General features: G+C 42.6%; 1 protein-coding gene across 2 annotated transcripts; it reads left to right on the top strand.

Annotated features, from left to right (window-relative positions):
- Nucleotides 1–71,717: 71,717 nt before the first annotated feature.
- On the top strand, nucleotides 71,718–269,125 carry LRFN2 (leucine rich repeat and fibronectin type III domain containing 2). 2 transcript variants are annotated; one of them, XM_054162425.1, is made up of 3 exons: nucleotides 71,718–71,814; nucleotides 217,703–219,095; nucleotides 266,611–269,125. In XM_054162425.1, the coding sequence occupies exons 2-3, from the start codon at nucleotides 217,723–217,725 to the stop codon at nucleotides 267,527–267,529; spliced, it is 2,292 nt and encodes a 763-aa protein (XP_054018400.1). In that variant the 5' UTR covers nucleotides 71,718–71,814; nucleotides 217,703–217,722; the 3' UTR covers nucleotides 267,530–269,125. The 2 variants fall into 2 exon arrangements, with proteins under 2 accessions (XP_054018400.1, XP_009901451.1); XM_009903149.2 differs by lacking the exon at nucleotides 71,718–71,814 and adding an exon at nucleotides 72,482–72,569.
- The last annotated feature ends 19,233 nt before the right edge of the window (nucleotides 269,126–288,358 follow it).

Below are 288,358 nucleotides of genomic sequence, written 5' to 3'. Positions count from 1 at the left end.
ATGGACTACTTGATGCTTGGCACTTGCTTCAGAGTAAACATCTCTGTCTGTTGTGGTTGTTTGCCCTGTCTAAATATTTCTTCCTAGGACTTAGAAATTGTTGTTTGTACATGTTTAGTGTCTGTACTGTGTGGCTTTCTAACTTAAATGAGACCAGTCTCAAGCTGCACCAGGGGAGGTTTACACTGGGTGTTAGGAAGAAATTCTTCATAGAGAGAGTGATTGCCCATTGGAATGTGCTGCCCGGGGAGGTGGTGGAGTCACCATCACTGTAGGTGTTTAGGAGGAGACTTGATGGGGTGCTTGGTGCCATGGTTTAGTTGATTAGATGGTGTTGGATGGTGGGTTGGACGTGATGATCTTGAAGGTCTCTTCCAACCTGGTCTATTCTATTCTATTCTATTCTATTCTATTCTATTCTATTCTATTCTATTCTATTCTATTCTATTCTATTCTATTCTATGGTGATTTAAATTAAGTCAGTTTAAAATATCTGTGGGTAGTTGTAATATCTCTTAGAGGAAACACAAAGCTTATGTCTGTCTACTGCTCTGCATTGATTTTTCTTCCTCTCTCTAGTGGCAGTCTAAAAGACAAAAACTCTTCTAGTAAATATTATGAAAAAGATTAGAAAGATTATAAAAATATTACCAGGTTTTTAACTGGACAGCTGGGGATTCTGTATCTTCACTGCCCATGCATCTTAGCCTTATAAATGCACTGATAACTGAGGAGTCAGGTAAAGATGTAGGTTGTTCTTCACTATTACAGCTGGCTTGTTTTATAACATTCTTAACTTCAAATGTTTATTTATTTATTTATTTATTTTATTATTCTGAGGTAATGGCATAATTTCACATTTCTCTATCAGGAAATTTAGTAAGACCGTGGGGACTTTAAATAGCAGTGATCAAAAGAGGTGTTGATCTGTTAGAGGGTAGGAGAGCTCTGCAGAGGGACCTTGACAGGCTGGGCAGATGGGCAGAGTCCAAGGGCATGAGATTGAACACATCTAAGTGCTGGGTTCTACACATTGGCCACAACAACCCCATGCAGTGCTACAGGCTGGGAACAGAGTGGCTGGAGAGCAGCCAGGCAGAAAGGGACCTGGGGGTACTGGTTGCCAGTAGGCTGAACATGAGCCTGCAGTGTACCCAGGTGACCAAGAAGGCCAATGGCATCCTGGCCTGCATCAGGAATAGTGTGACCAGCAGAAGCAGGGAAGTCATTGTGCCCCTGTCCTCAGCACTGGTTAGGCCACACCTTGAGTCCTGTGTCCTCAGTTTAGGAAAGATGTTGAGTTGCTGGAACATGTCCAGAGAAGGGCAACAAAGGTGGGGAGGGGTTTGGAGCACAAGCCCTGTGAGGAGAGACTGAGGGAGCTGGGGTTGCTTAGCCTGGAGGAGGATCAGAGGTGACCTTATTGTTGTCTACAACTACCTGAAGGGAAGTTGTAGCCAGGAGGGGGTTGGTCTCTTCTCCCAGGCAACCAGCACCAGAACAAGAGGACGCAGTCTCAAGCTGCACCGGGGCAGGTTTAGGCTTGAGACAAGGAGAAAGTTCTTCACAGAAATATTAGTTGGCCATTGGAATGAGCTGCCCAGGGAGGTGGCAGAGTCACCATAGTCTACTCCTATTCTATTCTATTCTATTCTATTCTATTCTATTCTATTCTATTCTATTCTATTCTATTCTATTCTAATCTCCAGTGATGCTGACTCCACCACCGCCCTGGGCAGCACATTCCAATGGCAAATCACTCTTTCTGTGAAGAATTTCTTCCCAACATCCATCCATATTCTATAATATCACCATAGTCTATTCTATTCTATTCTATTCTATTCTATTCTATTCTATTCTATTCTATTCTATTCTATTCTAGCCTAGTCTAGTCTAAATTCTATTCTATTCTATTCTATTCTATTCTATTCTATTCTATTCTATTCTATTCTATTTCCTGTCTCTAAAGTTCTTCCCTTATATAACCTCTCATAAGGAAAAAAACCAAGTACAAACAAAAAACCCTAAAACTCTTCATGTCTGTTTTGTTTCGCAGTGATCAAGATAAAGTCTCACTTTTTCACCACTCCTGCAGCATCTTATCAAAGTCTCTCATTTTCTCAGCCAGAACAAAATCGTCCACCTCACTGGATTCCTTTACCTGCTCTTATGCCTCTGGAACTGATACTCTATTGACTTTAATGCATGCTCTTCTGGGTAAAGTGCATTAGTCCATTTGGTCCTGGGGGCACAATAACACCCTTGTCTCTAGACAGCAGAATTATCTGCTAGGTGCAATCAAAGGCCAGAGAACATCTTCATTCTCTTCAGCCAGGTCTGGCCTTCAACACTTATTCATTGAGGATCTTTATTCCACACATCAGATGTCCATCAGACAGTTCACAAAGCAGTTCTCTTCAATGGTGTGGTGCTTCACCAAACATTTGCTTTGTCATGGTATGGAATTCAGAGCCACATCTATTGTGGGGGGAAAATCCAGTTTAGATTATGCCAGCCAGTACAAGCCTTGACAAGAACACCTTTTCCAGGGTTTTAGGTGCTGAATTAGGAACCAATGGGGAAAGGAAGCAGTTTGTTGGCTGAAGGTGCAGTTCCTTTTTAGCAGGAACAATGAATTCAGCCTCAGGAAAGCTCCAATTCTCTCCTAGGATGATGGCTTGCATTAAGTTTAATACTACAGAGCATGGTATGTATTCACCTGAAGTGTGACTGTATTACCTGCTAAGTGGAGTTTAAGTAGCTTTCCCACAGAGCAGCCAAGGAAGATAGTAGAATGGAGCTAAGCAACAGCACAGGGCTTATCCTTTGCAAACCAATAGCTTTTTATCTTGATGACCCTTCTGAAATACATCTGCTCTCAGGCAGCTGTCAGTCCCCAAAAGCACTTTGCCGGCAATGTTTGGTAAGTAGATTAAGTGAAGCTATTTGAAGTCCTGTGAGGGGCAAAAAGGTCTCAGAGCCTTGCAGGGTTTCTTACTACTAAAGACAGTGCCTGACAGCTGAGTGCCCACCAGCTAGTGCTAAACCCTGTGCAGTCAGGGAGATGGTAAGACTGTCAGGTGCCTTGTGCCACTTCTCTGTCAGTGGATCAGACGCTGTGTGAGAAGAGATGTGACAGCATGCTGTCAGAAGTAGGAGACCAAAGAGAATTGTTGGCTGCAATTGGCAAGCTCTCTCAGAGTTGCTAACACCAAAAGAAGCACCTCAGTGTGAATTTCCCTTAATCTTCATGGGAATGTGGTTATGCTTAGGAAAACGGAGCAATGAAGGAAGCTAAAGGGTTGGATGTTATTGGGAAATGTGCCAAATGAGTAGCTCTTCAAGAAAAAGGAAGGGAGGCTGAGGACTGCTGCAGGGAGACAGGGACATGTGACCACATACCAAAGCAGCTGGAATTGGAAAACTTTAATTCTGCTGAGAAGCAATTCATTAAAAATGGGGCTAAAGTCCTTGGAAAAGAAAGCAGGTTTTGCAGGATAAGTATTGAGGATGTATGTCAAGGAGGGAGAATGGGCTTTGGGGTGAAAAAAGGTAAACCAAACCAAATTAAAAATCAAAAGAGTATGAAAAGAGCACTGGCCAGGAAGCAGCACAGTGAAATGAAAATATCTTGGTTCTGGTAAAGATTATGAGCCAAAAAACCTGGAAATTGTAATTGCCTCTGATACCAAAATGGTGCTTGCTTCTGTGCATTACTGCTGGGTAGTGGAGCATGATGTTTTGACAGTCAGAGGCAAGTGACCTTAGCTTTGAATGATGGCTAGCTAGAGCTTACTGTGATTGGTCCAGGACTTCTTATGGCTCTGTGCTGACAATCTATGGGAGAGAAATAGGATGTGAATAAGCCACACATGAACTTGACCAGAGGTGAGGCCCTTCTGCCAGGAGGCCCTGCAGCACTCTGTCACTGCTGCTTGTCAGGCAGGTAAATACACTGCTGGAGACCAAAGTCATTTATAGCACTCACTGCTTGGCTGAATTCAGTTTAATTCTTATTGCATTAATTTTAACTAGGAGCATATGGAGAGGCTGAAGTGTCTGGGAAGACTAGAGCCATTGGGGGTTGGCCAAGGCTGCCAGTCAATGAGATTTCCTACAGAGATTGTGTAGCAGTGAAGGAAGCAATGTGAGGTAGCCTGATGAGTAAGATCAACACCTGCCTCAAAGGGAAAAGAGTAACAGGTAAAAAGGATAAGAAGCAGAGCACAAAGGCAGGGCTAACAGGTTTAGTGTGATGGTGATCCACTCTTTGAAACAAGTCTAGATGTAGTCAGGGAAACCATGATATAGCAGCCATCATAGAAACCTGGTGGGAAGATTCCCACAACTGGAGTTCTGCAATCGATGGGTACCAACTGTTCAGAAGGGATAGGCAAAGAAAAAGAGGTGATGGAGTGGCCCTCTATGTTAGGGAGATATATGAAAGCATGCAAATTAATGAAGGTGATGACAGGGTTGAGTCCTTATGGGTAAGAATCACAGAATCACCACCACCAAGGTTGGAAGAGACCTCAAAGATCATCAAGGCCAACCTGTCACCACAGACCTTTTGAATAAACCATGGCACCAAATAATGAGTAAGGCAGCAAGAGTGATATTGTGGTGGGAATCTGTTATAGAGCACCCAACCAGGGTGACGAGGTAGATGAAATTTTGTATATGCAATTGAGAGAGGTTTCACAGTCGCTACCCCTTGTTCTCATGGTGATTTCAACATCCTGATGTCTCTGGAAATACAATACAGCAGGGAAAGAACAGTCCTGGAGGTTCCTAGAGTGTGTGGAGGATAACTTCCTGGCACAACTGCTGAGGGAGCCAACCAGGGAAGGTGCCCTCCTGGACCTGCTTCTTGTGAACAGGGAAGAACCTGTGGGGGAAGTAAAGGTTGGAGAGTGTCTAGGGCTCAGCAACCATGAGATGATTGAGTTCTCTACCCTTGGGGAAACAAGGAGAGGGGTTGGTAAAACTGCCACCTTGAACTTCCATAGGGCAAACATTGGCCTGCTCAGGAGACTCACTGACAAAGTCCCTTGGGAAGCCACCCTGAAGGATATAGGAGTCCAGGAAGGCTGGACATGCTTCAAGAGGGAATTCTTAAAGGCACAAATACAGGCTGTCCCTGTGTGCTGAAAAGCAGGGAAGGCATCCAGCCTGGTTGAATAGGGACCTTTGGCTGGATGTCAAGAACAAAAGGAGTGTCTATGGCCTTTGGAAGGGGGGACTGGTCTCTGTGATAAATTTATGGATTTATTGATATTTATTAGGTGGAACAATTAATACATTAAAATATTAATATATTTATTAATAATTTAAAAAATCCCACAGAAAATATTAATGAAACCTATTTACTGGTTCGAAAGGTTCAGTTGTCAAACAGATCCCTCACCAGCAGGAACATGTAACCATTTAAACAACCTTAGCAAAAGAACAGAAACAACTAACAGCAATTCAAACCGCAAAGAAGAAAAGAGAAGAACATCGGCAACATGACAGCTTTGCACACAATGAAGGGAACTCTAGAATTCTCTGGGGCAGCAGGCCTTTTAACAGATGATTGTAAAAATCAAATTTCATAGACTACTCACTGCAAATCACTTTAGTCCAGTACATTCAGTCACAAAGTTTACAATACACAGACCATGGAAGAGTGCGGCGCACGCAGGGATTGAAAGAAAAGCGAGATGAATAGACTAGACTAGACTAGACTAGACTAGAATTAACCAGGTTGGAAAAGACTTTCAAGATCATGGAGTCCAACCTATCATCCAACACCATCTAATCAACTAAACCATGGCACCAAGCGCCCCATCCAGTCTCTTCCTAAACACCTCCAGTCATGTGACTCCACTACCCCCCTGGGCAGCACATTCCAATGGTCAATCTCTCTGTGAAGAACTTCTTCCTAACATCCAGCCTAAACCTTCCCTGGCACAGCTTGAGACTGTGTCCTCATGTTCTGGTGCTGGTTGCCTGGGAAAAGAGACCAACCCCCTCCTGGCTACAACTTCCCTTCAGGTAGTTGTAGACAGCAAGAAGGTCTGCCCTGAGCCTCCTCTTCTCCAGGCTAAACAACCCCAGCTCCCTCATCCTCTCCTCACAGGGCTGTGCTCCAAACCCCTCCTCAGCTTTGTTGCCCTTTTCTGGACACATTCCAGCAACTCAACATCTTTCCTAAACTGAGGGGTCCAGAACTGGACACAGGACTCAAGGTGTGGCCTAACCAGTGCTGAGTACAGGGGCACAATGACTTCCCTGCTTCTGCTGGCCACACTATTCCTGATGCAGGCCAGGATGACATTTGCCTTCTTGGTCACCTGGGCACACTGCTGGCTCATGCTCAGCCTACTATCAATCAGTACCCCCAGGTCCCTTTCTGCCTGGCTGCTCTCCAGCCACTCTGACCCCATCCTGTAGCACTGCATGGGGTATTGTGGCCAATGTGCAGAATCTGGCACTTAGATGTGTTCAGATGGACTCTGCCCATCTGTCCAGCCTGTCAAGGTCCCTCTGCAGAGCTCTCCTACCCTCTAACAGATCAACACCTGTCCTCAGCTTGGTGTCATCCGCAAATTTACTGATGATATTCTCAATCCCCTCATCCAGATCATCAATAAAGATATTAAAGAGCATGGGGCCCAGCACTGATCCCTGGGGCACACCACTGGTGACTGGCTGCCAGCTGGCTGTGGCACCATTCACCACCACTCTCCGGGATCAGCCCTCCAACCAGTTCCTAAGCCAGCTCAGAGTGCTGCTGTCCAAGCCATGGGCTGACAGCTTGGCCAGGAGTTTCCTGTGAGGGATGGTGTCAAAGGCCTTGATGAAGTCCAGGTAGACTACATCCACAGCCTGCTCCACATCCACCAGGCAGTCACCTGATCATAGAAGGAGATCATGTTGGTGAGGCAGGACCTGTCCTTCCTGAATACATGCTGTCTGGGCCTGATCCCTTGGCCATCCTGTAAGTGCTGTGTGACTGCACTCAAGATAACCTGTTCCATAATCTTGCCTGGCACTGAGGTCAGGCTGACAGGCCTGTAATTCCCTGGTTCATCTAACCAGCGCTTCTTGTGGATGGGCACCACATTGGCAGCTTCAAGTCACCTGGTACCTCTCCAAATGGCATCTAACAGGTGAAAGATGCAGGAATACAATTTCACTTTCTGTTGGCTTCTGCATCTTGTTGCTGAGGGTTTATCTCCAAAGGCTTTATAGCTGAACACTTCATAGAAAGAGATTGTTGATGAGGCTTGCAGGGTATGTCAGCTTTGTAGCTTTGCCTGTTTTGGAGAGGTTCTTCAGCTGCAATCTTTGCAGTGGTTCTTGTTGCTGCTTCCAATAAAATGAAGCTGTCTTGGGGTCTTGGCTCTTCCAGGGTTCATCTCTCAGCCCAGCAGGACACATCTGTCTGCTCCTGGGCTTTATAATGTGCTACTGTGAGGGGCACCTGCAGTCTTTGTGGGTAAACTGAGGCACAGCTGGGATTCCGAGTTGCAAGGCAAGCAAGGCTTGGCTTCTCGGGCTTGCAGGGTTTAGGCTTGTGGCTTCTCCCAGATCTTGGACAAGGCAAGGCAAGGCCAGTGACAACAAAGATTAAGAGATAGAAAGCTGATACTTTAACTTATAGAATCCTTTTTCTCCAGATGTGGCCAAAGGCACACACACCTGACCCACTTGGTCCCCAGGGCATGTTTAGACAAGCCTGGGCAACATGGGCATTCTCCTGAAAAAACAGACCACCTGGCTTCTGCTCCATTATCTGGTTCAGGGTATTTTTGAGGCTTTTGTCCCTTCAGGACAGTCTCTCATGACGACTATAAAGATGTAGTTTTCTATGCAGGAACAAAATTAGGAGAGCCAAAGCACAGCTAGAGCTCAACCTAGCTACAGACATTAAGGACAATAAAAATGTTTCTATAAATTCATTAACAACAAAAGGAGGACTAGGGAAAATCTCCATCCTTTGTTGGATGCAGAGGGAAACATAGTGACTAAGGATGAGGAGAAGGCTCAGGTCCTCAATGACTACTTTACCTCAGTTTTTAGCACTGGAACCAGCAGTTCCTTGGACACCCAGCCTCATGAACTAGGAGTCAGGGAGGGGAATCAGAATGAGGTCATCACAATAAATGAGGAAGCAGTGAGTGATCTGCTACGCTGCTTAGACACACACAAGTCTATGGGGCCAGATGGGCTTCACCTGAGAGTGCTGAGGGAGTTGGCAGATGTGCTCACCAAGCCACTTTCCATTATTTACCTGAAGTCTTGGCTAACAGGGGAGGTCCCAATGGACTGGAGGGTAGCAAATGTAACACCTATCTACAAGAAAGGAAGTCCATGGGACCAGCCACAAGTCCATGGGACCGGATGGGATCCATCCTAGGGTGCTGAGAGAGCTGGCAGATGAGCTGGCCAAGCCGCTCTCCATCATTTTCCTCCAGTCCTGGCTCACTGGAGAGGTCCCAGATGACTGGAAACTGGCCAATGTGGTGCCCATCCACAAGAAGGGACGGATGGAGGAACCTGGAAACTACAGACCAGTCAGCCTGACCTCAGTGCCAGGGAAAGTGATGGAGCAGATTATCCTGGCGGCAATAACTGCGCACCTGAAGGATGGCCAAGGGCTCAGGTCCAGCCAACATGGATTTAGGAAGGGCAGGTCCTGCCTCACCAACCTGATCTTCTTCTGTGATCAGGTGAACCATCTGGTGGATGTGGGGAGGCCTGTGGATGTAGTCTACCTGGACTTCATCAAGGCCTTTGACACCGTCCCCCACAGTAAACTGCTGGCTAAGCTGTCAGCTCGTGGCTTGGACAGCAGCACTCTGTGCTGGGTTAGGAACTGGCTGGAGGGCCGAGCCCAGAGAGTGGTGGTGAATGGTGCCACATCCGGCTGGCGGCCAGTCACCAGTGGTGTCCCCCAGGGATCAGTGCTGGGCCCCATCCTCTTTAACATCTTCATTGATGATCTGGATGAGGGGGTTGAGTCAGTCATCAGCAAGTTTGCAGATGACATCAAGTTGGGAACAGATGTTAGTCAGTTAGAAGGTAGAAAGGCTCTGCAGAGGGACCTCGACCGACTGGACAGATGGGCAGAGTCCAATGGGATGGCATTTAATAAGTCCAAGTGCCGGGTGCTGCACTTTGGCCACGGCAACCCCATGCAGAGCTACAGGCTGGGGTCAGAGTGGCTGGAGAGCTGCCAGACAGAGAGGGACCTGGGGGTGCTGATTGACACCCGCCTAAACATGAGCCAGCAGTGTGCCCAGGTGGCCAAGAAGGCCAATGGCATCCTGGCCTGTATTAGGAATGGTGTGGCCATCAGGAGCAGGGAGGTCATTGTGCCCCTGTACTCTGCATTGGTTAGGCCACACCTTGAGTCCTGTGTCCAGTTCTGGGCCCCTCAGTTTAAGAAGGACATCGAGACACTTGAACGTGTCCAGAGAAGGGCAACAAGGCTGGGGAGAGGCCTTGAGCACAAGCCCTGTGAGGAGAGGCTGAGGGAGCTGAGATTGTTTAGCCTGGAGAAGAGAAGGATCAGAGGTGACCTCATTGCCCTCTACAACTACCTGAAAGGTGGTTGTAGACAAGAAGGGGTTGGTCTCTTCTCCCAGGCAACCAGCACCAGAACAAGGGGACACAAGTCTCAAGCTGTGCCAGGGGAGGTTTAGACTGGAGGTGAGGAAAAAGTTCTTCACTGAGCGAGTCATTCGTCATTGGGATGTGCTGCCCAGGGAGGTGGTTGAGTCACCAACCCTGGATGTGTTTAAAGGTTATTTGGATGTGGTGCCTGGGGATATGGTTTAGGGGTGAACCTTGTAGAGTAGGGTTATCAGTTGGACTTGGTGATCCTGAGGGTCTTTACCTACCTGAATGTTTCTGTGATTCTGTGATTCTGTAAATGTGTAAATGAGCATAGACAAGATGGGCTGGTTTAAAAGGTTGAATGGCTTTTGTCTCTGAAAGGTGATTGATTTTTATTAAACCAGAAGCTCTAGCTAAGGAGGAAAAAAAAAAGTCAAACCAAAAAAAAACCTCACCACAAACCCCACTGCTTATACCATCAGAAGTACAAAAATACTGCTAAGTGCCCATTTCTTTCTGTCAGCAGACAAAACCTGGAACACACTGCTACATGAGCAGTGCAGTGACCGTTGACAGGTGCATCTGTTGTATATTTACACTTCTTTCAGCAATAACTGCTTGAATGATCCTAAATCATGCTGTCAGACAAGGGCCACAGCAGCTTCAGAGAGCTGTCTCTTCAAAGGAAAAAGTGCATTTCAGCATCATCAAAATAAATTCTATTCCCACATACATTGTCATTAATAATCTGAATTATTTCAGTCAAGGAAAGGAGAGAATGTGGGCTCAAGCTAATGTAATTGAGCATGATCTGTAGCCTACACACAGATACACTGCATATGTTAAACCAGATTGTTTCTTCTATGATGGTACTGTAACTGCCTCCTTATGGTCAGTAAGCTGCTAGACACCATACCTATAGTAACCAGGTATCCAAATATGCCACATAATACTCTACCAGAACAAAATTAAGTTATAGAATAGAATAGAATAGAATAGAATAGAATAGAATAGAATAGAATAGAATAGAATAGAATAAACCAGATTGGAAAAGACCTTCGAGATCATCAAGTCCAACCTATCATCCAACACTATCTAATCAACTAAACCATGGCATCAAGCACCCCATCCAGTCTCTTCCTAAACATCTGCTGGAAGATGAGCTGCTAGGGCAGACAGCCAGCCTGGATGGACAATGAACTTCTAATAGAACTAAGGGGGAAAAAAGAGGGTGTATCGTCTTTGAAAGAAAGGTGAGGCAAGCCATGGAATGTTTAAAGATGTTGCAAGGTCATGTAGGAAGAAAATTAGGGAGGCAAAAGCACATTTGGAGCTTAGACTGGCCTCTGCTGTGAAGGACAACAAAAAGTCCTTCTATAAATATATTAATAGCAAGAGGAAGGGCAAGGACAACCTCCACTCCTCAGTGGACATGGAGGGGAATGTTGTAACAAAAGATGAGGAAAAGGCAGAGGTACTTAACCCCTTCTTTGCCTCAATTTTTACTAGCAGGACAGAATGTCTTCCAGACTTGGTGATCTGCTCAGCCACTTGGATCCCCACAAGTCCATGGGACCAGATGGGATCCATCCCAGGGTGCTGAGAGAGCTGGCAGATGTGCTGGCCAAGCCACTCACCATCATTTTTCAGCAGTCCTGGCTCACTGGATATGTCCCAGAATATCACAGTATCACAGTATCACAGTAACTAAGGTTGGAAGAGACCCCAAGGATCATCAAGTCCAACCTGTTCCAACAGACCTCACAACTAGACCATGGCACAAAGTGCCACGTCCAATCTCCCCTTGAACACCTCCAGGGACGGTGACTCCACCACCTCACTGGGCAGCACATTCCAATGACGAATGACTCGCTCAGTGAAGAACTTTCTCCTCACCTCGAGTCTAAACCTCCCCTGGCACAGCTTGAGACTGTGTCCCCTTGTTCTGGTGCTGGTTGCCTGGGAGAAGAGACCAACCCCCTCCTGTCTACAACCACCTTTCAGGTAGTTGTAGAGGGCAATGAGGTCACCTCTGATCCTTCTCTTCTCCAGGCTAAACAATCCCAGCTCCCTCAGCCTCTCCTCATAGGGCTTGTGCTCAAGGCCTCTCCCCAGCCTTGTTGCCCTTCTCTGGACACGTTCAAGTGTCTCAATGTCCTTCTTAAACTGAGGGGCCCAGAACTGGACACAGTACTCAAGGTGTGGCCTAAACAATGCAGAGTACAGGGGCACAATGACCTCCCTGCTCCTGCTGGCCACACTATTCCTAATACAGGCCAGGATGCCATTGGCCTTGTTGGCCACCTGGGCACACTGCTGGCTCATGTTTAGGTAGCTATCAATCAGTACCCCCAGGTCCCTCTCTGTTTGGCAGCTCTCCAGCCACTCTGACCCCAGCCTGTAGCTCTGCATGGGGTTGCCGTGGCCAAATTGCAGGACCCGGCACTTGGATTTGTTGAATGCCATCCCATTAGACTCCGTCCATCTGTCCAGTCGGTCGAGGTCCCTCTGCAGAGCCTTTCTACCTTCTAACTGACTAACATCTGTTCCCAACTTGGTGTCATCTGCAAACTTGCTGATGACTGACTCAACCCCCTCATCCATATCATCAATGAAGATGTTAAAGAGGATGTGGCCCAGCACTGATCCCTGGGGAACGCCACTGGTGACTGGCCACCAGCCGGATGTGGCACCATTCACCACCACTCTCTGGGCTCAGCCTCCAGCCAGTTCCTAACCCAGCACAGAGTGCTGCTGTCCAAGCCACGAGCTGACAGCTTAGCCAGCAGTTTACTGTGGGGGACGGTGTCAAAGGCCTTGCTGAAGTCCAGGTAGACTACATCCACAGGCCTCCCCACATCCACCAGACGGGTCACCTGATCATAGAAGGAGATCAGGTTGGTGAGGCAGGACCTGCCCTTCCTAAATCCATGCTGGCTGGACCTGAGCCCTTGGCCATCCTTCAGGTGCACAGTTATTGCCGCCAGGCTAATCTGCTCCATCACTTTCCCTGGCACTGAGGTCAGGCTGACTGGCCTGGAGTTTCCGGGTTCCTCCATCCGTCCCTTCTTTTGGATGGGCACCACATTGGCCAGTTTCCAGTCATCTGGGACCTCTCCAGTGAGCCAGGACTGGAGGAAAATGATGGAGAGTGGCTTGGCCAGCTCATCTGCCAGCTCTCTCAGCACCCTGGGATGGATCCCATCTGGTCCCATGGACTTGTGGGACCGGAAGACTGGAAGCTGACCAACGTGGTGCCCATCCACAAGAAGGGCCGGTTGGATGAGCCAGGGAATTACAGACCTGTCAGCCTGACCTCAGTGCCAGGCAAGATTATGGAACAGGTCATCCTGAGTGCAATCACACAGCACTTACAGGATGGCCAAGGGATCAGGCCCAGCCAGCATGGGTTTAGGAAGGGCAGGTCCTACCTGACCAACCTGATCTCCTTCTATGATCAGGTGACCCGCCTGGTGGATGTGGGGAGGCCTGTGGATGTAGTCTACCTGGACCTCAGCAAGGCCTTTGACACCGTTCCCCATAGCAAACTCCTGGCCAAGCTGTCAGCCCATGGCTTGGATGGGAGCACACTGCGATGGGTTAGGAACTGGCTGGAGGGCTGAGCCCAGAGAGTGCCACATCCACCTGGCAGCCAGTCACTAGTGGTGTGCCCCAAGGATCAGTGGTGGGCCCTGTGCTCTTTAACATCTTTATTGATGATCTGGATGAGGGCATCGAGTCCATCATCAGTAAATTTGCTGACGACACCAAGCTGGGGGCAGGAGTTGATCTGCTGGAGGGTAGAGAGGCTCTGCAGAGGGACCTCGACAGGCTGGACAGATGGCCAGAATCTAATGGCATGAGATTTAACACATCCAAGTGCCAGGCTCTGCACACTGGCCACAGCAACCCCATGCAGTGCTACAGGCTGGGGTCAGAGTGGCTGGAGAGCAGTCAGGTGGAGAGGGACCTGGGGGTACTGGTCAATGGTAGGCTGAACATGAGCTTTCAGTGTGCCCAGGCAGCCAAGACGGCCAATGGCATCCTGGCCTGCATCAGGAACAGTGTGACCACCAGGAGCAGGGAGGTCATTCTGCCCCTGTACTCAGCACTGGTTAGGCCGCACCTTGAGTCCTGTGTCCAGTTCTGGGCCCCTCAGTTTAGGAAAGATGTTGAGTTGCTGGAACGTGTCCAGAGAAGGGCAACAAAGCTGGGGAGGGGTTTGGAGCACAAGCTCTATGAGGAAAGGCTGAGGGAGCTGGGGTTCCTTAGCCTGGAGAAGAGGAGGCTCAGGGGAGACCTTCTTGCTGTCCACAACTACCTGAAGGGAGGTTGTGGCCTGGAGGGGGTTGGTCTCTTTTCCCAGGCAACCAGCACCAGTACAAGAGGACACAGTCTCAAGCTGTGCCAGGGGAAGTTTAAGCTTGATGTGAGGAGAAAGTTTTTCCCAGAAAGAGTAATTGGCCATTCCAACAGCCAACAACTCACTCTCTGTGAAGAACTTTCTCCTCACCTATAGCCTAAACTTCCCCTGGTGCAGTTTGAGACTGTGTCCTCTTGTTCTGGTGCTGGTTGCCTATTCCATTCTCTATCAGGTAGCAGGTACATATCAATAAAAGACTGAAAAATTATCTCATCCTGGAGGTTACAGTGGAGAAGATGCTGTTCAAGCAAATTTTTAGAAGACAATGTGTAGCTCACAGGAGATAATAGATTTGTCTGCCCCATCACCAACAGTTACTTATCCTGTTTCCACAGGGACAGATTCACACCGAAGCTGTTTATATTTAGGCTTCACAGGTAATTCAGCACTGGGTAGGCCACACCTTGAATACTGTGTCCAGTTCTGAGATACTTGAATGTGTCCTGAGAAGAGCAACAAGGCTGGTGAGAAGTCTCGAGCAGAAGCCCTCTGAGGAGAGGCTGAGGGACCTGGGGTTGTTTAGCCTGGAGAAGTGGAGGTTCAGGGGAGACCTTATGGCTGTCTACAACTACCTGAAGGGAGGTTGTAGCCATGTGGGGGTTGGTCTTTTCTCCCAGGCAACCAGCACCAGAACAAGAGGACACAGTCTCAAGCTGTGCCAGGGGAGGTTTAGGCTCAAGATGAGGAGAAAGTTCTTCAGAGAGAGTGATTGGCCATTGGAATGTGCTGCCCAGGGACGTGGTGGAGTCACCGTCCCAGGAGGTATTCAAAAAAGGATTGGACATGGCACGTGAAGCCGTAGTTAGTAGTCATGAGGTGTTGGGTGACAGGTTGGGCTTGATGATCTCTGAGGTCTTTTCCAACCTTATTGATTCTGTGATTCTATGAAATTGTTGATTTTTTTTAAAAGCTACCAAAATAAGCGGACAGGTCAGCCATGTTTGAATTTCAGAAACAAAAGCTTTGGAAGGGGACTGTAGAAGAACATTACTCTTGAGATGTCATCTGTTGATTACATTCACTGATTTCCTATACATTTATCTACCCTTCACTGTGTACCTGCCCCTACACATCTCTTGCCCAGGGAGGTGGTGGAGTCACCATCCCTGGAGGTGTTCAAGAGGGGATTGGACGTGGCACTTGGTGCCATGGTTTAGTAGTCGTGAGGTGTTGGGTGACAGGTTGGACTTGATGATCTTTGAGGTCTCTTCCAACCTTATTGATTCTATGCTTCTATGATTCTATGATTGAAATGGTTTAGGAAATAGCATTGAAAGGATTCTGAATGTCCTTTAAAACTTTAGAGTCAGCAAATAAGATGTTAACATGGCTGGATGAACAGAATCATAACAGGGGAAAATGTTTTGTTTTGCTGCTTTGTTCCTTTCTTTATTCCTCGAAAATAGTTGAGTTACTGCAAACCACAGAACACAGGTTATTACACCATGGAATCACCCAGTGATTTTTATCATATGACCTATACTTGTATTAATGGTAGACTATTGATTGATACAGTCAATTACACCTGTAATATGTGCTTTAAAAGCTAATTATTCTCCACATTGTCCTTGTCAAGCAGGTAATGAAAACCTCTTATGTGTGAGGGAACTGGGATTGTTTAGCCTAGAGAAGAGGAGGCTCAGGGGAGACCTTATTGCTGTCTACAACTACCTGAAGGGTGGTTGTAGCCAGGTGGGGGTTGGTCTCTTCTCCCAGGCAACCAGCACCAGAACAAGAGGACATAGTCTCAAGCTGTGCCAGGGGAGGTTTAGGCTCAAGATGAGGAGAAAGTTCTTCAGAGAGAATGATTGGCCATTGGAATGTGCTGCCCAGGGAGGTGGTGGAGTCACCATCCCTGGAGGTATTCAAAAAAGGATTGGACATGGCACTTGATGCCATGGTTTAGTCATGAGGTCTGTGGTGACAGGTTGGACTTGATGATCTTTGAGGTCTCTTCCAACCTTGATGATTCTGTGATTCTGTGATATTAAGGGTAGGGAGGTTCTACTGAGGGACTTGGATAGTTTGGATCAATTGGCCAACATTAACAGAATGAGTTTCATCAAGGCCAAATGCCAGGTCCTGCATTTAGGTTACAACAGCCCCAAGCAATGCTACAGGCCTGGGGAAGTGTGGGTGGAAAGCTGTCTGACAGAAAGGCACCTGGAGGTTCTAATTGACAAGCAACTGGTATAAATGACTTGACTTCGGAAAGGCAAACCTCTGCAGGCTGAGAAAACTGTAACAGTGGAAAAGGGAATGGACATACAATGGCAAATAAGAGAGCTGTTGTCTAGCAAATAAAGATGTCTTTAAGATGCTTTAGTGAAGTCATGGAAGTAATTCTTGCCATACAAACTAACACAGCTGTTCTTGTTGGTGCTGTGTTTGAGTTGTTTGGTTTTTTTTTATTCCATATGACTCCATAGTTACCGAAAAGCTATAGGGAAAAGAGTGTTTGGCTTTGTTTCAAGGACAGGTTCTATATAAGTTAATGCTGCAGTAAAGAACTAAACATTGTTTCAGGATTTGTTACCTGCTTTGCAAACTAGATATTGGAAATGGTGTTTATTTTGTTCTGCAAGCTGCTTGTGTGTTTCAGTATATAATGGGAAATACTGCCTTGTGTCAAAGGGGGGTTTACTTCTAACAGATCTGCTCTTTGAAAGCAATGCTTGGGAGTCTAGTTCTTATAGTTCAAGAATATGAGGATTAGATAGCTAAAACAACTAAAATGGTCAGTGAATACAGAGACACAAAGATGGGGAAGCTGGTCAGCTCAGGGAAAAACACTTGGGGAAAACCTAGCAAGGGTTCTTTGCATGTAAAGGCCTCTTATTTTCTGAATCCAATGCAACAAAACTACCCTTTCTCTTGAGTCAGTGACACAGATAATTCAAGGAAAGGTAATTCTTTTCTTTTGCTAGTATAGTTGGTAAGAACTGTGGCTAAATCATAACACAAGCAAGTATACAATACAGTAAATAAAATATATGCTTGGAAAGTATTGATTTTGATAAAGCTGATGGGAGTTCTGAGTTTTTATGTGACTTTGTTGCACAAAGACATTTTCTTTCATTGTATTTCAGCCCTATGAAAAAAGGTAAATCAAGGTCTTGGTTGATTTGTCTCTTTTCATGGACAGAAATGCAGTGTGATATTTTAAATGTGCACAGGGAAACTTATCAACTCATTCAGTTTCTATGTGAAACAGTTGCCTAATCATCATTTATAGCTTTGACATATATATTTGAGTGTTGAAAACTTTTGCTGACTTTTCCAAAGCAAAGCAAGTGCTTGAAGAGGCAAGGACAAGACACCTTCTTAAATGCCCCTTTCCACAGTAGGGGCTTCAGAATTATATGAGCTAGGGTAGTTTAGCCTGGAGAAGAGGAGGCTCAGGGGAGACCTTATTGCGGTCTACAACTACCTGAATGGAGGTTGTAGCCAGGAGGGGGTTGGTCTCTTCTCCCAGGCAACCACCACCAGAACAAGGGGACACAGTCTCAAGCTGTGCAGGGGAAGTTTAGGCTGGATGTTAGGAAGAAGTTCTTCACAGAGAGAGTGATTTGCCATTGGAAGGGGCTGCCCAGGGAGGTGATGGAGTCACCATCCCTGGAGGTGTTTAGGAAGAGACTGGATGGGGTGCTTGGTTGCATGGTTTAGTTGATTAGATGGTGTTGGGTGATAGGTTGTACTCAATGATCTCAAAGTTCTTTTCCAACCTGGTTTATTCTATCCTATCCTATCCTATCCTATCCTATCCTATCCTATCCTATCCTATCCTATCCTATCCTATCCTATCCTATCCTATCCTATCCTAAAGTGCCTTCCAACTCAAAACATTCTATGATGATCCTTCTGTTAACTGTTGTGTACTGTAAACTTTTCTCCATGGTATTGTTCTCTAGTTGGGAATCATTTAAGTGTTAAACAGTACTATCAAATAATTTTCTTTCCATATGTAAATGTACTGAACCCTGAACAAGCTTCAGTTAAAGATGCTCTTCTTAGCGTCTCCAATTGCTAACAGGCACAGCCAATTCACATAGATGGTTGTAGATACCAGTGTCCTCAGTCATACTGCTGTTCACCACCCTTCACAAAACATATCTACTGGAATGGGGAATCAAGGTAGCTGGTTTGCAATATCTCTTTTGTTCACACACCTCCTGGTTTGCTTCATGCAATCAGATCCTCATACTTGCTTTTGCTTTAACAGCTCCCAAACTCCTTCTCAGTGTTCTCACTCTCCAGCAGCTGCAGGGAGCACTTTAAAGGCACAAAAGGTTAAACAGGGAAATGCTAAACCTCTCTCATGTAACAAAGATGCAGCGTCATGCCCTAATCAATCTTCTGTGGCTGATTAGACCTGCAATAAGGCTGAAGTCTGATAAAAACAACTTGACAGTTCTAACCCCCCATTAAATTTCTAATTTTCATTTTAGGTCTTTTCAGAGTCTTTGAAACTTTCTCCTTGTTAGAATGTTCAAGCAAGTACTGTTGACTTTGAGCAATAAAAGTCCAGTTTGCTACCTTTTCCTAAAAAGAAACTCCAGGTAATAAATAGGGTCAAAGGCAGAACTCAGAAAAATTGCAGCAAAATGGAATTCCAGCTAATAGGCAAGAGCATAAGTATGCCTGGTGTTGGGTAGAAATGAACATGGTTGTGATTTTCTTATTCAGGATAAAGAGTGCTTTATTCCATGAGTAATTTAATAGAAGTAAACAGGAGATATGATCACTGATAGGTTATCACGAATGATGGAGGGAGAGGGGAGAGGGGAGAGGGGAAAGAGCTATAAATATGCCTAAGATTCTGTTCTGCTCTGGGCTTGCATTTTAGTAATGATGAACTATTAGTGTCCCCCAGGGATCAGTTCTGGGCCCCATCCTGTTCAATATCTTTATTGATGATCTGGATGAGGGGATTGAGTCCATCATCAGTAAATTTGCAGACAACACCAAGTTGAGAGCAGGTGTTGATCTGTCAGAGGGTAGGAGATTTCTGCAGAGGGACGTTGACAGGCTGGAGAGACGGGCAGAGTCCAACATGATGGCATTCAACAAGCCTAAGTGCCAGGTGCTGCACTTTGGTCACAACAACCCCATGCAGCACTACAGGCTAGGGTCAGAGTGGCTGGAGAGCAGCCAGGCAGAAAGGGACCTGGGGCTGCTGATTGATAGCCAGCTGAACATTAGCCAGCAGTGTACTCAGGTGGCCAAGAAGGCCAATGGCATAGTGGCCTGCATTAGAAATAGTGTGGCCAGCAGAAGCAGGGAAGTCATTGTGCCCCTGTACTCAGCACTGGTTAGACCATACCTTGAGTCCTGTGTCTAGTTCTGGGCCCCTCAATTTAAGAAGGACATTGAGACTCTTGAATGTGTCCAGAGAAGGGCAACAAGGCTGGGGAGAGGCCTCGAGCACAGCCCTATGAGGAGAGGCTGAGGGAGCTGGGATTGTTTAGCCTGGAGAAGAGGAGGCTCAGTGGAGGCCTTATTGCTGTCTACAACTACCTGAAGGGAGGTTGTAGCCAGGAGGGAGTTGGTCTCTTCTCCCAGGCAGTCAGCACCAGAACAAGAGGACACAGTCTAAAACTGCACCAGGGGAAGTTTAGGCTGGAGGTGAGGAGAAAGTTCTTCACAGAGAGAGTTGTTAGCCATTGGAATGTGCTGCCCAGGGAGGTGGTGGAGTCACTGTCCTTGGAGGTGTTCAAAAAGGGATTGGACGTGACACTTGGTGCCATGGTTTAGTAGTCATGAGATGTTGGGTGACAGGTTGGACTTGATGATCTTTGAGGTCTTTTCCAACCTTATTGATTCTATGATTTAAACATGCTCTATTATCTGAGGAGTGGACATGTGACAAAACAATGTTAAGTGTGGATCTGACCTAACAGATGGTTATTTTCCCTACATAAAAGTCAGAACTGCTATTCCAGCAGGACATATGGGAAAGAATTGCCATGTATTTTATATAGAGAGGGAATTGCTTAATCACATATTTGAGTTCTCAGAACAAGTCAAAGATTTGGATGATCTGCCCAGCCGTGACTTAACGTGGACTGAATAATGGTCAAGCTTTGCAGGTGAGAGAAGCTTCCAAGGTCTTTCCACCAGGGTCTGTGCTGGGACCAGTGCTGCCCTGTCTCCACAAAGAAATGAACAATTATATGATAACACTTGCTAATGATACAGGGCTTTTCAGATTTGGTAGTGTTTTGGGTTTTTTTATAATCAAAACAATAAAGATTGATTACAAAAGAGCAGGTGGAAGAGAAAGCAGCAGCCTAAATTCAGTGCTGGTATTTGCAAACAAAAATGTGAGTGAGAAGACAGCATGGAGGAAAGCCCAACTACAACATTAGGAAAGACAGGAGCTTTTGCAAGAAGCTGGGTATGAATCATAGAATCAATAAGATTGGAAGAGATCTCAAAGATCAAGTCCAACCTGTCACCCAACACCTCATGACTACTAAACCATGGCACTAAGTGCCACATCCAATCCCCTCTTGAACATCTCCAGGAACGGTGACTTCACCACCTCCCTGGGCAGCACATTCCAATGGCCAACAACTCTCTCAGTGAAGAACTTTCTCCTCACCTCTAGCCTAAACTTCCCCTGGCACATCTTGAGACTTAAAACTCTAAGACAGTTGAAAATGCAAGTAGACAGATGAGAGTGATCAGGAAGGGATTAGAGAACAAACCAGAATACATTCCAAAATACATTCCAGGTCCACTATTCCATTATTCTATAGCTCCCTTCCTATCATTTGAATACTGCATAGCCTTATTCAGGTTGGAAAAGAATGCTTTAGTTCTCAAATTATTAGGATTTAGGCCTACATAATCATAAATGACAGGAAAAATATGAGTAAATAATGAGTTAAAGTTCCAAACTGACAGCAGAAGAAGCAGGGAAAACCTGACAGAAAGAGTTTGCCATGGTTTTCTGTGAGCACTGACCTGGAAGGTTATTAAATTTTAAGAAATAATTCAGTCCAGCAGTTGTACTTAAGACTGTTAGCCATTCCTTTTGTACAGAATTTGGACACTATTTAGGGCAGACTCTTCGTTAGAAGAAGGCATTCCATAACAACAGTATTTTTTTCATTTCTCTTGTGAACCTTTGGAGAATACCACAGGACAAAGAAACAGCAGGAGATTACTACATGACTGCTGGTGATATGCTCAGGGAATTGATACTCAGACACTTGTGTGCTAGTTTAACAGCTTGTCTTATCCCTGAACTAAGTCTCATGGAATTTAAACTATGTGGCAATGCCAGCGACGAGCAGTGTGAGCAATCTGGCAGTGCAGGTCTAGAGCCTGACATGGTGGTAGGCCATGCTCAGCACAAGTGCAGAGCCAGCTACCAGTATGCCAAAACACTGCTGTCTTGCAGCATGTAACTAAAGCAAGGCACTGGTAGCTATAAACACAGCGAGTTATCTTGGGACAACAGGACATGCACCTGCATCAACAAACCTCACGTGTCATCAGTAGTTGGACCAATAATCTATAATAGTGTGATGTGTGGTCACTCATAGGGAACCAATGAGTCCATGCCAACAAGGCACTCTGAGTTCATATAAGTTGTGGAAGTTCCCTTGCTGTGCACTTCTGCCTTTCCTATCCCTTCTTCTTGCTTTACTTTACTGTGCTATACTCTCACCATAGGCCTGTGCCATAGGCCTGCAATACTGGAACAATAAAGGATCGATACTCAATCATATTGGTCAGCTGTATTGATCCAATCATCTCCGCCACTGATAAAACTATTCACATTTTTTTCATCCTTTTTTTTCTTCCCATTCCCCCCTGCTCCCCCATCCTTCCCTCCTCCCCATTCCACCCCTTTCTAGTTATGATATGCCTGTGGAACAATACTCTGAGGAAGGTATCTCAGGGAACAATCCTCCATGTATTATTCTTTCTCTCTTTTGTTATTTTTCTTTCTAGTGTGGTAAGTACTTCGATATTGTCAGGCAGCTGACCTTATCTTGAGAGTCTTCAGATGTGAGACAAAGAGACCAGGCTCTTTACTTGAGGTGCAATAGACTCATATTCCTTGTCAGGCCTGCATACATCCAAGTCTTGTGCCTAATAGAGGCAGAGTAATGTTGCAGCTCATTTCCATATTTACATAGTTTGTTTCAACACCTGTTAGATGGAAAGGCAACTTTGTCTCTTCCTTCCTTATGAGCCTGCAACCTTGAGTCCTGTGTCCAGTTCTGGTCCCATCAGTTTAGGAAGGATGTTGACTTGCTGGAACGTGTCCAGAGAAGGGCAACAAAGTTGGTGAGGGGTTTGGAACACAAGCCCTATGAGGAGAGACTGAGGCAGCTGGGGTTGCTTATCCTGGAGAAGAGGAGGCTCAGGGGAGACCTTATTGCTCTCTACAACTCCCTGAAGGGAGATTGTACACAGGTGGGAGCTGGTTTCTTCTCCCAGGCAACCAGCACCAGAACACGAGGACACAGTCTCAAGCTGCACCAGGGGAGGATCAGGCTGGAGGTTAGGAAGAAATTCTACACAGAGAGAGTGGTTGTCCATTGGAATGTGCTGCCCAGGGAGGTGGTGGAGTCACCATCATTGGAGGTGTTTAGGAAGAGACTTGATAGGGTGCTTGGTTGCATAGTTTAGTTGATTAGGTGGTGTTGGATGATAGGTTGGATGTGATGATCTTGAAGGTCTCTTCCAACTTGGTCTATTCTATTCTATTCTATTCTATTCTATTCTATTCTATTCTATTCTATTCTATTCTATTCTATTCTATTCTATTCTATTCTAACTTGTCATATCCCTGAACTAAGTCTCATGGAATTTAAACTGTTCACATTTTTTTAACCTTTTTTTTTTTTTTCCCACTACCCCTGCCCCCCCATCCTTCTCTCCTCCCCTTTCCCCCCCTTTCTAGTTATGATACGCCTGTGGAACAATATTCTGAGGAAGGTATCTCAGGGAACAATCCTCCATGTATTATTCTTTGTCTCTTTTGTTATTTTTCTTTCTAGTGTGGTAAGTACTTCGATATTGTCAGTCAGCTGACCTCAACTTGAGAGACTTTAGATGTGAGACAAATGGACCAGGTTCTTTATCTGAGGTGCAATAGACTCATATTCCTTGTCAGGCCTGCATACATCCAAGTCTTGTGCCTAATAGAGGCAGAGTAAAGCTGCAGCTCATTTCCTTATTTATGTAGTTTGTTTCAACACCTGTTAGATGGAAAGGCAACTTCGTCTCTTTCCTCGTTATCTCTGTTTGAAGCTACAGGGAAAATCCATTCAGACAGAACAGCCATCTGCAGAACAATGTCTGAGTTTTTAAGGACACATTCCAAAACCTGAAAAGTTCAAAATAATTTTGTCTTTCATTAGTACTTCTCATTAAAATGAGCTTAAAATTCTCTTTACTGTGAAAGGAGAGGTACAGGTTGACAACTACTTAGATTCTCTTCCTTGTTAGTATGTTCAAGCAAGTACTGTTGACTTTGAGCAATAAAAGTCCAGTTTGCTATCTTTTCCTAAAAAAGAAACTCCAGGTAATAAATAGGGTCAAAGAAAGAACTCAGGAGAATTGCAGTAAAGTGGAGTTCCTGCTAATAGGCAAGAGCATAAATGTGCCTGGTGTTGGGTAGAAATGAACTGTGTTAAAGACATGGTTGTGATTTTCTTATTCAGGATAAAGAGTGTTTTATTCCATGAGTAATTTAATAGAAGTAAACAGGAGATCATGATCACTGATAGGCTATCACAAATGATGGAGGGAGAGGGGAGAGGGGAAAGAGCTATAAATATGCCTAAGATTCTGTTCTGCTCTGGGCTTGCATTTTAGTAATGATGAACTATTAGTGTCCCCCAGGGATCAGTTCTGGGCCCCATCCTGTTCAATATCTTTATTGATAATCTGGATGAAGGGATTGAGTCCATCATCAGTAAATTTGAAGACACCACCAAGTTTGGAGCAGGTGTGATCTGTCAGAGGGTAGGAGATCTCTGCAGAGGGACGTTGACAGGCTGGAGAGACGGGCAGAGTCCAACAGAGTGAGATTTAACATATCTAAGTGCCAGGTGCTGCACTTTGGTCACAACAATCCCCATGCAGTGCTACAGGCTAGGGTTGGAGTGGCTGGAGAGCAGCCAGGCAGAAAGGGACCTGGGGGTTCTGATTGACAGCTGGCTGAACATTAGCCAGCAGTGTACTCAGGTGGCCAAGAGTGCCAATGGCATCTTGGCCTGTATCAGAAACAGTGTGGCCAGCCGGAGCAGGGAAGTCATTGTGCCCCTGAACTCTGCGCTGGTTAGACCACACCTTGAGTCCTGTGTCGAGTTCTGGGCCCCTCAACTTAAGAAGGACATTGTGACTTTTGAATGTGTCCAGAGAAGGGCAACAAGGCTGGGGAGAGGCCTCAAGCACAAGCGCTGTGAGGAGAGGCTAAGGGAGCTGGGGTTGTCTTGTCTCTCTCCAGATATTTCATTATTTGCATGCTTAACTTGTTGGCAGATAAGAATAGCCAGCAAGAGAAGAGAGGTATACTGTGGCTATTCTAACCATAGCTCCTACAGATAATTGAAAGTCCCAAATATTTTAACTTGGTGCCTTTCAAGTATGCTGGGTTTACCTGAAGATTTTAACCAGCAGGACAGAATAGATAGATATATGGTAGCTCACATGTAGTCTTGTTTGGCACCTGTGTCAAAATACATTTCTAGACCAAACAACTGAAAATACGTGGATTTATTTCTTTCAATGTATTCTATCCTATTTCTTACTGCTTTGCTGCAAGTGCACAAGAAGGATCAAAGCAAAAACCCACCCTGACCAGTCTGAGCATGAAATGCACTGTAAGGCCACAGTATAAACGTGTATAAATAGAAAAACCTTTGACATCATAAAGCATTAGTAGGCTATCACAAGTCAAAAGATGATTTAGCACAACTCTTCTTGCCATGTAGACCTCGATGTTTATAATATCCTTCACCTTTTATGGGACTATTATTGTACCACTGTAACATCCACTCAGCAGCAATACTAGAATAATGTCCACAGTTTCCCAGGTGAACATGAACAGGTTTTCTTTAAGTGTCCTTGTACCATGAGGACAACTCAATTCTCATTGTCAATGAAGTCCTGCAGCCTGTGAGTTTGGTTTTTCAAGGCAGTTATGGGAAATGGATACAGTGGCTGGCTTCAGCATCTAACAGCTGGACTCTGAAATGACTAAAAGTGAGACTCTGGTGCTATGGATGGAGCAGTGTTGAGTGAGATTTGGGAAGGCCATTGCATGGAAGAAGGTCCTGGGCAGGGCATAGTCAGATCTTCCAAAGAGGGGGCTTTGTTTCTTCTCCTTGTTGTTCTGGAGGTAAAGCACTTCTGCCTATTTGAATATCCACAGTGTGAAAAGTCTGGAAAAGTTATTTCACAACATTAAATTGTCCCTATCTTTCTTAAAAACACAGAGGCAAGATGAGGTGTTTACCTTTCTTATCACTAACTGGTGAGGCTTTTTGCCTAGGAAGCAGGGGAGTCTGGCACAATATTTATTTTATCTTGAGATCATTCTAAGCTCCCTTGTGTGTGCTAACCACTACCCTTAGTTTTCAGAGACTCGCTCCAATTCTCCTTGCTCATTATGCTTCATTGATTATCACAGAATCACAGAATGCTCTCATAGTGCATGAAGTCTGGCAACTGCTAGTGGTCAGTAGGGGAAGTTCAAGCTCTGCTGTGGTCCCTTCTCCCATAACTGCTAAGTTATGCTGACATTTTGTGAGATAAAATCTAGAAACTATTCTGCACACAGGGCTCAGAACAGAGGCAGTAATTGCAGCTGAATCATTTTCACAGAGACTACTTTAAGAAAAGGAAAATGGCCATCTTATCAAAGTTGCCATCATTAACCTTTTCTACTTTTGAGGATTGAGGGGGAAGAAAGAAGAGCTGAATCACAGTGAAGAACAGTTTCTGAAATGATACTTGCACAGCCAAGTAAAATTACTTTTAGGTACTGCAGGCTGGATTAAACCCTTCTGAAACTTATTATATGTCCCACTCATGAAAGAGAAAATCAGAAGCAGTAGTGTTGTACATAGCAAACAAAATCAGATTTACTTTATAATTGAGGTAGCTGGGATGAGCTGCCCAGAGAGGTTGTGGAGTCTCCTTCTCTGGAGACTTTTCAAACCCACCTGGATGCATTCATGTGCAGACTACCCTAGGTGAGCCTGCTTTTGGCAGGGGGTTGGACTCAATGATCTCTGGCGGTCCCTGCCAACATCTAACATTCTGTGATTCTGTGATATTCAAAATACTGAACAACATCGTTACTGAGGTTCACATTTGCAAGAAGTGATATGATGGAAACAAGCAATTACTTACTATTGCTCATACGCTGTGGGATGTTTGGAAACTGTGCTCCTGCCCCATGGCAGATAAAGTTTGAAGTGTGTTCTAGCGTACTAGTGGTCACATGATGGGATTTTTCAGTTATGTTTGCAAGATAGTGCTAATCATTGATTGAGATGAGGGGGTTATCTGCTCAAAGGTTCCAAATGATGTTAGTTGTGGGAAGAAGGTTGTTTCCAGATAGCTTTGGAAGGCTATGAAGATTTGCCCTTGCTCAAATTAGAGAGGGCTATATTTTGTCTTTGAATCTGAGGGGAATGTAAATACTTTGTAACTGAAGGAGAGAAACTAGGCACAATTTGGTTGGATGTGTTAAAATATTGTTTTGTTATTTTGACCTATTATATGCCTTAATTACATGTATGCCAGTAGAAAACGACCAATTGAGATGTGACACGTGCCTTCTGATAGACTATAGAACTTACAGTCTATCAGACTGCATAACGTAATAAACGTCTTCGCCTGCTTGCATCACAGATCATCAAGTCCAATCTGTCCCCACAGACCTCACGACTAGACCATGGCACCAAGTGCCACGTCCAATCTCTTGAACACCTCCAGGGACGGTGACTCCACCACCTCCCTGGGCAGCACATTCCAATGATGAATGACTCGCTCGGTGAAGAACTTTTTCCTCACCTCGAGTCTAAACCTCCCCTGGCACAGCTTGAGACTGTGTCCCCTTGTTCTGGTGCTGGTTGCCTGGGAGAAGAGACCAACTCCTTCCTGTCTACAACCACCTTTCAGGTAGTTGTAGAGGGCAATGTGGTCACCCCTGATCCTTCTCTTCTCCAGGCTAGGCATCTGATCCTGAAAGCATTGCATGAGGCAAATCCAACATCTATAAAACATCTATATTACAACAAATGGTAGTTTTCTCAGAACCTGGTTTTTCTCTCCACAATCAAATTCCTTCAGAAGTTCTATCTAAAGCCTGAGCATAAAGATGGATTTTGTGTTCTATACCCAAAAATCTTAACTATCCAAAGGAAAAAAAAAAAAAAGAGAGACACATCAGTATGAAAATGACTTCACCCTTAATGGGAAAAAAATAGAATATCCAATCTGCATTTTTTATGACCATTGATTAAAATCTGTTATATGACCATCACTCTATATTCCTTGTGGCAGTTTAGGCTGGGTGCCTCCTGTCCCTGCCACATAAGTTGCACCTCCAGTGTCCTGAGTGTCCAACCTAGTAAGGTGGTCACAGGAAACAGAAAATTTCTACCCATAAATCCTGTGCCTTTTAAATCCATCTACAAAGTCCTTCTCTTCCTCTTTCTTCCCTCTCTGTTCCTGTGGAAGATGCTCCCTATCGGGTAACACTGGGGGAGTATCGCAAAGACTCTTAGGCCTGGCTAGGCCTAATGCCAGGATGAGAAGAGTGGGCTAGTCTCAGACCTGGCCACCCTGAGCCTAGCCTAGCAGCATTGGGGGAAGAAAGAGCCCTGGGGATTTTTGGGTAGACCTTCAGGTGGGGAGAATGGAAGTGTTGTGGGGGCCTTTGGGTGTGGTGTAAGGGACTCTCTACACCTTGGGATTCTTTGCCACTATGTTTTGTAGTTTCTGTACAATACCAATTGCTTTTCCCTTTAAACTTCCCATCACTATGCAATCCATTCATGTGAGTGTCATTTTTTTGTCCCTCTCAAGGCAATAGAGGATCTGTCTGCCTCTAAATCAGGACATTCCTGTACAGTGTTTTTCTGGTTTTTTTTTTCTCTGGCACATAGACTACCATTTTGTTCTCCTCAGCCCTTGCAAATAAGAGTTCAAAAAAACAACAGTTTTACTCCTACTTTGTATTGCAAGCTTTGGTGATTGCTGAAATCTCTCTCTGCCTTCATTCTTAATCTTGTGTTTGCATATTCTACTTTTAAGTTCTGGTGTAGCCTATTTAGATTGCACATTCTTGAAACAGCAAAGCTGTCACTATAAGATTTTTGTTGCCTGGGGCAGCATGATCAGCAAAACTAGATCTTTAATTATTCATGGGATTAAAGATTGTTGTATTTGGTATATACAATGTATTTAAAGCATTGCTATATATTTTGTTATGTGGAAATTAAAAATTACATAGGATAGGAGCCATATTTTACAAGTTCTGGTTCCAATCACTATGTAGATAATGTCTTAGTGATTAAAATTCCCTTCGGAATGCCTACATGTATCCTCAGAGATCAGGTAGCAGAAGTAAAGCTGCAGGTGTGTTTGACCTTAATTGTAAGACAGAAGCCTTTTCCATGTTGATCTGTAAGTACCTGAACCTGTTATTACTTTGAAATAAACATTTTCTGGTTTTTGAGCTCTTCATCTAACAGAAGCTCCAGCCCATTGTCCCTCATTAGTATGTATTGTACGTGATAAAGTTAAGTCATAACCCTGGTGACAATATTTGCTTTCTAAATCATCTGGCATGCCTTGCCAAATGTTATTTTAGTAGAACTTTTTAAAATCTTTTGCTGTCAGTGATCTGAACTACAGATGCACTCATCTAGAACTATACTTTGCAGTGCTTAACATGTCATTATATAAAAACCAGTCAACAAATCACTTGTGCTTTACATTAAATAGAAAAATGTCTCAGCTCTTTAGTTTTGCTCAGCTTTGTGTTGACCTGCACAGCAACTTGCTACCTCAGAAAAGTTTCTGTGGTGTTCTTGAAGTGCAGTGCTCTCAGCTGGAGACTAAATGCAAGGAATGCTCTTCTGTTATCACCTCTCCTGTACACACATTCCATCCCCAGGGTCAGGACCTGGCAATTTAGGGGCACAGTATGAGCATAGCAGAAGTGCTTTAATGGAAACCACTCTGGGTGAGTTTGGGATTTGGCCAAAGTGCAGCTGTAGGCTGTGTTCATCCTCTGGATGAGGAAACAAGTCTTGATCTTCCCATGGTCTCTTGATGCTGAGCTTTCTAAAGCACAGAAAAGCCCCTATGGCAACCTGCACACCAGATCCATTTGCTGCAGTCTCTGTTTTCCACATTCCATCACATTTTGATTCTGTGCCTGAATCTTTTTGTCATCTTGTTATGGCAGACATCAGTTTTTGTGGGTTACTGGTTTTTATAGGAAAAATGACCAGCCTTCTTTGCTTAAGTCTTTACTCCTAAGACTGAACTCCCCTATGAATTCCAGACCCTTGATGAAGAAGATGACTGGAGGAGGGAGGACTTTCCACTAGTCAATGAAGACTGGGTTAGGGATCAGTTACATACACTGAATATTCATAAGTCCATGGGGGTTGATGAAATTCACCCAAGAGTGTTGAAAGAGCTGGCTGATGCTGTCACTCCACCACTCTCCATCATTTTTGCCAGGAAGAGACTGGATGGGGCGCTTGTTGCCATGGTTTAGCTGATTAGATGTGTTGGATGATAGGTTGAACTTGATGATCTCAAAGGTCTTTTCCAACCTTGTTAATTCTATTCTATTCTATTCTATTCTATTCTATTCTATTCTATTCTATTCTATTCTATTCTATCACTTAGACATTTTTAGGAAAGCAGAAAGTATCTATGGAAGGTTTCAGGACAAGACAGAACAACAGGCCTCTGATACTGGAAGGATGGCTTGATGGTAAAGAAAAGCTGACCGTGGTAAACAACCTGAAGTGCAAGACAGGAGGACACTTGCCTCCATGCTGGAGAAGATCAACCTGATATGGGATGAAGATAACAATGGACAGCTGCATATCAAAGGAGAAAACTCAATTAGCAGCAGTGGTGCAAGAATGTCAGGGAATTGCTCACCCTGCTCAATTTTTCCTATATAAGCTGCTTGTTTTGTACCAATAAACAATTCCTGCTTCACCAACAAGGGAGTCCGTGCATGCATTCTGACAGACACTGGCCAAGTTCCAACAGTCACACAGTCTGCTCAGTGATGTCAGCCCCAGCCCCACCTTGTGAGACCATCCAGCTGAGCCTATGACAGCTGCAACAAGCTGATCTTTCATTAAGGAATATATTGTTTAATTTATAAATGACATGGCAAAAAATATTGATAACCTTTTTTGATAACCTGTTAATATGAAAAACTGCCAAAATGTATTAAAAAGGCTTGATGTACAGTTAGAATATATATTTACAATGGGAATGTACAGTATTTAGGCAACTCTAACAACTTAAACAATTTTGTGCAAACTGGTAGGAATATCAGAAAGAGAGAATCCCCAGGAGCAAAATGGTGTCAACCACATGGGGGGAGATGCAACAAGAACTGTTAAGCCAAAGAGGCGATGAATTAATTACTCACAGATGGTTCCACCCAAGTAGGGAGTTTGGCTGCTACTAGCTGTTGAGGCTTTGGGGCACCCTCATGCCCCAACTTGTTGGTTGCTGGCAATCGGGCCACGCGGTGCCTGGGCTGGTTTGGCTTCAGTGGACAGCAGACAATTTTTGACGCGTTCTTTGCAACGGGCACTTGCTTTGTCCTGGGCACTGCAGAGCCTCAGGCTTGGTTCTGGCTCCTAAGCTCATGGAGTCTCTCATAGCTTGCAGTGTGCAGGCTCATGGCTTCAGCCCAGGCTCTGGACCAGGCACTTGAGGCAATGCAACTCGATGCAACTTCAAACCAGACAGGTCCAAGCAGGTTCAAGCAAGGCAAGGCTTAAGCAAGGCAAGGTGACTAGACAGAAACCTGTATGTATATCTTGCCCAACATCCAACTGTGCCAATAGGGCAACTGAAGCCAGCACATAGTTACCTGATGAAGACGGGTTCTGCCAGGCTGCAGCCATAAAAGGCAGAAGCAGAGGCCTGGTCAGGCAGGAGCAGTGGCCAGTACACATGGCTCTTACTCCAGAAGGAGAGTCGTTTACCAGACATGCATGGTCCTGTCCCCTTTGTTTCCTTTCCAGCATTACCCTGACTTTCTGCAGGAAGGAGGGGAGAGAGGGGGACCATGCCTAGACATATGAGGGTCTGTCTGGGTTTGTGCTGGGGCTTGTTTGGCCCTACCATGAAATCCTTGCATGTGTATGCAAGACAAACCAGAACTTTAGGAAGAGACTGGATGGGGTGCTTGGTGCCATGGTTTAGTTGATTAGATCGTGTTGGATGATAGGTTGGACTCGATGATCTCAAAGGTCTTTTCCAACCTGGTTATTCTATTCTATTCTATTCTATTCTATTCTATTCTATTCTATTCTATTCTATTCTATTCTATTCTATCCTATCCTATCCTATTCTATTCTATTCCTTTCTCAGTCAAAGCTGTCACTGTGACTGTAGTGAGAATCTGATGATACAGATGTAAGTTTTATTTCCATTTTTTGCACATCTTGTGACAGAAACTTTCTCAGTAATCAAAACAAGATGATGAAATTAAATTTGTCATTTGGGTTTTTAAGGAAAAGAAAATGTAAAGCTGGCTAATGCAGGATTGTCAAAGGACAAGTTCTAAGGATGAGTTTTACTATGAATTAGATCTGTTAACACAGAAACAGTAAAGTAGAAAACAGCATTAAGGGGTGATGAAAATTTACTTCAGTTTCTGATTTCCTGCACCCTGTTGAGTGCTGCTACTTCAGTTTCACAGACTTCAGGAAATCTTACAGGTTTACATTAATTCATGGTATGAGGAGAGGCAGATTCCTATGATGCTGGAGACTACACATGAACAATTTTGCTTGGCTGAAGCTTACCTTCGAGGATGGTACTGTGGAGTCTGACAGATTGATCCAGGCCACAGATCACAGCAGGTGTTTGAACAGAGGGACCAATTTGCAGATCAGATGTCCTGGCAAACACAGAAATTCTGGAAATGTGGAACTGATTTGTAAGACCTGAGCCATCCTGCTTTACATCTGGAGCAAAAATGAAAATTAGGGAATAATATAAGAATCATTATGATGGCAACAGGTTTGATCTTGACCCCATGATACTGATACTGTTGGCTTCCTTTTTGAAGAAGCAGATACCGAGAATCTTAACCATCCTAACTGAAGTTGTCTGTCCTCCTACTGAGATGATGTGGTCCATTATTATTCATCAGCAAATCATGCAACAGCAAGTCTAGGAAAGTCTTTCCTCTTTTCAACTTCTCTCTCTCCTTTTTTCCACACACACCCCCTACACCCCCTTCTTTATTTCCTCTTCTGAACATTGTCATGGATCTCAGCTTTGTTCTTGCAGTCTTTGCCACATTAATATTGGATTGCTATAGCATACTTGAAAAGATGTCCTTCAGGTACATTGCAAAGACAGTATGTTTGCCTAGGCATTTGAAAGCTGGGGAATGGGGAGGAGGAGGGGAGGTCACATTAACAGCTCTATTTATAGTGTATTTTTCAAAACAATATTTTTTTCAAAACAGTTTTCATTATTTCATAACAGCCATGCTAATGTGCTTCATACATCTGAAAACAACATTGACTCAGATGAAGAAAAAGACTTAGGTATCTAAAATCAGCATATTGATTCAGAAAACTCCTGTTTAACATCTATCTGCCTGTAGGACTAAGGCCTCTAAAATACCAAGTCCTTTCACATGCTCAAATTTGCATCTGTTTTGATGGATCTGAATCACTCAGTTTGTGTCTTCTACTGAAGCCATTTGAGATCAAAAAACAAGATGTTCCTCTGGTCATGTCCCCCAAGGGCCTGATATGCCATACCTGTAGTCATGAGGTCTTGAGTGACAGGTTGGACTTGATGATCTTTGAGGTCTTTTCCAACCTTATTGATTCTATGATTCTGTGATTCTTGATTCTATGATTCTATGATAAATCATATTCATCACAGTGAACATTCCACAAATCACAGTAGTCACAACTGCTTTCACTAAATTAGCAAGAACACAAAGGTCTGACTTGATGAAGAATCTAGGATTCATAGCAAAAATGGGAATGTGGATGAGGACTGTGAAGAGAAAGGATCTCTTGGGGGAGAAGAGGTCAATGGAAATGTGAGACTGTAGTAGGTTTGCCCCTGTACACTGCACTGGTTAGGCTGCACCTCGAGTCCTGTGTCCAGTTCTGGGCCCCTCAGTTTAGGAAGGATGTTGACTTGCTGGAACCTGGCCAGAGAAGGGCAACGAAGTTGGTGAGAGGTTTGGAACACAAGCCCTATGAGGAGAGGCTGAGGGAGCTGGGGTTGCTTAGCCTGGAGAAGAGGAGACTCAGGGGTGACCTTATTGCTCTCTACAACTACCTGAAGGGAGGTTGTAGACAGGTGGATGTTGATCTCTTCTCCCAGGCAGCCAGAACCAGAACAAGAGGACACAGTCTCAGGCTGCACCAGGGGATGTTTAGGCTGGATGTCAGGAAGTTCTATACAGAGAGAGTGATTGCCCATTGGAATGTGCTGCCCAGGGAGGTGGTGGATTCACCATCATTGGAGGTGCTCAAGAGGAGACTTGATGGGGTGCTTGGTGCCATGGTTTAGTTGTTTAGGTGGGTTGGATTGGTTGATGGGTTGGACATGATGATCTTGAAGGTCTCTTCCAACCTGGTCTATTCTATTCTATTCTATTCTATTCTATTCTATTCTATTCTATTCTATTCTAGGTTTTTGTTAAACTGATGTGGATTCTTCATTGCTTCCAGATGGCATTAGAGATTTTTTGAGGAGATAATGATTAATTCACAGGAACTTTAATAGCTAAACAGTTAAAGAGAATAAATAAAGTCTGAATGAAGATTTAGCAGAGAGTGAGGAAATGGGTTGGCCTCATCTTCTGTTCCTCAGCCCAATCTCTGGTTGGATAGTGATAGCTTTGTAATCACTTCTGTCAGTCAAATGGGCAGGTATTTTTTGCCATTGCTTCCTACTTTTTTCTCTGCCCTCCCTCCCTGGGTAAACTGCTAAATTCTAATTTCCTGTTTAAAGCAAGTGCTCAAGGAGTGCTGGGACCAAACAGCGCTATAGTTCAGACACCTTTCACAAGCAATCGAATCAGAAAATATCAAGAAGGCAGACATGAGCCAAAAGTTAAATGTATTTGTGCTCTAGGCCCAAAGGACCAAATCTGAAAGTCTTTTGGACATATCTCCTTGTTCTCTGCACATGAGATAAGGTTAATTCCCTGCAGATAAAGTCAAACCCTATGTACTCACTGTTCAGACAGTAAAAAAGTTCACTGTCACTTTAAAGGAAGTGGAATCCATCCTGTTCTTTGACAGCAAAAGTAATTTAGCAGACTCATTTCCATCTCATTCAGAAAGCAGATGAGGTGTGAATCAACTTCTTTGACAGATGAACACCCTAGAGAGAATTTCAGTTTGTCACTATATGTGTGGCTTCTTTACAATTACCACTGAGCTATAAGAGTGCAAAAGGCTGGCCCATAAGTGCCAGCCTTTCTGCTTACTGTAATTCCCAGAATGCAAACCACTCTGTTTCCTTATTTTAGACATGAAAAACATAATTAGATATCAAATCCTTCCCTGGGAAAATAAACCTTCTTTCTTATGCTGCTTTAAAGTCAGACAGGGAAAACAGAAAAAAGAAACCACAAAATGGAAGGAAGATGGTTTGTTGGTTTTTTCCCCCTTCTTTCCTCAAACTATGAATGAGATGAGCTTGAAGGAGAGACTTGATGTGCCTGCTCCCTTCCTGTTTCAAAACAGTTCAGTGCACTGAATAACTCTATACCAGTGCTCTCTTTAAACAGTTGCTATGAGGATGATTTAGGGTGTCAGGGGCACCAGATGTTTGGAATAGAATCATAGACTCAATAAGGTTGGAAAAGACCTCAAAGATCATCAAGTCCAACCTGTCACCCAGCACCTCATGACTACTAAACCATGGCACCAAGTGTCATGTCCAATCCCCTCATGAACACCTCCAGGGATGGTGACTCCACCACCTCCCTGGGCAGCACATTCCAATGGCCAATCACTCTTTCTGTGAAGAACTTCTTCCTGACATCCAGCCCCAACCTCCCCTGGTGCAGCTTGAGACTGTGTCCTCTTGTTCTGGTGCTGGTTGCCTCTTCTGGGAGAAGAGACCAACCCCCACCTGGCTACAACCTCCCTTCAAGGTTCAGCCATGAATCAATTATTAGGTTACTCCAAATGGTGCCTTTGAGACAGTTCTCAGTGAGCTGCCCACCAGTGGAGAACTGGGATCTGCTCTGCCGCTTTCACATTGCAAAACATCTGCTTGACCCCTGCTCACCTTGTTCTGGCAAAGCAGTGGTGGCTTGCATCAACATATTCACAGCTACAACACCACGTGTATAGTATTTCTGAGAATTCAAACTTAAATGTCAGTGATTTTAAGTTGAATGTTTACCAAACATAATTCATAGGTATCTAGTATTTGTGAAAGGATGAATCTTTCCCACTTTCTGCTAATGTTCTTGTATCATCTTAGGTGTCTATTTTTTCTGGCCTTGAATAACTTAATAAATGTCACACAGCGAAACCTATTTTCAGTTTGCCAAACTGGCCTCCTGCACATCTTCAGAATCAGGCCTTAAGCGAAGAAGTATTCCCTTCTTTCTGTGTGCAATGGTGAGCTAAGAAAGATTACTTCAATACTGCCTCTGACTCTGAGGTCATCTTTTGTGGGTTTTTTCCCAGACATTCATTAGATAACAAACACATCCAGTCTCTACAGTGCAGAAAGGAGCCCTGCAGACCTTCCTGGGAACTGGGTTAACTGGTAGCTTCATTCTGCCACTGTTTCAGTGCACCAAATTTTCTAATGCAAAGTAGAATCATTTCATAGGAAGCTCTTAATGTCTCTACCAGATTAACCCATAGTTGAATGATAAGGACATTGCCATCTCCCTCTTGCTCTGGAGAAATTTCCAATACAAGCAACACAGTATAACAAAGTATTCAATAGAGGGGAATATTGCTCATTTCTTTGAGAAGGTGCTCTAAAATAATGTAGTGCTTTATAATATTGTTGGGACCCATGACTTGTTTCTGGAAAAGATTACTTGAAAACTCAGCTTACCTAGGTAAGCTTTTAGGCTGGATGTTAGGAAGAAATTCTTCACAGAAAGAGTGATTGGCCAGTGGAATGGCTGCCCAGGGAGGTGGTGGAGTCACCATCACTGGAGGTGTTTAGAAAGAGACTGGATGAGCCACTTGGTGCCATGGTTTAGTTGATTAGATAGTGTTGGATGATAGGTTGGACTCGACGATCTCGAAGGTCTTTTCCAACCTGGTTAATTCTATTCTATTCTATTCTATTCTATTCTATTCTATTCTATTCTATTCTATTCGTGAACTTGTTCTTATATGTCCCCTTCTGTGGAGCATTATTTAGGGTTTGAGACTATAATTTCACAGGTGAATGGAAAGAACAAAAGATACATATGTAGGAATTGGTCATCGTAAAGACACCTAACTGTCCCTGTGGATGTGCCTTCTGCTGCATAGCTGGAAGTGGTTGACACAAAGTGAACACAAGGTTGTAGCTGTGTTTGCTATTCCTAGTTTTAGAAGCTTTGTAGGCATCACATGTATATTTTGTTCCTGCTTTATGGCTTCTTTTTGCCCATTTGGACTGTTACTGTGAACATGTGCTGAAACTCAAAATGGTAACAGGGTCAAGACATTAAAGAAGGAGGAGGAGAGAGAAAATAAGGCTAAGAAATATTTATACTTCCTCCTGCTAATTATTTTACACATGAAGTCTCACCAGCTGACCCTGTGACTCCTCTAAAATTGCTTTGCTTATTAATCTCCTTACCTTTCATACTTTGTGAATCTTTCATTGTCATTTACCCATCTGCATTTTCCTACTCAATCCATCATGAAGGAGATGAGTGCTATACACGAGGCAAGCACTGCTCTCTCCCTGTGTGCTCTCTCTAATGACTTTACCAACTTGCCTTCCCACTTTTCTTAACATCACTTGCAAGTATTTCTTGCACGGTGCAGCTAGGGACATCTTATGTCATGGAAGAAACTACCATGGCCATATTTGTTGGAAACAAAAAGCACAGAGAGAGATCTGTGGAACAGAACTCTTGGGAAGATTTCACTTCTCATCTGTGGAGAAATTCCAGCAGCAACATTTGCTTTCTTTTTTTTAAACTTGATTGGACACACACACAAATATAATCAAATTTTAAAGAGTTTTTTTTTGTTTATTTGCTTTTTTAATTCTGTGACAAATAGAATAGAATAGAATAGAATAGAATAGAATAGAATAGAATAGAATAGAATAGAATAGAATAGAATAGAATAGAATAGAATAGACCAGGTTGGAAGAGACCTTTGAGATCATCAAGTCCAACCTATCATCCAACACTATCTAATCAACTAAACCATGGCACCAAGCACCCCATCCAGTCTCCTCCAAAACACTTCCAGTGATGGTGACTCCACCACCTCCCTGGGCAGCACATTCCAATGGCCAATCACTCTTTCTGGGAAGAATTTCTTCCTAACATCCAGTCTAAACCTCCCCTGGTGCAGCTTGAGACTGTGTCCTCTTGTTCTGGTGTTGGAATGGATAGACATTGTTGAAAGAAACTAGAAAAGGAAGGAATTAAACAATGAAGAAATTAATATATTTCAAATAATCTCCATGTTGAAGAAGTTTGCATTAAAACCTGCACTGATATAAATGTGGAATTTCTGCCTTTTCAGTGATCATTTCTTTCTTTCAGGCATAGTCTCATATGAGACAGAGCAGAGATACACAGTTTTTACTGATGCTCCAGATCTTATTTTTATTGAGCTTTTTTATAAAGGTTGGTTAACTGGAATATAGGCAGAGTGTAGCAAAGAACCAGGAGGGGTAAACTACTTTTTCAAGTGTTTCTATTCTGGCTTGAGGTGGTAGAGGGTACTTACTGCTTTTGCAACTAGATCCATGTGTATCCTTTTACATTTTGTGTACTGAAGCAAACCCGTGTTGAACACTTTTGCTCCTCAGTGCAGATGTTGCCATTTGATAGTGGTGGTGAAATGTAAAATATGTTGTAGTGGAAGAGGAGCAACTTTGTAGAGAGCATTCTGGATGACAGTACCAGTTTTTATTGCTTCATTTAGCCTTCCAAGCAATTTTGTTGTGAGTTATATTCTAGAAAGAACTTCCAGAGAACTGAACCTCTCCAATATCAAAGGAATTGAAAACAGTTATTCATTCATTCCATAAAACCTGACCCTGAAAAGCAAAACCAAAGGGTCATTGTTGTAGGTGACTCCCTGCTGAGGGGAGCAGAGGGCCAGACCAGACTCACTTCATAGAGAGCTCTGCTGTCTCTCTGGTGCCCAGGTAAAGGATGTCATAGGAAAATTTCCCACCCTTGTGAGTCCTTCAGACTATTACCCACTTCTGTTTTTTCAGGTAGGTAGTGATGATGTAGCAGTAAGAGGCTCACAATCAATTAAAAGACACTTCAGGACCTTGGGGCAACTGCTAAAGGGATCAGGAGCTCAAGTTGTGTTCTCCTCCATCCCTCTGACATCAGGCAAATCCTGCCTGACAAAACCTGGTGGCCTTCTATGACAATGTCACAACATTAATAGATGAAGGCTGAGCAACTGACATCATTTACCCGGGCCTGAGCAAAGCCTTTGACGCTATCCTATACCACGCCCTGGTCTCCAAGCTGGTGCAGTATGGGTTTGATGGATGGACCATTCAGTGGATAAAGAACTGGCTTGATGGCTGCACCCAAAGCGTGGCTGTCAATGGGTCCATGTCCAATTGGAGGCCAGTGACAAGTGCAGTCCCTCAGGGATCAGTCCTGGGACCAGTCTTGGTTAACATCTTCATCAGCAACATGGACAGTGGCATTGAGTGCACCCTCAGCAAGTTTGCTGATGACATCAAGCTGTGTGGTGCATCAGACACACTTGGATGGGAGGGATCCATCCAGAGGGACCTTGGCAGGCTGGAGAGGTGAGCCCAAGCCACCCTCATGAGGTTCAACAAGACCAAGTGCTGGGTCCTGGATCTGGGTTAGAGCAATCCCAGGCACAAATCCAGGCTGGGCAGTGACTGGCTGGAAAGCAGCCCTGAAGAAAAGGCTTTAGGGGTGCTAGTGGATGAGAAGTTCAACATGAGCCAGCAGTGTACACTTGCAGCCCAGAAAGCCAATCAGATCCTGGGCTGCATCAAGAGAAGCATAGCCAGCAGGTTGAGGGAGGTGATTATCCCCCTCTACTCCACTCTGGTGAGACCCCACCTGGAGCACTGCATCGAGTTCTGGAGCCCCTGTTATAAGAAGGATCTAGAGGTGCTGGAACGTGTCCAGAGAAGGGCCACAAGGATGATTAGAGGGCTGGAGCACCTCTCCCATAAGGACAGACTGAGGGAGTTGGAGCTGTTCAGTCTGGAGAAGAGAAGGTTCCGAGGTGACCTAATTGTGGCCTTCCAGTATCTTAAGGGGGCCTACGAGAAAGTTGGGGAGGGACTTTTCAGGGTGTCAGGTAATGATAGGACTAGTGTGAATGCAATAAAAATAGAAATGAGTAGATTCAGACTGGATGTTAGGAAGAAGTTCTTCCCCATGAAGGTGGTGAGAAACTGGAACAGGTTGCCCAGGGAGGTGGTAGAAGCCTCATCCCTGGAAGTTTTTAAGGCCAGGCTGGATATGGCTCTGAGCAATGTGATCTAGTGTGAGGGGTCCCTGCCCATGGCAGGGGGGGTGGAACTAGGTGATCCTTGAGGTCCCTTCCAACCCTAAAAATTCTATGATTCTATTTACAAATGTTTTACCTAGAAAAAAAACACAAACAAATTGCTATTTGGGAAAGTTTAGAGGCTATTCTATGTTGAATTCATGTTTAAAAAAATGAACGTGCTTGTTAGAAGTGGGAATGCAGACAACACTAGCCTATAACTTATGACAACTGCATATTAATTTAATGACTTATGCCAAGAAATGTAACTCAAGATTGTACAGCTTTCTGATGAAGATTAACATGCAAATGTTACAGACTGAAAGTGTAGAGCTTTGCACAATATCTGCCTATTTAATGATATCATAGAATCATAGAACAAATAAGGTTGGAAGAGACCTCAAAGATCATCAAGTCCAACCTGTCACCCAACACCTCATGACTACTAAACCATGGCACCAAGTGCCATGTCCAATCCCCTCTTGAACACCTCCAGGGATGGTGACTCCACCACCTCCCTGGGCAGCACATTCCAATGGCTAACAACTCTCTCTGTGAAGAACTTTCTCCTCACCTCCAGCCTAAACATCCCCTGGCACAACTTGAGAATGTTTCCTCTTGTTCTGGTGTTGGGTGCCTGGGAGAAGAGACCAACTCCCACCTGGTTACAACCTCCCTTCAGGTAGTTATAGACAGCAACAAGGTCTCCCCTGAGCCTCCTCTTCTCCAGGCTAAGAGCAATGCCAGCTCCCTCAGCCTCTCCTCATGGAGCTGGTACTCTAAGCCTCTCCCCAGCCTCGTTGCCCTTCTCAGGACATGTTTAAGAGTCTCAATGTCCTTCTTAAATTGAGGTGCCCAGAACTGGACACAGGACTCAAGGTGTGGCCTAACCAGTGCTGAGCACAGGGGCACAATGACTTCCCTGCTCCTGCTGGCCACACTATTTCTGATTCAGGCCAGGTAGCCATTGGCTTTCTTGGCTGGCTGGGCACACTGCTGGCTCATGTTCAGCCAGCTGTCAACCAGTACCCCCAGGTCCCTTTCTGTTTGGCTTCTTTCCAGTCACTCTGCCCCCAGCCTGTAGCACTGCATGGGGTTGTTGTGGCCAAAGTGCAGCACCTGACACTTAGACTCTGTCCATCTGTCCAGCCTGTCAAGGTCCCTCTGGGGAGCCCTTCTACTCTCTAACAGATCAACACTTGCTCCCAACTTGGTGTCATCTGCAAATTTACTGAGTGTGAAAAAACCCTTCTTTTAATTTATAAATTCCACCACAGTGGGTGCATTTTGAAATCCAAAATGCTCTGCCAGCGGATTGATTTTCTTTCCAGTTTTCTCTCTTGATATATTGTTCTTATTCTTAGTGGACTTTTGTGTCCTATTTTCCCATTCCAAGCTTTTTTAGTTCCTCTTCATGTACTTACTTTCATCTGAGCTCTGCCAAAATAGCCCTGTCCATCTCACACTGGTTAATCGCACCAAACTTTGACCCAGCTCAGCACCACCTTCTTTGCAAGGAACATTATTTTAAAACTTTTTAAAAGTTCACCTTTCTCACTAAAAGTGACCCTAAAGGTTTGGAATATCCATTATGATATTTTGTTTCTGGAGAAGTAATCTAGAATGATTGGACCTGACCTTATTGCTGTCTACAACTACCTGAAGGGAGGTTGTAGCCAGGTGGGTTGGTCTCTTCTCCCAGGCAACCAGCACCAGAACAAGAGGACACAGTCTCAAGCTGTGCCAGGGGAGGCTTAGGCTGTATGTTAGGAAGAAGTTCTTCCTAGAAAGATTGATTGCCCATTGGAATATGCTGCCCAGGGAGGGGGTGGAATCACCATCACTGGAGGTGTTTAGGAAGAGACTGGATGGGTTGTTTGGTTGCATGGTTTAGTTGATTAGATGGTGTTGGGTGATAGGTTGGACTCGAAGATCTCGGAGGTCTTTTCCAACCTGGTTAATTCTATTCTATTCTATTCTATTCTATTCTATTCTATTCTATTCTATTCTATTCTATTCTATTCTATTCGATTCGATTCCATTCCATTCCATTCCATTCCATTCCATTCCATTCCATTCCATTCTATTCGTCACCACCAGAGCTACTACTGACAGCTGAGCAGATGCAAGGCTCTTGCAGAGGTCTCCTCATTTTCACAAATCTGCTAATTTTTCCTCCTTCTCTGGAGTTTATTAAAGTATTCTATCTCAATTCCATTTTGTTTTTTAAGGTTATTGTATGTTTTTGTATTTTGATTGATTTAATGTTCCTCTAAATTGACTGCTGCACAGGCCGCATAAAAGACACCTTTGTTATGAATAGAATAGGGGACCGTCAAACACTAGCATAAAGGGTGTAGAATGACAACAGCTATTGACACTAACTGCAAGAAATTAATGACTTTGTTGACAGAAAAACATAAATTGTGACTAAAGCCATTGCATAAAAGCTAAAGAGAAAACAGTTTTTATACAGAAATCGTATCAGTTGTAGGCTAAACAATCAAATTTATTAACAGAGTGCAGGTTACTTGCCAAAAACAGGAAGGAAATGTATAAATAGGCTCTGCAACACAAAATGAAATAGACCAAGTAAAGTTCCTTTGAGAATGGCAGTGTGAAGGGGCTGGGAATATGGTCCCTACCAAGCGTCTGCAAATAGCCCTCCAACGCAAATCATATGGATCCTCTGATGAATATATATGTGTAGAGATAAGTAATCAAAATATGTTTTTATATTCTTTTCTTGTCTGTTTCAATCATTTTTCTTAATTATCTTGTTAAGCCTCATGATTTGTATAAATTAGTGCTTGTGACAGTTTGCAACTAAACTGAGCAATGCTGTGCTACTGAAGTGCCCTGTGGACATGGTAGTACCAGACACTGCACTGTCTCACTCTGTGTCTCTGGGACCTGATTCCTCATTAGACTGTCATTCCATGAAGCATCATCAGATCTTCTTGTGCCTGAAGAGCTTTAGTAAACCCTGGGATTGTGGGAAGAACACCACTGCAACACCCAAGAATAGTAAATAGGCTACGATATTAGAATCATAGATCATAGAATCAATAAGGTTGGAAAAGACCTCAAAGATCATCAAGTCCAACCTGTCACCCAACACCTCATGACTACTAAACCATGGCTTCAAGTGCCATGTCCAATACCCTCTTCAGCACCTCCAGGGATGGTGACTCCACCACCTCTCTGGGCAGCACATTCCAATGGCCAACAGCTCTCTCTGTGAAGAACTTTCTCCTTACCTCGAGGCTAAACTTCCCCTGGCACAGCTTGAGACTGTGTCCTCTTGTTCTGGTGCTGGTTGCCTGGGAGAAGAGACCAGCCCCCACCTGGCTACAGCCTCCCTTCAGGTAGTTGTAGACCGCAATAAGGTCTCCCCTGAACCTCCTCTTCTCCAGGCTAAGCAACCCCAGCTCACTCAGCTTCTCCTCATAGGGCTGTGCTCCAAACCCCTCCCCAGCTTTGTTGCCCTTCTCTGGACATGTTCCAGCAACTCAGCATCTTTCCTAAAATGAGGGGCCCAGAACTGGACACAGGACTCAAGGGGTGGCCTAACCAGTGCTGAGTACAGGTCCAGAATGACTTCCCTGTTTCTGCTGGCCACACTATTCCTGATGCAGGCCAGGATGCCATTGGCCTTCTTGGCCACCTGGGCACAGTGCTGGCTCATGTTCAGCTGGCTGTCTATCAGTTTTGTACCAATTCACAAAGAATATTTATTACAGCATGTACTAATTCACTTCTTGAGCCATAATTATAATTTTCTCTGATGAAGGAAATGGTTTTATTGGATCCTTTGCTGATAGATTGGTTTCTTCTCTAGTGCATAGGATGCAGAATGCTTTAAAGGGCAATCATTAACTGCCCTGCAAAAGAGAGGTATGGGTGATGGCAGAACTCAACTTCCATGATGACCTTTTTAATATTAAAACACATTAATGTGATCAGTTCCTAAGGCTATGATTTCTTCTTAAAAACTTGCTCTTGCAGTCTGCTCTTGATGCTGAAATCTAAACAGGCCAACAGTTCTCAGAGTGGTTGTAGCCAGGAGGGGGTTGGTCTCTTCTCCCAGGCAACCAGCACCAGAACAAGGGGACACAGTCTCAAGCTGTGCCAGGGGAAGTTTAGCCTTGAGGTGAGGAGAAAGTTCTTCCCAGAGAGAGTTGTTAGCCATTGGAATGTGCTGCCCAGGGAGGTGGTGGAGTCACCATCCCTGGAAGTGTTCAAGAGGGGATTGGACGTGGCACTTGGTGCCATGGTTTAGTAGTCATGAGGCATTGGGGGACAGGTTGGACTTGATGATCTTTGAGGTCTCTTCCAACCTTATTGATTCTATGATTCATAAATAACAGGAAAGCAAGAAGCATCACACTGGTGTCTGCAGTGACTGCTCCTCCAAGGAAAATCCCAGCCCTCCTGTAGATGTGGTACAGACACCCTGCTTCATCTACCTTTCAGTGTACTGAAATACTTTTGAAGTTGAGAGTAGCTGTTCAGATGACAAAACCAAAGGGTGGTATTTAGACAAACATTGTGGGCTTTGAGAGGAAACAGAAATACTCGTTCTCAGACTATCAGTTCTCAAGGCATACTCTGTTTTTCTCAGAACTTTCACCTACCACTTGTTGTAGTTAAATATTTAAAGAAAAAAGGGATTTGTTGGTTAAAAATGCATTACAAATTGATGATTGTTTAATTTCTGCAGCACTTCCTTGCCAGAATTATCAAATCACATTTTGTACACCATTTGCTTTAGTCTCTCAGCAGTCCCATGGCTCATGTACAAGCAGTTTCAGCACACTTGATCTGCCATGACACAAACTGAGGTTTTGTGATCCAGGTCAAATATCTAATTCTGTGTAGGGTTTTGGAGATGGTGGAATCACCATCCCTGGAGGTGGTGGAATCACCATCCCTGGAGGTGGTGGAGTCACCATCCCTGGAGGTGTTCAAGAGGGGATTGGACGTGGCACTTGGTGCCATGGTGTAGTAGTCATGAGTGCTGGGTGAGAGGTTGGACTTGATGATCTTTGAGGTCTTATCCAATCTTATTGATTCTATGATTCTAAGATCTTGAACAGATGCCTTTCATCTGCTTATCCTTTCATCTTTGCAATGCACAGATTCATTTTTCCTACTTAGAAGTTTTGTAATACAAAAATACATTACAGAAAGCAGAAACATAAAGCTTTCTTCTTGACTAGTGTGCACATCAGAGCCTTGTGTAGAGTGGAGGTGTGTAGGGATTGCTTGACTTGAGTTCCTGGAGAGGAACAACTTCCAGTTCATCCTTTTCTTATGATGGGGCATTTGTAGTTTACTCTTGGTGAGGTAGCACTGCATAACTTGCTCTCACTGAGGACAAAAACGATGGCTCTTCAACCCAGCTGTTCATTTTTTGCGTCATTTGTAGTTTCTTTGTAATTCTAAGGTCTCCATCTGTCCATCTGTCTGCTGAATTTAATTGACCAATCAGCTAAGCTATCTGGAGGAGAACAGAGAGAAGGAAAAGGTAGGGTGGAAATATTAGAGAGTGTTATTTTTAAAACTCCCTTTCTTAAGATATTTCTTTCCCCTTATCCTCAAGATATTTTCCCTTATTCTTAAGATTATTTTTGTTCCTTTTTTTTAATGATTAAGATTACATGTTTCTTTCCTCTTTTGATTTTCTACTCTACCAATATGGGATTTATATAATCTGAGGAAACATGAGGTCACTGTGCTGCACTGCCAGTTTTGTCTGTAAGGGATTGGGTTACTGTTTTCGTTTTTTCCCCCTGGTTTCTTAAACATTAAGCTGCATGCTGCAAACCGCTGCCTTTTCAAGCTAGAAGGAATATAACGCAGGGCAGAGCACCTCTGGCACTGCTTGTCACTTTATAGTGGAAAGATAATTTCTGCAGACAAGGGTTTGGCTGCTCTTGGAAATAAGCCTGAACCTGATCTTAATTCATCTCAGGATTTTTTCAGTGGTGGTCACAGTCCTAAACATCTGCTTAAAGCTGTCTGCATGCCTTGAACCAATCACTTGAACAACCTAGTTTTATTAAAGCTTTTGATCTCTCATCCTGGGCAGCCTTGTCACTGTTAAAATGAATTAAATGGTCAGGCAGCTGTCCTGATATTTAGATGGACTGTAATGTACTACATTGCTTGTATGGTACCAGCATATTTTGGAGAGCAATGCTGTCTCCCCTCTTCCTGTCCCATGGAAAGACAGCTCCTGAATTATCTCACAGTGGGGTTTAATCCACAATGAATCTTGTCAGCTCCAGGTTAACTGAGCTCAAGGAAGGAAGGGGAAGGTGTGGATGTCCTCATTTCTCATCTTTGCCACAGTGCAGCTTAGACAAGTCCACTCATGGAAATATGCTCTTGGAGGTGTGACGGTGTCTGCCCTGGGACAGATATCTTTTTTGGCAGAGGGCTCTCTCAGCTTTGTCCAGGCTGAAGATAGAATCATAGAATCAACCAGGTTGGAAGAGACCTCCAAGATCATCCAGTACAGCATATCACCCAGCCCTACCCAATCAGCTAGACCATGGCACTAAGTGCCTCATCCAGTCTTTTCTTGAAGATATGACCTCCCATGATGCCAATGCCAGCAGGTATGGTGTGGCAAGTGTCACTGAGACCCTTGAAGAAAGGTTTGGATGTATTCTTTTCAATTAAATTTGCAGAAAGGGTAGAAGAAAGAGCCTTATCAATGTGGAGTGGACAGTCCTGACCCCTCTATAGTCCATCCTGGATGCTAAGTTTCTGTGTGTGTGTGACTGCCTGCCACAGGGATCCCACATTTCCATCCATGAAAGCAAAGCAAATGAAGAGAGAAAAGCTACAGCAATCATCCCAGAGCACACACTGACATAAGTATGCTGCGCCCTTTCTGTGAGACACAGGCAACATCCAGTTAATTAAGGCCTAAATGGTGGTTTATTATAACACATATGTTACCCACAAGAGAGAAAAAAGGTAGATTGAAGTCTGGCTGTGAGGTTTTTTCCTACCTTGACCTGAATTTAGGTTGCCTGTAACATCAACCTTTCTTTTTAGCACTCTCAGTTACTTCTCCATCTAGAGCAGGGAGGTCATTCTGGACCTGTACTCAGCACTGGTTAGGCCACCCCTTGAGTCCTGTGTCCAGGTCTGGGCCCCTCAGTTTGGGAAAGATGTTGAGCTGCTGGAATGTGTCCAGAGAAGGGCAACAAAGCTGGGGAGGGGTTTGGAGCACAAGCCCTATGAGGAAAGGCTGAGTGAGCTGGGCTTGCTTAGCCTGGAGAAGAGAAGGCTCAGGGGAGACCTTATTGCTGTCTACAACTACCTGAAGGGAGGTTGTAGCCAAGTGGGGGTTGTTCTCTTCTCCCAGGCAACCAGCACTAGAAGAAGAGGATACAGTCTCAAGCTGTGCCAAGGGAGGTTTAGGCTGGATGTTAGGAAGAAGTTCTTCCCAGAAAGAGTGATTGGCCATTGGAATGTGCTGCCCAGGGAGGTGGTGGAGTCACCATCACTGGAGGTGCTTATGAAGAGACTGGATGGGTGCTTGGTGCCATGGTTTAGTTGATTAGATGGTGTTGGATGATAGGTTGGACTCGAAGATCTCGGAGGTCTTTTCCAACCTGGATTATTCTATTCTATTCTAGATATTTAATCTACTGCACAATGTTTGGCAATAAAGAGAGGAGATATTTTTCTATCGATTGTCATGGTTTGGGAGACCAATTCTCCAACCACAGGCAAAAGAAAAGGCTCAGACAAACAGATTGCAAAAAACTGGTAGAAAGTTTAAATGGAAAAACAATGAAAGTTTTACAGAAAACCACAGGCACCATGACAAAGAGAGAGAGATATCCCCAAACATACCGAAGAACATCCCATCGCCAACTGGGGGTGACCCAACCCCCCCCCCCCCCGGCTCTTTCTTCCCCCCTAACCCAGCCTTGGGCCTAGGCAGGCCCAAGGGACGTGGCTCATGACATTTTACCTAGGCAGCAGCGGGGGATGAAATAGGAAGTGAAGACCCCATGCTGGTGTATTATATGGGAGCAGGGCATTATGGGAATGGAATACCTGGTGTCCTGTGACCACCCCCTGGGCTGGGCCCACCCCTTGGGACATCCCAGGTGTGGCCTGTGCAGTGGCATCAGGGGGCTGGCACCCAGCCTAAACCACCACATCAATGCAATGGAGGTATATTGGAAATGACAGCAAAAATTGAATATAAGGTCTAACAAATTGTATTCCCTAGGTCCCACTAAACTCTACAGGCTCCCAAGACGTCATGAAAGCAAGCTTTATCTATGGCATTCTTTGCTTCTTAAACAATAGGAGAATGTGTGAAATGTTTTGCTTGCTGGTTTGTTTGTTTGTTTGCTTTAATGAGGGAAACGAGTTTTCAAATAAATTCTAGTTCCTCCACATAAGAACATGTGAAAATATTTGTAATTCAGTTCATAAAATTGGCCAGAGCTGCTCAAGAGACAATTGCATGTTGGTAAATTCCCTGAGATGTGGCTTTTTACAAGCCTGATATGCATGCCTTTGAAAAGAGGTAGCATGGGGTCACTGATTTGCTAAGCTATCAATAATAGGCATACAGAGTCGTTGTGCTCGTTCTCTACACAGAGGTGAATTGGATTTTTAGGGAATGAATGGCTATTCTTTTTATAACCTTGACCTGAGATATAGCTGCAACTGTCTACAGATATAGGCTGGCAGACCTGTGAACAAAATACGGATTTATTAGCCTCCTTATAATCATCTCCACAGGCAGAGGATGTACATCTGACATGGCCTCTCCTATTCTAACCCGCCCAAGTGTATGTGTAGTTTGTCACAAAATGAACAGAAGCAAGAAGGCACTGTGGGAGACTAAATCTTGTCTCTCTTGATGTGACTGAACGAAGATAAAATCACCTTTGCTGCTTGCCCAGACAATAGCTGATGTGTATTGGGCAGATGCCACTGGATAACAACTCTATGGAAGGTGCATAGATAAAGATTGCTCACCAGAGTGCAGCTGCCATGGAAATAATGGGCAGCAGCCACTGCTATATATGCTCTCTGGAACATACATAGCTAAAAACTGTATAAAAGCTCTGAGCAACTACTGGCTCAGCAGAAGGAAAACAAGAGAGAAGGAAAAGACCTGGACAATGCCGCTCTGAAGGAAAACAAAGAAAATGCATCACCATGTAGCCTGGAAGAAACAGACCAGGAGCAACCGTCTCTCCATGTCCTAAGTTCCAACTGCTGCAACTCATGGAGCTGAAGTCTGCTCGGAGAAGGGCTTCAGCTTGGACTTTGGGATCTCTCCCTCCCCTTCTCCACTGGAAGACAGCACAGCCAACAAGGATGACCTCTCCTCTATGTCAAAGCTGCAGCGGCCTTCCTCCACAGACTCAAACTGTCTTGGGGGGTGAAGGGTGTGGTAATATAATTCCTTTCCTCTTCTCTCTCCCACTTTGCTCTCCTCTCTATTTTCTCTCTCTTTGTCCTTCTGATCCATCCACTTTATTCTGTTAATAAATAGCCTTGTTGATATTTTGGCCTTGTTTGTGCCTCTAATTTCATAACATGGGGGTATTCAGAAGAATTGAGTCTCCCTCTCTGGATTGAGACAGTCACTCACCACATGGTGAGTCAGAGAAGCTGTTTCACAGAAACTTCACTCCCATGGTGGCTTTACTGGAGTCTGTAGCTCACCATACAGTGGAGGCTACAAAAACTTTACTACCATTTGTTTTGCATCTTTTTAATGACTATTTGAGACTAAGGGAGCTGGGATTGTTCAGCCTGGAGAAGAGGAGGCTCAGGGGAGACTTTATTGCTGTCTACAACTACCTGAAGGGAGGCTGTAACCAGGAGGGGGTTGGTCTCTTCTCCCAGGCAACCAGCACCAGAACAAGAGGACACAGTCTCAAACTATGCCAGGGGAGGTTTAGGCTTGAGGTAAGGAAAAAGTTCTTCACAGAGAGAGTTGTTGGCTATTGGAATGTGCTGCCCAGGGAGGTGGTGGAGTCACCATCCCTGGAGGTGTTCAAGAGGGGATTGGACGTGGCACTTGGTGCCATGGTTTAGTAGCCATAAGGTGTTGGGTGACAGGTTGGACTTGATGATCTTTGTGGTCTTTTCCAACCTTATTGATTCTATGATTCTATTCTATTCTGTAGGTGTTCATGCTCTGTAGACTATTGTGCATGAGGCTTGAATAGCAAAAATATATGAGTTCTGTTGTGTCTGGTCAAAACTGGCCACTTTTAACTTGCATTTCTTACATGACAGTACTGAAGCTGTAGGTGGAGAGAGGCTGCCTCACTCTTCATATTTGATTCAGGGTTTCTCTTTAGGGTGTTTATTAGGGCATCATTCAGAAGAGCTCTAAATGCAGTTATAGAGCTGAAAATTGTTTCACTAAAGGAGGCTGCAGAGGGCACAGTACATAGGTTGTACACTCTAGGCATTAATACTGCAGGTTTTACACAACTTCCTGCAATGAAGTGCAGCAACTAGACAACTGAAAGAATAAGCCATAGAAGATGCTACAGGCTGGGGTCAGATTGGCTGGAGAGCAGCCTGGCAGAAAGGGACCTGGGGGTACTGCTCAATAGCAGGCGGAACATGAGCCAGCAGCATGCCCAGCTGCCCAAGAAGGCAAATGGCATCCTGGCCTGCATCAGGAATAGTGTGGCCAGAAGGAGCAGGGAGGTCATTCTGCCACTGGACTCAGCACTGGTTAGGCCACACCTTGTGTCCTGTGTCCAGTTCTGGGCCCCTCAGTTTAAGAAAGATGTTGAGTTGCTGGAATGAGTCCAGAGCAGGGCAACAAGGCTGGGAAGGGGTTTGGAGCACAGGGCCTAGGAGGAAAGGCTGAGGGACCTGGGGTTGCTTAGCCTGGAGAAGAGAAGGCTCAGGGGAGACCTTCTTGCTCTCTACAACTACCTGAGGGGAGGTTGTAGACAGGCAGTTTCTTCTCCCAGGCAACCAGCACCAGAACAAGAAGACACAGTCTCAAGCTGCACCAGGGGAGGTTTAGGCTGGATGTTAGGAAGAAGTTCTTCACAGAAAGAGTGATTTGCCATTGGAATGTGCTGCCCAGGGAGGTGGTGGAGTCACCATCACTGGAGATGTTTAGGAGGAGAATGGATGGGGTGCTTGGTGCCATGGTTTAGGTGATTAGATAGTGTTGGATGATAGGTTGGACTAGTTGATCTCAAAGGTCTTTTCCAATCTGGTTAATTCAATTCTATTCTAAAATAGGAATGATCTTAACAGGTAAAGTCCCTCAGAGAACACTTGTCTTTACATCCACCCAGGTAGGAGCTAAAAATGCTTCAAAGGCCTGGACTCTTCTCAAGTATACTTAGGCTGTCTGGACCTGAAATTTCATTGAAAATTCTAAAAAGCCTAGAGAGAGTTTCACATGAAAAATAGACCTCCTTTAAAAATACTACTTCTACTGGGTTTCAGATGAGTGTTATCAGTTTGGTATGGGTTTCCAACCACACTACTGCATGTTTTTTTTTCAAGATGGATTAAGTCACCAGGTGTATAAACTGTGAAAAAGAAACTGACCAAACAAAACTTCATTGAACTGTGCAATTGTCAATTCTAGTTCAGTACTACATCTAAAAGGCTAATCAAGCCTCAAAGTAACACTGAAACAATATCCCAGGTGTAATGAAGTTCATCTCAAATGTGTGGCAGCTCTCTCCTTTCCTGTGGACTACTTCCTCTTGCCAACACAAAACTGCTCTCTCTGATGGTGGCAGAGAAACTTCATTGTGCAAATTATTTAAGAGAACCAGAAGTGCATGTGCCTGTTAACCAATTTCAGAGCATGAGTGATGGAAGTTGATTGTTGGGTAGAAATGGAGGTGGAATTCAGCCTGTAAACACCACATTTTGTTAGTCATTGTCAAACAAATTGGATGAAAAAAAAATCAGAAAGGCTGGCAACAACATATTGATTAAGATTCAAGCTTATCCCTTCTGCTATTAACTCCAGCTACAGCCCGAGGTCCTGATCGAGAGTAACATCACCAATTGAAGGCTGTGAATGTGTGCACTCTAGAGCCTGACTGAGATTTTCAGTGAAGATGTGTGTCTGGAGCAGATTTTTGTAGAGAAAATGATACAATACACATGCAACCTTTAAAAACCTTCTGTGAGTCCTCCTCCATGTTACTCTTGACCAGCTCTATACCTGCTACACAGTTCCTGCACTAATGCCGCTGTTTCATATGCTTTTAAGAAAAATAGGCAATTTAGAGAAATATAAGGTTGAATCTGAATTTACCATTTTTAGGAGAGGACAGTCCCCAAAAGATGATGTATTCAGCTGAACATTGGATATGCAGATTGCAGAGTCAAATTGTCAGATTCTAGAGACTGCTGCGCATCAAAAATTCCTGAAGAACCAAACACAAGGTCTGTATCCAAGGCAGGAAAGGTGACATTGTTCAACCCATGTTCCCCCTTTGAAGTAGAGTAGAGTAGAATTTACCAGGTTGGAAAAGACCTCTGACTTCCATGCTCCTGTTGGCCACACTATTCCTGATCCAGGCCAGGATGCCATTGGCCTTCTTGGCCACCTGGGCACACTGCTGACTTTCCTCAGAGCTTGGTCTTACTTGCACAATTTAAAAAGCTTAATCTGGTGAAACTACAGATCATGGTTAGAAAGAGGTGAGTGATGATCTTTGAAGTCTCTTCCAACCTTGGTGATTCTGAGTTCTGCCTTACACTTGAATTTTAGATTAGGACTTCTTCAGGCTGGAAAACAGAAGGTAAAACTTACCAACTCCTTTTAAATAAATAACTTAAAGGTAAAAAGCACAAGTGTGGGTTCTTTTTCCTGGAAAGCTTCTTGCAGCTCTAGCTGGTCTAGCTGCATAGTTAACTGTTTCAGCCTTTGTACTGCACCTGAGGAAAGCTGTAGTCTGCATGAAGGTAGATAAATGACACTCACGGCAAACAGGCTGGTTTTCTGAACTGGTTAGCTCCCTGCACTAAGAGTGCTGTCCTGCTGCATAAAAATAACGTACTTATTAGTGTGCCTATTTGGCTAAATGATTAAGATGGACACCTCAAAGAGAAAGAAATTTGTCAGAGACCAAAGCAGATGGCCAACTCTATGTGTTCAGCATGGTCTGATCCAAAATCCCCTGCAGAAGATGCAGTGCATCTCTGTATGATTTGAAGGGCTCTGGCCCATGAAATGTCAATGGTTTGACAACTCAGATCAAATTTCCATGGACATTTGCATGTCTGACAGTGCAAATGAGTGCTTAGTGGGCTCCTTTGCATAGCCTTAGCAGGTCTGGCCTCTGGCTGTTCCTGGCAGCAGTGGCAGTTAGCTACCTAATTCATCATCTTCGCACTGGTGTCCCCTTTATGCTGAAAAGGGATGTTCAATTTTTTGTCAAATAGTTTTGCTCTTGGCCTGCCTTGGCAAGAATCCAAATGCAATGACTATGCACCAGGGTAAACAACTGAATTTCCAATTATCAGCAACCTGACAGTCAAGAAATTAGTGGGAGTCTTAATCATGTAAAACAGAGACTGAGATTCCTGTTCTGTGACTGTATTTTGTATGAAGTCATGGTATACATCTGTTTTCTGATCAACATGTTTCTGGATGCCATCTCTGGCTGAGCCATGGTCCTTGTGTAAAGGAGCAGACCTTGTCCCTAGCCTGAGATTACTTGAAAGTGACACTGATGCTTTTTAGTATCTACCTGCATGCTGTACAACAGCCAGTGATGGGAGATGGTCCAGAGCTGGATCCTAGTGCTGAGTGCTACCTCTCCATTCTTTAGTGTCTGCCTCTTCTGTGCTCTCTCTGAGCAATAGCATGTTTGGTCAAAAGGAATGCACTGCCAAAATTGAAACATACATATATCTATGCCACTCTCTTCTGCCTGCACATGTAAGACAAAAGTACTTACACATGGAAACAGAAATGATTTGGTGTTTGATTGCACATGAAGCTTCCCAAATACATTCTCATCAGGCATTCAGGAAACACAGTTTTATTACCAGGAAAGGCCCACTGTTATTATTTTTGTAGGGGAAGGTGCTCTGGGTTCTATTCAATATGATGTAACCTAAGAGACTGTTTGTTTTGAAACCTTCGGCACGAAAGAAATTAACATTTCCGTTTCACAGCTTTTCTAATTGCTGCTCTGAGTCAGGGAGTTCTTGTAATGTTTATTTGTTTAGAAGCACCCACCTCAGGTTCAAGGCAATAATACATGACCATAGGATAGCATTTGAAAATATTTGCCATCTTTGCTGATGCCTCACAATATTCTTTTTCTTGCTTGATGATGCAAACCCATTAATACATATTTAAGCTGCTGCCCTGAAAAGAAGGGAAAAGACCACACACATCTTCTGCCTTGTGCCCAGGTAGCCAAGAAGGCCAATGGCATCCTGGCCTGCATCAGGAACAGTGTGGCCAGCAGAAGCAGGGAAGACATTCTGCCCCTGGCCTCAGCACTGGTTAGGCCACACCTTGAGTCCTGTGTCCAGTTCTGGGCCCCACAGTTTAGGAAAGATGTTGAGTTGCTGGAAGGTGTCCAGAGAAGGGCAACAAAGCTGGGGAGGGGTTTGGAGCACAAGCCCTATGAGGAGAGCCTGAGGCAGCTGGGGTTGCTTAGCCTGGAGAAGAGGAGGCTCAGGGGAGACCTTATTGCTGTCTACAACTACCTGAAGGGAGGTTGTAGCCAGGTGGGAGTTGGTCTCTCCTCCCAGGCAACCAGGACCAGAACAAGAGGCCACAGTCTCAGGCTGTGCCAGGGGAAGTTTAGCCTTGAGGTGAGGAGGGAGTTCTTCACAGAGAGAGTTGTTGGCCATTGGAATGTGCTGCCCAGGGAGGTGGTGGAGTCACCATCCCTGGAGGTGTTCAAAAGGGGACTGGACGTGGCACTTGAAGCCATGGTTTAGTAGTCATGAGGTGTTGGGTGACAGGTAGGACTTGGTGATCTTTGAGGTCCTTTCCAACCTTATGGATTTTATGATTCTATTTTCTCAGCTCCCACATCTTTTCTTACCTTTATTATCTCTTAGGCTCTAGGCTCCTGTTTTCCACTCAGGTTCTCTGCTCTTAGCTAGATGCAAGTCTCAAATGCCTTTGTGATGTTCCTGTTCATGTTCATCTCTCCTACTTTACCCATGTACCTCTGGTCCCTGCACTTTTTTTTTTTCTATTTTAAATGTTTATTCTGCTACCCTGATGAACAGATTCCCCACCTTTTCATGGGATCCCTGGAAGACCTCAATATTCCTCTGTTTCCACCTTTTCCTCTACTGCAAAGTATGATTTAAATGAATGCAAAAAGGCATTTGTAGCAGCACCTGCCTGCAACACTGTCTCCTCCAACACTTCTGTAGCATGGGAACAGATGTGAGATCTGAAGACAGGGATGCTTTAAGGTGCATTTAGTCATTGACCTCTTCCCTTGTTAGAGCAGGATAGTGTCAAGTGGCTGGAATCTGTTTGCCTGGAAGGAAGTGGAAGGTCCCAGGTCCAGGTTGGAAGGGACCTTTGAGATCATCAAGTCCAGCCTATCACCCAACACCATCTAATCAACTAAACCATGGCACCAAGCACCCCATCCAGTCTCTTCCTAAACACCTCCAGTGATGGTGACTCCACCACCTCCCCAGGCAGCTCACTCCAATGGGCAATCAATCTTTCTAGGAAGAATTTCTTCCTAACATCCAGCCTAAACCTCCCCTGGCACAGCTTACATTTATGTTTAAAGCAGTACAAAGTGTAGGGACAGAGAAATACACTAAAGATATACTTTTTTTGAAGTGGTCTTAACTAGAGGCCTGATCCAACATCTGTTAATTAAATGGGGAAGGCAGGGATGGCTAGAGTAGGCCCTTCATGGGATCTTGGGTCATCAGCCATCCAGGTAGACCTCTTGGACCAAAACCATGAGCAAAGGGCCCAGTTCTCTTCATCAGTACACATTAATGAATTTCTCTTACATTTCATTTAGTTTATAAAACCTGTAGATATATAAGGCTCTGGGTTTGAAAGTAGTTGGTCACCTGTGAATTGTAGCCTTCAAAGGACTTTGAAGTATTTTGGATACTCAGAAACTTTGATAATCTCAGCTGCCCAATTCTTGTAAAATCAGTTATCATCTCCACAGTTTTTCATCCAGCTGTACAATGATTGTCAGTATGTTCTAAATATCCCATTTTATACCCAATTATAGAGCCAATGGTTTCCATATTCAAGAGAAACAGGGAAATATTTCAGGCTTCTGCTCTGGTGGCTTTATGTTAAAAATATTGTCAAAAAAAGGCAAGAGTTGTTTATTCTAATTTATACATTTCTGTGCCTTGTTTCTTAGAGAATTCTGTAGTTCTTTCAGAGTAATTTCCTTTTAACTTTAATACAGTATTTATTTGTTCTTTAGTGCCTATAAGCACAAAGGTGTTTTCCATCTCCTCTATGATAGAACTATGATAAAGACACAGCCATTGGTCAGTCCTTCTGAAAACTGTATTTCTCCTTTATTCTGAAACTGAGCTTGCACTGAACAATTTTAGATAAATGTGAAGTCTCTGAAAGTAAATCTCATAGAAGCAGGACAGGTATTATCTGAGGAAGACCCAATGAGCTGAAAAGAAAGCATCACAAGAAACTCATTTGATTTGACACAGCTAAGAATATTTAGCATTTTATAAGGACATAGAGAAATCCAATTAGCCTTACTCACTCTGATGGTCTAGGAGTGGCTTCCACGTGCTGTCCTTGTGAACAAAACAGATTGAAAACACTGGGGAAGAGAAGTATCAGCTCATGTTGGCTCTCCTCTACAGAACATACCCCTTTTAAAAACTGAATTCCCAAGGGTTTTACATTGAGTGCTGCAACATTGAACTGAATCATAGACTCAATAAGGTTGGAAAAGACCTCAAAGATCATCAAGTCCAGCATGTCACCCAACACCTCATGGCTACTGAAGCATGGCACCAAGTGCCACATCCAATCCCCTCTTGAACACCTCCAGGGATGGTGACTCCACCACCTCCCTGGGCAGCACATTCCAACAGCTAACAAGGTCATACATGCCTTGCACTAAATGCTCAAGTTTTTAACATGAGAAGAGCTTTCTTCTATGAATGATTATTGCTGTGAGATGCCCTAGACACCACAAGTCCCACAGAAAAAACCAATAATTCTCCCTTGCCTTTGGAAGCTGAGAGCACAGACAACAGTACAAAACATCTTTAAAATATTCAGTATTGAGGTAATTCTTAAAGAACTAACCTGTCTTTATGCTGTGCTTGAGATAACCCAAAATGTCTGAAATAACTCTGTGTATCCTGGTGCTCCTCACAAACAATTGTTATTGCACCTTCTTCTGATCACAGCTTAAATTCAGGTAGATGAAATTTAGGTACTTAAACATAGGTCTTGCATTTGCTGATGATTTTAAGACAGCTGCTATTCTCTCTTTGATTTCTCTTACCATTTAGAAGAGCAGCCAGGCAGAAAGGGACCTGGGGGTACAGGTTGACAGCTGGGTGAACATGAGCCAGCAGTGTGCCCAGGTGGCCAAGAAGGCCAATGGCATCCTGGCCTGCATCAGGAATAATGTGGCCAGCAGGAGCAGGGAAGTCATTCTGCCCTGTACTCAGCAGCGGTTAGGCCACCCCTTGAGTCCTGTGTCCAGTTCTGGGCCCCTCAGTTTAGGAAAGATGTTGAGTTGCTGGAACGCATCCAGAGAAGGGCAGCAAAGCTGGGGAGGGGTTTGGAGCACAGCCCTGTGAGGAGAGGCTGAGGGAGCTGGGGTTGCTTAGGCTGGAGATGAGGAGGATCAGAGGAGACCTTATTGCCCTCTACAACTACCTGAAGGGAGGTTGTAGCTAGGTGGGGGTTGGTCTCTTCTCCCAGGCAACCATCACCAGAACAAAAGGACACAGTCTCAAGCTGCACCAGGCGAGGTTTAGGCTGGATGTTAGGAAGAAATTCTTCACAGAAAGAGTGATTTGCCATTGGAATGTGCTGCCCAGGGAGGTGGTGGAGTCACCATCACTGGAGATGTTTAGGAAGAGACTGGATGGGGTGCTTGGTGCCATGGTTTAGTTGATTAAATGGAGTTGGGTGATAGGTTGGACTTGGTGATCTTGGAGGTCATTTTCCAACCTGGTTAATTCTATTCTATATGGAGTAAGCACATTGACATCAAGTAAGTAAATAAGTAGTAAGAACATATGTACTAACTTCCTCCTTCCTTTTTTCCCCTCCTGCTGTTACCAAACAGGAACAGAAGATGAGAGATGAATCCTTATTGGTTGTTATCCTGACACTACTGTTCTGTGCAGCACTTCAGACATTCCTTCTCCTTTGTGTGTGGCCACCTGGGTTTTGCATGGTAGCAGAAACTTCTCATTTGTACACCCTGCAAAAGCTCCCAAGGTTTCAGATAAGAGCCAAGAAGGAACGGTTGAGTCCTCCTTCATGAGACTCAAGAAGAGGGAACAGCAAGGAAACTATCTTCACCCCAAGCCAGAGCCAAATACAACAAGCAGAGGTCATGCACTGCCTTCTAGGCAGTGGCATGGTCTCTGAACCTTCCATACCTTGTCTGTTTCCCCATTCCTCTCTGCATCAAAATTTCCTATATACCCCAGTGTCCAAGTCAGATCCCAAGTTCATGCTCCCTAGTTGGTGAGTTTTCTACACTGATTATTGCAGCTTTTCTTCGTTTCCACTCAAAATAGTTTGTTCAAGTCATGGAAATCTTGTTTTAGTAAGACAAAACCCACTGTTTGTATCACACTTAAGCTTCACTAAACAAAGCATCACCTTGTGTTTTTCCTTTTGCTCTGTGTACTGCAAACCCTGTGATAAAATCTTAAATCCTTTCAGAGGTCTGAGATTCTTCCTATTAAGTGGATGCCCCTATCCTTGTCAAGCCTAATAGCTTGCAGATAATTGTGACCACAGAAGCTAAGAGCTTTGTGACTAGGCAGAATAGTCCTTCTTTCCTTCATTACACAACACAGATTACTGATGGATTCATCTGTTTGCCACCTTCATGCTGCAGTGTGGGACTTGTTAGCAAACACTGATTTTAGTTGTGGTAATGCATGCAGCTGTGATAAAAAAAATGAGGGTTCCTTCCAAAATGTCCTCACCTCCCTGATATACTTATATTCATTTAGATACAAAATTGTAACCATTCCTTTCCATGCCTGAGATGAAAGGACCAGGATGATTCATAAACAGCTTAAGCAGCTGACCTTGTCCTAGATATGGGCTCTCATCTGTTGTATGGTAGAGTTTACCTGTCTTTTCACATGATTAGTGTAATACCAGTTTCACAACATTATCCCTGGCTTACAAATCCTGTCTAAGGGTTACCTGTCCCCAATCTCTTCTTATTCTTTTCTCATTGGAGGTTAAAAACACTCTAACAACCTTCTCTCTCTGAAAGAGTGACAATTAGAAAGCAAACAAAGATCTGTTTTGTTTCTCATAGCATCCAGAATGATGGTTCCATTTATGTGGCTGTAGGGTTGGTAGGGGAGACATTGAAACAATCCCCAGCCAAGGCAATATAGATCCTCATCTATCTTACATTGCTCCTGCCTGTGGAACTTTGGGAGCAATCACCTTCAGGAGAGAAAAAAAAAAAAAAAAAAAGTAGTGTATCCCTTATTCTATGCAACAAGATTCAAAATATAAAATGAAGACTCTTAAGACTCTTATCCAAAACACTTTTTCCATGCCTTTATTACTCTGATTGCATCTGGAGCATCTGCAGCCCCCCTTAGATTTTGGTGGTGGCTAGAAACCCGAGGTGTAGATCCTCTCAGATGAGGTGCTGCTCCCTTATGGGCAAGTAAGTATTGCTGCCTCCAGGCAAACTGTGAAAGCTAACCCTATATTTTCCACCAAAGAACTGGGAAAGCAATGCCAAGGCAGTCTCTTTATTCTAATGAAAGCTGTGCTGAAACAGATGGCCATTAAACAAGAAGTTTGTTTGTTGAGTAAATAGATTGCACTCAACTCAAATAGCACTCTTTAGCTCCCAGAGGAACAAATCCACTTATCTGGGAAAAACTTCTGCTATCTTGATTTTTTGCTTAAGAAATACCCATCTGTAATTCATAATCATCACTTTTGGCTTTTAAAAACATATCAAAATCTTAGCAAAATGAGATGAAAACTTTTCTGGGAGGAGACATTATTGCTGTCTGCAACTACCTGAACTGTGGTTGTAGCCAGGAGAGGGTTGGTCTCTTCTCTCTTGCAACCAGAAGCAGAACAAGAGGATACATTCTCAAGCTGCACCAGGGGAAGTTTAGGCTGGAGGTGAGGAGAAAGTTCTTCCCAGAGAGAGTTATTAGCCATTGGAATGTGCTGCCCAGGGAGGTGGTGGAGTCACCATCCCTGGAGGTGTTCAAGAGGGGACTGGACGTGGCACTTGGTGCCATAGTTTAGTTAGTCATGAGGTGACAGGTTGGACTTGATCATTTTGGTCTTTTCCAAGTTTATTGATTCTATGATTTTTCACAATGCCTGCAACTATAAAAAGTGAGGAATGACCACTTCACTTAAAATCTTTAAATCAAGAGTCTGTCTTTATAAAATATATTTTTAATATCATCCCTTTGAAAACCCCATTATTGAAAACCCCTCCACTTCAACATGTTTTAAATAGATGCATTGAAAAATTTAAGGGGAGTCACAGAACACTGTTAGCAAGGTCATACTCCACCCTCCTGATGTCAGATGAATGTGCTCCTTGCAATAGGAATGTGTAGGCATGGCAGAAGTTCCTCACAGATAAAGCTGAAATTGCATCAATCAAACAGGTTCGAATTCCAGTATGGGTCAGCCAGAAATTCTTTCTTTGTTGGAATAAAGCAGCTTAATCACTACACAAAGTCATAATTATTTTGCAATTCATCTTAGCCATGGCACTTCAATCACCCTTCCTACTACAGGTAGACCCCAATGTCTTCCTGTCTCAGAGCCTAGGACTTTTACTGAAGCTGCTGAGCAAAATCAGCATCTGTCTCTTTTTCCCATACCCCAATAACAACTTGCACTGAAACAGGTTCAGAAAGTTTAAGTAATTGAATAGCTTAATTAAAGCAACAGATACATCAGTTTGGGGATTGCCAGTGATAAATGCACTAGCTGCAAGATGATCTCTCAGAATTAATAGATCTCGGACAACATCTGACAAAGCCAGAGATGCAAACCTTTTCAACAGCTTCAGTATAAAATAGAAATGCAGCAAAATTAAGCTGTAGATTGAAGGTACAATCCTTGCCAAGAAAGGTGACCCTGTCTTGGGTGGAAGAAAAGGACCCCAGGCTGTTGATTATTCTCCTTTCTTGCTTAACCTCTCAACTGCTGATGCTGCTACACCTCTGCTTCTGAATCACTATGAAGCCCCACAGGTGCTTGGTGCCCCTGCACATTTGGGGATGTTCCTTTCATATGCCTTATAGCCTAAGTCCTGGATATTCCTGCCTTCTAGGCAAGGTTTAATCATGATTTGGGGGGTGAATTGAGTAACCAGTCATGTTTAACATGTACCCAGTTTGGCTCATCAGTTAATTAGGAAAAGGTCTCTGTTCAGGCTCTCTGGCCTTCATAATCTGTTTTGATGTTGGCCCTTTGTGTTATTTTAGCCTTACTTCATCACTTTCAGCCAAAGCAGGGACATCTTACCTTCACAAGAGTCCATCCTTCCATTGTTGGTAGGACAGGTTTGTACATCTTCCCTTAACACAAATGCCTGCTGCTTGTAGAATAGAATAAACCAGGCTGGAAGGGACCTTTGAGATCGAGTCCAACCTATCATCCAACACCATCTAATCAACTAAACCATGGCACCAAGCACCCCATCCAGTCTATTCCTAAGCACCTCCAGTGATGGTGACTCCACCACCTCCCTGGGCAGCACATCCCAATGGCAAATTACTCTGTGAAGAGCTTCTTCCTAACATCCAGCTTAAACCTCCCCTGGCACAGCTTGAGGCTGGGTCCTCTTGTTCTGGTGCTGGTTGCTTGGGAGACCAACCCCCACCTGGCTACAACCTCCCTTCAGGTAGCTGTAGACAGCAATAAAATGACCTTCATCCCAGGGCATACTGCATCAACTTTCCTTCCTGTCCTATATTAATCCAGTTATCCCATATCACTCACCCACAGTCACTGAACAAAGAATCTCAAACAATGCCCATATAAGTATCTGTTTTGAGAGTATGCCTTATATTGTCCTTCTCCCACCCAGATGCATTTCCAGTTCTGTCCAGTTGGATGCTATATGCACCTGATGGATCAATATTCATTGATAATTCATATTCTTAGCATAGACTTTTATAGATCACTCATATTCTTACAAGATAGTAAAGCACAAAGCATAACTCGCAATGACAGTTATTAATAACTATTGCAACAAACTTTGTAATCAATACTTTGGTCTCTACCACAGTAAAAGTTATCTTGCTACCTCTATCAGCTCAATAGGAAATTACCAGCCAGAAACAAAAATCCAGAGTACTTTCTACTACACATGCAGCTGAGCCTAGGTAGCCCTGGAACTCTTACATCAGACACCTTTACTTCTCAAAATACCTCTGCCCAGACAGTTCAGGCAGCTCAAAAGCTGCCAGCAGCTGAAAGAACTGGAGAGATCTAACCCAAATAAACCAGAAGCAAAAGCAGCTGTCTGATTAGAGTCTGTGGCTGATATATCCCAGGCCTTGCCCACTGCCCTTCCCACAAGCAACACCTGCTCTTTTGCTACAACTGTAATTATTGGGTTAGCCATGTGATGGGACAGTAATCAAAAACATTTTGGAGCATTGCTAGAAAAAGAGAAATGCTGTCCTAAATCATGTAGGAAATGCAGTAACAGTTTTATTACCAAAACACATGTGCTTTAGTTTCCTGTGCAAAACACAAATGTCTGCGGGGTGGCACTTCCTCTCTAGCCCATTTGGTCTGGATAGGATCAAATGACAAGGCCAAATGCGTTCCTGTAAGTATCCCGTCTGAAAAATATCACTGAATGTGAAGTATAAATTATTTTTGGAGCACAAGCCCTATGAGGAGAGGCTGAGGGAGCTGGGGTTGCTTAGCCTGGAGAAGAGGAGGCTCAGGGGAGACCTTATTGCTGTCTACAACTACCTGAAGGGAGGTTGTAGCCAGGTGGGGTTTGGTCTCTTCTCCCAGGCATCCAGCACCAGAACAAGAGGACACAGTCTCAAGCTGTGCCAGGGGACATTTAGGCTGGATGTTAGGAAGAAGTTCTTCACAGAAAGAGAGATTGGCCATTGGAATGTGCTGCCCAGGGAGGTGGTGGAGTCACCATCACTGGAGGTGTTTAGGAAGAGACTGGATAGGGTGCTTGGTTGCATGGGTTAGTTGATTAGATAGTGTTGGGTGATAGGTTGGACTTGCTGATCTCAAAGGTCTCTTCCAACCTGGTTTATTCTATTCTATTTTCTGTAAATCATTGACAATTCAGGGTCACCTTGAAGGGTTTTCCAACTGCCTCCCTTAAGAGAATGAGATGAGTCCTAAAGAACAGGAAGCCTAAAAAAAAACCCTATGGAAATATATGAAGTATATTCAGAACTATATGTAACAGCACAATTAGCACCAAGGTAGCCAGAACAAAAATAGAGTGCAAAACACAAACCCATCACCATGTGAGGTGTGATGACAGCAATAGGCGAAGGCTATTATTCCCCCTGAAATACACCAGAGGAGACACGAGGAACCAAGGAGGAATTCTATAACTGAGGTTATGCAGAAGGTCAAATGAGATGGCTGTGATGATCCGCTCTGGCCTTGAACTAACAAAGAGCATTAAATTTCTCTCACTGAGCTTGACATATGATTATACAACATAGAAGCAGAAGGACTTCCCTGCTTGTAGAGGAAGAACCTGGAAGGCATTATAATGTCGGATAAAAATATTATGCTGACTTTCTTTCAGAGCATCTATAAAGTTACAGTGGATCTTCTAAAGTTCAGCATAAGCATTCCTGTTATTTCAGCTGAGATTAATGCTTAGAACTGAGTAGAGTCCGAATGCATAACCGATTCTATGATGTGAAACAACTGTTTCATGGTGTTTGGAAGCACTTAAGCATTTCAATGCAAGATGGACAATGAAAGATTATTATGGAGTTCTTGAGGTACCTTACAGTTCATATGTAATATTGGTCTATGTTTCTTATAACGGGGCACTGCAAAGTGGAGCTTCAGTTTTTCCTTGGTTTCACTAATTACCTAAAGAATCCCTTGACTTCCACTGCATTGTGAAATGTCTGCTTTCTATTGGATGTCTGGATCTAGTAATTTGAGAATCAGATTTCCCCATGATAAGGTGAAAGAAACAGAAGGAATACATATTCAGGTTTTCTGTTGGCTGGAACTGTTTTTAAAGCTGAGAGTTGTGTGGGTGGAGGATGTGAGAAGGATATTCTGTACTAACATATGCATGTGTAAACAGCCATTCAGTGATGTGTAAAGAGCTGAGCTGAACACCCATGAAATACACAAGTTTCCCCCAATGTTTGGTACCTGGTTGGCTCAGCTCCCTGTAACTGTTCTCATCAGTAAGGCCCCAGATGGAAAGGTTTTTAAACTGTCCTTCAATCAGTGTAATTGATTAAACAGTCACGTGGACCAGTGTTGACTACAGCGAAGACAGGCTGTAAGAAACTGGACAGGAAATGGGAGTGTCTATATTTGCATGTTAAATTGTATTTTCCATCAGATGGCCAAAGGCTTGAGTAGGTTGTCTGCTGGACTTGGAAAGGAGAATGATGTTTGAGGTTGGTAAAGTTGTCCTAGAGCTTACAATGCATCTTAATTAGGTTTTTGTGAGGTCTCTGTTTGTTTGGGTATTTTTATTTTGTTTTTTCTTGCTCTTCTAACCTACTTTAAACTTGTGCTCTTCTGGTGGTGGGTACTGTATAAGGAAAAAAGGTATAAATGCAGTTGTAAGGCTTTATGAGATTTCTTCACATAGAAATTATGCACTCTTTTGGAGCACTGAAATCACTGCATCACTGAAACATTCAGCTTCTCAGCAGTGCAGCACTTTCAGAGGTTCAGTGAGAATGGAGTTAATTATCTGTAGTCATCATCTCTCATGTATTTTCTAGGTCTAAGTCAGGAACAAGGCACTGAACCTAGACAGTTCTTTCCAGAGAAAAGTGCTGTGGGCTGCAAGATGATCACTACCTAGGCAGAGCAAGATTTCTCCTGTGGCTCTTTGGGTGACAACAAGATTTCCCAGGAGGTGGAAATGAGAACGGATGTAGCCAAAGCAATCATGTTGGCTAGGTCTGAACTAAGGTGAGATTGGAGAAAGGGGAGGTCTGAGACAAAGAAAGGAATGGAAGTGCTAGCTCTCTTCCTACTAGAAAGAGGTTGATTCACTGAAAAAGTCCTTATTTGGGAGAGAAGCAATATGTACCAGAGATAGTGAACAGAGAGAATAAAATATGGGATGAATGTCAGAGAACCCTGATTTAAGAATGAAGTACATCAAGGAAAGCTAAAAAGCACACTGGCCCAGGACAGTGGGAGCCCTCCACAGCACAGTCTCATGAAATTCCTTTTTGGCTGACTTTTTGCCAGCACTGCATCATCTTTGAGTTTTCCTTGGGAATTGGCACTGTCACAGCCATAGTTGGTGGAAGATAGAGATTTGGAAGATGTTTGGAGTGCATTTATTTCCGCAAGCGATACTTCACTTTCAGAACAAACTCTGGAACACTAGTCCCAGAGCCTATTCTTAATCTCTGATGTCATTAAGAGATATCTTCTCTGTGATGCACTAACATTTATTTTATAAGGCAGTGATATGATTAGAGCTTCAATCTGATTTTCCAGCCAACATGTTTGGCCTAGGATTCCCAGGAGCTATCTTGGAAATTAGTTTCCTAAACTCATCTTTCAGTCATCTAGTAGATGAAGTGATCTTCAAAAAATTCTTAATCCCTAGTTTGGCAGTTACCAGCTTCTCAACACTTCATCTGACCAGGCAAAAGGTCCTGAAAAAAGGTGACAGGGAATAGCTACCTGAAGTGCATGCACACCGATGCGGGTGACATGGGAAACAAACAGGAGGAGATGAAAGACCTTGTGCAGCAGGAAAGCTATGATACAGTTGTCATCATAGAAATGTGGTGGGACAACTTACATAACTGGAGTACTACCATGGATGGCTACAGGCTCTTCAGATGCGCTGGCCATATATTAGGGAGAGTTTTGATTGAGTCCGTCAGCAGTAAATTTGCAGACACCACCAAGTTGAGAGCAGGTGTTAATCTGTTAGAGGGTAGAAGGTCTCTCCAAGTTGGTAAACATGATGCCCATTTATAACAAAGGCTGTAGGGAAACTGCAGATCTGTCAGCCTGACCTCAGTGCCAGGGAAGGCCATGGAGCAAATCATCTTGAGGGTCATCACATGGCACACCCAGGACAACTAGAAGATCATGGGCTCATGAAGGGCAGGTCCTGCTTGACAAACTTGATCTTCTTAAAACATTTCACATCAGTTTTTATTCAGTTAAACTCTCTGATGTGAGCAGACTCAAGGGGCCTCCAGGTAAAAATAGTGTAATTAGCATAATATCATCTGGCTAAACTGCTCCTGCTCCACCACCACCGTTACTGCACCCACCCCAGATCTAGGGGCACCACCCTCACCAGCCAAGATACCACACAGAGGAGCTCAGACCCAGTAAGGAGGCCCAGCTAGCACCCATGGAAGATATTGGAGGAGTCATCAACCATTGCCCCTACCTAACCTGGGGGCCACCAGGCCCCCCAGCCTTTGTTGTCACCACCACCATCACCCATTGTGCAACCATAGGCACTCACCAGTGATGAAAGGAAGATCCCTCAGCCCAGATGGGCTCAGCCTGGGGCTTCTGCCTTTCTTAGGGGAGGGGAAGTTAGCAGGGGGAGAGGATGTTGGATTTAAAAGGGGAGTGGGGAGGGAAGGACCAAGTGGCCACACCTGGGGTGGGAGGAGACTCCAACAGAGCCAAGCCCAGGTGCCCTGGGTTTGAGGGGGAAAAGGGGTAAAATGGGGCAGGTGAGGGAATTTCAGAGTGTCAGGGAGTGATGGGACTAGGGGGAATGGAAAAAAACCTGGAGGTGGGTGGATTCAGATTGGATCTTGGAGATTGGTTCTTCCCCATGGGGGTGGTGAGACACTGACACAGGTTGCCCAGAGAGGTAGTGAAGGCCTCATTCCTGGAGCTTTTTGGGGCCAGGCTGGATGTGGCTCTGGGCAACCTGATCTGGTGTGGAGTGTCCCTGCCCATGGCAGGGAGGTTGGAACTGGGTGGTCCTTGAGGTACCCTCCAACCCCAACAATTCTATGATTCTAAAATAATTTTGCAGTTTAGGTTGGATGTTAGGAAGAAATTCTTTCAGAAAGAGAGATTGGCCATTGGAATGTGCTGCCCAGGGAGGTGGTGGGGTCACTATCCCTGGAAGTGTTTAAAACCAGACTGGATGAGACACTTGGTGCCAATGTTATATTGTTGGAAGATAGGTTGGACTTGATGATCTCAAAGGTCTTTTCCAGCCTGGTTAATTCTGTGATTCTATGAGAAGGTGACCCACTTAACAGATAAGAGAAAGGTTGTGGATGTTGTTTACCTGGACTTTAGTAAAGCATTTGATGCTGTCTCCCACAGCATCCTTCTGGACACCTTGTCTGCCCATGGTCTGGAGAGGCACACTCTTAAACTGGCTGGATGGCCAGGTCCAGAGAGTGGTGGTGATGGAGCTCAATCCAGTTGGCAGCCCGTCACAAGTGGTGTTCCCCAAGACTTGGTATCAGGGCCAGTTCTATTTAACGTCTTTATCGATGATCTACATGAAGGGATCAAACACACCCTCAGTAAGTTTGTGAACAACACCAAACTGACCAGGAGTGTCCATCTGCTGGAGGTGATGAAGGGAATGAATGGCCCGAGGCCAAGTGCACGATCAGCAAGTGACAGGTCCTGCACTTGGGTCACAAAGTCCCCATGCAATGCTACAGACTTGGGAAAGAGTGGCTTGAAATTTGTTTGGCAGAAAGCGATCTATGGGTGCTGGTTGACAGCTGACTGAACGTGAGCCAGCAGTGTGCTCAGGTGGCCAAAAAGGCCAAGAGCATCCTGGCTTGTGTGAGAAATAGTGTGGCCAGCAGGACTGGGGTAGTGATCTTGCACCTGTACTCAGCACTGGTGAGGCTGCACCTTGAATACTGTGTTCAGTATTGGTCCCCTTGCTACAAGAAGGCCATTGTGTTGCTGGAGTGTGCCCACAGAAAGGCAATGAGACTGATGAGGGGTCTTGAACACAAGTCCTGTGAGGAGTAGCTGAGGGATCTGAGGTTGTTCAGCTGGAGAAGAGGAGCTGAAGGGAGACCTCATTGTCCTCTACAACTACCTGAAAGGATGAGAGGAAATGGACTCAAGTTGCACAAGAGGAGGTTTGCATTGGATATTAGGAAAATTTTCTTCACCAAAAGGTTCATCAAGTATTGGTCCAGGCTGCCTAAGGAGTCACCATCCATGGAAGTGTTTTAAAAGTTGTTTGGATGAGGTGGTTAGGGACATGATATAGCAGTTTGGCACAGGGAGGTGTTAGATTATTGTTGGACTCTATGATCTTAAAGTATTTTCCAACCAAGTGATTCTATAATTCTATGCTTAATTTCAGTGCCCAGTAAGGCTGTAACTGTTGTAACACTTGGCTTTCCAACAAGAGCCCTTCAGCATTGTTCTACATAGAACTGGGGAAAACTGGATATGCTGAAAAAAGAGGCAGTTACTCTGTCCACAGACTTCCTGCTGTGTTTTACTTCAGTGGAACTGCCTTACGTGTGACATCTGCAGTTTTCACCTTGGGGATATAGACAGTTTTCTGGGAATGCAGCACAGAATCATAGAATCAATACAGTTGGAAGAGACCTCAAAGATCATCAAGTCCAACCTGTCACCCAAGACCTCATGAATACTAAACCATGGCACCAAGTGCCATATCCAATCCCTTTTTGAATACTTCCAGTGATGGTGACTCCACCACCTCCCTGGGCAGCACATTCCAATGGCTAGCAACTCTCTCTGGGAAGAACTTTCTCCTCACCTCCAGCCTAAACTTCCCCTGGCAGTCTGAGACTGTGTCCTCTTGTTCTGGTGCTGGTTGATAGATCAAAGGAGAATCTTGTTCATGATTCCCCTCCCCAAAAAAAGTATGTATTGTTCTATGCAGTCATTCTCCAAAATATCATCAAAGTTTTCAGTTCAGTCTCATTTCACTTTCCAGAGGTCAAATTTGATACCTATCTTTTAACTGAGTGACCTATTTCTCCCATATTCACGGTATGGCTTCTTGGAATGCAGGTGTTGTTTCCACTAGGAGTAAGGGGTAAATTGAGGTGCTGGAGTGGTTCCAGAGGAGAGCAACTAAGTTGGTGAAGGGCTTACAGAACATGGGCTTCTGAGGAGCAGCTGAGGGAGCTGGGGCTGTTTAGTCTGAAGAAAAGGAGGCTGAGGGGAGACCACACCACTTGCTACAGCTACCTGAAGGGAGATTGTCATGAGGTGGGTGTTGGTCTCTTTTCCCAAGAAACTAGTGATAGAAAAGAGGGAATGTCCTGAAGTTGCACCAGTAGAGGTTTAGGCTGGACATTAGGAAGCATTTTTTAATTGAAGGGGTTGTCAGGCATTGGAACAGGCTGCACAAAGAGATGGGTGAGTCACCGTGCCATGATGTGTTTAAAAGCTGTGTAGATGTGCTGCTTGGGGATGTGTCTTAGTAGTGGATTTGGTGGAGTAGGGTTAATGGTTGGACTCGATACTGAAGGTCATTTCCATCTTAAATAAATCTATGATTGTATGATTCTTCCTGTTGGGTTGAAAAATTTTAGATCTTTTTGTGAAGTGTTGTACTTGTTACCCAGCTACTGACTTGCAGACTGGTGACTGGGCTTGCATCATATTCACCTAGCATTGTATTTATTTCTTTATGTATTTATTTGGGGGTAGGATTTTAGGAAGAAATTCTTCACAGAAAGAGTGATTGGCCATTGGAATGTGCTGCCCAGGGAGGTGGTGGAGTCACCGTCACTGGAGGTGTTTAGGAAGAGACTGGTTGGGGTGCTGGTGCCATGGTTTAGTTGATTAGATGGTGTTGGGTGATAGGTTGGACATGATGATCTCAAAGGTTTTTTCCAACCTGATCTATTCTATTCTATTCTATTCTATTCTATTCTATTCTATTCTATTCTATTCTATTCTATTCTATTCTATTCTATTCTATGTGAGCAGAGTAACTAGACTAGATTAGGCTGTATAAAAACATAGCTCTTATCGCCCAGACTGAAATACTATGGCTCTTTCTGAACTCATGCTCTTTTTTTCATACTCGGATGTTTACAACCTACCAGATGATTTTACACTTTAAATCTAAGGTGTCTAAAGAGAGGTGTACTTTACACCAAGTACAAAAGATCTCAGAATCGGATTTTACATGTTTAACCTGTGTATGCAGAGGCAGAATGTTCCTCTGCTCATGCTTCAATGCATGAGCTAATCTTAAAAGAACAGGGATTAAGGAGAAGCTTTGCTCATGAACAGGTTAGTCCTGGCTGTCTCACCCAAGCTGCACAAGTTCATTCAGATTCCTTGGAGGTGTGCAGCACTGACCACTATCCAGAGGCAAGATATTGGGATGGATGGACCATAGATATGAGCTAGGACCACAATTTTCAGGTAAATTCCCACTGAAAAATCATTCTTCTTTTTGGTTTTGATTCCTTCCATATGCATTATAAACTGTTTTGTCCGTTGGTGTGTTGGTGCTGTTGTGCAGTAGTTTGAATGAGTTGTGTTCTTGCCTACTCTTATTTAGTCAGTGCATCCCATGCTCTGTCTAGGAGCCTCTTCAACCAAGGGAGACAGCAGAAAATGTATGTCTCTGTGTTTGGAGGGCTGGAGAGAGCAATCTGCCAGTATATGAAAAAGGCTGATCAATCCTCCTGAATCCTTTCATCTTAATTTAAGGTTTATTTTGACCTTCCAATACTGTTCAGTACAAAGGGAGAAATACTTGTCACCAGCATTAGAACAAACAATATTTAACACAAAAATCCTTTGTAAATACTCTTCTCTTGACATTTAAGATGCTAAAATATATAAAGGAAAATTTCTTCTAGTATTGAATAGCATGAATGCAAATGAAAGTGTTATTATCTTTATCTCTCCCTATACAGATACAGATGTATATGACTACCACTACAACGTTTCAGGCACTGGCAGCAACTGAGAGCTCTTTGCAGCTGCAGCTTCTGCACTTTGCAGTAAAATTTCTCCCCCCTTCCTTTTTCCCTCAGCTTCCCCCGCCCCCAGAGAAGTGACATGCTTTCCACTGACAAATGTTGAGTGTAGCTCCTGAGGATTTAGCATGTCAGGCTGTGTCTACACAGCTTAGGTTTCTATTATTATGCAATGGCTTAGAAGGCAGTGCTTTGCCACTTAATTACAGAGACAATCTATACTAGGACCCTGAGTTTGGGTGCCTCTTTCTGTACCAAGTATTAGCCTCTCACCCACAGAAGCCTCGTCCCTGTCATACCCTCCTTTCCTCTGGTTTCTGATTTTTTTTTCCCCTTTCCTATGCTACTTTTTTTTCTTTTTTTCCCCCAGAAGTGAGGGGTCTGACTGAGTCGTGCCTGCACAGATTTCCATGCAGCAGAAAGCACTTGCCGTATGTTGCATCGTCAGAGGAGGTAAGAAGAAATTCCTGAAGCTGCCTTCTAGTTCTCTTGGGTTTTTCTTTCTTTCTTTCTTTTTTTTTTCCCTTTCCTTTTTGGTGTGTGCACACTGCTTGTCTTACAAGCCGTGCAGGCTCTGCCATCTAGAGCACTTTGCGAGATCACTCCGGTTTGCTGTTTTTCCCTTTTTCCATCTCTGCGTGAGTGTGTGTGTGTGTGTATCTCCCTGGCTCTCTTCTCTCCCCCCCACCCCCCATACAACTCGACCCTCCTTCCCAGCACACACGCACATACACAGAAGCTGGGCTTGCTAGTATGAACTTGAAGACTTGCAGTATCAAAATACATGTGTTACCTTGGGATGCATTAGGATCTGAAAGCTCAGAAAGCCTGCAGGCTGCTTAGTCCTCCAAGACTGGCATTTTTAAACCGAGAAAGACCAGAAAGAGTTATTCACTTTTTTTCCTTCCTTCCTTTCTTCTCTCTCTCTTTATTTTTTTCTCCTCTCTCTTTTTTTTTTTTTTCTTATTTTTTTTTTCCTTTGGATTTTACTGAAAAAGGAGTCTCAGGGATTCCCACACTTGGACTTCACTGAATCAGGCTGACAAACATTCTAGTCTGCATTTTGGTTTGCTACAGATCAACCAGGATTTTTTTTCTGATTATCTCTTCGTTTGAGGGGAAAAAAAGGATGCATGGCATAGAAAGAAGGTGCAAATGCCTGTCTGAAACTGTTTTACCAAATCTGGGATAAATGTTACTTTCCAAAGGTAAGTACAAATGTGGGGATTTTTTGCATGTATATATATAGAGAGAGATAAGTATGCAGCTATAAATTAAAGTATCTGGAGATATCTATATAAAACATTCATGCATAGCTACCTCTGATGCAAAAAGATTCTGTTGTCATGTATTTTAAAAGCATTAGAAATGTATTACTTTATCTTCCTTGCCATGCTAGCCTAGATATGATTGTTCATGTAGAGAAATGGATCTTAGCTTGATTTCTGCCTCCTGGCATGAAAAGGGTGTTCAAGAAGAATAATTTATTTATTTATTTTTAGGTGTCAGTAGGATTTTATTTTTTTAATGGCATTTTTGAAACTGTAATTGAAAGAGATTTGGAAAAAAAAGGATAACAATTTGTGAAAGTGATTTCAGCTTTTTGGAGGAATTAGTAAATCCTGAAAAGCTATGGAAGAACTTTGCTGGACACACCAACTCTGTTGTATATAAAAACCACACAGTAAAAGAGTGGGGACTTTGTCAAATGTCATGTGAAGCAATGGAAGGCATAGGAACAGCTAGAGAAGGGAAGGGAGTGAGGGGTGTGGGGTGGGAAAGGGCATACACTTTGTTGTCTGCTCTCACAGAGGTGGGTGTTCTCGGTAAAGTGATGCCAGTAATGATGGCAAAGAATGTGGCACACAAACAGGTATATGCTATGTCATGTCTATCTGATGTCATCAGACATATATGCTGTTTGCAAGACTAAGTGTACCGAGAATTTGCCGGGGGGTGGGGAAGCATCTAAATGGCAGCACAGGATGAGATGTAGCAAAATGGAAAGTGGGACTGTCTCTGATTTGCATGGACACATGCACACTTTTGCATCACAAAACAAGTGTATGACTGAATAAAACAAGAGAGAAACTAAACAGGAGAGTAGAAGTTAGTGATAAAGTCAACAAGTTCCAGTATGATGGATTAGTAAACTGGAAATGCAAAGTGGTCAGTTGTGGAAATGTATCCAAGGAAGAGGGTAACTCCTTCGTACCTAAAGGAGAAAAATAATTGATTTAAATAATTTTTTCCCCTCAGAGCTAATCTATGGGCTCTATGTGTGTGTCTGTGTGTGAGGGCCATGGCAATGTTATGTTAATAAGACTAGAATTTATTTTACCTACCCCATCTTTGGGATTAATAGGACAGAGTATTCTTCTGACAAGAAAAGACAGGCTTTGACAGGCAAACAGTAAGCATCACTTGATTTCTAAAGTCATCGTTAATTAAATTGACACCTCTTTATTATACAACGCTTATGAGATATAAGTCCAGCACACACCACACAATTGTCACTGGTATTTTCTCTTCCTTGTGAAAGAGGAAACATTGCCGTGACGAGTATCAATTTTCTATTGAACTTCACTGGGTACAGGAAGCAAACCTGAACTTGTGGTGAGAAGTTAGACAATTACTTTTGCTGTGTTTCAGGCTGGTTACAGTTTCATTGTTTACAGCTTGCCCTGGGCTGGTGGTTAGTTTGCATTGCCTACAGATCACCACTTGAGCACAACAGAGTGCTTTTTGTGTGTGTTCGGCTCAGAGATGCTTTACTGCAGCAGCACAAAGCAGAGCGTCAGACCTTCACTGAAACTCCTCCTAATTCTCAGAAAGAGAAAGGATGTAATAAAAGATGAAAAAATTATAGGAGACAGGAAGAAAAAAGTCACTATACTCGACCAAGCCTTTTTAACCTATGAATCTGTATTACCTCTTGTATTAGAGATAATGTCTGTCCTGCTCTCCCCAGCACAACTCTGCTTTCTTTAGGATGACACTGGGCCCAGTGTCCCCCAGTATCTGGCCATGGTAGGTGCTGGCAGGCAGGCAATCAGGCAGCCCCAGGTGCACCACACAGAGTGAGAAATGCAATCTGTCCTCAGATCCACAGTTGCTGCTGCCCTCTGTATTCCATGCCACTCTTCACAGCACTAGCACTTCTTGTTTAAATGTGTGTTTGTAACATAACTGTTAGTTCTCCCCAATGCCAAGTAAAAATTTCACATGTAGCCTTGCCCCACTGCTGACAGCTTCCTGGCAACCCTGTCCAAGTGCTCCCTCTCTTTGCAGAAGACCCTAGCCACTGACTGAACCTTGCAATGCAGTGTTATTAGACCCAGATGAACACTTTTTAAGGAAGGAGAAAGGAAGCTGGTTCAAAATGATCAAGGTTTAGCTCACAGTAGGCAGGAATATACTTCATGTGACTTAGAATGAATCTAACTCCCTGGTGAGAGGGAGGCTGCACACTGATAACCCTCAAGGCTACATTTGCTTTCCACCTGCACAAAAGGGAGGGAAGTGGGTTATTACAGTGACCCTTCACTCCCAACCCCCTTTTTCGCATTGTTACTTCATTTCAGCCTTGACTTACAAAGATTAGGCGGGGAGGGAAAGAAAAGGTACTTCATTCCAAGTATGTAACTCAGTCTTCTTTCAGGCCTGGGTGTTCAGACTTACTTCTTTTGGATTGTTTAGTGTGATGTCGTGTGTTTGCTTTCATGGAGAGAGCAACTGCTCTCTACGTGCTGGACTGAAAAGAAACAACACTATGTATGACAGGTAGAAGGCAGTTCTGATGACTGTGGAATCCATTGCCAGACACCAAACGGGCCATTGCTCTATCCCTTACGTTTCCTCTTTGCCTTATCCACGTAGGCTTTGATTATCTTGACTGAGGGTCTTGCCAAGGTGTGAGATTTACTCTATCAGCATTCAGAGGCTGCATCTTCTCACAGGCCACTGAGCAAGCTTCTAGTCATCAACTGAAACTTGTAATAAGAGGCAAGGTTTTCTATGAGTACGCCGGAATGATAACAAACACCACAACTCGCCCAGTGTGATGCAGCACTCCAGTGGAGGGCTATCTGTCACCCACTGCCCAGCCCAGCTCCACCCAAGATGCACAGGAAGTTTCTAAGCCATACTTTTGCTTCTAGGAACTGAATTTACTGTCTGTGTGGGTGGCTGCAAAACCTTGGCATCAAATTAACAGATATAAACATGTTGTTAAAAGGCCCAGTGTGAAGTTACATGAAAACTGGGGAAAGCACATATACCTTAGAAATATTTCTACTTCCCTCAGAGCAGCAGTATTCTTCATACTTCAGAATATTTTCATGATAGTATTTCCAGTTTTTCTATCTTGCTGTAATTTGCTTTGCCCTGCTTATGATCCAGGTCTCTGATGATCCTCTGATGAGGATCATCTGATCCTCATCTTCACAAGAAAACATTTGTGACAAATACAAGTTGTCAGCTTTGACATGGAAAATGAGAGCAGCATAAAAAGTCGGAAAAGATCTATTAGTTAAAAAAAAACAAAAACAAAAGAACTGTTGTTTTAAATATATGAGAGCAAAGGAAGAGATGTGTTGTCAGGGTCTGGTCCTATGCAGAATCTCTACTGACCTATATAGAAGACAGATCTGAATGTAATTTATTTTTTTTTTCCAGTGATAAATGTGCTTGTAGTTTTTTCAGGAAAATATAGATTGATCTGAGCAAAATATGACTGGGAAATGGTCACTTTGATGAATTTCCTCACAGAAAAACCTGTAGGGAGGAAAATGCAAAACACCCCATCTTGCTTATTTCTAGAAGATAAGTTTTACTTTTTCTTTCTAGTTTGTGCATTTTATATGAAAACTGAAAACAGTTCATGTAAACTTGGTTAGAAAAGAGGCCATGCTCGAATCCCATGACAAGCGCATCTGTCAGTCAAACTGTAACTTAACACTTCTAGCTCATTAGAAGGCTTGCATGCTTTCTATCTCAGCTTGGGTTAAGGAAATTGTAAGCACCTCCATTTCAGTTCCTGGTATTGGAAAAGTTTTGTGTGCCAACCCCTATATGGAAATCAATTTTATTTGGCCGAGGGGGATTATTCCAGAAACATCTTGCCAACGAGTGCTGTGATATATGCAGGCCTTTGTCTGCTCTTGAAATTATTTTTCCAGCTATGAAAAACTGAGAAGATATGCCAGCCAAAGAGGAGCAGACATGAAAGAATGGCTGCACCCACAGTATGAACAGTACAATGAAGAAGTTAGTAGGCTTCTGTTAATCACTCTTCAGGAAGGAACAGGTCTCTAATCCTCTGGCAGATCTGCTATCACTGTGGTGTTATGGAAAGAGGTGAGATAAGGAGAGGGCCCTGGAATAGCAGTAAATCCAGTGTCCCAAACCCTGGTTGGTCAGCAGGTGACAGGTAGCACTGGTGCATCCCAGTGCACACCAACGTTGATTCTGTGCAGAACACAAAGCTGGATTAAGGATAAAATCAACGAAGTACGTGACAGCTGAAAGCTTGTCTATTTTAATGGAGTTAATGTTGCACTGAAAAATCCCAGGAAAACACATGTGACAGTGGAGCAGAAAATCGTCAGGGTGACTCTTTCCCTGAAGCCAAAGGGCAGGGCTGAGCACAAGCCTTTATGTTCAGGACTGAGATAAACTGCTGAAGCTGTATAGTTAAGACAATAGGGTTTGAGTTGACTTAGCTGGGGAAAGTACAGACTTTGAAGGACCTCAATATGATCAAGCCACATGGACTGTGGGGATCAGACTTGTCTGATATAGGGGAAATGCACAGACTAGTGAGGAGATCAGGAAATTTTCCTCTTCTTTTTTAGAAGTGGTTTGCTTTTGGCAGGCTGAGGAGCAAGGGAGTTCAAAATGGCACCAGATGCAAAGAGTCCTTAGCTGTTCTCTTCCCGTGTCCAAGCTCCTCCGAAAAGCTTCAGTATATGTGTCAGTCAGAATGAGTAATCCTTCTTTTGTTAGAGCCTAAAGATAAATAATAACAGGAAAGGAAAAGAGGCCGTCTTAAACATGCTGCATTCTCTGTTGCAGTGGCAAGATGGGTGGGTTGTTATATCTGTGAAAGGCAGCACCTCACCTGTATGTGTGCTAGAAAGGAAAAACTGTGTACCAGAAATTGTATCAGATCCCTCTGTTAATAGCCCTAAAAAAAGAAAAGAAAAGAAAAGAAAAATCTGCCCTTTCAGTACAGAGTGAAAACAAAGAGCAGTCAAATGGCAAAAGGAAAAGCTGAGAAGAGAAAAAATGCCTGTCATCACTCCTGCAGCAGTCCCTGTCTGGTTTGAAAGCAGACAACAACAAATGTATGTCTCCTCAGAGATAAAAATCAAAACCTTCCATATCATTTCAGTAGTCATTTGATCTCCTTCCCTTTGTGAACATTCCTGTGACTAGGTAAATACATGTAATACTCAGAAAGCTCTGCATGGCTTGTGTATGAGACAAGTGTGCTAAACTAAAAAAGAAAACTCTATTGATGGAACATAAATTATCTGGACCAAGAGCATTTTGTTGGTTTCCTAAACTGATGGCTAGTTGGCATTTTGTATGAGTTATCTCCAGTGTAAGTGAATGTTATCACTACTGTTGGCAGGTATTTACTGTGCATTGGATTTTAAATAAGGGAACAACATTGATTCCCTGCTCTCCAAATTATTGACTGCATTTTCTCCCTGTAGTTAGGTCAGATATCTTCTATAGAAATGTTCAGTAGACAAATGTGTTAGGTCACAGAAACTCTCAAAGTTGTATTTTGGTTGGTTGGTTGGGTTTGTGGGGGGGATTTTTAGTTTGTCTTGGTTTTGGGTTTGTGTGTTTGTTTTTTAGGGATAACTATAATCAAAATGTCTTCTAGTTATACCTGAAAAATCTCAATTTAATTGACAACTATCACTGTGAAGCATGTTTTTTCCAACCCCATTTCACATAACTGAGGTAGCAGGCCAAGACATGAATACTTCAGATGACATCCACTTTACAAGGACACTGTGACCTTTCTTTATCACCACAGCTGATGTTCACAGCTCCCCAGATGCATTTTGACAATGATATCTTCTTAAGATGAGGGGAAAGTTGTTCAAAGGCTTTATAATCTCACAGTGTGTCCAGGAATCTCATAGAAGGTGAGCTCAAATGTAGTGAGGGAAAAGAGGGTCACATTTGGAGAAAGACTGCAGGAGTTTTGGTAGGAGAATGAAGAATCAGCAGTGGTAATTTAGTGATGTCTCTTCACATGTTTGTATGACCCTTCGTGATGCTGAGCTGGAGTGTCAGGCTAAGCTAAAGAAGGACTTATGATACGTGTCTTTAGTCACATTGTACATAGCTGATCTCTCCTTGAGCCACTGTGGGGTGCTTGATTTATCACATCTAAACTTTTTGAGCCTTTTGGTGAGCACAAGAAAATTTGAGCCCTTTGTGCATTTGTTTCTTGTTTTCTCCATCTTCCACTTTCTTGACTCCATGAGTGGAATGATGATGCCATTTAATTTTCCTTAAACTGAACACAGAGCTTTCTGTTATCAGTGAGTAGCTGAATCACTAATTAATAATTATAAACTCTCCCATCAATTTTTACTAGAACCTGGCAATAAGCTTTCAAATTAATTTGAGAGAGACGCTAAAAAATGATAGAATCACCTTCATACAGTATCTTTCCAGAGAGAGTGCAATTGATCAGGCTCTTCCATGCTGGATGACAAATGGCTGCATTTCATGCCCATCTTAGTGTTTTGTTCTCCTCTTTGACAAGTTTTTCACCTGCCTAATTCTGTGAGCAACATAACAGAAATCTGTAATGACCCTGTGGGTCAGGAAACTTCCCTACATTTGGGATTGTGCCAAGCAAAGGAATAAATACTTCCTTGTGTAAGAAGGCTGAGATAGGACATGAATTCCTATGCATTTGTGAGTTCTAGCCTACATCAATGTCCTACCACAGAATGGAAAAGTCAAAGTTATGCTATATACTATCTCAACTACAGGATTTATATTTAAAAATAAAAACAATGCCTTCAGGCCAAGGAACAGCTGCTGCAGTTCTTTCCAGCATGGCTCATTGATTTTGTCTTCTCATTTGACACATTCTTCTACTCCCATGTTGCAATAGTCAATGTTAAATCATAGGCAGTTCACGTAGTTACCTAGCAGGAACTAGGACTTGGAGGAGATTTTACACACTGAGGCCATCATATATATGGGTTCTTACACCACCAAATTACTAGACAATGGAGGAAAACCAGAGAATGAAGTCTTTGTTAAGCTGTTCTGTCTCTTTCTATCAGTGACAGTCCTTCTGCTAATTTAAAGCTAGTTTTAAGGAATTGCTTTCAATTTGGTTTTTGATAGCATGTGTTGTTTTATCATGGAACTATGATGAACTTAGTGTGTATATTAAATGTGCAGTTTACCACAAAAGTCCTTCTACTATGAGAATCAAACATCCTTTAGGAAAATCTAAATAAAAAGCCTACGAAACACATTGTGTGATGTAGTTGCACTCAGCAGCTTTCACAATCATTCCCTCTTTTTTCTTTATATTGACAAGTCTATAAAGAGCAATGAACTCTACAGCCAGCTCTTCATCCTAACTGTGTCTTGTCTTGCTGGCTTATGTAAAAAGCAAATTGCAGCCAGAGACTCGATTTGTGCATCAAATCTTAGTCCTCAGCAAATCAGGTCTGTTTTCAGAAACCAGTATCTTCAGTCACAGTATTTCAAGATGTGAAGCTGGGCAGTGTTCATGCCCCAAGTTTATTATGCCATGTTTGTAGAGCCTTTAGTCATAGGTGAGAAAAATATTTAGGAACAAAAGAACACAGGTTTGGATTTTTGTTTCCCTTCCTTCCATTCCAGATTAAATTTTCAGAGCCTTTCTGACATTTGAACAAAGCATCATGTGATCTCAGGTTATGATTCTCAGAATAATTTACATTTGCTTCAAAACATCTCTCCCCCACCTATACATTTATTTTATAACATATCTTGGGGTCCTTTTATTATTAGATTATTTTTATTTTTTGGTTGTTATTTGTTCCTCTCATCTTACCAGGAAAAAGAAAATAAACAACCAAACATGTGTCTTTCCAAAACACTTTAATTTTTTGATACCTTGCCACAGAATAATGGATACTGGTGAATGTTTGTAGGGTATCAGGTACTAAAATCATATTGATCACAGATAAGGACAAGTAAGCTTATGAATAGATATTTGGAATTTATAGGAATCATAGAATCATACAATAATTAAGGTTGGAAAAACCTCAAGGATCACCAAGTCCAACCTGGCAACCAACACCTCACGACTACTAAACCATGGCACCAATTGCCACATCCAATCCCCTCTTGAACACCTCCAGGGATGGTGGCTCCACCACCTCCCTGGGCAGCACATTCCAAAGGCTAACAGCTCTCTTTCTCTGAAGAACTTTCTCTTCACCTCAAGCCTAAAAGAGAGGAGAAAGACAATTCCTTACAATTCGGTTGATGAATAGAACAGAACAGAATAGAATAGACCAGACCAGGTTGGAAGAGACCTTCGAGATCATCGTATCCAATGAGTGATATTAAGCAATATTGGTCACTCAGATTCCTATTACTGACATTTAACCCGTGTGATCTTCAAATGTCTTTCAAGAGTCATACTTTCAAGAGTTTAGTCATTCAGAGAAGCAGCAAATTTTGTGCCACACGTAATTTGGATGACCAACAATCTGAACATAACAGGAACAGTGATTAAGCAGATCATGAATATCAGTAGCAGGTAAATCACGCATGGCTTGAACATGAGGTGCTTGTTTGTCAAATATATATGAAGCAATTGAGATAAAATAAGAAAGAATTTTTTTTTAAAATCAATTCTTCTAACCCACATTAAAAATTAATAAAACTAAAATATAGCCTGTATTGCTGTAAGTGCATTTTAATATTGTTATCCTGGCATTTCACAACAGAAAGGAATGGCATCAACAGCGCCTGTGACATTGTGTATAGATAGATATATTCTTTTAATGTAGGACAAAACCAGACAAACAAAACAAAAACAACAATAAAAACAAGCAAACAAACCCCAAACCCAAAACCCCACAGAAAACAACAACAAAACAAACAAACCCCAAATGAAACAAAGCACATAGGAAGGAAGCACAAGTTTGTACTTGAGGCTTTGGTCTTAAATTCAAAGGAGGCTTACAAGAAAGAGCCTATGAAGGATTTCAGTAAAACTTGCCAGAAACACATGCCTGATTGCAAAGAAAAAGGGAAGGCAACTTTTATGATTACAACTTGCTTAACTTTGGAAATATTTCCTCATTTCATGTATTGTAAGTGAGGTGTCTTGTGAAATGGAAATGGTGATTTGAAATGAAATGCTCTGATAATTCACAATTATGTTCCCACTTCAGAATCCATTTTGTGGAAAGGTTAAATGAGTCCAACTTAAAGGATCTTACTCCTGTTTGAAGAAAACATTGCGACTCAGCTCAGAAAACAATTTTAATTCCTCTCTATCCCTTTTAATTCCTTTCTCTCAAAGTCATTACACATGTGTGTTTGTGTAATGTGCTGCTTATGTGTATGCATATGGTTACATCTATTCTTGGCAAAAAGCATAGACTTTGCTTTTCAATTCTGCCTCTGTAATAGGAGATAATGCTAACATATGTCAGAGACCTGTACTGATATTTATGAAGTGGTTTTAAATGAGTGAAGATGAAGGAAACACTCAAGGGAGTGACTCTATGTTGGCAAAAAGAGAGACACAATACAACAGGAGCTGGCGATGAATTTCCAATCACCTTTTCTCATTAGATTTTTTACTGAGTATGTTGGGGGAGGGGAAATGGGGAAAAGTTATTCAGCAGTGTATTTTTTCATCTTTTTTTTTTTTTTTTTTAAATGTTATCAGCTGGAATATTTGTGGGGTTCCTTTTAAGGCAATACTGTACTTTTTATCACGTTAAAAGCTCTGATGTGGCATTTGCCCTATTTTTGCAAAAAGAGAAAGTTTTTGCATTTTCCAAAAACATAGACACATTCCAAATTATAATTAGTCAGTCTAAATAAGCCAAACTCATCTCTCAGTCTATGATAACATCAGGCTTTCCTAACATTTTGGGGATTGCTGCTAGCCATACAGAGATGGTAACATTTCTCTTTCCAGAACTTTTATTTCCTATTTTGGTTTTTTTTTTTCCTGCTTCCTTGCCCTAGTAGGTCTAATATTTATGGGTAGTTATATATAAAGAGAACAGATATTTTAATGACTTCTTCAAATAAGATAGACTGTAAAAATGCTGAATTTGCTTCAAGGTTCACAGGACATGTAATATGAAGGTAAAATGGCAATAAATACATGGTATTGGAATGTGGGATGTGGGTTGTGGCAAAGCAGTCCATCATAGTTCCTAATCACTGCAGAGAATTAACCTCTGAATTCTAGCTGAACAGATGCAATGGAGGGTGAGAGAGGACACACACATGGCTGATCATCAAGGGTCTAAAAAGGACTTCACTACCAATGCTTCTGTGAGATATGAAAAGTAAAAGCAGTAGCTGAAAAAAAAAATGAGTAAAATTTTCCTAGAATGCAGAGATTTTAGAGACTGTGTATTAGTGTGCTGACACTACAGTAACAAGTCCATATTCTTTCAGTGCAACTTCCACTTAGCACTCTGAGCAAATATGAATAAATTGATCTTTGGAGCTTTCAGTGTAAATTGGGTTACAGTTACTATTCTATGAGTGAGAAAAACAAGGCATAGATTTTCACTTAAACTAGTCTGTGGTCACATGCAGAATCTACAGGAGAGCTGTTGCTCAGGTTGCCCACTGAAATAGGTAAAAGTCTTCCAAGTATATGTTCAGACAAACCAAATCTTTTCCACACATTTTCTACTTCTGAATTGTCATACTGAATTACTGACAAGATGCAGACCATGAGAAATTCTACTGAAAGTGTTATTTTACTCCAATGATAGACTAAAATCTTTTATTCATGTAACATGTGCAACATTTGTGCATTTCTTATGCTACATCTAAGATTTATTTTGCATCTTAATTTTTGGGGCTCCTTATTTCAGCTGAAGTTCTTTAGGATGTACTTTATATGAGGTCACAGCTGACTTATTCCCTTAGTTTTTAGACAAAGAACCCAAAGGACTTACCTCTCTGTCACTGTGCAGGTAAAAGTAACCTTAGCCTCTGGTGGTGAAAATGGTCCAAAATCAGAAAGCTTAGCTGATGCAAAATCATAGAATCATAGAATCAATAAGGTTGGAAAAGATGTCAGAGATCATCAAGTCCAACCTATCACTCAACATTTCATTGCTAACTAAACCATGGCTTCAAGTGCCATCTTTTGAACACCTCGAGCGATGATGACTCCAGCACCTCCCTGGGCAGCACATTCCAATGGCAAATAACTCTTTCTGTGAAGAACTTTCTCCTCATGTTCACAGTTCACTGGTTTAGTTATTAACTGAGAAAAATGTAGTCTGTTCATAAATGGTTCATATGAGAAAAACAAGTAGAATTCATCCCCAATTCATCCCCCTTCATAATTAGTCGTGCATATTCAGAAAACAAAAATTATTAAGTCCTTTGATTACAGTTTTTCCTTATCACTTTCACAAGTCTGCCTTTAATTTTGCACTGGCAAACAAACAAAAAATGCCTTCAGATTCAATAAGGTTCTACACTGCAGCTGTCAGTCACCCACTTAATATTTGGTGCCATTTGGCTGAATTGCAACTGTTCTCATTCCACAGACCACAATCCAGTCTCAGCTGTCCAAATATCTGTTACCTAAAACAGAGTAATGGTCCTCTATGTCTATCAGTTGCACTAATAATACTCCTAATAACTCAGACACATTTTATCTCGTATGACATTCAGTTAAATGAAGATAAACTCCCCATGGAAAACTTACTTTGAAAGTCCTATCCCAGCTCCCCTCATCATGCAGTAAGCAGCAGCATGTTAACTTGTTTGTCTTGGTGCAAGACTAAAGGAGATGTGAAGAGCAACAATAAATCTTCAAAGACAATCACAGTGATTAGCAAACATAATCGACAAGAGATATAAGTACAGTAGTAGTTATTAAATATAGATGGTTTACTCACTGTGCCATCAATAAACTTGTGACTTGTGGGTTCCTGAGATTTTTCAGGCAGTGATTCATTCATGATTTCATTTACTTTTCTGTATAATGATACAAAAGGAAGAGATTTTGGCTGATGCCACAAACATCTCTTGCTGAGATGTCTTCCTGTACTCGCTAGCTCAGGAAAAAAGAAGTTCAGAACCATAGAATCATAGAATCAATAACGCTGGAAAAGACCTCAAAGATCATCAAGTCCAACCTGTCACCCAACACCTTATGACTACTAAACCATGGCACCAAGTGCCACATCCAATCCCCTCTTCAACATCTTCAATGGATGGTGACGCCACCACCCTCCTGGGCAGCACATTCCAATGGCAAACTACTCTCTCAGTGAAGAACTCTCTCCTCACCTCAAGTCTAAACTTCCCCTGGCACAGCTTGAGACTTTGTCCTCTTATTCTGGTGCTGGTTGACTGGGAGAAGAGACCAACCCCCCCTGGCTACAACCACCCTTCAGGTAGTTGTAGAGAGCAATAAGGTCTCCCCTGAGCCTCCTTTTCTCCTTTTTAGGGGTCTGATTCCTGTAGAACTACTGAACATCCCTGCAAAGCGCTGGGTGAGCTTTTCTAGTGGTAGGAAGCAGAACCATTTTGTAGATACGGTAGATGTTTATTCAGTGACAGTACAGAATGCACCAAAAGACACAGGCTTTTGTACTTGCAATGATAGTATCTTCAGCTAACAATGTTAGCTAGACTACCAGCTGCTAAGAGGCCAACAGAGAGAGTACTCTGAGGAATTAACACTGCAGGCTTGCATTGCTTTAAAGTTTTTTTGTTAGCAAGATACTGGACTGGGGGTATCGTAGGCATGACACAATTCAGATTGTTCAGACTAATTTGATTTGGGGATACACTGTTTCCTACAATCCTCATAGCACAGCCTGACCCAGTGTTTAACTAAGCCCACAGCTGTATTTCAGAAGGGTGCAAAGTGGTGCTAATTACTCAGTGCTTACAAGTATGGGTAAACAAAAGAAGGGGATTTTCTACCAGGATATTGAGACAGACCATCACTAACAAATTTACTAAGTTATGAGCACCCCCAGTTCTGAAATTCTGATATAATCACAGTCTCTGGCTGGAGTAGTTCAGATAGCTTTTATAGTGTTTTTTACCTTGTTAGGTGAAAATTATTCTGTCTACACCTTGTGCTTCTTGACTGCTGTGGTGGTTGGCTGCTTGACTGTGGAGACTGCTTGACTGCTGTGGCTGGAGCACCAGGAGGTTTGCTGCTGAGCTCTGGCTGTTGGGAAGAAAAGATCAAGTTGTATTTTAGGTCTTTTTAAGCTGAAAAGAAGAGAAAGAGCATTTTGCTTTCTTGAGAGAGACTGTTGATCTGACAGTCTAGTAGTGATAACTTTGGAATGCATAGCAGAGAGGCTTCCTGGCAAAGAGATACTATTGTCAGGACTTAGAGTTCATCTCTTGCTTGAAGCTGGCATGTCTTGTTTTGTTAAACCTCTTTATTTATGAGATGTAAACAGGCTTCTCAAGACTTAACATATAAGAACATCAGAAAACTCTCATATGTATATAAAAGAAACATACTAAATGGGATAGAAGTAATGTGGTAAACCATGTCTTTACTTTTACTGATTTTGTAGCGCAATTATCCCTGATGCTGAGTTTTTAGCATGTTTTTCCAGGTGTTGCTGAGCTATTCTGAAAGCCTAAGGAAACCCTGAGTTTTTTTATGAAACAGCTGGATCCCAGGAGGGCATGCTTCAGCCACACTTCTTCAGCCTCTTCTGTGTGTTTTGAATACTGGTTAAATGAAAGAATTTAAGTTGGGAGACAGTCTGCTTTTATAGACAATGACCATGGTTGTTTGAGCTGGAATAGAAAACAGACTGAAGGCAGTGCATTTCTTCCTGGGATCACCAAATTTATTTCCATCATATTTGTCTCTCTTCATTTTTAATGTATTATTATTATTTTTGTAATTACTAGAATCTGTAAATTCATGTCATGTCTCAGGATATGGTGAAAACTGGCCCCAAGTGAAAATTGCACTCATTCTTTTTCTATCACCACCATTTAGAGAAGTGCTGGTGTGTTGTAGGAAACGTGAAGTCTCGGTTTTGCATAGTTATCAGATCCACCACCCCATCCCACCCCCCTTTTTTTTTTATTTTCCTGATCAATTTTTCAAAACTTATCTTTAGACTGAATATAAATAACAATTTTCCTGACAGCAGGCTGTAGAATAGTCTCCTAAGGAAGCTGATAGAAACTTTGTTACTTGGGATTTCAAAAGTAGCTTGAGGGGGGAAGACGGGGCAGGGAACCAGCCCAAATCCCAAACCTTTAAAATGTTATCAAATGAGGAAAAAATGTGTTAATAGTGAGAGAATGGACTAGCTGGCTTGATAAGGCTATCTTTTTTGTCTAGTTTCTGTAGATATTTGCAAAGAAGCATGGGCATTGCTAATTAGCTGCTCATCTGCTTCATGTGCTTATGGCTTACCAGCTATAGTCAGATCCCATCTGTCACTTGAGGACAATTAAGTGGGCTGAGAAGTATCATTTTATGACTGCACCTGGCCAGGAGGAGGTATTCCAGATGGACCTCATAGGAAGAGGGAGACACCTAGAAGGGGAAGTGGGGAGGTTGTCTCCTCAATAGGCAATTGTAAGATGTTGCAAATGCATTAATATAAAGCTAAAATAATTGTTCTGTATTGGTACCGGTAGAAGCACATAAAACTCATAGATGTGTTTCTAGTATCAATATAAGAGCTGAGCAATTTTCCTCACACTGCTAAGGTTTCTGCCTCCAATTTTGTATGAGTTTTTTAACTGTCACAGGAGACAGGCAAAACAATTTGGAAGTTTTAGGAGCTGCCCAAAAGCAGATAAACAGCATGAAGGATGTTAGTCAGGAGGTGTCCCTGCTCACTGCAGGGCGGCTGAACAAGATGATGTTTGAGGGTCCTTTGCAACCAATGCAATTTGTGAATCCCTGTGAATTTGTGAATCTGTAAATCTGCGAATCTGCATTCACACCATTAAGTGAAGCTCAAAGCTGAGTGTTAGGTAAAGAGTGATACTCTGTCTTGGGTCTGTTTGGGACACATTCTGGGGGCTGCCCAACTTTTTGTTGGTGCTGTCATACCTCTGACTTCGTTCATTCTCTTTCAGGCTTCTCTTGGTGTTTGTTGCCTGTACCTTACAATGCAAAAGCCCTTTCAGAAAGGTAGTCAGAATATATGTGATGAATCATTACATGTGTCCCTAAACATGATGTTTTCACCAAACTCTTCAAATGAGGTCAGTGGCTTTTCAGAGGCCATTTCCAAAGTGGAAGCTTCTGATAATGAGATAATGATGTTGCCTCAATTATGTGCTGCAAAGGAAGATGAAGACTTAAATTGTTATTCAGCTTCAGAATTACTGCTGTAATTTTAAACATATATGCCCTCAGTTTCTCTTTAATCAAAATCATCCCAACCCATTTGTCAAGATAATGTTATCAATGGTCAGGAAGGGCCTCTCCTTCCAATGATAGCTTCCATCAAAGAGGTGATGTTAACAGCCTCCTTTTGTAACACCTGAATCCAGATGGCATAATTCATCTAAATTCTACTATATTTTTTTGGCTGTTACTTGATGTACTTGTCCATTATGCATGACCAGGAGATGGAAAGAAGAGCCATCAACCTTTGTGCTCACACTTTCCAGCAAAAACTCTATACAAATATCTGCATAAATAGGTATATGTGGAAGAGAGTCTCACTTAGTAGGCCAAAGCCAAAGGACTGCAACTTTTCCTGGAAGAAGAGATTACAGATCCTGACATGTTGACAAATTACTCTTACATGGCTTAGGACCCTTATCAGTACAAGCTCTGTGAGGAGAGAACAAGCCCTATGAGGAGAGGCTGAGGGAGCTCGCGTTGTTTAGCCTGGAGAAGAGGAGGCTCAGGGGAGGCCTTATTGCTGTCTACAACAACCTGAAGGGAGGTTGTAGCCATGTGGGGGTTGATCTCTTCCCCCAGGCAATCAGCACCAGAACAAGAGGACATAGTCTCAAGCTGTGCCAGGGGAAGTTTAGGCTTGAGTTGAGGAGTAAGTTCTTCACAGAGAGAGTTGTTGGCCATTGGAATGTGCTGCCCAGAGAGGTGGTGGAGTCACTGTCCCTGGAGGTGTTCAAGAGGGCACTGGATGTGGCACTTGGAGCCACGGTTTAGTAGTCATGAGGAGTTGGGTGATAGGTTGGACTTGATGACCTCTGAGGTCTTTTCCAACCTTATTGATTCTATGAGTCTATGAAATTACTGTGGGTTCTGGGCTGCCTTCTTGCAGGGCTGTGTTGTCTGTAGATGCTGTCTGGTGCTAGGGGAGTAGCATCAGTTTGGCTTTGTAGTGTGTAGTTAGTAGAGACATAGTTGTAGACAGTAATAAGGTCTCCCCTGATCCTTTTCTTCTCCAGGCTAAGTAACCCCAGCTCCCTCAGCCTCTCCTCATAGGGCTTGTGCTCCAAACCCCTCCCCAGCTTTCTTGCCCATCTCTGGACATGTTCCAGCCACTCAACATCTTTCCTAAACTGAGGGGCCCAGAACTGGACACAGGACTCAAGGGGTGGCCTAACCAGTGCTGAGTACAGGGGCACAATGACTTCCCTGCTCCTGCTGGCCACACTGTTCCTGATGCAGACCAGGATGCCATTGGCCCTCTTAGCTGCCTGGGCACACTGCAGGCTCATGTTCAGCCAGCTGTCAACCAGTACCCCCAGGTCCCTCTCTGTCTGGCTTCTGTCCAGCAACTCTGACCCCAGCCTGTAGCGCTGCATGGGGTTGTTGTGGCCAATGTGCAGAACCTGGCACTTAGATGTGTTCAATGTCATGCCCTTGCACTCTGCCCATCTGCCCAGCCTGTCAAGGTCCCTCTGCAGAGCCCTCTAACAGATCAAATCTTATCCCCAGCTTGGTGTCATCTGCAAATTTACTGATGATGGACTCAATCCCCTCATCCAGATCATCAATAAAGATATTAAAGAGCATGGGGCCCAGAACTGATCCCTGGGGCACACCACTGGTGCCTGGCTGCCAGCTGGATGTGGCACCATTCACCACCACTCTCTGGGCTCGGCCCTCCAGCCAGTTCTTAACCGACCACAGTGTGATGCTGTCCAAGCCATGGGCTGACAGCTTGGCCAGGAGTTTGCTGTGGGGGACAGTGTCAAAGGCCTTGCTGAAGTCCAGATAGACTACATCCACAGCCTGCCCCACATCCACCAGGCAGTCACCTGATCATAGAAGGAGATCAGGTTGGTCAGGCAGGACCTGTCCTTCCTAAATCCATACTGGCTGCACCTGATCCCTTGGCCATCCTGTAAGTGCTGTGTGATTGCACTCAAGATGACCTGTTCCATAATCTTGCCTGGCACTGAGGTCAGGCTGACAGTTCTGTAATTCCTTGGCTCTTCCTTCTGGCCCTTCTCGTTGATGGGCATCACATTGGCAGCTTTCAGTCTTCTGGGACGTCTCCAGTGAGCCAGGACTGTTGAAAAATGATGGAGAGCAGCTTGGCCAGCTCATCTGCCAGTTCTCTCATCACCCTAGAATGGATCCCATCCAGTCCCAGGACTTGTGGGGATCCAAATGGCTGAGCAGGTCTCTAACTGCTTTCTCCTGGATCACAGGGGAACTATATTGCTCCCTGACTCCGTCTGCCAGCTCAGGAGGCCAGCTGTCTTGAAGACAACCTATCCTACTGTTGAAAATTGAGGCACAGAAGGTGTTAAGTACCCCTGCCTTTTCCTCACCTTTTGTTACAATATTCCACTCCATGTCCACCAAGGAGTGGAGGTTGTCCTTGCCCCTCCTTTTGTCATGAATATATTTATAAAAGCATTTCTTGTCCTTCACAGAAGGAGTTTGGAGTCCTCATAGTATAAAAGACATACCTGTACAGATCTTCTCAACCACAGAAGTCAGATGTAAAACAAATAAACAGAAATTTAGGCATGTTCCTTTTAACTTATGCATCACTTCTCTGTTAAAATTAGTATCAGTATCAGCTCCTGGTCTTTTAAGAGTTTAAAACCTGCAAAAGCTCATGAAATCTATCAAAATTCTTAGTTGTTTTAACTCTCATCACTTAGTGTTCTCATAAATTGCTGATGCCTCATGAAAAATTTCATTGCTGTAGAGAAGCAATGTTTCCAGAGTTTAAAACATTGATTTATTTTTTTTTACTTCTTTGCTCTAGATTTGAATCAAGCTTTAAGGTCTTTCACAGCTCTGAATGAGGGATGATGAGTCATATGTATTTTAACAATATTTTTAAATTTCCTTTTCCTATTTTTTTTTTGAACTCTCTTCTCTCTCTAGTACAGAGATTCTACAAAGATAAAAATCACACTTTGGTGCCTGTATCTGCAACAACCATAGCCAACAGCCTTGAGATAAAGTAGTGAATAACAGGGACAAATATGCAGGCATATTTTATTTTGGCAAACTAGATACCCAGTTTCAAATGACTGTGATTACACTTTTCTTCCCCCTTCCTTTTCTCACCAATATGACAGCAAGCACATTTCCTTCAAAAAAACACATTTTGAGCCTGTCAGAGATAATCATTTAAGGCCAGATTTTTCAAATGTGTTTGGCATGATGAATGCAGATGGGCTGCTAAGTGCTTCAGGTTTTTTTAGGGCTGCTTTGGTTTTGGTTTAGGTTGTTTTCTGGTTTTGTTTTAAATGATCCTATAATAGGAATTCTGGGTACAAAATAACTTTGAAAATGCACCATTCTATTCTATTCTATTCTATTCTATTCTATTCTATTCTATTCTATTCTATTCTATTCTATTCTATTCTATTCTATTCTATTCTAATTGCTTCAGGTCTGCCTGGAGAAGAGGAGGCTCAGGGGAGACCTTACTGCTGTCTACAACTACCTGAAGGGAGGTTGTAGCCAGCTGGGGGTTGGTCTCTTCTCCCAGGCAACCAGCGCCAGGACAAGAGGACACAGTCTCAAAGCTGCACCAGGGGAGGTTTAGGCTGGATGTTAGGAAGAAGTTCTTTGTAGAAAGAATGATTGACCATTGGAATGTGCTGCCCAGGGAGGTGGTGAAGTCCCATCACTGGAGGTGTTTAGGAAGAGAGTGGCTTGGTGCTTGGCGCTTGGCGCCGAGGTTTAGTTGATTAGATGGTGTTGGATGATAGGTTGGAATTGATGATCTCAAAGGTCTTTTCCAACCTGGTTAATCTCTATTCTATTCTATTCTATTCTATTCTATTCTATTCTATTCTATTCTATTCTACTTCTTATTTTGGAAAAGGTGCCTTTGCTGTGATATTTTTAGATATTCTCTCAGTTAGCCAAATCCTTCTCTCATTGTAATCAGTGAAAATGCTAGCTTAAATTTGTATTACCTGATAAGAATGTTTTTGCTTGTCCATAGGTATATTTTCAGGAACAAACTCAGCTGAGCTTGCAGAGAACCAAAACTGTGGCTCAAGTATGGGTCCAGGTTCCTTGCTCGTCTTCTGTAAGTGGGCCAGACTCATGTGGTGCCGAGGGTCTAAAAGGACTGGAAGAAATGGTTACCAGTGTACCAGGGGAGGTTTAGCCTGGATATTAGTAAATATTTATTCACTAAATGGGTTTTCAAACATTGGAATGGTCTACCCAGGGCAGTAGTGAAGTCACCATCCCTGAAGGTGTTTTGATAGTGTGTGTACCTGGCACTTAGGAACATGGCTTAATGTTGGCTTTGCAGCGCTGGGTCAAAAGTTGGACTAGATGATCATGAAGCTCTCTTTCAACCAAATATTCTGTGATATCTTAGCCTGCCAACAGTGTAGTAATTGTGACTTTTTCCTAAACTTACAACAGATATTTGGGACTTAGATACCTGTATGGAGGTGCCTTATGTGTGACCTTTTAGGATTGGTGAGGAGAAACAGTATTTCATGGTACAGTTCTGCTCGACTAGAGTAGATGAAGCACTTCCTAAGATGGATAATGTACAGTGAGCCTGATGATTCATGTCCTAGAACTTGTAAGGTCTTTTTATTCATCTACCAGATGACTAGCTGATACGTGGAAGTCTGTACCATGAAGCTGAAAGCTGAGATCAAAGCCACTGCTGGACATAGTTGTCATTGTGGATGAAAAACACAGTGTGCAAAAGCTCTTCATCTATATCCTAATTTTGCTTCCATGCTTTATTTTTGCCCCTTTGTTTCACTCGGGCAAAGCAATGCAGTGTTAATTGTTTGTGAAATCTTTCCCTGTGGCTCAGATGCTGTGTTAGCTGTATGCTCTACTATTCCCTTTCAAATTGTTGGCTTTTTCTCATTGTGAGACGATTTGTCTCTGGGACTCTGTTAATACCACAGACACAGAAATGGAGCAGTGACTAACCGATTCACTATCTAATGTGTCATGTACTTCATATTTTATCCTTCTGTGGTATGATGACACCATTTTTAGTTCATTGTGTTCCTTGAACTCTCCAGATGCTAATTTAGGAAGTCCTTTGCATAGCTTTTTGGGTAAATTTTTATGTTGGTGGTATCACTATTTTTTTGTAGAGACAATGAGCAGAAGGAGATATTTGGTCTGTTTGCTTGGGTTTTTTTCTTTTCTCGATTTCTGAAAAGATTTTTATTTGTAGTAGACAAACCTAGGATAAAAGAAAGCAAATCCTAGCTCATCAGTGCTTTCTGCTTCTGTTACTGTAAGTGGAATACATTTTTCCCTGACTTATCCTGCAACAATATAAATCTGTGGAGTTGTTGGGTTTTTTTTGACACATCTTCTACCTTCTGTTTTCTTAGAGCGTATGCCAAGTATGGTACCCACAGCAGAGGATCAGTGTAAAGCATCTGTTGCAAATTATCTGACTGAGATGGATTGATTTTTCATTTTATGCATTAAACTCTTTTGGTTGGGATTTCAACTTAGACCTCAAATGAATTTCAATAATGATACATGCCAGGACTTACTTCCTATAGAGCTCCTGGAATTCAGCCTTGCTAATTAATTGATAGTCAGTCAATGGCTGGTCTTACACCTTCCTAATAAACCTGCAGGAAACTAATTGGTTAACACATAAAGTACCCTTCTGAAAGGTTTCTTGTGGATTAGGCTTCCAGGGATGGCTGACATTGAAGATTGTAGCCTTCCTGGAGTTGAACGTGGTTTGTCCTGGAACTCCTTGTGCTTCTGAGGTTTTCTGCAGTCCTTCTAGGCTTGTCTGAATAGGATTTATAGCCAAGCAGTAAACCAAACTAGCAGTAAAAACCCTCAGGTTATGGTACTAGACCATCTTCTAATCTGTACTGCAAATGTAATCACTTTCACTTATGAGTCCTGATTTATTGTTCCTGAAAGAAGTTCTGTAATCTGATGGTATTTTAGTGGTATTTTTGTCAACTTTTTTTGTTGTGACAATAACTGCAATGTACCCAGTTTCCTACCTCTATATCTTTGCAGTTTTACTGTGATTAGAAGCAAATCTCATTCAGTTCAACAAGATTAGCAAGACAAGGGATCAGGAAGTCCATCTGTGGCTATACCATTTGGAGAAATGGATAAAGATTCTTTATCAGCCAACCACTTGTAATAGATGGAGTTTTCCTCAGTCAAGTTGGAACATTGAATACTTGACCAACGAGATATTTTGAGGGTTAAAAATCTGTTTCTGTTCCTGTATGGTATGTATTGCATTGAGGTTTTGTAGCTTAAGTTTTCAGGTGTGAACGAGGTCATGTTTTGAGTCTCTATCAATGTGGTATAGGCATAAGCCATTTTCTATGATGATAATGTTAAATTGAAAAGCCTAAATGAGCCCCTGTGCTTGGGATCAGGCAGGTAGGTGGTGCGGGATCATGCTGTGCCCGGCATCTTTGTGCTTATACATTGCAAAAGGCACCCATCTTCACTCATCATTCAATGCCAGGCAGCTCTTTAAGTGAACATACATTTTTGTTACTCGAGGATTTGAAGACAGGAGGTATCTAAATATGGTCTGTTTTCTGCTTGAGTTAACACATCTCCAAAATGTGCAGCCAGGGCTATGTAAATTGTGTAGAGGATCTCAATGAAGACACTGTTTCTTTGATTGTCTGCATAGCGCTAGAGGTTTAGGCTGGATGTTAGGAGGAAATTCTTCATAGAAAGAGTGATTGGCCATTGGAATGTGCTGCCTAGGGAAGTGGTGGAGTCATCATCGCTGGAGGTGTTTAGGAGGAGGCTTGATGGGGTGCTTTGGTGCCATGGTTTAGTTGGTTAGATGGTGTTGGATGATGGTTTGGACACGATGATCTTGAAGGTCTCTTCCAACCTGGTCTATTCTATTCTATTCTAATCTAAAAAAGAAGAGGCCTGGGGAGATGCAGTCACTAACGCAATATTCTGTTGCCTTTTGTCTGACTCGGCTTACAGTGGTGTCCTGTTCTTTTTCTGATTTTCAATTCATTGTTAGTTGAACCTTCCCTGCTGCATTGCAATCCAACAGATGCTTTTGTTTTCTGTAACAAGTCCTCTTTCACATTGTCTCATGCTCCTCTGAAAGTACCAAGATAAAAAAAGTCAATCTGACTCCATGAGAAACACATGACAGACAGAAGAGTTGTTGCCTGTTCTATTCTTGTGACTGAGATGGGATTCTGTGTGATACTCTACCAAAGGTTTGTACAGTGTTTGGAGTTGCATTATTTGTAGCCAGAATTGATTGTGACAAATAGATATATTCAGTGTCTACTTTTGCCATCTGCATTCATGTTTTGTGCTGAGGACCATGGAAAAAAAGCCAGTGTTATTACCATAATGCTATATTATCCTTTTACAATACTTGTCTTTAAACAAAGACCTTCATTTGATTGCAGGAATGGATGCTAAATGACAAAGAGATTTGCACTAAAGTGCACTTGGTTTCTGTTTCTTTTTTTTTTAAATCATTTTTTGGTTGGTTGGTTGGTTTTGAGAAATGAAGGAGTGCAGTGAAGGATTTTTAGGCTGGAATTATGTCTCTGTCTGAAATTTTTAATCAGCAAACCTTTTCTTCTGAAACTACTTAATGTGAAGAAAGGGGAAGCCATAACCATTTAAAACAATAAACACTCTGTTAGAGTAGACTTAGTCTTAGTGCATTATTCTTCTTCATTATCAACAATATTGGAGAAGTGTTACCGTAAGTACAGAAAACCTTTCCTTAATATGCATGTACCACTGTTCTGGCAGGTTTAACAATGGAGATTCCCCCAGTTTCTGTTTTGAGGGAGGTAATTAATTTTCTCTTCAATTGCTAATGCTTTATTGTGGTGGGGTTTTTTGTTTGTGTTTTTGTTTGATTGTTTTGGTTTGTTTTGCTTTGCTTTGCTTTATTTTGCTTTGTTTTGCTTTGCTTTGCTCTGTTTTGCTTTGTTTTGTTTGGCTTGGTAAGTCATGCAACAGATTGGTTTTGTTTTCACAAGGAACAAGGAGTACAGGCTCAGAGGTCTGATCAAATGTCCTGACTCTCCTCTTAAACTTCTTTCAAGCCAAACCTAAATCTGCAATTATGGCACAACAATGGTTGAATGAGTATTTCCTTTCCCAGAGTCCCAGCAGTTGTCCTACTTGCTGACAGTAATTCCTGAATCTCACCAGAGCAAATAATTTGGACTAAAATATACTGATTACAGAAGCAAGTAAGAGTCCAGGGGAAAAGACATTTCTGTGAGATAAAATTCTACAGTGTGATATTGCTGCAGGTCACAGATTGCCTTCTGTCAGAAGGAAGAAATCTAATTAACTTTCAGAAAGGCTTTCAGGGCAGGGCAAAAGGCATCCGTCCAATTAGTGGGCTAGAAACTGTTTTAATCTGCAGACCAAGTGTGTGGTTTCAGACATCTTCCTGTTGTTTCTGCAAGGAAAAGTGGGATTAACTAGGTTTGGGTGTTCAGGTGAGATGTCACAGTTCACATTCAAAACCCTGTTACTTACAGTGTAGCCCAGGAACATAGACTTCTCTTTCCCACTTTCTGGCTAGACACTATAATCTCCTGGCTGCTCTGAAGGTTGGTTTTGGTTTGTACTGCTGTGCATGCATCATTAAAAATGCATAGATGTCCAGGCCAATGAGACAAGGGAGTAAGTACCAGTAGTGTAGTGATGTGGTGGTTTAATTAAAAAATACTTGGCTAGGCACAGTCAGAGAAGCGAATGAAAGCTGTATTTTACAAGCAATAATGAAATGCAATGATTATAAACAAAATATACAGTATCTACAGTATTATACATGAATTTACAGAGAAGAAAACAAACACAGAAATCCGAGGAGGAAGAGGATCCCATCCTGGGTTCCCCCCTCAACCTCTCTCTCTCCCCTTCCCCTCTAGTTAGGTAGAAGAAAAGAGAAAAGGATAAAAATATTGTTAAGTTGTTAAGAAGTTAGCTGCTTATCTTATCAGTTTGCAGATAAGAGGTCTCCCTCTGTCCAGAACAGCGCCATGTGAGCAGCAAGAGACAGAGTGCTGGAGTGAGTGAGAGAAAAGAATATGAGAGATATTTGCTATGGCACATCTCACATCTGACCAATGAAATTCATTTAGAATTAATATTTGTTTTCCTTTTTACACCCGATCATTCAGCTAGAGAATTCTGCAACTATCCTTTCTTAAAGGCACAGCCTAAACTGTCACACAGTAGCAGTGGCTTATTTTCTAATACCTTGTCTTGAGTCAGGAAGATTAGAGATTGGGTCTGATCCCTTGGATAAATGACAGTTTGAACTAGCAGGTAACCAAAAGCCTCTAGCTTTCTTCCCTCAGTGGTTTTGAGCAGAGTAAGTGTTCTGTTTTATGACTAACCTCTCCCTAAAGAAGAAACAATCTTTCCACCCAGACCCTCATCAGGTCCAACTACTGAGAAAGAACTCAGCTCATCTGGGTGGCATAAGCAGCTGAAAGCTGTCCCATATGAGATGGGAAAGTTTTAGTACCGGTCACTTTGAAAAGGAAAAACAAACAAACAAACAAATTTGAAAAGATATTTAAATGAACCCAGAAATTAGAACAAAAAAATTAGTAATTTTGGATTTGATTAAATATTCAGGACTACATCCTCTACTTTTGTTTTGTTTTTTAATAACCCCTTCATGGCAAACACTCTTTCAGCTTCAAAAATATCATTCTGGACCAGAAATATTTTTGGGGAAAAAAGCTCCACAACATATAAAAAACCATCTACAAAAAAAAAAAAACACAAAATAACAGAAGGGAAATTAAAATATCCAACCCAGGAACCTGTTGTTGTGAATGTACCCTCAGAAATGAGTGGCAAAGATATCAATGAATAATATGTATATGTTAGTGGTTTATTTATATATACAAACTCTGCAATGGGGTATTTACAGTCACCTTCACAGGTATTGATATTCGATTGGTGGAACTAACTTTGCAGAAGGTTTATGCATGGGCACTTCAAACAAACCAAATGATTCATAGAATTTAGAATCGAAACTGATTTGGAAAGTGGCAGGGGAGGGGTTTGTCAGTGACTGGCAACCCTCCACCCGGAATGATTTGAGCACTATCCTAACTGAAATTCTGTAAAGAAAGGCTTGGCTTACTCACAAGCTGAGAACTTCATGAAGTCTTTCCTTGATAGTGTGTTTATGGTCCAGAGAACGTGGCACGGATATGCCATAATAAGGAAATAGAAAATGGCACTGACTGCGTGGCTGTGCCATGTGGCGGCTGCTTTTCCCAGAGTACAAAGGTTCCTCGCTCGGGGGGGGAATGTAGCAGTTCAGGAACGGTGGTGCACATGGGCTACCACGGTTTTCTCCTGTGGCGATGGATCACAAGGCGGTTGATCCCACAGGGTACTGTCCACGGCACTACACGCAGTTGGGTGATGGTGGCAAAGTACCGCGAGGCCTCCTGGAGTGCCAGTTCGAGTCCCGGGCAAGGTGGACCACAGCAGCACTGACACACACACAGGCTCAGGCTCAAAGAGGAGCGTGGGGCACTTGTTTACCAAACAAACCCTATTTACCATTTGCCCCAATGAATACTGGTCCAATGAGAATCTGTTGCTAACACAAAGATTAACCAATGAACTGATGTTTACCAAACACGGCATAAGCATACGCCATAAACAGGGAAACAAACATATAGCTTGGCCCTCGTTTACCACAGGGGTGAGACCACGCCCAGGTAGGTTGTTTACTTGGACTCAGTGGCACCAGGATCCTCCCCCTGCCACCTCCAGAAGGGAGGGGAACAAAGGGGGTTTGAGACACACACAGAGAAGCCTGTTCTGGAAATATTTGGGGCACAATCCTGGCCATAAGCACCATTCACTACACCTGTTATCTACTGGGCTGTAAATATGCAATCACACTGTAGATGTTTGATTGTAATTTTCATACCCCTATAGCAACAGTCAATCTTTTCTTCTCCCCATAGCTAGAAATGAAATTAATGATATCAGAATTTTCATATTTGACAAATTTGGAGTCTAAAGTTCTCTTCCAGAAGAGACATACAGGTTACAGATGAAATGATATGTCCTTACTTAAGAGAAATATTTAGCAATATTTTGCTGGGAGTCATAGCCACATCAGTGTGGATTTCTGCTATGGTGTGATACTGCTGGTAGCAAACAAGAATTTTTTGTGGGGTATGCCTTTTTCTTTATTTAACTGTATGTGGTATTGATTCATTTTGAAACCTCATTCTTGGGTTCTATTTCTTTAATATTAAAAATATTTTCCAGGCTTCTCTGGTTTTGTTAACCAACTAATAGACAATTTGAAATCCTGTGCTCACTTCTCCTGCTTGATGAGCAGAGGGAAACAAATAAGGAAATGGGTTAGATTTTGTTTTTCCCCCAAGCGCTACAAACAAAACTTTACCCTTGTGGCAGTTTAGGCTGGGTGCCTTCTGCTGCTACCACGCAAGATACACCTTTGGTGCCCCGGGTGTCCAGCTCAGGGGGTGGACACAGGAAGCTGCGTATTTCATTCCCATAATGTCCTGCTCCCTATAAATTCATCTGCAAGGTCTCACACTTACTCTTTCTTCTCTTGCTGTTCCCATGGGAGATGCTCCCTATCTGGTAATGGAAGGGAAGTTATCTCAAGGCCTCTTAGGCCTGGCTAGGCCTAATGCCAGGAGGAGAAGGGGGAAGGAAAATCTCAGATCTGGCCAGCTGAGGTTAGCCTAACAGTGGAGGGGGGGAAGAAAGAGCCCTGGGGGTTATGGCTGTACCCTCAGGTGGGGAGAAGTGAAATGCTGGGAGGCTTCTCGGTATACTGTGCATGTGGTTCTCTCTAAAACACTCACTGCTTTTCTATTTAAACTTTCCATCACTTCTGCAATCTGTTTGTCTGAGTCTCGTTTTTCTGCCCTGGTGGGAGGCAAAGGAGGAGCTGCCTTCAAACTGGGACAACCCTAATTAGATGGAAGATGTATGTTTGCAGAAATTAAGATGTCATATTTGGGGTAAACAGTTTTGGCTGCCTAGAGCCTCTGCAGGGGAAGGGAGGGAAAGAAGAAGAAGAAAAAAACCAAGAAACCCCAAAAAAACCCACCAATTAAACTAACCAACCAACCAAAACCCGTGCCCCACCCCCAAGAACTGTATCTTGCTCTTCTGTTGGCAGACCATTTTGCTATTAACTAATGCAGATTCTGCACAAACTTCCACCTTGTTATTTGACAGACGTGTATGTGCTTGTTTTTAACAGTCCTGTTTTGCCTTGATTATCTGCATTGTGTCATTTCTGGCTTAGCACAAGGAAGCTAGCAAATATGTTAACACAGTTCAATTGTGGACTACATGTCAGCAGGAATAGGCTTACAAACATTAACATTACAGCTGGAGTTAGCATATATTTTATGGATCATCTGAAGCAAAGCTTTGCTTTCTGAGTCCTGCAAGCTTGCTACTTTCTACGGTTAGCATTCTAGAATGACAGGAGCTCCTTGCTCCTAGAATCCTCCTAGGGACAAGGAGTGTGAGGCTATACAATGGCTGAGTGCCAGCCTGCTGTCATGAATGAGTCCTACTCACACCTGCTTAGCAAGAAGCTAGGGTGTTGGCTTTTTTTTGCAAAGAACTGGGACCAGCCCCAGATTTGTGGACGTAGTTCCTTTGCTTCAAAGTGTGACACCTATTTATGCTCATGGGTTACATTTTGTGCTATGTCTTTTGCTGTGTTAGCCAGCAGAATTCTCAGGACTAGCTTTAGGCACAGGCAAACTGAATGCTTGCCAGCAAAGCAGACAACCGGGTAATAACAAAGCAGCTTGTGAGTCTCCATGCTATGTTGCCTGTGTTTAGGAACCCAGAAAGTGAAGCCTTGGAGAGAGCTTATGGAAAACGAGGCAGCAATTGCTGCTGCAGAAGAATAGCCACACTCCATCTCCCTGGCAAACATCAAATTTGACCCTCTGGATCTCTGCTCTCCTTCTATCTCTTATCTTTACCTTGTTTCTGTCCATATTTGGAGTTATATATCCTTATTAGAGGCTTAAGTTTTCATCCCGTGGGAAGTTCAATTCTTCCTGAATTCCTCAAAAGCCTTGAGTTAGCTTCATCTGTCACTATGTATCTGAATTCTCCTACCCTACTTAGATAGCTATGCAGTTTCTGAGTGTTGTGGGTCACTGGAGCAAATATTTTTCTTTCCCGTATCCACTTGCAGAAAGATGAGTTCTTTTTTCCCCTCATGCAGCACTGAGCCCCTGTGAAAGCACTCACATTTCTATGCGTCTGTAGCATCTGGGGTCTAACACCATCTTTACCTTCCTCTATCTCACCTTTTGTCCTTCTGTGCTCTTTCTGAGCTGCAGTACAGGAGAAACTTCACAGCATGTGGGGAAGACATATTTTGCACATACTTCTACCCATTGCGTGCATGCTGGAGCTTTTCAATCCAAAGAGAACGAGGACTTAACACTATGTTAAATGTGAATGAAAAAATAAGACACAGCTGCCTCTGTGATACGAATGCATGAGCACAGTGCACCTGAGCAGCATGAAAGGAGAAAAGACGCCAGGCAGGACCCAAAGAACTGCACAGATGGATTTTCGTGTGGCAAGGGAGCCCTTCCAGCCTGGAGTAGAGCAGCTGTTTCACAATGTCCAAGCGGTACTGGATGGAGCAGAGGGAGGGCCAGTCTCATGGAAACCTCGGGAAAAATTTGGCCATGTTTGGGTATTTAATGCTGTGAAGCTCAGCAGAGTGCTGTAATAGACACACATGATGGTGGCAGTTCTCTCTCTGCTGCCAAAATGGCATGGATCCCCAGCAGTCCTTTTCATCACATTAGCACGCAGGCAATGCACAGCCACAGCTGCTGAGCAAACCAGCTCTTGGGTCAGCCTGGCTGCGTGCCACACACATGCAGACTGAGCCCTTGGTGCTGAGGCTGGATTTCAGTGGGCAGCTTTCCACCTCATTACAGTGTATGTTAACATTGTGTCCTGCCATACCTCTGGCTGGTAGCTCTGCTGTGGTGTTTTTTTTTTGTGGTGGGGAATCTCTTCAAAACAGCTTCATGTGGATTTCTTTGGCTAAGCAGTCTTTCACTTTCAAGTGCCTTTAGCATATCTGAAATGAGCTCTACAGTGCATGATTATTAGCATTTGTTACAAAGGAGTGGGCTGTGCTAAGTTCCAGACAAGAAGGGGGCTACATCGTGCAGTCTTTCACCAAGCCTGGTAGACTGTCATTTTTCCTGACAGCCCATTATGAGTGTCAGAGATAAAATGACTCTTCTTAGACTCTGAAGCAACTATGTGGCATCCAACATTAATTGTGTCTCTTTAGGGTATTCCTTTGATAGGATTTCCGGTGTCTAAGCTTTGTTTATTTGTCCCATCATCCTCTATTTCCTTCTGTGATTTTTGTTGGCAGAATATTTTTTTCTTTTTTCATTGCTGGAAAAAAACAAACAACTCTGTGTAAATTACAGATAATCAAGGCCCAATATCATGCTGACATGTTTCACAGTTACTGCTGCTGTGTACATGCATACATAGATGTATGTAGCTCCTTCATCATCACAAACATTACTGGAGTTAGTTTTCTTCTGGGAATGTAAATGAACAGGAACAATACATTTACTAGCTCGTATTTCACTCCTGAGTTCGCCTTAGAAGCCCATAAACAATATGAAGCTTTAGTTACAAGGATCCTATTTACAATTGTACAGTTTTTCTTTTCATTAAACATTGAAACTCATTAATAGAATAGAATAGAATAGAATAGAATAGAATAGAATAGAATAGAATAGAATAGAATTAACCAGGTTGGAAAAGACCTTTGAGATCATCAAGTCTAACCTGTAACTCATCATCATCTAATCAACTAAACCATGGCATGCTCCCATCCTGCTAAGTACTGCATCAGTGGCTATAACCTTCCTGACTGAGAATACATGAAAATAGAAAGCAGCACAGAGCAAGACCACATACCTCTGTTTACTGACCATTGATCATGCTTCAAAATAGCAATGCCAGGCTCTTTTCAGTAGTACCTAAGGACAGGACAAGAGGTAACAGGCACAAACTGAAACATCTGACCACCAAGATATACTTTTTTACTGTGGGGGTAACCAAGCACAGGAATAGATTGACCAAAGAGGCTGTGGTGTCTCCATCCTTGAAGGTGTTCAAAAGCCATCTGCACATTGTCTTGGGCAGCTGGCTCCAAACAGCACTGCTTGAACAGGGTAGTTGGACAAGATGACCTCCTGAGGTCCCTTCCAGCTTCAACTTTCTGTGATGCTGTGATCTCAGCTCTTGTCCCTCTTCAAATAGAGGGAGGCTTTTTCATTTCTTCTTTTTCATTTCTTTTCCTTTTTTACTTCTTTTCCTTTTTTATTTCTCCTTTTCCTTTTCCTTTTCCTTTTCTTTTTCCTTTTTTCTTCTTTTTCTTTTTCTTTTTCTTTTTCTTTTTCTTTTTCTTTTTCTTTTTCTTTTTCTTTTTCTTTTTCTTTTTATTTTTCTTATTTTTCTTTTTATTTTTCTTCTTCTTCTTTTTTTTTTTTTTTTAATTAAGGTGTTCTCTTTGTTCAGTCATCCTGCCCAGTGGCAACTGACAACTACTCTTTTGAAGACAGGTTATATCAACGTGTGAGTACAAGGCTCTTTAGCAGGATTAATGATAGCTAGATGAATTAATGTTTAATTCTCCCTTAAAAAAATCTTTTTTAATCTTCATTCAATAACAATACAGAACAGTGATACTGCCATGGCCACTTGGAGTTCAGTCAGGATACTTACTGTATTATTTATCTGTCCTTACTATCAGTAACTTCCTTAGTTTCCATGGTATGGTTCCTGAGACTGTTTTTTTTTTTTTCAAAGAATCAAGAGTGTCTGTTGCGGTGAAGGGAATTCTATTTTTAGTGTAGTGAAGTGTTGTTGTTTTGCATGGTTATTGTTGGGTTTGGTTGGTTGGTTTAGGGTTTTTTGTTTGTTGTTTTGGTGGTAGTGAGCTTGTTTGTGGGGGTTGTTGATTTTGTTGGTTTTTAAAACCTATTCTTAATTAATAGATTGGTGCAAATTAGTTTCCTCAATGGAGCTCTTAAGACTCAAGCTGAAGGAAGTTCCTGAGAGTCTGCTTATGTGTGCATGGGGCAACTGCTGTTAGGAGCTGGCATAGCTTGGCCACTGCTGTGGGAAGGGACTATTAGAGATGTGCCTGCATGTGTTTGTGGTCTGATCTTCATGGCCAACATGTGGTTCTGAGGCACTGAAATTCTCTGAAAAGTTCTCTGGAGTGGGAGCTGCAACAGCCCAGGGGAATGATGGTGCAGCAGTCTGAGGACCACAAGCTGGGGAAGTTTCCAGTATTAAATTGTGTATGAAGGCTTTTAGAGAAACTATCATCAAAAGAGCGGTGTTGATTTGTCTTGTCATGTGAGAACAACCTCTCTGAAAGGCAGAGCAGTTGACTTATACCAATAGAAAGAGAAGCAATTTTCACCAAGCTCTGCACAGCATTTCAAGAAACCCCTCCAGAGCTGTCTGCTGAAGTTCTCACATCATAAAATATCATTGCTGTTAGTGGAAGATGTTAGCAGGCCCCTTGATTTGTTTTCTCCTTTCTAGGCTTTCTAGAATATGAATATCTGATGGAAAAAGCTCAAAGATGCCCAACATGAATATGTCACTGGACCGTATGTGCAAACTTGTCAGAGAGTTAACTATTGTCCATTTTTGCTGTTACCTTTCTAGTCCCTTTCTTGGAATCTTGATGATATGTCTGAATACAAGTCTAATGTTCCCCAGTCCTGAATCACAATCCCAACTGCTATCTTATCTCCATCCTCCTAATATTTGCAATGCACATCTCACCTGCACTGGGGTAACACTTTGCACTTCCCTGCTTTGATAACTACTTCCTATACTTCCCATCAGGTCACAAATTCTTGAAACCAAATCTTCCTTCCTAACTGATTCTCCGTGTCTCATTATCACTTTAGTGTTTCTAACTTTTAACTTTGCCAAAATCTGAAGTATCCCATGAAATCTGCTTCCTGTTTCCTGGGAAAGCATTCTCTGAAGTAAACATTAGAGTGTTCACTGAAGATGTTAAGCTAAGAGTGTCAAGATTCTAAAATTGAGCCAGCAGTGAACCCAGATGGCCAGAAGGGCAATGGCATCCTGGCCTGCGTCAGGAATAGTGTGGCCAGCAGGACCAGGGAGGTCATTCTGCCCCTGGTCTCAACAATGGTTAGACCACACCTTGAGTCCTGTGTCCAGTTCTGGGCCCCTCAATTTAAGAAGGACATTGAGACTCTTGAATGTGTCCAGAGATGGGCAATGAGGCTGGAGAGAGGCCTTGAGCACAAGCTCTACAAGGAGAGGCTGAGGGAGCTGGGGTTGTTTAGCCTGGAGAAGAGGAGGCTCAGGGGAGACCTTAATGCTGTCTACAACTACCTGAAGGCAGGTTGTAGCCAGGTGGGGGTTGGTCTCTTCTCCCAGGCAACCAGCACCAGAACAAGGGGACACAGTCTCAAGCTGTGCCAGGGGAAGTTTAGCGTTGAGGTGAGGAGAAAGTTCTTCACAGAGAGAGTTGTTAGCGGTTGGAAAGTGCTCCCCAGGGGGGTGCTGGAGTCACTGTCCCTGGAAGTGTTCAAAAAAGGATTAGACATGGCACTTGGTGCTATGGTTTAGTAGTCATGAGGTGTTGGGTGACAGATTGCACGATCTTTGAGTTTTTTTCCAACCTTACTGATTCTATGATTCAATGAATATGCAGAGAAAGTTGATGTGTTTTGCAGAGATGCTCAGATGTTCTGCACAGCACTTCTCAAACATTGTATTGCATTTTCCCTGTGGCATTCACATAATCTTGTTTCGGTAATTGAAAGTTACAGAAATTGGAGCTTTATCATTTAATTATCTTCCTGCTTGCTGTTTTCTGAGATGACTATGATCTGGTTAAAACCATTATGTAATTATCTTTTATAAACAAAAAAATAGTCAATCTGAGGGAAGAGGAAGGTCAGAGCAGGATGCCCTGGTTTTGCCAGGACAGAATCCTAGGCCAGCCATGGTCTGCAGGTTGTTAAGGGTTTTGAGACAGACAAGGCAGCTGATCCACGTTGACTCACAAATGTATCCCATACCATAAATGCCAAGTATAAAGAGGGGAAGTTTGCTGAGGATAGAGGGGAATCCTCTTGGGTTCCTTATGACCTTTCTCCTTCTCTTCCTTCTTGCAGTCCTGAGAAGTGCCTTCCTGTTTATTGCGATGCTATACCTCTGCTGGACTCAGTACAAGTTTGTATAGTTTATATTAACATTAGTATTATTTTGACTGTTTCATTAAATCTGTTTTCATTTCAACCTGCAAATATTCTCCCCCTTTCCTGATCGCCCTTCTCTGCTGGAGAGGGTCATTGCATGACAGAGTAACTGCTATAGTTTAGCCCTGGATATTGGCTAAATGTAGAGACAAGGATATACTAAAAATAAGAGAGAAAAACAACACACCTGTAACTTGGATTCTGAAAATCCTGATCATTCCCAATTTTATGTAAAAACAGCACTTGTGCTGACTTATTAGCAGCTATGAAATTCTTAGGGTTTTTTGCAAAGTGTTAACCCAGGATATTTAGACTGACATCAAGTTAGAGAGGCTTAATAACTGACTAATCTCTTATTAAGGCACTTTATTCTCACTTGTCAGAAAGATGATGTCTTCCTTTTTTGTGTGTGTGTTTTTGGTCTGTGATCTAAGATCCAGCCCTCCACTACAGATTATGGTTGTTTTTTCTGAAGTGGTGAGATATGAGTCAGTAGCAGAAGGAGAATAAAAGCGAAACATGGGCTAGTTCAGGGAAGGAGAGGACACCTGTTTGCATCTCAGCTTGAGAATTCAGCTATGAGTCACTGAATATTTCATGAGGATATGAAGTTGTATATTACTAGCAGAAGTCTCTTAGCTTGAGTGTTGGAGCACTTGATGAAGACCTGATGCTTTGGTCAATCTGCAGGTGAGATCAATGTTGATATATATCAATAACAGGGGGGCATTTGCAAGGGTAAGGAATAGGGATGGATAGGAGAATATGCAAAACCAAATTTGGATGGCCTTGTATATCCTTTGATGTATGTGGATTTCAGACCTTTAGAGAAGTGTGGATGCAGCAGGGAGATCAGGCCTGACCACATGGCAGAACCAGGAGGACAGCAGCATTGGTGGGGAGCAGTACAGACCAACTTAGACTTGGGGGGGCCTCTCCTCCCAGGAGGGAGAAACCACGTCCACCTGGATCAGGTTTCTTTTGTCCCCTGGGGGAAGCAGGGCTCTCACAACCCTCCCCCCACCCAGGGTGGTGTAGCCATCACACTCTACTTTTAGGAATCATCAAGTCCAACCTGTCATCCAGCACCTCATGACTACTAAACCATAGCACCAAGTGCCATGTCCAATCCCCTCTTGAATACCTTCAGGGACAGTGACTCCACCACCTCCCTGGGGAGCACATTCCAATGGCTAACAGCTCTCTCTGTGAAGAACTTTCTCCTCACCTCCAGCCTAAACTTCCCCTGGTGCATCTTGAGACTGTGTCCTCTTGTTCTGGTGCTGGTTGCCTGGGAGAAGAGACCAACCCCCACCTGGCTACAATCTCTCTTCAGGTAGTTGCAGACAGCAAGAAGGTCTCCCCTGAGCCTCCTCTTCTCCAGGCTAAACAACCCCAGCTCCCTCAGCCTCTCCTCATAGGAAGAGGAAACATAAAGTGTTGTTTCACCAGGTTTGAGGTAATGAGAGCTGCTGTCAGTGGAAATAGAAGGTGCTGGTGTCTGGAAGAATTTTGTACCTTGAAAAATGTTTTGGAGATCTCAGTTCAATATAACCTTTGAAATGTTTTGAAAGAGAAATGTGATAGTAGTCCAACTAACCCCATCACAGATTCATAGAATGTTAGGGGTCAGAAGGGACCTCTAGAGATTGAGTCCAACCCCCTTTTCAAAGCAGTATCACCTAGAACAGGCTGTACATGAATTCATCCAGGCAGGTTTTGAGTCTCCAGGGAAGGAGACTCCACAGCCTCTTTGGGCAGCCTGTTCCAGTGTTCCATCATGCTCAGATAAAGACACATACACCTTTGGGCTCTGATGATGCAAAAGGACTTCAGTTATTTAGGAGAGATAGGTATCAAACACATTAATTGTGCAATGCATAAATATTCTAATAAAATAGTGAGGGATGATTGTATTTCTCTTCCCTTCTCATGGCCAAGAAGGCCAATACTATTCTGGGCTGTATTAGAAGGGCTGTGGTTAGTAGGTTCAGGTAGGTTCACCTCCCCTTCTACTCTGCCCTAGTGAGGCTGTATCTTAAATATTGTGTCCAGTTCTTGGCCCCTCAGTTTGAGAAGGACAGGGAACTGCTTGAAAGAGTCCAGCACAGAGCTGCAAAAATGACTAAAGGAGTGCAACATCTTGAGGAGAGACTGGGGCTCTTTAGCTCGGAGAAGAGGAGGCTAAGCGGTAATCACATTAATGTTTGTAAATATGTAAAGGATGAATACCAAGAGGGTGGAGCCAGGCTCTTCTCAGTGATGCCCAGTAACAGGACAAGGGGCAATGTGTGGATGCTGAGGCATAGGAAGTTCCACGTAAATGTAAGGGAAATTTTTTTCACTGTGAATGTGATGGAACACTGGAACAGGCTGCCCAGGGCGGCTGTGGAGTCTCTCTGTCTGAAGATATTCAAAACCCACCTGGATGCATTCCTGTGTGACCTGATATAGGTGATCCTGCTCTAGTGGGGGGTGGAGGGTGGGAGGTGGACTAGATGATCTTTTGAGGTCCCTTCCAATCCCTATCATTCTGTGATTTTATGATTCTGTAATGAATTGAATGCTCTTCAGTGAGCAGCAAAGCCTGCACTTGCACAGGGCTGTTCTCATGTAGCTGTTTTTCAACAGATCCATAAATCCATGTACTTTTCCTTCTGATGTTTGGATCTATCTGACTGTTCCACCTTTACAGATCCAACCAGCTTTACACAGCTTCTGCTCAGACAAGTCTCTAAATCAACACTTAAGGCAAGCTTTAAAAAGGGAGGACATGATTTCTGTCCCCAGATGTCTTTCTCCCAGGGCATTTGGTATAAATTTTAATTGGAAATTCCTCCTGTCAAGTATGTGTCACTTATTTTCCCTTAATTCTGTTTTCATCTCACCTCATAATGACTTCAGGAATGTTTTTAGTTTCCAAAGCCAAGGAAGCAGTTTCTTCTAGCAGCAATTGCATTTGCTGTTAAATAAAAAGAAATACACTCTTCTGGCTCAGCTCTATTAAGATGATTGTACAATCTGTACTGTACGTTTGGAAGCTGCTGTAACAAGACGTGCACCATATGGTGCATGTGGCATCCCCTTACCTCCAAGTGTTCCCATAATCAGTCTGGCTTGGTTGGTAATGAGCTCATTTTTTTAATAAGGAAAAAATATGGATGCTTTTTTTTCTTTGAGGGGAGACATCTCTATGTGAGAGAAAAGCAGGGCACAGAAATGTTATTTTTCCTCACCTCAGCTAGTCCTCTCGTCAGCTTTAGGTATATAAAAATCAGGAATTTCAATAGAAGAGAATCCCTTAAGCACAGGATTATGTTCAACATGATGCCATGACAGGAAAATACAATTTAAGTAAGAGAAGTTTTAGATCCTCCTTCCCTCTGGCAAAAGCATAACCATAAATATGTGGGGAATGGCCATTATGGGGAGGTGAAATGATCAGCTGGCTTTTACTGCATGAGAAAAAACTGGGAGTCCTAATACCCTTAGGAAACATTCTGCATGAATTTTTCTTCTTGAAAGCTACTCAGAGTAAAACCCTAGGAGTATGGTACAGAGAAGTCCAATTTAAAATTTCCTGTACCTTCATAGAATTATAGAATCAACAAGGTTGGAAAAGACCTCAAAGATCATCAAGTCCAACCTGTCACCCAACACCTCATGACTACTAAACCATGGCACCAAGTGCCACGTCCAACCCCTTTTTGAACACCTCCAGGGATGGTGACTCCATCATCTCCCTGGGCAGCACATTCCAATGGCCAACAACTCTCTCTGGGAAGAACTTTCTCCTCACCTCGAGCCTAAACCTCCACTGGCATGCTCCTGAAAGCCAGAGGTAGAAAGGGAAATCTGTTTAGACTATCACTACTCTTAGGCAAAGTAGGTCTTAGCATGTTACCATACTTGTCTGATCTATCCTAAACAGAAATAACCAGTTGTGATGACTTGAATCAAAACAAAAGAGGTCGAACTGAACCAGTGGGTTAACCTGGCTATTTTCCCAAGACAGAAGTGAGGGAAAAGTAGCACACAAAAATTCAGGATTGAGAACAAAAAACAAAACAAAACAAAAAGTTGAGATAATAGAGTTTACTGGTCAAAAAATCAGACAAACATGGGAGCTGGGGTTGCTTAGCCTGGAGAAGAGGATGCTCAGGGGAGACCTTATTGCTGTCTACAGCTACCTGAAGGGAGGTTGTAGTCAGGTGGGGGTTGGTCTCTTCTCCCAGGCAGCCACTACCAGGAGAAGAGGACACAGCCTCACGCTGTTCCAGGGTAGGTTTAGGCTGGATGTTAGGAGGAAGTTCTTCCCAGAAAGAGTGATTTGTCATTGGAATGTGCTGCCCAGGGAGGTGGTGGAGTCACCATCACTGGAGGTGTTTAAAAAGAGTCTGGATGGGGTGCTTGGTTCCATGGTTTAGTTGATTAGGTGGTGTTGGATGATAGGTTGGACTCGCTGATCTCAGAGGTGTTTTCCAACATGGTTAATTCTATTCTATTCTATTCTATTCTATTCTATTCTATTCTATTCTATTCTATTCTATTCTATTCTATTCTATTCTATAATACATAATCATCTTCGCCTACTTGCAGGAAAAGCATGGCACAAAGCAGTAGCAAACAGAATTAAGTGAGCCAAAAGCCCAAGCTAGAAAAATATTCCCCCATCCCTCCTTGTCCTGCTGCCATCCCCATGGAAAAGGCAACTCCCAAAGCATCCCAAACCCAGAGACAAGAAGTGGAACAGGAAGCCTCCCATGTTGCAACCTGAACTTCAAGGCCCATAATACTTTACTCCAGTTAGCACTTTCACTTTTTGAAGCTGACATGACTGTGGCATGGCATGAATAACAGCAGCAGGTTCAATTCTATCCGCGATACCAGTTATGGGAAATTGCTGTCCTGTATGGCCAAGCTGATGCAAAGCACTCTTCTAGACTCCCTACTCCCAGATTTGTATCCTGATAAATAAAGGATGTACTCTGAAATAAGCATGCACCTGAACCTATGACAGCTTGACATGACCTTTTCCTCTGTCTCTCGCTGGGATGTTTTATTTTACACATATTAAAGACGAAGTCCATCAAAAATGACATACTGCTGCTAAAAAACCCCACAAAACCACCACCACCACCACTAAAAACCTGCATGAATTTTGTGCATTTCATAATAGCAAATGACACTGAGAAGCCAAACCAACACAATGCTTTTCAAACAGCTTGATATTACTCTAGATTTTACTATAATCAAAACAACATTATATTCTATACCTGCAACAATGCAGTAGCTCCACAGGCAGCTGTGAGTCTATTTGAGGTTGTACTATCCTTTACCATTTTCTCAGTGGGCAAATGTTTACTCCAGTCCTTGTGTAATCAGATTCCTAAAGACAAGCAAAGGGAAAACAAGGAACAAACAGTCTTATGTCCAAACTTTTGTTGCCCTCTTCTCCCTTTTTATCATTGCAGTATGTAGATTGAGGCATATTCCAGCCAAGAATGCTGCTCTACTTGCTATTCTCAAAACGACACTTGTGGGCTATTGACAAGTCTATTGTAAAAGTTAGTCTAAGAATCCTGAAGCTTCTTCAAGTGTTTGTTTTGGCTTTGGTTCTGGAAACAGATATGGGTTTTATGTGCTGGTAGCTGGTTTGTTACAATTTGCTGTTGGTAGGGTTTCAGTTTGGAGAATCTCCAAAGGCTTGTAGATTTAATTTTGAGAAGCATCTGTTGACTTGGGTTTTCAAGGTCTGTGGTCAACAGCAACTTCAACCAGAGCACAGTCAGACATGTTAGGAAAGAATATGTATGATGTACTATCTCAAGCAGAAGTCTTGAAACAGGCATCCTGAAGGGTCAAACCCCAAAACATGCCCTAGCCCAGACAGTGGGCTAAGCACCCGCGAGTGTGCAAACCTGGACACATCCTGGTCCAGATAAACATGCACCATGTGTAATGAACTTTGTGACACAGCTATGAACTGTGTGTGCCCTTGGCCATGTTTGGATATCCCCCATCCTGTAGGTCCAGTTATCAGGTTTCTGTGTTACCAAAGGGCATTAATTGTCTTGGGACAGTATTTAAACCAGAGGAGAAGGCAGGCAACTTGCCTTGCTCTCATCCAGAAAGCAACAAGAGCCAAATGCTGCCTGAGTAGCAGACGAAGGGCTTGCTCTAACAGACCAACTACACCTGGACCTTGTTCTTACCACAAGAGAGACAAGGACCAAATGATGCACTAGTAGCAATTGAAGAACTTATTCTAAGAGGCAACAACTACACCCAGGCCTTGCACCTGGACCAAGGCAGAAAGGGGAAAAGCTCCAAGAAAACTGAATCCCAGAAGAGCCATGGAAAGACTACAGCCCGGCAACAGAGCACATAAGAGAGAGAGAGGGCCCCCCTAGCCCTCTCCAAGCCAAGGGCAAACTCCAGACTGTGAATTGGACACGAGAGGGTAGAGGCCCCTAGCCCTCTCTGAGGCAAGCGTTACGCAAATTATAGTCACAGCATCTGGGAAGATACCAGACAGAGGAGCAAGTTGTGATCACCCAAATAATCTGCTACAGAATCCTACTTCTAGGAAACAAATCACAGATCACAGAACTTTTATTTCCAATTTGAATTGCTGTATTGGAAATTCTTAGATCTGTGCTTGAGGAGACCTCATTGCTGTCTACAACTACATGAAGGGAGGTTGTAGCCAGGTGGGGGTTGGTCTCTTCTCCCAGGCAGCCATCACCAGAACAAGAGGACACAGTCACAAGCTGTACCAGATGAGGTTTAGGCTGGATGTTAGGAAGAAGTTCTTCACAGAGAGAGTGATTGGCCATTGGAATAGGCTGCCCAGGGAGGTGGTGGAGTCACCATCACTGGAAGTGTTTAAGAAGAGACTGGATGGGGTGCTTGGTGGCATGGTTTAGTTGATTAGATGGTGTTGGGTGATGGGTTGGGCTTGATGATCTCAAAGTTTTTTTCCAACCTGGTTAATTCTATTCTATTCTATTCTATTCTATTCTATTCTATTCTATTCTATTCTATTCTATTCTATTCTATTCTATTCTATTCTATTCTATTCTATTCTATTCTAAATCTGTGTTGTATTCAAGGGCAGAGAATGCAGAGAATGAGTTCGAAGATAGGCATCAAGAGTATTTGATTATTAGACAAATAAGCTGATTTTTTTCCAAAGTAGATTGACATTAAAAAAAAAGTTAGATATTTTATTCCAATGACTGTTTAGTGATCCCTCACAGACAACTGTTTATTTCTCACCTTATCAAAATGCAGTCAAACACGAATTCTTTAAATTATCATTACCTGAAATCTCCAAAAGTTCCTGAGGCTTTCTCACTGTGGGATTTTTTCTTGTGCTAGTCTAGGGAAAGAAAACATACCTGATCCAATGAAATTACTTTGTGTTTCATAGTCACTAAAAACCCAAAACAAAGCAACACAAAAGTAATTGCATATGTGTATATAGGCATGCTTGGGTTAGAAGCCAACAAACATACCCAGTTCTCTGCATAAAATCAGGCATTAATTTGCCACTATTAGCATAGAATCATAGAATCAATAAGGTTGGAAAAGACCTCAGAGATCATCAAGTCCAACCTGTCACCCAACACCTCATGACTACTAAATCATGGCACCAAGTGCCACATCCAATCCCTTTTTGAACACCTCCAGGGATGGTGACTCCACCACCTCCCTGGGCAGCACATTCCAATGGCTAACAACTCTCTCTGTGAAGAACTTTCTCCTCACCTCCAGCCTAAACTTCCCCTGGCACAGTTTGAGACTGTGTCCTCTTCTTCTGCTGCTCGTTGCCTGGGAGAAGAGACCAAACCCCTCCTGGCTACAACCTCCCTTCAGGTAGTTGTAGACAGCAATAAAGTCTCCCCTGAGCCTCCCTCTAAAAAAAAATTTACTTTTTATCATTCAGCAACCTTCAAAACAGAATTTAAGATGCTCTCGTGTTGATTTGGCAACAGCCTTCTTGCATTAATTTGCACTGGTGGTGTTAAGCAAAGGAAAATCAGAACCTGAAACTTCAGAGTGTGTCAGTTCAGAAAACTGTCAGACAGGAATTTGTGTCCTTCTGCTCCTATGTGGGAGTGGACTTGAATTGCAAATCCCAAGTTGTATTTAAACTGTGGATCACTATCTTGCTTCCTGGGATGCGCAAACCCAGTTCAAGGTCAAGGATCATTTCACTCTCTGATGTGTGAAGGAAAGCAATTTCACCCATAGTAAAACACGTAGTCAGGGGCCAACGAAGAGAGAGAGATGATTTACATCCATGTTTCCTCAAGAATACTCATACATGCTTTGCAGTTAAGTAGACATGAGTTTAGCTGAAAAATCATAGAATTTACTAGGAAATCTGTTTAAGAATCAGTTTCTCTGGACGGTGTCTTGTCCTGGCTACACCCACTATATCTCAAGGTCTGTTACATCAAGGTCTATGGTGACAGGTTGGACTTGATCTCTGAGGTCTCTTCCAATCTTGGTGATTCTGTGGTTCTGGTAAAGGAGGAGCAGTGTCTTCATTGCTGCTTCCAAAACTATGATTATCAGCTTATTATTGTCACCTTGTTGCCGTTTCATCCTTTTAATACACACTGCTTTGTACATACATATTGTATTACTTATAAATGCTCATCCTGGATGAAAGCCAGGTATAAGCCTGGAGCCTGGAGAAGAGGAGGCTCAGGGGAGACCTTCTTGCTGTCTACAACTACCTGAAGGGAGGTTGGAGACAGGTGGGGGTTGGTCTCTTCTCCCAGGCAACCAGCACCAGAACAAGAGGACACATTCTCAAGCTGCACCAGGGGAAGTTTAGGCTGGAGGTGAGGAGAAAGTTCTTCACATAGAGGGTTGTTAGCCATTGGAATGCACTACCCAGGGAGGTGGTGGAGTCGCTGTCCCTGAAGGTGTTCAAAAAAGGATTGGATGTGGCACTTGGTGCCATGGTTTAGTAGTCATGAGGTGTTGGGTGACAGGTTGGACTTGATGATCTTTGAGGTCTTTTCTAACTTTATCGATTCTATGATTCTAATTCTAAGGCGGTGGACCCATAGTGTACTTAATACCAGCTCTCATGTTCATTCTCTTTGCGGTATAGACATATTTAAAGTGCTTGGCACCAGCCTTTGAGCAGAAGAGACTAGATGAGGATTTTGTAGACATGCAGGAAAGTGTTTGTTAAATCCACAGTACTTGCCTTGTTCCTGTCAAAGAAATTCTCAAAGGTGATTTAATTTGGACATTTGAAAGAAAGACATGCTGGGTTTTTTTAAAGCTGAGTAGTTTCCCCAGTATAATAAATGCACCTGTGGTGGGACAATTCATGTGATGAAAGGTTTAATCACAGAGGCCAGGCATTCACAGTTGGATTTCAATTAAAGTGTATGTTATTTATACCTTTTAATTCCTTGCCTTCAGCCATATGCACTGACTACTTGATCATTGATGTAATAAAAGAAAGTGCACATGCAAAGGAATATGGATGAGAACAAGGTAGTTATTAACCATGGGATTATTCATTGCAAAGTGTGTCACAGTAGCTTTCCTTGACTCAAGGTCACTCCTCCCTTCTCATCCAGATCATTACCCTTCATTTCTGTAGGTAATTGACAACTTATTAACACCACATCTGTAAACAGTGACAACCATATGGCATTAAGACTCAACTCTGGCCAAGAAACACCTGTCTTGTGGCTGCTGCTGTTTGTATGAAGTTGGTGCCTGGAGACAAGGCCCTGGTTGATGATGGTGACAATGAGTGGGCTGAACATGAGCCAGCACTGTGCCCAGGTGGCCACGAAGGCCAATGGCATCCTGGCCGGTATCAGGAATAGTATGGCCAGCAGGAGCAGGGAGGTCATTGTACCCCTGGACTCAGCACTGGTTAGGCCGCACCTTGAGTCCTGTGTCCAGTTCTGGGCCCCTCAGTTCAGGAAAGATTTTGAGTTGCTGGAATGTGTCCAGAGAAGGGGAACAAAGCTGGGGAGGGTCCTCAAGCACAAGCCCTATGAGGAGAGGCTGAGGCAGCTGGGATTGCTTAGCCTGGAGAAGAGGAGGCTCAGGGGAGACCTTCTTGCTGTCTATGACTACCTGAAAGGAGGTTGTATCCAGGAGGGAGTTGGTCTCTTCTCCCAGGCAACCAGCACCAGAACAAGAGGACACAGTCTCAAGCTGCACCAGGGCAGGTTTAGGTTGGATGTTAGGAAGAAGTTCTTCACAGAGAGAGTTGTTACCTATTGGTATGGGCTGCCCAGGGAGGTGGCAGAGTCGCCATCACTGGAGGTGTTTAAGGAGAGACTGGATGGGGTGCTTGTTGATTAGATGGTGTTGGGTGATAGGTTGGACTTAATGATCTCAAAGGTCTTTCCCAACCTGGTTAATTCTAATTCTAATTCTAATTCTAATTCTAATTCTAATTCTAATTCTAATTCTAATTCTAATTGAAATACAGCAGTGTGCTTCCTACATTCACCCCTCCAGACATTGGGTGAACTCATCTATGGTTGAAGATTTTGATCACAAAGGGATAAGGCAAGAAGGAGAAATAAGAGTTCCTGGGAGATGCCAAAAATAGCATTCCATCTTCACCTGATTTTAGGTTATCACAGCTTGGATCCTCATGCTTTCTCTGCTCCTGATCTTCATTGATATATTAATGTTTTCTGGCTTCAAAGAGGATTTGAGCAGTTGAAGGATAAGGTAACATCTGTAGAGATCAGAAGAGAACTGTACTCTGGATCCATGTTCCCTGTTCCACTAAGATCCTGATGCCCTCACTGAGATACAGAACTGTCACCACATTTAGGTTTGGAGAAGCTGATCTCTGTTCAAAGAGGTGGTACAATGCTGTGACTGTAATTGTAATGAAGGGACCCCTGAATTTTTATTCATCCAAAAACCTCACAAGCTACTGTGGAATTTTATTTCAGGAAGCCTAAAATAAGATCTTTCCAATTCAGAAGTCTCAATGTAAAAAAAAAAAAAAAAGGAAAAAAAAAATTAAAACTGAGCCAAAACCCCCAGAAAATTCAAAACTGATATAATGCAAGGTGCTTTATTATTTGCTTTCTGATTGTTGAGCTGTGGGGGAAAGGTTCAAATCCTTAAACACCTACTCACAACTCCAAGTAATTTTTTTATTTCTTAATTATTTTTTTAATAATAGAGGAGATTCTATCATAGTCTATTGTCTCCTGGGCCTGGGGAAGAACAGTGGGACATAGTACAGAAAGAGTTCAGTCTTTAAGTGGAAGCATGTCAGCAAATAGGTTGACCAGGTAACACTAAAACTTAAAAATTGCTGATTATGGTGGGGTTCAATCCATCTGCTTTTCATAGAATCAATAAGGTTGGAAAGATCATCAGGTCCAACCTGTCACACAACACCTCATGCCCACTAAACCATGGCACCAAGTGCCACATCCAATCCCCTCTTGAATACCTTCAGGGACAGCGAGTCCACCCTGGGCAGCACATTCCACACATTCCTGGGCAGCTCTCTCTGTGAAGAACTTTCTCCTCTCCTCCAGCCTAAACTTCCCCTGGTGCAGCTTGAGACTGTGTCCTCTTGTTCTGATGCTGGTTGCCTGGGAGAAGAGACCAACCCCCATCTGGCTACAACCTCCCTTCAGGTAGTTGTAGACAGCAATAAGGTCTCCCCCGAGCCTCCTCCTCTCCAGGCTAAGCAACCCCAGCTCCCTCAGCCTCTCCTCACAGGGCTGTGCTCGAAGCCTCTCCCCAGCCTCATTGCCCTTCCCTGGACACGTTCAAGAATCTCAACATCCTTCTTAAATTGAGGGGCCCAGAAACAGACACAGTACTCAAGGTGTATTTTTTTTTTTTATAATGTTTTGTACTTTTCTATCCCTATAACTGCTCATTAATGTAGTTTCTAGGATTATTATTCTTTTTAATAATTTGTTGAATTGTGTTAGAGCTGAATTAGATCAGCTTGTGCCCTGCCTAAGGGGCACAACTAGGGTTGCCTGAGTATCGCAGGCTTGGTGCTGTCTTTTTCCAGCTTCCCTGCCTCCAGCAAACTTTAATACACAGTTTTGAGGGGCTGGCTGCTGAGCTTGCAATGCAACTCCCAGGAGGATTTATCTGTGAGAGCAGATCAACATTTGCCTAACAATAGGAGCACTGCTGGTGTGAGCCTTTACACAATGTACTGTAGAGTGGTACCTTGATTACTGTGGTAAAAGCAGGAATGATAGTGGAGGTGTTTATTACAGATCACTTGATGGGTAGACTATCTGCAATGACAATGAGTGGATGTTTCCAGGAGAGAGGGAGGAGACCGGCTGTTAGTAAGCCTCAAATGTAGGAGTCTGGTTTGTTTATAACTCCATCTGGAAGGGTCTTCCAAGCATTATTCAAGGCTTCCACCTCTATAATATGACAAACAGATTGAAAATACTTGTTCTTGAGAACAGTACCCAAGTATTTTTCTACTTCTGGTGGTTCACATCTGCAGTATGATGAATTTCTCTTGAAAAGTGAGTGCTGATATGAACTGGATACTTGATATCCTCCAATGAAAATTATATGGAGGAAAATCTCTGTCCAAGCTATACAAAAAGCTCATTGCTGCAGAGAATGAAGGAAAATGACCCTAAACCAAGCTCAGAGTCCTGCATTAGCAGTGAATAACCCTGATAATGTATCTTAAATTACTTGATGAAAGATACTTGGCTTCTCTCAAGGTGATTTGTCATCTAGGACAAACCTTTGTGGGATGTTTCTTGAACCTAAACTACACAACAGAGGCCAGTAAATACAGCCAACCAAAAGGAGGGAAGAGCTCTGGGAGCCATTAGAAATATGAATTATTTGGATTCACTGCAGCATTCAGCTGGCAGGTGCTTCCTAGTTTGAAACCAATGTAATGTTTTCCCCCTTACTGTCCACTGTGTTTGCACTTGTCCTGCCAAATGTCCAAATCCAGGTTTGTGCTGCTCTTAAGCAACCTGATTTTATTTCTAGTGCTGCAGTAAGTGCGCCAGTTGAATGTAGCACTGTATAGAACAAATTCTGGCCTGGAAGTCTAGCTGAGAAATCTTACTTGAGGGCAACAAATGCAGGTAAAAGGAGAAGCTTGAAAGTGGTAGCCCTAGTTCTTCATCTACAGGAGCTAATAAGCACCACAAAAGCTGTTTTATCGTTCATGCATCACCTGAGATTTTGAACCTGAACTGTTTGAGCCTAAGACGATAGGGATTTTTTAAGTCTTACTCCTTTATAACTTAAATATGGTTAAAAATTGTACATGTTTCATGAAGAATGACCTTGGCATTTGAAAGAAAGAGAATTCAATAGGCCAATTTATAGTAAACAATCTATTAGATTTTTATACCACATCCTTCTCGCAGAAAGGATTCCTAAAAGCCCTTTTTAAATCAGCAGGTTCCATCCCAGGGCAGAACAGGATGAAGGCTCACCTCGTTGCAGCTTACAATAGGATTTTCTCTAATGTATCCCTATCAGCTTCCCTGAGACTGCCTTTGCTTTGAAGAAAGAAAGAAAGAAAGAAGAATCCTGCAGGGATAGTACAGGCAAAAGCAACTGCTCTGATGTACTCTGCTGTGGTTCGTACGCAGCTGGGGATGTATAAAAGCGTTTCACTGGCAAGGGGGATATTGGCCAAGGCACCATAGTTATACAATGTTGCCATGGGACCATTACATTCCACAACAGCAGACACTATGCATTTTGAATTACCATTGCCTCTAAAGCATAATGCTGCCAGTGGTGCTGTACCTCCACACAGCAGCTGCCATTCAGCACTCAGAATTTGACAGTTATTCTGATGTTCCACTGTAAACCAGTGTCTTCTCTGTATTTCATGACACCAAATTCTTATGGGTGCAATGTCCTCCTGAATAAGAGAAAGACATTGCCTTATAAAAAGCTTGGTAAGTTTGAGAACATACACATTGTGGGGAATGAGTCATGGTCCCTGTGCTCAGCACGGGTTAGACCTCACCTTGAGTACTATGTCCAGTTCTGGGCCCCTCAGTTTAAGGACATTGAGACACTTGAGCATGTCCAGAGAAGGGCAACAAGGCTGGGGAGAGGCCTTGAGCACAAGCCCTAGGAGGAGAGTCTGAGGGAGCTGGGGTTGTTTAGCCTGGAGAAGAGGAGGCTCAGGGGAGACCTTATTGCTGTCTACAGCTACCTGAAGGGAGGTTGTAGCCAGGAGGGGGTTGGTCTCTTCTCCCAGGCAACCAGCACCAGAACAAGAGGACACAGTCTCAAGCTGCATCAGGGCAGGTTTAGGCTGGATGTGAGGAATAAGTTCTTAACAGAAAGAGTGATTGGCCATTTGAACGTGCCGCCCAGGGAGTTGGTGGTGTCACCATCACTGGAGGTGTTTAAGAAGAGACCAGATGAGGCAGGCACTTGGTGCCATGGTTCAGTTGATTAGATGGTCTTGGGTGATAGGTTGGACCTTGATGATCTTTGAGGTCTTTTCTAACCTTCTATAATTCTATTCTATTCTATTCTATTCTATTCTAATCTATCCTATCCTATCCTATCCTAAATATTATTATTCTCTTAAAACCATTCATGCTGTAATGGTAGATTTAATTCCAATATTTTCAGTGAAAAATTGGTGGTACTTTCTTTGAAACAATTGTGTACAGGTAAGAAAATTAGGGGAAATGAAACAAAGAGTGAGTAAGCTATTCATATAAACTCCAGGGGGTTTTCAGCAAAATAGATTTTATTTTTTTTCCCATTCCCCAGATTCTGTTGAAAGCGTGGTTACTTCATACATGTGGATTAGGTCTTGTCAACACTAAGAAGATTTGCTTTTTAACTCTGCTGGTATCATTAAACTGGTCTGATGGTATCATTAAACTGCTATAGCATAAATACAGTTATTGCCAATGCAAAAGTGCTTCCATCAGTAGAGCTTCCTCTAGATCAGCAGGAGAAAAAAGTTACACATCCATAAATCACTTTATGTTATGCAGACTATATCTGCATTTGGGGTTTTATTACCTCACTTCACTGGCAGTCAGGCAAATGAGCAGCTCCCTTTCTACCCTGGCAGTGAATCAGAACGTGCCAGTAGGCAAAGCATGACACTTGCCTGGGTTTCAGTTTTCCCTGAGCAAGTGAAAGGTAATTATGAGATCTTGTCAGGAACAAAAGAAAAGAAAGGAAAAAAAAAAAGGTTTGAGTTTTCTCTTTTTGAAAAGTATAAAATCCTTTGACCTCAAAAAGTTAATGTGCACAATTTCAGCTGAAAACATTAATCAGAAACGCAAACACTAATGTTCAGAATTCTTCCTCTGTGTCTCTTTGGAGATTCTTAGGTTGTTCATGTTGCAAACCTTCTCTGAGCTCTTAACACCCTCTGTAAGACTCATCTGCCCCTGTGCTCAGCACTGGTTAGGCCATACCTTGAGTACTGTGTCCAGTTCTGGGCCCCTCAGTTTAGGAAAGTTGTTGAGTTGCTGGAATGTGTCCAGAGATGGGCAACAAGGCTGGGGAGAGGCCTTGAGCACAAGCCCTAGGAGGAGAGTCTGAGGGAGCTGGGGTTGCTTAGCCTGGAGAAGAGGAGGCTCAGGGCAGACCTTATTGCTGTCTACAACTACCTGAGGGGAGGTTGTAGCCAGGTGGGTGTTGATCTCTTCTACCAGGCAACCAGCACCAGAACAAGGGGACAGAGCCTCAAGCTGTGCCAGGGGAAGTTTAGGTTTGAGGTGAGGAGAAAGTTCTTCACAGAGAGAGTTATTAATCCTTGGAATGTGCTGCCCAGGGAGGTAGTGGAGTCACCTTCCCTGGAGGTGTTCAAGAGGGGATTGGACATGGCGCTTGGTGCCAGGGTTCAGTAGTCATGAGGTCTTGGGTGACAGGTTGGGATTGATGATCTTTGATTCTATTCTATGATTGATGACTTTATTTGATGTGATTTGTTTTGGTTTGGTTGGTTGGTTGATTTGATTTGCCTTTTTTTTTGTATTTGTGTTTTTTTTTCTAAAAGTCTCTATCACATTTTGTTGCATCTCTGGATTCTGATGCAGAATTAGGAAAAAGTGAAGTATCTGAAAATTTCACAGCCTAGGTAGAAGAATTTACACTTTGCATTGCCAAGATTACGGGATGTCTTTTGAAGTGGAGATATTCCTAGTCAGAAATCTCATCAAATTCCAGATGGGCTAAACACTGATTATCCAAACCTTGGGGGTTTTTTTGTATGTGGAGTGTCACAGTAGTATTACCCTGCTCAATATTTTGGATTGCTTTCATTTTTCTGCCTTGGCAATAAATAGCAAGTTCTGCAATCATGCTTCTGGGAGGCTGTGGCCCCAGTTAGTCCAGTTTCAGGGTTGGACCCTGAAGCTGAGCAGTAGGAGAGGAATCCCACACAATGTCTTTTGTTATACAACCTTTGACACAGAACTTATCTGTGACTTTCTAACCTGCATGCTTCATCCCTGCTCAAATTACATACCATAGTCATACCTATGCCTGTCTTGTGCTAGTTCACAGCATTCCCCCTGTTCTGTTCAGCTTTAGTCCTGGTCATCATCTCTAAATTTCTGCGTAGCTTTGTACTTCCAGAACAAGAGGACACAGTCTCAAGCTGTGCCAGGGGAAGTTTAAGCTCGATGTGAGGAGAAAGTTCTTCACAGAGAGAGTCATTAGCCATTGGAATGTGCTGCCCAGGGAGGTGGTGGAGTCACCACCCCTAGAGGTGTTCAAGAGGGGATTGGACGTGGCACTTGGTGACATGGTTTAGTCATGAGGTCTGTGGTGACAGATTGGACTTGATGGTCTTTGAGGTCTCTTCCAACCTTGGTGATTCTGTGATTTTCTGTGATCATGCACTGGCCTTGCTCAGGCCTCTCGAATTTGTTCCCCTCACTTTTGCAGGAAATCCAGTGCTTCTTGATTTTTGATCTTGTTTCCACTTCAATTTTAAAACTGCAATCTCCTTGGATTCTCCTGCTGCCAAACCCTGACCACTAACCATGCTTTATGCCAAACATGGTGATTTGTTATGGCTTTTGCCTTCACTATATTCATGGTTTGTATTTGACTCAAATTTAATGTGTCTGCCTTGTTTTCCCCCTCACTGGTCTCGAGTGAAGTTTAAAGTTTGCAACACCTTCATGAAGAAAAAGTCTGCTGTACCAAAGTAAAACTGTTCACCTTCTTTACCCTTGATCAGAAAAGCATCAGAACCACAAGGAACTAGCCTGTCACTTTATCACCACTGATCCCTGCAATTGGACTCAAGGATTTGTTGTTCCCTCTTTGGTTCAGCTACTGTCCATTCTGTTGCCCATCCCTGTTCTTCACTTTTATGTCCTTGTGTGACATGTGGAATGATCCTGCAGGCAGGCAATTTATGATAGAGGATCTCACAGTGCATTTCAAATTGTTAGTGTCCCCAAGATACTTTTTCCAGACAGCTGGTCCAGCATGCAGGGGCTCATAACTCATTATCTTCCATCTTATGCAGATTAGAATTGTCAAGGGGATTTCACTGGGACCATTTGCAGAAGGAGTGGGCTAACAGAGAAATGTTTGACTCAGTTTGTAAAGAATTTGCCAGGCAATGCCTATTAATAATACTGGTGATGATGATTGTTAATGTTTGTTTCACTGCAATGTGTGTCATTCAGATGTAGATTTTGGTCTGTTGTGACAGTTTTATTTGTGGTCTGATTTTTCCCAGGGGTGTGAATGGATTGCTGTTTATACAATGCAGCTGTGTTTTGGATACACTGGTACATAAGCTCTGGACATGATTCTTCTCTGAGATGCTCTGGTTTTATTTCCTTGTGACAACGCAGGGAAATAAACACACAACTTTCACAGTCGGTATGAATGGTGAATTTTCTGTAAATTCATCAGAAAATTGATAAATGCAGAGTTTCTAAACAATTATAACTAGTACAAATTATGAAGCTACAGTAATTATGAAGTTACACTAACAGGAAATAAAATTCAATAAAAAGTTCAGGCACAAATAAAGATTTACATCCAGAATAACACTTTAGGATTGGGCCTTGTCCTACAAAACAGATTACTAAGTCAACTTAAAATGCAGGACAACTGTCTGCATATAGAGCATTAAAGTCTACACATGGAAGTTTTTTGCATCCTACTATCATGAATCATAGTATCAATAAGGTTGGAAAAGACCTCAAAGATCATCAAGTCCAACCTATCATCCAACACTATCTAATCAACTAAACCATGGCATCAAGCACCCCATCCAGTCTCTTCCTAAACACCTCCAGGGATGCTGACTCCACCACCTCCCTGGGCAGCACATTCCAATGGCCAATCACTCTTTCTGTGAAGAACTTCTTCCTAACATCCAGCCTAAACCTCCCCTGGCACAGCTTGGGACTGTGTCCTCTTGTTCTGATGCTGGTTGCCTGGGAGAAGAGACCAACCCCCAGCTGGCTACAACCTCCCTTCAGGTAGCTGTAGACAGCAATAAGGTCTCCCCTGAGCCTCCTCTTCTCCAGGCTAAACAATCCCAGGTCCTTCAACCTCTCCTCATAGGGCTTGTGCTGTATGGCTAGATACTAGTCACAAATACCTTCTAGGCTACTAGTCGCCTTTTGTTATGATGTTCACCCCAACCTCTACATGTGCTGGAATGCATGCTTCATTTTTCCACACATTTTTGAACAGATATGGCAACTGCTTCTGTTCTAGTTGTGCAGAACAGATGGAAGCCAAAAATGAAAACACTCACACAATGCCAACAGGTAGCTGTTTATTTTGTTTGTTAGTTTATATCTCTAAAGGTACATTGGAGGAACTAAAGGAAAAAAAGGGGGAGGAAGGGAAGGAGTTGAAGATTTGAAATAAGTCAAAGAAACAGGAAATTAAGAATGGGAGATGGTTTATGACTCCAACCCTGATGGTACACCAGTGAGAGAAGAGGAATGTCATCCGGAGGAGTCACCATCACTGGAGGTGTTTAGGAAGAGACTTGATGAGGTGCTTGGTGCCATGGTTTAGTTGATTAGATAGTGTTGGATGATAGACTGGACTCGATGATCTCAAAGGTCTTTTCCAACCTGGTAATTTCTCTTCTATTCTATTCTGCATTAAATATCCAGTTTGGAAGCTTGATTCTGTAACAATTGGTATAAATACAATTTTTGAGAGCCGGAGGTAGAATGCTACTTGGTTGTAGAGCCCTAACAGCAGAATAATGGGGTTTCACCTTAAGATAGCTGTCAGTGTGCCATCAAAACATAGAATTATTGCCTTTTCACTTCCATTTTTTTTTCTGATTCCATTATTTTTCAAGGGTCCTTCACATTCCAGCACTATACAACAGGATGCTTGCGTTTGCAGACACTGTGATATATGAAGGACCCCATAGCAATTCAGACTTAAAATCAATGGAGACTCTTCCTTTAAGTAGAGAATATGCTTTTCCTATAGGAATTCAATTTGTAAAGATCAGACTAGGTTGCCATAATCCCATAAATCTGTGCTGACCTTGTGAATCAAGGTCGTCTCTAAGCTACAGATAGGATAATAAGGATTTGCTAGCGTGGGCTTGGAATGATTGCATTAATCACAGGTAAACAAACTGAGTTGTGGGAATCACTAAGATCAGAAAGAATAGCAAAAGGAACTCAGCAACAGATGTCATTCAGTCTCTAAGCAGCCATTCAGACAGAAAATTCATTGCTGCATTAATGTTCAGGGCTGGGGAAAGGATCCCGTCAGCTTTCTTTATGTACCACCTATAAAGTTACTAAAGTTTGGATGGAGTCACCTATTAAATGTGTTGGGGTTTGGTTTTTTGTGAACAACAAGTTGTGCTTTTTTTTTTAATACCTTATTGTTGTTAGTTTTATTGCTCAATATACACACAAGACATACTTTCATCCAGCATGTTCCCTCATGTGGACAGCATTTGCAGTGTCACCTACCCTGGCATTTGGCTACAGGAGTTCTACAGGAAGCAGGGAACTCTAGGTGCACCTTTTCTGTTGCATGTTCTTTCCCTTTCCCTGGTTTGCACTGTCCTATCAGGGCTAATCTACAGTTGCACATGTAAGAGCTTTATCATCTGCTGTGTTGTGCTCAGTGGTTCATCTCTCACTAATCCAATGTAAGCACAAAACCAGCTTTCTCACTTTTCAGAGAGGCTTTCAGCAGCTTCTCACTGGATCCAGACAGCAGGGCCAGAATGGTACCAGAAGAAGCAAGGCTATGCATGGACCCTTGGCTCTTGGGAAAGCAAGCAAGTCGGTGATAAAGTCTTGCATGACCTCTAGTGTCTCCCTTCTCTGCTCTGATTCTGGCATATGTCAGCTCAGACACACCAGGTTGTGTGGTAAGGAAGGAAGACTTCACTGATTTTTTGCTCAGGAGGCAAATGAGGCTGTGATCCCATAAAAGCATAAGTGTATATAAGTGTGTGTGCATGTGTGTGTGTATATATATATAAACAAGGAATTTCAGTAATGTTTTTGGGGTAATCAAGTAAGATACAAAGGGTACATGCTTTTGAGTTACAAGTAACCTGTGCTCTCACTGATTAGCAAGAGTTGAAAAATTTCAGCATCTTTGAAAACTTCAATGCTCCAGTTATTGGTCAAAAATTTCAAGGGAAAAAAAAAGTGATGTCTGTGATTTGTTGTAGGCCACGTGGTCCTCTGTGCAGAGAAGGAAATGAGGAATCCTGGCTCTCTGTACTAAAAAAGCCACTTCAGCCAGTTTCCACTCCTGTTTATGGCCAAACCACAGAAAAGAAATAAGTAAACTATGAGAGAATTGTAGCCTGTCTGTGGATGCTCTCCTGGGTCACAGGTCGTTTCATGTGGTTGACAGCTTGGTAGAGGACTAATTGATTATGCTGAGCAACTAGTGAATCTCAGAGCATTTTGAGCTTTCAATTTAGATAATAGAACGGAATGGAATGGAATGGAATGGAATGGAATGGAATGGAATGGAATGGAATGGAATGGAATGGAATTAACCAGGTTGGAAAAGAACTTCAAGATCAAATCCAACCTATCACCAAATAAGTAGCAGCAATAAGTATGAGAAAGGTCAGTTGTTTCTAAGACTCTCAACCCATTCCTTAACCACAAAAATCAAATTGACAGGTGCATCACCTAGAGAACTACGCTGCAAACTGCATCAGAAACACCAAGTGGTGCCATGTTTGTACCTAAATAAGGGACCTGCTCTGAACATTTGAAGCTGTGATGCTTTTTTTTCTGATTTATTGGGGGGAAAGGTTTGTGGAAAAATACCTTATTCTTATATATAAATGTGTTTGATAACTTAATATTCCTAGACTTTGATAGAAATTTCATAATTTTCTCAAATCAGTGCAGAACCTGTAAGAACTGCTATTTTTAAAGTAATCATGGAATCAACAAGGTTAGAAAATACCTCAAGAATCATCAAGTCCAACTTGTCACTCAAGACCTCATGGCTACTAAACCATGGCACCAAGTGTCACATCCAATCCCTTCTTGAACACCTCCAGGGATGGTGACTCCACCACCTCCTGCTGTTTTCTAGATCTTCACTATTTGTGTCCAATAGCATGAAGATGAACTTGATGGAAAACTATGGAACTTGTCTTATCTAGACCTACCTTCTAATCAAGAGGTATATTCTGCAGGAACAGAACCTTTGCAGCCCTTTATGCTGTATTTTGGGTGTTTTGTTAGCCTACACCCATGCATCTCAAATGGCAAGTCTTACACAAGTCTGGTCCATCATCAGGAGACTCCTGCTCCCCAACATCCTTCTTTCTAGCCATGACTGCTGTTTACATACTCCTTTGTGTTGTATCACTAAGTAATTCTTTTGGATGTTACTGTGTAATAAATAATTCAGAGTAATAACCTTTGAATGTGATACTAATTGTACCTTAATAGTGGCATCATTGCAGCTGACCCTCGTTAAAGTTGAAAGTCATGAAAGTTTCTGAGCAATAAATTACTGGGGGAAAGACCTGTTAGATTCCAAAAATTTAGTAATAGGAGACTTGTTGACCAAATAAAACCCACTGTTAGATGTATTGTCAAAATGTGTGATGCTGTACTGTGATTATACGATATTCTCCGTCTATTTCATAGTCTTGACTATTTCTGGCTTGACTTTCCTAGAGGTTGCCAGAAAGCAGACTATGAAATTAAAATCTACAGCTTAGATAGAATCATAGAATCAATAAGGTTGGAAAAAACCTCAAAGATCATCAAGTCCAACCTGTCACCCAACACCTCATGACTACTAAACCATGGCACCAAGTGCCACGTGCAATCCCTTTTTGAACACCTCCAGGGACGGTGACTCCACCACCTCACTGGGCAGCACATTCCAAGGGCTAACAACTCTCTCTCTGAAGAACTTTCTCCTCATCTCAAGCCTAAACTTCTCCTGGGACAGCTTGAGACTGTGTCCTCTTGTTCTGGTGCTGCTTGCCTGGGAGAAGAGACCAACCCCCTCCTGGCTACAACCTCCCTTCAGGTAGTTGTAGACAGCAATAAGGTCTCCCCTGAGCTTCCTCTTCTCCAGGCTAAGCAACCCCAGCTCCCTCAGCCTCTCCTCATAGTGATTGTGCTTGAGTCCTCTCCCCAGCCTTGTTGCCCTTCTCTGGGCACGTTCAAGAGTCTCAATGTCCTTCTTAAACTGAAGGGCCCAGAACCAGGCACAGGACTCAAGGTGTGGCCTAACCAGTGCTGAGTCCAGGGGCACAATGACTTCCCTGCTCCTGCTGCCCACACTATTCCTGATGCAGATGTTTCAGTAAAAGCATTGTTGGGTTGTTTATTTTATTTGTGTGTGAGGTATTGCTTATTTCTTTGTGGGTTTGTTTTAGTTGGTTTTGACAATGATGTTAAATGGGGATGTAAAAAGTATACTCCAATGTTATATATATGTGAATTGCCCAGTTCCTTAAGTCCAAGGAGGAAAGTCAGTTCAGATAGCATTATGATAACCAAGTTTATTTCAGTTGTCAAAAGTGTCCTGATGTTGATACTTGGAGCAACTACACCAAGCAATACGCAGAAACAGACAAAGTATTAGGAGAGAAAACAGCTTAAAATGCTACCAAATTCTTTATTTATTTATTTTAAATAAACAATTCCAGTGTATCTCTTGGGCTTTTGGCTAAATCCAGAACCAACTGGAAAAGGATGAACTTGAATATTTGAGGGGTATTAGTCAGGAATACCAGCAGAGCTTGAGAGGTCCATCTGAGCAGCAGCTGTCTCTTGATCTCAGGTATTTGTCAGCACTGCCCTGTTAATGTTCCTGTAGGTAGCAACAAGCAGCACTGAGGAAAGCTTCACACTCCTGGGAAGTGGCCAGAGAAGAAACAGGATTGGGCTCTTCACTTCTAGCAATGTGACCCTTCCTCTCCTAAATCACATCCCAAGGGATCTGGGGCTGAAAGGATTTCTCTTCACTCTCAGTCCTGTCTGTGTGAATAAAGGCCCTTCCTGTTCATCTACATTTCTTTGAAATAAAGTTACTATCTAATAACAATCTCTTCTAGCTGAACATCTATTTTACCACTAGGGAAATAAGACCCTTAAGCAAGTTTCCTGGAAGTATTTGTTAATTTCCAGAAGTGCTTAAATGTATTTAACTGGCAGCAGTGTAATGACCTTAATAATACTATGAACAACTGCTGAGCTGTAGGTTTGGCTCTAGAAAGTGAGAGGTAGGGGAAATGGGAACAAAAGGATCTAGTAGGGCTGAATCTTCTGTTTTTAAAATTATTATTATTATTATTATTACTATTACTATTATTATTCTTATTATACTAATTTTTGCTTTTTCTTTCCTTCCTCTGTGCATGTGTGAATTTGGCCTGCCTTCTCCCAAAAGGCAGGCAGGAAGGAGAAGAGGTAGAAAGACTTAGAGTTGTTAATTTTGTTCACCAGTTACACTGAGTGCCTGAATCTTATTTCTCCAGATATTCGAATTGTTAGTCTTCAAGGATTTGCTGATGGCTGAAAAATCCCATGGGTTGGTGTGTGTAACAGAGGAAGTTTAGGCTTGAGGTGAGGAGGAAGTTCTTCACAGAGAGAGTTGTTAGCCATTGGAATGTGCTGCCCAGGGAGGTGGTGGAGTTACCGTCCCTGGAGGTGTTCAAGAGGGGATTGAACACGGCACTTGACACCATTGTTTAGTAGCCATGAGGTGCTGAGTGATAGGTTGGACTTGATGATCTTTGAGCTCTTTTCCAACCTTGTTGATTCTATGATTCTATAACAGGTTAAACCCTGAGAACCAGTTTACCTGTCTGTTTTCCTCCAAAACAGAAGAGATTGAAAAGTATCACACACAAAAGCTTCCAGAGTGAGAAAAAAGTTTAATATAAATGGGATTCTCTAGGTGCATAATTACCTTTGCTTATAATAGCATGCACAACTACCTTATCTCAGCCTATTTGCAGGAAAAAGCACAGCAAAGTGCAAGAAAAACATAAAGCATAAAAGAAAACCAGTGTGCTACCCTGTAGTGGTGTGATGGTTTAATGCACCCGCACCAACAAAAACTCAGCTAGGCACAGTCAGAGAAGTGAAGGAAGCTGTATTTTACAAGCAAGAATTAAATGCAATGAATATATACAAAATATACAGTATTTACAATATCATACAAGAATTTACAGGAAAGAACACAACACAGACATCCTCCCGAGAAGGATCCCACCTCGGATTCCCCCCAACCTCTCTCTCCCTTCCCTTTCCCTCTAGTTAATTAGAAAAAAAAAACAAAAACAACAAAGAAGAGAGTAGAAAAAGAATGTTAGGAGAATTCCAGTTAAGCTCAAAGCAGTTGTTAAGAAAGTTAACTGCTTATCTTATCAGTTTCAGTTCAGGGTCAGCAATGCATGCAGTCTGGCCAAGAAGACAGACTGAGACCAGAATGTAAAATCATAAAACTACATCCCACTCATCTACCAGTGAAATTAGTTTAGAATTATCTTCCTTTTGTTTTCCTTTTTACACCCAAACATTCAGCTAGAGGATTCTGCAACTATCCTTTCTTAAAGGGACAGCCTAAACTGTCGCATACCCAAGTCCCACTATATAACCATCATTCTTGTGGGCCAGAGCCAACACCCAAAACCTGCAACATAAAGGCAGCAACCCAAGCAGGAAGCCTCTTGTGTTGCAATTTGAACTTTAAGCGAATACTTTGTTCCAGCCAACACCTTCATTTTGAAGCCGGCATGATGGCAGCATGGTATGAATAACAACAGCAAATATTAACCTATGACAGCGTGGAACCAGGGTGACCTGAAGTGTAAAGTATTCTTTTACTTTGGGCTGTGTAGCCTAATTTCAGTAAGAATGATGACAGGGCCCTGGCATCGCTTGCAGGACTTTGTGTCAGGCTGTGAGGAAGGTGGACCAAGACCTAAATTTTTGTGCAGTTTTCAGTTTGCTGGCTCTGACATTCACATGGTTAGCAGCAGACTGCAAAAAGAAAAAAAAAAAAAGCAGAAAAGAGAAACTTTAAAGACTATGACTCATGTTGCAGGAGCTGCTAATGATTGCCCTTCAGCTGCTAGCACAGTGCTTGTAAATGCCTATTTAGAAAAAGAGCAACATGAATTCTAATGCCAGTGATCAGCACTCTTGTGGTTAGTAGTTACATGTGTGGTGCCATTTTCTGAGGTTAAATTGCATCTTTTCTTTTCCAACTGAAGTGTTCAGAATGATTTTATCTATTTTTTTTCCTCCCCCTTTCAGAGCTCATTAGAGAAATGAGAACATTGGCAAAGTGAATGTGGTTGATGTGTTGCCACTTTCTGATACTAGGAAAGGCAGTCAATGTGTTTTTTCTTGCGTAGAAACACAGGGTAAGGTTTACAGCAGCCCTTTTTTTTTCTTGCAAAGGTACATTGTCATAATCTCTTACTCCTTATCTTTAGTCCACTGATTGTCTTCTACATTTCTGTATCTAGTGCAGTATCAAGTAAGTTAAGTCAAAATGGTTGACATCATCCTTTTCTATGAGAGACTCCTCTTCTATCTCCCATTCCTCAGTGTTATAATAATTTTTCTTCAGTTAATTATAGACTTAACTACATTTGAATTCATATCAACCCCTGAACATCATCCCTTTATCCCCCAAAATTGCTCTTGTTGATGAGTTTCAAACTTTTAATTTACCTATAGGCATATTTTATGCTCTCTGTCTTATTTCCCCCTATTTCCTCTGTAGAGTGGAATTCTGCAGAGTCCAGGTGCAAGGTCTAAGTAGTCCATAAAGCCCACTTAATCCCTGAAACCAAACATAATGAATTTTTTCCCCTGGTTTCACTGCTGTGATTTGTCCCTGACTGGACAGCCTCATCCAGACTCCAGACAGTGAAACTAAATGTAATTGAGGGCAGCGGGAGTTTTCCTCAGAAGTCAGTTACACGGTACACTGCTTTTTGATATGGCTGTATTTTTTTTAAACAAATGCATTCACACTTTTAATAAATATCAAATCTAAAAGAAACCCTCACAAATAAACAACAAAACCCCCTACAAACCAGTCAGAACTCACTAAATGTAGGGTAACGTTTGCTACTCAGCTAGAATAGGAAATGCCAATCCTTGTTGTTTTTCAAAGAGTGGATAGCATCATTTTTTCCTTAAGCTCAGACTTCTATATGCCAAAACAGCCTGGAGCACAGCTGCTCAAACCAGGCATTTTTGTGTTGAGTTGATCTGTTTCGGTACATCAGTCAGGAATTAGAACTTTGGGTCCGTGTTTAATCTTATCATTACTCTTGAGAGGTGTGATGTTTCCCCTGAAATTCTCTAAGCTGGAAGACTAAAAACTGCCCGGGACACAAACATTTTCAAATGACACAATACTGAGAGAGGAAACCTCTGTCCCTATGTGAGGACCCAATAATTAGTCACTAAGAGGTGACATAAAAAATACTAGAGATTGTGTTAAACTGAATGATGGCAGAATGGTTCACTTAGATGCAGCCCTTTGGCTTTGGGCTGCAGAATATAGGATTTCATTCATTTATCCACAGGAGGCCTAGACAGTTTACAAGGTTTATGCATTTGATAAGATCAAAGGTCTTAAGAATGAAAGAAGCTGTTCAGATTTATTAGCATTATTATTAACTCAAATAACAGTTTATGGTGAGCTCTGTCTTCCTCAAAGAATAGCAGAGTGTTTCAAGTGCATTCACAAGTGTTTCTAAAATATCTGTGGCGACTGACAGCTCTGAAGTATTAAATGTAAGGGAGAGTCTATTATGTAAGTTGGTCATGCATCATGACTAAAGTAGTAGGTTAAGGATTAACTGTTATACCATACAGACGGAACTCTGCCAGAGGGGTGGAAAGTCCCCAGAGGGAGGCATCAGATATCGCAATATGTTATGCCATTCCTCTTCCTGTATTAGAATCATAGAATCATAGAATCAATAAGGTTGGAAAAGACCCCAGGATCACCAAGTCCAACCTGTCACCCAACACCTCATGACTACTAAACCATGGCACCAACTGCCACATCCAATCCCTTTTTGAACACCTCCAGGGATGGTGACTCCACCACCTCCCTGGGCAGCACATTCCAATGGCCAACATCTCTCTCTGTGAAGAACTTTCTCCTCACCTCAAGCCTAAACTTCCCCTGGCACAGCTTGAGACTGTGTCCTCTTGTTCTGGTGCTGGTTGCCTGGGAGAAGAGACCAACCCTCTCCTGGCTACAACCTCCCTTCAGGTAGTTGTACACAGCAATAAGGTCTCCTCTGAGCCTCCTCTTCTCCAGGCTAAGCAACCCCAGCTCTCTTAGCCTCTCCTTATAGGGCTGTGCTCGTGGCCTCTCCCCATCCTCGTTGTCTTTCTCTGGACATATTCAAGTGTCTCAATGTCCTCCTTAAATTGAGGGGCCCAGAACTGGACACAGGACTCAAGGGGTGGCCTAACCAATGCTGAGTACAGGGGCACAATGACTTCCCTGCTCCTGCTGGCCACACTATTTCTGATTCAGGCCAGGATGCTTTTGGCCTTCTTGGCCACATGGGCACACTGCTGGCTCATGTTCAGCCAGCTGTCAGCCACTACCCCCAGGTCCCTTTCTGCCTGGACACTCTCCAGCCACTCAGACCCCAGCCTGTAGTGCTGCATGGGGTTGTTGTGACCAAAGTGCAGCACCTGGCATTTGGACTTGTTGAATGCCATCATGTTGGATTCTGCCCATCTGTCCAGCCTGTCAAGGTCCCTCTGCAGAGCCCTTCTACCCTCTAACAGATCAACACTTGCTCCCAGCATGCTGTCATATTTAAACTTACTGATGACTGACTCAATTCCCTCATCCAGATCATCAATAAAGATATTGAACAGGATATATAGGGATATTATCCCTATATAAGGAACAGACCTTCCAGTCATCTCTCTCTTGGCTCTCAGCTCTATGCTCTTGGCTTTTGCTTCTGCTTGCTGTGTGGGAGGGAGGCCTTGCTGGCAGAGGGAAGCTCCTTTTGCTGTGTAGCAATGCCTACTTCAGGGCCAAGTCTGGGGGGGGGGTGGTAAGCCATTGCTCATTCTGCTCATTCTGGTTGTATTTCTCATTTTCCCTTAATACCTTTTGTACTTTTTTTATTTTTGCAAATTTCATTTTTATTTAACTTTCAATTCTGTAAGACTGGTTTTATTTACTCCTTTAGGGTCAATTTTATACTCTGTCCTGAGCTGGTTGCTCGAACCAGGACAATGAAGTTTGCCATCTTCTTTTTTACCCTTCCCCTCAAATTCCCACTTATATCCTAAATTATTTTCTTACCTCATGGTATATCTTGTCTTTTTCACCTAGAGTCAGAGCAAGGATGAAAAGTTGCCTTAATTTTTAATTCAGTTGATAACCCATTTTAGAGCCCTATTTAACGTGATGAAAATCTCAAATTGCTCTCCTGACTGCTGCCAGGCTGGTCTGGATTGGTATCTTAATATAAATTATTGCTAACCTGTTTCTCAATTTCAGAGAATTGAAGCCTACAAAACCAGCTAGTGTTTCATATCAGTTTGATTTAATCATGATGAAAATGTCTAATAAGTTAACCAGCACTTTAACATCAAAGATTTGTAGTCTAATTTATGCAAGTACTGCTATAATTATTGGTGTGTAGCCCAACATTCCTGAAAAGCTATCAAAGCTCTAAAAATCTGGTCTGCATATGGATAACTAAGGAGGCAGTAGGGTTGAGAGGTCTAAAAACCACTCAGAGTTAGGATGTGCATTCAATATATAGCACAATTCTCTTCTTTGTGTGTATTATACACATGGCTTACTTTTAAAAACATAAATTGGGAAGTGGCATAGCTTCAACAATGATGTATTCAGCTACATTTGCAAAGAACATAGGTGCATTCCTGTTGTGCTACTCAAATCCAGCATCATACTGAGAGAGGAAACGGCTCTCCCTATGTGAGGACCCAATAATTAGTCACTAAGAAAATTTATTAGAGATTGTGTTAAACTGAAGGTTGCTTAGCCTGGAGAAGAGGAGGCTCAGGGAAGACCTTATTATTCTACACAACTACCTGAAAGGAAGTTGCAGACAGGTGGGGATTGGTCTCTTCTCCCAGGCAACCAGCACCAGAACAAGAGGACACAGTCTCAAGCTGCACCAGGGGAGGTTTAGGCTGGAGGTGAGGAGAAAGTTCTTCACAGAGGGAGTTGTTGACCATTGGAATGTGCTGCCCAGGGTCGTGGTGGAGTCACTGTCCCTGGAGGTATTCAAAAAAGGATTGGACATGGCACTTGAAGCCATGGTTTAGTTAATCATGAGGTGTTCGGTGACAGGTTGGTCTTGATAATCTTTGAGGTCTTTTCCAACCTTATTGATTCTATGATTCTATGATAATCATTAAGAAGCCAGACCATTTTCTTAAAAAAACAACCAACCAAAACCACCCCACCAAAAAAAAACAAGCAAAAAAACCCCACCCCAAAAGCAAAACCGGAGAGAAACTCCAAACAAACAAAGAAAAGAAACAGCAACAAACCCTGCCCCTCCGAAGTCACAAAAGAAAATGGTGTGATAATTGTGAACTAGAAAAACTTTGTGTTTTACACAGTGCAAATGCATTCAGTTTAGAGATTATTTCCTGGTTTCACTGTTTTGGCTTCTGGTATGATTTCACCACAAACTCTATTTTCTCAGCTTTGGTATTCCTTGTATGTGAAACAATAACATTAGGTCATAACAAATACTTTTATTTATTGCTGCTTGACTTACCAAATCTCTCCAGACACTTCTGTTAATAGCTTTGTTCTTAACCATTCTTGAATAAAATATAACAAAAAACAACCCAAAAATCTTTGGTCAGTTGAACACAAAATTAAAATAAGAATGATTTTGGGTATATTATTTTCAGTCTACTCTGATTTAACTCCTGAAATTAACTTTCCCTGCATAGTGAATATATTAGTCCTCATTCTTCTACAGAATTGACCTTTGATTTTCACAGAATCATAGAATCAATAAGGTTGGAAAAGACTTCAGAGATCATCACGTCCAACCTGCCACCCAGCACCTCATGACTAACTAAACCATGGCTTCAAATGCCACATCCAATCCCCTCTTGAACACCTCCAGGGACAGTGACTCCACCACCTCCCTGGGCAGCACATTCCAATGGCTAACAACTCTCTCTGTGAAGAACTTTCTACTCACCTCGAGACTAAACCTCCCCTGGTGCAGCTTGAGACTGTGTCCTCTTGTTCTGGTGCTGGTTGCCTGGGATAAGAGACCAACCCCCTCCTGGCTACAACTTCCCTTCAGGTAGTTGTAGACAGCATTAAGGTCTCCCCTGAGCCTCCTCTTCCCCAGGCTAAACAACCCCAGCTCCCTCAGCCTCTCCTCACAGGGTTGTGCTCAAGGCCTCTCCCCAGCCTCGTTGCCCTTCTCTGGACACGTTCAAGAGTCTCAATGAGGGGCCCAGAACTGGTCACAGGACTCAAGGTGTGGCCTAACCAGTGCTGAGTGCAGGGGCACAATGACTTCCCTGCTCCTGCTGGCCACACTATTTCTGAAGCAGGCCAGAATGCCGCTGACTTTATGTCAGTGGTCATTGTAGTTACTTGTTCATACCTTTCTCTGGCCTCAGAGAAGCACTTTTTCCTTTCTTTCCATTCATTTCTTAGCAATTTGAGAGACTACAGTTCATTTTTACCAGGCAGTAGAGATGAAAGCCTCTCTGTAATGAAAAAGCATGAGGAGAGCAAAACAATTTGAAGTATCAGAACTGGCATCCTAACACAAGATGTGAATGCCACACAACCACTCCTGGCAGGGTGCCAGAACTGCTCCTGACTGCTGTTCTGTGCTGAAAAAAAAAGTAATTTTATATATATATATATAAAATCTTCAGTCCTCATGACCCAGCATAATACAGGGCAGCATAAGGCAAGGGGGAATGGGTGAGATTGTCTTGAAACTGTTCAGGTAAAATATTTCTGTCACAGTTAAGAGCGCTGAAGTAGTACTCTTTCTGGGGCTCAACATTCATGATGCACAGTTTACTTTTTGGGTAATAGCTATTGAGGACTGATGATAAGAGCAAATCTGCATTCAGCATTTCACAATCTAAATTTGGCCCAGTGAACTAAGCATGACAGCCATGTAACAGAGTTGCAGAAAGAAAAACCCCATGAGGTGCTGAGCAGCAGGCACCAAGATGTATGGTTTATGATGACTGCCATAGTGTGATTCATGCATAAACCACAGAGTTTCGTTCAGCCACATGTTGCTTGCTTATACAAGCTAAGGGAGCGGTGGAGGTGATTGGAGCAATTGGTCTGTGTACTGTGTCCAGTTCTGGGCCCCTCAATTTAAGAAGGATATTGAGACTCTTAAACATGTCCAGAGAAGGGCATTGAGGCTGGGGAGAAGCCTCGAGCATAAGCCCTGTAAAGAGTGGCTGAGAGAGCTGGGGTTGTTTAGCCTGGAGAAGAGGAGGCTCGGGGGACACCTTATTGCTGTCTACAACTACCTGAAGGGAGATTGTAGCCTTTAGGGGTTGGTCTCTTCTCCCAGGCAATCAGCACCAGAACAAGAGGACACAGTCTCAAACTGCACCAGGGGAAGTTTAGGCTTGAGGTGAGTAGAAAGTTCTTCACAGAGAGTTGTTTGCCATTGGAATGTGCTGCCCAGGGAGGTGGTGGAGTCACCATCCCTGAAGGTGTTCAAGAGGGCATTGGACATGGCACTTGGTGCCATGGTTTAGTAGTCATGAGGTGTTAGGTGACAAGTTGGACTTGATGATTCTTGAGGTCTTTTCCAACCTTATTGATTCTATGATTCTATGATTCTACCTCAGGGAGGAGTCCCTTCCACAAACAGCCATGTCAGCAAGGAAATGCTTGGGAGTAACAATGTGAGAGGGAAGCCTTAGCATCCACCCTAAGATCTTATTACTAAAAATTGTGTAGTGCTTTACAAACTGTGGTTGGAGTGGTATTGATTACTTAGGTGTATGTGAAGTAGAAAGACATAAGAAGAGAGTTCTTTGTTTTGATCAGTGAAAAAAACACAAACCAATCAACAAAACCCCCAAACCAACCAAATAAACAGAACACAATCCCTTCTAGTATAAACTGCTTGAATCCCTGCAGTCATCTTGTAAGAAATGTCTGTAGAAACTTGATTTTTGTTAATCCCAGTTGCTTCCTAGTTGACCAGCAAACTAACCTAGTTGCTACTGAGACATGTCCTTAAATGACTCCACAGTCACGAAGAAGCATCCTGTCTTGCCCAACTAACATGAAGATAAGCTGGGCCCATCAGTTTAGGAAAGATGTTGAGTTGCTGGAACGTGTCCAGAGAAGGTCCACAAAGCTTCTGCTTAGCCTGGAGAAGAGGAGGCTCAGAGGAGACCTTATTGCTGTCTAGCACTACCTGAAGGGAGGTTTTAGCCAGGGGCAGGTTAGTCTCTTCTCCCAGGCAACCAGCACCAGAACAAGAGGACACAGTCTCAAGCTGCACCAGAAGAGGTTTAGGCTGGGTATTAGGAAGAAGTTCTTCCCAGAAAGAGTGATTGGCCATTGGAATGGGCTGCCCAGGGAGGTGGTGGAGTTACCATCACTGGAGCTGTTTAGGAAGAGACTGGATGGGGCACTGTGTGCCATGGTTTAGTTGATTAGATGGTGTTGGGTGATAGGTTGAACTTGATGATCTCAAAGGTCTTTTCCAACCTATTTAATTCTATTCTATTCTTAGGGTCCACCATCTTCTTCTGCAAATGTAGGTCTACAGAATTCATCATTAGAGGGATGATGGTGTTTATAGCTGGCTTGTTGTGGGTGTCAGATAAAATGTGTTGTTCAGAGAGAGCTGTCAATAGCATTCTATTCTATTCTATTCTATTTACTCTCCAATGTACATTAGGAATACCTACAGACCTTGATAACTCCTTGATCTGTTTACCCTCTCCAACACTGTAAGGGCTAAGTGCTGTGATCAAACCCTCTGTCAGAAATATTCATTTGAAGGTGGAAGGAAAAGCTCTTATAAACAGTTTGCAGTACTGTGTTTTTGTGCATGAAACAAAAGAGCCTGTCTCCTGTCTGAAAACTGAGAGGGTAATTCTTTTCACAGTCATTAAATCCAAGTAAAAATATTTTAAAGGGAATCAATTGTTCTAGTCTGAGTGAAATAAAATGTCTTGTTGAGTCTGTATTGTAAAAGCACATTTGAGATTCACCACCTCCTTTCAGATATTGGGGCTGATTTGATTTAACAGGACATCTTTAATGTCTTGCTATGAGAAGAGAGAGAAGCAGTTATGTGGTTGAGTTACACGGTGTGCCAGCATACTCAGGCTCAGCATAGATAAGATAATCTCAGAAATAAACAACAGATGGCTGATGGCCTAATACTTTGCTTTGGGTGAACATGACAGGGATTTATTCTTTCAACCTGGAGATGGAGACTCAGAAAGGCTGAAACTGCAGAAATGCATGACATGCGGGCAGACAAGTTCTTTACGAGGACTCGGTCTGAGCAGATGGTATTAGAATACAGATCTATTATTAGGCATCTGCTTCCCATCTCAGTTATACAATGCATAAAACTTAGATGAAATTCCTCAAGGAATGCCTGGATTACTTACCAATTGCTACATCTACATCTCTGTGTGTTTCTTTGAATTCAGATGATGGGCTACATCCTGAGGTGCATTAGAGAGATGTACATTTGTAAAGTGATCTCATAGGTTGATTTATAATCTGCTGCTGTTATTCAAAGTCATCCTGCCTCATGCTAGTTTCAAAATGAAAGTGTTGGTGGAAGCAAAGTATTATGGGCCTTGAAGTTCAGATTATAACATGGGAGGCTTCATGTTCCTTTGGCTGCTTCTGGGTTCTGGGTTTTGGGTGTTGATGATGTTGACTTACTGGAACGTGTCCATAGAAGGGCAACAAAGGTGCTGAGTGGTTTAGAGCACAAGCCCTATGAGGAAAGGCTGAAGGAGCTGGGGTTGATTAGCCTGGAGAACAGGAGGCTCAGGGGAGACCTTCTTGCTGTCTGCAACTACCTGAAGGGAGGTTGTAGCCAGGTGGGGGTTGGTCTCTTCTCCCAGGCAACCAGCACCAGAACAAGAGGACACAGTCTCAAGCTGCACCGGGGGAGGTTTAGGCTGGATGTTAGGAAGAAGTTCTTCCCAGAGAGAGTTGTTAGCCATTGGAATGTGCTGCCCAGGGAGGTGGTGGAGTCACCATCACTCTAAGTGTTTGGGAAGACACTGGATGAGCCACTTGGTGCCATGGTTTAGCTGATTAGGTGGTGTTGGATAATAGGTTGGACTCAATGATCTTGAAGGTCTCGTCCAACCCGGTTAATTCTATTCTATTCTATTCTATTCTATTCTATTCTATTCTATTCTATTCTATTCTATTCTATTCTATTCTATTCTCTCCTCTCTACCCCTGACATGGCAGCAGGACAGAGAGGGATGGGGGAGTAGCTCTCTGGCTTGAGTTTTTAGCTCCCTTGCTTCTGCTTGCTGCTGCTTTCTGCTGTGCTTTTTCTGCAAGAAGGCTAAGGTAATTGTGCATTTGTATTATGATTATCTGATTTGCTCAGTATACTTTTATTTTACTCCTTTTATCTCAGCCTGAAGGGGTTTTTTTTGAGTTGTTTTTCCCTGACATCTGTGTTGGGAGATGAAGACGGGTTAACCTGCTGGTTTGCTTTAACTCATTACAAGTGACATTAGTGCAACTGGAGGCAGCATATGAAACATCTTATTGCATAGAAAACTCCTTAGTGATAAACTAATAGTTAAGAATCAATACCTAAAACAGAGAGAAACTTCTGTGTTGTCTTAATAAACGTACCTGTTTTCCTCCGTTGATGTATAAATGTTCTGTAAGACCTGATATTAGTTCGAAACCACATGGATCAGGACTTATTTCTGCTTTATCACCATTTTCCCTATTGCTTAAGTATATTAAAGGATCAGTGCTGTCCTATCGAACTTAGTGCAGAAGGAGGACTCTTAATTTGCTGCTCTTATCAAGGTCTTTGCAACGTCATTTATTGTCCAAGTTGCCATACTTAGTAGTACTTAAGTGTGAACAAGCTCTCATATCTCATCACAGACAGAGTGGGAGAAAAGGTTCCAAAGTTCTAAAGTTTACCCCAAAGTTATGTTCTTCCTCCATGGTGAGTTGAGCCTGTGTCCTACAGATTCTAATGTAAGCAAAAGTTCCATGATGTGTGTTAGAAGGCAACATCCAGCTCATTAGTAATTCAGTTCTTCAAAGTGTGACTAGGATGAGACTACTATATCATTGAAATCATCCAAATATGGGAGTTCTGGTAGAGTTTAGGAAACAACATTTTTTATGCTGACTTTTCTGGTCAGCCTGAGTATACAGTCACTGTTGCTCCAGGATTTGTGTGTGTCATAGAATCATAGAATCAATAAGGTTGGAAAAGACCTTAAAGATCAAGTCCAACCTGTCACCCAACACCTCATGACTACGAAACCACGGCAGCAAGTGCCACGTCCAATCCCCTCTTGAACACCTCCAGGGATGGTGACTCTACCACCTCCCTGGGCAGCACATTCCAATGGCCAGCAACTCTCTCTGTGAAGAACTTTCTCTTCACCTTGAGCCTAAACTTCCCCTGGCACATCTTGAGACTGTGTCCTCTCCATCAGCTTTGTTAGATCTACAGCTACATAAAATCCCATGTTCTTCTTTTCCCAGTCAGTCAAGTATTCCAGCTAGTTCAGATAGTGATCATGTGGTGGAAAGGAAAATCTGTCATCTTTTTCCTATTCTTTCTGTAACTGTAAATCTGTCTGGTTCAGTTAAACCCCAGCTCTACAATTGCATGAGAACAGCCATATCTCTTCCAGCTGCAGTGTGGTTACAACTTTACTCAATGACATTGCACTTAATTTTTGCTTATTACTGAGATGACCTCTTGAAATGTGAGAAGACAGATGAGGCAGGATAGTAAGACAGTAAATTTTTCATAGTGAAGTTTTCACTCTAAAAACAGAGTGTGTGCAGATATGAGATACCAGTAAGCCTTTGCAGGTGGGGGAAGAAAGTTAATAGCTAGCAGAGTAGTCAAATTATTTCTTTCCTGCAAAAAAAGGCCATTGCACTGATCCAAAAAATGTTGTGGATTATTAAGTCTTGCATTTTCATTTTCAGTACTAACAGTCATTCTAAGTGGAGAGGAAAAAAACAAAAATGGGAATGAAGGATAAAGCACCTTTCATGAAAATAAATGTAATAAGCAGAGAAAATTGCCTCTTTTCATTACAGCCTTAAGCTTGACCTCATGCTCTGACTCACAAGCTGTATTTTTCATTACTATCTTCTGAAATATCTTATATTCCATATGCCTTTTTTTCCCTCCTATTGAAGAAATTCAGACAATGAAGGCAAATCATTGATGAGGAGCTCTGTTTTATGGGAGCTAACCTGTGACTGTTGTTCCTCTACTCAATACTTCTCAGAACCTGAAAGCATCTCTCTCACAGAGTTTGTAGTCAATTATCACTTTTCACCCTCAGCTGATGGTATTTCAGAATGAGTAAACTGCTAAAGTGAAGCTGTCATATACATGAACTCCAGATTTCTTTCATTTAGAAAACAAAATCCAAGGGAATAAACTTTATGGATAGATATTGCAAGCAGGAGTCTATGCCAGCATAGTTTGCAGATGGCATACAGAGAAAATGTCAATCTTTTATCATTAACCAGCAACAATTGTTTCTTGCTTAACTTGGCAAGAGTATTGTATCTGATTCTCTTAGTATTTACTGAGGAGGTAGAAGCTGATGGGGAAAAGTAGCAAAAGTCTCCTTGAGAAAGTAAAGTAGAATCAGACCTGAGTACGTTGTTAGACTTCACTAGAAGAATGAAACTCATTGATACAGCTAAAATCTTAAAATGACAACATAATGCCATCACCAGCTAAGCAGATCCAGCATGATAAGTGTCCAGAAATATGCAATAAAATGAGCCTGAAAAAAAAACCAAACCATTTGATTTTTTATAAAAGTCTTTTTTTCCCCATATTTTACTTTAATAATAGAGATATAAATGATGCTACCCATTAGGCTTCACCACCACATAATATTTTGGGAGCTTATCAGTCATAGCCTGGAGGCTTATTTATAATCCACCATTTTCCAGGATAAGGTTTTGGTTTGTTCATTTTCCTGTGCCTGTACAGCCTCCATTTGTGGGCATACTGCTGTGCATTTGACTGTTTAAAAAGATATTTTTAAAAAAATCAATTAAAAATTAAGATTTTATATGGAACTTTATTACTGCCTGACCTTATTATTATTCACAGGCTTTCTTGAATCTTTCCTTCATTTTTTCTTAGTCTTGCCTCAAAAGAGACAGGTTTCTGGAAAACTCAGCCTGGGTTTATGTGAAATATTAGAATAGAATAGAATAAACCAGGTTGGAAGAGACCTTCAAGATTATCACATCCAACCCATCAACCAATCCAACCCACCTAAACAACTAAACCATGGCACCAAGCACCCCATCAAGTCTCCTCCTGAACACCTCCAATGATGGTGACTCCACCACCTCCCTGGGCAGCCAGATATTTCTTAAAGAATAGAATAGAATAGAATAGCATAAACCAGGTTGGAAAAGACCTTCGACATCATTGAGTCCAATATATCACCAAACACCATCTAGTCAACTAAACCATGGCACCAAGCAGCTCATCCAGTCTCTTCCCAAACACCTAGAGTGATGGTGACTCCACCAATTCCCTGGGCAGCACATTCTAATGGGTAACAACTCTCTCTGTGAAGAACTTCTTCCTAACATCCAGCCTAAACCTCCCCTGGTGCAGCTTGAGACTGTGTCCTCTTGTTCTGGTGCCGGTTGCCTGGGAGAAGAGACCAACCCCTTCCTGGCTACAACCTCCCTTCAGGTAGTTGTAGACAGCAATAAGGTCTCCCCTGAGCCCCCTCTTCTCCAGGCTAATCAACCCCAGCTCCTTCAGCCTTTCCTCATAGGGCTTGTGCTCTAAACCCCTCCCCAGCTTTGTTGCCCTTCTCTGGACATGTTCCAGAAACTCAGCATCGTTCCTAAACTGAGGGGCCCAGAACTGGACACAGGACTCACAGTGTGGCCTAACCAGTGCTGAATACAGGGGCAGAATGACTTCCCTGCTCCTGCTGGCCACACTATTCCTGATGCAGGCCAGGATGCTTTTGGCCTTCTTGGCCACATGGGCACACTGCTGGCTCATGTTCAGCCTGCTGTCAGTCAGCACCCCCAGGTCCCTTTCTGTCTGGCTGCTCTCCAGCCACTCTGACCCCAGCCTGTAGCACTGCATGAGGTTGTTGTGGCCAATGTGTAGAACCCAGCACTTAGATGTGTTGAATCTCATGCTCTTGGACTCTGCCCATCTGTCCAACCTGTGAAGGTCCCTCTGGAGAGCTCTCCTACCCTCCAACAGATCAACTCCTGCCCCCAGCTTGGTGTCATCTCCAAATTTACTGATGATGGACTCAATCCCCTTGTCTGGATCATCGATAAAGATATTGAACAGGATGGGGCCCTGCACTGATCCCTGGGGCACACCACTAGTGCCTGGCTGCCAGCTGGATGTGGCACCATTCACCACCACTCTCTGGGCTCAGCCCTCCAGCCAGTTCCTAACCCAGTGCAGAGTGCTGTCGTCCAAGCCAGGGGCTGACAGCTTGGCCAGGAGTTTGCTGTGGGGGATGGTATCAATCATTTATTCCAGATTGAAATAAAAATGATATAGTAATTTGAATAAAAAACCCAAGTTTGCCATTGTAAATTGTATTGAAAATGTTCAGCATCTTTTAAAACATATCAAGTTTTCTTTTTTCAACAATTGTTTCTCCATGCATTGATTTTTTTCTAAAATAAATAAATAAGTAAACATTGATAACAAAAAAGGGGGAAAAAAAAATAATCTATGTTTCATTTTTCTTCCCAAAAAGCTGAAGACTGCAGTCATTTAACTTGCAACCAAAATAACTCCACAATAATTCTGCTTGTTTGTACCATTTGGGAATCTGAAGCAATGTTTCTGGCATTGAACTTTTGTTGTGCTGATCTGCTTCAGCTGTGCATTTCTTAACTAGGAACTCTCAATTTTTTTTCCTAAGATGGGCAGATCTGAAGTAGAATAATTTAAGATTTCAAGATGCTCCTAAGAGACATGGTTTAGAAGAGCCTGACATGTTTTCAAACTTGGTTGACACCCTGCATCTTCAGCAGAAGTTAACAAGACAGAGCTCCAGCTTTTCCAAGTCTCTTTGTGTGGTCTTGAAAAAGTAAAAAATAACCACCTTCCCTACTGCTGCGTGTGTCAGGATCAAACAGTCATCATTAGGCAAGATATCATATCCATATCTTTAGAGAGAGAGAAAAAAAAAAGTGGGAGATAAATCCCACAGGAACTTAACACATTCAAAATGCCTAGCAAGGTTAATCTTCTGTCTGTTCACCACCGCCTCCCAATGAAAGCCGTGCAATTGAAGAGGAAAGACCTTCTCTCGCAAGTGTTTTCCTTATTGACATGAGTTTTTATTGTTTATTCATGCTCACTATAGCAGGGAAGAACTATTTTGCTCCAAAGAGGCTATTTATACTGCTTTCTAATTTTCCATTTCAATGACTTTATGGCTCGTCCTTCAGCTTTGCCGCTTCCTCTGCTAAAGTTTTCCTCCTCTCTCAAGCTGAGAAGGACAGCTTGAAAGAGTACAATGTAGATCTTTCATTCCAATTAAACCAGGTTAAAAAAAACCACAACAAACACAACACTAGGTGTGAGCATGCCTTCTGCATTTCCTGCAGAATTCCTGCTGTACAGCCAAGTGATTTAAGCCTCAATGTAAAACACCTTAATGAAATAGGAGGGAGTAGGAATGCAGAGCCATCTCTAAAGCACAATGGATTCAATACATTTGGCAGCTGTTTTCCAGGTACAAAAGAGGTATGTTAATTGGACCTGGCAAGAGTAAAAAACTCCAAGGACTCAGGTTCAGTGACACCATGGTTGTGTAATCCAGGTCTGTATCAAATGCTGGCATAAACTTGTTTCACTATTTCAGCCAAGTGACTCCCATAATTTCCAATGAAAATGAAGCAATGCACAAAAGAAAAAAAGATTATTTCCTTCTCATTATGAATGACTGTGGGTTAGAAACACCCAAAAGAAAACTTGAGTGTTTTCTGGAGTATGCAGTATCTAGGTAGGTCCAAAAGGATTAGAATTCTGGCTATTCAAGGAATTCACTACTAATTTATTTATATACTTATCTATCTTATTTTTACTTTAGGCTATGCTACAAGGTATGGCACTGTTCCATACAGGGAAAGTAAATTTCTTTTCTTGAAAGCACTTCATAAAGTTGTTTAAGCTGTCTCAGAGTACACAGATATCCTGACTGAGAGCTTTCTCTATGGAAAGTGAACACCAGATCCCTTTGATGCAAACTATGCTATCTGCAGCTTGAGGCATCATGGGCAGAAGTTGCCATCATTACCTTTGTCACCACACTAGCCACCTCTTTGGTCTCCTGTGTTCTGCAAAGGTTTCTAAAGATAACTTTCATTACTTTGGCTACTCAGACTTGTAGGCTACTTAAAGATTGCAAAACAATGTTGAATTTTTGCTCTCTGCTTCTTTTGTTGCACACATCACACAGAAGACTGAGAATGGCTGGTAGATGTCCTTTTATTCCACATGAAGGCACAATAAGGACAAGGTTTATTTACTCTCTGAATGCCTTGTTAGAGGGTGTTCCATAATCAATGTCTTTATCATGCAATCACAGAGTAATTTCATTTGGAAGGGAACTTGAGAGGTCTCTAGACCAATCTCCTGTTTGAAACAGGGTCTGCTGTGAAGTTGATCACACCTTTATCTAGTCAGGTCTTGAAAAACTCTAAAGATGAAGACCATTCCAGCATTCCAGCACTTCACTGTCCTCATTGTGAGAATGTTTCCTCCTATAATACAGCCTGAACATCTCCATATTCAGTTTATTCATTCTGCCCCTGTACTCAGCACTGGTTAGGCCACCCCTTGAGTCCTGTGTCCAGTTCTGGGCCCCTCAGTTTAGGAAAGATGTTGAGCTGCTGGAACATATCCAGAGGAGGGCAACAAAGCTGGGGAAGGGTTTGGAGCACAAGCCCTATGAGGAGAGGCTGAGGGAGCTGGGGTTGCTTAGCCTGCAGAAAAGGAGGCTCAGGGGAGACCTTATTGTTGTCTACAACTACCTGAAGGGAGGTTGTAGCCAGGAGGGGGTTGGTCTCTTCTCCCAGGCAGCCACCACCAGAAGAGGACACAGCCTCACGCTGTTCCAGGATAGGTTTAGGCTGGATGTTAGGAAGAAGTTCTTCCCAGAAAGAGTGATTGGCATTGGAATGTGCTGCCCAGTGAGGTGGTGGAGTCACTGTCACTGGAGGTGTTTAAGAAGTGACTGGATGAGGCAGTTTGTGCCATGGTTTAGTTGATTAGATTAGTGTTGGGTGATAGGTTAGACTCGATGATCTCAAAGGTCTTTTCCATTTTCCATTTTCTTTTCTTTTCTAGTCTAGTCTAGTCTAGTCTAGTCTAGTCTAGTCTATGCTATTGGTTTAGCCCCATTCCCCTGTTTAGTCAGATGGAAATTCTCTGTGATTCAGGCTTATCTTTCTAATATGCAAACTTTGTCTAGTGCAGCACTGAAGGCAACACTTCTCTGCCTCAGCAATGCACTGCACGGCCCATTGTTTTCTTGACAACGTGGTGGGAACTGACAAAGAATTACCCATTCACTTATGGGACACATGAGGGCTGAAGGCAATTTTCATAGGAGGATATTTTTGAAGAGTTTTGGGGTTTGTTTGTTTGTTTTGGTAATTATAATTGTTTTAGGAATAGGCCATGGTTTTCTAGCAAAGAAATCTGTGCATGAATTAGGTCATGGGCTTTCAATCCCCAGTTCTATTATGGCTTTCTGTTTAGACTGCATTGGTCTAAATAACAGGATAATTATTTAATCTTCCTTTATATCCAAAGAGGGAAAACAGGCACTTCCTCAGAATGATCATTCACTTCCCTCCTAAACCAGACAATTAGGACATTTCAACATTATAAGCACCTCTTGTTGCCTAATGACTTAAGGAAAGGCCTAGTTTCCTGGGTTAAGTGCAGTCATCTACATTTCAGACTTCTAAAAGGTGAGACGAATCCTACTGTTTTTCTGAGACCCGGTTAACAGTGTTGACTGCATCTCAGGTGGGATTAATTGGAATGATAAGAGCCTTAAGGATTTTAGGCATGCAGGAGGAACTAGGGACTGTGATTTAGCAGCATATGTGCATTAAGGAAGGTATGGATGATGTAGCTGTGTTGGGTGAAAGTAATAGCGTATGATGGAAGATCAGTAGCTGGAGTCCTCTCAGAAGCAGGCACAATATGCCTTCCAGATTCTCCCTCCAAACTGGAATGGAGAAAGTGGTGCCACTTCTTCCTGCAGGAGAATCTGCCTTTCATTGTCAACACTCTGCTACAGAGGAGGAGCCAAATTAATGAAACTCAGAAATTCACCTCAGCTTCTCAGTTGCAAATCATGCTTTAAATTTTTATGTGGAATGGTATGATGGGTATAATGCACGATTCCATTTCAGGTAATTACATTCTGTCTGTTTAAAATTCTCCCTCTAGTTTCAGCTGGGAAAATGATTCTTCATTTCTCCCCCCTGCACCCCGCTGGGTAGGTACCAGTGCTGTCAGAGAGTGGTTGCTGTGTACCACCCCCATGTCTTCCACGTACATGCATACACAAATTGTGGCTATGTTAGACTGAGCCCTGCATATGCAGGTTTTTATTCTGCTTGCAATTGAAATTGGTTGGAATTGCCTGGGCATAGCTGAGAGCAATATTCAACCTGCAGTTTTCAAATCACAGGGGATGGAAGTGGCTGTGAAAATTCCATGCTATAGCCAGTGTCTGTAGCTAGAGAACAACATTTTATCAAGGATACAGAATGATACAATTCTTCCTCATCCCCTAGTGAAGCAGATGAGTCTCAGCTGATGGATTGTAAAACCAAGTAATCTGAGGCAGGAAGACTTGAAGCAATGTGCTGGCTACCACGCAGTGTGGATGGAGTCAGATGGGTTCTTGCAATCTGGTCTGAGCTGCTCAGAGAGGTAACAATTGGATTACATGGTTCTATAAAAGGTGATTTAATTGGTCTGTTTTACTGGGCAAATAATCTAGAAGCACTCATATGGTCATTGCCAGTAGAAAGAGGTAGTAACCAGAAACAGAGGGTAGCTTGTCTTAAAGCTCCAACTCAAATTGCCAGCACTTTTTAACTGGGCACTGAGTCAATGGGAAGACATAGCTAAAAGGCAAGTGGATGCCATACCAGCTTTTCCCTCTCCTGCCAAACCCATGTGTACAGCAAGCCTTATTCTGTGGCCCTCAAGGTTAGCCCCACAATTCATCTGGGTTTAAAACTGGGAGTGTCTATTTTTCCGGGCAGCTGCAGCACTGTGGTGTGTACTAGCAGTCCTGGAGCCTGCTTCCCAGTGGCAGGAAATGAGGCAAGAAAACCCAGGTGTTCATTCTGCAGACTGTATTGCTTCATTCATCTCCTTCATACCTACAACTGATCAGTTTGCCCTGTTTTCCTTTTTTTTGCCTCTTCCCCCCCCTTCCTTTTCCTTTTACATTTTTTTTCCCCCTCTCCCTAACACCTCCCCCCCCCCAACCCTGTTCCCCCACCCCCCAATTCCCTTGCAAATGTTTCCTTCTAAAGATATATTTACATTTTATTCATGACTCTGTCAGGATTAATTTCAGTGCTTCACTCTGCCTGTGACTCCTCATGTATAATGAATGAAGCAGCAGCTGCTGCAGCTGACAGCCTGGGCACTCCAAGGGCATATCCACAGCAGCATCATTGGCAACTTCTTACCAGAAAGGATTTTAATACCCCTGCTGTCTGAACTGCATTTCTGGCCAGGGCATGCTTTAGGAAAGAATTGTGGCAGCTCTAAGCAGAAGGTACTTTCCAAAAGACTTTCTCGCTCTTTAACTGCATGCATTGATAATAGCAAAGACTTTGGGTTCATCACTGTCTAAAAGCTGTAAGGTGCTGAGTGTCTGGATTTGATTACATTGGTGAAATCCTGTGGAATTACTTAGCTATCTCATTACTGTAAGAAACTAATCCTGAATCCAGAGTAGCACAAAGACACAGCCTCTGTTTTTCCGTTTTCATCACACAGAATAAATTATTTATAACATGGCTCTCCAGAGGCCAAGGATGTTTTTGCACCTAAAATGCTCTCAGAGTCCAAATGATCTGTGAGTCTGCCACTGTGTTCTTGGGTAGTGATAGGAAGTCCCTTCACCTTGGTGTTACATGCTCTTCACATTAAAACAAGGGTTTAATATTTCTTGTGGGTTTTTTTCATCCTGGTATTTTGCTTATTTAGATTGGGAACTTCTTTGGAGAATGAGATGTTTGGATGGACCCTAACAGTCTGACATCTTGATCTTCCTGGAGATTTTTAGGTCGAGCCAAAATAAGAGTAGTTGCAGTAATCAAACAATGTTTTGGGGATCCCTAACTGAACTGCTACCTCAGCCATGTACAGCACCCGTTTGCAGTCAAGCAACAAATAATTGTAGAAGTTACCCCCAAAGATAGTATTTTGTTTCTTTTTAAAATGGTGGGAATATCAATTTTGAGGGAATTTGGAAAAATATATTTCAGATCAACATTTAAAGATACCAAAACATCAGCATTTCTAGGTGATCACTACTTAAATAGAAAAGGTCATCATTTTATGTTTCAATAGTTCTAATCATTGTGGACTTCTTTCATTTTCACTCCATGAATACTTTCCACATTTTAACTTCCCTGCTTTTTTTTTTTTTTTTTTTTATTATTGTAAAGCAACCTCCAGTTTTTACCAGATTGTCATCCCAGACTCAAGTTCTATTTTCACATCATGTCAGGGAAAAATCTCAGATGACAGAACTCTTTTCCATCTTCACATCCTCTTGTGAATACAGCCCACAAGGTTGAGATACAAAATCCCTTCTAGTGCCTTTGATAAGTATAATGTTTGTTCTGGCTCATAAAATCATGCTTCTTAGGAAAAAAAAAAAAAAATCAATTTTGAGTCTTGTAAGGTGACATTACTAAAACTGCTTCCAAAATACTTTGTAACTATTGGTCTTAGTGAACGTATCCAGAGAGGGCAACAAAGCTGCTGAGGGGTTTGCTGCACAAGCCCTATGAGGAGAGGCTGAGGGAGCTGGGGTTGCTTAGCCTGGAGAAAAGGAGGCTCAGGAGAGACCTTATTGCTATCTACAACTACCTGAAGGGAGGTTGTAGCCAGGTGGAGGTTGGTCACTTTCCCCGGGCAACCAGCACCAGAACAAGAGGACACAGTCTCAAGCTGCACCAGGGGAGGTTTAGACTGGATGTTAGGAGGAAGTTCTTCATAGAGTGATTGGCCATTGGAATGTGCTGCCCAGGGAGGTGGTGGAGTCACCATGACTGGAGGTGTTTAGGAAGAGACTGGATGAGGCACTTCGCACCATGATTTAGTTGATTAGATAGTGTTGGATGATAGGCTGGACTTGATCTCAAAGGTCTCTTCCAACCTGATTAATTCTATCCTATCCTATCCTATCCTATCCTATCCTGATTCTAATTAAATGCCCAGTTCTAGAGAAATTGGACAGATTATCTGGGTGAAAAATTATTCATCTAGGAATTAAGGTCTTGTGCTTTGACTCTTCCTGACTAATTTGAACACTGCCAATTTGACAAATGAAGGAGTTCACTAATTTTTCACAGGTGGTGAAAGTGAGGCCTATGATATGCAGATGGTTTGTCATAGGCTCAGTCACTGGAAAAATTGAGATCATCACTCAGAGGGATCCCTTGCCTGCAGCACTGCATACAGTCCAATACACTCAGTTGGCATCAGAAACCTGAAATAATTAGTGAGCTGCCACCCAGAAGAGAGCACATAACGTAATGATGGATTCTACACAGGAAATTACTCTGGCACTTTGCTCTGCCCACTCTTGCAGTGGGGTGTAGAACCACTGTCCCTTACAGGCTTTAAACAAGGGATTTTTTTTCCAGCTCACTTGTCCAGTACTTTGTTAAAACAGTTATACTGAATTACTGGGACTTTCACTACTTCTTCTATACTTGTGTCTGGTTTTTATTCTTCTGCTAGCTGAAGACAATGCAAGGCAAACTGCCTTTTACAAACCAGATATCTCTCCATCTTTACTCATCTGTTGTACCACTGCAAATTTTGTAACCAAAACATGTCTATGAGACTATATTAAACAGGAGAATCTAGATGATGTCAATTCAGAAGACACTACTTTCCTCTTGGCAAGTGCTTTATTTTTCTTTCTTTTTTCTTTATATAGAATAGCTGTGATAGGAATTATGAGGATGGTCAGAGGGCTGGAGCACCTCTCCTATGAGGACAGACTGAAAGAGTTGGGGCTGTTCAGTCTGGAGAAGAGAAGCCTCCTAGTTGACCTTATTGTGGCCTTCCAGTACCTGAAGGGGGCCTACAGGAATGCTGGGGAGGGACTTCTTAGGATATCAGGTAGTGATAAGACTAGGGGGAATGGAATGAAGCTGGAGGTGGGGAGATTCAGACTGGACGTGAAGAAGTTGTTCTTCACCATGAGAGTGGTGAAGCCCTGGAATGGGTTGTCCAGCAAGGTGGTTGAGGCCCCATCCCTGGAGGTGTTTAAGACCAGGCTGGATAAGGCTCTGGCCAGCCTGATCTAGTGTGAACTGTCTCTGCCCATGGCAGGGGGGTTGGAACTAGATGATCCCTGTGGTCCCTTCCAAACCCTGACTGATTCTGTGAGTCTGTGATTCTGTGACAGTAACCATATCTGTACCCCTGCAAATAGCCATTCATCCCTGCATGGTAACTAATTTTTTGAGATACTTAACATCCTAGCCATTGTTGTACTGTTCAAATAATCAACATAAAATTTCTAAAATATACCCTGCATTTTCACCTGGGTACTGTATTCTTTATTAGCTGCTGTAATGGTAGGTGGTGTTGTTATGCCCAGCTAAACACTAGGGACTGCTCTTCATTCATGTGGGTATTGCTGTTTTCCATACTGCATTTTCTGCTATAGAAGTCTGTAGTTTCATAATTCCCAAGCTCGTGAAAGTCAAGCCTTTATTTTCTTGTAAGGAAATAAAACCAGTTACACATATCCTGACTCCCACAAGATGATGAAAAAAGACCTATTTGTGCATAATCTACCTCTTGGATCATCTCAAGCCCCATCTCAAGATGCCTTTTACTTTACAGAATACAGAATTAACCAGGTTGGAAAAGAACTTTGAGGTCATCGAGTCCAACCTATCATCCTACACCATCTAATCAACTAAACCATGGCACCAAGCACCCCATCCAGTCTCTTCCTAAACACCTCCAGTGATGGTGACTCCACCACCTCACTGGGCAGCCCATTCCAATGGCCAATTACTCTTTCTGAGAAGAACTTCCTCCTAATATCCAGCCTAAACCTCTCCTGGTGCAGCTTGAGACTGTGTCCTCTTGTTCTGTCGTGTATCTGGTATCAGTCAACAACCTGCCTTTATGGAAAGCTGTAAGACCCCCAGTAGAATTTGTAAAAATATTCTTAGATGCTGAGAGAGTGTGAGTATAATGTAATTCTTCTAACTTTCATACTCCTACACGCAAAGGTCATCCTGGTGCTGAGCACCTCTGAGAACAGGAAGAATAGAATAGAATAGAATAGAATAGAATAGAATAGAATAGAATAGAATAGAATAGAATAGAATAGAATAGAATAGAATAGGATTAACCAGGTTGGAAAAGACCTTTGAGATCATCAAGTCCAACCTATCATCCAACATCATCTTATCAACTAAACCTTGGTATTTAATGTCTCCCTTATCATCTAATTTATTCAGATGAATTTGTATCATAACACCACAAACTCTTCACTGCTTGATCCTAGCAGAAAAGAAATTAAATCGCTTATTTTCCTGTCATGAAAAAACTAAAATTAAAACTAAAATCTTGGGGACAGTCCTGAACTGTGAGGAATGCATGTCTCTGCTTCTCACAGCTTCAACCATGCCCATTTAAAAGATCTTCAGAAATACATCAAATTCAGGAGAAATAACAGAGTCATACTGAGTGAATTTTAAAAGCAGTGACCATATGTGTGATAGGTGTGCTCATCTCTGATATCTTCTACCCCAATGATGGTCTACGGCAGTAAGCTTTGCTGTGAGCAAGAAGATTGGCAATCATGACTGCTGGTTTCAGTTTTAGCTCTGATCCCATTTTCTCAATTTATTCTAGCATTTAATGAAAGGCAGCTCCATCTTTTCTACCTTTGAGTCTTGGTGCTGCAGAAACTTACTCACCAGTGGCAAGACAGTCGTTGCTTCAGAACTGAGACAGAAGGGCTGAACAAGCAGGGAGCCAACCAGAAAAATCAGGTAGAGTCTCATAAGTTTAAAGATATACATTGTGCTCAAGTTAGCAGTTGGGACATAGAATATAGAATAAACCAAGTTGGAAAAGACCTGAGATCATTGAGTCCAAACCCATCACCCAACACTATCTAATCAACTAAACCATGGCACCAAACACCCCATCCATTCCATTCTTTAACACCTCCAGTGATGGTGACTCCACCACCTCCCTGGGCAGCACATTCCAATGGCAAATCACTCTTTCTGTGAAGAGTTTCTTCCTAACATCCAGCCTAAACCTCCCCTGGCATGCTCAGTGCAATTTAAGTCTAAAACATTGATTAAAAACCACTTGAAGTGCCCCTGAGGTATGGATTGATAACATTTTCTCAGTCTAAGACACCAGAGAATTCACAGAAAAATCCCTCATTATTCAACAAAATAGCCTGTTTACATGTAGAGAAGAGCCAGAACCAGGAATAGAGGGGAAAAAAAAAACAAAAACAAAACTAAAACTAAAACTCTTCTGGTCCAAAGCCTTGTTAGAAGATCCAGGTAATAAGAGTTTGTCTGTATACTTTATCTGAACTGTGCAAGTTGCCCCATACTGTACCAAAAAAATGAGGTGATACTTGCTTTTGACACAAATCATAGAATCATTTCAAGGTTTATTTTGTCATTTCTAAATATGAACAACACTGTAGCAAGGACTATTAAGCTTCCCCCCCATATTGCAAAGTTAGAAACGAGTTTTCAGAGAACACTTTAGGAAATGTTTGTCTCCCTATCTGAGTTTGTTCTTCTTCCTCCTTCACATTAAGAAAAGAGGTAATGACTTGAGCACTGATTAAAGAAAGTGTATCTTATGGTCATACTTCTACATCTGTAGAAGAACAATTCCCTGGGAACTAATCTGTTTTAGTCTGGGAACTTGTGGTGATTTGAGCCTTAATTGGGGCTTAAGAGCTCAGATGGGGGCAAGGCTGAGAATACCTCCCCCACTACCTCCTCCTCTTTCCCAATAGAGAGGGAAAATAAAAAAGAAAGGGAAGGAACAAATCCACCAAGAAATAATTTGGAGTTGGCTTGGAAGTAGAGAGGTAAAGAATTGTTCTTTAAACTATATATATATATGTGTGTGTGTGTGTGTGTGTGTATAAAAACAATAACAGGTAGGGTTCACAAGGGTAAGGATGGAGGATGGATGAGAAAAAAAAAAAAAAATAAATACAAAACCAGTCCTTTGCAAAGGACTGGATGTAGCTGGGAGAAGAATCCAGCCTGACCATGTGGCAGACAAGCAGCAAGCCAGCAGCAACTTTCTTTCATCCCCGCGAGGTAGAAGGAAGAGAACAATGGCTGCAGTGTCCTCCTTTTTATACCCTTGCTGGACAGGGAGGGGGAGCGGAACAGACTAAGTCAGTTTCCCAGAAAGAAAACACCCCACAGGAAGGGCAAAAGCTCTCACAAGCCCCCCCCCCCTGCTTCCAGGATGGGTGTAACCTATCACAGAACAGGATCCATGTCCATGAATATATAAATTTTTAAAAATATAAGTATTATTTTTAAAAGCTTACTTTTATTTTCAGTTTACTAGCAATCCCTAATCCAAAACATTGTATCTTAGGCAAATTTGGTACAACAATACTGAGCTTATTGTATTTCAGGATTTTATAAAGTGCCAAAAAGTGTTCCTGGGTACCCAAATCTAATTGCTCATTCTGTTGTATTGCTAGAATGGTCCCTGGAGGGGATTTGGCTTCTGCACTCTCCCAGACAATCACTCTGGCATTAGCAGGGGCCAGAAGCTTCTCTCAATAGGCAGCCTGGATGAACGTATCATGTTGGAAGGAAGAGAAAATGCGGTGGTACAGATACACACCAGTTTCTAGTTGTGCTCCTCAGTGCTAAAGAGAGCACTGGCATAATTCATTTATGAACATGAGAAGCAAAATCATAGCATCTCTTTATCTACACACAGAGCTTTTTTTTTCTTCTTTTCCTCCAGGGTTGATAAGATTTTATGCTGCATGCAGCCTTCATTTGCCTTTACATACAAGAATGCAATTTCAGAATAACAAAACAGAAGTCAGTGCAGGTAAACCTGATGGGCCAGTGGCAAAAGACATCTGGAGTTCTGTTTCACTTTTCATACACTGGGGTCTAAATTCATAATGTCTAAAGACCACCGTACATGTGAAGCATCTAAACACAGGACCAATCTGCTCAGATTACCCAGCTTGTGCACAGTGCTTTTCTATCCAGACCTTTAGATTCAGTTACAGTTTTATCAAGTGAAAGGAGACTGTAGGCAGTATTTTTGCAGTCAGTATTTAGAGTGCACTTGATTGCATTAATACTTGTATATGCTGTGTTACATAAGCAGAAAATGATTAAGACACATTTGTTGAACTGTAACAACAGTTGTTCTTACCAATAATAACAGCCACCGTTATGCATGTGAAATGCAATCAGATGCTGTGCTTCAGGATGTCAGATGATTGTTTCTCTTGCTGAAAGCTTGCAGAGGAGGGTCAAAAAGCAATTTGTTGCCATTATGTATTTCTGTAATTTAAGGGTTGAAGGAAGGTGGACATGATGGACTGCTAGTCCTAAAGAGAACAGCGTGTACTACTAAGATCCAGGTTAGATTTGCCTTGGTGCTTTACCTGGATGACTAGCACACCTAGTAAAGACCCTTTTCTCTATATTTTTGCTGTGCTATGAAGGATCTTTCAGAAAACTGGAAAAAAAGCTTCTGAACCTTGTCCTTTGTATCAAACAAAAGTCACTGGATGAGTAAGAAGGAATCCCTGGGCAGAGTAATGAAAGAAACAGCCTTCAATAAGCAGTTTTCTGAGCTGCCAGAAAAGTAATTGTGTTTCTGAGTAACCATTTCTTCCCAGGTCACCTACTGGGGATGTCTCAGCTGTGTACTCTCTTTTCCTACAAGGATACCCCTTATGATATCATGCAGGCCCACATACCCACTCTGCTACTCACTTCCTTCTCCAGACTTGTCCAAGCCATCCACTAAGGCAGGTCAGTCAGCGTTTTCATTTCTCTGTCAATCATATAGGCACAGGACTATGCTTGCATATGCCAGCAGCAAATGAGCTTCTGCAGCCTAACTCCAGCATTGCACCAAAAAAAAGAGGGAGCAGATTCAGACCAAACAACTGTCTGTGAGTGATTAGAGGCAAATGGGATTCTGCAAATACTGAGTTGGCAGGAGGCACTGGAGAAAAACTCTTCATCAGGGGGTTCCCCATGGTGATTTGAAGGGTCATCGTGTGTACTGGTGGGATTCTCACTTTTTCTTGCTTCTTCCTTCCCAGAGGCATTTTCAGGATGAACATCATTCTCTGCCACATAATCACTTCATTCTTCCCTCTCCCCATAGCGCACCCTTCCTTTACATGCTTATCGTGCTGAGCTGTGGTGTGTGGTTTTGTTTTCCTGCTTCTCCTCTGCCCCACTTTCTCTCCTTGAATAAATTTTTCTTACAGAAACAGAGCCTCATGAGATTTTTTTGATCAGTGAAATACTTGAGGCTTCATGAATTGCTTCTGAGTCTAAACGAACTCTGTATTTAATAGGACACTAGCAAAGAACTGAGTGAACGTTGGTGGAGTGCTCTCTGAGGAGGTCTTGCATCAGTTTTATCTTTATGCATCTTAGGCATGGACAGGAAAAGTCTTTAACTCACTCCTGCGACAGAGGCATCTTCCTTTACTGACACAAAGTGGTAGATGCTCAGGAAGTATAGAGTCTGGAGTGGTTCTGCCTTTTCTGACCATTTCCTTCACACTGTAACTGATCTGAGTAAATTTCTTTTGCTGTCTGGGCAAGAATATTTGTCATATTGGGAGTATGTTGCACCAGGAGACTATTAGATTAGTCAGGGAAACAGAGATTTGAACTCCTTTTAAATTACTATATTGAATATGTCTTAGGGGTTAGGAATGTCTGAAGGTATAAACTCAATCAGAGAAAAATATGAACGTGGGGACTTGGGTGCAATTTGGGTCATTTTTTCTGGGTTTTGTTGAGGTAGACCTTATTGCTGTCTACAACTACCTGAAGGGAGGTTGTAGCCAGGAGGGGGTTGGTCATTTCTCCCAGGCAACCAGCACCAGAACAAGAGGACACAATCTCAAGCTGTGCCAGGGAAGGTTTAGGCTGGATGTTAGGAAAAAGTTCTTCACAGAAAGAGTGATTGGCCATTGGAATGTGCTGCCCAGGGAGGTGGTGGAGTCACCGTCACTGGAGGTGTCTAGAAAGAGACTGGATGGGGTGTTTGGTGCCATGGTTTAGTTGATTAGATAGTGTTGGATGATAGGTTGGACTTGATGATCTCAAAGGTCTCTTCCAACCTTGTTAATTCTATTCTATTCTATTCTATTCTATTCTATTCTATTCTATTCTATTCTATTCTATGTGTTTTTTTAACAATAGAAGAGATAAGATTGGCTGTGGAAAATGAGACAATTGTCAAAGAGAAGAATTATGTGTATGGAGGGGAAAAACTACAAAAATAACTATCAATGTTCAGACTATATGATGGGTGTTCATCTGGCTAGGGTGAAACAGAAGAACTGGACAACATAAAATGAAGTTTTGTTTCAAAAGGCTGAAATACCTTCAAGGTAACAGGATTTTACTGCAAAGGAGGATATAGTTCCTCCAGATAAAAAGACAAACCACCACAGAGCCATGGGTTGAGTATTTCACTGTCAACCATTCAGATGTGGTGCGGTCCACATGGCAATCAATAAATATATTTGCATGGCTATGACAGAGCTCCCCAGAATCCTTCTCATCCCCCTGAAGGCTGGCTGAGGCTATTCTGGGTCAGGATCTTGGATATGGAATTATGCATAACTGCTGTGGCTGCTAAAAACAGTTGTATTGCAGTGTAGCTGTGCTGGAAGCAGGTAAGTTGGCCATGGGTGTGAATATGCACTTATCTCTACGAACAAAATCTCAGGGTTTGTCAATCAAAGCTTGAGAAGTTTATCTTGATCATACATTAAACTGTTTGGTGAATCATCTGAGTCCAATTTTACATGCTTTGGCTGCAGAGGGCAAACACAATTAGCAAACTCCTACTGAACTGCTTATTCAGTTTAGCATTTAAACAGCCTTCATTTAACATCCTCTAGCCCTCATAAACATATTGAAGTACTAGATGCATTATGGATGCCAGTTTTACTGTGTCATTCTTAAAAATTAACCCAGAGATTTAATCAAAGATACAATGAGAAACAGAATCACCAAGTTTGGAAGAGACCTCAAAGATCATCAAGTCCAACCTGTCACCACAGACCTCATGACTAAACCATGGTACCAAGTGCCATGTCCAATACCTTCTTGAACACCTCCAGGGATGGTGACTCCACCACCTCCATGGGCAGTGCATTCCAAAGGTTAACAACTCTCACTGTGAAGAACTTTCTCCTCACCTCCAGCCTAAACTTCCCCTGGTGCAGCTTGAGACTGTGTCCTCTTGTTCTGGTGCTGGTTGCCTGGGAGAAGAGACCAACCCTCACCTGGCTAAAACCTCCCTTCAGGTAGCTGTAGACAGCAATAAGGTCTCCCCTGAGCCTCCTCTTCTCCAGGCTATAAGTGAAGGAGATTTTGAGATGAGAAGTGTTTAACTCAATTTATTTTTATATATTTTTTTTTTATATTGAGAGGTCATTTTCAAGAAGGTATAACTTAAGGCAGGTGTAAAGGACACAGGTGATATATTTCCCATAAATGCTTGTGCAGAGTCAAATACTGTAAGTGACCATTTTTAGAAAACATTTTCACATTTCCAGATGGATATTTTCAAACATCTTTTTTCAAAAGTCAGGAATGAGGGGAAAACTGATAGTCTCTTTGAAATAAATAATAAATAATTCATAGGTTCTGAGTATTTCAAACCCTAGTGATTACATTTATACCTATGGAAAAAAAGATCCATTTCTATTCACTGAAATCCTCAGACATCATCTTTTGCACAATACCAAAAGTTATCTGTAGCTACAGAGGCAACATCTTCCATGAGAGGGTAGATTTTCCAAAGAAACTGAGGACACACCATTATCCCTTTTCAGTCATGAGATTTTTCCCTTCTTGAGACAGGACAGACCTGGTTTTCAGTCATTTCAAGACCTGACATGGCTAGGGCCTGTACAGCAGATGAATAACAGGCACTGTTTGCTGGAAGCAAGGTTGAAAATTATACATCTGTGTTGCATATACAGATAGCTACATCAGTGAGGCACATCCCTACTTCAGAGTGCTGAGGACCACAAGTTGGCTCACAAGGACCAATGATCTGGGCCCTATCCTGTTCAACATCTTTATTGATGATCTGGATGAGGGGATTGAGTCTATCATCAGTAAATTTGCAGACACCAAGCTGGGAGAAGGTGTTGACCTGTTAGAGGGTAGAAGGGCTCTGCAGAGGGACCTTGACAGGCTGGATGAATGGGCAGAGGCCAACATGATGGCATTCAACAAGTCCAAGTGCCAGGTGCTGCACTTTGGACACAGCAACCCCATGCAGCACTACAGGCTGGGGTCAGAGTGGCTGGAGAGCAGACAGACAGAAAGGGACCTGGGGGTACTGGTTGATGGTAGGCTGAACATGAGCCAGCAGTGTGCCCATGTGGCCAAATAGGCCAATGGCATCCTGGCCTGCACCAGAAATAGTGTGGCCAGCAGGAGAAAAAAGTCATTGTGCCCCTGTACTCAGCACTGGTTAGGCCACACCTTGAGTGCTGTATCCAGTTCTGGGCCACTCAATTGAAGAAGGACATTGAGACTCTTGAACATGTCCAGAGAAGGGCAACGAGGCTGGGGAGAGGCCTCAAGCACAGCCCTATGAGGAGATGTGGGAACACCAGTTACGAGCGGTGTTTGCAATCTGGCAGTGCAGGCCTAGAGCCTGACATGGTGCTAGGCCATGCTCAGCATAAGTGCAGAGCCAGCTACCAGTATGCCAAAACACTGCTGTGCCTGCAGCACTGTAACTAAAACAAGACGCTGGTAGCTAGAAACATAGTGAGTTATCTCGGGACAACAGGACATGCACCTGCATCAACAAACCTCGCGTGTCATCCATAGTTGGACCAATAATCTACAATAGTGTGACGTGTGGTCACTCCTAGGGGACCAATGAGTCCATGCCAACAAGGCATACCAAGGTTATATAAATTGTAGCAGTTCCCTTGCTACGCACTTCTTTTTCTGCCTGTCCTGTCTCCTCTCCTTCCATGCTTTGCTGTGCCATGCTTTCACCATAGGCCTGAGCCATAGGCCTGCAATACTGGAACAATAAAGGATCAGTGCCGATCATATTGGTCAGCCGTATTGATTCCAAGAACCTCCGTCATCGCCATATCTGGCTGAAAGGAGAGGCTGAGGGAGCTGGGGTTGTTTAGCCTGAAGAAGAGGAGGCTCAGGGGAGACCTTCATGCTGTCTACAACTACCTGAAGGGAGGTTGTAGCCAGGTGGGGGTTGGTCTCTTCTCCCAGGCTACCAGCAGCAGAACAAGAGGACACAGTCTCAAGCTGTGCCAGGGGAGGTTTAGGCTGGTTATTTAGGCTCAAGATGAGGAGAAAGTTCTTCCCAGAGAGAGCACATTGGAATGTGCTGCCCATGGAGGTGGTGGAGTCACCATCCCTGGAGGTGTTCAAGAGGGGATTGGACATGGCACTTGAAGCCATGGCTTAGTTAGTCAAGAGGTGTTGGGTGGCAGGTTGGACTTGATGATCTCTGAGGTCTTTTCCAACATTATTGATTCTGTGATTCTGTGATTCTATGATTCTATGAATAGCCACTAGGAGAAGGTGAGAAAATAAAAGCAAAACAAGAAGGCCAACTGGAAGTTTAGTTTGTTTGCTGATTCATAAAAATAGCTACATTTAATCAATTTTACAGATGTTTCTTGGTGTTTGGGAAGAGGAAAATATCCTTTCATTTAGGAAGAATGACCAGTTATGAGTGAAGCACATTAATCCAAAGTCTGTTATAGTAGGAACTGTGATATGACAATGCCCTTAATTTGTCCATCGTTAGGAGACTGCAGAAACTGCCTATAATGCTCACTGGATATCAAACATTCAACAGTGATCATGACCACTAACCCCTGATTTAGATAGAGCTGTAGAAAGTTTTCCATAGACCTTGTTGAACTTGAGTTTCTATTTTATGACCACAAAGCCACAATGGGGAAACCGTTTTTCTTGGCCAGTGACATTTGTTCTGTGACTTCAGAAGAAGAGGTGTTTCTCTTGTCTTTCTAGTTTTGGTTCCTGGATATCAAGGAGTGCTTTTTCACACTCTGGACATCAGGTCTGTGATCAGAGCTGAAAAGCTGTTTTGAGTATGTTTCCTAATCTCTCAAATGTATTGGCTATATCTTCCCCAGCTCTTCATATAGCAGAGTGAACATGTATTTATCCACATTTTTCTTTTCCTTCTGGAGCTCTGCTGTCTTTCATCTTATATGATACATTACCAGATTTTGCCAAAGAGAAACGTAGGAGATTAATAGAAATGGGAACCTTCAGATACCCCTAGGTGTCATGACAATTTGCCCCAAATCAAGTCTACATTACTGTTCACTACTGTTCATTATGACAATGACAATTAAAGCCTTTACAGGCATCTCTCAGCTTTTGAGGCAATTTCCCACCTCCCCCTGACGCTCCTGACTTCCCTGCTCCTGCTGGCCACACTATTCCTGCTACAGGCCAGGATACCATTGTCCTTCTTGGCCACGTGGGCAAGACTGCATCACATCAAATCCCACTGATAAAGCTGCTTTCCCATTATCAAAGGATACAATTTAAATTTGTTTTGTTTTGTTTTTACATATAGTAGCTTCCTCATTGTACCACCACACATCCCTTTCTGATGTCTCTGTTACACATATATATTTGTGACAAAGGGCAGGTTGCCCTTTAGACATTAAAACTCTAGAAAGTATCCATTTAGTCCATAAGAATGAACAAACTGAATCATTACCTAGGCAGCAAAGTCTATCTGAAAGGTTTTATCCCTAAAAGAGTTTTTTTTTGATGAATTATTATTAATGTCTCTGCTTGTTTCAGTTAGCACTGATCTGAAAGTTAATGGCCACTAGAGGGTTAACAAATGCTTTATGGACATTTATTATAGCTGTTCCTTTCTATTGTTAGTGGACAAATAGTAGAAAACATGGACATGTGTCAAAGTTGATATCTGCCTCTGCAAAGAAAGCCATATTGCTTGGTAACATGGTCCCTGTGCCTGCCAAACATTGATTGTGACCCCCTTGCTTTGTGTAGCATTCAAGTCTGAATATAACTATTATCACAGGACTGAACAAAGTTTATCACAGTTGCATAAACTGGCTAAAAGACTAGTTACAGATGTTACTAGTTCCTATATCTGCCTCTCTATAGCCATTTCCTCTGTCAAGCTCCTTTCTGCAGAGTATGATAAATTCTCACTTCTACTGTGTTACACACACCATTGATCTCCCTTCTTTTCCTAGCTCTTGCTGTTGCCTCTTTTCATAGCCAGAAGGGACTTGCCACCGCTAAACAAGAAACCTCCTGTCCTGTAATCTGGAGACAGCAGAGGATATCTGTTCTTAGCAGGACTGCTTCAGGGCTATGCTCCCTCATGAACATCAAACAAGGACAAATAATAGTAAGAAATTCCCTCCCAACTCATCACATAGGGAAAATGCACAAGAAATAAACAAACTATAAAAAACCCAACCAACCAGCCAAACAAACCACAGATAGAGGTAGCTGATGTCTGTAGTGGAAGTAGTTCCTTGCATGTTGAATTGCCAAGCCCATTTTTAGCCTTCCCTCATGAATTCGGAGATCTGTTTGAAAGGCCCAAGGGATGCCAAGAGTAGATTGAAATGTTGTGATAGGAGGAGTAGGTTACAGAATGTGTGAATTTTCACCCACCTCTGACTATACTTTTGCTTTCTCCAAATTCTCCCAACAGAAAGAGAAAATTCATTAATATGTCATGAGTGAAAATAAATAATCATCTGGGGAGGTGAGAATAGTAATATTCCTTTTATTCTATATGGCATAAAAGAATGGCTAAAAGTAGCTACTGGAGAGACCAAGGTAAAGTACTCTAAGGCCAGGCAGGAAAGAGAGCTGTTGAAAGAAACAGAAAATGAGACACATCTTGTTCAATGTAATCCAGAAAAGTGTACAAGGGTCAACACATTCACAGCAAGCCCCACCAAAGGGAAGCTGTCAATGTGATCTGGAGCAGAAAGCAGCATTTCAGTGTATTTCACAGTATCACAGTACCACAGTATAACCAAGGTTGGAAGAGACCTCAAGGATCATCGAGTCCAACCTGTCACCACAGACCTCATGACTAGACCATGACACCAAGTGTCACATCCAATCTCCTCTTGAACACCTCCAGGGACGGTGACTCCACCACCTCCCTGGGCAGCACAATCCAATGACAAACGACTCGCTCAGTGAAGAACTTTCTCCTCACCTCGAGTCTAAACTTCCCCTGGCACAGCTTGAGACTATGTCCCCTTGTTCTGGTGCTGGTTGCCTGGGAGAAAAGACCAACCCCTTCCTGGCTACAACCACCTTTCAGGTAGTTGTAGAGGGTAATGAGGTCACCCCTGAGCCTCCTCTTCTCCAGGCTAAACAATCCCAGCTCTCTCAGCTCTCCTCATAGGGCTTGTGCTCAAGGCCTCTCACCAGCCTTGTTGCCCTTCTCTGGACACGTTCAAGTGTCTCGATGTCCTTCTTAAACTGAGGGGCCCAGAACTGGGCACAGGACTCAAGGTGCGGCCTAACCAATGCAGAGTACAGGGGCACAATGATCTCCCTGCTCCTGCTGGCCACACTATTCCTAATACAGGCCAGGATGCCATTGGCCTTGTTGGCCACCTGGGCACACTGCTGGCTCATGTTTAGGTAGCTATCAATCAGTACCCCCAGGTCCCTCTCTGTTTGGCAGCTCTCCAGCCACTCTGACCCCAGCCTGTAGCTCTGCATGGGGTTGCCGTGGCCAAAGTGCAGCACCCGGCACTTGGATTTGTTGAATGCCATCCCATTAGACTCCGTCCATCTGTCCAGTCGGTCAAGGTCCCTCTGCAGAGCCTTTCTACCCTCTAACTGACTAACATCTGCTCCTAACTTGGTGTCATCTGCAAACTTGCTGATGACTGACTCAATCCCCTCATCCAGATCATCAATGAAGATGTTAAAGTGGATGGGGCCCAGCACTGATCCCTGGGGGACGCCACTGGTGACTGGCCGCCAGCCGGATGTGGCACCATTCACCACCACTCTCTGGGCTCGGCCCTCCAGCCAGTTCCTAACCCAGCACAGAGTGCTGCTGTCCAAGCCACGAGCTGACAGCTTAGCCAGCAGTTTGCTGTGGGGGACGGTGTCAAAGGCCTTGCTGAAGTCCAGGTAGACTACATCCACAGGCCTCCCCACATCCACCAGACGGGTCACCTGATCATAGAAGGAGATCAGGTTGGAGAGGCAGGACCTGCCCTTCCTAAATCCATGTTGGCTGGACCTGAGCCCTTGGCCATCCTTCAGGTGCGCAGTTATTGCCGCCAGGATAATCTGCTCCATCATTTTCCTGGCACTGAGGTCAGGCTGTCAGGCTTGTAGTTTCCAGGTTCCTGCAACCAACCCTTCTTGTGGATGGGGACCACGCTGGCCAGTTTCCAGTCATCTGGGACCTCTCCAGTGAGCCAGGACTGGAGGAAAATGATGGAGAGCAGCTTGGTCAGCTCATCTGCCAGCTCTCTTAGCACCCTAGGATGGATCCCATCCGATCCCATGGACTTGTGAGTGTCCAGGTGGCTCAGCAGGTCCCGAACTAATTCCTCATGGATTACCAGGGCATTACACTGCTCCCCGACCCCATTGCCCAGCTCAGGAGGCCATTCATCCTGAACTCCTGCCTTGCTGTTAAACATTGAGGCAAAGAAGGTGTTCAGGACCTCAGCCTTTTCCTCGTCTTCAGTCACAGTGTTTCCCTCCAGGTCCAATAAGGAGTGCAGGTTCTTCTTGCCCTTCTTTTTAGTGTTGATATATTTGTAAAAATGCTTTTTATTGTCTTTCACAGAGGTGGCCAGCTTCAGTTCCAGCTGGGCCTTTGCCTCTCTAATTTTATTCCCACATAATCTAATAACTTCCTTAGACATACCTCGAGAAGCCTTCCACTCCTTCCAAAGGTGATACAGCCTCTTTTTTTCCCTTAAATCCTCCAGGAGCTGCTTGCCCATCCAGGCCGGTCGCCTTCCCCGCCGGCTCATCTTTCGGCACATGGGGACCGCCAGTTCCTGTGCCTTCAAGAGCTCCTGTTTGAAGTAGGTCCAACCCTCCTGGACCCCTCGGTTCTTGAGGGTTGGTACCCAGGGAACTTTACGAGTAAGTTTCTTAAAGAGGCTGAAGTTTGCCCTCCGGAAGTCCAAGGTGAAGGTTCTGTTGGTGCTCCTCCCTATCCCCCTGCCTCTGGTAGGCTCGCTTAACAGCTGCGTCAGGAAGCAGTCCTCCGTTCGCTCCAGGAATCTTCTGGACTGCCTCCTCTCTGCTGAATTAAGTTCCCAGCAGATATCTGGCAGGTTGAAGTCCCCCACGAGGACAAGATCTGATGATCTTGAGACAGCCTCCAGTTGTTTGTAGAACAATTCATCAGCCTCCTCATCCTGGTTGGGTGGTCTGTAACAGACTCCAACCAGGATGTCAGATTTGTTAGGCTGCCCTCTGATTTTAACCCACAGGCTCTCAATTCCCTCGTCTTCCACCTCAAGTTCTGTGGCAGAAAGTGACTCCCTAATATACAAAGCCACCCCTCCTCCTCTTCTCCCTCACCTGTCCATCCTAAAGAGCCTGTAGCCCCCCAGTGCAGCACTCCAATCGTGCCTGTTGTCCCACCATGTTTCTGAGATGGCAACTATATCATAGTTGCCCTGGTGGATTAGGACCTCCAGCTCCTCTTGCTTATTGCCCAGGCTGCGTGCATTGGTGTACATGCACTGCAGATGGGCTCCCGACCTCTCAGTTGACCCTACCTTGTGCCCTACTCTTTCCTCTGCAGAGGGACCGATTTCCTCACCCACCCCCTTCAGACCTAGTTTAAAGCCCTGATTTAAGCCCTTATTTAAGCTGAGAAGGAATACTTCTACTCTTGGCATACATTATTTCAGTGTCTAGTGCCCTGACTATATGTGTGTTGATACAGCCTATTCTGAAGTGTGCATCAGTTCCCAGAGGTTTCTATATCTCAGTAGTTACTGAGTAGGTGCCTGAGTACAATGTACTCACAGAGGTTCCCAGGGTTTCACTAGAGAAAGCACTGAAGTAAAATCAACATTTTGGCAGCCGCTAAGCTGATCTATGTTTTATTGAAGAGACAACACAATTTAAACTTGCCAGCTGCTTGCTTATCGCTGACAAAATGCAACATCACAGCAACAATAGTCCTGTGATTAATTTCAGATGACATATACGTAATTATTTTCCAAGCATTTTTCATCTCTTCCTCTGTTTTTCTGGGTTTCTATGTGTAGAATATGTTCAACCTATCACCCAATACCATCTAATCAACTAAACCATGGCACCAAGCACCCCATCCAGTCTCTTCCTAAACACCTCCAGTGATGGTGACTCCACCACCTCCCTGGGCAGCACATTCCAATGGCCAATCACTCATTCTGGGAAGAACTTCTTCCTAACATCCAGCCTAAACCTCCCCTGGCACAGCTTGAGACTGTATCCTCTTGTTCTGGTGCTGGTTGCCTGGGAGAAGAGACCTACACCCACTTGGCTACAACCTCCCTTCAGGTAGTTGTAGACAGCAAGAAGGTCTCCCCTGAGCCTCCTCTTCTCCAGGCTAAGCAACCCCAGCTCCCTCAGCATCTCCTCATAAGGCTTGTGCTCCAAACCCCTCCCCAGCTTTGTTGCCCTTCTCTGGACATGTTCCATCAGCTCAACATCTTTCCTAAACTGAGGGGCCCAGATCTGGACACAGGACTCAAGGGGTGGCCTAACCAGTGCTGAGAACAGAGGCAGGATGTCTTCCCTGCTCCTGCTGGTCACGCTTTTCCTGATACAGGCCATTGGCATTCTTGGCCACCTGGGCACACTGCTGGGTCATGTTCAACCTAGAATCGACCTGTACCCTCATGTCCCTTTCTGGGCGCTGTCCAGCCACTCTGACCCCAGCCTGTAGCGCTGCATAGGATTGTTGTGGCCAATGTGTAGAACCTGGCACTTAGATGTGTTAAATCTCCTGCCCTTGGACTCTGCCTATCTGTCCAGCCTGTCAAGGTCCCTCTGCAGAGCTCTCCTACCCTCCAACAGATCAACACCTGCCCCCAGCTTGGTGTCATCTGCAAATTTACTGATGATGGACTCAATCCCCTCATCCAGATCATCAATAAAGAGATTGAACAGGATGGGGCCCAGCACTCATCCCTGGGGGACACCAATAGTGACTGGCTGCCAGCTGGACACTAATGGTGTTCCCAGAGCTATGCAACATCGCTCTCCCATCTGAGAGCATAGGTGATGACAGTTCAGTGATACCTTATTGGTGTGCTAGGAATTGTCACTTGTCCAGGCAGCACGTCCTTTTTCCATGTGCTTGGTCAAAACACGTTTTTCTAGCAAGTACATTTCCTATGGCTACTACACCTGCCTCTTGTGAAAAAAAGTAGCAAAATGGAGGAATATGCTTGCTCTCTACATGAGAGGATGCTTTACTTGGATGAATGCTAATCAAATGATTATATTCAAGCCAAGTTTCTCTTCGCTGTTTTAGCAGAGTGCTATGGCCCATCTACAGGGGATTACTAATCAACAGGTTTTGGATTAAAATCAGGTAGTTCAAGCCTTCTTTTGACTAATGATCATTAGGCATTATATGGCTAATTATATCCAATGGGATTGTATACTTAAAAATCCACATAGCTATGAATGGAGGTCTTGAAAACATGCATGTGCTCCAGAAAAATGTATTGTGCTAGACAAGGGATTAGTTAAGCAGTGGTACATAAGCTGACACATTGGAGGCTTCAGAATGGTCTTGTTGCTCCACACCAGGAAATTCCCTACAGATATGGTCAGGCTAACTGACCACAGGTTGGGAGTACTGGGCTAGCACAGTATTTGATGAGATACTCTTCTAAATCCAGGCTCATTAGCTTGTGTAAAACACTGCATTTGCTCTTGAGCCTGAGCCTGAGCCTGGATATTTCTGAGTGTCATAGTATTCCTGGCAGTGTCACAGTTGTGACATAAACATAACTGAAAGACTCAAAAGACCCTGTAAAGACAACAGACACCTTTTAAAAAAGCCAATTAGTTTCAATAAGTAACCCATTTTCACCTCAAAAAAACTGAAGGATATAAAAATTCTGATGAAATTGACAAACGTATCATGTGTGCTTCTATCAGGGCAGAGAGATTAAGCATTAAGAGTTGTGTGCAGAAATGCTTGCACTTTGGAGCTTGTCAACAGGATGCAGAATGCTGTATCTGCAGATCACCACTTCAAATTTTCTTTCATTGAAACTCAGGGGTACCAAGTCAGTCTGTGCTCAACAAATTGATGGGATCACAGATTTCTAAGGAGTTGCTGTCCACATTGACACTAAAGCTGGCATCAGAAAGAAGTTATGCTGTCAGAGTCAGAGAAGAAAAAAAGTCAAATGGACAGAGACACTGAATTATTATTGTCCTATTGCAGATGTCAGAATTACTTGCTTTAAAATTACTGTGTCAGCCAATACAAGTAACAGCACTCACTATCAAGACCTATGGGAACCAGGCCTGTGATACTTTACTGAATCATTAAGGCACAGTCCTGTCTTTCAAAGGACTCTCTACACTAGTAGTAGCCAGAATAGACCAAAGCTGTTTTCAGTGTTCTTTGCACTTAACCTTGAATGGCAGAAGTTTAGAAAAAGAGGAGTTTCAGAGAGGATGATGGGAAATTATTAGTGTTTCTTCCTATGCAAGTATGATGAGGCATCAGCTGCCACTTACTCCTTCTGTGCTCAGAATAAACTAATAGAGATCCTTCTTGAGTTTTCAGGTAATCTCTGTCACTCCTTGCCCTTGGGTTATTAAATACAAATCACATCCATTGTGTCAGAAAGTCCCCCATCTACAAGTTTGCGAGACTTCTGAAAATATTCCAGAGAAATGTGGATAGATGTTTGGTCAGCTCTTCCCTAAGCATTTCATTCTGGCCACTGACTGAGACAGAAATGGGTGAGATGGCTCTTTCATCTGGACCTTTCATCTGAGGCAGGATACAAGGTCTCACTCTCACACATCCATTAGCTACAAAGATACTGTGTTTGCCATTTAACAGCACTGTTGAGAGAAAATCTTTGCCTAGGCAGAACAGTCCATTATCAAAACCATCTCCTCTAAATTTTACATTTTTATATAGGTGGTATAAACTATGTTGCTTGTGTTATGACAAAGCTTTTTGTCCATGTTCTTATCTCTAGGGTAAAATAGTTAGAGTATTAGATTAGGAGGTTGAAAAGCTAGGTATTAGTTTCAAATATGTTACTTGTTTCTAATACAGCCCCAAGAAAAATACATCTCATTGCTTTTTCCTCTGTAAAATGATGATGATGGCAGAGCTCTGTGAAACCATTTGGCCATATTAAAATGGAAAGTGCAGTTTGATGGCTTAAAGCCTATTATTATCACAATGCATAATGCAAGACCTGCGAAATCAAAGCATCGTGAAATGCCTACTGGCCTCATAGAACTTACCTCACAAACTCCACAGAATTTCCATCTGAAGATGTACATCAGATGAAAACAAGTTATGGAAAATGAAACTTCCATATCTGTTTAGAAAAACAAACAAACAAACAAACACACACACACAAAAAAACCCAAACAAGAAACCCAACAACAACAAGAAAACCCAAACCAAACCAACAACAAGAACCTAAACCAACAAAAAACCCAAACCAAACAAACAAAAAATTGTAGCAAGGTTTGTACATTTTGGTCATATCACATAGAATCATAGAATCAACAAGGTTGGAAAAGACCTCAAAGATCACCAAGTCCAACCTGTCACCCAAAACCTCATGGCTACTAGACCATGGCACCAAGTGCCATGTCCAACCCCCTCTTGAACACCTCCAGGGATGGTGACTCCACCATCTCCCTGGGCAGCACATTCCAATGGCAAACAACTCTACCAGTGAAGAACTTTCACTTCACCTCGAGCCTAAACTTCGCCTTGCACAGCTTGAGCTTGAGACTGTGTCCTTTCATTCTGGTGCTGGTTGCCTGGGAGAAGAGACCAACCCCCACCTGGCTACAACCTCCCTTCAGGTAATAATGTCTCCCCTGAGCCTCCTCTTCTCCAGGCTAACCAATCCCAGCTCCCTCAGTCTCTCCTCCCAGGGCTTGTGCTCGAGGCCTCTCACCAGCCTCGTTGCCCTTCTCTGGACCTTCTTAAATTGGGGGGCCCAGAACTGGACACAGGACTCAAGGTGTGGCCTAACCAGTGCTGAGTCCAGGGACGGGATGACTTCCCTGCTCCTGCTGAGCACATTATTCTTGATGCAGGCAAGGCATAATTCAGCAGCCAATGTCATCCAGAGGTGTCTAAGCCAATTTACCTGACCAGTCAAAAGGGGAAAGCTGATCTTCACTTCAGTATCTCCCTGGGAGCCTGTCCATATAGGCAGCGCTGCTGGTGCAAGTCTCCAAAGCATTCCTAAAGCTTTTCTTTCTCTTCCTGCAGTGACTGATCTGCCTCTGTTGTATTTTTCTGTAACTTCCAGGCATCTCTGCTCCAATTCTTTTCAAGGCATCATATCTATCTGTACTGTGATGTTGCCATTGGATCAATGGGGCTGTTTAATGAGCAGATAATCTTCTTCCTTCATAAGGAAAAATTACTCAGCATTGCAGTTTATCCACAGAGCAAACAGATTGTCAAATAAAATAGCATATTATGCCCTAAATAATTATATAACTGCAAAGATATTTGTCATTCTGATATTCAGTAGACTCATGTCATCTGGGGAGGCTGATATCTTATTCCAAATGATGTCACCATCTCTTTTAAAGTGCAGTTACAGAAGGAAAGCAATTGTCAAAATGGCAATGCAGGGTTCCATATTTTTTCTCTCTGTGACTTTCTGAACAAATTTGTTCTGTATATAAGCCTCACCATCTTTTTCCTAACTGTCAGCATTGCATCCTCAGACTTAGAACATTGCACCAGGATATATTTGTTTCTCTTGTACCTCTATAAAAAAAGGTACCACAATCTCCATCTGGCTGATGGGTATGTTGATGCCAATGCACAAGAGGATTTTCCTCACTTCCTGTAATAATAGTGACTCAACTAGACAATCAGAGTGATTTTTTTAATTTATGTTTCTTGGGGCATTTGCGTGCTAGCAGTGGTGGAAGATAGAAGAGGTAAAAGGAATATAGTAGCCCTGGTTAGGCCACACCTTGAGTCCTCTGCCCAGTTCTGGGCCCCTCAGTTTAGGAAAGATGTTGAGCTGATGGAACATGTCCAGAGAAGGGCAACAAATCTGGGGAGGGTTTTGGAGCATAAGCCCTATGAGGAGAGGCTGAGGGAGCTGAGGTTGCTTAGCCTGGAGAAGAGCAGGCTCAGGGGAGACCTTATTGCTGTCTACAACTACCTGAAGGGAGGTTGTAGCCAGGTGGGGGTTGGTCTCTTCCCCCAGGGAACCAGCACCAGAACACGAGGACACAGTCTCAAGCTGCACCAGGGGACGTTTAGGCTGGATGTTAGGAAGAAGTTAGGTTGGATGTTAAGAAGAAGTTCTTCACAGAAAGAGAGATTTGCCACTGGAATGGGCTGCCCAGGGAGGTCTTGGAGTCACCATGACTGGAGGTGTTTGGGAAGAGACTGATGGGGTGTTTGGTGCCATGGTTTAGTTGATTAGATGGTGAAGGTCTTTTCCAACCTGGTTAATTCTATTCTATTATACTTCCTCCCCAGTGATGCACAGTATTGCTAAAATGAGTAAACTGCAAATTTTCAACTGGTATGACAGAGATATTTATTTGACTTATCCAGTAAATAGATAAATGGACAATAGTGTATGTTTTAAACTTAATTGAAGAAGACGCTGTTTCAAATAAACAGTAACACCAAGGTTGGAAGAGACCTCTAAGATCATCAAATCCAACCCTTCACCCAAAACCTCATGGCTACTAGACCATGGCACCAAGTGCCATGTCCAACCCCCTCTTGAACACCTCCAGGGATGGTGACTCCACCACCTCCCTGGGCAGCCCATTCCAATGGCTAATAACTCTCTCTCTGAAGAACTTTCTCCTCACCCCAAGCCTAAACTTCCCCTGGCACAGCTTGAGCTTGAGGCTGTGTCCTCTTATTCTGGTGCTGGTTGCTCAGAAATACCTGTGATCCTACATAGATTTGCAAAGATCACAAACCTGCCTGTGTGTGCATTTATATTCTTCCCTACCCCTGCAAGACTTTTCTTCTCAATATTTCAAATGTTTCATTTACAGTAACATGCTTCAATTCAGCTCAAGACTGTTTACGTTTTTTACCTTGCAGGCTATCAGGGCCAGAAACACCTACTGTGTCCCCTTGGAAGGAGGGACTGTGAGGCTGTGATATATCTATTCTGTGTTGTTTTATTCATGCCAGGTTGTGAGCTACATAATCTTTAAAACTGCACCCCCCTGATTCATTGACACTCCAGCTTAAGTAATATTTATAGGTATACAAAATGCATAAGTACTGACTTTGTAACTCTCCCAGGACTGTGGACACAGCTAAATCTAGTGGCTTCACAGGCATAAGAGATACAAAAAATAAATAAAAAATGTAGCAATAAAGGTTTTATTGCTCTAAAGCATTTCTAAAATAACCTCTTTCCCTCTCTCTTAAATGGGGAGTAAATGGGATACATAGCAGTGTGGTAAGAATGTTTTATAGGTATGCTTGAGCAAGGCAGCCATTTCAAACTCATGCCAATAAAAGGCCAGATCCTGCTGCCATTAGTCATTTACACACTCCTAATGGCTTTGATATGGTGATGTGTTTGAGCAATTTGAGCAGGACTCAGTCCAAAATATTCATTTCAGAAGTCTATTGGAAAATAGAAATTTTTATCTAAGATATAAATAATATTTTGGACTATGGGGAATGAACTGACATTTTAGCATCAAATTCACATGGCTGAAATAATGGCAACCTTTCAGGCTACTGGGCCCCTCAGTTTAGGAAAGATGCTGAGTTGCTGGGATGTGTCCAGAGAAGGGCAAAAAAGCTGGGGAGGGGTTTGGAGCACAAGCCCTATGAGGAGAGGCTGAGAGAGCTGGAGTTGCTTAGCCTGGAGAGGAGGAGGCTCAGGGGAGACCTTCTTGCTGTCTACAACTACCTGAAGGGAGGTTGTAGCCAGGAGGGGGTTGGTCTCTTCTCCCAGGCAACCAGCACCCGAACAAGAGGACACAGTCTCAAGCTGCACACTGGGAGGTTTAGGCTGGATGTTAGGAAGAAGTTCTTCACACAAAAAGTTATTGGCCATTGGAATGGGCTGCCCAGGGAGGTGGTGGGGTCACCATCACTGGAGGTGTTTAAGAGAGGACTGGATGGGGTGCTTGGTGCCATCGTTTAGTTGATTAGATGGTGTTGGGTGATAGGTTGGACTCGATCATCTCAAAGGTCTTTTCCAACCTGGTTAATTCTATTCTATTCTATTCTATTCTATTCTATTCTATTCTATTCTATTCTATTCTATTCTATTCTATTCTATTCTATTCTAATTTAATTCTACTTGTTTGCTTTTTCCCTTCTGTCTGCTGTGTTTGAAAGTGAACATTTTTAAGCATTCCTTTTACTTGGGAGCTTGTCTATTGGAGTCTGTTCTAAAAAGCCTGCTGTTGGCCCCTAGTTCATCTCTCAGATGCCATCACCAGGAATAGCAGGGAGCACATTGTACATCTTGAGCTCTGATGCTGCTGAGACCTCATTTGGGCAGGGACTAAACTGTCCCTGGAATCTCAGAAACACCAACCCAGGGGATCGCCCCAGTCACGTGAATTCCCATTATCCGTTTGCTGAGTGCCTAGCTGTAGAAGCTCAGAGACATCAGAGCTGATGTGGGGCTTCCCAAAGAGCATGTCTGCTCAGTTCAGGGCCCTCTGAGAATAACTGTGCAGCTGATTTGTGACTAGGGCTCAGAAAAGCTACAGTGGTGCAAAGGCTGGTATTAATAGCAGTTGATGCTTCTGTGCCCAAGCCCTTAGGATGACTGTAAAGCAGACATTCCTCAATCAGTGTGCACACACATTTAGATGAAGAGTCACATCATTGGTTTTCCTGTATCATTTTTCTTAACCCATCAAACTCCTGCCGTGCTTCCATTTCCTATTATCAGGCACTTGTCAGTCACAAGCCATCAGTCAATTAGCAGGGAGAAAAGATATAATTTCTTTGTGTTGGCACTAGATGATGAAAGCCAAGAGCAGGATAAGTCAGAAAAATGTTCCACCCTCAGAATGCTGCAAGTCATTTTCTTGTTACATGTCTTGTTTTTTTGGATATGATATGTAATTTCTAGCAATAAGACAAGAAGAGGCTGTCCTTGATAGATGCCCTCTGACAGAGGGAGGTTTAGCATCAGCTGTCATTGACTGTCTTTGCATAAACTTTGGATTATTCTGCAAATAATCTGTCCAATTTCTCTAGAACTGGGCATTTAATTAGAACTAGGATAGGATAGGATAGGATAGGATAGGATAGGATAGGATAGGATAGGATAGGGTAGGATAGAATAGAATTACCAGGTTGGAAAAAAACCTTTGAGATCATCGAGTCCAATGTATCACCCAACACCATCTAATCAACTAAACCTGGCACCAAGTGTCCCACCCAGTCTCTTCCTAAACACCTCCAGTGATGCCATATCCAAAGCACAGGACAGGAGGAAGAGGAATCTTAGAGACTATTAACAGTATTATAAAGAGCTCCCACCTGAAGTCCCACTCTTATTGCAATGGGATTTTGCTAATCCAACTCATCAGAGCTGTAACTCTATTCATAGTAATAAAAACTCATGCTGATGAAGAGTGATGAGTGTTTTTCACTAATAGACACTTCCACATATGGTAATAAAATATAATACTTGCACTCAACTCATACAACTCTTATTCTGACACGAAGGGTGTTAGTGTCTTGCAAAGAGTCATACATATTCACTCATTCTGAAATAGAATAGAATAGAATAGAATAGAATAGAATAGAATAGAATAGAATAGAATAGAATAGAATTAACCAGGTTGGAAGAGACCTTTGAGATCATTGAGTCAAACCTATCATCTAACACTAGCTAATCAACTAAACCATGGCACCAAGCACCCCATCCAGTCTCTTCTTAAACACCTCCAGTGATGGTGACTCCACCATCTCTCTGGGCAGCACATTCCAGTAGGGAATCTCACTCTCTATGAAGAATTTCTTCCTAACATCCAGCCTATACCTTCCCTGGTGCAGCTTAAGACTGTGTCCTCTTGTTCTGGTGCTGGTTGCCTGGGAGAAGAGATCAACCCCCATCTGGCTACAACCTGCCTTCAGGTAGTTGAAGACAGCAATAAGGTCTCCCCTGAGCCTCCTCTTCTCCATGGTAATAAAACATAATACTTGGACTCAACTCATGCAACTATTCTGACATTAAGGGTGATAGTGTCTTGCAAAGAGTCATTCACATTCATTCATTGTGAAATAGAGTATTTCCACTTTCATATGTGTATTTTTCTGGTAAGTGCTGCTGGTTTAACAGTTCAGCAAGAGACCTGCCTATGAGTATTTTGGAGAAGCAGAGGTTTTCATTTTCACTGGGAAGAATATGCAGTAAACAAGCTACAACACAATGGGAGAAACTTTAGAGAAATATTGCTTAAGGCTATCTTAAGCATCAGTTCATGAACAGCACTGCAGAGAGGATGGACTGTGTGGTCATCAATTGTGAACCAGAAAAGATGTTATGTTCTTAGTGGCCATATTAGAAATTATAAAATTCCTCCTTCATTGCCTTCTATTTGCAACACTCAAATTTAATTGAAAAACTATTTTTTGCCATTTAGCACAAAATGTGGCCATTTAGCCCAACCATTCCTGCTTTATCTTTCATTATCTCTGCACACTGCAAGAACGTGTGTATGAAACCAGTGTACTAGATTATATTCTTGGGTATTGATGCAAGAGGAACTTTGAAACCCCATGAAAATCCTGTTCACATGTGATTTTGAGGGGTTTTTAAAAGAGGTCATCTGTGAAAATGCAATGCAAATTATGCCGATAGTTAATGGTTGTTGTAGAGTAATGGTTTTAACTCAACCGCACCAACAAAAAGCTCAGCTGAACTCAGCTGGAGAAGTGAATGAAAGCTGTATTTTACAAGCAATAATGAAATGCAATGAATATATACAAAATATACAGTATTTACAATATCATACAAGACTTTACAGGAAAGAAACAACACAGAAATCCCCCTTGGAGGAGGATCCCACTTCAGGTTCTGCCCAAACTTACCTCCCGCTCCTTTCCCTCTAGTTAATTAGAAAAGAAAAAGAGAAAAATATTAGGGAAATTTCAGTTAGCTCAAAGCATTGTTAGAAGTTAGCTGCTTATCTTATCAGTTCCTGTCCAGGGTCAGCATGCATGCATTCTGGCCAAGAAACAGAAGATAGACTGATAACAAAATGTAAGATCATAAAACTACTTCCCACTCATCTACCAATGAAATTTATTTAGAATTATCTTCCTTTTGTTTTCCTTTTTACACCCAAACATTCAGCTAGAGAATTCTGCAGCTATCCTTTCTTAAAGGCACAGCCTAAACTGTCACAGTGGTAAATGCTGACAGGAAAATATTTGTTTGTGTAAAGCCAGGAACTTCCCACTGAGGGAAAGCTACTATGACCAGCTCTTTCCTTCTGTCTCTCTTGGCACATAATCAGGGGTTAGCATTTTTCTTCACAGGTCTTAATTCTCTTGGTAAGCACCGAACAGCTAAAAACTGTGTTGTCATTTAAAGCTGAGAGCAACAGACAGTCATTGCTTTCAATTTTTAGAGAAAGTCAATGCAGGGATAATAAAATTATTTCCCTAAGGTCCGGGGGAAAGGAAGGAGAGAATGAAAGAATTCCAACTAGGATTTTATTCTGATACATCATTTAGGCTTTTGAAATAACTTTTCTGAATACTCAATCCAAATGGTACAGAGGTCAAGAGGTCTGTAGAGTGAAATCTTCTTCCAGATGGTGAGTCTGTGTTTCTCCTTTTCTTTCCTCACAACTGACCAATGATTCCTGGAACCTCAGAAATCTGCCTGCCTAGTGTTTCCACCAGGAATTCCAGTTGTGATGAACCAGCCCGTTCTGTTGTTGAGACATTTTGCCAAAACATTTCCCAAAGGCTTTGGACTAGTCTATTTGCGCGGTGCTGTAGTCAGAAGGCTCAGTCCCTGTGCTCAGAATGACTGCAAGAGCTCTCTGGAAGAGTTTAAGAAAGCATATTCTCCACCCTCTAACAGAAACGTGTTAAGAAGGATTGACAATATCCACATAGATCACACTCAAGGTCAGTAACAGCAAGTGGGTGGTTCCTGTAGACTGTCTTGAAGAACAGTAAAGAAACCTTTTCCCAGATGGCATTCCAAGCAAACTGCCTTTCATAGTTTTATGGCTGGTGATATCGGCATTTTATGTTGTAATGAAGTTTATGGCTCTGGACAGGAAACAAACAGCGGCATGAATGGGCAGTCAAGCGATGCTGGTGTGCCTCAGGGGGGGAATAAGAGTGCTGCAGGTCATATTTTCACCATTTATGATATGACATTAAAGAAAGATAATTGAGCTATGAAGCTAGAAATCATCAGCTCTTTCGTTTTCTGAAGAGAGTTTTAGTGCTGCTGACAAGTGACAGATTGGCAGACCTTGAGTCTGGAGTCCTTTTGCTTGTCAAAGGGCAGGTACTCTATGAACAGCAATGGTGTGTTCTTGCTTTCCCTGAAAACATCCATGGAGACAAGACTGCTTACTTGCAGTCTTTTTCAGTTTCTTCATTTGCTGCTGAGACTGCCTCCAGGGTAGTCAGTTTTACTGGTAATTTTCATTTGTGCATTGAGTATGTAAGTTGAATTCAGGCCTGCCCCAAAGTCCACTGGTGTGGATGGACAGCTCTCCACAGATGACAATGAGGATCCTTCAACTTATATCCTATAAACTGTCAAAAATCTATTTGACAGCACCATCACCTAGCTTTGGTCTCTGTTTCATGAAGAAACCGTAGCCAACGTGACAGTTTAGGCTGTGCCTTTGAGAAAGGATAGCTGCAAAAATTCTCTAGCTGAATGTTTGGGTGTAAAAAGGAAAACAAAGATTAATTCTAAATGAATTTCACTGATCAGATGTGAGATGTACCATATCATATCTCTCTCACATTCCTTTCTCTCACTCACTCCAGCTTCTGTCTTTCTCTTGGCATGCACGCTGACCCTGGACAGAAACTGACAAGAAGCTAACTTTCTTAACAACGCTTTGAGCTAACTAATTCCCCTAACATCCCTTTCCACTCTTTCTTTTTCTAAGTGATGCTTAGGTGAAAGAAGGCAATGTCTCAGAGAAAAATCATTCAGTCCAGCCAGCCTCATTGAACCTAGATATCAACATGTTAAATGTCTGCTGTAAGCTGATTGCTGTAGTTTCCTCTATACTGCAAGACAAGCACCATAAAACCTTTTGCATTGTCTTTCTTGCTCTAACATGAGATGAATTACCTACTGGAGATGCCTGTTTTATCTTTGTTTCTCTTTGCCTATGAACATATCTTAGTCAATCAGCTCTAAACCAGAGGCTTTACTTTTAGGCAGTTAAAATTAAATGACATTCTGGAACCACCAGCAAAAGAAAGACATGGACCTATTAAAGTGGGTCTGCAGAAGGGCCAAAAAGGTGGTAAGAGGGCTGGAATACCTCTCCTGTGAAGAAGGCATTCAGCTTCAAGAAGAGAAGGCTCTGGGGAGACCTTATTGTGGCCTCTCAGTACTTAAAAGGAGATTATAAGAAACCTGGGGAAAAACATTTAATCAGAACCAATTACAACAGGTCCTGTTACAACAGGACAAGGAGTAAGGGTTTTAAAGTAAAAGAAGGTAGATTTGGACTAGTTATAAGGAAGATATTTTTTACAGTGAAGGTGAGAAAACATTGGAACTTGTTGCTAGGAAAGGTGGTATCCCTGGGAATATTCAAGGTCAGGTTAGACTGGACTCTGAGCAACCTGGTCTATTGCAGGAGGGTTGGACAAGAGGACCTTTAAAGGTCCCATTCCTATGTGCAGTGCACAATATAATCATTAATATTTGTTTTAATGACATATAGAAGCAATATTCACCTTTCTTGGCCGAAGATGACATGGGTTGTACAAAAGATTTTATTCCTCTGAGCTGGGCCCCATGCTCTTTAATATCTTTATTGGTGATCTGTATGAGGAGATTGAATCCATCATCAGTAAATTTACAGATGACACCAAGATGGGGGCAGGTGTTGATCTGTTAGACGCTAGGAGAGATCTGCAGAGGAACCTTGGCAGGCTGCACAGATGGGCAGAGGCCAAGGGCATGACAGTTAACACATCTGATGCCGGATTCTACACATTGGCCACAACAACCCCATGCAGTGCTGCAGGCTGGGGTCAGAGTGGCTGGAGAGCAGCCAGGCAGAAATGGACCTAGGGGTACTAATTGTCAGCTGGCTGAACATGAGCCAGCAGTGTGCCCAGGTAGCCAAGCCAATGGCATCCTGGCCTGTATCAGGAAGAGTGTGGCCAGCAGGAGCAGGGAAGTCATTCTGCCCCTGTACTCAGTACTGGTTAGGCCACACCTTGAGTCCAGTATCCAGTTCTGGGCCCCTCAATTTAAGAAGGACATTGAGACACTTGAATGTGTCCAGAGAAGGGCAACGAGGCTGGGGAGAGGCCTTGAGCACAAGCCCTGGGAGGAGAGGCTGAGGAAGCTGGGGTTGTTTAGCCTGGAGAAGAGGAGGCTCAGGGGAAACCTTCTTGCTGTCTACAACTACCTGAAGGGAGGTTGTAGCCAGGAGGGGGTTGGTCTCTTCTCCCAGGCAACCAGCACCAGAACAAGAGGACACAGTCTCAAACTGTACCAGGGGAGGTTTAGTCTGGATGTTAGGAGGAAATTCTTCACAGAAAGAGTGAATGTCCATTGGAATGTGCTGCCCAGGGAGGTGGTGGAGTCACCGTCACTGGAGGTGTTTAAAAAGAGACTGGATGGGGTGCTTGGTGCCATGGTTTAGTTGATTAGATGGTGTTGGGTGATATGTTGGACTTGATGATCTCAAATGTCTTTTCCAACCTGGTAAATTCTATTCTATTCTATTCTATTCTATTCTATTCTATTCTATTCTATTCTATTCTATTCTATTCTATTCTATTCCTGCTTGAATGACAGAAGGAAATTTTGCTTCATAGAGGTTAATCTCATAATTCAGTCAGGAAACAGGGGGAAAAAAGAAAGTACTTAGAGAACCACATTGGAAGTGTTTAGGAGGAGACTTGATAGGGTTCTTGGTTGCATAGTTTAGGTGGTGTTGGATGATAGGTTGGACACGATGATCTTGAAGGTCTCTTCCAACCTGGTCTATTCTATTCTATTCTATTCTATTCTATTCTATTCTATTCTATTCTATTCTATTCTATTCTATTCTATTCTATTCTATTCTTAGGGATCACTTAGCTTATTGTAATACATTCCTTTCTCAGATGTTTTGTTTTCACCTGCCATGCATAAAAGTTTTGTTCTTGTCTTTGGTTGGTTTGATGGATTTATTTACTTTAAAAAAACCCCAAACTTTTAACTTTATGCAAAGTGCACACTTCAAAGCCTGTATTAAAACTTAAAGGGTTGGTTTTGTGTATCAGCACGATGCAGCTAATGTTCCCTTGGTTTTTGTTGGTCCTTTCCGTTTAAGTTAGGGAGTTTAAATCTCCTTTTAATACCCTGCTGAGAGTGAATTTTCAGCTATTCAGAGAAATCATATTGTAAATGGTTCTCATGGATTTCAAGAATGGACATTTACTAAAATAAAAATGTACTGAAACCATTAGTCAGAATTATGAGCTAAAAAGCAAAGGAAGGCTGAGAATAAAATTAAAGAGCATAAATAAGGAATCAAAGTTTATGCACTTAGTACTTAGTATTAAAGGTCAAAACAATCTGTTTCTCCTGTCACCTTAGTCTTAATAATAGAAGAAAAAAAATCATAGCAGAAATCTTGCTAGTCTGATTTATGGAGAATTAAGAAAGGTTTTAATCCTTAATCCATTTGGTTGTGAATGAGTATGAACATAATACCTGCTTTGTGGTATTCCTTATGATCAAAATGCAATCCAGTAACTGGACACAGGAACTGCAGAAGCTGAAAACTTTGTTACCAGTAAGTAATCTTCTCCACTCCTTGTTAGACCAGGACCATTTACAACTAGTCAATGAGAAGCTATTTCTCTCTGTTATGCATGACAGACTTTTCATTTTGTGAGAAGATTTCCATAATTCATAACCTAATTTTGGAGCTTGAATGAAATTTCTTCTTATTATATTAATTTGTTTGATGGATCTCCTGTTACAAGTTCTCTTACACTTACTCTTCAAGTTCATGTAGACAGCTGTCATGGATTAAGATGATGGATTAAGAAAATACCTGAAGTCTTTTTGTTCGCTTTACTTAGTAGGATCACTTGTAAGGCACCTATGGGCTGGATTTAGAAAATACAAATTTGAACAGGGTATCCAGAGAGGCAGTAGATGGCCCATTCCTGGAAACATTCAGCATCAGGCTGGACAAGACTCTGAGCAACGTGTTGTAGTTGAAGATGTCCCTGCTCCTTGGGGAGGGGTTGAACTAGATGACATTTACAGGTCTTCTGAAGCTATATATCTGAGTGAAACTTACTTTTTTATTACATTTAGTAATTCTCAGTTGACACTGTTACGTGTTTTCCTTTAAACTAAACCTCCTGTGCCCCTCCTTATCTCTAGCTCTAGTCATGTAGCAACAAAGATACCATTCATCTTGACTGAAATAATACATAGAATACATAGAATAAACCAGGTTGGAAGAGACCTTCAAGATCATCGCGTCCAACCCATCAACCAATCCAACACCGCCCAAGCAACTAACCCACAGCACCAAGCACCCCGTCAAGTCTTCTCCAGTGATGGCGACTCCACCACCTCCCCAGGCAGCCCATTCCAATGGGCAATCACTCTTTCTGTATAGAACTTTTTTCCAACATCCAGCCTGAATCTCCCCTGGCACAGCCTGAGACTGTGTCCTCTTGTTCTGGTACTGCTTGCCTGGGAGAAGAGACCAACATCCGTCTGTCTACAACCTCCCTTCAGGTAGTTGTAGAGAGTAATAAGGTCACCCCTGAGTCTCCTCTTCTCCAGGCTAAGCAACCCCAGCTCCCTCAGCCTCTCCTCGTAGGGCTTATGTTCCAAACCCCTTTTCTAACCCAAACAATGATATGATTTTATGATTCCCCTATCCTGACTGATAGACAATAATGTGATATATGGTGTGGGGATGGTAGCATGAGTTCTCTTCCTTCACCTATAGTGTGTTTCCTCAGCCTCCAAATTATTATACATTTTGATGCTGCACAACGAAGTGTATGTGGAGGGAGTCCAGAGTAGAAGATCACATCTCGAATGCAATGCACAGTGCTCTGTTTAAATGCAGAGGCCCCAAATATTGGTGGATACAGTGGATTACAGCACTTACACAGCTTGTTTAAGGTGGCAGGACAGGATAGTGAAGGAGATGAGCCAGCATTATCGTACCAGTAAGGCTGCTCATTAGATATAGTATGTTTACAGAATGGCAGAGAGCGCTTCAATCTCAAGTAAGTGCTGCAACTTTAAGCAGTAACATATTGACTGAGACACCTAGGAAAAGCTGTAACAAAGCAAGCTTGTTTTACTGGATTTTTGACAGGTTGATTTGATTTTCTACCAGTCAGCTGGCTCATCACGTGGCCAATGCACCAAATTTGTCAGAGAAATTTTATCATGTAAACACTGCAGTGCTCACTCTTTTTCCTCCTGCTTTGAAACAGCAGTTGGACTAAGCTTGGTTTCAGAGAAAAATAACATATCAATTTGCAGCCTGATGAATAGCCCTCATCTGCCAGGTGCCAGGTGCAGCTCCACTATTATATCAGGAAACAAAATAAAGAAGAGTGGAAAAATGGACATATGTATCTTATTCTTTGATTTTTCTTTAAGTACTTTAATGCAGGATGTAATGCTAAGTTCTAACATAAAGGCCTCATAGAAAAAGCACTAGCTGTCAAACGCAACAAAATAAATCCTGCTGTTCACTGTTCACTTCAGGAAGGTGTTGACAGCACTACACTGAATTTAAGTAACAAATGATGGTTCTGTTCACCTGGTTTACTTAATTTAGCTGGCCAGTCACTAGTGGTGTCCCCCAGGGATCAGTACTGGGGCCCATCCTGTTCAACATCTTTATTGATGATCTGGATGAGGGGATTGAGTCCATCAGTAAATTTGAGTAGATTTGCAGATGACACCAAGTTGGGTGCAGGTGTTGATCTGTTGGAGGGTAGAAGGGCTCTCCAGAGGGACCTTGACAGGCTGCACAGATGGGCAGATTCAACAAGTCCAAGTGCCAGATGCTGCACTTTGGTCTCAACAACCCCATGCAGTGCTACAGGCTGGGGTCAGAGTGGCTGGAGAGCAGCCAGGCTGGGGGTACTGATTGACAGCCAGCTCAACATGAGCCAGCAGTGTGCTCAGGAAGCCAAGAAGGCCAATGGCATCCTGGCCTGCATCAGGAATAGTGTGACCAGCAGGAGCAGGGAAGTCATTCTGCCCCTGTACTCAGCACTGGTTAGGCCACACCTTGAGTCCTGTGTCCAGTTCTGGGCCCCCCAAATTAAGAAGGACATTGAGACACTTGAATGTGTCCAGAGAAGGGCAACGAGGATGGAGAGAGGCCTTGAGCACAAGCCCTATGAGGAGAGGCTGAGGAAGCTGGGATTGTTTTGCTGGAGAAGAGGAGGCTCAGGGGAGACCTTATTGCTGTCTACAACTACCTGAAGGGAAGTTGTAGCCAGGAGGGGGTTGGTCTCTTCTCCCAAGCAACCAGCACCAAAACAAGAGGACACAGTCTCAAGCTGCACCAGGGGAGGTTTAGGCTGGAGGTGAGGAGAAAGCTCTTCACAGAGAGAGTCGTTAGCCATTGGAATGTGCTGCCCAGGGAGGTGGTGGAGTCACCAGCCCTGAAGGTTTTCAAAAAGGGATTGGACGTGGCACTTGGTGCCATGGTTTAGTAGTCATGAGGTGTTGCGTGACAGGTTGGACTTAATGATCTTTGAGGTCTTTTCCAACCTTATTGATTCTATGATTCTATGATTCTATTTTTAAGATTGTAGCTATGGAGGTGCTAGACATCGTAAACTCACTGAGGAGCAGTATGTTAAGCTCTTATCTAGCAGGTCTTAATGCTTGAATTGATCTTTGAGTGTCAATGCTTGTGCAGGAGAAAAAGCTGTTATCAGGTGGAGTGGCAAGTTGGAATACAAAGGAAACAATAGGAGGGCAGTCTGGTTTTTGAAGGATTCTTTTGCTAATATAGCACTAATTCTAGCTCCCTCTAAAATTCTGCATGGGATTTAGAAAGTTTTGGCTTATGGTTATGATGTAAATGATTATGTCATTGTTTGGTCATTGTGTGTGATTATGTCATTGTGTTGCATATAACTGTTTTTACAATACTTTCGGGAGAGGAGTCATGTTGTGAAATTTAGTGTCAGGAGGAAAAGAACAAAAAAAAGGAAACTAAATTCCTTTCATCTTTTGAGTATTTTGAGCATTGTGTTTTGTGATTTCAACCAAAGGAGTGATGGAATATACCTGCAGTCTCTAGTCTTGTACCTCAAAACTGTGCAGTGTGACCTGAAGTGAAGAATAGCCTAAATGACCAGGAAACATATTCAGTCATCAACTCACAAAGTCTTTATGATGTAATGTTCAGATTGTCTGGCTTTCACTAGCAAAATATTCACCACAGAATTGCTAATGTGCTTCTTGAGGGTAATGTCCCTGGAACTAAGTCTCTTCATAGGCATATTACTTCCTGCAGATAAGTGGAACAGGTAATTTGAGACCTCCTGAGTTACTTGAATGAATCTAGCTCAAAGATTAAAACCTCGTTGCTGGAGCAAATTCTGTGCCTCATCCCATACTGACCTAAGTGATAATGTACTAACATTTATTTTAATGGATAAGATTGTACTTCAGGGCAACTGGGTGACATTTGTTCATCCTCATGGGGACAGTAGAGTCATTTATGAAGGATTTGGCCTTTTTCCACTTGTTTTATGCTTCAGTAGGGGATAGAGAGACCCTTTGAATCTGCAATGGACTGCACTGTTGACTAACATTATAAAGGAACTACAGTTCTTTTCCCTAGTAACTTCAGAAGACTTAAATGTAAAGGTCAGAGCTTTCTTTTTATGTTGAATTTTAGCTGTTTTTCAGTGGAATCTTGAAGGATTCACTGACCAGTTCTTATCTGTTAATACTTAAGTCAAATATACCCACTTCATTCTTGAGGTCAAACAATTACATTCAGGGAGCTACACAAGGAAGTACTACTAAGCCCATTTTTAAATTAGAGGATTCTCCTGCAGCTGCTCTCTCTGTTCATAAGCCCCCTAAGGCAGAAATACACTCCTAGTAAAGCCATGGGCAATTGCATAAACTCATCAAATTAAAATTAATTTCAAATTCTGCAATTAAAACTGGAATATGGACCTGCAACTGAAGTTTCACCTGATGGTAAGAATGAAACAAATTGTTTTGTTTCTAGATATGTGTTTGCTTTAAGTAAAGGAACTGGGGGAAGGATGAATGAATGTTTTAGTTGTGAACATGAATTCCAGTCTTCCATTTGTGTCAGAGATCGGAGAGGAGAGGAGAGGAGAGGAGAGGAGAGGAGAGGAGAGGAGAGGAGAGGAGAGGAGAGGAGAGGAGAGGAGAGGAGAGGAGAGGAGAGGAGAGGAGAGGAGAGGAGAGGAGAGGAGAGGAGAGGAGAGGAGAGGAGAGACGAGACTGGAAGAGAACCTTTGAGATCATCGAGTCAAACCTATCACCCAACACTATCTAATGCTCCCTTTAATCTTCACTCGAAAAAATGGGACGGGTAGGAAGAATAAGAGAAAGTGAAATCAAACATTTAAACAAAAGCACATAGGAAGATGGATTTAGAATAAAATTTAATGGACTTTCACTGAACTAACAAGATAATGAAAACCATTGTATTTATTAAAACTAACACAATTCTTCTGCTCTGGCAGTTATTTGCTCTTTAAAATGTCAGGAATAGACCTGACCAATCTTTTAAAAAGGTGAGATCTAAAAAGTTATAGACTACTAATAATAATCAAAACACAAATATTCATTTTTGGTAAATCACAATACATCAGTCAGTTAGAATTAGTACTGGTAGTATATGAAGACAAAAGGAAGAGTAGCTGCAGGTCCATTATGGGAGGAATGAAGAGTTGGTTTTCAAAAGGAGGAAACTAAGGGGACAATGAATTTTAAACAGGTGTCTGATGTGCTGGAGATCAGAGCTATGGAGACATTGCTGTGGGATTAATGCCTATCCCTCTGTCAGACTCCGTGATAACATGGAGCAATGTTGATCCTAGTACAACAATAAACAAGGACAAGACCCAGTTTGTCTGGGGAGATGATAGAGTGGTTTTCTATCCCCTTACTTCCACCAAGACCACTAAAAATACAGCACTGTCAATGTTGGAGACTGCTCCCAGACCCTGAAATAAGCAAGTATATCTCTTGCAGTGACTGCAGCCACAAGAGGATTCAGCTACAGCTTGCACCTCTGTATTTACCATGTGTTTCTTTCTTTTAAAAGTCATATCCAGGATGATGCACTATCATTCTAGGGGGGTTATGGATATGACAGCCCATATAAAATAGAAGAGAATTAACCAGGTTGGAAAAGAACTTTGAGATCATCAAGTCCAACCTATCATCCAACATTAGCTATTCAACTAAACCATGGCACCAAGCACCACATCCAGTCTCTTCCTAAACACCTCCAGTGATGGTGACTCCACCATCTCCCTGGGCAGCACATTCCAATGGTCAATCACTCTTTCTGGGAAGAACTTCATCCTGACAACCAGCCTAAACCTCCCCTGGCGCAGCTTGAGACTGTGTCCTTTCATTCTGGTGATGGCTGCCTGGGAGATGAGACCAACCCCCACCTGGCTACAACCTCCCTTCAGGTAGTTGTAGACAGCAATAAGGTCTCCTCTGAGCCTCCTCTTCTCCAGGCTAAGCAATCCCAGCTCCCTCAGCCCCTGCTCATAGGCCTTATGCTCCAAACCCCTGCCCACCTTTGTTGCACTTCTCTGGACATGTTCCAGTGACTCAACACCTTTCCTAAACTGAGAAGCCCAGAAAATTGATCAAATTCACTGTAGAGACCAAACCTGGCAGAAGCTTGTCTCTTGTGTGCATTCTCTTGTCATCTGTTCAGAAGGAGTTACAGACTGAGGTGGTCCTACCTGAGAGAGGCTTTGTCATGCATTCTGGTGTGCAGTGATAGATACGGTGGTAAATAGCATTAATGGTGAGTGGCAGTCATGACCTATTTTCTCCACTGTGAGTCGATTGTACCCAGCTATAAGCTGGTTGCTGTCATTAGGTGAAAGTTTCCCTGCACTTTGCATAACGTTGAATTTTGGTCTAAATGACGTGGTGCATAGTCAGGGGGCAAGGATCTATCCTTGCTGAGGCAAATGTACTGTAAATTTTGGGTTCTGCACATACACATAAAAGAACAGAAAGAGGAGGAACAGGCATCTGTGAGATCTGGCATACACAGGATTCACAGAACTACACATAATCCGTACAACAACTGTGAGGGGAAGGGTATACTTCAGTAAATAAGCTACTTTATTAAAAATGTAAATGACACCAGAGCTATAGAATTAGTGCCAGAATTCCAGCTTGCTCTGGAAGATGACAGGAAAGTATGATTGACAGTTTTTTCCCCCTGCAGTTTAAATTATCCTTTTTTCATTATCCAATATATAAAGCTATGGGCAGTAGAAAATGTTTATTAAATCTAAAAATGAGCAATTCAGGCATTTGCATGAGCCATAGCACAATGATAAATGAAATGAGAGCAGTACCAATGGTGGCAGTATTATTTTCAGAAAGGCTGAAAAAGAAGATTGCTTCTGTGATCTTAATAAACACATGAAAATGTCATAATGAAAATGAATAGACTAGACTAGAATAGACTAGAATAGGATTAATTAGGTTGGAAAAGACCTCCGAGATCACCAGGTCCAACCTATCATCCAACACCATCTAATCAACTAAACCATGGCACCAAGCACTCCATCCAGTCTCTTCTTAAACACCTCCAGTGATGGTAACTCCACCACCTCCCTGGGCAGCCAATTCCAATGGCAAATCACTCTTTCTATGAAGAACTTCTTCCTGACATCCAGCCTAAACCTCCCCTGGTGCAGCTTGAGACTGTGTCCTCTTGTTCTGGTGCTGGTTGCCTGGGAGAAGAGACCAACCCCCACCTGGCTACAACCTTCCTTCAGGTTCTTGTAGACAGCAATAAGGTCTCCCCTGAGCCTCCTGTTCTGCAGGCTAAGCAAGCCCAGCTCCCTCAGCCTCTCCTCATAGGGCCTGTGCTCCAAACCCCTCCCCAGCTTTGTTGCCCTTCTCTGGACGCATTCCAGCAACTCAACATCTGGGTTTTTTTGTAGGTTGTAGATCTGACAGGATTAAATGAGTATTTGATCTTGGACCTATGAGATATACAATAAAAAGTCTAAATATGTGATGTGATTCTTCTATGTGTGTACATAACTGAGGGTCCAATTCCCTGTGCAAATAGCTTACAAATGCTTGGAGATACTGGGTGATTACTGCCACTAAATAATGCGAGCTGTGATCATTATTAATCATTATTTTATTATGGTTGTAGTACAGCTCTAGAAATAGGCAAATCAGATGTAAATTTGCACTGCTATGTTGACTTTTAGTTTGGTCATTCTGATTTGCAACACCAAGGAGGAGTTTATTATTTGTATATAGATATATGGGCAGCATCCTTCATGCAGAGAAAAGGTGTTTGTATTTCACCTGACATATATTACCATATCACTCTTTCACTCACCCTTTTCAAAATGTGAGCATTGAAACAGATATTTATCTGTAAAATACCAAGCATTAAGTTAGCATACATTAAAAAATTATCAGATGGTGAAAAATAATTTGGACTTATCCTGGTGTTTTGTTATTAGATTTCATCATATAGGCTTTACCAGCCTGATGAGCCGGTGCTCTGTAAAGCTAAGAAAATGGAAGCATCAGGTTCATCTTTGTTATTTGATTTGCCATGAGAATTGTGTGGCTTATGCTGTGGTTTTGAGATTGTTGATCAGACCTGGTCAGAGAGTTCTCTTTCACATATGGGAAGCCTTGAATGGAGAGGGACATCCTACCAGGAAGAATTCTGCTAGGGTGGCAGATGGGAGCCCCAGTAAACACCAGGGCTAAGCCAGAGCCTCCAAAAGGATCTGGGGCACCCTCTGCAACAGTGTAGCTGCTTGTTTAGTGAGCACAATACACAACCCGATAGAATAGAATAGAATTAATCAGGTTGGAAGAGAACTTTGAGATCATTGAGTCCAACCTATCACCCAACACCATCTAATCAACCAAACCATGGCACTAAGCACCCCATCCAGTCTCTTCCTAAACACCTCCAGTGATGGTGACTCCACCACCTCCCTGGGCAGCACATTCCAATGGCCAGTCACTATTTCTGTGAAGAACTTCTTCCTAACATCCAGCCTAAACCTCCCCTGGCACAGCTTGAGACTTTGTCCTCTTGTTCTGGTGCTGGCCACCTGGGAGAAGAGACCAACCCCCATCTGGCTACAACCCCCCTTCAGGTAGTCGTAGACAGTAATAAGGTCTCCCCTGAGCCTCTTCTCCTCCAGGCTAAGCAACCCCAGCTCCCTCAGCCTCTCCTCATCGGGCTTGTGCTCTAAATCACTCAGCAGCTTTGTTGCCCTTCTCTGGATGTGTTCCAGCAAGTCAAGATCTTTCCTAAACTGAGTGGCACAGAATTGGACACAGGACTCAAGGTGTGGCCTAACCAGTGCCGAGTACAGGGGCAAAACCTGCAAGGGTTGGACGCATAGTTTCCCTTTCCTAGCTAATTTCAGCTCATCTGTTTGCTTTTTGCTCTCCTGGAATTCTCCATACAGTTTCCATAAAACAGGGTGTTTCCCCTCTTCTAAAGACATGTGGCATTGGGCAGGGCAGAGAGGGGAAAGGGAAAGGGGGAGTAGGGATGGGTGTTGAGCCTACACAGGAACAGCCACATATCAGTAAGGGGGCTCAAAATTATTATTCCTGCATAAACAGTATTTGCATTGCCTAGGGGTCCAGTTCTTCAGGATGAAAAGAGCTATAAATGTAAGGTATTATTAGCACATGGCTTTGTAGTGAGCCACCCTCAGGCCACATTAAGGTTTTTGATGTTTCTCACTTACAGCCTCTAAAGGGATCTTAACATGATTTCAGAAAAGGAAAGGAGAAAATAAAGAGCCTTCCATCCCTTCTCAAATTTGAAATAAGAATTAAAATACTTGTCTTTTGCTTCTGATTTCTGTTTGGAGATGATGTTTTGCTAAGATACAGTGATACAGGCTGGGGACAGAGTGTCTGGAGAGGGGCCTGCCAGAGAGGGACCTGGGGGTTGTGGTCAATGGTAGGCTGAACATGAGCCAGCAGTGTGTTCAGGGAAGTCATTGTGCCCCTGTACTCAGCACTGGTTAGGCAACACCTGGAGTCCTGTGTCCAGTTCTGGGCCACTCAGTTTAGGAAAGATGCTGAGTCACTGGAAGGTGTCCAGAGAAGGGCAACAAAGCTGGGGAGGGGTTTGGAGCACAGCCCTATGAGGAGAGGCTGAGAGAGCTGGGGTTGCTTAGCCTGGAGAAGAGGAGGCTCAGAGGACACCTTATTGCTGTCTATAAAGACTTGAAGGAAGGGTGTAGCCAGGTGGGGGTTGGTCTCTTCTCCCAGGCAACCAGCACCAGAACAAGAGGATAGAGTCTCAGGCTGCTCCAAGGGAGGTTTAGGCTGGATGTCAGGAAGAAGTTCTTCACTGAAATAGTGACTGGCCATTGGAATGTGCTGCCCAGGGAGGTGGTGGAGTCACCATCACTGGAGGTGTTTAGAAAGAGCCTGGATGGGGTGCTTGGTGCCATGGTTTAGTTGATTAGATGGTGTTGGATGATAGGTTGGACTCTATGATCTCAAAGGTCTTTCCCAACCTGTTTAATTCTAGCCTAGCCTAGCCTAGCCTAGCCTAGCCTAGCCTAGCCTACCTGATTCGATTCTAATTTCCTTTTAAAAGTGACCTTGATCTTTTAAAAATGTAAATTGAAATAAAAGATCTGGAGACCTTTTCATTGAGGTTTCCAACATCTGAGAGGAGCCAACCCTGTCTCCTAATGTTGCAGGAATACCTCCTGCTATGGAGCACAATATCTGGCTGGGTTAAAAATGCCCCAAGGGCCCTATTGATGAGGGGAAACTCACTCTCCACAGCCTTTTTAACATTCAGCAACAACATAACTTGTTTGTTTCCTCTGTGTTGGAAATGTCAACAAATGTCACCCAAATTCTTTGTTTTCCTATCTTTTGACATATGATTAGATATGCATGTGGAGTGTGTTAATCAGAGAGCTTTATTCTTCAGTGAATTACTAGGGCAAGCTTAAGGCTGTACTGAAGAAAGGTTTCTTCTATTAGTTTTGGCATGAGGAAAAAAATTACTGCTCTACAGAAGATTGACTGAAGAGAGAGATCAAAAGAAGACCTGTTAGCCTCTAGTGGTCTGTTCTTGTTCTAGCGTGAGGTCTCTGTTTATTACTCTAGGACTTTCCTTGAGACAAATTTTGAATGCTTTGTCCAGAGTGTTTCATTGAATCATAGAATCAGTAAGGTTGGAAAAGAACTCAGATGTCATCACGTCAAACCTCTCACCCAACACCTCATGACAACTAAACCATGGCACCAAGTGCTACGTCCAATCCCCTCTTGAACACCTCCAGGGACAGTGACTCCACCACCTCCCTGGGCAGCACATTCCAAAGGCTAACAACTCTCTCTGTGAAGAACTTTCTCCTCACCTCCAGCCTAAACTTCCACTGGCACACTTTGAGACTGTGTCCTCTTGTTTTGGTGCTGGTTGCCTGGGAGAAGAGACAACCCCCTCCTGGCTACAACCTCCCTTCAGGTAGTTGTAGACAGCAATAAGGCCTACCCTGATCCTCCTCTTCTCCAGGCTAAACAATCCCAGCTCCCTCAGCCTCTCCTCATAGGGCTTGTGCTCAAGGCCTCTCCCCAGCCTTGTTGCCCTTCTCTGGACACATTCAAGTGTCTCAATGTCCTTCTTAAATTGGGGGGCCCAGAACTGGACACAGGACTCAAGGTGTGGCCTAACCAGTGCTGAGTACAGGGGCAGAATGACTTCCCTGCTCCTGCTGGCCACACTATTCCTGATGCAGGCCAGGATGCCATTGGGTGGCTTGGCTACCTGGGCACACTGCTGGTTCATGTTCAACCAGCTGTCAATCAGCACCCCTAGGTCCATTTCTGCCTGGCTTCTCTCCAGCCACTCTGACACCAGCCTGTAGCACTCTATGGGGTTGTTGTGACCAAAGTGCAGCACCCGGTCCTTGGACTTGTTGAATGCCATCATGTTGGACTCTCCCCATCTGTGCAGCCTGTCAAGTTCCCTCTGCAGTGCTCTCCTACCCTCTAACAATTCAACACCTGCTCCCAACTTGGTGTCATCTGCAAATTTACTCAATCCCCTCATCCAGATCATCAGTAAAGATGTTGAACAGGATGTGCCCCAGCACTGACCCCTGGGGGACACCACTAGTGCCTGGCTGCCAGCTGGATGTGGCACCATTCACCACCACTCTCTGGGCATGGCGCTCCAGACAGTTCCTAACACAGCACAGACTGCTGCTCTCCAAGCCAGGGACTGACATTTGATATATCCTTTCTAGCAATATGGTTCCCATTATTTTTCCTGGGACACAATTTTGCACGCATTACTGCTGAGATCAAAATTTTGGAAGTCCTTAGTTGTCTTTCACACCTGAATAAAAATTTCAGAAATTGCTTAGTTCCCCAAAGGTGAGATTCCAGGAGGTTCTAATGATAACCAGAACATGTAGGTTCTTGAGTTAGTTTAGGAAATATGTCTGCAGTTCCTAAACCATTAAGAGTCTTTGAACTTGTACCATTAGCTTTTAATGATGCTGCTGATATTCAGATTGAATTATCATGTGAAAACAGTAATTTGTTATATGTCCTAACACTAGGTACATAATATAATTAGAATAGGTAGAATTTAACATTTATAAGGGGCATTTTGCACTAGCATAATTATTTAATTAGGGCAATGCTGAGAGGTCCCCAAGGAAGCTGAGTTTGCAATTTTCACATACAATGTGAAATCAGTGAAAGAAACAATTTCAGCCCAAACTGCTTTCAGGACAGATAGACAATGAGGGTGAAAATCTTTGCTTTTGTTGGAAAGACATAGAGGAATATATGATAGAACATAGGATACTTTGATTCTATGAATATTAAGAGACTTTTCAAAGGACAAATACCAGTTGTCTGTCACAAAGCAGTTAACTATGTCCCTGTGCATGACAAGATTGTCTTTCCTTTTCATCTGTATACACATTACACATCTTTCCTTTTCATCATTGTATACACATTAAATTCTGATGATTTACACACCTCTTCAATGTGTTAATTCTTTTTCATCTTTAACAGTCAGATGTTTAAACTGTAGATAGTTAGTCATTGCGATATATATTTGCTTTGTTTTGGTTGTTATTTTAATCTGTCCCCCTAAAAAAAGTAAAAAGTTCTGTCAAAACATCCATGAATCCATGAATCCATTTGTGAAATTGTACTCCGTAAAACATTAAAGGCAATAGAATAGCATAGCATAGCATAGCATAGCATAGCATAGCATAGCATAGAATAGAATAGAATAGAATAGAATGGATTAACCAGGTCCGAAAAGACCTTTGAGATCATTGAGTCCAACCTATCACCCAACACCATCTAATCAACTAAATCATGGCACCAAGCACCCCATCCAGTCTCTTCCTAAACACCTCCAGGGATGGTGACTCCATCACCTCCCTGGGCAGCACATTCCTATGACCAATCACTCCTTCTGTAAAGAATTTCTTCTTGACCTCCAGCCTAAACCTCCCCTGGTGCATCTTGAGACTGTGTCCTCTTGTTCTGGTGCTGGTTGCCTGGGAGAAGAGACCAACCCCCACTTGCCTGCAACCTCCCTTCAGTCTGTTCTAGAGAGCAATAAGGTCTCCCCTGAGCCTCCTCTTCTCCAGGCTAAGCAATCCCAGATCCCAACAATGTACCAACAATGTGCTGCCTCCTTAGTGAAATGTGCTCTGACTGCAGTTTTCAGAAGCCAAGGTAATATCGTGGCGTAAAGCTCCACTGACAGCACAATGCCCACCCTGCTGCCTGTCTTCCAGTTTCTAGCCATGGAATCTTCCATGAAAGCCTCGCAAAAGTAAGGCCATTGAAGGCAAAATATGTAATTCATCACTCCAGATTTCCTAATGTCAGGTACGAGGAACTTCCTGAAATGAATCAGTTCTTGAATTGGTATAAGTGGAGTCACTGTCCCTGGAGGTGTTCAAGAGGGGATTGGATGTGGCACTTGGTGCCATGGTTTAGTAGTCATGAGGTGTTGGGTGACAGGTTGGACTTGATGATCTTTGAGCTCTTTTCCAACCTTATTGATTCTATGATTCTATGATTACTATTATGAGAGGATGAAAATCCTCACAGGAAAAATATCAAATCTTGCTTCTGTATTCTTTTATGACTCCAATGCTCTATAACTCCACTTTAATCCAGCCTCTTAAAGGCTCATCATTAACTTTCAACTTCCCTTTGCACCACATAAAGTTAAAAGTATTTAAAATTTTACATATGCTTGGGATACTCAGATGAGAAATCTCATCTGGCATTACTTCCGATGACCAAATTTTGTTAAACTGGTGAAACCAGGCAACCAGCACCAGAACAAGAGGAGAGAGTCTCAAGCTGTGCCAGGGAAGGTTTAGGCTGGATGTCAGGAAGAAGTTCTACATAGAAAGAGTGATTGGCCATTGGAATGGGCTGCCCAGGGAGGTGGTAGAGTCACCATCACTGGGAGGTATTTAGGAAGAGACTAGATGGGGTATTTGGTACCATGGTTTAGTTGATTAGATGGTGTTGGATGATAGCTTGCACTTGATGATCTCGAAGTCTTTTACAACCTGTTTATTCTATTCTATTCTATTCTGTTCTATTCTGTTCTGTTCTATTCTGTTCTATTCTATTTTGTTCTGTTTTGTTTTGTGTTTTTTTGGTTGTTTGCTTCTTTTAATCAAGTTGAATGATAAACAAAGGGTTAAATGATGAAGTCTTTTGCTGATTCCAGTTGCTTGCATTTAAGGTATAACTAGAGTCAAGAAATCTGCATGTTTAGTCTGTCAAATCTCTTATTCATCTCTGCTCTGTTCAAAAAGAGTGGAGGGCAGCTCTGTCAAATCAGCTTTGTCATTATAGAGTAGTCTCCCCATGCCAGCAATTTATTGCAGAAATAAAACTTCTTACCAGGAATCAATGAAAACATAGTGGAAATTTTGGAAAACAGATACCTGAAATAAGATAGTACATTTTGCACTTCCTCCCAGCTCTTTGTGCTTTAATCATTTGCTTGTGTTTTGATAAGCAGTTGTACACTGTGGCTGCATCCAAACCTTGATATCCTTGTATTATTTCACTATATTACATCATATGGAAACAGTTTCCAGATGCTTCCTGACTCTTATTGGTAAAGAAGTAACTCCTGCCTTTATTGGATTTTAAGGATGGTAAATTCCTAGAAACTAAAGCAATTCACAGGTATTCCTACAAGCTCCAATGCTGATTTAGGGTGTGCCTGCCTGTTTGCATATTTCCTCTGTGCCTATTCTTTATAGCTTTTCATTGCACTGCCTGAACATGTTCTTCAGCATGAGCTGTGCACATATGGGAGATGTGATACTTGAGGGAAATACTTCCATATAACTTGGTTAGGTTCAGGCTGTCTTCTGAACATATTTTTGTTAACCCTGTTTCCTGTGGCCTCTTTACCTTGTGATAGGCATCTGGAGATGGAGCTTTTCATTAAATGCTGTAATTCTCCCCAATGTATTTGTAGGCATTTTATACCCAGCACTTTTTCTGGAAAGACATTAATATACACTATTCCAGATGACCTTTAGTCACTTCACCTTTTGCCAGAGAGTCGACATGTTCAGGCAAGGCATATTGCTGCAATGAACCACATGAGCTGAATCATCAAGCCAGGAGAGATGGGAAGTTGGGGCATGCCAGAGAGACCAAACTGCCTACCCTTCATTCACCTCTGTGCTAGAGGTTTGGAGCACAAGCCCTATGAGGAGAAGCTGAGGGAGCTGGGGTTGCTTAGCCTGGAGAAGAGGAGGCTCAGAGGACACCTTAATGCTGTCTACAACTACCTGAAGGGAGGTTGTAGCCAGGTGGGGGTTGGTCTCTTCTCCCAGGTAACCAGAACCAGAACAAGAGGACACAGTCTCAAGCTGTGCCAGGGGAAGTTTAGGGTGGATGTTAGGAAGAAGTTCTTCACAGAAAGAGTGGTTGGCCATTGGCATGGGCTGCCCAGGGAGGTGGTGGAGTCACCATCACTGGAGGTGTTTAAAAAGGGACTGGATGTGGTGCTTGGTGCCATGGTTGAGTTGATTAGATGGTGTTGGATGATAGGTTGGACTTAATGATCTCAAAGGTCTCTTCCAACCTCTTCTCTTCTCTTCTCTTCTCTTCTCTTCTCTTCTCTTCTCTTCTCTTCTCTTCTCTTCTCTTCTCTTCTCTTCTCTTCTCTTCTCTTCTCTTCTCTTCTCTTCTCTTCTCTTCTCTTCTCTTCTCTTCTCTTCTCTTCTCTTCCTGCTCTCACTTTCCTGCCTTACAGTGATGAGCATAGGTCTCCTTTCCTCCTCTCCCTATCCAGTGCACTCATATGACAGGCTTAGGAGATATGATGACTTCATTTGCTGACAAAATTTACCCAAGCTAAGGAAAAAAAAAAAAAGAGAGGGGAAAAAAAAAAAGGAATATAAAAAAAAAAAAAGGAAAATAAGAAAAAGGAAAAAAAGAAAAAAAAAAAAAAAAGAAGTAATTGAATGTGATTTCCAAAATGGGCAATAATCTTGCCAAAGATAGTCTAAGGACCCTTGCTTCCCTGGCCATCATTTGGTTGCAATCAGTCTCAGTCATTTTAACAAAGCATTGATTTCTAGCAACGATTTTACCAAAATTTATCAACCAGTGCAATCTGACCCCCTCTTTGTGTATGGAATATTGATCCATGAAAGTTGACTCTTCTCAGCTCTGCCTGATACCTAAGGCAGCACTACAAAGTGTGATGGATGGGGAAATTGTTAGCTTGTGAATGGTATTTGCTATAGTAAGAACCAGTGTGACAGAATAATCTTCACTCAGAATGAATTTCCTTATGAACAGAGTTCATTATTGTGGAATTCACTTCTCTAGTTACTCATCTCCATTAAGTTCAAAATTGTCTGTGAAAGAGGTAATGATACAAGATAGCACAAGGGCAGAAGATCTTCTGGCTCTGCACTGAGACCAGGAATGCCTTTAGATAAATAGCATAGAAATGTGCCCGAGTTTACAATACAGAATAGTCTGGAGGGCTCTTCTAGCAATCATTTTGTCCATGTTCCTGTGCAAAGCAGAGTCAACTAAGATAGATTGGCCAGGACTGTGCCCAGTCAGGTCTTTAACAGGTCTTAGCGTGGAGACTCCTCAACCTCACTGTGAAACACCATTCTGGTGTTCAACTGCCCTCATAGTAATTTTTTTTTCCCCCTTGAAATTTACTGCATTTCAGTTTGTGCCTATTTCTCCTTGTCACTGAATGGCGCTAAGTTTCTGGCTACATCTTCTTTCTTCACCCCCTTATCAAGTAGTTGTAGACATTGATAAGAGCTTTTCTTCAACAGACTGAGAGGTCCTAGCCTTTTCAGCTTTTCCTCATAACAGAGATCCTTCAGCCCCTTAAGCATCTTCGTGGCCCTTTTCTGAACCTGCTCTCACATGTCCATGTCTTTTGACCTGGAGAGCCTAGCACTGGACCCAGCACTCCAGCAAAAATGTGGCTCGCAGTTGAATCAGCCATTTGAATGCTGACATTTATTTAGCACTTCCTATCGCACTTCTCTTTTTTCTAAGGTCCCAGTATGCCATCACTGAAGTGTTATTAATGCCTTACAGTGAACACTGGGTTTCAAGTCTCAGTACTGTGTACTGGACAACATAATTTGCCTCTTTGGTTTTTGGGGAGAACAAAGCACAGAAGGGCACATCAACCAAACACAAGCTACAGACTAAATTATCGCTCAGTGTCTGAATTATATTTCATTTATATTTGCTCCAGTTTAGTAACTGCTTACTGTTACCAAGGAAATGAGAGACTCCTTGGCATCCAACACGCTCACAGTGCATCTTTACTATTGACAAACAGAGAAGGGAGCATGACTGTCCTACAGTGCATGTTAGAGAGCCAAGAAATAGCAAGATACAGAAAAGGGAGAAAGCCAACAAAATTATTTGTATGAAATAAAATAATACCTTCAGAGAAAGTTTCACTGTTGTGATCATTTAGGGCTCTTCAGCCAGCTCAGAGATTCATGATTACTCTGGGCAAATAAACGCCAAACATTCACTGGTGTCCTGGAAATGACACCCTGCAGAGGACCTCACAGAGGTGTTTTATTTTACCATCCCTATTATTATTGTCAGCAGGCAATCTGTACTGAGAGAACTGAGATGTCCGTATGACACAGTTCCCAATGAACATGGTGCTGTGCATTGTACAGGCTTTTTGCCATTTTTGGTGCCTTTTTCAAAGGGTCTGTGACACAGAGGTCCGTCTAGAAATTCTTACGTTTCACTTGGGCAGACCTCTTACAGGTTTTGAGAATGGAGACATCAGAACACAGCCCAGAAAAATGGACAGATTGGCTTCCAAAAATCAGACAGAACATCTTCCATGAGCCAGCAGGCATGAGGCAGCATGAATGGGAAAACATCAAGCAGGAAAAGCTCCCTGCATGGTGGATAATTCACTCCCTCTTCCAATTTTGAGTAGGCCTTACAAGGATGCATGACAAGGTTTGCAGGCCTTGCTGTGGAGGTCTCCACTCAGAAGTGAGAGGGATGCATTGGGTGTGTGTTGAGCAGATGAAATTCATCAGGAAACTGGGATGGGCTGGGATGTTATAAAATATTTCTGAGACTGAAAGGTGTTAGGCTGTGAGTTGCTTGATTGAGGTAAGAGATGTGCTTCTTAGGTCATTTAAACATAAATAGGAAAACTAGTGGGAGCTATGAGATAGTAGGACAGATAACCCAAGAGCTTTGTTTTTCTACTTATTTCTGTTTGTTTTAACATCTTCTCTTACATGAGCATTTATCTACTGGGAAAAATTCTGTGACTTCACATACCATGTGGTTATAAGTATACAGGAAGCATAAGGGAGAAAATAGTACTTTTCTGCTGTGTTTAGAAGGAAAACCCTACCCAAGTGAAAATCTTCCATCAACATGAAAGGCAACATCTTATGATGGTCATGGTGAGGAAGGAGAAACTCAAAAATCTCTCTGGATTTCATTACTTCTCGTATTAAAGTCCAGGAGGCCAGCAAATCCTCTTTCAAGATTTAGGCTTCTGATTCAGGGAATGGATACTGCGGTCCTGAAGCAGCTCTGGTTTTATCCATTTCCATGACACTTTTCAGACAGGGTTAAATATAACACTTGTGCTGTTCTTACTCAATCTGTTAGGTTTTGGCAGCAGGCAAGGATAACGTGTTTGTGCTGGTCTACTTAGTTTTGACATCCTTGGGTAGAACAGGACAAAGTGGACTGACGTATTTCTAGATCCTGTCAAGCATAGAGCTGCATTTAATTAGCTCAGTCTAATTCAGCGAGACCTTTGCCATACCTTGTGCTTGCTGACCACACAGAGCTCAGTGAGACAGTTACAACGGCCTTTACTGTGTGCTTGTCACTGAGCTTTGCATAGGGTTGGTTCTCCACTAACTGCAAACTCTATGAATAGAATAGAATAGAATAGAATAGAATAGAATAGAATAGAATAGAATAGAATTAACCAGGTTGGAAAAGACCTTTGAGATCATTGAGTCCAACCTATCATCCAACACCATCTAATCAACTAAACCATGGCAAAAAGCACCTCATCCAGTCTCTTCCTAAACACCTCCAGTGATGGTGACTCCACCACCTCCCTGGGCAGCACATTCCAATGGCTAACAACTCTCTCTGTGAAGAACTTCTTCCTAAAATCCAGACTAAACCTCCCCTGGCACAGCTTGAGACTGTATGCCCTTGTTCTGGTGCTGCCTGCATGGGAGAAGAGACCAACTCCCACCTGGCTACAACCTCCCTTCAGGGAGTTGTAGACAGCAATAAGGTCTCCCCTGAGCCTCCTCTTATCCAGGCTAAGCAGCCCCATTTCCCTCAGTCTCTCCTCATAGGGCTTGTGCTTGAGGCCTCTCCCCAGCCTCATTGCCCTTCTCTGGACACATTCAAGATTCTCAATGTCATTCTTATATTGAAGAGCCCAGAACTAGACACAGGACTCAAGGTGTGGCCTAACCAGTGCTTAGTCCAGGGTCACCAAACCCCTCCCCAGCTTTGTTGCCCTTCTCTGGCCATGTTCCAGCAGCTCAACATCTTTCCTAAACTGCGGGCCCCAGAACTGGACACAGGACTCAGAGTGTGGCCTAACAGTAATGAGTGCAGGGGCAGAGTGACTTCCCTGCTCCTGCTGGCCACACTATTCCTGATACAGGCCAGGATACCATTGGCCATCTTGGAAGCAATGAATATATGGAAGCAATGAATAGCAGCAAGTCTCTGGGATATTCCTCCTGCCTTTCTTGGTTGAAATATAGTACTCCCTCTCTGGGATTTTAAAAAAAAAAATTAAAAATTAAAAATTATTAATTGTATTTCAATTTTCCATAACTTTTTCGGATTCAGATAGGAAGCTGCTGCTCTACTGAAGGATGAAGCTGTTTATTTTGGGATTTTTTCCTATATCATAGAATCATAGAATCAATAAAGTTGGAAAAGACCCCAAAGATCATCAAGTCCAACCTGTCACCCAAATCCTTATATCAGACTGGGTGTCATCAAGACAAGGCTCTTGCGCTTTTTTGAAACCATACATTTACTTTTCTACCTCAAAGCTTGAAACATCTTTCTAATGGTCCTGAAAGCTGTCTGACAGGAGGAGAATTTAAAGAGAAAGTCTAGTACTGTTGGATGCTGGTCCAACATAAACTAAATACACTGACCTTTGGAGTGTGCTACAATTTACTTAAAAATGTGCTGTATTCTTTGAGGATTTTTATGAATTGTGAAGCAAGAGCATCTGTTGTAATATGAGAATACCTCTAAGGGTTGCCTTTTGATTTTGTGTTAATGCATCTAAACCTGAGGGTAGAGAGGTGTGTATTGTCTCCACTGCAAATAAATTAGTGACATTGAGAGCTAATACATGGCTGCTTCTAATATCAGGAATCTAGGTTAGAACTGATAATACAGAGGTCTGGCCCTGGATCAATGAAGAAAATGTCTTGAACAAATTGCGACCACAGAGGTCAGTCTTCTGAAAAACATAATTAAATTGGCCTTGAACTGGAAAACTCACACATCAAAGAGCTGCAGTGATCAAATTATTAGACTGCAGTGATCAAATGATTAGGGGATGAAGGAAGTGTGTGTGTAGGTGTCTGTGGGTATGTGTGGGTGGTTGGCTGCAGAAAGGGAGAAAGGAATAGCAAAGACTGTATGACACAGCAGTTTTAGAGATGATGCTTGAGAAATAGAGTGTTTAGAGGCATAACAAAAAAATTTAGTCAAAGGCAGGTAAAGTAAAAAAGCCAAAATGTTTAAAACACATTGCAGAATGTGCTGGCACATGCTAGAAAGCAAAGAACACATTAAAAAAATGAAGAACTATAAAGCATGCAGGAAGACAGTATTAGCAATGCAACTAGAAGATTCTTGGGTAACAGAGCCTGTTGTTTGCAATATAAATTTAAATGCAGCATATAGAAGCTGGCCACTTTGATCTGATAAGACTGTCAGTCTATGAGTAGTTGGTAAGCAGAAATTGTGAAGTGAAGCAGAATATGTATTTGAAATAGTTAGGGTTATATGTTTTATTTTATCACATGTTTTCCCTTCATTTTAATTTTAAGAGAGTTGTTCTTTTTTGCTGACTTAGTGCCAGTGAAAGGTGCTATAGAGAGCCCTGGGAATTGAAGGCTTTTGTTTCCTCATAAATAAACATAGCAAGTGCAGCAGAAAAGCAGCTGTCCTTATCCTGCCTTCCACTCACCTTTCTCTAGCATCACCTGTGAGACTTATCTTTCTTGGGACAACAACTTGGCAGAGCCGTCAGAGTTTGACAGGAAAACAGCAGAACCTTATATGGTTTCACATTCAGATGTACTCTTGTTATTTATAAACTGATACAGAAGAGGCGCTTTTTGTTTACCTTCCATTTGTTTTTATGGTGCAGCTTCTCTGTGTACTTACTTGCACTAGTCAAGTTTCCTCCATGGGCAGGAAAGGTAGAAATGTACTCTATTATATCTGGCCTTATTGTGAAAGCTGAGATTGAGAGCTGGTGAAGTCATTGAAGCAGAAGAAGGTGAAATGCCAGGAAAGTACATAAAGCTTCTCTCAGGGGCTTCTGTGCTACAGGAACTTGGGATAGCAGATGGGCACTGGGGACTAGAGTAATTTAAGCCATGCACAAACATCCTCTGCCTCTGACTTTTGTTGACTGCAAGCCTTGGGAATGATCTAGGGAAAAGGCTGTAAAAACTGTCTCTTATTTTCAATCTCCCTTCCTGCACCATCAAGTATTGTGTCCAGTTCTGGGCCCCTCAATTTAAGAGGGACATTGAGACTCTTGAACATACCCAGAAAAGGGCAATGAGGCTGAGGAGAGGCCTTGCGCACAAGCCCTATGAGGAGAGACTGAGGGAGCTGGGGTTGTTTCACCTGGAGGAGGCTCAAGGGAGACATTACTGCTCTCTACAACTACCTGAAGGGAGGTTGTAGCCAGATGGGGGTTGGTCTCTTCTCCCAGGCAACCAACACCAGAACAAGAGGACACAGTCTCAAGCTGTGCCAGGGGAGGTTTAGGCTGGATGTTAGGAAAAAGTTCTTCACAAAAAGAGAGATTGGCCATTGGAATGTGCTGCCCAGGGAAGGTGGTGGAGTCACCATCCCTGGAGGTGTTCAAGAGGGGATTGGACATGGCACTTGGTGCCATGGTTTAGTCATGAGGTGTTGGGTGACAGGTTGGACTTGATGATCTTTGGAGGTCTTTTCCAACCTTGGTGATTCTGTGATTCTGTGATTCTGTGAGGTTTTTTCCAACCTTGTTGATTCTATGATTCTGTGACATCAGGCTTCCCCATTAACTGTTTTTATACACACACAGAATCTCCAGGTACCTTGCAAAAAACTGATTAGTAGAAGTTTGTAGGTGTAGCTCCCCATATCTTGCAGAGATAAAAGAAAGCTAAGTAAAACTCATGTGAGGCTACATATCAATACAGTGATAAAATCACCCAGCAGTTAGAGCTAAATCCAGATCTCAGTGAGACAGGCACCACAGTCTTTTCTTTCAAAGTAATTATGCAAACACTATCCATGACACTAGATTTGCATTAACAAGTTGTACAGTGACGTGCCTTACCTCTGGAAACATCACTGTGCAAATAGAAGGTAGGAGAATTGAGAGGTCTAGGTTTTCCATGAATTACTTGAATAATCTTGGGCAAGATATTTCTTACTCATATGTAAAAATGAAGTACTAGTATTCTCTTCTGTAGAGTGCATTAACAATCATAGAATCATAGAATCAATAAGGTTGGAAAAGACCTTAAAGATCATCAAGTCCAACCTGTCACCCAACACCTCATGACTATTAAACCATGGCACCAAGTGCCACATCCAATCCCCTCTTGAATACCTCCAGGGATGGTGACTCAACCACCTTCCCTGGGCAGTACATTCCAATGGCTAACAACTCTCTCTGTGAAGAACTTTCTCCTCACTTTGAGCCTAAACATCCACCCTAAACCTCCCCTGGTGCAGCTTGAGACTGTGTCCTCTTGTTCTGGTGCTGGTTGGCTGAGAGAAGAGACCAACCCCCTCCTGGCTACAACCTCCCTTCAGGTAAAAACCTAACATGGAAAGAACAGGTGTTACTACTAAGCATCCTGGATGGCCCATGCTTCGCTTCTCTTTCCTGTCCAGTGACACAGCAGTTTGGAAACAGGTAACTGTACAAGCAAATGCAGCATAGTCTGAAACTTTGTTCACACGGTAAAAATAATGCCACTGTTACGTCCTCCAGGGAAACAGTGAGTTGCCCTCCTGCATGGAAATCAGAAAGTGAGAGTGACTAGAAAGAGAAATTTAACTGATAAATCTAGTTCCATTCAAACTAAGTGAGAGGCAAGAAAATACAGTAAAAACTTTACCAGGCTGACAAGAGAGCTTGTGTCATGCAATGATGTAGCAGGAGTCTTATGTTTCCTTCTCAAACATCTGCTAATTTCCTTCTGCTGATTTCTTACCAAAGCATGAGTCATTCAGAATGACAAATCACTGGGGTTGTATTCCTTGTAAGAGGGGACATCTGCTACTCAATGTCCATGCTAACATGCTTAGGAATCCTAATCTGGGGCATTCAGCAAAAATTTGGGTGGGTTTTTTGTTTGTTTTAACAGAAAATTCAGTTTGCCTTGCCCATGCTTCAAAATGCCTCCAAATCTTTGCACGTGATTTGTGCACTGAATTAAATTTATAAGAAACATCAGGGAAAAAAAAAGGACCTTTTTGTATGGATACGTTTGTGGAAGCTGGGGGTGGGTGCCTCCTGCTGCTGCCATACAGGGTGTTCCTCTGGTGCCTCGGGTGGGCAGCCCACTGGGTGGACACAGGAAGCTGTGTATTTCATACCCATAATGTCCTGCTCCCTATAAATTCATCTGCAAAGTCTCTCACTTCATCTTTCTTCCCTCACTGCTCCCAAGGGAGATGCTCCCTATCTGGTAATGGAAGGGGACTTATCTCAAGGCCACTTGGGCCTTGTTAGGCCTAATGCCAGGAGACGAAGGGGGAAGGAAAATCTCAGATGTGGCCAGCTGAGATTAGCCTAACAGTGGAGGGGGGAAGAAAGAGCCCTGGGGGTTTTGGGTGCACTCTCAGGTAGGGAGAAAGGGAATGCTGGGATGCTTCTGGGTATGCTGTGAGTGACTCTGTATGCTTTGGGATCTTTTTTGTCACTGTGCTTGTAGCTTCTGTAAAACACTCATTGTTTTTCCATTCAAACTTTCCATCACTTCTAAAATCCATTTGTTTGAGTCTCATTTTTCTGCCCTGGTGGGAGGCAAGGGAGGATCTGCCTTCAAACTGCCTCAACCTTCTTTTCCCTACTGGTGTCTCTTTGGATGTTGATTGTACAACAAAGGAAAACTGCAGTCTGTATCCCAAAAACTGCAGTCTGTATTGCAAATAAAGAATACTTCCTAAGAAGTATTGGACAAAGTTTGTCTCTAGGGCGAAAGGAAGTGTCAAGAAAAGAAGAGAAAAAAAACAAAAGTAAAAAAAAAAAAGGAGGAAACAAAAAGAAACTTGTCTAGGCAAAGAATAGTAGCAAAGAATAGAATCCCAATTTTAATTATCCCCTCTTTCCTTTGACGTTCAATGAAATAGTGTAGGAGAAAGCTATGTTTGGTCTCTGACTTAGAAAACAATGTAAACATATTGTAACTGAAGGGAGAAACTTGGCAGAATTTGGTTGGATGTGTTAGAATATTGTTTTGTTATTTTACCCTATTGTACACCTTAATTACACACATGCCAGTGGAAAATAACCAATTAAGATGTGACACATGTAGCTTCTGATAGAGTACATAACTTTGCTGTGTAACATAATAAATGTCTTCTCCTGCTAATATCTAGGCCTGGAAGCTGTGCTCTAGGGTGATCAAACACCTATGAATTAGAGTAAGACAGAGATAAAGATTTGTTGTTGTTGTTGTTATTGTTACGGTTCAGAGCAGAACGGAGTTTGGATTAGGATGATAACTGGCCTTCAACTGTATTTGCATAAACCAATATGGTATGGATAGGATAGGATAGGATAGGATAGGATAGGATAGGATAGGATAGAATAGAATAGAACAGAATAGAATAGAATAGAATAGAATAGAATAGAATAGAATAGAATAGAATAGAATAGAATAGAATAGAATAGAATAGAATAGAATTAACCAGGTTGGAAGAGACCATTGAGATCACCAAGTCCAACCTATCATCCAACACCATCTAATCAAATCAACCATGGCACCAAGCACCAGATCCAGTCTCTTCCTAAACACCTCCAGTGATGGTGACTCCACCACCTCCCTGGGCAGCCCATTCCAATGGCCAATCACTCATTCTGGGAAGAACTTCTTCCTAACATCCAGCCTAAACCTCCCCTGGCACAGCTTGAAACTGTGTCCTCTTGTTCTGGTTCTGGTTGCCTGGGAGAAGAGACCAACCCCCACCCGGCCACAACCTCCCTTAATGTAGCTGTATACAGCAATAATGTCCCCCCTGAGCCTCCTCTTCTCCAGGCTAAACAATCCCAGCTCCCTCAGCCTCTCCTCATATCATTATCCTCCACAGATGTGGCTGCACTGGAAAGCTCTAGGAAACCCATCAAATAGACCTTTGGTTGACGTAACATTATCCTCAGTGCCTAGGGAAACAGGTTATTTTTACCCCTGGCCAGGCGCCACCAGGTAACTATTCAGCTGTTTTGAAGCTTCTCTTACTGCCCACCTGCAGATTCTCATCAGCTGTCTCAGAGAATTTCAGAAACACTCTTGCATCTGAAGAAAAGCGACACTGTGTGCATCTGCAGTAAATACAGGTGCACTGCACATATCAAGCAATGTTACCTAAGTCTATCTGGTTATCAAAGGTCTACATTTGGATTTTCTATATGGTCTCTTCAGCTTTTATTTTTGTACATTTGCAAGTACCTGTCTGCATGTCTGCATTTTTTTGCATATTCAAAAAGCATGCAGGTTTTTCCCTGCATGTTGTTTTTTCCCTAAGAAAGGAGGCAATTAAAGCCTGGTTTCCAGTAAATGAAGGTAGAATAATGCAAGTGCAGCTATTTCCACCCTAGTCATCAAAATCTGTCTATGATTATTAAGATTATCATGTGTCACTCACAGGTTCTGGCTAGAGTTATGTAATTTTTTAGATCTGTGAGATTGTTCATGTTCCATGAGAGCACTTTAGCAATGATGCTAAATGAAGCATCCAAAGTATTTGTTTCTAGTGTTTCTGAGATGCAGTGTTTTGGTTTTGAAATGATGTGTTTTGTGTAGGTATCTGTCTAAAGTAGCATTATATTTAGTGAAATAAGCAAATATTCCTCTTGAGCCTGCAGTGTGTGCAGGCAGCCAAGAAGGCCAATGGCATCCTGGCCTGTATCAGGAATAGTGTGGCCAGCAGGAGCATGGAGCTCATTCTACCCCTGTACACTGCACTGGTTAGGCCATTGGAATGGGCTGCCCAGGGAGGTGGTGGAATCACCATCACTGAAGGTGTTCAGGAAGAGACTGGATGGGGTGCTTGGTGCCATGGTTTAGTTGATTAGGTGGTGTTGGATAATAGGTTGGACTTGATGATCTTGAAGGTCTCTTCCAACCTGGTCTATTTTATTCTATTCCATTCTATTCTATTCTATTCTGTTCTGTTCTGTTCTGTTCTGTTCTGTTCTACTCTGTTGAATTCATATTACAGGTCTGAATTAATTTAGTTTCTATGATTAGCATTCACTGAACCATGAGCTTTAGGACAGATACAAGTGAAAGTGACCTTGACATTGAAGGTAAACATCATTCTAGGCTAAAAAAAATGTGTTCTGCAGCCCAAGAAATTTAGGCTAATTTCCTAAAGCCCATGTTTCTTTTGCTCTTTTTCAGTCCAAGATGAAAGTGTCATGACAACAGATCAGACAAGGTCTAGAGATGGCACCTGTACCTTCTGGGTGGAAACTCGTTGTGGCTTGTTTGCTTGTTTGTTTGTCTTTATAAACTAGATCACTAAATAGCAGTCAAATTTACACAGTGAGAAACATCACTCCTCACTCTGATGGCAGCAGAGCTATTTTCACATAATGGTGTCACTATCTAGTGACAGTCCTTAAAAAAACATCTCAGGAATGTAGCCCCTCAAGGCCTATTGAACTGAACTGGAATGGGGCACTTAGATTCCCTGAAGAATTTTTCAGGTCTGCATCCTCCTCAGCATCCCTGAGCTGTCTGCAATGCACTTTTCCATGGAAAGTAGTAGAAAGTTTAGCTTCCAAAGAATGTGTGTCCCTGACTCACCTACTCCTGAATTACATTAAGACTGCAGAGTGAGTTTACTGCTTATTAGACACTGGAAAACCTGACAGCTCAAGGCACTTCAACAGCAGAGTGGACCACCTGTTGTCTAAAAAGGCTGAACTTAGGTTGCAGCCTTTAAAGCAGCCAGGATATGAATAATGTCTCTTCTTTATGCAGATTCTCTGATGCCAAGCAAGAGGTGGACCCACAATGGCATTCAACAAATCCAAGTGCTGGGTGCTGTACTTTGGCCATAACAACAGCCCATACAGGCTGGAGAGCAGCCAAACCAAAAGGGACTGGGGGCAGTGAGGTCATTCTGCCCCTGTACTCAGCACTGCTTTGGCCACCCCTTGAGTTCTGGATTTCTCAGTTTAGGAAAGATGTTGAGTTGCTGGAAGGTGTCCAGAGAAGGACAACAAAGCTGCTGAGGGGTTTGGAGCACAAGCCCTATGAGAGGCTGAAGAAGCAGGGGTTGTTTATCCTGGAGAAGAGAAGGCTCAGGGGAGACCTTCTTGCTGTCTACAACTACCTGAAGGGAGGTTGTATCCAGGTGAGGGTTGGTCTCTTCTTGCAGGCAACCAGCACCAGAACAAGAGGACACAGTCTCAAGCTGCACCAGGGGAGGTTTAGGCGGGATGTTAGGAAGAAATTCTTCCCAGAATGAGTGATTGGCTATTGGAATGTGCTGCCCAGAGAGGTGATGGATTCACCATCACTGGAGGTGTTTAGGAGGAGACTGGATGGGGTGCTTGGTGCCATGGTTTAGTTGATTAGACGGTGTTGGATAATAGGTTGGACTTGATCTTGAAGGTCTCTTCCAACCTGATCTATTCTATTCTATTCTATTCTACATATACACACAAATATATATACATATATAAGTTACACAATCAGAGTTCCCTTTTTTCCTTGTACTGGCGAAGAACTATCAGTCAAATTAATGCAGGAGGAGCTTAGTAAATACAGCCAGAAATACTTAAAGAAATATATGCTTGTTAATATATGCTATGATTTATAAAATGTAAGGTGGCTGGAGAAAGCAAGCACTTCACATGTTAGAGTTATTATTTCTTTTCAATAAAACAACTTCTTAAAAAGGCTTAGACAAAATCTAAATTGGACTGTACATATGCACACATAATGAGCAGCTTTACCCCCAAGGAATTGAGAAGCCTAGGAAAACACAAAAGACAAAAGCTAAACAAAAGTAATATTAGTGATTGTGAGTTTGAGCCTGTAAGCACATAGGTACATAACTGACTTTAAATATCTGAATAGTCTCACAGATGCTCACAAAGCAGTGGATTAACACCCAACCCGGGTTTCAGTGTATCTAACACTGAGGACAGATTTAGATGCAGAGATATTTACTTTCCTTACAGCCATTGCTTGATGATTCAGGCATAAACTACCTGCATGGATCTGGGAGAACAGAAGATCAAGTTTTCCTACACAGTTTTTGGCAATGGAAAGGATTAAAGAGTAATTCTTATCCTGACATAGTCCTATCCCATTTTACACATTGTAGATTAAACTTCAGAGAATATGCATGAAATTTCACCCATTGCTGCAGTCCTTCAAGCTTTGCAGCTAGGGGCGTAGATTTCCTAGTGGCACAGTTTCACTGAGAATAGAGATAAGAGAAGATTAACAAGAAAGGGAAAGGGCATCTCCCAAAAAGAGAAAATCCAGTTCTTTCACAGCATCTACAAAGCTGAAGCAAAGCATATTAACTCACTCACAAAGTTCTTGGAAGCTGAATCCCAGAGCACTTGGAGACAGCAGAATCAGAGCTACTATCCATCTGTCTCTCCATGTTGTGGGTTTTTTTAATTATTATTATTATTTTATTTTGTTTGTGTGTGAGTGTGTGTTTTTCTCTCAGCCTGTATGCTGCAGCTATAGCTTATTTGTCTGTCAGCTACCTTGTACTTAGCACTGTGCTATGCAAAGGCTATTAGAATTTATATGCAAAGCTCAATGAATATAGAATTAAAAATGCTTCAGAGACATTCCTGAAATGAGATGCCCAATCTCAGAATTTGTATCTTTATGAGGAAAATTTGAATAAAACCCACCAAAGTTTATGACTCTTGCAAATATTAATTCATACCAATCCATGTTATAAGAGGACTGAAGGGGATATTTTTCATCTTGAGCTGAGACAGGAACTGTGCAAGATTTATTGACTTGCTGTGAGAAAACTACTTGACTGCCTGATAGATATCTTTAAAATGTAAATCTGAATGGTGAGATTGTCACAAGGCTACTGTTAGCAGCCTGTAAAATGCTTGGTCTTCTGGGTCACATGAGATTTTAGGAACGAGGTAGGCAAACCTCAGGCAAACCAGACCCTGAAACTGACGTTTTGTGTCTTATGTGAAAATTGCCAGAAATAAAATCAAAGCAATTTTTGTTATACATTCATCCCTTTGGCAGCTAGCAATTACTGCAGCTGTGTCAGAGTCTAGGTTTTTAGAAGATACTATTATAATTGTGCAGACTCAAGAATACTTACCTCTTCTGTGACCCAGTGCTTTGTCTGTCTGGAGAGGAAAAGTAAAACCGGATGCCTGATGGGAACTTCAAACGTTCCCCATAAGGAATCATAGAATCACCAAGGTTGGAAGAGACCGCAAAGATCATCAAGTCCTACCTGTCACCACAGACCTCATGACTAGACCATGGCACCAAGTTCCACGTCCAATCCTCTCTTGAACACCTCCAGGGATGGTGACTCCACCACCTCCCTGGGGCAGCACATTCCAATGGCTAAAACCCTGTTCACCTCTGTTTTCTCCAATATCCTATAGGCAGCTATTTGTGTTTGTACTTTACTTGCTGTGTCATGAACTTCAAGATTACATTGTAGAGAAACCCAAGGTTCAGAAGCTTAAAGTGCTGATGGTGCCAAAAGATCATAAAGGCAAGAAACATTTTCTGTAGACGAACAATATTTACATGAAGGCTTTTCAATCTGTTCAATGAATGGAATGACAGCAGCCATTCTAGTATGGTCGTGACTGAATTGTCCTCCTGCTGGTAAAAGCAAATACTGCACTTTCTGTGTCATCTTCATGCACACATGCAAACACACAGGCAGATGATGTGCTTTCAAGCCGTCCACAGATGGTTTCCAACCAGGCTTTACTTTGCCATTTAGACCTCCTGTTTTACAGCCTTCTCTCGGTGTTACAGTCCCTATTTTCTGTAATTAACTTCTGTTCCTCCTTTTTTTCTTTTTTTTTTTTTTCCCCCACAACTGCTTTTCACTCTGATACTTAGAGTCAACTGTCTCTCCAAAGCACTGCGATATTTAACAGCATCCGGAAAAAATGCAGTTAGAGAATTGGGACACTTAAAGGAGACAGTGCTCTTGTAAGTGTGCATTCACATTTCTGAATAGATATTCAGAGGGTGGGAATGTAGATGAGAGAGAAGATGTGAAAGGGCTTATTACTAATTAACTGTATCTATTTCTTCCCTTTTTAAACTGCTTTTTGTTTATCATTTCAGCTGGTAGGGTAATACACTAAATTAAAGCTGCAGAACACAATTATAATTAAGATTCCAAAAGCCAATTGCCTGTTAGTAAACTACCAATTGATAAAAAAGTAAGGGATATTTATAGCTCTTCGCTAAGTATGCCACAGCTTTACATGAATAACATACTTGATAATCTCCAAACATCTTATTCAGTAGGCTTCTCTTTAGTGTTGAGGCTAAGATTACTTTTCTTTTACGTCATCCTTTACAAAAGTATCTTGCTTTCATCTTGTTTGCAGAGCTCAGCAAACACAGATGCTTCATCCTCTCCTGTGAAACAGCAGTAGCAGTATATAATGGCTAACAACACACCATGCAGAAAACCTTGCCATAAAAAACCCAAACCTGAGATAGTTCAGCACACATACTATTTTGCATTTCTACAGCTTGTTCTTTCGGTATCATCTCACATATTCTGTAGAAGAAAAGCCAAACCACATTGCCCAGGAGAGCAATCGGCCACCTTTGGGCAGAGCCCCAAACATAGGGTCCTTGCTTTCATTCCTTTCATGGGGTGGTGGTGCAAGACCTGGTTTTAAAAAAATATACTGATGTGATAGGCTTTGGTGTGTGTTCCTGGGGGATTAATATCTTCATCAATGGTCTGGATGAGGGAGTTGAGTCCATCATCAGTAAGTTTGCAGATGACACCAAGCTGGGCGCAGGTGTTGATCTGTTAGAGGGTAGGAGAGATCTGCAGAGGGACCTTGACAAGCAGGAGAGATGGGCATACTCCAAGGCCATGAGATTTAACACATCTCAGTGCCAGGTTCTGCACATTGACCACAACAACCCCATGCAGTGCTACAGGCTGGGGTCAGAGTCCTGGAGAGCAGCCAGGCAGAAAGGGACCTGGGGGTACTGGTTGACAGTAGGCTGAACATGAGCCAGCAGTGTGCCCAGGTGGCCAAGAAGGCCAATGGCATCCTGGCCTGCATAGGAAATAGTGTGGCCAGCAGAAGCAGGGAAGTCATTGTGCTCCTACTCCTGTACTCAGCGCTGCTTTGGCCACCCCTTGAGTCCTGTGTCCAGTTCTGGGCCCCTCAGTTTAGGAAAGATATTGAGTTGCTGAAACATGTCCAGAGAAGGGCAACAAAGCTGGGGAGGGGTTTGGAGCACAAGCCCTATGAGGAGAGGCTGAGGGAGCTGGGCTTGCATACCCTGGAGAAGAGAAGGCTCAGGGGAGACCTTATTGGTGTCCACAACTACCTGAAGGGAGGTTGTATCCAGGTGAGGGTTGGTCTCTTCTTGCAGTCAACCAGCACCAGAACAAGAGGACACAGTCTCAAGCTGTACCAGGGGAGGTTTAGTCTGGATGTTAGGAGGAAATTCTTCACAGAAAGAGTTAATGTCCATTGGAATGTTCTGCTCAGGGAGGTGGTGGAGTTACCATCACTGGAGGTGTTTAAGAAGAGCCTGGATGGGGCACTTGTTGCCATGGTTTAATTGATTAGATGGTGTTGGGTGATAGGTTGGACTTGATGATCTCATACGTCTTTTCCAACCTGGTTTATTCTATTCTATTCTATTCTATTCTATTAATAATTAACTTTTATAATTTATTTTAATTATTATAAAATGTCTGCATGACTGTCATTTCAGCTGCTTGATGAAGTGTAAATAATTACAACGTGACCTTTTTTTGCTAAATGAGTTTCCCGTGTTGCATGTTTGCTAAAGTTCGTGTAGCCTTGTGGTACTAATTAATGGATTCATTATGAGACACTCTATATTATCCATCACGTGTACAGTGGGAGGGAAAACAGCTCAGGCACACTCAACTGCCTGCCATCCACTGCTTAGGCACTGCAGAGGCAATCGATGAAGTATGAGAGTGTCGTGTGTCTCACTGTGTTTCAGGATCAGTCACTGCACAAGTGCCAAAAAGTGATGCAAGGTTATATACTGTGGTGTAAGTGGAGTCACTGTCCCTGGAGGTGTTCAAGAGGGGATTGGATGCGGCACTTGGTGCCATGGTTTAGTGGTCATGAGGTATTGGGTGACAGGTTGGACTTGGTGATCTTTGGAGGTCTTTTCCAACCTTATTGATTCTATGATTCTGTGATTCTATGGTGGGGTGATGCAGGTTAAATAGAGGTAAAATGGCCACATCAGAAAATATAGCTTAAATTGTGCCTGTAGCTACAGCCACAAGGGAGGATCTTATGGTGACTAGAGCACACCATCTTGGCAAAAAAAGCCTGGAAGATTTGTCTACCTCTTTCTTCAGAGGGAGAATGAGGGCTAGAAATTAATGATCTGTCCATTTCTCAGACAGGATGTCTCTCCTGCCAGTCATGAATTTTGTTGTGGGTGGGCAACTGAACTGACTTGTGCCAGCACTGGCCAGAGAATTACATGGTCATTACTAATCACATTACTGAAGGGTAAATATTCAGCTATTTTTAACCATAAAATCAGCTCTTTCAACCCTAAGACTAATTCCACATTATTATGCAGGAGCATGTAATTACTGCAAGATAGCTTTTACCCTCAAAGATGCAGACAGTATTCCAAAGGAAATCTTTCAGCAGTCTGAAGGCAGGATTTGTCCTCCACCAGCTACCTGATAAAAATTACACCTCTTTAACTGTAAAACTTTAACTGTCACAAAATCTATTGCCAGGCACAAGCAGTAACAGTTCCTATCCCATTCAGACCAAATACCACTTTTATTTTAGTTCCCCCCCCCCCCTTTTTTATCTTTTTTAATAAAAAAATGCATTATGTGGAGAAAGATATTGCTAAAACACTTAACTTTACCATCTCAGAGTGCTGATCACTTTAGGTGTGTCTCCTGAAAAGAGGCACTGCTAGGTCTCTTTGGAGGCAGACGCTGGGTAAAATATAAGATAGCTATATCGAAGCTGCTACTGATGTTCCTTGTAACTCTTGAACTCTTTTCCTTTCTTACAGGTACTGCAGCTTGATTTACCATGGAAAAATTGCTCTGCAGCATCCTGTTGTTTGGAATGGTTGTCATGGTCAATGCTTGTCCCAAATATTGTGTCTGCCAGAACCTGTCTGAGTCACTGGGGACTTTGTGCCCCTCCAAGGGTCTCCTGTTTGTACCGCTAGACATAGATCGAAGGACTGTTGAACTCCGTCTGGGAGGCAACTTTATTATTAACATCAGCCGTCTGGATTTTGCCAACATGTCTGGACTTGTTGACCTTACTTTGTCCAGAAACACCATCAGTTACATACAGCCTTACTCTTTCACTGACTTAGAGAGCCTTCGTTCTTTACATCTGGACAGCAACAGGCTGCCTGACATTGGAGAGGATATTTTGAGAGGCTTAATTAACCTTCAGCATTTGATTTTAAACAACAACCAGCTAAGCAGCATCTCTGATGAAGCCTTTGAGGACTTTTTGCTGACACTGGAAGACTTAGATCTTTCCTACAATAACCTCCGAAGCATTCCCTGGGAATCTATAAGGAGGATGATAAACTTGCACCAGCTCAGTTTAGATCATAACCTGATAGATTATATTACAGAGGGGACATTTGCAGATCTTCAGAAATTGGCCAGATTGGATCTAACATCCAACAGACTTCAGAAGCTCCCCCCTGACCCTATATTTGCCAGGTCTCAAGTAATTCCATTAGCTGTTACCCCATTTTCTCCACCTTTGTCTCTCAGCTTTGGGGGCAACCCACTACATTGCAACTGTGAACTCCTGTGGTTAAGGCGACTTGACAGAGATGATGATATGGAAACTTGTGCTTCTCCTCCAGGTCTAAAGGGAAGGTACTTCTGGTATGTACGGGAGGAAGAATTTGTTTGCGAGCCTCCTCTTATTACACAACACACTCACAAGCTACTGGTTTTAGAAGGGCAAACTGCCACACTGAAGTGCAAAGCCATTGGGGATCCCACCCCCATCATTCACTGGGTGGCCCCTGATGATCGGCTCATTGGGAACTCTTCAAGGACAGCTGTCTATGACAACGGCACATTAGATATCCTCATCACCACCTCCAAGGATTACGGGACTTTCACATGCATAGCAGCCAATGCTGCTGGAGAGTCCACTGCAACAATTGAGCTTTCAATAGTTCAGCTCCCCCACCTCAGCAACGGCACAGGTCGAGCAGCCCCACCAAAATCCAGGCTTTCAGACATCACCAGCTCCAGCAAGTCTAATCGTGGGGAAACAAAAGGCCCACCAGAAAGGGCTGTCTTGGTGTCAGATGTGACCACTACCTCAGCTTTGGTCAAGTGGACGGTGAGCAAGTCAGCCCCTCGGGTAAAAATGTATCAGCTGCAGTATAATTGCTCAGATGATGAAGTCCTGATCTACAGGTAAATGCAATAGCTGCTTGGTCTTCTGATGATGGCAGGTGGTGGAAAGCAGGATATAAAGTGTTTTACTCTTTGATGACTGATTTGACTTGGAACTGAGTTAGCACTGCCACCGGTAGCATTAGTGGTGTCTGATAAATATGCATTGTGTCCCATCAGTTTACGCGGCGGCCCCTGCACTGCTTTTCTGTTTATGTCACACATGACAAATCTCTGCAGTATTGACTCTAACAACAACTGGGCTTAGTAAAATTTTCAGTTTAATAAAAAAAGTGGCACTGTTGGTAGCCTCCTTGCTAGTCTTAACAAAGAAGGAAATTCTTGACAGACTAGAAGTCAGAAGTTTCCTTTTCCACCTCCTGTAGGAGGGACTGAAACATATTGCTGAGAGAGGAAACCATGTGGGAGGAAGTTTATGCTGTCTACCCATAATACAGACTCTAATTATTCTGTGATTCAAGATTTGGGATTGTTAACAAGAGACTTTTCACCTATATGAACGAGCTCTTTTCTTACTTCACTAACGTCTGCTTTATGCAACTGTAATGGATGACAGCTTCGGAACACTTAAAGTTTTATATCATATTAAATACAAGAAGCAATAGAGATAATTTCAAAAGCAAGCCAGGAATGTTCGTTCCACTCTTCCCGTTCTAAAACTCCTCCAGCATCTAAGGATGTAAAAGACGAGTTGCTCTTGCAGTGAAGAAGCAATAGGTTTTAGGGATTAAAAATGGGGAGAAACAGTACAGGGAAACAATGTTACTAGCTCTTCTTTCTGTATTGGAAGAATGATAACCAGAGTATGTTCATGCTAGTGATGAAACCCTCAAAACCAGCCTTTCTTGCCTTTCTGTTACAAAAACAGCAATATCAGATGCCATGAGGTGAAGTCTCTCTGTCATTACATCTGCTACCAAAAGAAATCAGAATCTCAGGGCTTTACCATAGCATATTTTTATTTACCCAGACAAAGTTAAAACAAGAGGTAATAGATGCTAATGTGATGTTTTTCACTCAGCTTTGTCTTACAATGAAAGGAGAGATGTTGAGCTGCTGGAAGGTGTCCAGAGAAGGACAACAAAGCTGGGGAGGGGTTTGGAGCACAAGCCCTATGAGGAAAGGCTGAGGGAGCTGGGGTTGCTTAGCCTGGAGAAGAGAAGGCTCAGGGGAGACCTTATTGCTGTCTACAACTACCTGAGAGGAGGTTGTAGCCAGGTGGGAGTTGGTCTCTTCTCCCAGGCAATCAGCACCAGAACAAGAGGACATAGTCTTAAGCTGTACCAGGGGAGATTTAGGCTGGATGATAGGAAGACGTTCTTCACAGAATGAGTAATTGGCCATTGGAATGTGCTGCCCAGGGAGGTGGTGAAGTCACCATCACTGGAGGTGTTTAGGAAGAGACTGGATGGGGTGCTTGGTGCCATGGTTTAGTTGATTAGATGGTGTTGGATGATAAGTTCAACTCGATGATCTCAAAGGTCTTTTGCAACCTGGTCTATTCTATTCTATTCTGTTCTATTCTATTCTATTCTTTTCTATGTTAATTTTTTTTCAGAATTGAATGTTTAGTTGACATGGACAAAATTTTGTGCCAACAAGACTTTTATCTCAATTAGTTGTAGAAAAGAAATAGTAAGGTGATTTGGTTAGCTGCTCCAGACTTATTCACTCTTTGCCAACGTTAGGAATATTGACTAGCAATCTAAAAAGCATTTTTAAAAAGGAAATTTATTCAAATGTTGAAAGAATCTGAGGAAATTTTGTTCTGTTCATTTCCCTTCCTCCCTTACAAAAATATGTTGAAATTAATCAAATCAATTAGCAAGCAGAAATTATTTGTCTTGCGCTGGCTAATGTACAATAGAACTAGCATGTTAGCTTTGGGACTTGTGACTATGTGGAGTTAAGCAGAATGAAAGATGAGATAAAACTAAGGAATGATAGAGAATTAGGAATAGAATGAAAGAAAGTGCGCTACTGTCAGGTTTTCCTGAGGCAAAGCTTTTGGCAAAAACTCAGCAGTGTTTAAGATCTTGTGCCCAGGAGAGTCTGATAAAAATACTCTGAAGAATGTGTGTAGTCATATCACACATGTATAGTAAATTTGGCCCAGTTAACAGGAATATTCCTGCAACCAGAAAGAGAAGTTTGCCGAAGCTGTCAGGTATTGGAATTGGTTTGATGTCTTGATTTACTGTGGGAGAAGATGGCTGGAGTAAACAACACAAACAATGAAGAGTTGAAGTCATGCAATCCTGTAGCTGGAGGGCTGAGAATCACATGCTATGGACAGAAATTACAGAGAGATGCCATCTTACCAGCCTGATCTGGAGGAACAAGTGGCTGTCAAGGTGTCAGGCAACCCTAAATTCGTATCCTGTTTCCACTGCTGCGTCTCAGTGAAATTTTGGTCCTTTATTACTTTATTTGGTTGTGGGTCAGTTTTCCAGAAGCAAAGTGAGGATGGTGCCATTTCCATAAATCTCACATCAGGACCTTCTGAGGATTCATTGATGATGTGTAGCTCTTTTCACTCACAACTCTCAAAAGCACTTCACCAAAGAAAACAAATTTTATTTCTCTACATTTTGCATCAGGGGAAAATAAAGCATAGAATGATAAAGTGAATTGTCCAGCATCTGAGAGTTAATCAGTGGCACTCAAATTATGAAAACCAGCTTTTATGACTTTCGGTCAGGGAACCACTCAGTCCTTTAGAGTTAATTAACTAAAGCTGTTTCATTTTAATTGGTCAGATGCATATCACTGCGATGAGTGCATAGAAAAACCCTAAGGGAGAAAGATTTCTACAGTGCTCTGCTCTATAAGATGTTTTGTATGTGCTAAATAGGGTGTGATACTGCTTAGCTGACAAAATGATTGTCACTTTAATATATGTTTAGATATGTCTGTATGCAAGGAATGAGGCTGTGCTTAACTTGAAGGAATCCTGTCTCACTAGTAATATGACCTGAGCCTCACACCTTGGGCTTGGAGATGTGGCCACGCTGAGTTCTGAGATCCTTGGCAGACAAACAAAAGTGAATCGATCATCAAGGACAGGATCATAAAAACGAGAGAGAGAGATTACCACTCCAGGATCCAGCATCATGCAGTGTAGTCTCCAATCCACATTTCAAAGATGGTGGGGTGCCAGCTTGGCTTGGTTACCTTTGTCCCTTTTAATAGTCTCCTGTCTCTTGGGGTCCTCCCTGATGGGCATGTGCATTACCTTGCTCTGGAAGGTTCCTGAAATGGGTTCTCAGGGGTTGGCTTATTCCCCTTGCTGTCATGACCGTGGCATGACCTTTCTGTATTCAGAGGTGTGGGAGACAGTAACAGGTGTAGCTCTATGGGCCTTCTAATTTCACTGAATTGAAACAGTACCAGAATACACTCTGGGTACACCAGTGCCACTATAATGAGGATTTAGCAGGAGGAGCAGCATTTGTCTGTTTCTCCCATCTCAGCTTCAGTTCTATTTGCCATGTCAGGACCATTGCTGAAGCTACCAGCAGGGTTTTATCTCTTTCAGTGGATTCAGGATGCATGTTTCTGATACTGATCTAATGAGCACAATCCTGGATCAACACTGTGTTCTGCACAGCTTCCCAGAGCGAGAATAACAAGTTGGAAGAATGACATCTTGTGCAAATGTCTCAAAGGGGCAGCTTGGGCAACGTCAACTTGCAAAGGCAATGATTGCCCCTAACAATGGCTACTCAGAGGTGACATGCCATGTTATCTTTTCTACATCACTGGCTCTTTAATGGAGCACACCTTGAGTCCCGTGTCCAGGTCTGGGCCCCTCACTTTAGGAAAGATGTTGAGTTTTTGGAATGTGTCCAGACAACAAAGCTGGGGAGGGGTTTGGAGCACAAGCCCTATGAGGAGAGCCTGAGGGAGTTGGGGTTGTTTAGCCTGGAGAAGAGGAGGCTCAGAGAAGACCTTCTTGCTGTCTACAACTAACTGAAGAGAGGTTGTAGCCAGGTGGGGCTTGGTCTCTTCTCCTGGATGGCCAGCACCAGAACAAGAGGACACACTCTCAAGCTGCACCAGATTAGATGGTATTGGATGATAGGTTGGGCTTGATGATATCGAAGGTCTCTTCCAACCTGGCTAATTCTATTCTATTCTATTCTATTCTATTCTATTCTATTCTATTCTATTCTATTCTATTCTATTCTATTCTATTCTATTCTATTCTATTCCCCACTCATTTAACTCTTAGTAGTATCTCATATCTTCCTGTTTTTCTGCCTTGACCTGTGCTTATATTGTTGTAGCATGGGCCTGTGCTGCAGCTGTGTGTCATACACAGGTGAACACCACTGCTTACCTGATGTATGTGTGTTCCCAAGGGTCTTCTCTCTCTCTGACTTGTCCTTGCACTGGTTTTAGTAATCCAGCTGTCAAGATGATGCACACACCAATGACACTAAATGTGCCTTGTACCCATCACTTTTAGCTAAGACCAGAAGTTCATTGTAAAATGCATAACTAAAAATCCCTCCTTATCTGAAGGAAAAACATAGAATCATAGATTCGATAAGGTTGGAAGAGACCTCAAAGATCATCAAGTCCAACTTGTCACCCTGTCACATGTAGGAAAAGAAGCCAAAGTCCAACAGAAAAAGGGATGGAAGTAAACTTCAGGTCTACAATGCAATATCCGACTTTGAATTTAGGCTTAAGGGAGCAAACACCAGAAAACCTTTTCTAATATAGAAATTCTACCTTCTCTTGAGGAAGTTAATAGTATATTTTTATCAGTCTAGATTCTCCTTTCAAGAGTGTTTTAGATGTGTAAGAACATCAGACTTATGATCAGTGCAATTTAAGCCCTGGCATGCTGGATTCATTCTGAATAAGGGATTAAGCTGATATATAACAATTTAGAAAACAGTATCTTTGGGTCTCACTTTCTTGCATGTAACCCAGGGTGACAGCATTGCCTTGCCTCACAGGGATAAACATAGTAGAAAATACCATGGAACCAAGAGCCCACATAAATGAACAGGGAGATGCTGCTTTGAAGTCATGGTGTGGTCTGTAGGAACAGAGGTAATCATGAATGATTAAGATGGAGCATTACATAACTGCAACATCTGAATTTACGTAAGGCATCCAGGGACAGAGACTGTGGTTTGCTAATTGTGTAGAGCACCCTACATGATGTGGGACCAAAGCTCAATTTTGGCCATCAGGCATTGGTGCAATATATGAATTCACTGATATCTTAAAAGATTAATAAATCTGCAAGTGTTTTCTGGAACTTCCTAGGTCATACTGAGCCTGCTGGCTGTGTTTTGCATTAAAGCAGTGATGCAGCTGCTTAAAAATGTGCATCTGAAATGTGACACTGCTATTAGATTTATGAGAGATTTACATCAGGTTTATTTTGTGGTATTTCATACTAAGAGTGATAAAAACAACTACACAAATTAAGAATTACTGTAGCACTATAGACTCCCTAGCTTATGAATTCAGCACGGGGGGGTAGGGGGGCAGGGGGAGAGAAGAATTTTTTATCTTTCTGAAAGCTTTTTTTCCCCATATATATTTTATATAGCAGACAGTCTGAGCATTAAAATATGAATAAATGTCTCCATATCTCCAGCCTATTTAAACAATGGTGTCGTGGATTTGATTTCTTAAACAATATAATAGTGATTTATATTTACACGGCTGCTTTCACTGCAAGTGCTTCGCAGACTGTCTGAACAGAGATCACTCCACCAACTACTGCTGTCCTGTCACCTCTCAGTTAAATATTAGCTGCAGTTTGGCAGTAGGGTGATAGTGTAACCCCATTTTATGAGCAAAAGATAACTTCATGTTTGCCCTTACGGATACTTTAACCTAGGTAGGAAGCAATTAACTGAGTTTGAATGCCCCACAGCACAGTGTGATAAATACGACCATCCATACTTCCAGTTCATTACATGGCAATAGGAAAATGTTTTATGACTAAGATGCTGCAAATTTCAGAAATACCTAAGCTGTGTAAGGATGTTCTTTCAAACAGCAGTACCATACTGAATACCACCAGGTCATGCATCAGAGAGGGTGGCACTGTTTAGTGCTAGTACTTCTTGCAATGAAAGCCTACTGCATGGAGGTCTAACAGCTAAAAACTGAAAACAGAGGGAGCCCTGATCTGTTGCTGTTAGGGCAAATAATCTCAGCAGCCTGGTGCTGTAACAAAGCATGATTACGTTATTTTCTCTGAGGAAAGTTAGAAATACATAGTTCTGGTAAATTTAGAAAAGACAGGGGATTCATTTATTCTTAAGGGCCTGAACATTTACCCTTCCGTGTGACTTGGGTGGTGGTTCATACAAATGAATACTTAACACTCCTACTTTTTTTTTCAGTTCCACCCATCTCCAGTCTTGCTAGGCATTGACCTTCCTCCACAGCTCACATCTGGTGCAAGAACCCCTCCTCAGCCTCTACATGTGAGCTGAGCTATTCCAGTTGTGTTGCATTCAGGATCCAAACCTTGATTTGCTCAAAGCATTATATCATTAAACATTGAATAAAATGAGCATTAGGAGAAAGGATACCACATGAAGACAAGAGGCATCATGTATTAATAATGTATATTTGACAGGTTGAGACAGCAGCTTTATGAGAATAAAAATGTGAAGTCATAGTTCCAAAGAGAAGAAAAATTTATATGAGCAGAACAGGGGAATGTTTGACTTGGACATTTGGTATTTCAGGTCATTTGAGAGTGATTTGCAGCAGAAGTGTGCAATGACTTCTAGAGGACTTTGAGTAAGTGTGGGCTTACTGAAAGGCACTAGACATAATGAAGAATCCACTTCACAGGGACAAGATTCTGAGTTATTTTCAAGGTTTAGGGTTGCTTTTCGTTTGTTTGCTTGTGCTTACTTTTTTCTCCCCCTTCCCCTTGCAATATGAGAAATCAAAGGAATAAGAAAGAAAATGTAGTGAAAGTTAGAAAAAAAAGGTACATGTATTCCCAGACAATTACATGAAAAATAGAAATATAGGAAATAAATAAAATTATGAAACTAAGCAAGAATGAAATAAATGTAGATGTACATTTTAGTATTAGAATAGAATAGAATAGAATAGAATAGAATAGAATAGAATAGAATAGAATAGAATAGAATAGAATAGAATAGACCAGGTTGGAAGAGACCTTTGAGATCACCGAGTCCAACCTATCACCCAACACCATTTAATCAACTAAACTATGGCACCAAGCACCCCATCAACTCTCTTCCTAAACACCTCCAGTGACAGTGACTCCACCACCTCCCTGGGCAGCTCATTCCTATTTTATTGTCACTAAAGTAGTCCTAGTTGGTTGTGGCAAACAATCATTCACCTGGTACTTGTACAGAAAGTGATAAGAAATCCATTAGTCAGAGCCAGTGGAGTTTATGATGAGCAGAGGCAGACCATGCAAAAAACTACCCAGATCAGTATTTTCTGCTGTTGTGTTTTAACCCCAGCCAGTAACCAAGCACCTCATGGTCAGTCACTCTGCCCCACCCAAGAGAGAATTGGGGGGAAAATATAAGTAAAACTTGTGGACTGAGATAAGAGCAGTTTCAGAATTAAAATAAGGCCTTTGACACCGTCCCCCACAGCAAACTCCTGGCCAAGCTGTCAGCCCATGGCTTGGATGGGAGCACACTGCGATGGGTTAGGAACTGGCTGGAGGGCCGAGCCCAGAGAGTGGTGGTGAATGGTGCCACATCCAGCTGGCAGCCAGTCACCAGTGGTGTGCCCCAGGGATCAGTACTGGGCCCCATGCTCTTTAACATCTTTATTGATGATCTGGACGAGGGCATCGAGTCCATCATCAGTAAATTTGCTGACGACACCAAGCTGGGGGCAGGAGTTGATCTGCTGGAGGGTAGAGAGGCTCTGCAGAGGGACCTCGACAGGCTGGGCAGATGGGCAGAGTCCAACGGCATGAGATTTAACACATCCAAGTGCCGGGTTCTGCACATTGGCCACAGCAACCCCATGCAGAGCTACAGGCTGGGGTCAGAGTGGCTGGAGAGCAGTCAGGCACAGAGGGACCTGGGGGTGCTGGTTGACGGTAGACTGAACATGAGCCTGCAGTGTGCCCAGGCAGCTAAGAGGGCCAATGGCATCCTGGCCTGCATCAGGAACAGTGTGGCCAGCAGGAGCAGGGAGGTCATTCTGCCCCTGTACACTGCACTGGTTAGGCCACACCTCGAGTACTGTGTCCAGTTCTGGGCCCCTCAGTTTAGGAAGGATGTTGACTTGCTGGAACGAGTCCAGAGAAGAGCAACAAAGTTGGTGAGGGGTTTGGAACATAAGCCCTACGAGGAGAGGCTGAGGGAGCTGGGGTTGCTTAGCCTGGAGAAGAGGAGACTCAGGGGTGACCTTATTACTCTCTACAACTACCTGAAGGGAGGTTGTAGACAGACGGATGTTGGTCTCTTCTCCCAGGCAAGCAGTACCAGAACAAGAGGACACAGTCTCAGGCTGTGCCAGGGGAGGTTCAGGCTGGATGTTAGAAAAAAGTTCTATACAGAAAGAGTGATTGCACATTGGAATGGGCTGCCTGGAGAGGTGGTGGAGTCGCCATCACTGGAGGTTTTTAGAAGACTTGACGGGGTGCTTGGTGCCGTGGGTTAGTTGCTTGGGCGGTGTTGGATTGGTTGATGGGTTGGACGCGATGATTTTGAAGGTCTCTTCCAACCTGGTTTATTCTATATGTATGTATAAAATAATAATAAGGATAATAAAAGATACAATAATAATACATTGGAGCTGTTTAAGAGGAGGCTGGATGAGGCACTAGGCGCCGTGGTTTAGTTGATTATATGGTGTTGGATTATAGTTTGGACTTGATCTCAAAGGTCTTTTCCAACCTGGTTAATTATTCTATTCTATTCTATTCTATTCTATTCTATTCTATTCTATTCTATTCTATTCTATTTATACACTGAGCATGACATATTATGGTATGGAATACCATAGAATACCTTTGGCTAGTTCAAGTCAGCTGTCCTGGTCACGCTCCTTCCCAGCACCCCCTCACTGGCAGCACTCAGAAAACTGAATAACCCTTAACTTAGGATAAGCACTACTTAGCAACAATAAACCATCAGTGTTATCAATGATATTCTCATGCTAAATCAAAAACATATCACTGAACCAGCAACAAGGAAGAAAATTACCTCTATCACAGCGGAAGTCAGGACATCTTGCTTGGTAACCACAGGAAAGCAAAATACGAAATGGCCACTTTTCCCTACATGAGGCATATGTAAGGGCATGTGAGAGGGCGCTTTTGTTACTGCTGCCCATGCTGCAGTGCCCCAGCAGAACAGAGAAGGGCAGGAAGATAAGGGCAGAACATCATTCTTTTTACCAGCTTGGAGGCATTTTAATTTTCTTTAGAGTTTAAAAGTTGTCAAACAACATTTTAGTGAGTTGTGTGAAGGAGTTGTATGCTACAGCTTTACTCCCAAGCTCAGCTTCAGAAGCTGAATATGAAGGCAAAGAGCCTGATTCTCTCCTTATCTCCTGCTGCTGGGATGCAACCCTACCACAGCCAAGGGTGTTGCATAGGGTGAAAAGGAAATCAGAATATATTTTCAGCATCAGACAAAAGTACACCCATTTTATCTTTGCTGCTAATTATTTATTTAGCTTATCGAAGGCTCAACATTTTTATTTGAAGGGAATTTAGGATGAGCAAATGCTTAGCTATAACATGTGTCACATCCCCTGTATCAGCTGCTTGCAACCCAAATGCCAGGAGCTGTCTCCACCTGTCATTGCAATAATGAGCTAAACATCCAATGCTAAAATGAGCTACTGAAATAAAACTTTAATAAGCTTCAGATAAGACAACAATTTCATCTTGAAATAAAAAGTCTCAGCATATTCAGATTCATACCCTTCCTGAGGAGCCAGCATACATCTGTACCATTAGATCTACCTCTCCTATTTCAAATCTAGGATAGATTACAGCAGTTCATGTGCTGCTCCATGCAAAAAAAAGCTGTTGCCACTTACTGACTACTCTCATGTCATGGTTATAGAATCATAGAATCATAGTATCAATAAGGTTGGAAAAGATCATCATGTCCAACCTGTCACCACAGTCCTCTTGACTACTAAACCACGTCCAATCCCCTCTTGAACACCGCCAGGGACAGTGACTCCACCACCTCCCTGGGCAGCACATTTTGGGCCATTTTGGGTCACAGCAATTGACACCTGGGTCCTTCAAGGAGACATGTAGAAAGTATCAGTGATCACAGAATATAGCAACTGCTCCTAGCTTTTCAAAATCTTTATCTAAGTAAGAACATGTTCCCTCCCCTCACATCACTCTCCATCTTAACTGGAATACCAGTGATCCAGGCATTTTCCAGACTGCTACCAAATCTGCTTCAAGAGTTGTGACCCCGTAGTAAAAGTAGTGGCTGAAAACTACCTCCTTGAAGAAGACTGTGATTTATTTTTACCCATAGGTGTTTTGCAAGAAAGATATAAATAAAAAATAAAGGCATAAAAGCATATGGTGTTCTTTACACATACTGAGTTCCTAAAATTTGCCTTGCCAGTTTGAGATCATTCTGCCTAACTTAGCTCCCACTTGCTCACGCGCGGGCTCTAGGCTGTGGGTAGCTGAAACAGGGTGCCTTGACAGCTGCTGCCGCCCCAGCCATCTGACACCCTAGCCGATACAGCTCCCCTCTGAAGTCACAGGAGACCTTTTTACCCATTCTGAAGCTGGTTTTGGTTTTAAATTTTTGGTAGGAGTGACTTGGAGGAGGGCACCTCCTCCTCCTGTAGCAGGTTCCTGATAGTCTTTATCCCTGCAGTTGTGATTGATTAAGTTTTGACTGCAGGCTTTGTTTTGAGGGATGTAAAAGAAATTATGTTTAATATTTTATGTAGGACTATTTGATCTATCAAAACCAGGAGACAGGGCAAGAAAGATGGCTTAGGGAGAATAGCCTTAAAGTTACAAATACAGCCAAAAGCTAGTGTCTTACTCGCTATCCACTATCGACTTGCTTGTTCTAAGTTACCTATAATACCCTCTCTCTTTCACAGAATCACCAAGGTTGGAGGAGACCTCAAAGATCATCAAGTCCAACCTGTCACCCAAAACCTCATGACTACTAAACCATGGCACCAAGTTCCACGTCCAATCCTCCCTTGAACACCTCCAGGAATGGTGACTCCACCACCTCCCTGGGCAGCACATTCCAATGGCTAAGAATTCTCTCTGTGAAGACTTTTCTCCTCACCTCCAGCCTAAACTTCCCCTGGCACAGCTTGAGACTGTGTCCTCTTGTTCTGGTGCTGCTTGCCTGGGAGAAGAAACCAATCCCCTCCTGGCTACAACCTCCCTTCAGGTAGCTGTAGACAGCAATAAGGTCTCCCCTGAGCCTCCTCTTCTCCAGGCTAAACCCCAGCGCCCTCAGCCTCTCCTCACAGGGCTGTGCTCAAGGCCTCTCCCCAGCCTTGTTGCCCTTCTCTGGACACGTTCAAGTGTCTCAATGTCCTTCTTAAATTGAGGGGCCCAGAACTGGATGCAGGATTCAAGGTTTGGCCTAACCAGTGCTGAGTACAGGGGCACAATGACATCCTGCTCCTGCTGGCCACACTATTCTTGATGCAGGCCAGGATGCTCTCTGCTCATATGCTCAGGCTGTTTCCAGAAAAACAGTACATTGTTGTACAATGATTGCACTGGTTAACCCTGACTCATGATAGCAAAGATACAGCTTGTTTCCTTAGAGAAATGACTTGAGACTCATCATTTGAAAAATATGGAACTGAATAAGACACAGCACTAGGGGAAGAAAATTGAAAAAAAAAAAGAGAGAGAAAAAACAGTGAGAGACAAGAATAAATTATATTATAAAGTGTTCATTAGATTTAACTCTTAGAAGCCTGCTTATTTTTGGATTTGTCTGTAATAGGCAGGTTTTCTAAGTAAAATATATTCACTTGAGCAAAAGAATACTTCTTTTCAGGTGATCCAGTACAAGGTGAATGCAACTTCTCTTTCTCATTTAAAACTCTTTGAGGCTTTAATTGAGATGTTGATGGTGAGCAGTCTGTGTGAATCCTCTGGTCAGAGGAGGGTGAAAAAAGGAGAATTTCAGATAAGCTGAGGAACTTAAAACTTAGGTCATAAATCAGGTTCATAGTCCATGTAGTTTTTTGAGTGTTGCAGATTTTCAGTGAAGGCTTGTACTACCAGGAATTCATCTATCCTTTCTTTGTTCTTAAAAGGCCACAGAAGAAATGCATTTTTAATGTAAAGAAAGAAACTGTAAGGTAATGGATGTCTTTGAAAACTTAATATCAGTTATTTCTTTGTTATATCACCCTTCCCACCCCAAATGCGTCTTGTGTTACAGTCTAATATGAGGGTAGTACAGGTATGTACCTTGTAATCTGTAATGATCTGTCATAGGGATAAGCACAAAGGTATTCAACTGCTAGCTGGGGATAACAGGCTGGTACTGCAACCAAAGAAACCTTAAAACTATAATAATTGAGAAATTTGAAACTATAAAAAAAATTGATAAATTTGTATGCTTAGAATGAAATGTTCTGATCTTCACATGTGAGAAAAAGCAGCCCAGCCAGTAGGCCCTACAAAGAGAGGCTGAGGGAGCTGGGGTTGCTCAGCCTGGAGAAGAGGAGGCTCAGGGGAGACCTTATTGCTCTCTACAACTGCCTTAAGGGAGGTTGCAGACAGGTGGGGGCTGGTCTCTTCTCCCAGGCAACCAGCACCAGAACAAGAGGACACAGTCTCAAGCTGCACCAGGGGAGGTTTAGACTGGATATTAGGAAGAAATTTTTCATAGAGAGAGATTGCCCATTGGAATGTGCTGCCTGGGGGGGTGGTGGAGTCACCATCATTGGAGGTGTTTAGGAGGAGAATTGATAGGGTGCTTGGTTGCATGATTTAGTTGATTAGGTGGTGTTGGATAATGGGTTGGACACGATGATCTTGAAGGTCTCTTCCAACCTGGTCTATTCTATTCTATTCTACTCTACTCTACTCTACTCTATTCTATTCTATTCTATTCTATTCTATTCTATTCTATTCTATCTGCTCTATTGCCACAACTGTGCTGAGTTTTCAGAGTCACAGCTTGATTGTATTAGGTCGCAAAGCATTTGACAAGAATCCCACAAAGTAATGCTGCCCAGAAATGAAATGGGAATTGGCTTCAGCTGTTGGCAGAGGACACTGTAGAGCAGAAGCAAAATTACAGCAATAGAGAGCCTGACATTGTTGTGTGAGAGAGACTTGTTTACCAGAGGCTACAGCCGTGCGTTAGGGTGGCGGAAAATTCCCTTTAGACAGCAAGGTGAAGTTATACCATAACCCCCTCTGTTCAACTGCTCCTGGCTTAGAGATTAGTTATTTTCAGAGATGAATAGTTTGAGACAGCCAGCACTAAGTGTGAATTTGTACTGAATGTGACCATCTGTCCTGCCTCCCTTTCCCCTTGTGTCACTTTGAATTTGCCTGGGTTTAAATTTTGTAATAAATTTATTACCTCATAATTTACTTCATTTTGACAAGAAAACAAGAGAGCTGTTTGCACAACCCAAAACATCTTTCTTTTTAATTATCTATTTGCTTATTCAGTCAGCTTGGATTATAGAACTGATTCGTAATGTAGATATCTCAAACCGTGCTCTGAATTTTTCTCATAGTGGGGACTGCAAAGGCAGTAGCTGTCCGATAGACATATGGGCAGCTGACAGCATCAAGGCACCCTAGCAGCAGCTCTGTTGTCTGGCAGATAGCCTCAGAAAGTCAGGCTTGATGAATCAGTCCTTCTGCCAGTGCTGGGAGGGTGGGGGATGCCTGTGACTCTTCTCCAGAAGGCTGCTGCAGAATGAGAAAGATACACAGCAGTGATCACTGAGTCTCCCCACATGTTATATATATTGCAGAGGTGGGATGGCAGCATCCAAGTGAACTTGAATCTTGCTAATTTGAGTGCATAGAGGCAGAATTTCATCTTGGTTCCTCTGGGGCAGGGATGCGTTATTCACTTGCTGCCTGCTCTTGTCTCTGCTGTGTGCTGAGATTTGCGGCTGGCAGCACCATGGGGAGGAATTTGATAATGCCGCCAAGGCTAGGAACTTGGAGAGGGAAGGAGACAGAAAAGTAATTGACTTGAAGCTGTCCTGTGTTTCTTTGCCTCCTTCCTTTCATCCCTAAAAGGGAGCCAGATGTTCACATATGATGAGCAGGCAAGAGGACCCCCACTTCTCTCCTCCACTCCTTGAACTGCTCAGCCTTCCCCAGTTGCTGTTTCAGTCAATCATGTGACAGTGCTTTGCTCTCTGAGCAGATAGAAGGAGGAATGATCACCTTCAGAAACTGACTTCTCCTGTCAAAGCCTTCATAGCATGCAGGGTGCTGTTGTCACAGTCTGCTGGCTTAAAACAGGGCAACAATAGCCCAAACCTCTCTAGGCACTGTCAGATAACCCTTCTGCACCCTCAATGGTGCTAGCAATGCTGTAATCTCTCCACTAGAAAAAACAGTGCAGAAGTATCTCTCATCAACACTTAGCGGTTATGATTTGCTTAGAGACAGGAACCACATAGAGGGCACAAGGCTATACATATAGCTAGTAGTTCAAGTTCTGTTTTCTTTCTATGGCAACACAAATGTTTTTTATGAGGTGAAGGGCTGTTTGCAAGGGAGAAGGGCAGCAGAAAAATTTGCACCTAAGAAGAGTGCTAACAAAGCCCTGAGGTTCTGCAACAGTTTCATTACAGGGCTCAGTACTGCACCTTTGCACACCAGGTTAGAGCAGGATGAAGAAGTGGTGAGAGCTTGTGCTATACAAACTCAGGCTAATGAAAGCACTGAAGGTTTTAGCTGGTTGTTTGGGTTTGCTTTGTTGTTTTTTCTTTTTTTCTTGTTTGCTTGTTTGTTTCTTTTTTTAGTTGTTTCTCTTTTTATTTGACTTTTGTTTGTTTGGGGTTTTTGTTTGCTTGTTTTTCCCTGGTGAAACATAATATTGTTGTTTGTTTCACCTTTTCATTTTGCTTTCCCCATCCAGGCTCTCTCATGGTAGATAATCCCTAGAAGTGTTCCAGAGGGGACTGGACGTGGCACTTGGTGCCATGGTTTAGTCATGAGGTCTGTGGTGACAGGTTGGACGTGATGATCTTTGAGGTCTCTTCCAACCTTGGTGATTCTGTGACAATTATATGGTCTGTGGTTTAATCAGCTAATTAAACCAGAGTTGGAATATTTTTCAGAGTAAAAACTTCTACTTAGATGTTCATAAACAGCTTCCATTTGGGTTTCTTCTAGGAGTTTCTTTATATTTCATTGAGTGGTAGCACAGGTGTTTATAACCAGTTTCAGGAGTAGCACTTTGGAGGGCAGAGGTGGGCTACTCACAGGAGTATTAATCACTTATATGCTCACTGGAGAATTGAGTTGATTTTTTTTGTCTTTAGAGTTGAAAATAATGATATAGCTTTACTCTAGAAAAAGTGGTTTAAACCTTCATATTAACGCTTTTAAAGAAAACATTTTATCTAGTAAGTGAAAAGGTTTTTGAATTTGGCTTTTGCATCTCCAAATAAATAAATTTTAAGAAAGAAATAAAAACCCTGTCTCTGTAGACTTACTTTGTCAGTATATAAATCTTATTCCTGTTGTCAGCTGTATGCAGGCTGAGGTGCTGAACTAGGTGTTACGTGTGAATGGAATCAAAACTGTCTGGTCTTTTACAGTGCACCAGCAGAATGGCCAAGGGATCAGGCCAAGCCAACATGGATTTAGGAAGGACAGGTCCTGCCTGACCAACCTGATCTCCTTCTATGATCAGGTGACTGCCTGGTGGATGTGGGGCAGGCTGTGGATGTAGTCTACCCGGACTTCAGCAAGGCCTTTGACACTGTCTCCCACAGCAAACTCCTGGCCAAGCTGTCAGCCCATGGCTTGGACAGCAGCACTCTGAGCTGGGTTAGGAACTGGCTGGAGGGCTGAGCCCAGAGAGTGGTGGTGAATGGTGCCACATCCAGCTGGCGGCCAGTCACCAGTGGTGTCCTCCAGGGATCAGTGCTGGGCCCCATGCTCTCTCATATCTTTACTGATGATCTGGATGAGGAGATTGAGTCCACCATTAGTAAATTTGCAGATGACACCAAGCTGGGGGCAGGTGTGGAACTGTTAGAGGGTAGGAGAGCTCTGCAGAGGGATCTTGACAGGCTGGACAGATGGGCAGAGTCCAACATGATGGCATTCAACAAGTACAAGTGCCAGGTGCTGCACGTTGGTCAAAACAACCCCATGCAGTGCTACAGGCTGGGGTCAGAGTGGCTGGAGAGCAGCCAGGCAGAAAGGGATCTGGGGATACTGATTGACAGCTGGCTGAACATGAGCCAGCAGTATGCCCAGGTGGCCAAGAAGGCCAATGGCATCCTGGCATGCATCAAGAATTGTGTGGCCAGCAGGAGAAGGGAAGTCATTGTGCCCCTGTACTCAGCACTGGTGACAGGTTGGACTTGATGATCTCTGAGGTCTTTTCCAACTATATGATTCTGTGATTCTTGAAAATCCCAAAGAACACAAGGAGTACCACAAAGAAGCAGTCAAGAAAGTTGCTCCTTGTCCTGATTAGCACCACTATGTAGTGCTAAGGTTAATGTTGCTGCAGCATGGAATTGTAACATTTGTTCCATGTTTTTAGAGTAGCAAAGGGAGTCCACAAAAAGCCATAGAAGCAGAGTCCGTCTTCCTATTAAAGTCCCTGAGGACGGAACATGCAAGTGGTTACCTGTCTTTTCTAATTTTGCTCTCTTCTGCTTGACTTGTTAAGCTTTTTATTGATGGGCAGGCATAGACTCAAAAGTACTGCAGGATGGTTTTCAAATCAGGTCATATTTACTTGTTTGCAAAGGAGTAGTAATAGTCATGAGTGTTGGGTGACAGGTTGGACTTGATGATCTTTGAGGTCTTTTCCAACTGATTCTATGATTCCATATTATCTTGGGGAAATTTTGAAGCAAGTGCCTCAGTTTACCCAAAGGAAATCTTAATCTGATATATGTGGCAATGGTAGCAATATGCAGTGTGAGCAATCTGGCAGTGTAAACTTAGAGCCTGACATTGTGGTAGGCCATGCTTTTACTGCCAGATTGCTCACACTGCTTATTGCTACCATTGCCACAGATGCATAATGGGACAAAACCACGTAGCAGTTGATTGCTCCTTACATTGAACAAGAAGAAGATTTAACAAGATTTAATCAGTACCTGGGGGTACTGATTGACAGCTGACTGAACATGAGCCAGCAGTGTGCCCAGGTAGCCAAGCCACCCAATGGCATCCTGGCCTGCATCAGGAATAGTGTGGCCAGCAGACGCAGGGAAGTCATAGTGACCTGTACTCAGCACTGGTTAGGCCACACCTTGAGTCCTGCATCCAGTTCTGGGCCCCTCAATTTAAGAAGGACATTGAGACTCTTGAACGTGTCCAGAGAAGGGCAATGAGGCTGGAGAGAGGCCTCGAGCACAAGCCCTGTGAGGAGAGGCTGCGAGAGCTGGGGTTGCTTAGCCTGGAGATGTGGAGGCTCAAGGGAGACACTATTGGTGTCTACAACAACCTGAAGGGAGGTTGTAGCCAGGAGGGGGTTGGTCTGTTCTACCAGGCAACCAGCATCAGAACAAGAGGACACAGTCTCAAGCTGTGCCAGCAGAAGTTTAGGCTGCAGATGAGGAGAAAGTTCTTCACAGAGAGAGTTGTTCGCCATTGGAATGTGCTGCCCAGGGAGGTGGTGGAGTCACTGTCCCTGGAGGTTTTCAAGAGGGGATTGGACGTGGCACTTGGTGCCATGGTTTAGTAGTCATGAGGTGTTGGGTGACAGGTTGGACTTGACAATCTTTGAGGTCTCTTCCAACCTTACTGATTCTATGACTCTATGATTTAAAAAGTATTTTAAGAACAAAAACCCACAAAAGAGATTCCCACTAGTTGGTCTCATAGTCATTGAAGAAATGTGCAACATCTGTTTAGCGCACCGTCCAACCACCTGTCTCTGCGCTGGCTATGAAGAAGCAAACCATATATCAACTCAGTTTTGTTTTCTAGCCCCCTTTAAAATGGAACAAACCCTGGAATATCTTTCCCGTGGGAAATTCCAATATTGCAACATCTGTTTCTGTCAAGAATCAGTCTGAAAAGTTCTCCATAGCAGTTGTTTTGTTTGCTTATGCAAAGAAAACTTCAAAAATATTTCATTTGGAAATATGGAAATGTTGCCATCAATCTGTCTCTGGATGATACAGATTTGTGCGTGACAGCCCCATGCCAACCATGCATCATTCCCCTTGGGGAGTTATTCTTGTCCTGGAAGCAAAACTCTCTAAACTCGTTTTGCTCTCCCCTTCCCCTTGCCATAGAGGTCTTCCTTTAGCACATACCATCCCTCTTTCAGCCTCTGCAGTGGTGAAAAGATGATCAGGGTTTACAAGAAGAAGGGACAGCTATCTGTGGGGACTTGGGAAAGAATTTGATGAAGGAGACCAATGGCTGGAAGCAGAGTGCCCCTCACAGGCACCAGGGAGAGAAAGAGTTTTGTGGCTTCTCACAGCTTTAGATTTCATTTTAATTTTCCTAACAAGAGTCAAGAAATAGTGGAGCTAGAAGAAACATCTCTTTTAACACTAAAAATGTGTTTCTTTTGAAATCTCTTTGCCACCAGAATACCAGGGTTTTTTCCTACCTTACACAGCCACAGCTGCAGCTACACTTCATGTTCTGGGAGCCACTGGTTAATTCTATTCTATTCTATTCTATTCTATTCTATTCTATTCTATTCTATTCTATTCTATTCTATTCTATTCCATTCCATTCCATTCCATTCCATTCCATTCCATTCCATTCCATTCTATTCTATTCCTCTCCAGTGCTAGTAACAGGTAGACTTGTCTCGTCCCAGCTGCATCATCCCCATTAAAGTTTGCACTTAGGTGAAACAATAAACCCATCTTATATTTTCAGATGTTCTTCTCAATTTTGAGTGTGTGATGTTTTCTCTTTTTCTCTTGGAGTGACAGCACAGCTCACCAAGTGACACACATTGCTGCTTATCACTGTGCTGTCTCTTACATGGTGTTTTGGTGACAGTTCAAAAATACAGAGAACTGCACAACATTTAGCGAAAGGCAGAGGAATGAAGATGGAAGACAAATATCAAAACCTATCTGAACACATCTTAAAAAGGTACAAAAAGGTAGGGGGATCTATTTAGAGAAAAATAATTCTTTATCTGTCCTTCTCCCTATCCATTCCCAAATATGAACTACATGTAAATTAGCTCAGTAAGATCTTTATTTCTTTTCATTTTGTTCCTCTACAGATTTTTCCACAAATCAAGATATGAGTGGAGCCAAGTCACAATAGAACACTTGTCAGGACTGGCTCTTATTGTTTCCACTTGTGTTTTGATCCATGACCAGACTGAGATTTCTTCAGTTTTACTTTCTATACAGAATTTCCAAGACAGGTTTTGTGAAATTTTTGTCAGACTAGGGCTGTGAGGCTTTTTGCTAGCTAAAGTAACTATGAGATCTATGACTTGACTCCTCCTGTGCTGAAGTTTTTTTGTTTCTGCTGGATAAATCATTTGGGACTACGTTTTACGGTTTGACTTCCTGGCTTATCCATATGCTTTCTCTTTTCACCCCACTCTTATGCTAACTTTTCTTTTACTGAGCACAGGTAGATGTGCACAGGACAGAGTCTCAAGCTGCACCAGGGGAAGTTTAGGCTGGAGGTGAGGAGAAAGTTCTTCACAGAGAGAGTTGCTAGCCATTGCAATGTGCTGCCCAGGGAGGTGGTGGAGTCACCATCCCTGGAGGTGTTCATGAGGGGATTGGACGTGGCTCTTGGTGCCATGGTTTAGTCATGAGGTCTGTGGTGACAGGCTGAACTTGATGATCTTTGAGGTCTCTTCCAACCTTGGTGATTCTGTGATTCTGTGAATGTAGGTTGTTCCCAATACATGCATCTGGTATGTATGTAATAGTAACTGCAATTGAAACAATCACAGGTGGAAGTAACCTGCCATGAGGGCTCAGAGATAAGAAATGCACACATGTAATCCTCTCCTCTCCTCTCCTCGCCTCACCTCGCCTCGCCTCTTCTCTCTTCTCCTCGCCTCGCCTCTCCTCACTTCGCCTCGCCTCGCCTCACCTCTCCCCTCTCCTCGCCTCTTCTCACCTCGCCTCTCCTCTCCTCTCCTCCCCTTGAGTCTCCTCTCCTCGAGTCTCCTCTTGCCTCCTCTCCATGAGTCTCCTCGAGTCTCCTCTCCTCTCTCTTTTTAATTACTCCAGCACAGGGGTAACATGAGGTGCATTCTTCTGCTGTAGAGCAGGCCAGATATGGAAGCAGACAGCCTTTTCTGTGGGTTCCAGTCTTATTTTGCATCCTCAGAAGCCAGGGAATTTTAGTCAGATTTGGAGAAGCACCAAAACGTTGCAGAGAATGACTGTTCAAACAAATGTTCCAGCTTTTCTTGATTAGGCTGTTGTATTGTTAATATCTACAGGTACAGCAGCTGAGAAAACTGTAGACCTTATTTCCTGCAAAATGAAAAGTGAAATTTGACTATATGTAAGAAAAATGTGGAGGAAACTCAATTCTATTAAAATTTTAAAGGTTTGCAAAGAAAAAAAAAGGCAGTAAAAAAGACCTTCCTAGTTCTGCTTTTAAAAAGAGAGCTGAAAAGGTGGTTTGGTTTTTTTTTTTTTTCCTTGCAATGTCAACACTTATTATAAATGCAATATATAAATAAAACTACTTATTTTTTCAATATATTTTTAAGAGTAAATCACAATTCCTGTGAACTATGGGAGAGTTTTCTGCTATGAGTCCAAAAGAGTTCTGTTAAACTCCAAAACAGGGCTTTACATTGTGTTCCTAGAATTAACATTTTGTCAGTCTCTCTTGCCTCCTGTTTAAGTTGGATGTTAGGAAGAAGTTCTTCACAGAAAGAGTGATTTGCCATTGGAATGTGCTGCCCAGGGAGGTGGTGGAGTCACCATCCCTGGAGGTGTTCAGGGGGAGACTGGACGTGGCACTTGGTGCCATGGTTTAGTAGTCATGAGGTGTTGGGTGACAGGTTGGACTTGATGATCTCAAAGGTCTTTTCCAACCTGGCTAATTCTATTCTATTCTATTCTATTGGACATGATGATCTCGAAGGTCTCTTCCAACCTGGTTAATTCTATTCTATTCTATTCTATTCTACTCTGTTCTATTCTACTCTATTCTATTCTATTCTATTCTAACATAGAAATTTGTAAATTTGATGTTCTGTCTTTTTGTGTGATTACAGGTTGCTCTCTTCAGAGACAAAAAATTGTGACATAATGTCACACAGAAATGATGAATATAGAAAGGATGATAACTTTTACTTTTACTTTTGCATCTTATACAATTCGTCCCTGGCAGTACAGTGAATCATAAAATCATAGAATCAATAAGGTTGGAAAAGACCTCAAAGATCATCAAGTCCAACCTATCACCCAACACCTCAGGACTACTAAACCATGGCTTCAAGTGCCATGTACAATCCCTTTTTGAACACCTCCAGGGACAGTGACTCCACCACCTCCCTGGGCAGCACATTCCAATGGCCAACAACTCTCTCTGTGAAGATATAATAATAATACAATGCGTGATATTTCCTCCATGTTGCCAGGATGAGGACAAGAAACTCTTTTTCTGCAGTGATAGATTTTGAGCTTTGGCAGACAGGAAGGTGGAGCTTTTAATGGCTGAACATATGTAGATGATGCACTAGCCTAAACATAGTCCATGTCTCTCTGATAACAACGATTTGTTCTACAAAGCTATCAGAAATAAAAACTTCGGGTGGCTAAAATCAGGAGATACATCTCTGAATGGCATGACAGAGACACTACTCCCACAGGCAGTCCTTTTGAAGGCTGGTTTGTGATATTATTATACATCTGCTTCTGAGATGAGTTGTGTGCTTCAGAATGCAATTCCCAACACAACTGCAAATGAGATGACTGCCACAGAACATGCTGTGGACAGCAAGTGATGTGTGCCTGCCTGATATTTTCCTCTGCAAAGTGAACAATGGTAAACAGACTATAGAAAGTAAAATAGCTGGCCTTAATTAGAATAGAATAGAATAGAATAGAATAGAATAGAATAGAGTACAATACAATACCATACCATTAACCGGGCTGGAAGAGACCTTTGAGATCATCGAGTCCAACATATCATCCAACACCATCTAATCAAATAAACTATGGCACCAAGTGTCTCATTCAGTCTCTTCCTAAACACCTCCAGTGATGGTGACTCCACCACCTCCCAGGGCAGCACATTCCAATGGCCAGTCGCTCTTTCTATGAAGAACCTTTGTGGCTGTTTGACGCTGTGCCTTTAAGGAAGGGGCACACTGGCTAAATGTTTGTAAAATATTTTGGTATTCTAAACGAATTTCATTGGCCAAGGATTGTGGGAGGTCAGATTGGACCCGGGGGAGCTGGGAACTTTCTCTCAGTCTTCCTTCCTTCGCTGTCCCTTTCGGCTGGATCTGCTTCTGGGATTCTGGCCAACTAAGATAAGATACTAACTCCTGTGCAAGGCCTTTATTCCTTTCCTGCCCTGTTAACTGTCCTCGTCTCTTCTTCTACCTCTTTTGGGGGAGAAGGGAGGTAGGGGGTTGAAGGGGGCACAGGGGGAAGCCCCCTCTGTGGGGGGTCTGGTTTCTGGTTGAGTTCATTTGCTGTATATTCCTGTATATATTGTAAAATACCTGTATTTGTTGTGTTACATAGAATCTGTTTCCTTGTACAATATACTCTCATTTCTCCGACTGGGTTTAGCCGTGGTCTCTTTCTCAGTGGGGGAGGGAAAGCAGAGCCTTTCCTTTCAAACCACCACAACCTTCTCCTCACCTCGAGCCTAAACCTCCTCTGGCACAGCCTGAGACTGTGTCCTCTTGTTCTGGTGCTGGTTGCCTGGGAGGAGAGACCAAACCCCACCTGGCTACAACCTCTGCTCAGGTAGTTGCAGACAGCAATAAGGCCTCTCCTGAGCCTCCTCTTCTCCAGGCTAAGCAACCCCAGCTCCCTCAGGCTCTCCTCATAGGGCTTGTGCTCCAAACCCCTCCGAAGTGTTGTTGCCCTTCTCTGGACACCTTCCAGCAACTCAACATCTTTCCTAAACTGAGGGGTCCCGAACTGGACACATTTTTTCTTTGACTCATTCTATCAGTGATCTGGTTTATCCCCTTGTATGTTCTATGCACATATTTATCTGAAAACTGTAGCCTGACTTGTGAAGAAACTACTAAAGTCCTGGCAAACCTTTATTGGCTTGGAAGGATTTATTAATTTATCTGTTCCAGGGATGTTCCATCTTTCTCAAATGCTGAAGCTTTGAGTGAGTTATGGCCCCAGGGATAGTGATATGCAACTGTTCAATATCTATATTGATGATCTGGACAATGGGATTGAGTCCATCATAAGTAAATTTGTAGATGACGCCAAGCTGGGGGCAGGAGTTGATCTGTCAGAAGGTAGGAGGGATCTGCAGAGGGACCTTGACAAGCTGGAGAGATGGGCAGAATCCAAGGGCATGAGATTTAATGCATTTAAGTGCCAGGTTCTACATATTGGCCACAACAACCCCATGCAGCACTACAGGCTGGGGTCAGAGTGGCTGGAAAGAAGCCAGGCAGAAAGGGACCTGGAGGTACTGGTTGATAGTAGGCTGAACATGAGCCAGCAGTGTGCCCAGGTGGCCAAGAAGGCCAATGGCATCCTGGCCTGGATCAGGAACAGTGTGGCCAGCAGGAGCAGGGAAGTCATTGTGCCCCTGTACTTGGCACTGGTTAGGCCACACCTTGAGTCCTGTGTCCAGTTCTGGGCCCCTCAGTTTAGGAAAGATATTGAGTTGCTGGAAGGTGTCCAGAGAAGGGCAACAAAGCTTTTTCTTGCAGAGTGTTTTCAGCCCGTTTCCACCAGTTGTCTTATGTCTTTTCCTATATATTGACTTGTCTTCATGTTTATCATGGCTTTGGGCAGATTTCCTGTGACCAGCTTTCTTGACTGTGACCAGAGGTTTTAAGCCTATCCCACAATGGTTTTAATGAGGAGGTATTGACTATTTAGCCAGTCATGTGGGGTAATAATAGATCACCCATTGTCATCGACATTATTCTCTGTATTCGAAATCTCCTCAACCCCTGTCCTCTTCTCCTAATAATAGATCATACCACTCTCTAACTCTTCCCAAAGCAAAATCCAAAACTTTGATAATTCACAACAGTTTTCAACAGGCTAACTTTGTCTCCAGTCTGCCTCCAAGTCTGGTGTTTGCTTGTTGGTTTGTCTTTATATGCAGACATGAAAACCAGTCTATATTTCTCAGGCTGAAGAGAAGACCTGTACATACAAAGTGGAAACAAACAGTAACCTTATGTTATGAACAGTAGAAGGAGGTGTTCAAGAGGGGATTGGATGTGGCACTTGCTGCCATGGTTTAGTCATGAGGTCTGTGGTGACAGGTTGGACTTGATGAACTCTCTTCCAACCTTGGTGATTCTGTGATTCTGTGACTCACCAATTTCTCATTCCCTGGGAAATTAGTAAGACTGTATGTCCAGTAAACCACTGTACTGGAGCTTAGTATTAAAATCCCTGGATAAAGTCTTTGCTGGGCTCTGCTGTCCAGAAAGCCAGACTAGATGGCCATGACTACCCATATTGCCCTTAATATTTAGGAACCAGCCTCCTAGCAAGGCAGGAGTGTAGAAGCACTGAAACAGTCAATCAAAATCTGCTGGTAAAGTCAGCACTTTCAATAAAACTGAACATCTTGTGTACACAAATGCTACAATTGTGTTCATTAAGATTTCAACTGCCTTAACTTTTTTGAGTGTAAATACTTATTACTTTAACTGTCAGTTATGTCACAGATGTTGCATGCTGAATAGATCTTCTTAGGCTGTATCAAAAACAGGTATCACATGACCTCATCTTCCTTGGCAACAAAGATATTCAATTACATGGTAGAAGGTTGTCAAGCTTTCTGTCAGTGCTTGTCTCCAAGTACCAAGCCTCTCCTTACAGTCCTGAAAGTAAGGCTGAGATAAACAGCAGGTATTGATCATTAGAGAACAGAGACTCAAGCTGCACCAGGGGAGGTTTAGGCTGGATGTTAGGAAGAAGTTCTTCCCTGCAAGAGAGATTGGCCATTGGAATGTGCTGCTCAGGGAGGTGGTGGAGTCACCATCACTAGAGGTGTTTAGGAAGAGACAGGATGGGGTGCTTGGTGCCATAGTTAAGTTGATTAGATAGTGTTGGATGATAGGTTGGACTCAATGATTTCAAAGGTCTTTACCAACCTGGTTAATTCTATTCTATTCTATTCTATTCTATTCTATTCTATTCTATTCTATTCTATTCTCAGACTCCTAGTCTAGAATCCTGGTAGGAAAGATCCTACCAAGTCTTAAACTATATCCACAGGTGCAGAAACCACGTGGTAGGATCAGCATCTCTGTCAATATTTTTCCCCTGGGTAAGCATTGAAGCTATGATGCATTAAGTCTCTCTTATTCTGTTCCTCTAGAATCATTTCAATAGAATTTATCTCAGTTTACTTGTGAGTAAACTGAAAAGAAGGTGTTTGCACTGGGCTGAAACTGAGAAGGAAAGATATGAAAATGTATACTTACGTCTTGCTTGACTGTAGAGATGCTCTTTGCTAGCCAGTCCGTTGGAAAAGTTGTGTCCAAGGATATTTGGAACAATGAAGACACATCTCTCTGCCTTTCCACCTGCCTTCCAGCCTGCCTTCTGTGCTGTTAATCTTTTTTTGTCTTGGTTTGATCTAGTTCTTTTCTTGGTCTTTTGGGGTCTATGGTTTTCTGGAATGATTAGTGGTCACCAGACTCATTCATCAATGTCTTCCTCTTTGCTGCTTCTGATGGTGTTATTGATAGTCCTGTGTCTAGGTCTCAAGTACTGCAATGCCAGGAGAGCTGCAGCTGAGAGGTTGCAATAGCAGTTTTCTCTTAAGAAATAATCACAGATTTACTGCAGTGCTGCAGGTTTGGTCAAGTTTAGTGAGCATAACAACAGCCTTAAAACATTTCTGCTGATACTCACTGAATGAAATATTAAGGCATAGTGTGCTTGTGGCTGGGTGAACAAATCTCAGCACCAAAAGGCCCTCTGTGCTCATCCAGGTTACACCACACTGATTTAAACCAAGACGGAGCCAGCTGATTAGCTCCATGTTTGCTGAATCATCTTTTACTGCCCCATATACTTCCATGTCACCTTTATCTGAGTCATCCTGCACCTATGGTAAAATTTTCTTCCATCCTTGAAATGTGCAATTGTGACTCATGTCATGAGCAAACTTTCAACTTTTGCTTAAATAATGGCTTTGTGTTTCAGTCAGGTTTCGTACCTGGGTTTGCTTGTGTCATTCCTTAGTAAACTTTAGTGTGGGCAATCACAGTAGCCATTGCTCTACCAAGATTTCAATCCATTTTAATCAATGCACAGAACCATCAGAGGAGCCAATTCCACCTGCATAGGATTGTCATATAGTCAAGAATAGTCAGGTGTTCCTTCAACTCAGGGTAGCTGTCTCTTGAGTTAGTTTTATAAAGAGTTTCCAAAAGAGACTATTCTCATTAGATATTTTAGGTAAAAGGTTAAAGCATGCTGAAGTCCTCAAAGTGGGCACTGTCAAATAATGCCCATTTCTTTTAATAGAATCATAGAATCAATAAGGTTGGAAAAGACCTCAAAGATCATCAAGTCCAACCTGTCACCCAACACCTCATGACTACTAAACCATGGCACCAAGTGCCACGTCCAATCCCCTCTTGAACACCTCCAGGGACAGTGACTCCACCACCTCCCTGGGCAGCACATTCCAATGGCTAACAACTCTCTCTGTGAAGAAATTTGTCTTCACCTCAGATCTAAACTTCCCCAGGCAAAGTTTGATACTGTGTCATCTTTCCAGCACATGGGTCTTTCTCTGAAGCTGTTTGAAAGTTCTTGAGGGAGAAAAAACTTGTAGTCTGAAAAGATTGTGTGGGATGAAACATTAGGATAACATCTTCTCTTTGAGAGAAACATAGAAATTTGTAAATTTGATATTCTGTCTTTTTGTGTGATTACAGGTTGCTCTCTTCAGAGACAAAAAATTGTGACATAATGTCACACAGAAATTATGAATATAGAAACGATGATAACTTTTACTTTTACTTTTGCATCTTATACAATTTGTCCCTGGCAGTAAAGCAAATCATAGAGTCATAGAATCAATAAGGTTGGAAAAGACCTCAAAGATCATCAAGTCCAACCTATCACCCAAGACCTCATGATTACTAAACCATGGCTTCAAGTGCCATATACAATCCCTTCTTGAACACCTCCAGGGACGGTGACTCCACCACCTCCCTGGGCAGCCCATTCCAATAGCTAACAACTCTCTCTGTGAAGAACTTTCTCCTCACCTCCAGCCTGAACTTCCACTCACGCAGCTTGAGACTGTGTCCTTTTGTTCTGGTGCTGGTTGCCTACAAGTTTGCTGAGCAATACATTAAAGGCCAGTTGTAATGGGAGTGGGTTTCCTCTCTGGAGGAATCATGAACATGTTTAAAACTAGTAGACAGAAAAATGATGAATACAAGCAGATTGAGAAAGAAAGAGATATGCTATCTCCTAACTCTTCTACTGGGGACTCTGTGATAAGTGATCCATACAGATACACTCCTACAAGATAACTCTTTTTTTGGCTGTACCATATGTTAAGAAGCAGTAATCACATCTGTCTTCATGCAGCAGGGAGGGGGAAGTGATTCATTTCATAGCAAGGTAAAAAAAAAAAAAAAAAGAAAAAAAAATCCACATAGTTATGGATTCAGAAATATGCCTATGAACTGCATATTTCAGCAACTTCAGAGAATACAGGGGACAGTATCTGCAGACAAATGCAGAACACACATGAGAATAGAATAGAATAGAATAGAATAGAATAGAATAGAATAGAATAGAATAGAATAGAATAGACCAGGTTGGAAGAGACCTTTGAGATCATCAAGTCCAACCTATCATCCAACACCATCTAATCAACTAAACCATGGCACCAAGCACCCCATCCAGTCTCTTCCTAAACACCTCCAGTGATGGTGACTCACCACCTACCCGGGCAGCAAATTCCAATGGGCAATCACTCTCTCTATGAAGAATTTCTTCCTAACATCCAGTCTAAACATCCCCTAGTACAGCTTGAGACTGTGTCCTCTTGTTCTGGTGCTGGTTGCCTGGGAGAAAAAAACTCCTAGGTGACACCTGTGGCAGGCCACCACATATCTAAACTGTAGAGTGCAAAGTTGCACTAGGCGTAACTGGTTAGGCCGCACCTTGAGTAATATGTCCAGTTCTGGGCCCCTCAATTTAAGAAGGACATTGAGACTCTTGAACATGTCCAGAGAAGGGCAACGAGGATGGGGGGAGGCCTTGAGCACAAGCCCTATGAGGAGAGGTTGAGTGAGCTGGGATTGATTAGCCTAGAGAAGGCTCAGGGGAGACCTTATTGCTCCCTACAACTTCCTGAAGACAGCTTGTAGTGAGGTGGTGGTTGGTCTCTTCTCCCAGGCAACCAGCACCAGAACAAGAGGACACAGTCTCAAGCTGCACCAGGGGAGGCTTAGGCTTGAGGTGAGGAGAAATTTCTTCACAGAGAGAGTTGTTGGCCATTGCAATGTGCTGCCCAGGGAGGTGGTGGAGTCACTGTCCCTGGAAACATTCAAGACGGGATTGGACGTGGCACTTGGTGCCATGGTTTAGTAGTCATGAGGTGTTGGGTGACAGGTTGGACTTGATGATCTTTGAGGTCTTTTCCAACCTTATTGATTCTATGATTCCATGATTCTGAAATCATTTCTATCTATCCCCCTTTTCTATTTTGCTGCAAAAAGTTCCGCGCACAGTCATTAAAAAACAGCTATTTTTTTGAAACATAGGTAAGAAGTTTAGTCATGACAGAATAAATTATTTTATGCTACTCAGGTGTTAAAATCAATTAAGCATTCTTCAATATTTCATTGAAATTTAATCACTGTGGTCAGTCATTCCTTCATTAGGTGTACAGCCACATGAATTTTGGGCCAGATTCATCTCGGACTTGTGGTTTATAATTAGGCTAATGTGGAAGAGAAAAACACATGAACTGTGAGGAATCATTTTGCTCTGTCTGTAGTTTCTGTTGGCTGAGATGAGTTAATTTAAATCTGCTTATAAGGTACATTAGGTAGTAACTTCTCCAAATTATGTAAAAGGCAGCAGCTCAGAAACTCTCTCTAGTGTCACAACTATCTCCACTTCATCCCTGCATGCAGTACTCGTCAGTCACCAAATAATGATTTGGGGCATCATCACAGTAGGGCAAATATTTCCCAATTCAGGTCTCCACACTGAACATGGGGGTATACAGTACAAATACAAACCTGCAAAGACAGTGTGCATACTACAAAGAAAGGACTGCATCCTCAATATCTCTTCTGAAAGCAATCTTGAATCTTAAAAGTGAATAAAAAACCCTGAGATGCTTGGATTCAGGAGTTTTTAAAATCTATATGATCTGCTGGGAAAGGCATAAGGATGAAACCAGGGCCATGTTCTGCTGGAGATGTATCCAGAGATTGTTGAAACAAAGGCATCTTCCAAGCATGATTTAAGGTGAAAGACAGCTCATGTTAGATGATTCTCATTTTGCCTCTTTCCTAGAAAGGGGTCTCAATTGATATTTAAAGAATATAATAGCATAGCATAGCATAGCATAGCATAGCATAGCATAGCATAGAATTAACCAGGTTGGAAAAGACCTTTGAGATCATTGACCTCTGATCCCTGGGGGACATTACTAGTGACTGAAAGGCTAGAAGGACTAGACAGGCTAGAAAGACAGGGAGATGCTGAATTTTGGAATACTCTACAAAAGCTGAGAACATATTTATATACTTTAGTGATACGAAAACTAGATAAAAGCATTTCTTAGCATCCAGAAACACACTGCTTCTTTCAAAGCTGAGCCTGGACCAAAATCATACTGTGAAAAGTGACAAATTAATTATTAAAAATAAAGGTAAAATCCATCCATTAAGAAAACAAATTTTAATGTATAATGACACCTGGAGGAAAAAAAAGAGAAGTCAGTGTCAGATTCCAACGATCACATGATATCGTCACCTAGAACTATGTTTCCTTGATGAAGGATCTTAAGGGAAGTGCCACAGATTTCTAGTATACAGAGTGTATGAAAATGGAGGCTACTAGTTCCTTCGATGTTACAAATGCGATGCAGAACACTGAAGAAGGCAGACATGAGTCATCAGATAGGCTAATGTCATGACCAAAACAACTGAATGTAAGCAGTTCGGAATTCCAAGCTGTGCATCCCAATACTAAATCCATTTCAAAGAGGAAAGCATGAGCAGTGTAGACTGGATTCTCTTCTTGCAGATCCTAGATATACAATTTGTAATTATGCATGTGGTCCTCCACTCACAGAAAGTACACAATAGGTTTGTAAATACTCAGAAAGGAATTAAATCCTACTTTTAAGAAGGGTTACCTGTTAAATGAGTTGATTAATATAAGACTGCTCAAATTTGGTATCTACTTTTTATTCAGCTTTTGTAAGTAAGTAGAACAAAAAATGCAAAACAAAAAAACATGACCCTGAGAGCTAATAAAAGGGAGCATGGAATAAAGTGGAAATCAAATACACAATGATATTAAGCCCATAGTTTTTTTTCCTGCTTGAACTTAACAAATCCTACAATCATACAATTATCCAAGTTGGAAAAGACCCCTGGCATCATCAAGTCCAATCATTGACCTTACTCTACAAAGTTCACCCCTAAAGCATACCCCCAAGCACCATGTCTAAACAACCTTTAAACACATCCAGGGATGGTGACTTAAGCACCTCCATGGGCAGACTATTCCAATATCTGTCTACTCTTTCTGTGAAAACATTTTCTCTAATGTCCAGTCTAAACCTAACCTGTTGCAGTTTGAGGCCATCCCCTCTTGTTCTATCACTAATTACCTATGAGAAGAGACCAGCACCAACCTCTCTAGAATGTCCTTTCAGGTAGTTGTAGAGAGATGCACTCTCCTTTTAGCCTCTACTTCTTCAAAGTAAACAGCCCCAGCTCCTTCAGTAGCTCTTAATAAGATTTATGCTTCTGGCCCTTCACCAGCATCATTGCCCTCCTCTGCACTTGCTCCAGCACAAATGTTCATTGATATTTAGCAGCAAAGAGGAGTAACTGAGCATTGATCTATAATGTCAAGCAGCATCAAAATCGTGGTTGACCCCTCAAAGATGACTACAAATTATAAAGCCAGACTCTATACCTCCTAGAAAGGACAGTAAAAAAAAAAACCTCTGCAAAAAAATAATGGCATAGAAGTAGAAGTTTCCAGACAACCTGTGCTAGATTCCTGCTCTGGCAGGGGCGTTGGACTCAATGATCTTTGGAGGTCCCTTCCCACTCTCAACATCCTGTGATCCTGCGAACACAGCAGTGCATTCTACAATACAGTAGTTCTGTGACTCTGTTGTCACACACATATATTTATCCTGTGAATTTTCAATAATGGCATTCAAGTCAGTGTTTCTAGTAGCCCGTGTAATGCTTCAGAGGAGATTGAAACATGTCCCTCCTTAACCACAAATATGGACTGGGTGAGTTCTTTGCATCTACAGTCAAGAAAGAACAGAATTTTCTGCCACCAGTAAACCATTTTTCCCTTATTTTGTCAATAATTGCTCATATCAGAAGTACTGAAGTATATGAGTGTGTGAGTGAAGGCTGAAGTAGACAAGAATTTTATTTTCTTATGAAGCCATGTGAAGCTGAGCAGCACTAGCAGAAATACTGACACTAGCTACCCACTGCAGTGGCCTGGGTTGGAAGGAGGTCTAAACTTGCTCCTGTGCCACATGATACACAGTTGCTGGGCTCTGAGTTCCCTGCAAGCCGAGTTCCTTGTCAAGCTGTCAGCCTGTGGCTTAGACAGCAGCACTCTGTGCTGGGTTAGGAACTGGCTGGAGGGCTGAGCCCAGAGAGTGATGGTGAATGGTGACACATCCAGCTGGTGGCCAGTCATTGTGGTGTGCCCCAGGGATCAGTGCTGGGCCCCATCCTGTTCAATATCTTTACGGATGATCCGGACAGGGGGATTGAGTCCATCATCAGTAAATTTGCAGATGACACCAAGTTGGAGGCAGGTGTTGATGAGTTAGAGGAGAGCTCTGCAGAGGGATATTGACAGACTGGAGACATGGGCAGAGTCCAAGGCCATGAGATTTGACACATTTAAGTGACAGGTTGTACACATTGGCCACACCAAGCCTGTGCTGTGCTGCAGGCTGGGGTCACAGTGGCTGGACAGTGGACAGGCAGAAAGGGCCCTGGGGGTACTGGTGGATAGTAAGCTGAACATGAGCCAGCAGTGGGCCTAGGCAGACAAGAAGGCAAATGGCATCCTGGCCTGCATCAGGAACAGTGTGGCCAGCAGGAGCAGGGAAATCATTGTGCCCCTGTCCTCAGCACTGGTTAGGCCACACCTTGAGTCCTGTGTCCAGTTCTGGGCCCCTCAGTTTAGGAAAGATGTTGAGTTGCTGGAAGGTGTCCAGAGAAGGGCAACAAAGCTGGGGAGGGTTTTGGAGCACAAGCCCTATGAGGAGAGGCTGAGGGTGCTGGGGTTGCTTAGCCTGGAGAAAAGGAGGCTCAGAGGAGGCCTTCTTGCTGTCTACAACTACCTGAAAGGAGGTTGTAGCCAGGTGAGGGTTGGTCTCTTTTCCCAGGCAACCAGCCCCAGAAGAAGAGGACACAGTCTCAAGCTGCACCAGGGGAGGTTTAAGCTGGATGTTAGGAAGAATTTCTTCACAGAAAGAGAGATTGGCCATTAGAATGTTCTGCCCAGGAAGGTGGTGGAGTCACCATCACTGCAGTTGTTTAGGAAGAAACTGGATGGGGCACCCGGTGCCATGGTTTATTTGATTAGATGGTGTTGGGTGATAGGTTGGACTTGATGATCTCAAAGGTCTTTTCCAACCTGGTTAATTTTATTCTATTCTATTCTATTCTATTCTATTCTATTCTATTCTATTCTATTCTATTCTATTCTAGCATTGCTTTCTTTTGAACATAACACAGGAATTATTTTTAATTTAGCCATTGAACTCATCATGAATATTAGTAGCATATGTAGCCATGAATTTTCAAAACTATTCCTTTGCTTTGTATACAATACTCAGAAAACAGTGAAGTATCAAACCTCGACTTTACAAAATACCTTTATTGTACATCTAATCTGTTGTGTCCTGTTTTTTTTTCTAAGAGACAATCATTTTGATTATTAATGATTTTTGCACCCTCATTGTGCAATAGAAACCTTTGTTTTCCCAATGTTATTGCAAAAGTCGTGCTGACTCATCCTGTTTCTCTTCATCCTGTGCATTGCTGTGCATGTTTCTCAGAGATTTTTGCTTGAAAATTGTTTGGTCCCTCTTTGAACCCATAAACTAAAAGCTTGATGGAAGTAAATAAATGTACTGTATGTGTTTTAGATAATAAAAGGTATTTCCAGTGTTTGCTGACAGGCTAGAAATTTGGGTCCTGAGTCATACAGCTTTCCTGCTTGCTTTTCAGCCTGACTTTGAAGGTAAAAAACTCTCCAAACCATCACCTTTTTCTGTTTCCAAATCATGTCTATATTATTTCAGAATATAGGTTTACTCTGGCTGTGTCTTTAATGAGGTGATATTTTGTTGGCAAATGCAGTTCTTCCTTCATTTCTACTGGGAATTAAACTCTTTTTTTTTTTTTTTTCCAGTTTTATGATGAGAGAGATTCTCAAGATTCTGGTAAATAACCCTTTCCAGTCTCTTGAGGCTATGTAATCAATGTTCAACCACTGAGGTGGGGCAACACTTACACATATGTGATTAAATTTTAAAATAATGCATAAATTCTCTCTTAAACTGATGTTGAAACACTTTCTTATACAGGGTGATATTTCAGCATACAGACAGTTTCTCCTGGTAGTGATTCACTTGATAAAACTCTTTCTTTTGCTTGGAAGAGTTAGATTGGCCATTGGACTGGGCTGCCCAGGGAGGTGGTGGAATCACCATCACTGGAAGTGTTTAGGAAGAGACTGGATGGGGTGCTTGGTGCCATAGTTTAGATGATTAGATGGTGTTGGATGATAGGTTGGACTTGACGATCTCAAAGGTCTCTTCCAACCTGGTCTATTCTATTCTAGTCTAGTCTAGTCTAGTCTATTATATTCTATTAAGGTGGCCTGTCTACTGGATGAGGAAAGTGTCTACCTGGACTTTAGTAAAGCCTTTGACACTGTTTCTCATGCATTCTTGTAATGGGTTGGGGCAGACCCCCTCCCCACCACAGGCAGAAATAACGACTCAGGCAAACGGATTGCAAAAGTGATGAAAGTTTAAATAGAAAGCAGTGAATGTTACAGAAAACCCAAAGCGCAGTGACAAAGAAAGATCCCATCCCCACCTGAGGGTGCATGCAAAACCCCCAGGGCTCCTTCTTCCCCCTCCCTCTGCTGGGCTAGTCTCAGCTGGCCAGGCCTGAGACTGCCCATCCCCCTGTGGCCTTGGGCCTAATCAGGCCCATGGCCGGGAGATCTCTCCCCCAGTTACCAAGTCTCGGAGAGGGAAGGAAAGAGGAAGTGCCAGACTCCGCACTGGATCTTATAGTGGTGCAAAGAATTATGGTAGGAAATACACAATTTCCTGTGTCCATCCCTCTGGGCTGGACTTCTGGACACAGGAAGTGAATGCACCAGGGGGGCACCCAGCTCAAACTACAACAATTCTCCTTCAGAAACTCATGGCACAAGGCTTGGATAGGTGAACTCTGCATTGGATTAAAGACTGGCTGGATTGCAGGGCCCAAAGAGTGGTGGTGAATGGACTTAAATCTGTCTGGTGCCCAGTCACTAGTGGTGTTCCCCAGGGTTCGGTACTGAGGCCTGTTCTCTTTAATATCTTTATCCATGATCTGAATGGGGGGATTGAGTGCAACTCAGTAAGTTTGCAGATGACACCAAGCTGGGTGGCTGTGTTGCTCTGCTAGAAGGTAGGGAAGCTTTAAAATGGGATCTGGACAGTTTAGACCAATGGGCCAAGGCTAATAGTATGAAGTTCAACAGGGCCAAGTGCCAGGTCCTCTATCTGGGTCGCAACAACCCCATAGTAAGATACAGACTTGGTAATGTGTGGTTGGAAAGCTACCACTTGGAGAGGGACCTGGGGGCATTGGTTGACAGTTGAATAAATATAAGTCACCAGTGTGCCCAAGTGGCCAAGACAATGACATCTTGGCTTGTATTACTAACATGGTGGACAGAACAAAGAGGGAGATGATCATACCCCTGTACTCAACTCTGGTGAGCCTGTACCATGAATTCTGTGTTCAGTTCTGGGCCCCTCACTGCAAGAAGGATATTGAGGTGCTGGAAAGTGTTCAGAGAAGGGCAACAAAGCTTGTGAAGGGCCCAGAGCGCATGGCATCTTCAGACACCAGGAGTGTCTGAAGGAACTGGGGTTGTTCAGTCCGGAGGAGGCTGAGGGGAGACCTCATTGCTCTCTACAACTACCTGAAGGGAGGTTAGAACAAGTAGAGGGTTGCCGCCTTCTCCTCAGTGTCTCAGAGGGGATCTTATTGCTGTCTACAACTACCTGAAGGGAGGTTGTACATGGGGCCAGCACCAGAACAAGATGACACAGACTCAAGGTGTGCCAGGGAGGTTTAGGCTGGATGTTAGGAAGAACACTGGAGGTGTTTAGGAAGAGACTGGATGGGGTGCTTGGTGCCATGGTTTAGTTGATTAGATGGTGTTGGATGATAGGTTGGACTTGATGATCTCAAAGGTCTTTTCTAACCTAGTTAATTCTATCCTATTCTATTCTATTCTATTGTGACAGGACCAGAGGAAATGGTGTCAAACTGCACCGGGGGAGATTCAGGTTGGATATTAGGAAATATTTCTTCACAGAGAGGGTTATCAAACATTGGAATGGTCTGCCCAGGGCAGTGGTAGAGTCACCGTCCCTGGAGGTGTTTTTAAAAGAAAAGATTGAGGTGAAGCAGATTCATAGAATTCATAAAAGTAACACTTATATTTGCTATAATAAAGCTTTGGTATGAAAACTGGAATGGAAACATTATTCTAAACATAACCGACATACTGTACAATATGAAGATGACAGTGCTCCATGTGGTTCAATCATCATTTGGATAGGTTTTTATCATTTGATACCAAATTGCTAAACCTTATTCCAATACCAAACAAATAACTTGTTAAAGAAAGCATGTCCCTGTACATGAACTTGTCAAAACGACTGCCTGTCAGCAGTTTTGCTGATCAGAAGGTAACATTTACAACTGCAAATAGTGACAAACACAGCAGATGCTTTTATTTCAGTACTTGAAGGGGGCCTGCAAGAAGGCTGGAGAGGGACTGTTTATGAAGGCCTGCGATGACAGGACAAGGAGCAATGGTTTGAAATTAGTGTAGTTTGGATGTCAGGACGAGTTCTTTACAATGAGGGTGGCTGAGCATTGGAACAGGTTGTGCAGAGAGGTGGTTGAAGTCCCTTCCTTAGAGATATTCAAGATGAGTCTGAAGAAGGATCTGGGAGACCTGATGCAGTTGAGGGATGCTGTCTGCAGGGATGTTGGACCTTTAGAGGTTCCTTCCAACCCAGGTGATTCTATGATTCTAAGCAGTGTTGATTCTTCAGTGCTCGGTAGAGCATTTGACTGGATTATATTCTCCCAGGCAACGAGCACCAGAACAAGAGGACACAGTCTCAAAGTGCATCAGGGGAAGTTTAGGCTTGAGGTGAGGAGAAAGTTCTTCACAGAGAGAGTTGTTAGCCATTGGAATGTGCTGCCCAGGGAGCTGGTGGAGTCCCCGTCTCTGTAGGTGTTCAAGAGGGGACTGGTCACGGCATTTAGTGCCATGGTTTAGTAGTCATAAGGTGTTGGATGACCTTATTGATTCTATGATTCTATGATTATCTTTGTGGTCTTTTCCAACCATCTGTTTTCTGTGGCAGCCTGGTCCCGCTGTCTCTGACAGAATGATACTCTCAGTTCTTAGCTGGCACCACATTTCTTCCAGCAGTGCACAGAGATTTTTTGACAGAAGAGCCTGAAAGAGCATGCTGGAGTTTGGTTTGACCAGTCAAATGTGGACAAACACAACTTTAAGCAGTGCCTGGAGCCTTTGTTATTCCAGCACAACTTTCCAGAGATAAAATTAGCTTGTGTGGTAAGACACAGAGTTTCTGCAGGACAAATAACTTGCAACCTAGCATAAGTGCTCTGTGTAGTAAGCAATGAATGAAAATGGAAGTGAGTCACTGAAGATCCTCTTCACCTCAGCTCACATGAGCTCTTATAGAAAAAGAGGATGGGCAGCTGCTAACCTCTGTAGGTTCCCAGTCAGTTCTCTTTGATCCTATCATTTGCACAGATTCTACAGCCTCAAAATAAGTTGAAAGCCCTACTTGTAACTCTCAAGAAAGGACAGTATATAGATGAATCTCACAGCTGTGTTTTGCCAGGAAAATAGCAAAATCCCTTTTGCAAATTAATTTCCACTGAGCTCCTAAATGTGATCATAACTTCTAATGCTGCTTCTTTTCTGGGAACCTCTGTTGGTATGGTAAGATGACCTTTACTTCTGTAACTGTCCAGCTGAATGAAACAGTGTGAGGAGAAAGTTCTTCAGAGAGTCGTTAGCCACTGGAATGTGCTGCCCAGGGAGGTGGTGGAGTCACCATCCCTAGAGGTGTTCAAGAGGGGATGGACTTGGTACTTGGTGCCATGGTTTAGGCATGATGTCTGTGGTGACAGGTTGGACTTGATGATCTTTGAGGTCTCTTTCAACCTTGGTGATTCTGTGATTCTGTGAGTCAAAAATACCTTGAGCCAGAGAGAATAGGAGTGTCAAGTTAGCCAAATATACAGGTCATTTTTTGTATAAAAGCCTGGTAAAAGAGTATCCCAGGTCCCACACTCTGCTTGATGACTTGAACACATTTCATGAATAACTTTTATCGCTCCCTGTCTTTAACACTAGGATAGCTGTAACATGTTGTTGCAGCTATCAGTCAAATAACTCACTTTAGATATTTTTGTGTTTTTCTCATATTTACAGCCTGACTTTTTGAAACACTGCTGTGAATTATGATCGCTTTCTAATTCTCTAATAACATGATACAGAGTGAATTTATTACTGTGGCTATGTGTGCTTTTAATGACTCTGCTAATGAGCTTGAATGTGGTTTAGTTAGAACTGAATTAGTGTAAGGATGTTTGTTGGGGTTTTTTTCTGAAGGACTTAACGGCTCAGCTATAATGAGGTGAAAGGTACTCTGTGTATAACTGAATAGTTTGGGTGTGACAAGATTTATCTTTTGGGCTGCCAAATGTTCCTAGGGTATTTCTGCATTCCTTTTGTAGATAGAATTCAATAACCGTGGCACTAAATGCTTGCTGCTTCACATCCACATGAAAGAAATGACAGCATAGAACAGGAAGCTTAAAAGAATGATTTTGTGTTGTCATATCAACATCAACCAAAACTAGATTGTCCCACTGCAGTAGCTTGTGCCTGGACAACAGAACTGAGCACCTTCACTGATTGACGATATTATGAGATGGTTCTGGTGGTCTCCATTCATCCAGAAGTTCCTCATTAAATACCTGCCCATGGCTCCCTGTTGTTTACAATAATCTGGTTGGGAATGATAGAGAAAGTAGTGTTTCCTCTTAGAGAAATGGTTAATAGGAGGAGAGCAGAATGGCTGCCCTTTCTGCTATGTGCAGTAATGTCCCCTAGAATGCTACAATTTATTTTCTCATGTGCTGAACGACTGCAGTGTATTCTCAGGGGACAATGTTCAGCAGTCTATCTGATATCATCATAAATTGATATTCTCTGAGATAGTAGTTTAATGTTTGGAGGTTTTTATTTGTTTGTTAGGGTTTGGGTTTGGTTTGTGTTTTTTTTTTTGTTGTGGGTTGTTGTTTTGCTTTGGTTTGGGTTGGTTGTTTTTCTTTGTGGTTGTTTTTCTGTTTTGGTTTTTTGTTCTTGTTCCCTTTCCCCTTTAGCGGAGGGGATTTATTCATTATCAATATCTCCCTGGCTCATCAACTTGTGACAGCCACATCAATTGTCTTGGCTTTGTCTTCTCTTTATCACATCCCCCCCCAGTTTTCCAAATGAGCAGAAAACAACACAAGCAAATTAGAAAATAATAATGAAATTATACATACTGTGTTTCATTTGACAAGACATATTCTCTGAAGGGCAGCCGGATGCATGAGTGATGAGAAGACAAGATTCAGAAAAGCAGGAAGGGATTTGTATTTAATAACAAACCTTCCATCTGAAGGCAAAATGATGATTGTATGCCACAAAAACATCCAAAACTAATAAACTAAAAAATGCAGGAAATTCATGCTGGGTTGAGTTCATGTTTACTGAACAAGTTTGGCTACCTCCTGGTACTATCTGACATTTCCCCATGTTGACATGACTGACAGAGGAGTTACATCCTATTTCTAATATTTTTTCCCCCCAGGACACCAGAAATACATCTGCCATTTTCTCAAGATGTGGGTCACAGTAGATCTCTGTCTTTCTCAGATTTTTAGATTAAAAAAGACTTGAATCAGGTGTCAAAAGTCTGAGATTTCACACAGCAATATACTTGGTGCTGTGTATTTGGTTTTTTGATCCCTGAGGTTCCATGATGATCTGAAGAAATATATTCAAGGGTTGTTTCTGAAATTTGAAGGGTCAGAAATTAATCTCAATTGTTAGCTAACTTAATTTTTAATGACATTCTAGATTCTGCTTTCATTCCTTTACTTCAGAAACTGAGGCTTTCCAGGATAAAACCACAAGAAAAAATTATACTATTATACACCACAAAACTTTCATGGAAATTATAAAAGTTGGCAGCAGAGAAGAATGCCAAGTGTGCAGTTCAAATTTGTCAGTTAGTTGTTCTTTCTCCCCAGCAATACAATATGTGACACTTTCATTTACATTTAGAATATAGAATAGAATATAGAATATAGAATTAGCCAAGTTGGAAAAGACCTTTGAGATCATCTAGTCCAACCTATCATCCAACACCATCTAATCAACTAAACCATGGCACCAAGTGCCCCATCCAGTCTCTTCCTAAACACCTCCAGGGATGGTGACTCCGTCACCTCCCTGGGCAAAAAATTTAGATCCTTCTAGTCTTCTTCTGATCCTTTCTTTCCCTTTTCTTCAGCCTTCTTACTATCTGCTCACCATCTGAACTCTTTCCTCTGCCTTAATGTACTTTACCAACTTTCTAATGGTTTTGGTTTTAGTTTTGCTGAAAGATCTTCACCTATGTTTGACTGTACTCAGCCATTTACTGAGATGGTTTTGCAACCTTGGTCCCCATTCAGTGTCTTCTTCCATCATTTTGGTAGTAGCCACATACCTGACAGTGCCCTGCCAATTGTTAATTTGAACCTGTTTGGCTTTTAATCATTTCCTGCTGCTCTCTCACTGCCAGAGGCACCAATACTCATTATTGTCTTATCTTCTTGCATTCTCACTCACTTCAACCTCATTTTCCCTTTTTTCCCTCAATGAAACTTCATTACAGCCTCTGTCTGATAAGAGGCAAGATCTCTGTGTCATTGAGCTACATCCATCAGGCTTTAAAAGGTACTTTTCTGGTGCTTGTTGCCTGGGAGAAGAAACCAATCCCCTCCTGGCTACAACCTCCCTTCAGGTAGTTGTAGTGAGCAAGAAGGTCTCCCCTGAGCCTCCTCTTCTCCAGGCTAAACAATCCCAGCTCCTTCAGCCTCTTCTCGTAGGGCTTGTGCTTGTGGCCTCTCCCCAGCCTCGTCCTTCTCTGGACACCTTCAAGAGTCTCAATATCCTTCTTAAATTGAGGGACCCAGAACTGGACACAGGACTCCAGGTGTGGCCTAACCAGTGCTGAGTACAGGGGCACAATAATTTCCCTTCTTCAGGCAATGAATTCCAGTCCTCTGGTTGTCCACTTTTTACATGCTCTTTAGCCAGTCTTTTTCTGCTTCATTACCATTGATACTTTCCCTCTCCCCTTTCTTTGCCATCCTTTTTTAACCCCTCTGTGACTGAAGGTGTACTCTTCAACTGAAAAGTAGGGCTCTATCACATCCTTCTGCAATGTTTTAAAGGAATATTAGCTGGAATAATATTTTTTTTCCTGAGCTTGCTGTGAAACTGAAACAAAGGAAAAACTCAAAGATTTTTTAAAATAGGAAACCTGTTAGTAAAACAAATTAACATTTTTGTCTTGATATTTTCACTGAACAATAAAAAATTTTCAGACTCCCATGTTTACCTTTAATGGTTTGATATCTAGTTCTGAGAGCAATCAGTGTAGTATTTTGCAGTTATGTGAATTCAGCTTTGTGTGAGGGGAAGATCAGGAACAGGAATGCATTGTGAGATCAATATTTTCACATTAAGGCATTACTACAGAGGAAAGTTAGTGTGCTAGCTAACTGGAATACATTATTTCACTCTGACATCCCATTTCCTCTCTTTGTTACAAACTATATGTGCAAGAGTGCCAGTGTTTAGCCCCGCTGTTCAGGTGTTGTTTCATAGGCTGCAGCTGTGCTGGTAAGTTGGGAGCTCAGAAACATTTTCATGCCCCAGAACTCCATCATCTATACTACCAATGCTCAGTACAGTTCCTTGAATGCATTTTCCAGTGTGCTTCAGGAGTTAATATTCCAAGGGCTGGTTTTGATACACAGCTTTTTGAAGTCACTAAGGAAGAAAAGAGAATTTACCAGCCCTGAGACATGTTTGACAGCTGGCTGAACATGAGCCAGCAGTGTGCCCAGGTGGCCAAGAAGGCCAATGGCATCCTGGCCTGGATCAGGAACAGTGTGGCCAGCAGGAACAGGGAAGTCATTGTGCTCCTGTACTCAGCACTGGTTAGGCCACACCTTGAGTCCTGTGTCCAGTTCTGGGCCCCTCAGTTTAGGAAAGATGTTGAGCTGCTGAAACGTGTCCAGAGAGGGCAACAAAGCTGAGGAGAGGTTTGGAGCACAAGCCCTATAAGGAGAGGTTGAGGGAGCTGGGGTTGTTTAGCCTAGAGAAAAGGAGGCTCAGGGGAGACCTTATTGCCATCTACAACTACCTGAAGGGTGGTTGTAGACAGGAGGGGGTTGGTCTCTTCTCCCAGGCAACCAGCACCAGAACAAGAGGACACAGTCTCAAGCTGCACCAGGGAAAGTTTAGGTTTGAGGTGAGGAGACAGTTCTTCACAGAGAGAGTTGTTGGTCATTAGAATGTGCTGCCCAGGGAGGTGGTGGAGTCACCATCCCTGGAGGTGTTCAAGAGGGTATTGGATGTGGCACTGGGTGCCTTGGTCTAGTAGTCATGAGGTGTTGAGTGACAGGCTGGACTTGATGATCTTTGAGGTCTCTTCCAAACTTATTGATTCTATGATATGTAGACCTAGAATCTTAGAGGAAGACTTTGGATTGAACATCTTATGCACAGACAATTCACAACCAAGCAATTAGCACTGTTTTTCTCAGGCACAAGCATTTAATAAATAACCATGACTTTCCATTTTAAACTTGTGGCATTCATGTCAAAAGAAGAAATCATACCTCAGAATAGATAGCATGTACCCCTGGATAGTACAAAAAAGAACCATGAGAAAGCCAAACTAAGTCTAGCAGGTCAACTGAGTTTTGGGAGCGACAAGTACTATCCCAAATGAATTGTCTTGACAGCTCCCTGGCAAGTTCTGATTAAAGCAGTTCCAGGCTAAAACTAGATGGCATCATACTCCTTTTGCTACAGAGAAAAGGAACAGAATTGCCTAGCCAATTAGCTTAATCTGTCTTTTCTCTAATTTGGTGGCTGTGCATAACCACAGCATTAACCAGCAGTTCACTTCTGATAATCCCCAGTGCTACAAAGAAAAAAAGAACCCATTTGTATATTGCAGTGTAATCATAATATCTACTAATTTTCTTCCATACACTACAGTGCTGTTTCGAAAAGAGATTGCTGGCATTATCCCTGTTTTATAAATGAGAAGTCTTACAGCACAGCAAAATGATTTCTCGAGACCTGAGAGTTGCTGATAAAGCAGAGCCTGATACCAACATAACTGATAAAGTGGGGAATAAAACTCAGGTCTCCTAAATTCTCAGTACAGTTCACTCCTTGCATCTGGGATTAAGAGTGAGATCTGCAGCAAAGCTTTTTCTCCTGCATTTCAAAGCAATTAATTTTCCAATTTTCTTAATATCACCGCACACTGAAGTGAGCAATTACAAAATTGCTTGCTTTCTTTATGTTGTCTTTACAAGGACATAACAAGGACTTTTTAGTGGTGGTGTTAGGAAATAAGGTTGACTTCAAAAAAGGGTACTAGCACAATCCCTCCTTTTTGGAAAAAAAGAAAAAAGTTCTTAGAATCATAGATCATAGAATCAATAAGGTTGGAAAAGACATCAAAGATCTTCAAGTCCAACCTGTCATCCAACTCCTCATGACCAAGTGCCATGACCAGTCCCCTCTTGAACACCTACAGGGACGGGGACTCCACCACCTCCCTAGGCAGCACATTCCAATGGCCAATCTCTCTTTCTGGGAAGAACATCCAGCCTAAACCTCCCCTGGAACAGCATGAGGCTGTGTCCTCTTCTTCTGGTGGTGGCTGCCTGGGAGAAGAGTCCAACCCCCACCTGTCTACAGCCTCCCTTCAGGTAGTTGTAGACAGCAATAAAGTCTCCCCTGAGCCTCCTCTTCTCCAGGCTAAACAATCCCAGCTGGGGTGCTTGGTACCTTGGTTTAGTTCATTAGATGGTGTTGGATGATAGGTTGGACTCAATGATCTCAAAGGTCTCTTCCAACTTGGTTAATTCTGTTCTATTCTATTCTATTCTATTCTATTCTATTCTATTCTATTCTATTCTATTCTATTCTATTCTATTCTAACTAGGCTATAAAGTCTTGCTAACTGAAACCAACTTTCTGTGTTTAGCTGATAAATTGACTGAAAAAAGCTTTGCAGGATCTCTGCCTAGACACAGTTTTAATGACCCCTTTTAGTTTTGTGGAAGCTCCTAGCTATCAAAACTCAATGGCAGGGAACAGTGTTCCATGATTAATGGTGCTAACACAGCCATGAAAAGGCCTCACCTGTTCAGCAGCAATGCAAAGACTGAAGTAGCATCTTGCAGCCACCTGTGTTGGGGATGGTCAGAGTTATCAATATCCTAAGAGTGAAAATGTGTCTACATCTATTTTATGTGTAGGGAACATTAAGAGATGTCATCCATCATATTTGACTGGCAGTATGTCTAGAGATGGTGGGCTGAACCATGGTGGAATCATAAAATACTCTTTGTGAAAACAAGATCATCTTCCCTGCAAGCTAGAAAAATGAGTCTCAGATTAATCACTTAACTCCTAGCACCCTTGAACTTGGTGCTTAATTCTATGCTCAGCTGCTCTTCAATAATAACATTAAATTAAATATTATACAAGAACTTTTGAATTTTTTCATTTTAGATGTATATTGAGGGTTGATTTTTTTCCCCCATAAATGGGATTGCAACTGTGATCTTTTATAAAACTATTATTAGTCTCAACATTATCACAGTTGTAGCTTGCAGGACTGATTGAATTTAGAAGTTATTCAGCTTCTCTGAAAGGCTAGGATGAGATTTTAGGGCAAGTTTCAATGCAGTTAACCTGGCTAAGCTTTAGCACCAGTTATGGCCTCACTGCTATACGTTTTAAAGTGGACTGGCTTTGCATTTTGGAGCACTATCATTCCCTGCCAGTACTTGAAATATTCCAGGCAGTTACATTTCCTTAGAAGTTTGTGTGTAATCATATTTGAAGAAAACAAGTTGTGAATTATTTAAGCTATCAGTGTTCACTCTTGGCATAGAGTGTTAGGCTGAAAGACTGTACACATCAGATATGTCTCAAAGACATATACTATGTAAAGCCAGTTGTTTGCTTTTCACTTGGAGCGATTGTAGAGGGTCTCTCGGTATTTCATCTGTGCAAAGCAAGAGGAACCATTCTAGCAGATGCTGCTACAGATCTGTTTTTGTAGAGTTATGAGCCAAGTCCAAGACTCAGTTTGTAGAGTTGAGAATTCTTTCTGCTAACAGTGCTACTTGTTTGTAATGAGGCTGCATAGTGAAATAGTTGACACGAGTTGCAGGACTTTTTAAGCACATGTCTGAGAGCGATGGTGGAAAGTGGAGTATAGGACTAGGTGATACAGAAGGCAATAAGAAGCAATTGGTGAAACTGTTAGAGAGTTTGGAAATCAATTGCATTCTGTAATTCCACAGATCATCCTTGGTGTGCACATATGAAATTCAACACAATGCAGTTATTGCTTCAACTGCTGTGGCCAATGATGTGTTGTTCTCAGAACTACAAGGAGAGGAGAGCAATTAGAAATAACTTGAGGCCAATAATTTCAACAGTTAGAAAACATTTTAGCAACTGTACCTGGAGTTTTACACAAGGGCTCCTTTATGACTTCTTGGATCATTCTGAATAGCTCATCGATGTCTTTGCAGAACATCCCCATTAGGCTAATAAATGTTCCAAGAATCTCATATAAGACATTGACTAAACCTGCCGGGTGATGCTTATATTGCAAATGTCTCTCATTGTTATTTTTTCCCTTACAGAGTGTTTCCATATGCTTGTTTACATTTTAAAAAGGAGCCACATCCTTGCCTGTGGCCAGACTGAAGGGTTGTGTAAGTGGTGTGAATGCATAAATACAAAGATGATCAGAAACTTCTCTCTGCAGTGACTTGACGTTGCCGCTTGTCTGTGCAGGCCTGTTCCCTCCCACTGCACAGAAAGGCCTCTGCAAGAGCTGCAATTTATGCTAGCAGTGATTTGAGGCGAAGAAAGCCTGGCATTCCCATAAGGAATGTGCCTTTTTGTTCTATCCAGGCCTCACTGTCCTGGTTATAGTGACACAAGTTTAGCTGTGTGGTGTAATTGGCTGCAGGACTCCCTTGTTTCTGGTGCTGAAGATCTGGAAAATTAAGACAGAACTGGCTGGGGTTTGTTTTCAGCTTTTTTTCCCCCTCCCCCTTCACTCATGTCTGTTATGTATAAATAGAGAAACATGCCTGGGTGTCTCTTTGGTTTTATTCTTGGCTACCCACAAGGCACCAAATACGGGATTCTCCATTATATTCCATTAATGTGCTACAATTTTCACCAGTTTGCAGTGGGGGTACCTAGAATAGAATAGAATAGAAAAGAATAGAATAGAATAGAATAGAATTCTATTCAGTTTGAAGAGGGGGTACCCGTGCTCATTCCCATCTGAAAACTTTGAATGGTAGTGATGCTCTAATACTGCACAAGTTCAAATGACTGCTTGAGTTTTGTGGCAGCAAAGAATAATATCCTTAAATGACCAAACTTGGACCACAGCTTGGGCCTAGCTATTTTGGTTTTTAAAATGGATTTCTATTTCAGTTGAATTTTTTACTTTGAAGAAACTTTCTTCTTTCCATCCTTTCATCTTCCTACTTCTCCTCAAACTTCCACAACCAATGCTGCCAATGCCAGTATTTCTTTTTCATTCACACAGAAGGTGGTTGCAGGGAGAGATTTCTGGCTGCATTTCCAAGAGATATTTTCCACAGTGGTGGGTAGGAGGATGGAGCAAGCTGGTGGGAGAGTAGAGAAAGGGAGAGAATTCATTGCCTTCCTTCCATTTTCAAAGAATAAGAAAATTAAATGTAGCCTCTTGTCTTCACAAAGTAAGCAACCTGCTGATATTAGGCAGTAAATGTTCAGACACCAGTGAAGCAATGTGATAACCGCCAGGTTCAGACACAGCAAGTACAACATTTATCTGCACACTCAGAAAGAACTATCTTTCATAGTTACATATTTTTATTCAGAGTTAGTTGTTGAAGTTAGAATATATTTAAGATTATAAGAGATGCAATTGGGGAGGAATAAAATCATACTAGTTTGGTCTGCCTTTTTTTCATTCCTTTCACTGCACATTTGAGAGATGGCCCTCAAACTTGTGTATTACTGTATGTTGGACCTACAGACACCAGGAAGGTTGAATGCTTGTTTGAATTTTATGGATCCGACTTCTCTTTACCAGTATCCAAAACAGTAACCGCCACATGCTTCTTATAGCTGTTTTTCCCTCTACTCTTTCAGTGTGAAAAGTAACTAATCTTTCTCTCTCTTTTCTTATTTTTTGTTTTGTTTTGTTTTGTTTTATTTAAAGGATGATTCCAGCTACAAACAAAGCCTTTGTTGTAAACAATCTTGTTTCTGGAACGGGCTACGACCTCTGTGTCCTGGCGATGTGGGATGACACGGCTACAACCCTTACTGCCACCAATATTGTGGGATGTGCCCAGTTCTTCACCAAAGAAGACTACCCTCAGTGCCAGTCGATGCACAGTCAGTTCCTGGGTGGGACCATGATTCTGATCATTGGAGGCATCATTGTGGCAACTCTGTTGGTATTCATTGTAATACTCATGGTTCGCTATAAGGTGTGCAACAATTCCCAGGGGAAGATGTCTAACGTCAGCAATGTCTACTCACAGACAAACGGAGCACAACCAGTTCAGAATGGAGTCTTGCCCCAGGTCAATCCCAAAGTGGTGGTGAGAAATGAACTTATGGAGTTTAACTGTCAGTCAGCACGGAGCAGCATCTCTTCTTCCTCCAGCTCTGCAAACAGCCGTGACTGTGATGGCTACAGCCTCCAGAGTGAACAGGGCACATTGTCCAGTAAGTGGAGGCCTCCTTCTAGGTCAAAACACAATATTGACCGGCTAATGGGAGCTTTTGCCTCTCTGGAACTGAAATGTCAGAAAAAGGAGGAGATGACAGACTCCAGAACTTCCACGGTGGCCCGACACTCGGACAAAGAGCCACTGCTGGGCCAGCCAGAGTCTAAGTTTCGCAGTCTCCTCACGTTACCTCTGGAGGGCAAAACTAAACGTAGCCATTCTTTTGACATGGGAGACTTCGCCACATCGCAGTGTTGCACTTACCCAAAAAAGATTACAAACATTTGGACAAAGAGGAGCCTCTCAGTGAACGGCATGCTTTTGCAGTACGATGACAATGACCTAACAGGGGCAAAAGGGACTTTTGGCAGCTCAGAGTGGGTAATGGAAAGCACAGTGTAAATAACAGTGTCTCCCCGCTCCTCATCTCCCCTGATGTGTTATAAAGCATGGTTTGCAGCAGGGCCATGCATTTGGAAAGAGAGGAGAGGAAATGTTTTCAGTTTCACTGGCCTAAAAGATAAGCAAACAAATAATTAACAGGGATGCTGAAAGGAAAAGAAGGTAATGAAATGTGAATAGGCACATATGACACCATACTTGTCTGGCCACAACTAAACCATGTCTGAGTGTTTCAAGGAATTTGCTGGCTGTATTTAGCAGCACTTTCCAAAAGTTACTGGGACTCCTGGAGAACCACCACACAAGATTGAACAGTGAGGATGAAAAGAGATTTAACAGCACAAATTCAATTTTACAGGGTTTGTTTTGTTTTGTTTATTAAAGGGCACCTCTTACCACAGAAATACTCTTCTGTGGATGTAAGACTGGTGCTAGGATATATGTCACTGCAAGTGATTGTCTCAAAAGTGCAGGCAGGACATCCATAGGGACAGATCAGAGCAAGTTGTTCAGTGTAATCTCACAGTGTTAACTGTGACATCTGGGAAACCAATATTTGTCGTTGAATAGGCTTTTGGTTGGGATTTAATGATTTCTGTTCTGTTTTGCCTTGTTACTGCCTTTGAATTGTTGTGGTTTTTTTTCCTCACAGCAGAAAGTATGTTTCCATGCATTATTTTGGTTTTGTTTTCAGTCTCACAAAATACCCTAGATGAAAAGCAGAATATGTGCAAAGGTCAAATTTCTGATGTATTATATAACCCACCTCCAATACCAACCCTTTATGTCCTAGGGAAAATTAAATCTAGGAGCTAATAAATTAAAAAACCAAAACAAAACATGCTCTTTCTGCCATCTTCTTCATAGTCTCTGCTTGCCAATGCTCAAGGAAGACTGCAGCAGCCATTGATATCTGTGGGAGTGATGCTATCTAATATGGGAAAACAGTAATCAGGATCTCCTATTAAAGGGTAAAGAAAGGGAAACCAAAAGTAGCTTCTGTGACCTCTCCACATTATGAATACCAATGGCTTCTGGCAAAGTTCACTTTGTCACTCCATTTAACTGGCAAAGGAAACAGACTTTCACTCTACTGTGACAAAAGTTCTTTGTACAGTCACCATGAGGTAGCTTTCCTGGCTCAGCAGCATCACAGGAAATGTGAGTCTCTGTATTTCAGGGGATTGAATGTGTTCCAGTTAGCCCCAGAAGCCCAGCTAAATTTGGATGTTTCAGAGCAAGGGTTCTCCCATGTGTTCCCTGCATTGCAGACAGTCCCTCTCCAGTCCCTCAGGGTAGTCTTACTCCCTGTCTCAGACTTACTAAGGCACTTGCTCACTAGGACAGGAGCTCTTCAGAGCTTGTAAACTGTTCTCAAATTGGTTTTGGGGGAACATTGCCATGATTGTGGAAATGCACATGACCCATCCATCTGGCTTCATTGTCCTTAACAACCTCACTCTCATTTCCAGCGTTCTGGAGACTATTGCAAATGTAATGCCATTTGTTTATTTATTTGTTGGCTCCCAATGATCAGCTACTGGGAACAGTTCTGAAATTGCACATTGTTACTGTGATTTTGTAAAAGACCTGGGGGTGGGGGGGTGGGGGGGAAGGTGCAATTAACATATGAAAAAAACCCTCTATGTATACTTTTTTAAAAGATGCAGAGATTGATTGTGACATGACTGTGTACTTGATCTTGTGTTTGTCATGTTTCCTACTTGGAGTTTTAGAAAATTACATCCCTGTAATGAGAATATTTTTTCTTTTATTTTCTTCTTCTGTTTTATTTGGTTTTGGTTGTGGGTTTTTTTTTTCTCTCTCTCTCTCTCTCTTTTTTTTTTTAACAAAATGTGCAGTAAAAAACATTCTTGGGGAAAAGTACCTGCTTTTCATTTATTTGCTGTTCTGTGGTGTGCTTTAAAACCTAAGTAAGGAGCAGTAATTATCTTTTAAATTATCTTGAAAGTTCAGATGTTTGCTTTCTCTCTGCCTCAAACTATCTCTGACTTCAGAGTTTCAGGTATAAAGTAGTAATCAAGAAATACATCACTTTGTGGAGTGCTTGAGAAAAGATCTTGTGAACAGGCATTTCACCTCTTTTTCTGTGGCTGCATTTATATGCAAGCCCTATGAGGAGAAGCTGAAGGAGCTGGGGTTGTTTAGCCTGGAGAAGAGGAGGCTCAGGGGAGACTTTATTGCTCTCCACAGCTACCTGAAGGGAGGTTGTGGCCAGGTGGGGGTTGGTCTCTTCTCCCAGGCAATCAGCACCAGAACCAGAGGACACAGTCTCAAGCTGCATCAGGGGAGGTTTAGGCTGAATGTTAGGAAGAAAGTCTTCCCAGAAAGAGTGATTTGCCTGTGGAATGGTCTGCCCAGGGAGGTGGTGGAGTCACCATCACTGGAGGCATTTAGGAAGAGACTGGATGGGGTGTTTGGTGCTGTAGTCTAGTTTATTAGATGGTGTTGGGTGATAGGTTGGACTCGATGATCTCAAAGATCTTTTCCAAATTGGTCAATTCAATTCAATTCAATTCAATTCTATTCTATTCTATTCTACTCTATTCTATTCTACTCTATTCTAATTCAAGTGTTGCTTTGTTTTGAACATGACAGAGGAATTATTTTTAATTTAGCCATTGAGTTCATTATGAATATTAGTATCATATGCAGCCATGAATTTTCAAAAGTAATATCCTACACTATTTTCTTTATTAAACATGAAAAGACCTCTTTCACTTTCTCATACAAGACTAAAGGAAGTAAGACTACAGATGCTGGGTTAAAATAGTGGATTCTTGCCAAAGAACTTGCTTTATAATGTCCACAATCTAACAGCTGCATTTCTTAATATTAATCTTGATTTTATTTCATTTAACTTTAATGACTGAGGCTCAATCCACACCAGCAAATTGGCAAATAATGAGAAAATGAAATTAGCTCCCAGCACTTACCTTTGGTGCATACAACATGCGGTAGAAACGGACTCAGGTGCTCATAGGTGAAAGACTCCCACTGTGAGTCAGTAAGTGGCCAGCCATAAGAGAGGGATGGAGCCAGGCCACCATGGTGATGCCAGTGCCTGGGTGCCTGCTGGACTGTGATCATCCTTCAGGTGCCACCTGCTAATACACAAGTGTGACCTCAGAGTTCTCTACACACAGTCTGACCAATCTCTTTCTTGCCTTTGTTTTGCTTTCCTTTTCAGGTCTGCACCTCATTCAGCATCTCTGGGTTTGATGAATTCCTCTGTGGTGCTACTGCATGCTGGGGAACCTTCTATGCTCCATTTCTGAGTGCAAATGGACATCACGGGCTGGTCCATAACACTTACCTGGCTGTTATGAGTGTTTTCACACATCATTGAGGGGCTGAGCTAGTTCCCTGGTCTCACTACATTACACTGTGAAATTTATACAGGACCCAAGTAACAATGCTTTCTTCAAAATTAACATGTGTGAGTTTCTCCAACAAGTGTGCTTCAGAGCAAATAGTAAGGAGGACAACAAAAATAAACAAGAGACTTCTGAATGAATCACAGAATCAATAAGGTTGGAAGAGACCTCAAAGGTCATTAAGTCCAACCTGTCACCACAGACCTCATGACTACTAGACCATGGCACCAAGTGCCACGTCCAATCCCCTCTTGAACACCTCCAGGGACGGTGACTCCACCACCTCCCTGGGCAGTACATTCCAATGGCTAACAACTCTCTCTGTGAAGAACTTTCTCCTCACCTCAAGACTAAACTTCCCCTGGCACAGCTTGAGACTCTGTCCTCTCATTCTGGTGCCGGTTGCCTGGGAGAAGAGACCAACCTCCTCATGGCTACAACCACCTTTCAGGTAGTTGTAGAGAGCAAGAAAGTCTCCCCTGAGCCTCCTCTTCTCCAGGCTAAACAACCCCAGCTGCCTCAGCCTCTCCTCATAGGGCTTGTGCTCGAGGCCTCTCCCCAGCCTCGCTGCCCTATTCTGCACACGTTCAAGAGTTTCAATGTGCTTCTTAAATTGAGGGGCCCAGAACTGGACACAGGATTCAAGGTTTGGCCTAACCAGTGCTGAGTCCAGGGGCAGAATGGCTTCCCTGCTCCTGCTGGCCACACTATTCCTGATGCAGGCCAGGATGCCATTGGTCTTCTTGGCCACCTGGGCACACTGTTGGCTCATGTTCAGCTGGATGTCAATCGGTACCCCCAGGTCCCTTTCTGCCTGGCTGTTCTCCAGCCCCTCTGACCCCAGCTTCTAGTGATGCATGGGATTGTTGTGACCAAAATGCAGCACCTGGCACTTGGACTTGTTGAATGCCATCATGCTGGACTTTGCCCATCTGTCCAGCTGGTCAAGGCCCCTTGAGAAACTAGGGAAATTAAAGATACTGCAGGAGTTATAGTGAAGTCTGTGGGAATAATTTAAGACAAATGCATACACATGTGTAAGATTGCTAAGTTAATTTTTCTGACGTGTGTTATAATAGTAGAATAAAGTTATTTCCTAAAATATATGACATTTCCTTGATAGAACAGGATACATTTCCACTGTGAAATTCTGACTACAGTCCTGCTAGAAGAAAAAAAATAGCCAACACAAATCCCCAAAATATCATCCTGGAGGTTATTCAGCAAGAAGACAAAATGGAAAGTTTCTGACATTAGTGATGATGTGAATTTAATTTGATGTCTGCTAGAAGCCAAATGGTTGCTGTATGAAATGAAAACAAAAGTTTGTGTGTATGTCTGCATAGACATCTAGCAAAGCAGATATAACTGTTGTTAATAATTTATACCCTTTCACAGATTTCATGAATTGGCATATTTTTGGGGTTTCAAATGTCATTTCTGAGTTCGTCAGCTCTAGAGAACGGCAACCAAATTGCTTTCCTGTTAGTCTTAGAGGAATGAAACCTTTTATATGTCTTCACACTACACCCAGCAGTTGGTTGCCATTTGGATTAATTCACTCAGAAAGCAATTCATACAACGAAGCAATGAAAGGCATCTCTGCCCTGCATGAAGCAAGAGGGGTAGCTTTTCCTTCACTAAATCTGTTTATATCCCACACCACGGGATTGATCTGCTCTGAAAACAGAAGAAAACAATAATCAAAAATACTCTGCTTGTTTCATTCTTATTCTCACCCAGCAAACAGTTGCAAATGCAACCAAAAAGAGCCCCTGAAGGTCTCTGAGAGAATGCCATAAATGTAACAATGATTTAAGCGCTTTCTAAACTGGAGGACAATGAATAATTCCACCTGATAACCAAGGAAACCTTTTAGTCTTTGAATTGCTTGAATGTCACATCTGTTTGCAATGCTTTGTACCTGTTAACCCATGGGTAAACCCACTGCACACCATATGGTGCATGCAGCACCCCCTTCTAATACTTGAAGCCTGTATTTCTGGAACCCTTTCTCAGTCATCTCCTTCCCTCTGTGGTCAGTGATTGTGATTCAACACTTGGGCAATTCTAGATGTACAATAATATTCTGAATGTGGAATTAAGAAACAAAGTTATTAACATTTTACATGTATCATGTCCCCTAAAGGTGATGAGGAAAGCCCTCTGAAAACTTTAAATTAGGTTTCAGTTTAGGCTTTAGGCCAGATGAAAACTCAATCAAAGAGTACCTTGAAACTCTACCTTTCAATACAGGCATTTTGTGTTCTGCACTATGTTTTCCTTGTCCTAATTAATTGCTCTTTTTATCCCCAACAGTACAGCATTCCCTACCATCACCTGGCAAAAGGCCCTACTAGACGAAACAGTGCCAGATGCTCTGGGTATTACATTCCCAACAGATGGCAAATAAATATATATCCAGATACAGATCTATCAGCAAATGCATGCATTTTTATTCATGTGTACATGATCACACACCCATATACATTTTGTGCTTGTTAATGATACGGCCTGTGATGCACAGATCTCCTAGTTTGGTAATAAAGGAACATTTGTGGGTTTTATAAACTATTAATAGCAGAAAGAGAGCGAGAACAGAAATCTCCTCTTTCTAGGGAGCAGATTAGTTCATAACATACATCTCATCCTAGCTAGGACAGTTAAGTGCTTCTAATGAATTAAACTGGAGGTGAAAGGATTCATTTGTTTCCTATGACCACAGGAAAGGCTCAGCTCCTGTGTTTAGAACATTTAGTCACCTGATACTCCTACCACGGGCTTCAGGTAAGTCTTCTGTCAATGTGCACTCATTTTACTGGGAGGTGAGCAACAATAGGGAACTACTATTCCATATTCTCTGCCCCTGTTTGTGTTCTTACGTGTGCTGACAATGTTGTGCCTTACTTGGTTAGCTGATTTAGTTTTTGGGAGAGAGCTGCATCACGTGTTGTACTCAGTCATATGAGGATCCTGAATAAAAGGCTAGAGAAACTGCTGCAAAACAGAAACACAGAAAATCACTGGCCTGTATGAGGTGGTTAAAGTCTATGTTTAAAGTTGCTCAGTTATTTTTGCCCATATTTTTCCATGCAATAAGAAATTTAAAGGGTGGCATTTAAAGCTCTCAGGGAAAAAAAAAAGAGAGACCCTATTGTTTCAGAGAAGTTGGTCCTCTTTGCTGAAGTTATTGGTAGAGAAACATGAAATGTAGGATCTCAAAAGGCATAGGCAGAGCTGTACATGGTGAAATGTTCACATTTTACCCTGTAGGAATAAGGCTTAAACAGAAATCCAGAGGGTAGATGTGTTAATCTTCCTTCTTGCATAACTCAGAGATGTGAAACTTCAAATAATTAGGTTCATGCATCTGATGTACTATAGACAGAAACATGGGACTCACTGGACTGATGTGATCCAAGTGTTTTTGCAGCAGAGCTGCGTGCTGGTTACCATTAGAACTGATGTCATGCATGAAAGCTGGGACTGGTAAAGCCAGATACCCAAGAGGCAGCTGCTGCTTATGTCACACCATGGACAGGAGGCATAGTAATGTAGGAACTTGTTAGACTTGGCTAGTCTAATAAATTATTCTTATCCCTTGATGGTGTTCAACACTAGTTATTTCAGAGAAAACCTTCAGAGAAACTTCAGAGAGTTCTGTCCCAAAGCCTGGAGAGATGAGAGTCTTTATCTTAGTCTCAATAAGGAAACATATACTTTCTCCTAAAATTCACAACTGGACAATCAAAGCGAAACTCAAAATTAATACTGGGACAAGAATGAGCTCTGAATGACTCCTCCTGTTTTGGAGTTTCTGCTTCTGAGCCTGTCAAGCCTGACTTTAAAAAAAGAAAAAGATAGTTATTGTCATCTGAGACTGGATTGATGAAGGAGACAAAATGTACAGATAAGTATTTACAGAGATTGCTCATTTGCAAGACCAAAGTGCACATTTTGGGTGTCTCACTGTTGCTAAACACAGACCAAAGTGCACAGCAACAGCAATAACATTGAAACCAGTTAACAACTTCATAAAATATGAAACTCTGTGCTTAATGCAAAGCAAACTTCACACCATTACCTTAAAAAGTGCTTTTCTCACATGCTTTAGAGAAACAAAAGACCAAATATTCCCTTTCCCATTCAAATACCATTCGGGTTATGTACATAATACAAGATTTCTATAGAAAAAGGATCCCATCTTCCCAAAGACCTTTGCACAGTACCAGGTTGTGTAGCAGCTGAAGAACCTGTCCTAACAGACAACGACTACACCCAGGCCTTACACCTGGACCAAGGCAGAAAGGGGAAAAGCTCCAAGAGAACTGAATCCCAGAGGAGCCATGGAAAGACTACAGCCTGGCAATGGAGCACACAAGACAGAGAGGCCCCCCTAGCCCTCTCCCAGCCAAGGGCAAGCTCCAGACTGTGAACTGGGCATGAGAGGATAGAGGCCCCTAGCCCTCTCCGAGCCAAGGGCAATTCAAATTATAGTCACAGCATCTGGGAAGATACCAGACAGAGGAGCAAGCTGTGAGTACCTGGTTAATCTGCCACAGAATCCCATTTGTGGAAAACTGCAGATCACAGAACGTTGATTTCCAATTTGAATCACTGTATTGGAAATTCTTAGATCTGTGCTTAAATCATTTAACTGTCTTTATATGGGCAATGTAGTACCCACAACTGAATAATAGAACCTGTAAATATACTTTGTAAATAAGTTTCAGCAGTGTTTGAAGATACCACCACCCAAGATATTAAATAGTAAAATATACAAACCCATACATTTTATTACAAATAATCACCAACCCTGGATGGGTGTAAAGGTGGTTTGGATGTCGTACTTGGGAATATGGTTTAGGAGTGAACCTTGTAGAGTAGGGTTCTGAGTTGGACTTAGTGATCCGGAGGGTCTTTTCCAACATGAATGTTTCTGTGATTCAGGAAACAATAATGCACAAATTTGACCCTAAGAAACTGATGTTCCTGGATGTAAGGGCAGAAGAAGATGCTGTCTCATCTGTCTTCCTGTTGAATACAAGTCATGAGATGATGGCTTTCTACTGAAGAAACCCCAGTGGGACTGCAAACCTTGAAACTTGGTTTGTAAGGCCAGTACAAAGCCCAGTAAGTGCATGAAAATGCAAACAGTCCTGGAGTCATAAGTACAAATGTTTTTCCCAGATGTTAGAGAGCTTGCTATACCATTGGGCTACTACACAGACATCTAAATCAACTACACAGATTCAAATTATTGAAATGTAACTGTTCATAATACAATGAGTGTTGGCTAATAGCATTGGTTAGAAGTCATGAACACATACGAGAGCAATGCAGTTTTAGAATCATGGAATCAAAGAGTTGTTCCAGTTGGAGAAGATCTTTAAGATCTGTTAAGATCAACTGTTATCTTGCTCTACCAGTTCTGGTGCTAAAGCATATCCCTTAGCAACCCATGTATGTGGTTTTTAAACACCTTTAGGGATGGAGATTCAACCATCTCCCTGGGGAGCCCATTCCAGCATTTGATAACCCTTTCCATAAAGACTTTTCTTCTAATATCCAATCTAAATCTCCCCTGGTGAAACTTCAGGTCATTTCCTCTTATCACTTGTTATCAGGGAGAAGAGTCTGACACCTCACTAATAACCTCTTTTCAAGTGGAGAGTGACAAGCTCTCCCCTCAGCCTCTTCTTCAGACTAAACAACTACACTTCCCTATCCTTGTTGGCTGTGCTGTCCTCTGAGCAGCCTCTTCAGCTCCAGGAGTTGCTGCAGGTGGAACTTAGGCCATGGAGAGAGGGTTCCTCTTGGTCTGCTCCTTCCAGGCTCCATGGTGATGTCTCTGACATTTTTCTCTCCAGTTATTCTCTCCAATTTTCTTCAGAGCAGCATTGTCCCAGGCTTTTCCTTCTCTCATGTTGTCCAGGTCTTTTCCTCCTGTGTTTTCCTTCTCCCACATTTTCCTTCTCCTGTGTTTTCCTTCTACTGAGCCAGTAGTTGCTCAGATCTTTTATACAGTTTTTTAGGTATGTATATTCCAGAGAGTATGGATAGCAGTGGCCTCTGCCCATTATTTCCAAGGCACCTGCAGTCTGGTGAGCAATTCTTATCTATGCACCTTCCAGAGAGTCATTCCAGTGGCTCTGCCCAATACACATCAGCTATTGTCTGGGCAAACAGCAAAGGTGATTTTATCTTTCTTCAGTTACATCAAGAGAGACAAGATTTAGTCTCTCACAGGTACTTGCTACCCTTCAACGTTCTCCCAACAGGAGGCATGAACACAGTTCAATATTTGGCACCTTGCTATCTTTCACTTCCTGCTTAGTAATTTGAGGATGGCCATTCCAGGATGATTTCTTGAGACAACCACAAAACAAACACATTAATTGCCCATAAATAAACTGGCTAAGCAGCCTTATTATATATATGTCGCTGTTGCAGCAGAAGACAAACTATAACCATTAGGAATATCAAACCAGTGATCGAGTCTTCTATGATAGGTATGTTAGATTTACCATTAATACCATTAAGATGAAATGGTGTTCTCATTAATATGGATGATCCATGGTGAAGAGCTTCAGAATGAATCCCTACAGCACCTGGATCTCATTTTAGTGAGGAGATGATCTCATATGATTCAGATGCCTCATCCTCTCCTAGATATTTTTGAGAATGCAAAATCCACCAGGGTAAATCTCCAGTCTCTTAAGAATGGCTTTTTTGGGTTTATATCCCAAGTAGAAAGTGGACTGAGACAATTAAAAATAAATTTGAAAAAAGTGTTCAGAGAAATATTCACATATGCTTCAATCACAAATGTGCTGAACAGAGGTGGATCTGCATTCTTCTAATCTTAATTAATTAATTAAATTGGCCACAACAACCCCATGCAGTGCTACAGGATGGGGTCAGAGTGGCTTGAGAGTGGCCAGCCAGAAAGGGATCTGGGGGGGGGGCTGGTTGACAGCTGGCTGAACATGAGCCAGCAGTGTGCCCAGGTGGCCAAGAAGGCCAAGGGCATCCTGGCCTGCATCAGGAACAGTGTGGCCAGCAGGAACAGGGAAGTGATTGTGCCCCTGTACTCAGCACTGGTTAGGCCACACCCTGAGTCCTGTGTCCAGTTCTGGGCACCTCAGTTTAGGAAAGATGTTGAGTTGCTGGAAGGTGTCCAGAGAAGGGCAACAAAGCTGGGGAGGGGTTTGGAGCACAAGCCCTGTGAGGAGAAGCTGAGGGAGCTGGGGTTGTTTAGCCTGGAGAAGAGGAGGCTTAGGGCAAACCTTCTTGCTGTCTACAACTATCTGAAGGGAGGTTGTAGCCATCTGGAGGTTAGTCTCTTCTCCCAGGCAACCAGCAGCAGAACAAGAGGACACAGTCTCAAGCTGCACCAGGGGAGATTTAGGCTGGATGTTAGGAAGAAGTTTTTCACAGAAAGAGTGATTGGCCATTGGAATGTGCTGCCCAGGGAGGTGGCAGAGTCACCATCACTGGCGGTGTTTAGGAAGAGACTGGATGGGGTGCTTGGTGCCATGGTTTAGTTGATTAGATGATGTTGGATGATAGGTTGGACTCAGTGCTCTCAAAGCTCTCTTCCAACCTGGTTAATTCTATTCTATTCTATTCTATTCTATTCTATTCTATTCTATTCTATTCTATTCTATTCTATTCTATGCTATGCTATGCTATTCTATTCTATGCTATGCTACTCTACTCTACTCTACTCTACTCTACTCTACTCCAGTTGGAGCAAGACTAGCAGCTAACATATAGCATAGGATGCAGTTTTCAACCCAACACTCTAAGTTCTAAAAGAGTTGTGAAATTCCTGAAGGAGGAATGAAATTACTGGAATTAGGATTAACTAATAAAGAATTAACCAAATTTGAATCCTAATTGGAAAGACATTTCCTTAATGTCCCTGGTGGAAGGGAAAAGGAAGGTGCTGTATTTAAATATATTTTTAAATAAATAAATAAAAGGCAGAGAGCGGATTTGCAATCCAGGCATAATGCTCAGTTTGCTCCTAGTCTCCAGATTACAGGAGCTTATCACAGATCAAACCCCTTTAACAGAAAAGAACCTTTTAAATCCACTTCAGCATTGCCCTTATTAGGAACGAAGGAGAGAGGCTCCTTTCATGGGAAGGAAAGAAGCCCTTAATTCATGGCTTGTCAGAAGAAAGGTGCTTGCTTCAGCATCAAGCCAGGTTAGTTATGGCCCTAATTTACACAGAGGCATGTCGTCCTGGTGGAAGGGGCGACACCTTTAAGTAATAATGAACAAGTGTGCGCTGACTGAATAATAATCATGGCTTGAAAAGGTTACAGCAGAGAAAGTGGTAAAGCTAAGTGCCTGCTTTAATTCCGCTGGGTGCCATACTATCAGGCTCTGGGAGCTGAATTTACAATATAAAATAACATTAGTGTGACAATTAGGACTTAATGGTTTGTGGAGAGAAGTCTGCAAGACTTTATAAAAACATCCGAATTAGTCTGTATTCAAGTTTCACTTCAGTCTCACTTGGTTCTTTCTGCCTGTCTTGTCAACTCCCTCAAAGGCAGTGTTCCCTTAAAACATAGTGAAGAAATGCTAAAGGTATCAGGGCCACTTCTTAGTTTATATAGATGGCTATAACCTCAAGGACACTCCTGACAGCCTAGGCTGCCTATTAATAAAACTGCTGACCTAGAAAAACTCATTTGCTCCAGCAAAACCCAAATCACTGGTTATATATTGGCCTGGTCTCCTATTCACAACAATCTGACCTCCCTTAAACTGCATGAGAGGTCTAGTCCAAGCATTTTTAAATCACTACAGAGAGCCTACAAAACTTTAAAAAAATAAGACTCAGATGGGAGCCTTCTGAGTGAATTCAAAGTCCACAGATTTTGTTAGGACCTTCCCCTGGCCCCAGCAGGAGGAGATCACCAAGATTTCTGGGAGATAATCTGTATTTTTTAGAGTTCTCCTGGATTCTTGGGCATCTCTGCCACCATGATAGCAGGGTGCCAGTGGCCTGGCAGTACTAGGATTGGCAGGAAACCCTGGAGAGATGGTGAAAATTGCTACATCTGTTGGTGATAGAAGGCAGACAAAAAGAGGATTTTTTTTTTTTTGGTTGTTTTTCTTCAACACTCTTCATATATGATATAGATTCAGCACATCAAACAGTGACCTACAAAGTGTATAAATCTCTGGCACCAAAGTGAAAGCAAACTGGCACTGTCTCCACTCCTCTCTGACCATCACACAGTTCTGAGGTTGTCTGAAGAATGGCTTTACACACAAGCCTCCCATCACTGATAGCAACAGGAAGACTCCAGATTATTTGGGCATTTCCTTAATGCAATGCCATTACTTTCAAAGCAGATTTCAAAGCACTCCTTTCCTTTTAGGACACCCTTGAAACAGGTTTGGTGTGGAAAAAACCCAACTATACATAGATGAAGCTTTGCATTTGCTTTCTTCCACTATATGAAACTAAACAGGCAATTTGGAAATGGCTGGAATAAACCCAACCCTGATAAATAAAACTATGCATGCATTTATATGATTTTTTTAATATATATATACATATAATGAACTTTTATATATATATATATACACACAGACATATACACACACACAGACAGTAATTCTGTCAGTTTCCAATGTCAGTCTGCTAAAACAGTTCCCTGGAATTTAAATTTTTCTCCATCAAAGAGAAGTAAAATGGCCAAGGTCACAGAAAGGGACAACTTCAAAGGTGAGAGATTGAATGCAGCCACACCACACTAACTGCTGTCTCCTTCCAGTGCTGATGTAGCTGATCATTACTTACTAAATATGAAGGCCTGTACTCACCGGTGCTTCTTTATTAGCTGTACACCTCATTCCCACCAGATTCATGTCTCTTTTTAAAAAGAGACAGGAACTTCAGACACTACCTCTAACAGCCCCTGAGGTATCTTCATTCTTCATTTCAGTGGCCACTAGGTACTAATAAGCTCCCAGGATCAGGATCACAGTTTTCTTGCAAGAGCAGCATGAGACAGAATAATGAGAATACAGCAAGATGGGCAGGAGAAGCAAGACTATCAGCTCTGGGGTGCAGAAGGTAAGGTCACCTCAGCTCCACATCTCATACATGTCTATCAATACATCAACACACACCTGCAAGTGGCAGTGCTTCTGGCAAGCTCCTTGCTGCAGCTTCTTCCACCACATATCCTAGATGCTGAGCAGTGGGAATGAGGAATGCAATGCTGAGAATCAGAGGTGCGTTCCAAGACAGCCACTTCCTAATAACTCTGCTGCAGCCATGAAACACCTACCTAGGCTACATCCTTTTCAGCTTTAGAAAACATATTACAGAGGTACAGGTGAAGGGTCTGTCAGGCTTCATTCATATGATCATCCCTTCACATTCTACCTTTCCACACTGAGGGACAGAAGAGTGAAATAGTATCAGATAGTAGCAAATGCATTGCATTAGTGTTGGGTCTTTGAATTCACCCCCACCTTGTGCATTGCAATTTGAATATTTAATTAATGAGTTTATGCTTTTCTCAGCTGCACTTTTTAACATGCTGTCCAGCTCTTCATTCTGTCTGCTGCATGGGAAATATGATCTCCTAAACTGATATATACTTATGCATACATATGAATGAATGTCTGTGAAGATGGAAGAATTAGTGTTAAATATCAGAGTTGTACACTTGACTTTTATCTCTGAATCAAGGAAAACAAAGTAGGTTTATCCATCACAGTCACTTCCAAATTACCTGTCAGAGGAGCAAGTGGGGGTTGTCTCCTACAGAACTGAATCGGGCTCATCTGAACATGAGCCAGCAGTGTGCCCAGGTGGACAAGAAGGCAAATGGCATCCTGGCCTGCATCAGGAATAATACGGCCAGCAGGAGCAGAAAGTCATTCTGCCTCTGTATTGAGCACTGGCTAGGCTGCACCTTGAGTCCTGTGTCCAGTTCTGGGCCCCTCAGTTTAAGAAGGACATTGAGACTCCTGAACATGTCCAGAGAAGGACAACGAGGCTGGGGAGAGGCCTCGAGCACAGCCCTATGAGGAGAGGCTGAGGGAGCTGGGATTGTTTAGCCTGGAGAAGAGGAGTCTCAGAGGAGACCTTATGGCTGTCTACAACCACCTGAAGGGAGGTTGTAGCCAGGTGGGGGTTGGTCTCTTCTCCCAGGCGACCAGCACCAGAACAAGAGGACACAGTCTCAAGCCACACCAGGGGAGGTTTAGGCTGGAGGTGAGGAGAAAGTTCTTCATAGAAAGAGTGATTGGCCATTGGAATGTGCTGCCCAGGGAGGTGGTCTGTACTGTCCCTGTAGGTGTTCAAAAAAGGATTTGATGTGGCACTCAGAGCCATGGTTTAGTTGTCAGGGGGTGTTAGGTAATAGGTTGGACTTTATGATCTCTGAGGCCTTTTCCAATCTGGTTGATTCTGTGAATTTAAATGTGTTTTCCTATTAAACAGGTTAGGCACAAACCCTTTTTGCCATTCCTGGGAGAGACATTGGACATAGTGATATTTGGGTAACCCATAGGGAGGGGACAGATAATGCAGTTAGTTTTCCTGCTTCAGTCCATAATATCATAAAAGTGTCTCTCACTGAGGCAAGAGAACAGAGTCTGATGGCTCATGCCCAGCACTGTGATATGCTAGTGACAGAGGATACACATTTACAGCTTGTATTTAAAGTAGTAGACAGTCACACAGAAACAATGAGATTTCTTTGTCCAGAGTACCACAAAACAGTGATTACAGAGAAAATTGCCTCCTGCCCTTTGGGCTAATGACTATGTTACCATGTCATAACTGTGGTCCCACAGTGCTGAATCTAGTAAAAAGCTGGACGTGGTACATGAATAAAGAAGTCCAAGAGGGACTCTGTAATCATGTTACAGAGCCTTAGTCATGTTTCAACAACTTGGCATTTTAATCACTTTCTTTTTAAGGCAGAGGGGGCCTTTACAAAAATATTTAGGTCACCTAATTGTTAATACAAGTAAAGAGTGAGATTTTAAAAAGCATCTAGATTGGGTATTTTTTGGTTTTCAGATTTCTAAATCCAGGAGGTGATCCCATAAGTACTTATTTAACATTTGAAACATTTCATTGTTTGTGTGTACCTGTCTCCTGGTCTCATTTTTTCACATCCTCAGTGTGTAGGAACTGGTGACTTTAAAAAGCTATCTTGCCTCCTCACTGCTGTTGGAAAAAGGAATGTCATTTTCATTTCACTTAAATTTTGTGGAATAGCTGACCTAACTCTGAACAGTTAATTTCTGAAATCACAAACTAGCCTGATTTCAGGTTCAAATCTGTGAGAAATTGTGTTGCCTTTAATATCTGGCTTTCGCAAGGACCGTGGGGTTCGGTCGTTGGGCTGATTGGTTGGTGATGGTCTGTATTGTGTGGGGCATTGGGAGAGAAAGGTGAGGCGCCAACAGGTCTAAAGACTGGCCAGGTTAAAAGTGCAGGTTTTGTCTCAGTCCTGATGGAGAGGGGTGGGAGCGTGCTGGGGAATAGATGAATATGTATGTTTGCCGTCTAAATAAGTTCAACTCGTGTTGTTAGGGTGCGCCTCTAGCAAACTCGCTATGCGCCCAGCGCTGTGTTGCCTTTATTTTATAATAAACTGGTTATAAATTTCAGCAGTGAGTTCGTTTCTCACAAATCTATTCTCCTTGGACACGATCATCCCTTGACATTTGTGCCGGCTTGAGCTTTAACAAGAGTTTGAAAGCTCAAACGGTAACAGATTGAGATTCCTCCCTCCCCCTTCCCCCCTTTCCTTTAAGGTAAAACAAACAAACAAACAAAAAAATCAGGTAGGGGCAAAGAGAGGTGAAATTCACAAAAGAAATGGTCTGGAATCAATTTGGAAGTAAAAGAGGTAATTTTTATTTTATATATATAAATAGATAAATAACAGGGGCGGCTTACAAAGGTAAGGGACAAGGATGGATAGGAAAATATACAAAACCAAGCCCAGATGGCCTTGTATTCCCTGGACGGAAGTGGATTCAGTTCTCTAGAAAGCCTGGATGCTGCTTGGGAGATAGGCCCCCACCACGTGGTCAGTGCAGGAAGCAGGTGCAGCAGCAGTAGCAGAAGCCACAGTAGATGATCTCTCTCCAGCAGGCCAAGCAGGGAAAGCAAGAGCAGTACAAGATGTCCACCCTTTATATAGGCTTGCTGGACAGGAAGGGAGAGTGGAGTAGACCACCTTTGACCCAGGGGACCCCTGCTCCTGGGAGGGGGGAAAACCAAGACTCTCTCTGCCCTCCTGGATCTAGTTTCTTTTGTCCACCTGGGGGCTGGGTTCTTTCAGTCTCCCATGAAGGATGGGTGTAACCCAGCACAACATTGTAGCCTTGAGAGGCCACATACAAAAGCAAATGTAAAATCTTATGTTAAAAAAATGAAATAATAAATTTCTTCATGGAAAACAGAGACTTACTTTAATTGCTGCCAAAAGGCAGTGACTTTGAAATTCTTATTATATTGTAAATTTATGAGCTGTTCAGATACCGGATTGATGGAGACTTGAATAAGTACCTGGGCCGAATCCAATAAAATTATTAGGGATGATTTCTAGCTACAAATGTTTCAGTTAAAGGATTATACATTTAATTTAGGTAAATAATTATAGGATCTGCAACTCCTTTTGTTGGCATAAAAATTCTAGAGGGCTGTCATTCTGCGTGCTTCAGGGCAAAAAAAAAAATGGATCCAGTGTCCGTTCAGTGATTTTTATCATGATGCTGCTATATTTGGTGTCTTTTATTAGGGTCCTGTACTTACATTACTCTGACAGCTTCCATTAAAAAAAAAAAAAGAGAAAAGTTTTTACCCCTCCTGACCAAAGCAAAAATCCTCTTGACTACATTTGAAAAACAGAAGGTAATTCTGATGCCAAACTTTTCCTTTTAGCACCATAATACTTTTTGACTGGGGTAAAGTGAGTCTTACTCATGATTTTCAAAAGCTTGAGGAGACTCATCCTGTGCACCAGGTTAAGTCAGAACAAAATACCATTCTCTCTGCCTTCAGAATAAAGCCCAGTACGGCCTGTTGGCATTGTCTTTCACATCTGGTAGACCTGGCAATCAGCTATAGGACACTGAAACCAGAGATTTCAGGAGACCCACTAGGGCAGCCAATCTTTCTCAGAGTCTGCTAGGGAAACATATCACCAGGAATTTTCCTAGGGGGCATTTCAGTGGGTTCTGAAAGGGAAACAGCAAGTTAATCTACCACTTATCACTATTAATTTGCTGTCACCACTCAGCTGAGCATCTCCTTGCCTTGCGGAAGGCTCCAGCCTCCATGCACTTTAAGCCACTACCAGCAATAGACTAGACTAGACTAGACTAGACTAGACTAGAATTAACCAGGTTGGAAAAGACCTTTGAGATCATCAAGTCCAACCTATTAGCCAACACTATCTAACCAACTAAGCACCAAGCGCCCCGTCCATTCTCCTTAAACACCTCAAGTGATGGTGACTCCACCACCTCCCTGGGCAGCACATTCCAATGGCCAGTCACTCTTTCTATGAAGAACTTCTTCCTAACATCCAGCCTAAACCTCCCCTGGTGCAGCTTGAGCTTGAGCTTGAGCTTGGTGTCCTCTTGTTCGGCTGCTGGTTGCCTGGGAGAAGAGACCAACTCCCACCTGGCTACAACCCCTGCTCATGTAGTTGTAGACAGCAATAAGGTCTCCCCTGAGCCTCCTCTTCTCCAGGCTAAGCAACCCCAGCTCCCTCAGCCTCTCCTCACAGGGCTGTGCTCCAAACCCCTCCCCAGCTTTGTTGCCCTTCCCTGGACACGTGCCAGCAACTCAACATCTTTCCTAAACTGAGGGGCCCAGAACTGGACACAGGACTCAAGGTGTGGCCTAAGCAGTGCTGAGTCCAGGGGCACAATGACTTCCCTGCTCCTGCTGGCCACACTATTCCTGATACAGGCCAGGGTGCCATTGGCCTTCTTGGCCACCTGGGCACACTGCTGTCTCATGTCCAGCCTACTATCAACCAGTAACCTCCTCCACATCCTCCATGTCCCTTTGAAGGCAGAACAAGTTTTAAGGTTAATTAACCTTTTCCACAGGTTTACAAATAATAAGATGAGACAGGCATGTAAAAAGATAATTTGGATTCCAGTACACAGGAGACAGAGCACAGGATACTCCCACATCTCTAGTTGTGTGAGTGGCTGAGTTTTGCCCTGCTGGAGCAGGTCCTGACATGAGGAAGGATAGGCTTGTAGTGTAGGTGTCCCCAGGCACAGATCTCAGAGCCATCTGCTCTGAATTAGACTAAAGACATAGCATGGTAAAATCTCTTCTTGCTGCTTGTGTGACATAGATTTATCTGATACATAATATGGCTTAGAAGAAAGGGCTGAATTTCCCATATGCAGAGGAAAGTTGGGTAACAGAAGAGCTGCTCAAGCTGGGTAAAAGAAACACTCCCCCTAAATGAGAGATTACACCGTGGCAGGCAGTCTTTGTTTTGATAGTCCAAGCACAAAGGAAAAAGTCAGAGCAGGTACCAACACTCTAGGCAGGATTATCTGTAGAAAATGAAAGACAAAGGCAGGAAAAACAGTTAGTACTAGTAGCACTGGATTCATAATCACTCTACAGAGAAGTGCACACAAGGGGAACAGGCCAATCTGAGGCTATACATCCTTAAGCACGATTCATATTACAACTCTAAAGACAAATGTCCATTTTCTTGACTTTCTTGGGTGCTTGCCTTGACATGGGAGCAACAATAGCAAAAAGAGCAAGCCTTTGTTAAGGTTTCAGAAGCCTGTAGTTTTTGTTTATGATTGTTTTATTTCTGCATACATAGCACCCTCTGAGAGGTTGTCCTGAAATCAGTTGTCATTACTCAGCATGGCTGCCCAGCACTCATTTGTGAAGCAGCAGGTGTGCTCACTTATGCTTTCTACAACTATCCACCCCTTTGATGGATGTGTTCTTTCCTTGCTCCTTTACTAAACAGTTACCTGCCTCTGTCTTAAAGTTTCTCACTTTTCCTTGTGAATGCAGTATGCTGGAAAACAGAAGGGAGCAATGAAGCAATCTAACAAGGGTGTTGGTGCCCCTGTTCAGTTTAGAGAAACTAAAAAATACAGTTCCAAGTGAAGTCAAGCCCCCTCTCAAGTAACATACAAAGGAGAGCACATTGTTCCCTGTTACATGAACCCTCAGTTCAGTTCTTTTAAAATGAAAGCTTTCCTTGCCTTTCTAGTGTTTGGGAGCAAAAGAGAGAGAATGGTGAATGTGGTGGCAAGAACAAACGTTAATAAAAATGGAGAGCAGGAACAACACAGAGGCAGAAATTAGAGATTCAGAAAATGTCACAGGAAGAAATGAGAGGGGGAAAAAAAGGTCTTTTCTTTCCAGATTCTGGGCACATATTCTTACCAGACCTTTATCAGAGAAGATACATCACTGTTAGATCAGGAAGGTTAAGTGATTCACACAGTTTCAAGGAAATTTTGAGAGACATGACACTGAGCTCTTGTACAACACTAAAAACTGCAAGCAATAAAAGACAATGAAATTATCTAAAATTTATATATATTGATTAGAACCAAAATGATTCTTTGACATTTCTTGTCATAATTAATAAACTAAATTATTAAACTAAAAATGAATAAACAAAAAAAAAAAACAAACCTAAAAAATTACTTTGTGTGAATAGGCCATTCCACCTGATTTATTTATTTTTTTAACAGAAATTTTCAGGGAAATATTGCAGAACTGTCAAAGGAGAGCATTTTAGCATGTTTTCAGGCATAGTTTTCCTTTTAAAATGGAAAATTTGCTGTCATGCAACAAAACAAAACACAACTTAACAATGAAAAATAAAGAGTGGGTTTTATTTATTTAACCTGGAAACTCCAGGCCTGTCAGCCTGACCTCAGTGCCAGGGAAAAATATGGAGCAGATTGTCTTGGGGCCAATCACTGCGCACCTGAAGGATGGCCAAGGGATCAGGCCCAGCCAACATGGGTTTAGGAAGGGCAGGTCCTGCTTCACCAACCTGATCTCCTTCTAAGATCAGGTGACTGCCTGGTGGATGTGGGGAAGGCTGTGGATGTAGTCTACCTGGACTTCAGCAAGGCCTTTGACACCGTTCCCCACAGCAAACTCCTGGCCAAGCTGTCAGCTTGTGGCTTGGACAGCAACACTCTGTTAGGAACAGGCTGGAGGGCCGAGCCCAGAGAGTGGTGGTGAATGGTGCCACATCCAGCTGGTGGCCAGTCACTAGTGGTGTCCCCCAGGGATCAGTGCTGGGCCCCATCCTGTTCAATATCTTTACTGATGATCTGGATGAGGAGATTGAGTCAGTCATCAGTAAATTTGTGGATGACACTAATTTGGGAGAAGGTATTGATC

This window comes from Dryobates pubescens, chromosome 6 (assembly GCF_014839835.1).
Source record: "Dryobates pubescens isolate bDryPub1 chromosome 6, bDryPub1.pri, whole genome shotgun sequence".
Lineage (NCBI taxonomy): Eukaryota > Metazoa > Chordata > Aves > Piciformes > Picidae > Dryobates > Dryobates pubescens.
This window is presented reverse-complemented; position numbering and strand designations above follow the sequence as displayed.

Coding starts and splice junctions, on each gene's coding strand:
- LRFN2 (XM_054162425.1), top strand. CDS start 217,723: ATGGAAAAATTGCTCTGCAGCATCCTGTTGTTTGGAATGGTTGTCATG. Junction 219,096..266,610: donor GATGAAGTCCTGATCTACAG/GTAAATGCAATA, acceptor TTTTATTTAAAG/GATGATTCCAGCTACAAACA.